This window comes from Eleutherodactylus coqui, chromosome 1, assembly GCF_035609145.1.
Source record: "Eleutherodactylus coqui strain aEleCoq1 chromosome 1, aEleCoq1.hap1, whole genome shotgun sequence".
Classification (NCBI taxonomy): Eukaryota; Metazoa; Chordata; class Amphibia; order Anura; family Eleutherodactylidae; genus Eleutherodactylus; species Eleutherodactylus coqui.
The window spans coordinates 52,352,929-52,615,175 of NC_089837.1; the positions used below are offsets into that span (position 1 = coordinate 52,352,929).

The 262,247-nt window shown below is 46.2% G+C and overlaps 3 protein-coding genes across 7 annotated transcripts; 2 read left to right on the forward strand and 1 right to left on the reverse strand.

The window, feature by feature from the left end:
* Positions 1-14,624: 14,624 nt before the first annotated feature.
* Positions 14,625-232,821, reverse strand: LOC136620929 (cytochrome P450 2K6-like). 5 transcript variants are annotated; one of them, XM_066596015.1, is made up of 11 exons: positions 83,143-83,383; positions 71,062-71,261; positions 68,841-69,003; positions 59,845-59,994; positions 54,911-55,071; positions 43,677-43,853; positions 24,328-24,463; positions 23,651-23,835; positions 21,477-21,618; positions 17,460-17,644; positions 14,625-17,235 (listed from the first exon to the last, which is right to left on the reverse strand). In XM_066596015.1, the coding sequence occupies exons 1-10, from the start codon at positions 83,183-83,185 to the stop codon at positions 17,466-17,468; spliced, it is 1,536 nt and encodes a 511-aa protein (XP_066452112.1). In that variant the 5' UTR covers positions 83,186-83,383; the 3' UTR covers positions 14,625-17,235; positions 17,460-17,465. The 5 variants fall into 5 exon arrangements, with proteins under 5 accessions (XP_066452112.1, XP_066452130.1, XP_066452139.1 ...); XM_066596033.1 differs by lacking the exons at positions 14,625-17,235; positions 83,143-83,383 and adding an exon at positions 152,696-152,941 and having other exon boundaries at positions 17,242-17,644; XM_066596042.1 differs by lacking the exons at positions 14,625-17,235; positions 83,143-83,383 and adding an exon at positions 79,441-79,460 and having other exon boundaries at positions 17,242-17,644.
* Positions 93,303-116,693, forward strand: LOC136621002 (cytochrome P450 2K6-like). The gene is made up of 9 exons (XM_066596166.1): positions 93,303-93,485; positions 95,824-95,986; positions 102,895-103,044; positions 106,551-106,711; positions 109,755-109,931; positions 111,559-111,694; positions 113,298-113,482; positions 114,961-115,102; positions 115,890-116,693. Exons 1-9 carry the CDS (start codon positions 93,303-93,305, stop codon positions 116,066-116,068), a joined length of 1,476 nt encoding a protein of 491 aa, XP_066452263.1. The 3' UTR covers positions 116,069-116,693.
* Positions 186,409-231,881, forward strand: LOC136620959 (cytochrome P450 2K6-like). The gene is made up of 10 exons (XM_066596094.1): positions 186,409-186,526; positions 186,731-186,927; positions 189,812-189,974; positions 193,248-193,397; positions 197,826-197,986; positions 201,821-201,997; positions 223,140-223,275; positions 227,908-228,092; positions 230,169-230,310; positions 231,099-231,881. The coding sequence occupies exons 2-10, from the start codon at positions 186,748-186,750 to the stop codon at positions 231,275-231,277; spliced, it is 1,473 nt and encodes a 490-aa protein (XP_066452191.1). The 5' UTR covers positions 186,409-186,526; positions 186,731-186,747; the 3' UTR covers positions 231,278-231,881.
* Positions 232,822-262,247: the final 29,426 nt, after the last annotated feature.

Here is a 262,247-nt window from a genome sequence, read left to right on the forward strand (position 1 = left end):
CAATGATCACGGATTAAAACATATCCAGAGATTCCTTTGTTGCCCCTAATTCTATTTCATCTTCAGGTACATTATTTCTGGATTAATTCATTTAATTAGAGTATTTCCAAGATCCCAATCTCCATAGGGGGTATATGGATCCAGAAAAAACTATAGAAAATAACCAAGAGGAATCCTCTTAGTTTATGCATGAAGCAAAAGGCATCTGTATTGTCCTCCAGGAATGACCTGAACTGACTATGCTCATGCATACAGAAGGGTTTATCCAAAAGTATTAGACGGTATAGGAGAGGCTGGGATAGAGAGGGGAAGCACACAGAATGCATCCCATATGTTCTCCCTTCAATTTAAATGAAGCAATTAAATGAGAGGCTCTCGTTTAGACCTCCCAGAGATAGACAATCCATCCAGTAGATCTACTCTGATTCTTTTTGGAGAATATTTCTGTTAACATCACCTCTTCTGTTCTACATTCTGATAGATTCAAGGCCCTGAAACTGAATTACACTGACGTCATTATCATGAAAGCGACGTACATGATTAGCAAGTGGGGTACATTCATCCCTTCTGACGTTCCCCACATGGGCAAAAATACATCTCCTAAATTCCTGCGTTGTCTTGTCCACACAATTGAGTGGGCAAGAGCAGGATGCCATGTATACAAGATTTGTAGACCTGCAATTCAGAAACTCTCAAATCTTATTGGATTTCCCAGTTTTAGCACTCTCAAAGGTCTCACCTCTTTGGATAAAGACATACACTTGGCAATCCCCACATGGGTAAGTACCACATGGGCGGTATGATCCCAGCCAGGTGCGTGACCACAGGGTTGGTGGTAGGTGACTAGCGATCACCCTATCCCTCAGGTTACATCCACGCCTAAATGTTAAGAGGGGAACCGCAGGAAGGAAATCCCTCAGATCACTATCTTCTTCAAGAATATACCAATACTTGTTTAGGAGGCTCCACATCTGTGGTACTCCCTCGTTGTAGGTACCAATAATCCTGATAGTGTCATCTGTTTCCTTAGGGCGTTTCACCATTAGATCAGACCTCTTCTGGCTAAGTGCAAACACCTGAGCATAAACTATTATTTCAGCTGGGTTACCTCTACCCAGAAATCTATTTTTTAGTTTATCACTCTTGTCTGAGTCCGAGGAGCAGTTCCTTTTAAGACGAAGGAACTGCCTCTTCAGAATCCCTCTTCGTAGAGGGAATGGATGTGAGCTTTTCCAGGATAGCAGACTGTTGGTAGCTGTCTCCTTCCTGTAAAGCATTGAGGACAGCAATCCAGATGATGTCTTTGAAATCTGGATGTCTAGGAAGGAGATTGTATTGTCCTGAATTTCTGAAGTGATTTTGAGATCTATGTCATTTACGTTTAAGGCCGTAACAAAGTCATTGAAACTGGCTGGAGACTCTGCCCACAGAATCAGAACGTCGTCTATATACCTCACCCACAAGAGGATCTTGGAAGTCCAATTGGCATGAGTGTCTGAAAAGATAATTTGTTCCTCCCACCAGCCCAGGAGCAAGTTGGTATACAATGGGGCACAGGGACTCCACATTGCGGTGCCCTTGAGCTGGTGAAGGAACTTGCCGTTGAAAAGGAAATAATTGTGGGTGAGTATATATGAGAAAAGATGTTTGACAAAAAGACTACGTTTGGTAAATGAACCACCCCTTTGTTGAAGGAAGTGATCGATCGTCCATACTAGCCAACGTAATCTTTGGTTCGATCACTATTCCTTTTAGTTAACGAGGAACATTTGTTGTGTCCCTCACAAAGGAGGGTAATGCCTGAAGAAATGGGGCTAAGACCTTATCAATATATATGCCACAGTTCTGTCTCAAACTGTCCACACCTGACACGATAGGTCTACTCTTCAGCAGGTCTACGCCTTTGTGTATCTTCAGGAGAGAGTAAAACATTGGCATCTTAGGGTAGGTGGGTAGCAAGAATTCAAATTCTGCCTGAGTGATCACTTTATTGGTTTTGGCTTCAAACAATAGAGATTTTAGTGTGTTCAAGAAATTGTTTGTAGGGTCAGAGGGTTGAGTCCAATGTGTGCCTGAATCCCCCAGGAGGCCATTGCACATCCTGACAGTTATCACGAGACATGATGACTATATTGCCCCTTTATCCGCAGGTTTGATGACTATGTCGGGATCATTCTCTAGTACCCAAAGTGCCCTGAATTCAGTTGTACTTACGTTTTGTGATTTACTCTTACGTACTAGCATCCTTTTAATTTCTTCTAATATAATTTTTTTCAAAGATATCTATGTAGGGGGATTGTCCTGGAGGGCGATTTTTTTTTGCGCTTTTTAACTTCAGGTTAGTGAATGGACCTTCACTTAATATCTGTAAGACTCTAGATCCTCTAAATCCCTCAGTCCCACCAAAGCACTTATTTCTAAGCTCAAACTGGAAGCTTCCTTGCGGTTCTGAATGTAGAAGAATTTTTTCCAGCTAATATTATGTAGGAAGAGGGCTATGTCCTTTGTTCAGCTGAACTGATTAAACTGTCTGGTCGGGACAAAGGACATGCCCCTTTCCAACACTCTAGTCTCATCTACCGATAGCTCTCTAGATGAGAGGTTGATGATTTGCATCTTATCTTCCCTATCATTTCAGTTGGTCTGGAGTGGTTGCATGCTTTCCAGGACCATCTGGGATTGTCCCAAATCTATCCTGGCTCTGTTTTTCATAGGAGTTCCCTCCGCTCTCTCATAAAATAGTGACCAATGGGTTGGCCAAAAAAATGGCCCCTCTACCACCTTGGGCTCTGCCTCTATCTCGATTTGTCGAGGTGTATCTGCCTCTATTTCTCCCTGTAGATGGTATCAGTTAATCCTTTCTGGTATTATCACTCTCTGAGAAATCCCCCTTCTGATGCGCTAATATCCGTTTCTGGCCTCTGTTCTGAGGTACTATATGCCTTGTTCTTCTTAAAATCCTGTATATGCCTAGCAAAATGTGTTTGTGCTCTTTAATATGTAGCGTATATCTTTCAATGTTCTCTTGTAGGGATTGCTCTTTTTTACAGTATTCCGGATTGGAGATGAAAGTCTCCGCTCTGTCATTTGCCTCAGAGAGGAGTTTAGAATTTTTCTCGTACGTGATCTTCTCTTCTTCTAAGAGCAGTCGGATCAACCTAAGCGAACTATCAGTGGCCTCTCTTTCCCACTTGACCAGGAATTTGGAGTACAACACTGTGCTGGTGGGAGAAGGGGAGATCGTAATCCCCTTGGAACAATCTTATATTCCAGATATTTTCTGTAGTCCCTGTATCTCCCACTTCACATTAGAACAAATTGTCTCAAAGGGTAATCAATGATCATTTAATAGGTTTACAGCTAACAGGGAGGCAATACATGAAAATGTTTTCCCACCGGGCTCTTCAAATGCACATTTCGGAGTGAAAAAATACATGACAGTTCTATGTGCGTTGAGTGATAAAACAGTGTATGGGCAGCACTATGTAAATACTTTATATCGTTTAGTGAAATATTACGGTCAGGACTGCCTGACCCAATTTTTTAAATATTATCTTTAACCAGAAATGCTGATTCTGACTGCCAATGAAATCAATGAGGGTTAAAAATTGGGGAATGGGGTGTGTCTCAGCTGTTACCACTGCTGCCTTTAAGTTTTGGGTTCCTAGTTTCAAATCACATCAAGGATAACATCCGCATGGAATTTGAAAAACTCCATTTAGATGTTGCCCTTACAACTCTAGCACTGCATAGTAGCAGTGCTAACAACTGAGCCACGACACTTGTACTGGAGGTTCATAACTGAGCAAGGGCAACATCTGGATAGAGTTTTTATGTTCTCTTTGTGTTTAGTCATGCTACTATTCTGCCTCTGGAGCAGACCAGATAACTGTGGGGGGTTCAAATGTTAGAGCTGCTTATTTGCAGTGCTGGAGTTGTTGGTTCAAATCTGACAAAGGGCAACATCTGGATGGAGTTTTTCAAAGTCCATGCAGATGTTTTCCTTAATGGACTTTGCATGTAAGGGCTCTCTCACACATGCACTTTTTACCGTGATTACCGCAGCATTTGAAACGCTGCGGTAATTGCGGTACAACACTGCCGTTGATTTCAATTGGGTCTTGCAGAATATGTGCTTGATCTCAGCGCTTTCTAGCACTGTGAATTTTGAGCAATGTCTGCTCTATTTTGCCACATTAGGCTGCGCTGTTGGACGCAGGAAATTTGCAACCGAAAGCAAAAGTTGAGTGGTGTTTTGCAGAGAGCATGTGTGAGGGTGGCCCAGGACCCCAAAGGTAACAGTGCTAACAACTGAGCCACATTCATAGAATAAAACACATGCATGCTTTTATTTGTAAAATGATTTTCTAACAATTGTTTTGCAAAAAAAATCAGGATGAGATGACCTGGTCCAATTTTGCTAAACTTTGCACGATTTTATTGCGTGGCCAATCATGATGTCCCCATTATATATGTAGAAATATAATGTACTGTGACACTCTGAATATGGAGACACAAGATTTCCCCAGTTGTTGGTTTTGCAGAGGGGCCGAGGAGCCAACTACACATCTGCACTGCAATCATTTCAGGGCGTATTGAACAGATATTCCTTTTACAGTATACAAGTGCTAAAGTTGGTCTACAAAGTAAGCTGCTAATTGAAAAATCATTAAATGAACAATCATCTGGTGAATATTTATTACATAGGCTAAACCATACAATTAGTCTACACTGGCCATCACAGTTGTTGAGACCGGGCAATGGATAAAAAATCTTTCTTTGAAAAATATATCTTTCGCTTGACTGTCAGACGAAAATTTCAGGCGTAGCCCACTTTTCTGGTCGGCTAAAACATTTGTTTGTTGTTATATTCCACCTTTTGAATAATTATTTTGGTTGAAATCATCCATTTTCATTAAAGGGGTTGTCCCGCGCCGAAACGGGTTTTTTTTTTTCCAACCCCACCCCCCCCCCACCCCCCCCCCCGTTCGGCGCGAGACAACCCCGATGCAGGGGTTAAAAAAGAACACCGGACAGCGCTTACCTGAATCCCCGCGCTCCGGTGACTTCTTACTTACCTGATGAAGATGGCCGCGGGGATCTTCTTCCTCGCTGGACCGCAGGGCTTCTGTGCGGTCCATTGCCGATTCCAGCCTCCTGATTGGCTGGAATCGGCACGTGACGGGGCGGAGCTACACGGAGCTACACGGAGCCCCATTGAGAAAGCAGAAGACCCGGACTGCGCAAGCGCGTCTAATTTGGCCATTAGACAGCGAAAATTAGACGGCAACCATGGAGACGAGGACGCCAGCAACGGAGCAGGTAAGTGAAAAACTTTTTATAACTTCTGTATGGCTCATAATTAATGCACAATGTACATTACAAAGTGCATTATTTTGGCCATACAGAAGTGTATAGACCCACTTGCTGCCGCGGGACAACCCCTTTAACTTTGGTTAATGTGTATGGGCAGCTTAACTCTTCTGCATTGTGGCTCCTTTGCTTTGGTTCTTGGCATATCCCAGTATGGGTTTCCTGTCATTTTTTTTTAGTTCCTGGCATTCAGCGGCTTAATTTCTATCTCTGTCATCCAGTGGTCGTTACTTTGCCCACAGGATTATCTTTATACAGTATACATATAATTTATTACATTTAGAGAGTGAACTATCTTTACAAATACATTTCTTTAAGGATCTCCTTTTGGGTGGTTCACATAAAGTTATATTTCAGGGTATCTTTTGGTGGCTATTGAAATCTGGCAGTAATTCATGGACAGATGCACCTCTAATAGTTTTTTATGTACTTTTAGCACTGAAAGAAGAAACAAAAGAACAAAAGTTCAACTAAAGATTGTTCATTTGCTGTAGGTGTACATACAAGATACTTTACCACCCATGACATACTACACCTCCAATGTTCGCAGAACGTCATGAAAAGCACCTATAGGAAGGTTATTACTAGAGATGAGCGAGCACCAAAATGCTCAGGTGCTCGTTGCTCGAGTCGAGCTTTCCGCGATGCTCGAGAGTTCGTTTCGAGTAACGAACCCCATTGAAGTCAATGGACGACTCGAGCATTTTTGTATATGACCGATGCTTCGCTAAGGTTTTCATTTGTGAAAATCTGCAAAACCTACGAAAGTGATGGAAACGAAACAGAAACAGATAGGGCAGGCGATGGGCAACATGCAGGGCTGCATCTCAGGTTCCTAGGTGTCACTATTAAGCCACAATAGCTGCAAGAGTGCCCCCCCCCCCCCTCCAACAATTTTTACTTCGGACAAACCCTCATTAGCAAGGCACACCTTAGCTAAGCACCACACTACCTCCAACCAAGCACAATCACTGCCTGCGGGACACACTGCTGCCTCTTCTCCTTGGTTACATGCTGCCCCCCCCCCCCCATCCCGTACGACCCTGCGTCTGCAGTGCACCCCCCTCATGTCTATTTATAAGTGCGTCTGCCATGAGGAGGAACCGGAGGCATACACTGCAGAGGGTTGGCAGGGCCCGGCAGCAACGCTCTTCAAAAGTGTGTGTGCGTGTGTGTGTGTGTGTGTGTGTGTGTGGGGGGGGGGGGAAGGGCGATAGCCCACAATGCTGTTGAGAATTGATAATAGATTGATGTTCGATCTTCATTCCAATCCTGTGCCACCTCCGTCAGGAGCTGCAAACGTGGGCATAAAGGGGACTCAGCTGCCAGCCGAGCACTTCTACACATCTCCACAATGCAGCAATACTCGGTGTGGGAAGTATGTGAGCGGGCCCTGGGTCTGCCTCTGTCCCAGCAAACACCTTGTGTGGCCCAAGGTGCTGCGAGTGACATAGCAATGGAGACTCCATGTGTCCACACACTACTTATTCTGTTTGGGTGTTGGATACCTCATCGACAACGCAAGGGGTAAACCATCTGCACTATGCACCCTACCCAAGTCTGTCAGTGTTTTGGGGACAGACAGGTAAAACAACCCTATGGGAAGTCTGTGTGCACCCAGCATGGGTGGCTAGTAGAGATGAGCGAACGTACTCGGTAAGGGCGATTTCGCAATCGAGCACCGCGATTTTCGAGTACTTCACTACCCGGGTGAAAAGTACACGGGTGCGCTGTGGGGCTGGGGGTGCAAGAGGGGAGTGGGGGTAGCAGCGGGGAACAGGGGGGAGCCCTCTCTCTCTCCCTCTCCCCCCCACTCCCCGCTGCAACCCCCCGCTCACCCACAGCGTGAAGTACTCGAAAATCACGGTGCTCGATTGCGAAATCGCCCTTACCGAGTACGTTCGCTCATCTCTAGTGGATAGCAGGAACCCACAGACGGTACATAAAGAAATCCCATTGCAGTGCCCCGGATAGCTGTGGTAACGTGAGAGTAAATACATGTTGGCTTCGGCCCACACTCCATGCCATAGTCAGTCTGGGTTTTTTTAAAAGTGCCAGGCAAGTACAACTCCGCTATGGCAAGTCTGTGTGCACCCACAGCATGGGTGGGTCCCAGGAACCCAGAGAAGGCACATAAAGAAATTCCATTGCAGTGCCCCGGATAGCTGAGTTAACGTGAGAGAAAATACATGTTGGCTTCGGCCCACACTCCATGCCCCAGTCAGTCTGGTTTTTCTAAAAGTGCCAGGCAGGTACAATTCCGCTATGGCAAGTCTGTGTGCACTCACAGCATGGGTGGCTAGCAGGAACCCACAGACGGTACATAAAGAAATCCCATTGCAGTGCCCCGGATAGCTGTGGTAATGTGAGAGAAAATACATGTTGGCCTCGTCCCACAACACATGCCCTAGTCAGTCTGGGTTTTTTGGGGGGCCAGATAGGTAGAACACCACGATGGGAATACTTGCAACCATAGTATACACAGACCCCTGTAATATTCCTGTAGTAAAGGTATAAGCTGACCCAAGTAACAGATATGTTGCAGAAGTCTAGGGAGAGCCCAGTAACATTTCTGTAGTAACAGTATAGACAGACCCCAGTAACATTTCTGTAGCAGAAGTATAGGCAGATCCCTGTAACATTTACGTGCCATAAGAATAGGCAGACCCCAGTAACATTTTAGTAGCAGAAGTATACGCAGACACCCTAGTAACATTTATATAGCCGCAGTATTGCCAGACCCCTGTAACATTTCTGTAGCAGCAGTATAGGCAGACCCCTGTAACATTTGTGCAGCAGCAGTATAGACAGACCCCTGTAACATTTCAGTAGCAGGAGTGCAGGCAGAGCCCAGTATTTATAACATTTCAGTAGTAACAGTATAGTAAGACCCCAGTAACATTTCTATAGTAACAGTATAGACAAAGCCGAGTAACATTTCTGTAGTAACAGTATAGGCACACCCCTGTAACATTTATGTAGCAGCAGTATAGGCAGACCCCTGTAACATTTCTGTAGCAGCAGTATAGGAAGACCCCTGTAACATTTCTGTAGCAGCAGTGTAAGCAGACCCCTCTAGCATTTATGTAGCAGAAGCATAGGCAGACCCCTGTAACATGTCTATAGTAGAAGTATAGGCAGACCCCAGTAAAATTTCTGTAGCAGCAGTATAAGCAGACCCCTGAAACATTTATGTAGCAGAAGCATAGGCAGAACCCAGTACCATTTCTGTAGAAGTAAAGGCAGACCCCTGAAAGATTAATGTAGCAGAAGCATAGGCAGACCCCAGTACCTGTTTTGTAGCAGAAGCATAGACAGACCCCTATAACATGTCTGTAGTAGAAGTATAGGCAGACCCCTGTAACATTTCTGTAGCAGCAGTATAGGCAGACCCCTGAAACATTTATGTAGCAGAAGAATAGGCAGACCCCAGTACCTGTTTTGTAGCAGCAATATAAGCAGACCCCTGTAACATTTACGTGGCAGAAGTATAGGCAGACCCCTGTAAGATTCAAGTGTTAGCGGTATAGGCAGACCCCTGTAACATGTAATTGGCAGCAGTATGGGCAGACCCCTGTAATTTTCTTGTAGCAGAAGTATAGGCAGGCAGACCCCAGCAAAATTTCTGTAGTAATAGTATAGGCCAACCTCTGAAACATTGTGATACCATGAGCGTAGATGAAGGCCGTAAAAATTAGTTGGATAAGAGTGTAGGCGTGGGCCCCAAAAAATAAGTGTACCAAGAGTACAAGTGTATGTCTGAAAAATTTATCAAGCGAGAGGGCAGGTGAAACCCATAAACATTTTTTGAAAGATACAGCTCGCTGGTGCTTAATTTGTAACAGAGCCTGGAGGCAGCCCTGTTGAAAAAAATTGGTTCATGTTACAGTCTCAATACTTTTGAAACTTTGAAAAATTGTAAAAACATTGGTAGATGTAGATGAGCCTTTGGGGCCACAGAAAAATTGGCCGTTCAGCGCGATGACATGTTGTTTCTGGAGGAAGAGTAGCAGGAGGAGGACTAATGTCAGAGACAGATTGACAAAGAAAAATGCCCCGTTTTCCCGGTGATAGAGAAGAGTGCTTTTATCTGCGGTTGCAGTGAAAAAAATATTTAGGTTCCGCTACTCTGTGCCGGTGGAGAAGAGAAGTCTGGGGAAATCTAGGCTTTGTTCGTCTTTATGAGTTTAAGAATGTCGGCACTGGCAGTTGACAGGCGGGTACACTTGTCCGTGATGATTCCCCCAGCTGCACTAAACACCCTCTCTGACAAGACGCTAGCCGCATGGCAAGCCAGCACCTCCAGGACATACAGCGCAAGTTCGTGCCACGTGTCCAGCTTTGACATCCAATAGTTGTATGGAGCTGAGGCATCACGGAGGATGGTGGTACGATCGGCTATGTACTCCCTCACCATCTTTTTACAGTGCTCCCTCCGACTCAGCCTTGTCTAGGGAGTGGTGACACAGTCTTGCTGGGGAGCCATAAAGCTGGCAAAGGCCTTGGACAGTGTTCCCCTAGCTGCGCTGAACATGCTGCCTGATCTCCGCGCCTCCCCTGCTACTTGGCCCTCGGAACTGTGCCTTCTGCTGCTAGCGCTGTCAGATGGGAAGTTTACAATCAGTTTGTCCACGAGGGCTCTGTGGTATTGCATCACTCTCGAACCCCTTTCCTCTTCGGGAATCAGAGTGGAAAGGTTCTCCTTATACCGTGGATCGAGAAGGGTGTCCACACAGTAATCTGTATTGGCCAGAATGTGTCTAATGTGAGGGTCACGAGAAAGGCAGCCTAACATGAAGTCAGCCATGTGTGCCAGGGTACCAGTATGCAACACATCGCTGTCCTCACTAGGAAGATCACTTTCCGGATCATCATCCTCCTCCTCCTCCTCTTCCTCGTCCACAGGCCATACACGCTGAACAGATGGGAGGCAAGCAGTATGCGTACCCTCTGCAGTGGGCCCAGCTGTCTCTTCCCCCTCCTCCTCCTGCTCCTCCCCCTTCTCCTCCTCCTCCAAAACGCGCTGAGATATAGACATGAGGGTGCTCTGACTATCAAGCGGCATACTCTCTTCCCCCGCCTTCTGTTCCGACCGCAAAGCGTCAGCCTTTATGCTTTGCAGCGAACTTCTCAGCAGGCATAGCAGAGAAATGGTGACGCTAATGATTGCAGCATCGCCGCTCACCATCTGGGTAGACTCCTCAAAATTTCCGACGACCTGGCAGATATCTGCCATCCAGGCCCAAGAAATGAGGAGGCTGACTCCCACTATGCTGCCCATGTTGGAGTTGGAATTCCACTATTGCTCTACGCTGCTTATACAGCCTGGCCAACATGTTCAGCGTTGAATTTTACCGTGTGGGCACGTCGCACAGCAGCCGGTGCTCTGGCAGATTAAACCGATGTTGCAGGGTCCTCAGGGTGGCAGCGTCCGTGGTGGACTTGCGGAAATGTGCGCAGACACGGCGCACCTTGGCAAGCAGGTCAGACAAGTGCGGGTAGTTTTTCAGAAACCGCTGAACCACCAGATTGAAGATGTGGGCCAGGCATGGCACGTGTGTGAGGCTGCCGAGCTGCCACCAGGTTTCGGCCGTTGTCACACACGACCATGCTCGGTTGGAGGCTCAGCAGCGAAAGCCAGAGGTCGGTCTGCTCTGTCAGACCCTGCAACAGCTCGAGGGCCATGTGCCTCCTGTCACCTAGGCTAAGTAGTTTCAGCACAGCCTGCTGACGTTTGCCCACAGCTGGGCTGCCGCGCCACAACGACTGCTGGCGACATGCTGCTCACATTTCTTAATTGAGAGGTAGAGGTTGCATAGGAGGAGAGGGACGGTTTAGAGGAGGTGGCATAGACCGCCGCAGATACCAGAACCGAGGAAGGAGCCGCTATTCTGGGTGTGGGTAGGACGTGTGTGGTCCCAGGCTCTGACTCGGTCCCAGCCTCCACCAAATTCACCCAATGTGCCATCAGGGAGATATAGTGGCCCTGCCCGCCAGTACTTGTCCACATGTCCGTGTTAAGTGGACCTTCCCAGTAACCACGTTGGTGAGGGCATGATTGATGTTGCGGGAGACGTGCTGGTGTAGGGCTGGGACGGCACACCTGGAAAAATAGTGGCGACTGGGGACCGAGTAGCGGGGGACCGCCACCGCCATCATGTTTTTGAAAGCCTCCGTTTCCACAAGCCTGTACGGCAGCATCTCAAGGCTGATTAATTTGGCAATGTGCACGTTTAAAGCTTGAGCATGCGGATGCGTGGTGGCTTATTTGCGCTTGCGCTCCAACGCTTGCACCAGCGATAGCTGGACGCTGCGCTGAGAGACATTGCTGGATGGGGTTGAGGACAGTGGAGGTGAGAGTGTGGGTGCAGGCCGGGAGGCACTCATGCCTGTGTCCTGAGAGGGGGGTTGGATCTGAGTGGCAGGTTAGGGCACAGGAGGAGAGGCAGTGGTGTGACCCGGAGGTGGTGAACGGCCTTCATCCCACATTGTGGGGTGCTTGGCCATCATATGCCTGCGCATGCTGGTGAGGCTGGTACTGGTGGCTCCCCGGCTGATCTTGCTGCAACACAGCTTGCACACCACTGTTCGTCGGTCGTCCGCATTCTCACTGAAAAACATCCACACCTTTGAAGACCTAGGCCTCTGCAGGGTGGCTTGGCGCGAGGGGGTGCTTTGGGAAACAGTTGGGGGAGTCTTTGCTCTGGCCCTGCCTCTACCCCTGGCCACCCCACTGCCTCTTCCAACCTGTCCTGCTGCTGCACTTGCCTCCCCCTCTGAAGACCTGTCCTCAGTTGGCTTAGCAAACCAGGTGGGGTCAGTCACCTCATCGTCCAGCGGCTCTTCCTCTGAATCCTCTGTGTGCTCCTCCCTTGGACTTACTGCCCTTACTATTACCTCACTGCTAGACAACAGTGTCTCATCATCATCATCATCATCATCCTCCTCACCCACTGAAAGCTGTTGAGATAGTTGCCGTAAGTCCCCAGCCTCATCACCCGGACCCTGGGAACTTTCCAAAGGTTGGGCATCGGTCACGACAAACTCCTCAGGTGAGAGAGGAACCATTTTTTCCCAATCAAGGCAGGGGCCCGAGAACAGTTCCTGGGAGTCTGTCTGCTCATCAGAATGTGTCATTTTCATGGAGTGAGGAGGCTGGGAGGAAGGAGGAGCAGCAGCGAGAGGATTCAGAGTTGCAGCAGTGGACGGTGTAGACGACTGGGTGGTTGATACATTGCTGGATGCATTTTCTGCAATCCACAACAGGACCTGCTCACAATGCTATGTTTGTAATAAAGGTCTACCACCTGGACCCAAAAATTGTGATATGAAGCTGGGGACCCCAGAAACTTGCCTCTCTCCTAATCCTGCGGCAGCCGGCTGCGATTCACCTGGACGAGGAACTCGGCCTGTGCCCACACCCTCACTTGGACCTCCGCGTCCTCGCCCGCGTCCACGTCCTCTAGCCCTACCCCTACCCCTCAGCATGGTGTATTACGAATAGAGCAGACACAGAGCATTGTGAATAATTATGGAATTATTGGTGCGCACTTTCACGCTGACCGCGGTTATGTATTGCTAACTCCAGGCAGAAACAAAGAATAAGGAAGGCTGCAAACAGGCCTAGCCGTGCAATAGTGAATCACTACAACTCCCAGCAGGCAGGCAGTAAAATGCACACGGTCACAGGTAGCCCAACGAAGGAGCTTTTATTTATATTAAAAAAAAAAAGAATATAGGCTATATAGCGTGTATATGACTTTCCCTCTATCAGTGGCTGTCGCTGTACACTGTGCGTGAAGTTGGCGGCAGACACAGAGCGGTGTGAATAATTATGGAATTATTGGCGTACACTTTCACGCTGACAGCTGTTATGTAACGCTAACTCCAGGCAGAAACAAAGAATAAGGAAGGCTGCAAACAGGCCTAGCCGTGCAATAGTGATTCACTACAACTCCCAGCAGGCAGGCAGTAAAATGCACACGGTCACAGGTAGCTCAACAAAGGAGCTTTTATTTAAATTTTTTTGAAAAAGAATACAGACTATATAGCGTGTATATGACTTTCCCTCTAACAGGGGTTGTCGGCGAACGCTGTGCGTGAAGTTGACGGCACACACAGAGCGGTGTAAAAAATTATGCAATTATTGGCGTACAGTTGGAGGCTGACAGCGGTTATGTAACGCAAACTGCAGTCTGAAAAAAATTATACGCAAGGCTGCAAAAAGGTCTAGCTGGGTAATAGTGAGGCACTACAACTCCCAGCAGCCAGGTAGTAAAATGCACACGGTCAAAGGTAGCCCTAAGAAGGACCGTTGGGGTTCTTGTAGACAGGATTCTACACTAACACTGCCTCTGCCTCATTAGTACTGCCCCTATTCTCTCTATAACAGACTGCAGACTGAGAACACTATAGCCTGCACAGCCCGAGATGAAAAAAAAAAATTGGTGCAAAACTGCTCCCAGCAGCCACAACAGTAATGCACATGGTCAGATGTGGCCCTAAGAAGGACCGTTGGGGTTCTTGAAGACGCTAACAGTAGCCTAACACTCTCCCTATAGCAGCAGTAGCACTCTCCCTGATGTATCCCAGTGTGTGTCTTAAGCGAGCCGCGGGCGGGACCGCTTTAAATACTCGGCGGTCACTTGATCTCACCAGCCACTCACTGCAAGGGGGTGGGATAGGGCTGAAACGTCACAGGAGGAAGTTGTAATGCCTTGCCTGCATGTCCATTGGCCAGAAAATGGCGTTAAACATGCAGGGAAGGAAATGGAATTGACGCGAGTACTGCGTGGTGCTCGTCTCGAGTGACGAGCATCTTGAACACCCTAATACTCGAACGAGCATCAAGCTCAGACGAGTATGCTCGCTCATCTCTAGTTATTACTTTAAGGGCTCCTTCAATTTTCGGCCAAAAATAGCATGATCGAAGGGCAGCGGCAACCAAGTCGCAGCTGCATTTCTCGTTTTGTCGCACCATTCAGACGGCTGGGGCTACGGCGCATAAACGCTGCTGCCCAGAATACCATCGGGTGGTGGGAGAGAGTCCAGACCTATCTTTTCGGACAGCATAAAAGCGAAATGTCCACCATATGCGCTATTTTTTCTGGCTGGTCAATTTCACACCCCCAAAAATCGCCCATCTAAACTAATGCATTATAATCCAATGCATCAGATGGTCATGATTTTTGGCCGGCGTTTTATTGTAGTAAAAAAAGCCGAAGGCTCAGCTGTGCTAAAGAACATTCATATTCTGTAAATCAACTGGTATTTTATTGAATGGCAATCAATATACTACACAATGCCATAAACTATCTCACAGATGATTAATTTATACAGGAATTCATTATTAGCTTTAATTTTATTTGTTTTAGAATTTTGTTACAGTCCAACCACAGGTTTCTGCATATTGTGCATTATTAGATAGCTTTGTATAATACAGAATATCAGGAATAAACATCCCCCACAGGCCAAAATATACAGTCAGAGCCACAAAGAGTCTTTAGAAATTCACAGAAAGGTGTACTGTATCTATTGATTAAAATGTAATCAAACGGGACAAAAAAAAGAAAAATAATGAAAAAATGTAAAAGAAAATACAATCACTGAAATAAGAAAATGCAAACAAAAAAATAATTTTTTTAAATTATAAATATATTTATGATTTTGTGATTACTTATACTGTATATTATAGGAGAACCCTGATGAGCATTTTTATTTAGGACTAGCTTACCCGTCGCGCGTTGCTGCGAAGACAGACAGACATACATTCATTTGTTTTTATATATCTAGATAACAACCAATCACAGCGCAGCTTTCATGTTACCTCAGTGGTATAATATATAACAACCAATCACAGCGCAGCTTTCATGTTACCTTAGCAGTATAAAATATAACAACCAATCACAGCGCAGCTTTCATGCTACCTGAGCAGTAAGAGAAATAAGAACCAATCACAGCGCAACTTTTATTCTGCCTCAGCAATATAAAAAATAGCAACCAATCACAGCGCAGCTTTCATGTTACCTCTGCGGTATTATATATAGCAACCAATCACAGCGCAGCTTTCATGTTACCTTAGTGGTATAATATATAACAACGAATCGCAGCACAGCTTTCATGCAACATCAGTAGTATAAGAAGTAGCCACCAATCACAGCACAGCTTTCATGTTACCTCAGCAGTATAAGAAATAGCAACCAATCACGGCACAGCTTTCATTTTACCTCAGCATTCTCAATATCCAGCAATTGTCTTGCGAAACGTTCGGCGATGCATCATTTTCTGGTTGAACACGCATCCCGTTGCTCGTAATGCCTTTTGCTTTCGTGCTTGAGATGGAAATCAAACGATCTTTGTCTGGGGGGCATAACTGTCGACGATGCTCGTACGCGTACCACCTATCGTAGGATACTTATACTATGCCTATAATCTTCCCAGGAGTGTACTCAACAACTTCCCAAAGTCTCATGGCAATTGGATGAATGGTGTAGTAATGCATAAAGGACAGACAGACAGACATACATTCATTTATATATATCAGGAAGTGAGAGAATTAGATTCCGTACGTAAAATTTGGACGCTAATTGTTTTGCGCTTAGAATTGAATAATTGACTTGGGACCCATTAACTTTTCCTATTTATGGCATGATCAATGCCCGTGCCAAATTTCATGTTTCTATGTGAGAAAATTACATTCCATACGTAAAATTTGGCCGCTAATTGTTTTGCGCTTAGAATTGAATAATCGAGTTGGGACCCATTAGCGTTTCCTATTTATGACATATTCAATGCCCATGCCAAATTTCAAGTTTCTATGTGAGAAAATTAGATTCTGTACGTAAAATTTGGACGCTAATTCTTTGGCGCTTAGAATTGAATAATCAAGTTGGGACCCATTAGCTTTTCCTATTTATGACATAATCAATGCTCGTGCCAAATTTCATGTTTCTACAACATCGGGAAGTGAGAGAATTACTGGCAATGATGGAAATCGAACGATCTACGTGGGGGGGGGGGGCGCAACTGTCGACGACGCAAGCACGCGTGCCATTTATCGTAGCATAAATGTACTATGCCTATAATCTTCCCAGGAGTTTACTCAACAACTTCCCAAAGTTTCATGGCGATCGGATGAATGGTGTAGTAGCGCATAAAGGACAAACAGACAGACAGACAGACACGCAGACACACAGACAGACATACATTCAATTTTATATATATAGATTGAAACGCGTAGATTTGAAAAAGACAAATCAAATCTTTATCATTTGATGCCATGACGGTTTGATATTAAATATAGATATATCTTTTGTACTTTTTTGTTTGCATTTCTCATATTGGTGGTGGTATTTTCCATTAAATTGGGGATTTATTACAATTATTTTGTATTTTTTGGATCAGGTCTATTTTGTCCTGACCTGGGCACCCAATACCTCCACATTATCTTATCCCCTGCTTATTTTTAATTAGAGAAAGATAGGGAAAAACAGGTCAATCTTTGTTTCTGAAGAACACATTGGTGTCAGCATAGATGAGAGGAATTATCTTCCATTTATAAAATGATCAGTGCTTAGGTGTTAAACAAAAAATCTGTTCATTGTGAATTGAGTCCTTCATAATATATTGACCATTAGATTGGCCTTGTAAGGTTCCTCTCTGGATTGTTCAAATGTTGGACGTGGAGTTGGAGGACGTTGGCTTGGGAGATGTTAACATGGATGTCAATGGGTTGGAAGATGTTGGCTTGGAGGATGTTCCCTTGGAAGGCATCATCTCTTCATAACAGATGTTTATGAATATCCTAGACTCATGCAAGTGTCCCTCAAATACTTCTAAGAAATGGTCTGGCCACTTGATTAACTAGGAAGTGAATATTTTTTCACTTTGTTATTTAGACAACATGTGTAGTTCATTGCAAGAGATAACAAATAGAAAGCAAAGACATTTAAGATTTACATATGAATATTCAAGGACACAAGTTGATGAGATAGTAGGATCATGTTCATGGCAACAGGCTTTTCCTTCTGCAAATGTTGTTTTACCACAAACTATCTAGACAAAGTTTTGAATTTTTTGATACTCACCGGTTATTATGCACGAGGTATAGCACATATCATATGTTGCATTGGTGCAGATGTGAGTCCCAGTGTAGGGGTGAGATCTAGTGTAGCTCCAGGGGGAGCCTGGAATGTGAAGCTCTGCAGTAGCCTTGTGAAGAAAATGAAGAGCTCCATTTTCGCCAAGCTCTCTCCAGCACAACTTCTCTTACCTACAGCAATGAAATATTAGGTAAAGAATAAAAATTGGTAGTTTTCAAGGCAAAAATTAAAAAATTGTTATATACCTCCAACCTGAGTTGTTTTACAAAGGGATGCTGTTAAGTCCTTGACTTTGTGATCTTCATTTTTTTCACATCAATGAAAGTTATATTATTTGAAAGCTCAATCTTTGCAATACTTTGTGTGCAAATTATGGAATGACATTGTGCAATATATATATATATATATATATATATATAGCTGCCCTGGGCCTTTCAGACCTTGCTGCAGTGTTGTTGAGAATGTGTTCCCTTCACTTCATGTCCAGCTACTGCTACCTTGCTATCTGCTATCTGCTTATGTTCTGTGTTCTCTTGTTCGTGTACTCTGTGGTCTATTATTCCTGTTGTCCGCTTCTCTGTTTATCCCTGTCAGCTTGTTCCTTCTTTGTTTCTGAATTCCCTATTGCTGTTCTATGGTGGCCTGTAGGTGTTCTGGCCTGCCAGGGTAAGTCAGCGCCTAGAGGAAGACTGTGGGGTTGTCCTTGTTGGCACGAGTGCTCCGCCTATAGGCAGGGGTTTCTCTCTCCTGGTTATCAGTTCAGGGCAAGATACCTTCCCTAGTTTCCATCCATATACAGGGCTGTTCAGCTGGGGTTGACTGTGAGCCATGCTGGATCGGATCTTCACCTACCTAGAAGGTTAACACAGTGGTTCCAATTCCACAGTCCTTACACTCATAGTGCAGAAGTTGTCATCCAAGGGGATGGCATCTGTCTTCTGGATACTGGATAAAAATAGGATACTGCTTGTGGACTACCTTGCAAAGGAGTCTACTATCTTAGCTGTGTATTTTAGCAACCTTTTTGGATAAAATGAGCTAGACATTAAATTCAAAAAAGTGCAGAACGTTGAACCAAGGTGTAGTGTTTTTGCACAACAATGCCTTGTCTCACAAAGAAATCATACTTAAACCATTCACGCAGAGTAAACTGGCTGATCTGAGCTTCAACGAACTGGATCATCTTCCTTATTCGCCTGATCTGGCACTCATAACTGTTTTCTAATTTGAAGAAAGACCTCAAGGATGCCAAACTTGTTGCCATGTCTTATGCATTAGAAACAGCTGAAACATGGCTTGCTGACCAACCAAAAAAATTCTGTTTGGATAGATTGGAGAAGTTACAGCAGCACAGTCAGAAGTACATTGATATCCAAGGGGACAGTGTACACTAATTGTGAAATTTCATTGCTTGTGTCAATTTGTAGACAAAACCAAGGACTTTTTAGTACCTGATTGGAGTCTAGAAGAAGTTTTTTTCCCCATAAATAAAGAAACAAATGGCCGACACAGTTTCTTACATGACCTCCAAGCATGACTGCAACAGATGCCCCCATGTGAGACCCAGATGAACCCTCAGGGTGTCTGCCTCAGATGCCCCTGGGCAGGACTGGAATTTTCTGCACTTTTGTCTAAAATAGTCATGCCCTAGCATCAGTGCACCAGTTATTACCACAGTTGTTCCTTTAATAAGCCTGATGTTCTCAGTGATGCCATGGAATCTTCCTTGATAAATCCTACAAGTAGTGGCCAAACGTTTCGAGACTGACACAAATTTTGATTTTCTGAAAGATGGCTGCTGCAGTATTCTGAGAACTTTTATTCAGATATTTCTATGGTATACTGGAATACAATTATAGGCAATTTAAAAGTTTTTAACTTTTATTGCATCGAGTTTAGGCAAAGACTAATATTTACAGTGTTGACAATGGCAGGCTGGATATCAGTTTTGGGGGTCAAATCCTGACTGATGGCAATCCATTCTTGCTGAATCACTGCTTGGAGTTTATCGGTATTTCTGTGTTTTCAACAGGATTGAGATTAGGGGAGTGTCTTGGCCATGTAACCAAAATTTGAATGTTTTGTTCACTGAGTCTCTTAGCATTTTTTCCTGTACCTTAGTGGACCATCATGCTGGAAAAAAAAACATTGCTCATCACCAAATTGCTCCTGGATGGTTAAGAGAAGTTGCTCTAAGTGGATGTTTAGATACAATTCTTTATTCTTGGCAGTAGTATTAGCCAAAGTTGTGAGTGAGCCTACTCCCTTGGATGAAAAGCAACCCTGCACATGAATTGCCTTAGGATCCTTACTGATGGCATGACACAGAACAAATGGTAGAACTCATCTTTTCTTTTATGAGCAATCATTCTTCCAGATGTGCCAAAGAGTTTGAAGGGGGCTTTGTCAGAGAAAATAACTTTACTCCAGTCCTCTGCAGTCCAATCCCTGTAGTTCCTGCAGAACATCAGTTTATCCTTAAAGGGGTTGTCCCGCGAAACAAAGTGGGGGTAAGCACTTCTGTATGGCCATATTAATGCACTTTGTAATGTACATTGTGCATTAATTATGAGCCATACAGAAGTTATTCACTTACCTGTTCCGTTGCTAGCGTCCTCGTCTTCATGGAGCCGTCTAATTTTCAGCGTCTAATCGCCGGATTAGACGCGCTTGCGCAGTCCGGTCGTCTTCTTTTCTGAATGGGGCCACTCGTGCCGGAGAGCGGCTCCTTGTAGCTCCGCCCCGTCACGTGCCGATTCCAGCCAATCAGGAGGCTGGAATCGGCAATGGACCGCACAGAAGCCCTGCGGTCCACCGAGGTAGAAGATCCCGGCGGCAGTCTTCACCAGGTAAGTAAGAAGTCACCGGAGCGCGGGGATTCAGGTAAGCACTGTCCGGTTTGCTTTTTTAACCCCTGCATCAGGGTTGTCTTGCGCCGAACGGGGGGGCCATTGAAAAAAAAAAAAAAAAACGTTTCGGCGCGGGACAACCCCTTTAATGTTTGTCTTGGAGAAAAGTGGCTTCTATGCTGTCCTTGTTGACACCAGGCTAGCCTCCAAAAGCCTTCACCTTACTGTGCATGCCTCGCTGCTGCCATTCCTGAGGGGTTGCCTTTCATCCACGGCAGTGGAATCACTTACAATTTTGCCTAAGAACAATTCCATGAATAAAGAATGGTATCTAAACATCCACCAAGAGAAACTTCTTCTAATGACGCATGGGCAATTTGGTGATGAGCAATGCTTTTTACAGCAGGTTAGAGCACTGTGGCACAAGGCAATAGTGATAAATAAGTGGCTTGGTGAACAAAGCATTGACATTTTGGATCCATGGCAAGGAAACTCCCCAGAACTCCCATTGAAAACCTGAGGTCAATCCTCAAAAAACAAGTGGACAAACCAAAACACAAAATTTGTGATAAACTCCAAACACTGATTAGGCAAAAATGGGTTGCCATCATTCAAGATTTAGCCCAGTAGTTGATATCCAGCATGACATAGTGGCTTGCAGAAGTCTTGACATCAGAAGCTCAACACTAAACATCGTCTTTGCCCAAACGTGGTGTATTTGTCAATAAAGGTTTAAAATCTTGTGAAATGCTTATAGTTGTACTTTAGTATACCATAGAAATATTTGGCTAAAAGTTCAAAAAGCACTGAAGCAGCAAATTTAGTAAAAAGCACAATTTGTGTCAGTCTCAAAACTTTTGTTCATGACTGTACACAGTAGGAACCGTGGTCACTATCATTGGAACTAACCTTGACACTCCTCAGGGTACTTCTATTTACCTTTTAGGGATAACTAAATTAGCGGTTCTCCATTAAACTTTTGACCCTTCATTGTCCTAAATGCGTTGTTAAACTTGCTGTATCTCAATTTTAACTTAATTGGTTTATTATTATTACAGCTCCTAATTTGGTGGAAGTTGATGATGGAGAGGTTTCCTGATTTCTACTCTTTACTCTGTCAAAACATTTGAAGTCAACATCTAGGATTACTCACCAGCTGAAAAGGGTATGAAGGCTTCTCTCCTTACAAAATTTCCACTGGAATCCAAAAAATGTTCTGGGTAAAACTCATCAGCTTTTACGAAATGGTCCTTATCATAAAGTACGGAGGTCAGCAGCGGAATCACAAATGTCCCCTAGAAATTAACAATTTACAGAAGTCATATTTACAATGGAACTTAATTGATTAGGTGATCACTAACAGGAAGGCAACAAAAGAATATGTTTAAAGACCAGACCAGAGGGGAAATGTTCATGACAATTCTACCCCGAATGGCCACTTTGTTAGTAACTCCTACCATTTTACAGTTAGCATTTTCCTGCATCGCAATTAGATATGTGAACCCACAGTGCAGCGGAAATCAAGTGACAAGTATTTTGTGGATCAGTTTAAGTTTGAATCCACATTAGAATGGGAAAATCCAGTGATCTGAGCAACTTCCATCAAGGCTTTGTCATTGCTGCTAGACTATCTGGGGCCTAGCCTTACTGCCAAATGTGTGGGTCTTTTCATGCAGCTGTGTGGAAAGTATACCGAGAATGGTGTAATTGAGGAAAAACATCCAGTGAAAGGGGATTCTGTTGATGTAAACAACTTATTGTTCCTTAGCATGGATGGGCTATAATGGCAGAGAACTATGTCCAAATGCCAATGCTAAGAGAAATATAAATGTTAGACTCAAGTTGATAAAAGAGCGTGAAAATAGGATCACCGAGTAGTGAAAAAATATCAACTAGTCACATAGATGCAGATTTCTGTTGCCACATGCTGATGGGGTTGGTGGGCCAGAATTTGGCACAAGCAGCATAAACCCTTTGTTATGTGCTAGGATCATGGCCTCTGGCAGTCATCCTCCCACCCCTCGCCCCCCATTTCAAGCTGTGCCTGGTATCAGATTCCACATACTCCTTTGAGACAGGCCTTCTTTTAAGGGGCTAGAATATACCCAGCTTTCCCATCCCTTGCCAATATAATCAAAGCTTGGTCTAGTTAATGCTCCCTCTCCTTCTATAGGGTGCTTAAGCAATTATTTTCTCTAGTGTGCAAAAGTTCTATATTATCCTGTTTCTTGGTTTTAATTCATGCTACTCAACTTTCCTGTCCTTTCCACTCCTGACCTCAGCTTGTTTATTGACTATTCTTCATTAGCTGCCTGCACTGACCCCTGGCATGATTCATCATTATGCAAGAATTCTATTTACTCTGTTATATGACCACATAATAATAAATAATCTTTATTTATATAGTGCCAATATATTCCGCAGCGCTTACAAAACAAGGGAAAACAGATACAAAAAACAAAGTTACAAAAACCATGGTTACATGTAGTGATCAATTGATGGAAATAGTAGGGGTGAGGGTGCTGCTCCAACGAGCTTACATGCTACAGCTAATGAGGTGATACAAAAGGTAAACAGGCTGGAGATATGCACGGTATGGCGAGAGTACAGGATGCTATACATGTAGACAATGGTCAGACGTAAGCTATGTGATGGCTAAATCAGTATGACTGCAGGGGGTGGTTCATTACGGCTAACAGACTATGCAATCAGTAGGACAGGGAGCATATTATTAGGCAGAGTAAAGGGGGGGTTCGGTTTAGGAGATCTGGTATGCCTGCCTGAAGAGGAGCATTTTTAGAACATGTTTTTGTCTGCTCCACTGCTACTGTGCTATGGAAACCTTGACCAGTTTGTGTCAGCTGCCACATAACCAAGAATAGTTCTGGAGGAACGGTCTGGGGCTACCTGTAGTGAAGACCAGATCCCAATTATCGAAGTTAAAGTGTGAAAATCAGGTGATGTCCCCAGATCTATCCGTAAGCCAAATCGGTTTTTGACACAGCAGGTTCATATCCACTGTCCTAACACCCCTTTCTGTGAAATTTCAATATTTCAGACTGGTGTAGATAGAGTGTTAGTGTGGGAATAGTGCACACTGCATTGTTGGACGCCTGTGGATGCACTCCACAATGAATTTCTTTGGTTATGAACACCACAAGACTGTCTATAATAAAGTGGACATTATGTGTATGTTCTTGAAACCATAAAGCAATGTATGGACTAGAGTGCTGAATCTCATCCATTGTGCTTTCACGGGAAAACATATTACGCTAGGAGTAACACGAGGTATGAGCTATAGAAGCACTGAAGTCTCTTTTTACTTACTTTGGGCAGAAGATATCCCCTGAAATTAACATCTTGAGTAGTAGCATGTGGAACATTGGCTGGAATAATATTTCCAAAACGCTGAATCTCATGGATGACGGCATCAGTATACGGCATCTGTTTACGATGAATCACTTGGGGCTCAGCCGACCCGATAACTTTCTCAATCTCACTTTGGACCTTTCCTATGGCCAAAAAAAACCCATTAAAAATGTTCTTTGCTAGATCTGCTCATGTAATAGACATGATAAAATGGCAGATTACTGCAAGCATCATGCAACCTTAATGTTTCCCGATGGTCAAAATTCTTGCTATGGTCATGACTTGCTCATTATTGTTTTCTTTCAACCCAATCAGGGTTGACCCTTGTTTTAACCTATCAATTTTGTACAAATAAAAGAAGTCATCTTGGAGTAATCGCTCTTTGGGCAAATGCTGACACTTCATTTCCTAATTCTTCCTCCTAGAATGGGATTTTATCTGAACCAAGTGGTTAGTAGACAACTTAAGCTCTATTGACATAAGACTAGGCATCCTGTTTAAGTAACTTTTTACTCTTGTTTGAAAAAGGTGGTGTTAACAGTTTTGATAGCATTTAATTTAGGGCTCCATATTGGCCTTTGGTCACATGACACACTGTGTAATGCAGCATATATACAGTATTTATAGTCTCTTACTTTGAATTTCTGGATATTTCATCATCAGTAGAAGAGCCCATCTCAGGGTGGTGGAGGTCGTCTCCATGCCAGCGCCAAAGAGGTCCGAAACAAGTGCTGTTAGATTTTCATTGCTGAAGTATAATTGAGGCTTTTCCTAAGATATAAAATATATCACAAGCACATTAGTGTCGTAATAATGAGATTTGAAAGCATCTTTTTATTTTTCTTGTACGTACACCGCACAGACTGAGTCAAGCAAAAGTGAGTGATCCCATTCCAGACCTTGACTTGTCAAAGGAGAAAGCAGAACTTCTAAGGTCAAGACTGCAGCAATGGAATCTTCTCCTACGTTATGCCAGGGTCTCACAGTACAGAGAATATCAGAGGGATCTTGTGCCTTTTTTTTTTTTTAGAAGAAAAATAATCTGGTAGATGAAATCTTTGAATTTGAACCATGATCCAACTGAATGGAGGCTATTCATAGACTCCTCCCAGCTTAGTTTAAAAGTTGCATTACTTCACAACTAGAGATGAGCGAGCACCAAAATGCTCGGGTGCTCGTTACTCGGGACGAACTTTTCGCGATGCTCGAGGGTTCGTTTCGAGTAGCGAACCCCATTGAAGTCAATGGGCGACCCGAGCATTTTTGTATTTCGCCGATGCTCGCTAAGGTTTCCTTGTGTGAAAATCTGGGCAATTCAAGAAAGTGATGGGAACGACACAGCAACGGATAGGGCAGGCGAGGGGCTACATGTTGGGCTGCATCTCAAGTTCACAGGTCCCACTATTAAGCCACAATAGCGGCAAGAGTGGGCCCCCCCCTCCCAACAACTTTTACTTCTGAAAAGCCCTCATTAGCATGGCATACCTTTGCTAAGCACCACACTACCTCCAACAAAGCACAATCACTGCCTGCATGACACTCCACTGACACTTCTCCTGGGTTACATGCTGCCCAACCGCCCCCCCTCCCCCCCACAGCGCACACCAAATTGTCCCTGCGCAGCCTTCAGCTGCCCTCATGCCACACCGCCCTCATGTCTATTTAGAAGTGCGTCTGCCAGAGGAAAAGCAGGCACACACTGCAGAGGGTTGGCACGGCTAGGCAGCGACCCTCTTTAAAAGGGGCGGGGCGATAGCCCACAATGCTGTACAGAAGCAATGAGAAATAGAATCCTGTGCCACCGCCATCAGGAGCTGCACACGTGGGCATAGCAATGGGGAACCTATGTGCCACACACTATTCATTCTGTCAAGGTGTCTCTGCATGCCCCAGTCAGACCGGGCTTTTTAATTCATAGACACAGGCAGGTACAACTCCCTATTGTGAAGTCCCTGTCGACCGACAGCATGGGTGGCTCCCTGGAACCCACCGGCGATACACTAAAATATCCCATTGCATTGCCCAACACAGCTGAGGTAGTAATGTCGTGCTTAATGCAGGTGGGCTTCGGCCCACACTGCATGCCCCAGTCAGACTGGGGTTCTTTACAAGTGGAAACAGATGCATTTATAATTCCCTGTGGACCCACAGCATGGGTGGGTGCCAGGAAGCCACCGGCGGTACATAAATATATCCCATTGCATTGCCCAACACAGCTGAGGTAGTAATGTCGTGCTTAATGCAGGTGGGCTTCGGCCCACACTGCATACCCCAGTCAGACTGGGGTTCTTTACAAGTGGAAACAGATGCATTTATAATTCCCTGTGGACCCACAGCATGGGTGGGTGCCAGGAAGCCACCGGCGGTACATAAATATATCCCATTGCATTGCCCAACACAGCTGAGGTAGTAATGTCGTGCTTAATGCAGGTGGGCTTCGGCCCACACTGCATGCCCCAGTCAGACTGGGGTTCTTTACAAGTGGACACATGTAGGTTAAACTCCGTGTGCACCTACAGCATGGGTGGCTCCCTGGAACCCACCGGCGATACACTAAAATATCCCATTGCATTGCCCAACACAGCTGAGGTAGTAATGTCGTGCTTAATGCAGGTGGCTTCGGCCCACACTGCATGCCCCAGTCAGACTGGGGTTCTTTACAAGTGGAAACAGATGCATTTATAATTCCCTGTGGACCCACAGCATGGGTGGGTGCCAGGAAGCCACCGGCGGTACATAAATATATCCCATTGCAGTGTCCAACACAGCTGATGTAACGTCAGCTGTAATGCAGGTGGGCAAAAAATTAATTGGATTACACTGTAGGCGAGGGCCCACAAAAATTGGTGTACCAACAGTACTAATGTACCTCAGAAAAATTGCCCATGCCCAACCAAGAGGGCAGGTGAAACCTATTAATCGCTTTGGTTAATGTGGCTTAAGTGGTAACTAGGCCTGGAGGCAGCCCAGTTTAACGAAAAATTGGTTCAAGTTAAAATTTCAACGCTTTTAAGAGCATTGAAACGTATAAAAATTGCTTAGAAAAATTATATGAGTGAGCCTTGTGGCCCTAAGAAAAATTGCCCGTTCGGCGTGATTACGTGAGGTTTCAGGAGGAGGAGCAGGAGGAGGAGGAGGAGGAATATTATACACAGATTGATGAAGCAGAAATGTCCCCGTTTTGGATGGTGAGAGAGAACGATGCTTCCATCCGCGGGTGCAGCCTACGTATTGCTTAGGTATCGCTGCTGTCCGCTGGTGCAGAAGGGAAGTCTGGGGAAATCCAGGCTTTGTTCATCTTGATGAGTACAAGCCTGTCGGCACTGTCGGTTGACAGGTGGGTACGCTTATCCGTGATGATTCCCCCAGCCACACTAAACACACTCTCTGACAAGACGCTAGCCGCAGGACAAGCAAGCACCTCCAGGGCATACAGCGCGAGTTCAGGCCACGTGTCCAGCTTCGACACCCAGTAGTTGTAGGGGGCAGAGGCGTCACGGAGGACGGTCGTGCGATCGGCTACGTACTCCCTCACCATCCTTTTACAGTGCTCCCGCCGATTCAGCCGTGACTGGGGAGCGGTGACACAGTCTTGCTGGGGAGCCAGAAAGCTGGCAAAGGCCTTGGAGAATGGTCCCCTGCCTGCGCTGTACATGCTGCCTGATCTCTGCGCCTCCCCTGCTACCTGTCCCTCGGAACTGCGCCTTCGGCCGCTAGCGCTGTCGGATGGGAAGTTTACCATCAGTTTGTCCACCAGCGCCCTGTGGTATGGCATCATTCTGGAACCCCTTTCCTCTTCGGGAATGAGAGTGGAAAGGTTCTTCTTATACCGTGGGTCGAGCAGTGTGTACACCCAGTAATCCGTAGTGGCCAGAATGCGTGTAACGCGAGGGTCACGAGAAAGGCATCCTAACATGAAGTCAGCCATGTGTGCCAGGGTACCTGTACGCAACACATGGCTGTCCTCACTAGGAAGATCACTTTCAGGATCCTCCTCCTCCTCCTCCTCAGGCCATACACGCTGAAATGATGACAGGCAAGCAGCATGGGTACCGTCAGCAGTGGGCTCTGTTTCCGAGTGCAAAGCGTCTGCCTTTATGCTTTGCAGGGAACTTCTCAAGATGCATAGCAGAGGAATGGTGACGCTAATGATTGCAGCATCGCCGCTCACCACCTGGGTAGACTCCTCAAATTTTCCAAGGACATGGCAGATGGCTGCCAACCAGGGCCACTCTTCTGTAAATAATTGAGGAGGCTGACTCACACTGCGCCGCGCAAGTTGGAGTTGGTATTCCACTATAGCTCTACGCTGCTCATAGAGTCTGGCCAACATGTGGAGCGTAGAGTTCCACTGTGTGGGCACGTCGCACAGCAGTCGGTGCACTGGCAGATTAAACCGATGTTGCAGTGTCCGCAGGGTGGCAGCGTGCGTGTGGGATTTGCGGAAATGTGCGCAGAGCTGGCGCACCTTTCCGAGCAGGTATGACAAGTGGGGGTAGCTTTTCAGAAAGCGCTGAACCACCAAATTAAACACATGGGCCAGGCATGGCACGTGCGTGAGGCTGCCGAGCTGCAGAGCCGCCACCAGGTTACGGCCGTTGTCACACACGACCATGCCCGGTTGGAGGCTCAGCGGCGCAAGCCAGCGGTCGGTCTGCTCTGTCAGACCCTGCAGCAGTTCGTGGGCCGTGTGCCTCTTCTCTCCTAAGCTGAGTAGTTTCAGCACGGCCTGCTGACGCATGCCCACCGCTGTGCTGCCACGCCGCGTTACACCGACTGCTGGCGACGTGCTGCTGACACATCTTGATTGCGAGACAGAGGTTGCGTTGGAGGAGGAGGAAGGTGCTTTAGTGGAGGAAGCATACACCGCCGCAGATACCACCACCGAGCTGTGGCCCGCAATTCTGGGGGTGGGTAGGACGTGAGCGGTCCCAGGCTCTGACTCTGTCCCAGCCTCCACTAAATTCACCCAATGTGCCGTCAGGGAGATATAGTGGCCCTGCCCGCCTGCGCTTGTCCACGTGTCTGTTGTTAAGTGGACCTTGGCATTAACCGCGTTGGTGAGGGCGCGTACAATGTTGCGGGAGACGTGGTCGTGCAGGCCTGGGACGGCACATCGGGAAAAGTAGTGGCGACTGGGAACCGAGTAGCGCGGGGCCGCCGCCGCCATCATGCTTTTGAAAGCCTCCGTTTCCACAAGCCTATACGGCAGCATCTCAAGGCTGATCAATTTTGCAATGTGCACGTTTAACGCTTGAGCGTGCGGGTGCGTGGCGTCGTACTTGCGCTCAAACTGTGGCACTAGCGACGTCTGGACGCTACGCTGAGAGACATTGCTGGATGGGGCCGAGGACAGCGGAGGTGAGGGTGTGGGTGCAGGCCAGGAGACGGTAGTGCCTGTGTCCTCAGAGGGGGGTTGGATCTCAGTGGCAGGTTGGGGCACAGGGGGAGAGGCAGTGGTGCAAACCGGAGGCGGTGAACGGGCATCGTCCCATGTTGTGGGGTGCTTGGCCATCATATGCCTGCGCATGCTGTTGGTGGTGCCTCCCCAGCTGATCTTGGCGCGACAAAGGTTGCACACCACTGTTCGTCGGTCGTCAGGCGTCTCTGTGAAAAACTGCCACACCGTAGAGCACCTTGACCTGTGCAGGGTGGCATGGCGCGAGGGGGCGCTTTGGGAAACAGTTGGTGGATTATTCGGTCTGGCCCTGCCTCTACCCCTGGCCACCACACTGGCTCGGCCTGTGCCCACACCCTGACTTGGGCCTCCGCGTCCTCGCCCGCGTCCACGTCCTATAGGCCTACCCCTACCCCTCAGCATGGTGTATTACCAGTGATTTGATTTCCCAGGCAGGAAAGAAAGTGGCGCAAGCCTGCAGCCAAAATACAATTTTTTCCCTTGTTTTTCAAAGGACAAGCCACACTGCGTGTATTCAATGAATACTACTAAGTTTAATAACTGTGTTGCGGCCCTGCAAAAGTGTCACAGAACTTTACTGTTGCAGAGTTATTAACTGTGGCAGAGTAGGTATTTCCCAGGCAGGAAAGAAATAGGCGCAAGGCTGCACTCAACCGTAGCTGGTTGCGTCTGATTTTTTTACGTTCTCCACGCAGCACACACGTACCCAGAGCCCTGACGGCTGTCAGAGGCAGGGCAAATATACTTTTTTCCCTTTTGTTTAAAAGGATAGGCCCACTGCGTCTATTCACTGAATAATAATTGTAATAACTGTGTTGCGGCCCTGCAAAACTGTCACAGAACTTTACTGTTGCAGAGTTACTAACTGTGGCAGAGCAGGTATTTCCCAGGCAGGAAAGAAATTGGCGCAAGGCTGCACTCAACCGTAGCTGGTTGCGTCTGATTTTTTTACGTTCTCCACGCAGCACACACGTACCCAGAGCCCTGACGGCTGTCAGAGGCAGGGCAAATATACTTTTTTCCCTTTTGTTTAAAAGGCTAGGCCCACTGCGTCTATTCACTGAATAATAATTGTAATAACTGTGTTGCGGCCCTGCAAAACTGTCACAGAACTTTACTGTTGCAGAGTTATTAACTGTGGCAGAGCAGGTATTTCCCAGGCAGGAAAGAAATTGGCGCAAGGCTGCACTCAACCGTAGCTGGTTGCGTCTGATTTTTTTACGTACTCCACGCAGCACACACGTACCCAGAGCCCTGACGGCTGTCAGAGGCAGGGCAAATATACTTTTTTCCCTTTTGTTTAAAAGGATAGGCCCACTGCGTCTATTCACTGAATAATAATTGTAATAACTGTGTTGCAGCCCTGCAAAACTGTCACAGAACTTTACTGTTGCAGAGTTACTAACTGTGGCAGAGCAGGTATTTCCCAGGCAGGAAAGAAATTGGCGCAAGGCTGCACTCAACCGTAGCTGGTTGCGTCTGATTTTTTTACGTACTCCACGCAGCACACACGTACCCAGAGCCCTGACGGCTGTCAGAGGCAGGGAAAATATACTTTTTGCCCTTTTGTTTAAAAGGATAGGCCCACTGCGTCTATTCACTGAATAATAATTGTAATAACTGTGTTGCGGCCCTGCAAAACTGTCACAGAACTTTACTGTTGCAGAGTTACTAACTGTGGCAGAGCAGGTATTTCCCAGGCAGGAAAGAAATTGGCGCAAGGCTGCACTCAACCGTAGCTGGTTGCGTCTGATTTTTTTACGTTCTCCACGCAGCACACACGTACACAGAGCCCTGACGGCTGTCAGAGGCAGGGCAAATATACTTTTTTCCCTTTTGTTTAAAAGGAAAGGCCCACTGTGCCTATTCAATGGCTGATAACTGTGTTGTGGCCCTGCCTACACAATTCTGTGCCTGTAGTATCAATGCAGGGTGCAATGCTCTGCACCGCCGATTGAGAAAAAAAAAAAAGGAACACAGCTAACAGCAGCCAGCACAGTACTGCAGATGGTTAAATGTGGCCCTAGAAAGGACCGCTGGGGTTCTTGAAGCCTACACTAACTCCTAACGCTCTCCCTACAGCAGCTCCAGCACGATACCACTGTCCCTCAGCTAACTCACAAGGCATGTGTGGCGAGCCGCGGGAGGGGCCGACTTTTATACTCGGGTGACATCTGATCGCCCCAGCCACTCACAGCAGGGGGGTGGTATAGGGCTTGAATGTCACAGGGGGAAGTTGTAATGCCTTCCCTGTCTTTCAATTGGCCAGAAAAGCGCGCTAACGTCTCAGAGAGGAAACTGAAAGTAACCGAAACACCGCGTGGTACTCGTTACGAGTAACGAGCATCCCGAACACCCTAATATTCGCACGAATATCAAGCTTGGACGAGTACGTTCGCTCATCTCTATTCACAACGGCAACTGCCTTCTTCTATTCCTGTTGGTCATGCAGTTCACATGAAGGAGACTTATGCAAACATGACAGCCCTCCTCGACTCAATCAAATATGCTGAACACAAGTGGAAAATCTGTGGTGATCTAAAAGTCATCGCTGTACTCTTAGGAATGCAACTGGAGTACACTAAATACTGTTGCTTTTTATGTATGTGGGACAGTAGGGATAGGAAATCTCATTACATTCAAGCGGACTGGCCTGCAAGAAATCTTGACTCTACCAAGAAAAATGTTGTTGCCGAGCCTCTTGTGGACCCAAGACATGTTCTTCTTCCAACCCTTCATATAAAGCAGGGTTTAATGAAACATTTCGTCAAAGGTATGAACCAGGAAGGACAGGCATGTAAGTACTTAAGATACAAATGTCCTAGATTGAGTGATACAAACGTTTGTTGGGCCACAAATTCGACAACTTGTAAAGGATCCCGCGTTGGACCAAGTTTTGAAGGGAAAAGAAAAGCGAGCTTGGCAAGCCTTAAAGGGGTTCTGTCCCTAAAAAAGAAAAATATATACTTATCTATTCCTCTCCCATCAGTCAACTTACCAGATCTTCACCCCCCCCCCCCCTATCTTCTCCTGTCTCCTGCAGTCCAGGGGGGTCACTTCACCTCCAGCTGCCTGATCCCTCTCCTTCCTGTGAGGTTACGTACATTTGGTTGGCAGTCTTCTGCCTGCCAAGCAATGAACGTTATGTCACAGCTCACAGGCCAGCAGGGGGACTGCCTATCTTCTTCAGAGATTGTTCAAAGAGCCATCTTTGAAATAGATTACAATTCCTTCCTAGGCAGTGAAGCTACAGCACAGGGATGTGATCTTCACTGACCCAGCCGGAAGGTATTTGAGATAAGCAGCGCTCATAACAAGCTGGTCCCAGCCTACAGTGAGCTGACCTGGGGCACTGGAGAAGCTCAACCAGGAGAAGATGTGATAAGGAGACAGACAGGGAAGGAATAGGTAAGTTTACAGAATTTTTTTTTAAAATGACAAAACCTCTTTAAGGGGAGTTATTCATGGATTCTTAGGCAACAAAAGAGATGATAACTACACTCAGTTGGTGACAGTACTTCTGCAAAAATACCATCAACTCGGATGCAACATGTCCCTTAAAATCCATTTTCTCCACTCCCACTTAGACTTTTTCCCTCCTAGTTGTGGAGCTGTCAGTGATGAACAGAGAAAGATTCCACCAGGATATTTCTATAATGGAAGAAAGATATCAGGGCCGTTGGAATAAAGCAATGCTTGCAGATTACTGCTGGTCTGTGTGTAGGGATGCTCTGGAACTCACTTATAAGAGGCAAGCCAAAAGAAACGATCTCATGAGTCACCACATGATTCTCTTCAAACAAACCACCTGCCAGGAATTCTTCCATCAATTTAGAACTCTTAGAATGTAACTGTCATTAAAAAAATGTCAAATGTACTTGTTGCTAGCATATGTAATTAAAATGTATATTTTCTTTTAATCCGTTAAAATAGCATACTTCCACCGATTGTATATCCCAGAAACTAGAGCTAATAAAAAAATTTCTTTGTCATATTCATTTTTCTCACCCAACAATCAGTAAGATTTGGCTCATGAAGTTAAGAAACTTTCCAAAATATTATTTTGTTGCTGTTAATGGAGGTGATGGAGCAGCAGGGTGCTCAGTAATCAGCTGTTCGTATGGGCGTCTGTCCCCTCTTCCTGCTAGGGAGCCAGCATTGTGGTAAGAATCATATGTCCCCTCCATACCAGCCGTCCCTAAGAACGGCTGATTAGTGAGAGGAAAGTGCTATTGCTCCCTTGCCTCATCAATTAACTGCATGTATGGGCAGCTCTCCTCCCCATTTTAACGGAGACACGCCCGTAGAGCCAGCTGATTGGTGCCTAGTAGAAATGAGCGAGCGCAAACGTTCGAGCATTAGGGTACTCAAGATGCTCGTTACTCGAGACGAACACCACGCGGCACTCGAGTCAATTCCATTTCCTTCCCCGCATGTTTAGCGCCATTTTCTAGCCAATAGACATGCGGGGAAAGGCATTACCACTTCCTCCTGTGATGTGCCAGCCCTATCCCACCCCCCAGCAGTGAATGGCTGGCGAGATCAAGTGACCGCCGAGTACTTAAAGCGGTCCCGCCCGCGGCTCGCCTCAGACACATGCTGGCAGAGGTTAGGGAAAGGGCTGCTGCTCATATAGTGTTAGTGTAGGATCCTGTCTTCAAGAACCCCAATGGTCCTTCCTAGGGCTACATCTGATCGTGTGCATTATTGTTGTGGCTGGCTGGGAGCAGTAGTGCACCTTTTTTTTTTTTTCATCTCGGGCTGTGCAGGCCATTTCAGCTATAGCGTTCTCAGTCTGCAGTGTATTATACAGAGTATAGGGAAAGAGCTGCTGCTTATATAGGGAAAGTATTAGAGTAGGATCCTGTCTTCACGAACCCCAACGGTCCTTCTTAGGGCTACATCTGACCGTGTGCATTATACTTGTGGCTGGCTGGGATTAGTAGTGCATTCATTTTTGTATTACGCATCTAGGCCTGTTCCCAGCCGTTCAGTAATAGTTTTTTCAGGCACTCAAATATTTCCTAGCCAGCTGTGAACGACTTCATTTATACCGTTCTCTGTCTGCAGTGAATTAGACAGAGTGTTGGGGCACAGCCACTTCTATAGGGAAACTTATATGCACTATGCAGTCCGTATCCTCTGTGCAAAAACCCCAAAGCTCCTTCATTGGGCTACATCTGACCGTGTGCATTTTAGTTGTGGCCTGCTGGGAGTAGTAGTGCATCCATTATGGAATTATGCATCTAGGCCTGTTCGCAGCCTTTCAGTAATACTTTTTTCAGGCTGCAGTGCCGTACAATGTCGCTCTCACCGTGAAACAGCACTCAAATATTTCCTAGCCAGCTACGAACGAATTCATTTATACCGTTCTCTGTCTGCAGTGAATTAGACACAGAGTGTTGGGGCACAGCCACTTCTGTAGGGGAAGTTATATACACTATACAGTCCTCAAAGTCCTCCGTGTAAAAGCCCCAAAGCTCCTTCTTAGGGCTACATCTGACCGTGTGCATTATACTTGTTGCCTGCTGGGAGATGTAGTGCATCAATTTTTGTATTACACATATAGGGCCTAGCCTTATTAGCAGCCTGTCAGTAATAGCATTCTCAGGCTGCTGTGCCGTACAACCAGCTCTCACCGTGAAACTGCACTCAAATATTTCCTAGCCTACTGAGAACGACTTTGTTTATACCGTTCTGTGTCTGCAGTGCATTAGACAGAGGTCTCACCGCTAAACAGTACTGTAATATTACCTTGGCCACTGCAAAGTATTTCAGCTCTGCCGCTGTGCAGAGCGTCTTACAATATATTTTTCTTGGTGGGGCTGGGATAGCCGCAGTTACCAGCACTATCCACTGGCTTTAGAGTCATAGTAACATAGTAACATAGTATGTAAGGCCAAATGAAGACATTGTCCATCTAGTCCAGCCTGTCTATCCTACTGTGTTGATCCAGGGGAAGGCAAAAAACCCCAAGAGCAGAAGTCAATTAGCCCTTTTGGGGAAAAAATTCCTTCCCGACTCCCTAATGGCAATCAGACTGTTCCCTGGATCAACCCCTAATAGTTCCTACCTGCCTATATACCAGGATTGACACTTAACCTAAAATTTATATCCTGTAATATCCTTCTTCAGAAAGACATCAAGTCCCCTTTTAAACTCCTCTATGGATTTTGCCATCACCACTTCCTCCGGTAGAGAGTTCCACAGTCTAACTGCTCTTACAGTAAAGAACCCCTTTCTGTGTTGGTGATGAAACCTACTTTCCTCTAATCGTAGCGGATGTCCTCTTGTTACCGTCGCAGTCCTGGGTGTAAACAGATCACGGGAGAGATCCTTGTGTTGTCCCCTCATGTACTTATACATGGTTATTTGGTCGCCTCTTAACCTTCTTTTTTCTAGAGTAAATAGTCCCAATTTGGATAGCCTCTCTGGGTATTCCAGTCCCGTCATTCCATGTATTAGTTTAGTCGCTCTTCTTTGAACCCCCTCAAGCACTGTGACATCTTTCCTGAGCACCGGTGTCCAGAATTGTACGCAGTATTCCATGTGAGGTCTGACAAGTGCCTTATATAATGGAAGGATAATGTTCTCGTCCTTCGCCCCTATACCTCTTTTGATGCACCCCAAGACTTTATTTGCCTTTGCAGCGGCTGACTGGCATTGGTTACTCCAGTTTAGTCTATTATCCACTAATACCCCCAGATCCTTTTCCCACTCCACACAGCCTCTCTTATCTACAAGTCTCTGCGAGCAATAAATTACCCCTAGGTATCAGCACAAGACAGCGGGTTACTTTTTTCAAGTCACAGCATAGAGGCTCCGCTATCTACAAGTCTCTGTGTGCGGTGAATTAAGCCACAGTTGTCAGTGCTGTACAGTGGGCTAATTTATTTGGGCCTTGCTCTATTCTTAATCCGCCATGACGAGGAGTAGGGGTAAGGGTCCAGGACGTGGATGTCCAAGTGAGGGTGTGGGCACAGGCTGAGTTCCTGGTCCAGGTGAATCACAGCCGGCTGCTGCGGGATTAGGAGAGAGGCAAGTTTCTGGGGGCCCCAGCTTCATATCACAATTTATGGGTCCGCGTGGTAGACCTTTATTACAAACAGAGCAGTGTGAGCAGGTCCGGTCATGGATGGCAGAAAATGTGTCCAGCAATGTATCGACCACCCAGTCTTCCACGCAGTCCACTACTCCCAGCCTAGGACTGCAACTCTGAATCCTTTGGCTGCTGCTCCTCCTTCCTCCCAGCCTCCTCACTCCATGAAAATGACATGTTCTGAGCAGGCAGACTCCCAGGAACTGTTCTCGGGTCCCTGCCATGAGTGGGAAAAACTGGTTCCTCTCCCACCTGAGGAGTTTGTCGTGACCGATGCCAAACCTTTGGAAAGTTCCCTGAGTCCAGGTGGTGAGGCTAGGGACTTCCGGCAACTATCTCAATAGCTTTTTGTGGGTGAGGAGGATGATAATGATGATAAGACACAGTTGTCTGTCAGTGAGGTAGTAGTAAGGGCAGTAAGTCCGAGGGAGGAGCGCACAGAGGATTCGGAGGAAGAGCAGCTGGGCGATGAGGTGACTGACCCCACCGAGGACAGGGCTTCGGAGGGGAAGGCAAGTACAGCAGCAGGACTGATTGGAAGAGGCAGCGGAGTGGACATGGTTAGAGACAGGGCCAGAGCGAAGAATCCTCCAACTGTTTCCCAAACCACCCAGTCGCGGCAAGCCTCCGTGCAGAGGGCTAGGTATTCAAAGGTGTGGATGTTTTTCAGTGAGAGCGCGGACGACCGACGAACAGTGGCGTGTAACCTGTGTCTCACCAAGATAAGCCAGGGAGCCACCACTACCAGCCTCACCACCACCAGCATGCGCAGGCATATGATGGCCAAGAACCCCCACAAGGTGGGATGAAGGCCGTTCACCGCCTGCGGGTCATAGCACTGCCTCCTCGCCTGTGCCGCAACCTGCCACAGTGATCCAACCCCCCTCTCAGGACACAGGCACGAGCGCCTCCCAGCCTGCATCCACACCCTCACCTCCACTGTCTTCAACCACATCCAGCAATGTCTCCCAGCGCAGCGTTCAGCTGTCGCTAACACAAGAGTTGGAGCAAAAGTACAAATACGCCACCACGCACCCGCACACACAAGCTTTAAACGTGCACATTGCCAAATTAATCAGCTTGGAGATGCTGCCATACGGGAATGTGGAAACGGAGGCTTTCAAAAACATAATGGCTGCGGTGGTCCCCCGCTACTCGGTCCCCAGTCGCCACTGTTTTTCCCGGTGTGCCGTCCCAGCCCTACACCAGCAAGACTCCTGCAACATTAATTGTGCCCTCACCAACGCAGTTACTGGGAAGATCCACTTAACCATGGACACATGGACAATTATTGGCGGGCAGGGCCACTATATCTCCCTGATGGCACATTGGGTGAATTTGGTGGAGGCTGGGACCGAGTCAGAGCCTGGGACCACTCATGTCCTACCCACACCCAGAATAGCGGGTCCTACCTTGGTGCTGGTATCTGCTACGTTTTATGCCACCTCTTCCAAACCCCCCCCTCCTCCTCCTCCGCCATGTCTACCTCTCAATTAAGAAGTGTGAGCATGTCGCCAGCAGTTGGTAGCGCGCGGCAGCACAGCAGTGGGCAAGTGTCAACAGGCCATGCTGCAACTAATCATCTTAGGTGACAAGAGGCACACGGGCCCCAAACTGTTGCAGGGTCTGACAGAGCAGACTGACCTCTGGCTTTCGCCGCTGAGCCTCCAACCGGGCATGGTCATGTGTGACCGCGGCTGTAACCTGGTGGCGGCTCTGCAGCTCGGCAGCCTCACACACATGCCATGCCTGGCCCAAGTCTTCAATATGGTGGTTCAGCTTCTGAAAAACTACCCCCACTTGTCTGACCTGCTTGGCAAGGTGCGCCGCGTCTGCGCACATTTCCGCAAGTTCACCACAGATGCTGCCACCCTGAGGACCCTGCAACATCGGTTTCAGCTGCCAGAGCACCAACTGCAGTGCGGCGTGCCCACATGCTGGAATTTTTATGCTGCACATGTTTGCCAGGCTGTATGAGCAGCATAGAGCAATAGTGGAACACCAGCTGCAACATGGGCGGCGTAGTGGTAGTCAGCCTCCCCAATTCTTTACTGAGGAGTGGGCCTGGATGGCAGATATCTGCCAGGTCCTCAGAAACTTTGAGGAGTCTACCTTGATGGTGAGCGGCGATGCTGCAATCATTAGCGTTACCATCCCGCTGCTTTGCCTGCTGAGAAGTTCGCTGCAAAGCATAAAGGCCGACGCTTTGCTTTTGGAACAGGAGACGGGGGATGACAGTATGTCGCTTGATAGCTAGACCACCCTCATGTCTATATCTCAGCGCGTTTTGGAGGAGGAAGAGGAGGGGGAGGAGCAGGAGAAGGAGGGGGAAGAGATAGCTGGGCACACTGCAGAGGGTACCCATGCTGCTTTCCTCTCATCTGTTCAGCGTCTATGGGCTGTATAGGAGGAGGAGGAGGATCCTGAAAGTCATCTTCCTAGTGAGTACAGCGATGTGTTGTGTACTGGTACCCTGGCACACATGGTTGACTTCATGTTAGGCTGCCTTTCTCGTGACCCTCGCGTTAGACGCTTTCTGGCCAACACGGATCACTGGGTGTACACCCTTCTTGACCCACGGTATAAGGAGAACTTTTCCACTCTCATTCCCAAAGAGGAAAGGGGTACGAGAGTGATGCAATACCACAGGGCCCTGGTGGAAAAAGTGATGCTAAACTTCCCATCTGACAGCGCTAGTGGCAGAAGATGCAGTTTCAAGGGCCAAGTAGCAGGGGAGGCACGGAGATCAGGCAGCATGTCAAGCGCAGGCAGGGGAACACTCTCCAAGGTCTTAGCCAGTTTATGGCCCCCCAGCAAGACTGTGTCACCACTCCCCAGTCAAGGCTGAATGGAAGGGAGCACTGTAAAAGATGGTGAGGGAGTATGTAGCCGATCATACCACCGTCCTCCGTGATGCCTCTGCACCATACAACTATTAGGTTTCAAAGCTGGACACGTGGCACGAACTTGCGCTGTACGCCCTGGAGGTGCTGGCCTGCCCTGCCGCTAGCGTCTTGTCAGAGAGGGTGTTTAGTGCAGCTGGGGTAATCATCATGGATAAGCGTACCCGCCTGTCAACTGCCAGTGCCGACATGCTTACACTCATAAAGATGAACAAAGGCTGGATTTCCCCAGACTTCTTTTCTCCACTGGCGGAGAGCAGTGGAACCTAAAGATTATTTTTGCTGCAACCGGAGAAAAAAGCATTCTCTATCACCGGAGAAAAGGCCCAAAAGGCTCTGCTTACATTTTTCCAATTTTACAAAGCTTCTAAAAGTATTGTATTGATACTTTAACAATCAAAAAACAATTTTTTTCACAGGGCTGCCTCCAAGCTCTGTTACAAATTAAGCAACAGCGAGCTATATCTTTAAAAAATGTTTATGGGTTTCACTTGCCCTCGCAGTTGAGCAATTTTTCAGGGGTACACTTGTACTCTTGGTACACAAATTTTTCTGGCCCTCGCCTATACTATTATCTAACTAATTTTTCTGGCCGCCTACACTCATGGTACACCAATGTTTCAGGGGTTCGCCTATACTCTTGCTACAGAAATGTTACTGGGGTCTGCCTACACCTTTGCTACAGAAATGTTGCTGGGGTCTGTCTATACTTCTGCTACAGAAATGTTACTGGGGTCCGTCTATACTTTTACTACAGAAATGTTACTGAGGTCTGCCTATACTTCTGCTACAGAAATGTTACTGAGGTCCACCTATACTTTTGCTACAGAAATGTTACTGGGGTCCGCCTATGCCTTTGCTACAGAAATGTTACTGGGGTCCGTCTGTACTGTTACTACAGAAATGCTACTGGGGTCTGCCTAAACCTTTGCTACAGGAATGTTATACTGTGAGTGCACAAAGACTTCCCATCGCGGTGTTTTACCTATCTGGCACAAATACACTGACTGACTTGGGTAGGGTGCAGAGTGCAGATGGCTTTCCCCTTGCGGTGCTGACTGAGCTATCTGACACCTACACAGAATGAATTGTGTGGGGACACATGGATTTCCCATTGCTATGTAACTCGCGGCACCTTGGGTCACACAAGATGGAGGCTGGGACCGAGCCTGACCCAGGGCCCGCTCACATACTTCCCACACAGACTATAGCGGGTCCTGGTCATGGTTTCTTGGCCTTGTAATGCCACCTCCTCCTCCTGCTTGGGGTCAGGGGATCAGCACTGGGAAACATGTATTTTCTCTCGTGTTACTAAAGTTATCAGAGACATTGGTTTGGGCCAAATAAAAGGAGCGTTACTGCATTAATGAGACGTTCACTGCTGTACTAGCATCAGAGTCTGCTTTATGCCCACGATTGCTGAGGTTGTGGGCAGAGGCCAATGTCCTGGGGGAAATGCAACTGCGCCAGATTGGGCCTGTGGAACTTCTTCCTGGTTAATCCAGTCTTTGGAGCGGTGAAAGCAACCGTAACTAAATAAATGAGACGTTCATTGCTGTACTAGCATCAGAGTCCACTTTATGCCCACGATTGCTGAGGGTGTGGGCAGAGGCCGAGGTCCTCGGCACAGTGAAAGTCTGCTATGTTTGGGCACTGTAATTGCTTCATGTTTAATACTTTCCTTGGGTTCCTTTGGCTCGCCTATGCTGTGATTGCACAAAGACTTCCCATTGCGGTGTTCTACCGGTCTGACACAAATACACTGACTGACTAGGGCAGAAATGTAGGCCGAGGCCCTTAGCAGGGTGAAACTCTGCCATGTTTGGGCACTCTGATTTCCTTATGTGTAATACCATGCTTGAGTTTCTTGGGCTCGCCTATGCTGTGAGTGCACAAAGACTTCCCATTGCGTTGTTTTACCTGTCTGGCACAAATACACTGACTGACTAGGGTAGAAATGTGGGCCGAGGTCCTTAGCGGGGTGAAACTCTGTTTGGGCGCACTGATTTCTTCTTGTGTAATACCATCTTTGTGCACTGACAGCATAGGCGAGCCCAAGGAACTCAAAGACTTCCCATTGTGGTGTTAAGCTATCTAACACCTACACAAAATGAATTGTGTGGGGACACATGGATTTCCGACTGCTATGTAACTCGCGGCACCTTGGGTCACACAAGATGGAGGTTGGGACCGAGCCTGACCCAGGACCCGCTCACGTGCTTCCCACACAGAATATTGCTGCGATGTGGAGATGTGTAGAAGTGCTGGGCTGGCACCTGAATCCCCTTTATGCCCAAGTTTGCGGCTCCTGACTATTTTGCGACGGTCGTGGCACGGGATTGGAATGATGATCGTACATCAATTCTCAACAGCATTGTGGGCTATCGCCCCCACTTTCAAAGAGGGTCGCTGCCTGGCCCGGCCAACCCTCTGCAGTGTGAGCCTCTGGTTCCTCCTCATCGCAGACGCACTGAGAAATAGACATGAGGGTGGTGTGGCTATGAAGCGAGCGTGGGGCATGAGGGCAGCTGAAGGTTGCGCAGGGACACGTTTGTGTGCGCTGTGGATGCAGGGTCATGTAGGGGGTTGGGCAGCATGTAACCCAGGAGAAGAGGCAGCGGTGTGACCCGCAGGCAGTGATTGTCCTTGGTTGCAGGTAGTGTGATGCTTAGCTAAGGTGTGCCTTGCTTATGAGGGTTTGTCCAAAGTAAAAATTGTAAGGGGGGTGACGCCAGACTCTTGCCCCCATTTTGGCCTAATAGTGGGACCTAGGAGCGTGAGATGCAGCCATGCATGCTGCCCTGCCCTTCCCTATCCGTTTCAGTGGTGTTTCCATGACTTTTGTATGTTTTCCGGTGTTTGACAAGTCATCAGCTATGCGGAGCATCGGTCCCATACAAAAATGCTCCAGTCGCCCGAGTATTACAAAAAGTTCGACTCGAGCAACGAGCACCCGAGCATTTTGGTGCTCGCTCATCTCTAGTGCCTAGTTGTGCACAAATGTATACACCATACCATACACCATACCTTATGAGACATGCTATGCAGGGTTCCTGAAAAGTTGGGTGACAACTAATGAAATCATTATTACATTGTCGCTCAGCTCTTCCAGGATCCTGAATGCCAACTGCAGAGCTATGCAAGTATTTATACCATATACATCGTTATAACTAATCAAACATGGCATTCAGGGCTCTAGGAAGGCTCAGTGACAAGTAATAAGACCACCATTACATTTTCACTCAGCCGTCCCTGGATACTGAATGGCAGGTTGATGAATGGTATATACTTCATTCCAAGGCAGTACTACTGCTCTTTATTCTTCCTGTAATATAGCCTTCACTGCCTGGTCAGGGTGAGTTCAAAATATTTTTTCCTATTTTCCTCCTCTAAAACCGAGGTGCGTCTTATCATCATGTGCATCTTATAAAGCGAAAAATATGGTACATATCTTTTTTAGCAATAGTGATTACAGTGCAATTACCTCCAGTGATTACAGATTATGTGTACTCTGTCTGGAGTCATTTGTATTTGGTTCTCTTCTCTCTGGGTCAACTGAGATTTCTTCCAGCCATAACTCTCTTCTGCGCACTCTCCCCATCCTGCTGCTGCATCTCCTAATGAACTTCTCAGCACCACTCTATAGCAACAATGTGCCGCTGTGATCCCGCTAATAAGAGTGCTTTCACTATGATCCCACTAAATAATAAGACCTCTCTGTAGCCCAATCAGTAATAGGACTGCTGCCGGGGCTTTATTAAGTAATGTTGCCCCAGCTGTGGTCCTACTTAATAATCGTATGTTTGCCATTGCCAGACCAAGTAATAGTATATCCACGTTGGCCTCACATATGTAAAAAAAAAACTTCTGTGGCCCCATTTACTAATAGAACCACTGTGGTGGCCTCAATTAGTAATAAGACCCCTGCTGTGGGCCCATTTAGTACTAGGACCCCAACTATGGCGCAATTAGTTATAGGACCCTTGCTATGGTCCCATTTAGTAACAGGACCCACATTGTAGGCCCAGTTAGTGAGAGGACCCCTGATTTGGGCACAATTAGTAATTACCCCTTCTGTGCCCCCTCACCCCCACAAAATAATAAGACCTCCTGCCCGGCCCCATTTATTAATAACTTCCACCCCTTGTTGCTCTAATTAATAACAGGACCCTCTGTGGCTTCTATTAGTAAATGGGCCTCCTTCTGTTGCCCCAAACTTCTGGCTGCCAGTAAAGATAACAGTCTTCCTTGGACAGACACACAGACAGACATCTCCCCTGTGATGCACACACAGAATGACATCACTCCTCTCTCCTGCTGAAGCACACAGAGTACATTGAATGCTGCAGCAGGGGTAAGGAGTGATGTATTGCAGTGTGAGAGACGAACACCCTGTCTGTGTCCAAAGACGTTTTCACTAGCGATACTGATGGCTGGACTTATAGGAGCGGGGGCTGGGTGGCCCTAAATGCATGCCCCACTGCCCTCCAGTCCATGTCAGCACTAAGAATTCTCCTAAATTGCAAACTCAGCTCTACTACAGCGGTATTAGTGTTTTAGTACCTCTTGTTGCTTCACCAGAAAAGAGTCGATCAGATTCCTCTGGTCATTTACATCCAGTTCTTTCCTCTGGTTGGTGAAGGTCTCTCGGATAAACGCATACATTTCATCTACATTCCTGAGTACTGTGTGCTTGACTGTAGAACACCAATTCATCACTGATGGGAATGAATTATACAGCTGCAGAGGAAAAAATACATTAACGGTTAAAATAACTTAAACGCTTAAAGGTAGAGATGAGCGAGCACACTTGTCCGAGCTTGATGCTCGTTCGAGTTTTAGGGAATTGGAGATGCTCGTTACTCGAGATGAGCACAACGCGGTACTCGAGTCAATTTCATTTCTTTCCCCGTGCGTTTAGCGCCATTTTCTAGCCAATAGACATGCAGGGAAGGCATTACCACTAGGGATGAGCGAGTATACTCGCTAAGGCACTACTCGCTCGAGTAATGTGCCTTAGCCGAGTATCTCCCTGCTCGTCCCTAAAGATTCGGGGGCCGCCGCAGCTGACAGGGGAGTTGCGGCGGGGAGCAGGGGAGAGCGGGCGGGAGAGAGGGAGAGAGAGATCTCCCCTCCGTTCCTCCCTGCTCTCCCCTGCAGCTCCCCGTCCCGTGCCGGCCCCCGAATCTTTAGGGACGAGCGGGGAGATACTCGGCTAAGGCACATTACTCGAGCGAGTAGTGCCTTAGCGAGTATACTCGCTCATCCCTAATTACCACTTCCTCCTGTGATGTTTCAGGCCTTTCCCACCCCCCTGCAGTGAGTGGCTGGCGAGATCAAGTGACCGCTGAGTATTTAAAGCGGTCCCGCCCGCGGCTCGCCTCAGACACACGCTGGCAGAGATTAGGGAAAGTACTGCTGCTGCTATAGGGAAAGTGCTAATGTAGGATCCTGTCTTCAAGAACCCCAACGGTCCTTCTTAGGGCCACATCTGACCAAGTGCATTTTACTGGGTGGCTGCTGGGAGTTGTAGTGCTTGCATTTTAGTTGTACGCAGCTAGACCTGTTTGCAGTCTTCCGTAATAATTTTTTCTGGCTGGAGTGCACCTTAAAATACCACTCTCAGCGTGAAAGTGCATGCAAATAATTCTATACTTATATATACACCGTTCTGTGTCTGCAGTGAATTAGACCAACAGCGTAGTGCCGCAGCAAATTCTACAAAGAAAGTGATATACCCTATACAGCCTCTATCCTCTGACCAAAAAAACTAAAAGCTCCTTCGTTGGGCTACATCTGACCGTGTACATTTTACTTGGTGGCTGCTGGGAGTTTTAGTGCTTGCATTTTAGTTGTACGCAGCTAGGCCTGTTTGCAGCCTTCCGTAGCAATCTTTTCTGGCTGAAGTGTGCGTTAAAATACCGCTCTCAGCGTGAAAATGCATGCAAATAATTCCTAGCCTGCAGCTGCAACCTGACTTATTAATACCGTTCTGTGTCTGCAGTGAATTAGACAGCGGTCTCACAGCAAAACAGTACCGCTATATTACCGGGGCCACTGCAAAGTTTTTCTGCTCTGTTGCTGTGCAGAGCGTCTCACAATACCATTTCCGTTGGTGGGGTTGACATCGCCGCAGATACCAGCACTATCCACTGGCTTTACAGTCTTCCCCCACTCCATACAGCCTCTATTATCTACAAGTCTCTGTGAGCAGTAAATTACCCCTAGGTATCAGTGCAAGAATGCGGGTTACTTTTTTCTAGTGACAGCATAGAGCCTCCGCTATCTACAAGTCTCTGTGTGCGGTGAATTAAGGCACAGTTGTCAGTGCTGTACAGTGGGGTAATTTATTTGGCCCCTGCTCTATTTGTAATCCGCCATGATGAGGGGTAGGGGTAAGGGTCGAGGACGCGAACGTCCAAATGACGGTGTGGGCACAGGCTGAGCTTCTGGTCCAGGTGAATTACAGCCGGCTGCTGCGGGATTAGGAGAGAGGCAAGTTTCTGGGGTCCCCAGCTTCATATCACAATTTATGGGTCCACGTGGTAGACCCTTATTACAAACAGAGCAATGTGAGCAGGTCGTGTCATGGATGGCAGAAAATACATCCAGCAATGTATCGACCACCCAGTCTTCTATGCAGTCCACTACTCCTGGCTTAGGGACTGCTACTCTGAATCCTCTGGCTGCTGTTCCTCCTTCCTTCCAGCCACCTCACTCCATGATAATGACTAGGGATGAGCGAGTATACTCGCTAAGGCACTACTCGCTCGAGTAATGTGCCTTAGCTGAGTATCTCCCCGCTCGTCGGCGCGGGGCGGGGAGCTGCAGGGGATAGCAGGGAGGAACGGAGGGGAGATCTCTCTTTCCCTCTCTGCCGCCCGCTCTCCCCTGCTCCCCGCTGCAACTCACCTGTCAGCTGCGGCGGCCCCCGAATCTTCAGGGACGAGCAGGGAGATACTCGGCTATGGCACATTACTCGAGCGAGTAGTGCCTTAGCGAGTATACTCGCTCATCCCTAATAATGACATCTTCTGATTAGGCAGACTCCCAGGAACTGTTCTCGGGTCCCTGTCATGAGTGGAAAAACCTGGTTCCTCTCTCACCTGAGGAGTTTGTCGTGACCGATGCCCAACCTTTGGAAAGTTCCCGGAGTCCGGGTGATGAGGCTGGGGACTTCCTGCAACTGTCTCAAGGGCTTTTAGTGGGTGAGGAGGATGATGATGATGAGACACAGTTGTCTGTCAGTGAGGTAGTAGTAAGGGCAGTAAGACCGAGGAAGGAGCACCCAGAGGATTCGGAGGAAGAGCAGCTGGACGATGAAGTGACTGACCCCACCTGGTTTGCTAAGCCTACTGAGGACAGGGCTTCAGAGGGGGAGGCAAGTGCAGCAGCAGGGCAGTTTGGAAGAGGCAGTGGAGTGGCCAGGGGTAGAGGCAGGGCCCGAGCGAGGAATCCCCCAACTGTTTCCCAAAGCACCCCGTGCAGAGGGCTAGGTGTTCGAAGGTGTGGATGTTTTTCAGTGAGAGCGCAGACGACCAACGAACAGTAGTGTGCAACCTGTGTCGCACCAAGATCAGCCGGGCAGCCAACACTACCAGCCTCACCACCACCAGCATGCGCAGGCATATGATGGCCAAGCATCCCACAAGGTGGGACGAAGGCCATTCACCGCCTGCGGGTCATAGCACTGCCTTTTCGCCTGTGCCGCAACCTGCCACACAGATCCAACCCCCCCTCTCAGGACACAGGCACGAGCACCTCCCGGTCTGCACCCACACCCTCACCTCCACTGTCCTCCACCCCGTCCAGCAATGTCTCCCAGCTCAGCGTTCAGCTGTTGCTAACACAAGCATTGGAGCGAAAGCGCAAATACGCCACCACGCACCCGCACACACAAGCTTTAAACGTGCACTTTGCCAAATTAATCAGCCTGGAGATGCTGCCGTACAGGCTTGTGGAAACGGAGGATTTCAAAAACATGATGGCGGCGGTCCCGTGCTACTCGGTCCCAAGTCGCCACTACTTTTCCCGGTGTGCCGTCCCAGCCCTGCACCAGCACATCTCCCGCAACATTATACGCGCCCTCACCACTGCGGTTACTAGGAAGACCCACTTAACAACAGACACGTGGACAAGCACAGGCGGGCAGGGCCACTATATCTCCCTGACGGCACATTGGGTGAATTTAGTGAAGGCTGGAACCTAGTCAGAGCCTGGGACCGCTCACGTCCTACCCACACCCAGAATAGCGGGTCCTACCTCGGTGCTGGTATCTGCAGCGGTATATGCCACCTCCACTAAACCCTCCCCCTCCTCTTCCTCCTACGCAACCTCTACCTCACAATTAAGAAGTGTGAGCAGCATGTCGCCAGCAGTCGGTATCAAGCGGCGTGGCAGCACAGTGGTGGGTAAGCGTCAGCAGGCCAAGCTGAAACTAATCAGCTTAGGTGAAAAGTAGCACACAGCCCACGAACTGTTGCAGGGTCTGACAGAGCAGACCGACCTCTGGCTTTCGCCGCTGAGCCTCCAACTGGGCATGGTCGTGTGTGACAACGGCCGTAACCTGGTGGCGGCTCTGCAGCTCGGCAGCCTCATACACGTGCCATGCCTATCCCACGTCTTCAATTTGGTGGTTCAGCGGTTTCTGAAAAACTACCCACACTTATCTGACCTGCTCAGCAAGGTGCACCGCGTCCGCGCACATTTCCGCAGGGCTACCACGGACGCTGCCACCCTGCGGACCCTGCAACATCAGTTTAATCTGCCAGAGCATCGACTGCTGTGCGGCATGCCCACATGGTGGAATTCTACGCTGCACATGTTGGCCAGGCTGTATGAGCAGCGTAAAGCAATAGTGGAATACCAACTCCAACATGGGCGGCGTAGTGGTAGTGACCCTCTTCAATTCTTTACCGAGGAGTGGGCCTGGATGGCAGATATCTGCCAGGTCCTTGGAAACTTTGAGGAGTCTACCCAGATGGGTAGGCTGCCTTTCTCGTGACCCTCGCGTTAGACGCATTCTGGCCAACATGGATTACTGGCTGTACACCCTTCTCGACCAACGGTATAAAGAGAACCTTTCCACTTTCATTCCCAAAGAGGAAAGGGGTACGAGAGTGATGCAATACCACAGGGCCCTGGTGGACAAAGTGATGCTAAACTTCCCATCTGACAGCAGTAGTGGCAGAAGGCGCAGTTCTGAGGGCCAAGTAGCAGGGGAGGCGCGGAGATCAGGCAGCATGTCAAGCGCAGGCAGGGGAACACTCTCCAAGGCCTTTGTCAGCTTTATGGCTCCCCAGCAAGACTGCGTCACCAAAACCCAGTCAAGGCTGAGTCGGAGGGAGCACTGTGAAAAGATGGTGAGGGAGAACGTAGCCGATTTTACCACCGTCCTTCATGATGCCTCTGCTCTATACAACTATTGGGTTTCAAAGCTGGACACGTGGCATGAACTTGCGCTGTATGCCCTGGAGATGCTGGCTTGCCCTGCCGCTAGCGTCTTGTCAAAGACGGTGTTTAGTGCAGCTGGGGGAATCATCACGGATAAGCGTACCCGCCTGTCAACTGCCAGTGCCGACATGCTTACACTCATAAAGATGAACAAAGGCTGGATTATCCCAGACTTCAAATTTTCAAAAAGTATTGTATTCATACTTTAACAATCAGAAACCAATTTTTTTTTCATAGGGCTGCCTCCAGGCTCTGTTACCAATTAAGCAACTGCGAACTGTATCTTTTAAAAAATATTTATGGGTTTCACCTGCCCTCTCGGCTGAGCAATTTTTCAGGGGTACATTAATTTTTCTGGCCCTCGCCTATACTGTTATCTAACTAATTTTTCCGGCCTTCGCCTACACTCATGGTACACCAATGTTTCAGGGGTTCGCCTATACTCTTTTTACAGAAGTTTTACTGGGGTCTGCCTATACTTCTGCTACAGAAATGTTACTGGGGTCTGTCTATACTGTTACTACAGAAATGTTATTGGGGTCTGCCTAGACTTCTGCTACTGAAATGTTACTGGCGTCTGCTTATACCTTTGCTACAGGAATATTACAGGGGTCTGTCTATACTATGGGTGCACTAAGTCTTCCCCCACTGCGGTGTTCTACCTATCTGGCTCAAAAACACTGACTGACTAGGGCATGTGTTGTGGGCCAAGGCCAATATGTATTTGCTCTCGCGTTACCACAGCTATCCGGGGCATTGCTTTGGGACAAACAATAGGAGCGATACAGCACTAATTAGACATTCACAGCTGCGCTAGCATCAGAGTCCGCTCTATGTCCACGATTGCTGAGGGTTTGTGCAGAGGCCTATGTCCTCGGCGCAGTGAAAGTCTGCCATGGTTGGGCACTGTGATTTCTTCATGTTTAATGTCTTTGGTTTCCTTGGACTCACCTATGCAGTGGGTGTGCACAGACTTCCCATAGCAGTGTTTTACCTGTCTGGCACAAAGACACTGACTGACTTGGGTACGGGGCAGAGTGCAGATGGCTTTCCCCTTGCGTTGTCGATGAGGTATCCGACACCCAAACAGAATGAGTAGCGTGTGGACACATGGATTCCCCATTGCTATCTCACTCGCAGCACCTTGGGCAACACAAGGTGTTTGCTGGGACAGAGGCTGACCCAGGGCCCGCTCACATACTTCCTACACAGAGTATTGCTGCGATATGGAGATGCTTAGAAGTGCTGGGCTGGCACCTGAGTCTCCTTTATGCCCACGTTTGCGGCTTGTGACAACTTTGCGACGGAGGTGGCACGGGATTGGAATGATGATCGTATGTCAATTTATCATCGATTCTCAACAGCATTGTGGGCTATCGCCCCTCCCCCCCTTCAAAGAGGGTCGCTGCCTGGCCCTGCCAACCCTCTGCAGTGTGTGCCTTCGGTTCCTCCTCATCGCAGACGCACTGAGAAATAGACATGAGGGTGGTGTAGCTATGAAGCGAGAGTGTGGCATCAGGGCAGCTGAAGGTTGCGCAGGGACACGTTTGTGTGCGCTGTGGATGCAGGGTCATGCGGGGGTTTGGGCAGCATGTAACCTAGGAGAAGAGGCAGCGGTGTGACCCGCAGGCAGTGATTGTGCTTGGTTGGAGGTAGTGTGGTGCTTAGCTAAGGTGTGCCTTGCTAATGAGGGTTTGTCCGAAGTAAAAATTGTTGGCGGGGGCAGACTCTAGCCCCTATTGTGGCTTAATAGTGGGACCTGGGAGCCTGAGATGCAGCCATGCATGCTGCCCCTGCCCTTCCCTATCCATTTCTGTGGTGTTTCCATGACTTTCGGATGTTTTCCAGAGCATCGGTCATATACAAAAATGCTCGAGTCACCCATTGACTCCAATGGGGTTCACTACTCGAAACGAGCTCTCGAGCATCGCGGAAAGTTCGACTCGAGCAACGAGCACCCGAGCATTTTGGTGCTTACTCATCTCTACTTAAAAGGGGTTTTCTGATGAATTTAAGTAACTTTACAACCACTCTGACTTTCCTGGTTGCTGCAGACCAGGACATGTGACTGCTGCAGCCAATGACTGCCCACATCAGTGTTATAGCCAGTATTCGGTTGTGAAGCAATTCTAAGTCGTGGGAAGGCCCTATAAAAGTAATAGACACATTTGCGCTGAATTTTGATTTAGTATCCAGCCTACCATCAAGGCTGGAGGCTCTGCTGGGTCCTCATTTATTATTTTCATTCCAAAGGGGTCAGGGCTAAGTGAGCTTTGAAATATGAGATTATTCACAGATTTTTAGAGAGTTATATATCTTTTTTAAGCTAGCTCTTACACCAGTTTAGGATAGGACTAAGCTTGAGAGATTGAACTCTGGGAGAAGTATCTATTAAGGTACTCTATATGATCTCCATCATAAGATAGTTTCATCTGGGAAAACTAGGATACTACATATATATTGATTGTTAAGTCTTTGTTTTACGTGATGATGCTAATTAATACAGAGAAGGTTCATAATAGCTTGGGTTCCTGATGAGTCGCTTACACAACAGAAACGTGTAGAACTAATTTACAAGCCAAATATTCCGAACCGATCAATGAATGGAAGATGTCTAGTAGATCTTAATAATCATATGAACTAGGATATAAACTAGGGATCATTAGAAAAATTGCTGATTGTACCTTTGTTTAAAATTAGCGCTTGAGTGTCATACTCTCCAGGATTAGTTGTGTGAATTCTGGGATAAAAAGACGTCCACATCGGGATTTAGTATATCCAGATGGAGGGCTTAATGACTTCTTGCAGGCCTTGGCCACTCATAATAATGCGATGGCTGTGATTGGTTAATCCCACACTGCATTGTCTGAGCAATTGTCGAAGAACAGCCATCGCATCTTGGAGGTGGAATTTATGAATCTTGTAACCGGGAAGTGTTGTACGAGCGGCTGCTAGGTAATGTATTCATTTTTTTTGTAATGTAGTGTAACTAGGGCTTATTTTTGAGGTAGGGCTTATATTTCAAGCATCCCAAAAATTAGACTAGAGCTTATTTTTGGGGTAGGTCTTATTTTTGGGAAAACTGGGTACATATACACAATTTGGGTGTGCATCGCTGTTTCTGCAGTCTTTAGGTCTTTAGAATCGCATTAGCCACATAAGGGGTGGTGGGAATTCTTACCTTTACCCATTTGTCTCATTTCTGTTTGTTTGTCCTTGAAGCCTTATAGTTTTAACTCATTAAGGACCAGACACTGTAAATTTACAGTACCTGGTCCTGGTTTTAAAGCACCGCTGTATGTAAAATTACGGCGGCGCTTTAGGCCTCCTGGCTCTGCAATTAGTCAGAGGAAGAAAGGGGTTATCAGCTGTTAGTGACAGCTGATAACCCAGAGAAGAAGGCAGGAGGGATATTTAACCCTTTCTGAATGAATAGCTAAGAGCTATGTGTGATTGGCTGAGCGCTCAGCCAATAGCTAAGCAGTAGCTGCTATTGGCTGAGCCCCCAGCCAATCTGCAGAGCCCTTTCAGGAGGCGGGGATTTTTAAATCCCCGACTGCTGAAAGAACTCGGTAGCAGTGCCGGGGAGCCAGCAGGAAGACACAGCTGAGCGCAGGAGGGGTGAGTATAATTTAAAAAAAAAAAAATTCACACTTATTGATGATTATTGGGGAAGGGCTTATATTTCAAGCCCTTCCCCGATAATCATTCCGCAGGGCTTGCTGAAACCATTGATTTCAATAGTATTGGCAGCAGTGCCGATCCCATTGAAAGCAATAGAATAGAATGCCGCGGACTTCTGCCACAGCTGTGACAGCTGTGGCAGAAGTCCGCGGCATTCTCCCTATGCTTTAAATGGGGCTAGCGCTGCTGTCGCTAGCCCCATTGAAACCATTTGCGATATGCTGGTTCTATACCGGCCTCTTTCTTCCGCTGCGATGCGAAATTTTTTTCGTGCTCTCGCCGCGCAAGAAAGAAAATATCGCCAGTGGGTGGGAGCCCTAAAAGTTATGTTTTAGAAGTCAATACAGTGAATAAGAATTTTGTTTTAGTGTTTATTTGCTTCCTAAATAAATAACAGTCTAAATAGCCTTCATTAAAAAATATCCTATTGCTTTGCTGTTGTAGAGTCTGTGTAACTCCTGTACATAGGTGTCTGCTCTGCAGCTTCTTGCTGTGCTGGCTCTTCGTGTTGGGCTGTGACATATAGTTGGAACAAGAAATCTAGGCGTGTCCACTGGGCCTTTCAGACGTAGGTTTTATGCTTATGAGTGTGCGCTACAGGTTCGAGTCAGAAGCACAAGAAATGAAATGGTGCTGGCCGTACAGCAGACGGGAAGGCAGAGGATGCTGGCAACAGTGACCAGGAGCATGAGAGATGAGAGGAGGCACTTATAAAGCAATTCCTAAGTAATGGTTTAAGGCAATTCCTAAGTAATGGTTTAACGTGGCAGTCATGGGGATCTTTCTTAGTCCTCTGCCTGCCATATTTAACTGTCAGACCCTGGGATCACAGGGTTCTAGGGATATGACGATAAGGAGAGACCCTTCACTTTGTTTTATGTCTTACTGTTGATGCTGCAGTGTACTACAACATCTAAAGTAGTGGTCTTCAGCCTTTTTGGCACCAGGAACCGGCTTCAAGCAAGACCATTTTTACAAGGCCTGGCGGGGTGGGGCGGGACATGGGCGGGGCTTTTGTTTTATGGGGCGGGGTTATGAAGGGGGTTGGAGCTTAGTGCATACTTATTTAATTATGACATTTAGAATGCCCTGGCAGTACACACATAGGGCAGTGGGCAGTATATAATCTATCCCCCCCCCCCCCAGCACACACATAGGGCAGCATATAATTTATCTCCCCCTTCCTCCCCCTCCTCCCCGGCAGGATTACCTTGAAAACTGACCTAGGTCCTAACAGGCATACAGGCGTGGCGGCTGCTGCTTGCACAGAGGCGGCTCTTCCTCCTACTCGCGAGACGCTCTGTTGTTTGGCGCCACAGTCCTCAGTGCTTCAAGAAGGTGCCCTGTAAACGAGCCCTAATAGTGACCCTGATAGTGGCCCCAGTAAAAATAACGACCCCACAGTGGCCCAATTAGTAATATTAACCCCCATAGCAACATTATAATTATAAGCCCCTCCCAGTAATACGCCCCCCTTTCTAATAATAATAAGCCCCCTCAGTAATAAGCCCCCCCTTTGTAATAATAAGCCCCTCAGTAATAAGCCCCCACCTCAGTAATAATAATAAGCAGCCTCTCCCCCCAGTAATAGGCAGCCCCCACCCCCAGTAATAAGCACCCCCCCAGTAATAACCAGCCTCCTCCCCAGTAATAACTAGCCCCCTCCCCCAGTAATAACCAGCCCCCTCCCCCCAGTAATAGGCAGCCCTCCCCAGTAATAGGCAGCCCCCACCCCTCAGTAATAGGCAGCCCCCACCCCAGTAATAGGCAGCCCCACCCCAGTAATAGGCAGCCCACCCCCCAGTAATAGGCAGCCCTCAACCAGTAACAAGCAGCCCCTACCCCTCAGTAATAAGCAGCCCCCACCCCTCAGTAATAAGGAGCCCCCACCCCTCAGTAATAAGCAGCCCCGCACCCCCCATAAATAAGCAGCCCCCCCGACAGTAATAAGCAGCTCCCCAACCCATATACTTACCTCTTCCTTCCTGTCAGCGTCGCTCCCTCTTTGCTTGCCCTGAGCCCGGGTCACACTGACGTCAGTGTGTAGCCCGGCACGCTTCCTCCCAGAATCCTTTCTTGCGGAACTAATGAGCAGGGGACTCGGGGAGGAGGATCCTGGCTGCACACTGACGTCAGTGTGCGCTGGGATCAGTGGCAAGAGCGTGATTGCCAGTGGGGAGCTGGTAATCGCTTCAGTGGTGAGTGGCGTTGGCACACCACGGGCCACATAACACGAGGCCGTGGGCCGGATTCGACCCGCGGGCCTTGTGTTTGACACATGTGTTTTACTGGCAGTAAACACCTAACGGTCCGGCCCCGGTCCGCGGACCAGTGGTTGGGGAACCCCTGATCTAAAGAGTTAAAAGGGCAAGATCAGAGTGATCTACAATCCAGGTTGTTGCAGCAGGAGGCAAACTACTATTTAGAGCTATCCTCCCCTGGGTTATGAGGCGGGCACAACTTTGGTGGCAGCATTCTGCTGTGTTTAGAATTCTTATCAAGGTGGATGTGATGCTTCCATGAGTACTGCTTCTTTCTGCAGATTGTTGAAAAGTCTAAGACCCCAACAAATCATATTTGAAGTCCTGTTCTATGGATCATCCATCAATATTACAGTATTTCCAGTTTATTTAGACATAACATGGAGTTGAGCTGCTCACCATAGCCGCTGGGCTTCCCAATAATTTGGTATTTTCATTAGTAATCTTTAGCAGCTTCACAAGTGTGGGATCTTCATAAGCAAATCGATGACTCAGTAAGATGGAGACTATTATGTTGGCTACAGCAGCATTTATTATCAGGTGGTTATCAAAGGGTTCGCCTGCAAATACAAGAGTCAGAATATATTAATCACATCATCTGAAGTGTGTGAATTTTCTCAACATCTAAAATACAACATTTTCTAGTGTATAATGTTAGTGCTCATCATATTCCTAGCCAGTTGCCATTGTAGTATCTGATTAGAGCTGAACAGGCATTTGTCTTTAGAAAAGTGCTATGGCCCTTTCGCTAGCACTCCTGACACTTCAATTTAGCCAACAGTAGAGGCAAGGACATAGCTACAGTAGGGGTTACAGAGGTACTGTCATACCCAGGCTCTGATGCCCACTGGGACTCAAATGCCACTCTAACCAAGGGCATAGCAAGAGAAGGAGGACAAGAGGGTCATCTTCCCCAAATGCAACTGGACAGGGGGCATTGGTAGCAGCTCGGACTGATAATAGGGCAGTATGGCTATGTATTCCTACAAGGAGACATTATGGCCATGTATTACAGCAGGGGGACAGTTTGTTTGGCTATACAATGCTACAGGGGGTCAGTATAACCATCACTATGGGTGGACAGTATGGCTATTTATTACTATAGGGGACACTATCGCTATAGACCCCTATAGGAGGTCATTATGGCTGTTAGGTCAGCCACCCGTGTCTGCTGCCCTGTTGCGGTTCCTGGCAGACGCGAGCATCGCTCTGCTCCTCCTGTGTGTATGGAATCTATGTGTCTGTTTTCTACCAGCACTGAAATATTTAACCAGTTCTCTGGCTCTCAGTCCAGCTGGAGGGTTAATAGGCATTTCTCTCCTAATTAAGCTCGATTAATATTAACCCCTTAAGGACATGGCTTATTTTGGGCTCAAGGACACAACGATTTTTGGCGGATTTTCTTCTCCATTTTTCAAAAGTTATAACTTTTTTATTTTACCGTCAATGGGGCCGTATAAGGGCTTGTTTTTTTTGCTTTCGAAATGTAGTTTTTATCGGCGCCATTTTTGAGTACATAGACTGTATTGTAAAACTTTTATTATTTTTTTTATGATAGCAAGAAGAGAAAAAACATCAATTCTACCATAGATTTTTTTTACAGCATTAATCATGCAGCATAAATAACACAATCCATTTTTTCTGCGGGTCGGTACGATCACAACAATACCAAAATTCTTACTTTTTTTAGGTTTTTCCACTTTTCTGCAATAAAACCCCCTTTTTTTTAATCTTTTTTTTTCTAAATCGCTGCATTCAAAGTCCTGTAACTTTTTTATTTTTCTATGCACGGAGCTCTATGAGGGCTTATTTTTTGTGCAACGAGCTGTAATTTTTATTGGTACCATTTTGGGGTACATACGGCTTTTTTATCACTTTTATTATGCTTTTAGGTAGGCAAAATGCTAAATATTAGCGTTTTTTTTAACGCTTTTTTCCCTGCAAAGACAATAGCATGTGCAGCTTATTGTACACATTGTTACAGACGCGAAAATACCAAATATGTGGGGTTTTAATTTTCTTTTACCTTTTTTTTATGCTAATATGAGAAAAAGCATAAAAAAGGGTTTTTTACTTTTTTATATTTTTCTTTTTTATTCATTTTTCTTTTCTTTTTCTTTTTTTTTTTACACAATTTGTGTCCCCCTGGGGGACTTATAACACTGCACTGATGATCGCTGTGGTAAGGCATGGCGCTCCCTCTTTGAACCCCTCCCCTTCCACGATCTACATAGATTGCGGCAGGGAAGGTGTTAACAGCGGGGGGGGGGGGCGCATTTCCAATGCACTCCCGCTGTTGCAGCGGGAGGCCAGCTATGACTGACAGCCGGCTCCCGCTGCGGGATAGTGCGAGATCATGGGCAATCTCGCGCTATACCCAGGACGTAAGTTTACGCCCTGTTGCGGGAAGTACCCCGCCGCAAGGACGTAAACTTACGCCGTGGAGCGGGAAGGGGTTAAGGTTATGAAAAAGGAAAGAGCCAAAGCCATCTATGTGGCATCCTCTGAAGAGACAAGCTGTGTCGAGATACTTACCCCTCTGTGGACGCCTGGATGCAGCGCTGTAGCTCGCTGCAGACCCAGCATTTGTTGCGACAGAAAATGTCACAAGAAATCATATGACTGTTGCAGCGTCATGTTCTTGAACTCCTAGCATCATGCTGCTCAGCATATGAGGATAGTGCATCAGTAATAAATCAGCAGGGAGCTGCTCACTGGGTATTTGGGTGATTGTTGTTGGGTAAAGAATTGGTTCAGAGACAGAAAGCAGAGGGTAGTAATAAATGGTTCATACTCTGATTGGGCCACCATCGCTAGCGGGGTGCAATAGTGTTCAGTATTGGGCTCCATTCTGTTCAATATATTTATCAACGACCGGATAGAGGGGCTGCTCAGTAAAATATCAATATTTGCAGATGACACAAAATTATACAATATAATCAATGCAACGGAGGACAAGGTACGGCTACAAAAGGACCGAGATAAGCTGGGGGCTTGGGCAGAAAAATGGCAAATGAAGTTCAATGTGGATAAATGTAAGGTTATGCACATGGGCAGGAGAAACGGATGTCACTAATATACACTAAATGGGGTACTGCTAGGAAAAAGTGATATGGAAAAAGACCTGGGGGTACTAGTGGATTGTAGACTAAACTGGAGTAACCAATGCCAGTCAGCTGCTGCAAAGGCTAATAGGGTCTTGGGATGCATTTAAAAAGGTATAGGGGCGAGGAACGGGAACATTATCCTCCCACTATGTAAGGCACTTGTTAGGCCCCACATGGAATACTGCGTACAGTTCTGGTCACCGGTGCTCAGGAAAGATGTTACAGTGCTGGAGGGGGTTCAAAGAAGGGCGACTAAACTAATACATGGAATGACGGGACTGGAATACCCAGAGAGGCTATCAAAATTGGGATTATTTACCCTGGAAAAAAGACGGCAAAGGGGCGATCAAATAACTATGTATAAAAACATGAGGGGACAATATAGGGATCTCTCCCATGATCTGTTTATACCCAGGACTGCAACGATAACAAGATGGCATCTAGAAGAAAGCAGGTTTCATCACCAACACAGAAAAGGGTTATTTACTGTAAGAGCAGTGAGACTGTGGAACTCTCTGCCTGAGGACATGGTGATGGCAAAATCCATAGAGAAGTTTAAAAGGGAACGTGATGTCTTTCTAGAGCGGAAGGATATTGCAGGATATAAATCTTAGGTTAATTGTTAATCCGGGTATACAGGTAGGTAAGGAACTATTAGGGGTTGATCCAGGGATTAGTCTGACTGCCATTAGGGAGTCGGGAAGGAATTTTTTCCTCCAAAAGGGATAATTGGCTCCTGTTTCTTGGTTTTTTTTGCCTTCCTCTGGATCAACAACATAGGAGGATAAACAGGCAGAACTAGATGGACATTGTCTTCATTCGGCCTTACATACTATGTTACTATGTTGCCAGGTCAGTGCTGTACTGTATGGAGCTGCAAGTTTCCAGTAACATGGCAGCTACCAACAACAGCACATCTACCCTACCAACAGCTGCTCATTTACTATTGATAGTCTATCCTAGGGATAGGCCATCAGTAGTGGAAAGATGAGCAATACCTTTTATTATGATCTAATGTGATAGTGACACCTGTACTATAATAAATAGAAAGATGGAGCTATGCCTCTACAGTGCCGCCTATTAGAAGGCAGAACCCTTGCAGTCAATGTCAGGCCTTTTAACAAGCCTTATAGCTATGACTGGAAATATAAGCTAAAGCCAAAGCCTTCTCCAGAAAAAAAAGATAACCATACACAGACAGACTGTTTCAGAGTTTGTTCCCTTCATTAATATGCAGTATGTTACTGCCTTAGCTGGGTGAGACTGGGTGCCTGTAATAGAACATCCTCATAAAAGTCTCTGACCCTGTTTCTTTTTCCTCTGAAACACCACCATTCTATTCCATGGGATGTAAACGGGATTTCAGCTCAGCCTCGTTCAAGTGGAAGCAGTTTCTTCTTTATCATTCTGGGCATCTTCTTTAAGAAGAGCATAGCAAGCTAATTCAGAGGTGGTTTTGAGTGTGAATCCAACTAGAGCAACATCTGATAGATCTTTGCTTTGTATATATACTGATTTGATAAGTTACTAACAAGATTGCACAGGTGGAACAGAGGATGGTGGACCTTCAGATTCATCTCCATTGTAACCCAGGGTAACAATAATAGCTACTACTAACAAGAGACTCCAACCGTGAACTAGAAGTACTTGTAACAAACTGGTTCAGGGTTGGAGTCTCTTGCTATAACAGTGTGGATCAGTAGCGTTGTCAGGGAAAGACAGTAAGGTCAGTACAGGGGTAGTATAAGTTAGCAGTACAAGAGTAGCAGGCAGGTAGCATGGTCAGTGGAAGCCAGAGGTCTGTACACATGGGTAGTATCAGTTTGCAGTACAAGAAGAGCAGGCAAGTGGCATAGTCAGTGGAAGCCAGAGGTTAGTACATGGGTTCGCAGTATGGATGAGCAGGCAGGGGGTGGAGCTTAGTGCTGACTATGAGCACAATAATCACGAAAGAATGGGAGGTAATAGGTCAGGTTATATAGAGTGTGCAATCAGGAAAACAAGGTGGAGCAATCACAAAAACAGGGACTGGATAAGATCAAGGAACAAGGGACAGGGACAAGGGTTAGCAGAGGAGCTTGTCAGAAGGCTGGATAGCTCAACAGGTAGAGCTACTGCCTGGACCCCAGGGGCTCCTGGGTTCAAGCCCTGACAGTAGTTGTCGAGTTGTCATTTCGACTCAAAAAGCAACACATGCACTAAAGTATAATAGAACTGCTCACCAACCTTTATAAGATTTGAACTTCTGCACCAGAAAATCACTTTCTTCGTTAATCTTATTTTCAATGCCTTCCTTCCCCATTCCAAAATCTCGAAGTGTCGACAGAGTGAATCGTCTCATCGCTTTCCAATTATCATTGTGAGCGAAAATCACTCCTGAGGACATGAAGGAAAAATATTAGACATACAAGATGGTGACCAACATTTTCCCTACAGATTTAATAGTCAAAAATTGTCCAAGATGGAAAGATTTTGCCATAATTAACTAACTAAAGTCTTTTCAGCATTACACATTTTAGAAGAATATCCCACTGGAGTTCTTTGCTGTGTGGTAATTTCTTTTCAATATATTTTATTAGATTTTGACGATACATATAGAACACTAGCTGATATAGCCGGCTTCGCCCGAGTTAATTTAGTACTGGTGTTTATCTGGTGTTCACACGGAAATCTTATGAAGCCGTGGTTACTTTAGAGATACCGGAAAAACATATGTTCACCATTTTGCATAGTTCTCTGTGTTACCCAGGAAACACCACGGGAGGTAACCATGCGACGTTTCCTTTATATAAAATGACATCAGGAAGTGAGAGAATTAGATTCCATACGTAAAATGTGGACGCTAATTCTTTTGTGCTTAGAATTGAACAATCGAGGTGGGACCCATTAGCTTTTCCTATTTATGACATAATCAATGCTCGTGCCAAATTTCACATTTCTATGACACCGGAAAGTGAGAAAATTACATTCCGTACGTAAAATTTGGATGCTAATTCTTTTGCGCTAGAATTGAATATTCCAGTTAGGACCAATTAGCTTTTCCTATTTATGACATAATCAATGCTCGTGCCAAATTTCACGTTTCTAAGACACCGGAAAGTGAGAAAATTAGATTCCGTACGTAAAATTTGGACGCTAATTCTTTTGCGCATAGAATTGAATAATGGAGTTGGGACCCATTAGCTTTTCCTATTTATGACATAATCAATGCTCGTGCCAAATTTCACGTTTCTATGACACTGGAAAGTGAGAAAAATACATTCCGTACGTTAAATTTTGACGCTAATTCTTTTGCGCTTAGAATTGAATAATTGAGTTGGGACCCATTAGCTTTTCCTATTTATGACATAATCAATGCCCGTGCCAAATTTAAAGTTTCTATGTGAGAAAATTACATTCCGTGCGTAAAATTTGGACGCTAATTCTTTTGCGCATAAAATTGAATAATGGAGTTGGGACCCATTAGCGTTTCCTATTTATGACATAATGCTCGCGCCAAATTTTAGGTTTCTATGTGAGAAAATTAGATTCCGTACGTAAAATTTGGACGCTAATTCTTTTGCGCATAGAATTGAATAATGGAGTTGGGACCCATTAGCTTTTCCTATTTATGACATAATCAATGCCCGTGCCAAATTTCGAGTTTCTATGACACCGGGAAGTAAAAGAATTAGATTCCGTACGTAAAATTTCGACGCCAATTCTTTTGCGCTAGAATTGAATAATCAAGTTGGGACCCATTAACTTTTCCTATTTATGACATATTCAGTGTCCGTGCCAAGTTTTAAGTTTCTATGACATTGGGAAGTGAGAGATTTAGATTATGTATGTTAAATTTCGACGCCAATTCTTTTGCGCTAGAATTGAATAATCGAGTTGGAACCCAATTACTTTTCCTATTTTGGAGATAATCTATGCTTCTGCCAAAATTCATGTTTCTACGACATCGGGAAGTTGGAGAACTTTTGGCGAGTCAGTCAGTGAGTGAGTCAGTGAGTGAATGAGTCAGTGAGGGCTTTCAGCTTTATATATATAGATATGACAATGGTGGCGTGGAGTTCCATGCCTCTATCTTATTGTTGTAACCATTAAAAACTTTGTGAAAACCAATAAACTTGTGTGTGTTAAATTTTGCTAAATGACAAACAGGGGAAAGTGGGGAGGGTGGAATGCGGAAGGTAAGGAGGGGGGGGGGTGTCAGGAGGTGGTCCAGATTGGGGCCCCTTTGGTTATCTTTGCCACTTATTATGTGATCGGGTTACTCACAGTTGCCATTCCGCAGCCACCTTGTGAATAAGGGTGAATTACGCACGTTTATCCAAACAGCCCAAGTGCGATAAAAGCTATCATATCCGGTTGTGTCATCAGACATCCTCAGTCTCTCTAGTCGTTCTATTTCGTCCATCGCCCCCACCCATGCACATCTGGGAATTTCTAAGTTCTGTTTCCAGAATCTGGGTATTACTTGTCTAGTGGCCATAATGAAAAATTTCAACAAGCCCTTTTTAAGTGAATGGGCAATGGAGGGGGGGGGGGGGGGATGGACAGGAGTGTCATTTCAGGCGTCAGGGCCAGTGGCTCCCCACACACCTTCTCATATAACCTTTTCATGTCCTGCCAGATGGGCATGACCATGGGGCATTCCCACCATATATGTAGCATCGAGCCCATGTCCATGTGACATCGCCAGCAGGTGTTCGGTGACGACGGGAAAAGGGAATGAAGCCTTTCTGGTGTCATGTACCATCTTGATAGAATCTTAAAGTTTAGCTCTTGCAGCCTACTGGCCACTGACATCTTGTGGGTATGTTGGAATGCTTTGTCCCAGAGCTCCCAGGAAAAGGATCGACCCAGAGCCTCCTCCCACGCAATAATCCACCTGGGAGCATGACTATCAAGTCACTCTTCCAGTAGTTGACCATATAGCAATGACACAGTATGTCTAGGCACCTCTTCAAGGCAACACAGCTTCTCGAACGGGGTAAGGTTTAGGTTCCAACCCTGGTCAGGCTTCACCGTTCCCAGGTAAATGCGAACCTGTAGGTATTGCATCCATGAGCCCGGGGGAGCTCCCCGAGTCCCCCGCAAATTTGACATGTCGCGAAGGCCTTGAGGGTCTAGCACCTCCCCCACCCTAGCCTCCGTTCCCGGGGGCAAGAATCCCAAGCTACGAGTACCCAGCGTTGCCGGGATTTGCGCGTTTCACACTAATGGGGTGAGGGGACCCGGGACAGATGTCCTGCATCCCCCTCTCCATGCCCCCAAGAGGGTGATCATCAAGGTTGAGGCCTCCGCTTTCTCCCATTTGACCCCTTTTGGGATCTAGAATGCCCCTTTTGGTGTAAAGATGATGTTCTCGTTTTCAATTTGTACCCAGAGTTTGTCTATCTTGTGGTGGTATATGTCTAATATGAGGGTTCCGATTGTAGCTTTATGGTAAAGGTGGAAGTCAGGAAGACCCCCCCCCCCCCCTTTTGTCTTTGGTTTGGTTAGGCTTTTATAGCTGTGCCTTTTAGAGCCTCCCTTCCATATAAAGTGAAGTATCAAGCTTCGTAATCTGTCAAAAAAGATTCTTGGGGGATTGCATGGTGCAGTTTGAAAGGTATACAAGAGCCGTGGGAGGACATCCATCTTGATTGCACTCATTCTGCCATACCATGACAGCGACCCTCTTGCCTAGCCCTCTAAGTCTTTTTTCAGAGTCGACAGGAGGGGCTTGTAATTCAATTCGAACAACTGGGTTGGGTCGGATGGGATCTAAATTCCCAGATATTTGAATGAGTCACACCCGCATTGGAATGGGAGAGCTGTGGCTATGCTTTCAGCTGCTTGTCGCTGGATGGTGATATTAAGAACTACGGACTTTTGGGCATTTACTTTATAATTACTGAGCTTACCAAAAGCGGTGAACTCCTGCATAATGTTGGGGAAGCCTATACGAGGTTCAGTGACATACACCAAGAGGTTCCCCCCAACCTGTATTCCGCGTATTGATGGGTTATTCCTGATGGCGTTAGCGAGTGCTTTCAGAACTAGAATGTATAACGTAGGGGACACCCCTGTCGTGTGCCGTTTTTGACCTCAAAGGGAGTTGACAAATTGCCATTGACCCTGACCTGTGCCGAGGGGCGATGATAGAGCGCCATTATCCATGCTAATGCTCTGGGGCCTAGTCCCACCTTCCGGAGGTTCGCTTCCAGGAACTTCCAGCTGATTCTGTCGAGCGCTTTTTCAGCGTCGACAGATAACAGGCATAATGGGGATCCTTTTTTTCCTCGCCCGATCGATCAAGGACAGGGTCTTTATGGAATTGTTTCTTGCTTCTCTCCCGAGCACAAAGCCCACCTGAGCCCCCTGGATAATTCGAGGGACTGCAGGATTCAACCTAGTTGCTATCATCTTTGAAAAGATTTTGAGATCACAGTTGATGAGTGAAATTGGTCGATAGCTGCCACACTACAGGGGGTCTTTTCCTGGTTTGGGTATCAGGACGATGTGTGCCTGAAGGGCCTGTGGTGGGAAGGGACAGCCCTGGGAAACCGCGTTGAAAGCCTTAAGCAGTATGTCTGCGATCAGGTCCCCACATGTCTTGTAAAATCTCGGGAAGTATGCGTCGAGGCCTGGGCTTTTCCCCGGCTTGGTTTCTGATAGTACCTGTCTAAGCTCCTCTGGTTCAAAGTCCCTTTCCAGTCTCCCGGATTCCTCTGGAGAGAGGTTCTGTGTGGTAATTTCTAAATCTTATTTCCCATTGACATTTCCAATCAAACATTTTTTCAGTTTGACATGTTCCTAAATTGCACTACTTCTTTTTGCTTTCGTTTTTTCTTTTAGTGTTCCTTTAATCTATTTATAACTATAGGTGTTTTACGCCTTTTTGCCCACAGCAAAATATTACCTTGTGTAATGTTGCAATCTAAGGCCTCGGTCACACGGGCGTTTTTTCCTGCGATTTGCACATGCGATCTGCGCTTTTTTAGAACCATTGCTTTGCAATGGTATCGGACACATGGCCGCTTTTTATGCGCTTGTGCGATAAATTATAGGACACAAGAAATCGCAGATCGCGCCTATCTGCAATCTGCGATTCCTTGTGTTCTCTATATGCGCTCAATGGGGCCGGCGGCAGCAGCGCCGACCCCATTGAGAATATATACTACACACATCATTCTCCTCTGCCACAGCTGTAACAGCTGTGGCAGAGAAGAATGATATTTGCCCATTGAATTCAATGGGCTGCCGGCGAGCGCAGGATGAATTTTCGGGAAGGGCTTAAAAATATAAGCCCTTCCCTGAAAATCATTCAAAAATGTGTAAAAATCAAAAAAATATATATACTCACCTTGTCCCTGCAGCCGCAGTTCAGCTGCGGCCGGCCGGCAGTTCTCCTGAACTGCTCTGAGTAGTATTCAGCAGGCGGGAATTTAAAATCCCCGCCTGCTGAATGGGCTGCCTCTGATTGGTCACAGCCCTCACCAATCAGAGGCAGCTCTCACTCACCCATTCATGAATTCATGAATGGGTGAGTGAGTGCTGCCTCTGATTGGCTCAGCGCAGGGACCAATCAGGGGCAGCTCTCGGCTGTCATTCAATAGCTGAGAGCTACCCCTGATTGGTCCCTGTGCTGAGCCAATCAGAGGCAGCACTCACTCACCCATTCATGAATTCATGAATGGGTGAGTGAGAGCTGCCTCTGATTGGTGAGGGCTGTGATCAATCAGAGGCAGCCCATTCAGTAGGCAGGGATTTTAAATCCCCGCCTGCTGAATACTACTCAGAGCAGTTCAGGAGAACTGCCGGCCAGCTGCTGCTGAACTCCAGCTGCAGGGACAAGGTGAGTATATATATATATATATATATATATATATTATTTTTTATTTTTTTTTACACATTTTTGGATGATTTTCAGGGAAGGGCTTATATTTTTAAGCCCTTCCCGAAAATTCATCCAGCGCTCGCCGGCAGCCCATTGCTTTCAATGGAGCCGGCATTGAATTGCAATGGGTTGGACAGCGCTCCTGTGATCGCGCCTGTTTCAACGAAAGCACGGCTAGGAGCAGATTTTTCCGGCGATTTTTCAGCCCCGGTCACGCGATTTGCAGATGCGCATCCGTCATGCGATCCGCAAATCGCGGCAGAAAAACGCCCGTCTGACCGAGGCCTAAAGGCAATTTTTTATTTTATTTCTTAATATAACCCCAATTTTCGTAACCTTTTTATCTGTGGGACACATAAGTCTTTCTAGCTATTTATAATGGAGCTGATATCAATTAATTGTGTAAGCCCTGATTACGGAAAGTATTAAGAAACAGGGGGGAAAAAAAATCATTTTTTTATGTTTCATGTTTTAGCCCCTTATGGTCCATTTACACAGCTGTAGGCAATTAACGTGCATCTGCCAGCACTGTAAAAACGCCTGCACGGCAAAGGGTCCTGTGCATATACGCCGAGGCCACAAAGCCATGGAGCCTCGGGAGATATTCCGCCTTCCCTCCCTCTCGCCGGCTCACCTCCTCTCTCCTCCCCTCTGGCTGTTTGCAATGGGAGGGGGTGGGACGGGGCAGAGCTAAGTCCCCACCCTCTTCCCACCCCCTGTCCGCAGCCAGCAACGGGATCGGTGGAGGGGGCAGAGCATAGTTCTGCCCCTATTCCACCCCATCCCATTGCAAACAGTGGCAAGTAGTGGAGAAGAGTAGAGAAGAGAAGAGAAGGGGGAGGGAGTTTAGCAGTCACGCTGCTAAACTCCCTCCCACCTCCCTTCTCCCACAGCTACCATAGGAATCTATGCAGTTGCCATCGCCGGTGTGAAAGTGCTTTTACGCCACGGAAATACGCCCCTGTGCACTGATTCATTGTAAGCCAATGCATCAGAGGGGAAGCATTTATCGGCCGGGCATGAAAACCCGGCATATATACCCATGTGAATAAGCCCTAAAGGTGCGGCTAGGTTAGGTATTAACAGGATTTTCCAATTTATCTAGCAAATGGGCAGGACAGAGAAAATGCTGAAAAACTAAAAATTAATTTATACTCATTACTCCACTCCCCCGTTGGTCCTTACTCATTGCCAGGCTCTGTTTACTTTGGCTGCATCGGTGACTTTCCATATGCACATGTGACTGCTGCAGCCAACCACTGGCCTCATTGGTATACATCTTGAGACCACTGAAGCCCGTGATTGGTTGCAGCAGTATTGGGTGTATATAGAATGTCACTGCTGTGACCAAAGTAAACAGAGCTCAGTTATGGCGTAGGTATGGCAGGAAATCAAAGTGATGAGTTGTTAGCTTATTTTTTTAACCATTTTATTAGTTTTTATAGACACCATTTTTGAGTGCATATAGTTTATTCATTATTCATTAACTTATTATTTTTCTTTTCAGGGGAAATTGGAAAACATAGCTATTTTATCACAGTTTTTTTTATACCATGCACCATACAGAATAAAGAATATGTTAACTGCATTCTGTGGGTTGGTAGGATTAAGGCAGTACCAATTTATATAGTTTTTTGTGTTTTAGTATTTTTTGTTAAATAAAAGCATGTTTTATTTATTTTTTTAAATCATTTTTGTGTTGCCCCATTCTTAGATACATAACTTTAATTCATTTTTTTCTTGGTTGGAGCTGTATGGGAGCTTGTTTTTTTTGTGATGATTTGTAGTTTATTTTGGAACCATTTTGGGGTGCATACTTTATACTATTTGACATATACTTTTTATAGGAGAGAATGGAGAAAAAAAACACAACCACACCATAAACAATGCGATTCATATAATGTCTTGCCTGTTTTCTATGGGTTGTTATGATTGTGGTGGTGTAGTTAGGGTAATTCCTTAAGTCCTAAAGAAATCGCCAATACCAGGTAGAATTAAAATTATCAGTCACTAGTGACAGCGCCTATTAACAAAGACTCAGAAACAGAGATCAGAATAACGGACTGGGTCCATAATTCCAAGAGAGGCATGTGGTTATAATTAACTTTAAATAGAGAAAAGGTCAAGATACAGTTCTCTATGTTCTTAAAGGTAATGATTTAACCAGCGGTCATATGAACCAAATTAACAGAACCATTCAAACTTTCACTAACAGTGTCATATAGTTATTGTTTTTTTTTAGATGGGGCTTTTTAATTGTATTAGCTTTTCTTAAAGAATTCATCCTTATCTTGTCTCATTAGGAGTCTAGAAGCTGTAATCTTCTGACTAATTCTATAATGCTGCTAATATTCAATATAATAGGAAGACTATTTTAGCAAGCCTGGAGGGCTTTGTCAGCCCTCTGACTGTCATGGACATCGATCAGCACCCTGTGATTGTGTTTTCAGATGCTGATGGGCTGATAGAGGGAGTCCCTTTCTCTCAAACTCCCTAAATGGTGCGGTTGCTACTGACTGTGGCATCTAAGGGGTTAAACAGCTGGCATTGCAGGTAACTTTGACCCGGACATTGTAGAGGGACATTGGCTGTATAGTACAGCTGTCCCCAACTGCTGAAAGCGTGGACACAACACCTGTGCCCATGACAATCACTAGACATAATATGTCCTACTGCAGTACAAAAATCATGGTATTTTTATTTGTGGGAAGGAATTAAGGAAATGTGTCCATTGAATAATATTTTCTCCAAAAATTAATTTTATAATTCTCATGTGATGCCAAATATATATATATATATATATATATATATATATATATATATATATATATATATATATATACACACATATATATACATATACACACACATTTATATATATATATATATATATATATATATATATATATATATATATATATATATATATATACACATATATACACACACATTGTATTGCAGCATACGAAGGTGCTGCTATGACACTCAGATCAGGCATTCCTTTTTCCCACAACAGGGGGCACCACAAATCTATTCTAGAGAACTAGTTGCTAGGAAAGTGAGAGCTTGCTGTGCGTGGTGAAATAATCTGACCTCCAGCAATCATGTGTAAAATGCCAGGAGTAGTACCCAAGTTGTGTTGAGTTAAAGAAACCATCCACTCACTGAAGTGGTGACATAGATGTAAAGGCAGCAGTGAAATAGAGCACCAAATACAAAAGAAAATCTAGTTTTTTACAGGAGTTTTAGTCAGCCATAAAATACAATGTGAGACCAGCAAAACAAGGGCGCCTGGTGTAAGAAGTTACCAATGCTGAGATTAGTGACAGAGCCAAGTGGGCTTACTTACCGTATCCCTTTGTTATATCATGAAAAATTGGCACTTTTGGTCTTCCCGAAAATTCATCTGCATGATTCACCAGGGCATCTTTCACTGCATCGTATCCGCACAGTACAACAGCTTCCTCTACTCCTAGTGTTATCGTGTATACCGGGCCATACTTCTTAGAGAGCTGCAAATTAAGATGGGATGAAACTATCATTTTAGAACTAAAGCTAGGATATTGAATATAAAGTTATAGTATGTTTGGCAAAGCTCTTAGTGTCGAGAGGAGTCCATTCAGTGTTTTGCTAAAGGACCGTATCATTTGTGAGTACACTTACCAATAGCAGCTGATCTTGGGGGGGTCCTGATAGTGGGATAGTAAAAAGGCTTGGAGTCTGGTGCGACCTTTTTACGATGGACTGGTGTTAACCAGGTACGAACACTATAAACTAAGTTATGATGCTCATATGGCCGGTTCACTTGGGTCTGGGGAGGTAATTCTTATGATTACACTGCTCCCCATTCATTGTTGAGAGTGTGTGTGCATAGTGTGCAGTCAGCGGTATGGCTGCACAGCCCATGCTGACTTTTGAGTTGACAGTGTTGGATCAGACAGCCAGGTAAGTATAAGAAATACCTCCCTGGACACCAGGGAATCTGCTATATGAGCACCATAACTTAGTTTATGGTGCACATACATGGTGACAGGTTTTCTTTAATGGAGCCACAAGCCTTATAAAAGAAATCTTTATTGAGAACTAGCCTGCTCAATAATGTGTTTTGAGGTGTTAAGCTTCAGGCAGATGGAGAGTACACCTTTTCCTATAAAAATTAGATAAAATACAAAAAAATGTGTATATCGTGGAGTAAGGAAAGGATAGAATTAGGAAATAAACATGAAAAAGATGAAAACATACTGTACATGGTGATTCTCTCACTAGAAAATACAAAGATTTGGTCATGGTGCTCTTCTATCACTCTCCTGTTCCTGGGTCTGTGGTGGATGCTGTCATCTTCCATGTCTTGCACACTGTACTTGCTATGCATCCTTGGTCTCAGCATTGGGGCTCATGTGCTCCTGCCCTATGTCTTAAAGGGCCAGAGTGTGCTCCCTAATTCTGTCCCTAGCCAACCGTGCTCCTCTTCTGGCTATTTTACTCCTACTGTCCTGGGTGGCAAAACTGGATGCCCTAATGGGGTACCATTTACGTTTTTTCTATCACGTGCATGTATGCCACTGGTTAAGACTAGAGATGAGCGAACGTACTCGGTAAGGCCGATTTCGCAATCGAGCACCGCGATTTTCGAGTACTTCACTGCTCGGGTGAAAAGTACTCGGGGGCGCCGGGGGGGCGTGGCGTGGTGGAGCGGGGGGTAGCAGCGCGGAACAGGTGGGAGCTCTCTCTCTCCGTCTCCCCCCCACTCCCCTCTGCAACCCCCCGCACACCCACAGCGCCCCCGAGTACTTTTCACCCGAGTAGTGAAGTACTCGAAAATCGCGGTGCTCGATTGCGAAATCGGCCTTACCGAGTACGTTCGCTCATCTCTAGTTAAGACCCCTCTCTCTATGTCTCTCTCTGCCAAAGTTAGGGGCTGTTCTGCACACGTATGTTACTTATGAATATCCGAGAGATCTTATAGTCCTGTTGTGTGTTGGGGATTATTATTTTGTCCATGGTCAGTATACAACACACAGCAGGACTATAGGATCCTTGGGACATTCACATGTTTCACGTCCAATATTGCGTACCTGATCCTGTGTAATAAATGCCCTGTTGGGGGGCTTTATGTCGGAGTAACACGACAAAAACTGAAAACGAGGATGAAGTGTCACCACCACTTAATTAAAGAAAGAAAGAGAATTACCTGTGGCTGAGCATTTTCTGAGTCACAGACAAAACATATGAAAGTTACTATATTAAAGGGCAACTTCGAATCTCATAGAAGAATATGAGAGTACAAGTTTCTAACCAACTTTGCCACTCTTAAGACAGTAATCAATATTACGAGTGGTTTCATGCTACAGTGGCAATGTTAATGTGATTATTAAGTTAAACCCTTGTTGCCAAGTTCTATTGAAGTTTACGGACGTTACATCAGTAGAACCCTGTGATCGGTGTCAAAAGGGATTGTATAAAGTGGACAACAACTTTAAATATTTACTCTCCATACTGTATGCAGTTTATTATATTCTTCTGCCTCCCGACTCCTTCAGGATACAATAGTCCTACAATCTGAATGTTACCTGATGAAGTGTTTGATGCGGTTTCTTCAGGTCCAGAATGTGTAGATTTCCAATGATGGGTAGCGGTCTGGGTCCGGGGGGCAGATTATATTTACCACTTCTTTTCCGTACATGGAAATATAGGGCAATAAAAAGGCACAGAATGACAGACAGAACCAACGTGGTGGGATCAGAGAGGTCCATGGTGCCGGGAAAGGTTTCTATGGAAAGACAGATATAAATGTGATTGCATACTGTAGGTAACAGACGACATCTGATGTATGTAAAGGAACAGAGCTAAGTTCATCATTAGATAAAACCCACTACTAACCATTTAGTTCTACACAGAACTGCAGATAAACCGACTACATTATCTCAGTAAGTTATTATAATGCACTAATAATTGTTTGACATGACAAATTCTAATCTGCTATAGCTGTACGTGTAGACGTCTTCAAATGTTATTCCAAAAGTGTGCAAAATCTGTATAGCTTATAGTTGGATTTACCTATCTATCTATCCTGTTACCTTAGATCCTGCAGTGGTCCAAGTAAGATTTCTCTTTCAGTCGCCAATAATGTTTAGTTGGAAGGTAGACTGGATTCAGCTCGCCAGCTTGATTTACCAGTTCTACTTGATTTACCAGTTCTGATTCACATTGTGTAAAACCAGAAGTGTAATCAGATAGTTAGAGTTGAACTCTGACCAGATACTCAGTCCATAAAGTCTACAGGACTGAGGTTTCAGCAATGTTACACGATCAAGTACAAACAGGATAAAGAAAATCAGTAATCCAAAAACTGATATGTAACCAATGGAATCAATTTAAATGCTGGGATTTGTAGTATGTAAATAAATAATTAAATGGCTTTCCCAGGCAATGCCCAGATACACAGAGGTTGGGGTGGAAGCCGCTGCTCTGACGCCTGTGTAGTGGCTGGTGCTTGTAAATCAATAACAGCTGTGCCTACAACAACAATCACAGGCAACTATACAGGGGTCGGAGCAGTGGCTTCCACTCTGATCCCTGTGTATCCTGGCACTGACAGCGCACTGACTGGAAAACCGCTTTAAATATTAAAAGAAACACAACAATCTAAAGTATATCTCTCTATCCACTCATCAGAGTAGGTGTGGATTAAAGGGATAATCCAGTTGTAAATTACTGATGAATAGGGATGAGCGAGCGTACTCGTCCGAGCTTGATGGTCGTTCGAGTATTAGGGTGCTCGAGATGCTCGTTACTCGAGACAAGCACCACGCGGTTTTCAATTTTCAATTGAGTTTTGCATAAAAAAAATTACAGAAACTTTGCTGATCAGCCTATTTTCTGTTAACCAGATAGAAGGCAGCTACAAATGGTGTCTGTCTGTTTGAAGGATCGAAGTTGTCCAAAAAAACCTGAAAATTGAGCATGATTTGTGCAATGCTTTATTTCACCTGTGGTGGCACTTTAGAGAAAATGAAGACTGTTCCCTTACAGTTTACAACTGATTGCTTGGTGTCCGTTACAGCAGGACGTTCTGTGATCTGCTTTATTGTAAGGGTCCTTTCTAGCAAAAAAGTGGGTCATCAACGACAATGGTTTTTTTAAGGACAGTTTAAGACAGGCATATTACGGACGAGTGTCTAGCCAAACATGGTCTACTAACCTAAACCTAAGTCTGTGAGGTCAGCTTAGTAGATCTGCTGCAGGTCCAAAACACATGCTCATAACATGGGTGCAAAAATGCACCTGTACTATGCTCGTCTAAAACTGGCCTAAGGGTGATTTCACTTTTCGCAGATTTCTGTGATTGAAAATCAGTTTCATTCGTATGAATGAGGTTGTCTCATCAGAGAACACATGAATTTATGCAGGCTCTATTTAGATGGATGGCACAGTGCAGAAATTCCTGCTACAAATATTTTGCATGGAAATTCATTCTAAGGGCGCCCACCCACTGGCGTTTTTTTTCACTGCGAAATTCGCAGGTTTTTTTTTTCTGCAGGGGGTCTAGGGGACTTGTAATGTAAAAATCGCGATCGCGCAAAATCGCGATTTACCGCGATATCGCGATTTCGCGCGATCGCGATTTTAGCTTTGCATGTCCCATAGCCCAAAGACCCCTGCAGAAAAAAAAAAACGCTGCGAATTTCGCAGTAAAAAAACGCTAGTGGGTGGGCACCCTAAAAGGGTTGAAAAGCCATTTTTATTTTTCCTATTAGGGAATTTTAAGATAAAGGAGATGGATTTTCTGTTAGGGACTTTTAATTATTAACATGAGTGGAAGAGTGGAAACAAACAGGAGTGCCCCTACCATGAGGCAAGATAAGCCTCCTGCCTCAGGCGGCACCTCTTAGCAGGAGTATGGCAGACCGTAGATGTGAAGATGTTTTTTCCCATTAATACCCTGTGGAGTAGAAGCATCACACACTACAGCTTTACCCATAAAAAACGATATTTTGCTCAATAGCGATCCTCTGCTATTGAAAGTGAAAGTAGCACCAAACATGCCCTACACACACACATATGCCCCCCCCCCACAGCGCCCCCTCCACACTGCCCCCCCACAGCTCCCCCCTCCACAGTGCACCCCCAAAGTGCCCACAGTGTACCCCTCACAATGATCCCCCACAGTGCCCCTATCACAGTGTCCCCCTCCAGTGACCCCCCCCCAGTGTCCCCCCAATAATACCCCCCCACAATGACCCCCTCAGTGCTCCCACCACACATATGCCCCTTCACAGTGTAACCCCCCACAGTGCACCCCCACAATGCCCCCACCAAAGTTCCCCCCTCCAGTGTCACCCCCCTCCGTGGGCACACGCAGTGTACTCCCCACAGTGCCCCTACCACAGTGTCCCCCTCCAGTGACCCCCACAGTGCCCACACAGTGCACCCCCCACAGTGCTCCTACCACAGTGTCCCCCTCCAGTGAGCTCCCGACAGTGTTCCCCCAATAATAACCCCCCCCCACACACAATGACCCCTCTCAGTGCGCCCCCCACAGTGTCCCCACCACACACATGCCCCTCCTCAGTGTCACCCCTCACCACAGTTACCCCCTCCACAGTGTCACCCCCCACCACAGTTACCCCCTCCACAGTGTCACCCCCCACAATGCCCTCTCACAGTGCCCCCACCACAAACTCCACAGAGGCAAGTCTATGTGACAGCTCCCCTACCTCCGCAAGAAGTCTATGTGACAACACCCAACAGCGACAAGTCTATGTGACAGCACCCAACAGCGACAAGTCTATGTGACAGCACCTCCGCAAGAAGTCTATGTGACAGCACCCCCGCAAGAAGTCTATGTGACAGCACCCAACAGCGACAAGCCTATGTGACAGCACCCACGTAAGAAGTGTATGTGACAGCACCCAACAGCGACAAGCCTATGTGACAGCACCCCCGCAAGAAGTGTATGTGACAGCACCCAACAGCAACAAGTTTATGTGACAGCACCCCCACCCCCGCAAGAAGTCTATGTGACAGCACACCCAACAGCAACAAGTCTATGTGACAGCACCCAAAAGCGACAAGTCTATGTGACAGCACCCCCTCCTACGCAAGGAGTCCATGTGACAGCACCCAACAGCGACAAGTCTATGTGACAGCACCCCCACCTACGCAAGAAGTCTATGTGACAGCACACAACAGCGACAAGTCTATGTGACAGCACCCAACAGTGACAAGTCTATGTGACAGCACCCAACAGCGACAAGTCTATATGACAGCACCCAACAGCGACAAGTCTATGTGACAGCACCCCTGCAAGAAGTCTATGTGACAGCACCCCCGCAAGAAGTCTATGTGACAGCACCCCCGCAAGAAGTCTATGTGACAGCACACCCAACAGCGACAAGTCTATGTGACAGCACCCCCGCAAGAAGTCTATGTGACAGCACCCCAGCAAGAAGTCTATGTGACAGCACCCCAGCAAGAAGTCTTTGTGACAGCACCCCCGCAAGAAGTCTATGTGACAGCACCCAACAGCGACAAACCTATGTGACAGCACCCACGCAAGAAGTGTATGTGACAGCACCCAACAGCGACAAGCCTATGTGACAGCACCCCCGCAAGAAGTGTATATGACAGCACCCAACAGCAACAAGTCTATGTGACAGCGCCCCCACCCCCGCAAGAAGTCTATGTGACAGCACACCCAACAGCAACAAATCTATGTGACAGCACACCCAACAGCAACAAGTCTATGTGACAGCACCCCCACCTACACAAGGCGTCCATGTGACAGCACCCAACAGCGACAAGTCTATGTGACAGCACCCCCACCTACGCAAGAAGTCTATGTGACATCACCCAACAGCGACAAGTCTATGTGACAGCACACCAACCTCCGCAAGAAGTCTATGTGACAGCACCCCCGCAGGAAGTCTATGTGACAGCACCCCCGCAAGAAGTCTATGTGACAGCACCCCTGCAAGAAGTCTATGTGACAGCACCCAACAGCGACAAACCTATGTGACAGCACCCACGCAAGAAGTGTATGTGACAGCACCCAACAGCGACAAGTCTATGTGACAGCACCCCCACCTACGCAAGAAGTCTATGTGACATCACCCAACAGCGACAAGTCTATGTGACAGCACCCCCGCAGGAAATCTATGTGACAGCACCCCCGCAAGAAGTCTATGTGACAGCACCCCCGCAAGAAGTCTATGTGACAGCACCCCCGCAAGAAGTCTATGTGACAGCACCCCCGCAAGAAGTCTATGTGACAGCACCCCCACAAGAAGTCTATGTGACAGCACCCCCACAAGAAGTCTATGTGACAGCACCCAACAGCGACAAACCTATGTGACAGCACCCACGCAAGAAGTGTATGTGACAGCACCCAACAGCGACAAGTCTATGTGACAGCACCCCCACCTACGCAAGTAGTCTATGTGACATCACCCAACAGCGACAAGTCTATGTGACAGCACCCAACAGTGACAAGTCTATGTGACAGCACCCAACAGCGACAAGTCTATATGACAGCACCCAACAGCGACAAGTCTATATGACAGCACCCAACAGCGACAAGTCTATGTGACAGCACCCCTGCAAGAAGTCTATGTGACAGCACCCACGCAAGAAGTCTATGTGACAGCACCTCCACAAGAAGTCTATGTGACAGCACACCCAACAGCGACAAGTCTATGTGACAGCACCCCCGCAAGAAGTCTATGTGACAGCACCCCAGCAAGAAGTCTATGTGACAGCACCCCCGCAAGAAGTCTATGTGACAGCACCCCCGCAAGAAGTCTATGTGACAGCACCCCCGCAAGAAGTCTGTGTGACAGCACCCAACAGCGACAAACCTATGTGACAGCACCCACGCAAGAAGTGTATGTGACAGCACCCAACAGCGACAAGCCTATGTGACAGCACCCCCGCAAGAAGTGTATTTGACAGCACCCAACAGCAACAAGTCTATGTGACAGCGCCCCCACCCCCGCAAGAAGTCTATGTGACAGCACCCCCACCTACGCAAGGAGTCCATGTGACAGCACCCAACAGCGACAAGTCTATGTGACAGCACCCCCACCTACGCAAGAAGTCTATGTGACAGCACCCCCGCAAGAAGTCTATGTGACAGCACCCCAGCAAGAAGTCTATGTGACAGCACCCCCGCAAGAAGTCTATGTGACAGCACCCCTGCAAGAAGTCTATGTGACAGCACCCAACAGCGACAAACCTATGTGACAGCACCCACGCAAGAAGTGTATGTGACAGCACCCAACAGCGACAAGCCTATGTGACAGCACCCCCGCAAGAAGTGTATATGACAGCACCCAACAGCAACAAGTCTATGTGACAGCGCCCCCACCCCCGCAATAAGTCTATGTGACAGCACACCCAACAGCAACAAATCTATGTGACAGCACACCCAACAGCAACAAGTCTATGTGACAGCACCCCCACCTACGCAAGGAGTCCATGTGACAGCACCCAACAGCGACAAGTCTATGTGACAGCACCCAACAGCAACAAGTCTATGTGACAGCACCCAACAGCAACAAGTCTATGTGACAGCACCCCCGCAAGAAGTCTATGTGACAGCACACCCAACAGCGACAAGTCTATGTGACAGCACCCCCGCAAGAAGTCTATGTGACAGCACACCCAACAGTGACAAGTCTTTGTGACAGCACCCCCACCCCCGCAAAAAGTCTATGTGACAGCACACCCAACAGCGACAAGTCTCTGTGACAGCACCCCCACCCCCGCAAGAAGTCTATGTGACAGCACCCAACAGCGACAAGTCTATGTGACAGCACCCCCTCCCCTGCAAGAAGTCTATGTGACAGAACCCCCAGAGACAAGTCTATGTGACAGAACCCCTCTCTCCGCCACCCGCAGTACCAGCGACAGCACGCCCCGCCTCTCCCAACCCAGGACCCCAGTGACAGCACCCACAACCCCCCCCCCTCACCAAGACCAGTGACAGCCTGCCCCCCTCACCACTGACATGTGCATACACCCGCACCCCCCATCCCCCAGTGACAGCTCAGCACTCGACATCCACCCCCACCTCCCCCAGTGCCAGCTTAGCGCTCGGCACCCCGGCATCCCTCCCCCATTGACAGCTCAGCGCTTGGCACCCACACCCCCCAGTGACAGCTCAGCACCCCCACACGCACCCTCTCCCCAGTGACAGCTAAGTGCTGGGCACCCCACACCCCCACCCCACCAGTGAAAGCCCGTCACTCCCCCTCCTCCTCTCAACTTACCTTTCAGCTGGTGATCCGGCGTCCCCTACAGGCGGACTGAAGCAGCTCGCGATCCCAGCAAAAGAAGTTTTGCTGCGCATGCGCATAGCAGAAGAAGCGCGTCCCTGTGCCGACAAGACTTGGAGTCGGCCCGACAAGAAGAGGAGAAGACTTGTCGTATCCTAGGATGACCAGAGGAGCAACACAGGGCATTGTATTGGGCAAACAGAAGTAATGACATGAATTGTTTATGGCCGGACAACCCCTTTAAGTACCTGCAATGATGGCACAAGCGGTTTAGCTCAGCGGTGGAGGCTAGGCTATATGCTATTCCTGAAGGCCCTGGGATGATGTCATGAGGGGCGAAGCTCTATAGTAGAGGGTGATGGTCTTGAGATGATGGAAATTTAGGTGAGCTTTAGGGCTCCTACCCACTAGCGTTTTTTACTGCGAAATTCGCGGCGTTTTTTTTTTTTTTCTGCAGGGGTCTTTGGGCTATGGGAGTTGTAAAGCTAAAATCGCGATTGCGCAAAATCGCGATTTCACGGTAAATCGCAATTTTGCGCGATCACGATTTGAACATTACAAGTCCCATAGACCCCCTGTAGAAAAAAAAATCTGCGAATTTCGCAGTGAAAAAAAACACTAGTGGGTAGGAGCCCTTAATAGGCAAGGAAACACTGGGATCTGTAGTTCTCTCCTCCCGTACATTCTAACTTTCCATTATAATAGCCTGGAAATGCTGAGAGTTATAATTCTTTTGCATCTCCTCCCTGTAATGTCTTCTAATATTACACAGCGACAGCATTGATGTACATGGACTTGTAGTCCCAACTCTTATATTCTTCCCCTGTGACTTCCTCTGTTAACAGAAACTGTCCTGGACATGCTGGTAGCTGCAGTTTTTCCCCTCCTATATAGGGGACCAGCTGGGGGTTGGAGGTAATTGGGACACACACCCCAGGTCAAGCTAAGATTACCTACCACTGTTTTACATCATCACCATAGGTGTGCCCCTTAACCCTTCATCTGCTGTAGTCCTCCAGTGTTCTTCCTATTAAACCCTTCCCTGCCTTATGCCACCTGAAATGTCATCACCAACCCTCTTCAGTGTTTCAGACACCTCTGGTAGGTCTCCGCTCTGCAGCAGGAAATCTGCAGCAGCAAAGTGCATGGAATCTTGTGAATTCCTGTTCAAATATTGCTGAAAAAACATGCAGTGTGGATTTTAACCATTTCCAATCCACTCTGTGACGTCTGAAGACATTCTGATTGAAGGTTGTACACCTCCAATGTCAGAAGACATCCGGCAGGGTATTCTTACTGTATATTACTGGCCACTATGTTGTCGGGGGGCCTCTCTAGCATGTCCCATACGGGAGTACTGGCTCTAGCCAGCAGATGGCGCCATTGTATAAAGGCAGAACGAGAAAGCCCCCTAGGAAACGCTAAATCCAAAATTGGATTGCAAAGGTTTAAGTCCTTGGTGTATCAATTTTTGATGCAGATTCTCAGTGCAGATAGAAACACTTTAAATGAGGAGGTGAAATGAGTGTGATACATGTGGATTTTGGTGCAGATTGTGATTCCGTTTTGCACCAAATCCGCCTTGTTTATATAGCCTTAAAGGGGCTGTCCACTAGTTATTAAAAAACAGCAGTGAATGTCCTAAACTAAAAAAGGAAATAAAACAGTGCTCACCTCCTCAGCCCCTCTCCAATCCAGCTGTGGGGTGGGGTAGTTCGCCAGTTTGCTGTTCACCTCAGGCAGCAGAGAGCTCAGGCACTCCCATGGCTACAAAGAGTATCTCTCCCCCTGGAGGATCCAATATTGGTTTCAGTGGGAAATGTATAATGCATTTTTTCCCCTTGTAGTAGCGCTCTAAGGAAATTTTCTGCAAACTGCTTATTATCAGGACCCTTCTGACATAAGTGGACCACCCCCGTAAAAGAATTTCAATATCATATACATGGTGGTATTGATAAGAAAAGTTCCAGAGCCCATTTATTTTACCCCTTCCAACCAATCACACACTCATGGCACATAGCAGTGGTCTCTAACCTTTAGATTCTAGGAAATGCTGAAATTTGTAGTTTGCCCATAGCTGAAATGCAACAAATTGGAGACCACTGGCACACACTGACAATATGCTATAAATGTTTGTGATGGATAAGCCTTCTAAGTAAAATGGCTGTTAAAAAAATTTTTCTAAAATTTTCTCCAGAAAACCCAAAATGTAGAGAAATTGAAAATGTACAGTGAATTTATAATTTCTAAACTAGTTAATAATTAATTATTGCATAAATGATATGCGACGTGGACGTTTTTTTCAAGTCAGAGAGATAACGAGGGTGAAAAGTCAAGAGGAGTGAAATGAAGTTGCAGGTCAAATAACTTCTATTTTCTATAGCCAACGAATAGTAGCCAATAAGTGTGTTTAGTGTCTAGTCCATTCATGAGCTAGATGTCTTCATTTTCCCTAGTGAATGATTGATATTAGTACCAAGAATACTGCCAATCACTCCCTAGAGGGTGAGGTGAACTCAGTGCAAACTATAATACAGGATTTGTTTTTTATATAGAGATAAGCGAGCACCAAAATGCTCGAGTGCTCGTTACTCCAGCCAAACTTTTTTGTAAGGCTCGACAGCTTGTTTTGAGTAACGAATCCCATTAAAGTCAATGGGAGACTCAAGTATTTTTCAAAGTGACCCATGCTCTGCATAGGGATGGGTGTGTCATTCACTTAAAAAAAAACATCAGAAAGTAATGAAAACACCACAAAAATGGATAGGGAACAGCAGGGGCAGCACACATGGATTCATCTAAGGCTCCCAGGTTGCACTTTTAAGCCAAATTGTGGGCAAGAGCCTTGTGGTCACCCCCAAACAATTTAGTTGGGCCAGACCATAATCAGCAAGGCACACGCGCTGGCACATCTTAGCTAAGCACCACACTAGGTGGAATGAAGGCAAATCACCGACGGCGGGTGACACCACTGCCTCTTCTTCTGTGTTACATGCTGGTATTGCTGTCCTATCCCCCCAAGGACGCAGGCACGAGCCTGCGTCCACAGAGTACTGACATTTTTCCCAGCACAGTGTCCCGCTGTCCCCATCCCAGACGGGGTAAGGCGCCCCCCTTCACCTACTCAGTAGTCCACAGCATACTGAAATTTTTCCCAGCACCGCGTCCAGCTGTCCCCATCCCAAGCAGGGTAAGGAGCACCCTTTCGCCTACTCAGTAGGCCACAACATACTGAAAATTTTCCCAGCGCAGCGTTCAACTGTCCTCATGCCACACGGTTGCTTGATAGCCACACCACCCTCATGTCTATTTATAAGTGCGTATTGGATGAGGAGGAACAGGAGACACACACTGCAGAGGGTTGGCAGGGCCTGACAGCGACCCTCTTTGAAATTGTTGGTGATAGCACACAATGCTGATGAGAATTGCTGATAAATTAACGTATGATCATAATTCCAATCCCATGCCACCTCCGTCCTAATTTAATGAGCCACAAATGTGGGCATAAAGGGGACTCAGATGCCAGTACTTCTACACATCTCCACAATACAGCAACCCATTTGAAAACAAAAGATTTTTTTTTTACCCAGAGTGCAGGTGAACCCCTGAAAGGTTTGTTTACCAAGAGTATAGGCGAACCCTTGAAAGATTTGTTTACCAAGAGTGCAGGTGAAACCCTGAAAGATTTGCTTACCAATAGTATAGGTCAACCCTTAAAAGATTTGTTTACCAAGAGTGCAGGTAAAAACCTGAAATATTTTTTGAGTAACAGCTCATACTTGCTTAGGCTGGCTTCACACGAGTGTGTTTTTGTACGTACATAGGAGCGTACATAAGTGCGCACCCATGTCCATGCAAGTACACACGTGAATGCCGGTCCGTGGCTACTGCCGGCAGCTCCATTAAAGGCAATGGTCTACCGGCACCCCTGAATTGTTTTTCAGGGAAGAGCTTTACATATAAGCTCTTCCCTGAAAAACCAAAATTTTAGTGTAAAAACAAACAAAACACTTACCTGTCCGCTGCTGCCCTGTTCCTGCGGGGATGAAGAACACATCTGCTGCATGTGACAGATGTTTCCTTCATCCCCGCAAGGAAAAAAAATTCCCTGCTGCACTTGCCACATCAGTGACAGATGCAGCAAAGGAATTCTTCATCCCTGTATGGAATAAAGAATTCCCTACCACAGCTGTCACAGATGACAGCTGTGGTAGGGGGTCCTGCTGCCAGCATCCTGTAATAGTTTTTTTTTTTAGGGAATTCATGAATGGATGAATGCTGATTGGCTGAGTGCAGGGACCAATCAGAGGCAGCTCTCAGCTGCCATTCAATAGCTGAGAGCTGCCTCTGATTGGTCACGGTGCTAAGCCAATCAGAGGGACCTCATTCAGCAGGCGGGGATTTTAAATACTCCTCAGAGCAGTGCAGGAGAAGAGCCAGCTGGACACGGCTGAGCCTCGGCAGCTGAAGAAAGGTGAGTATGTTTTTTTTTTTTAATATACTGCTACTGATGAAATATCTTACTTGTTCTTGTATCTTTTGTTTTTGAATTTAGCAAGGTTTTTCAAAAAAAATTTTCTCAGAATGATCAGTTAGGAATGTATTAAAGAGCTTTTTATTTATTTATTTTTTTTAACATTGAATTTTTATTGGCATTTCCCAAATATACGGCATGTTTAAGAATGAAATACAATGATTTTCATCATCGATTTTAGACATTGCATATTACATCTTTATGGGAAGGGAAAATAAGGAAGTGGGGGGTGGAAAGTGGTAGAGAAATCAGGAAAGTTTATAACCTTAATCTTTAGAAGGTACCTCAAAACGTGTTATTATAGAGCTTTTGAATAGTGTTAAACCCAACTCCAATGTATGATTTAACAATATTTTTGCCTCAAATCATTAAGTATTGCTGTTGGCCATTTTCCTGGATCATCATATTTTATGTCGAAACAATAGTAGATATTGCAGTACAAGTTGACGCAGTGTCAATTAGATAATTTTCGTCATCACGATCAGGCCTGACATCTTCATTTATTTTTATTTCAGGAACCTCATTTAACCAAAATTGAACAAGATCGGTTGTGCAGGGAACTAGCACCTCAACGGGACTCTCTGGAGTTTGATATTTAGAGGTGTCCCAGGCTCTGATTACTACGGAGGATAAGGTAGAAGATCTCCGGAGTTTGCTAAGCTACAGGGAGAGGGTCTTACAGCCTTCCCCGGACGCTCAGAACACCCACGGCTCTGTGGGACCAGCGTAGCAGGAAGCCAGGGGGTTAGATTTTGGGGGAGGCTGAGGAGACTGCAAAGAAAAAAAGCTTAAAACAAGCTGAGTAGCGAGCCCTGGGGCCGCGAATAAGAGAGTCAGCTTACCGTGGGAGAAACAGCCTCCTGTCCGGGCACTGACATCAGGCATAGGTAAGGAGGCTAGAGGTGGTGTCCGTGATCCCCTGCTCTGCACTGAAACCCCGGGAGCACTGATGGCGGTCACTACAGAGAAGTGCTGCTGCCGGCAAACTCACTCAAGACAAGTGAGCTTCACACAGCAGGGAGGCTGACAGGAGGGAGACCAGAGTTGACTGCTGTAAGGGAGAGCAAGGGAAACACATGAAGTGCACTGCCATTAAGATCTGCAAAGCAGGCTTGTTAAGACAAGCTCCGACACTCCCCTTTCTCACAGAAGTGTGCTGAGAAGCACTGGGTCTATCACACTCAGGACCCTGAGAGCAGACACAATCACAGCATTTACAGAGGAGTCAGCAGCTAGGAGAGAGAGGATAAAAAGAAAACAGTGAATAAAAGAGAGAAAATCATACAGATGAAAACAAGAGGAGGAATAGGCTGGACAAACTGCTTATTTTATAACAAGGTGCAGGCTCACATTGGAGAACACCAGTAACCTCAGTTCAGATACCTCTAAAACTGCTTCAGGCGACACTTGGCCGCACGGGTGACCATATGGCCCCAATGTAGCCGCACTGAAGCTGGGTGCTAAGTAGAGGAACTCAGCCTAAGGAGACCCCTAAGTCTCTCCCCTCCCCCTTCTCACAAATCTACTGATATCTTTAACAATCCTCCGAAACCATGCACACCATCCAGGCAAAGCAAGGGAAGTGCGATCAATCTCAGACAACGTCCAAACGATCTTCAAGATTGATGTTGCCATCGGCCGCTTCTGACGAGTCCTCCCGTTCTTCGACGGAAGGTACTCCAACCGTCCAGACCTCAACACCTACGGGCCCAACCAACTAAGAAGCTATCACAGCCTCAATATCCGATTCTCTTTTGCCCCAAATACAACTTATGCTAAAGAGAACCTCTGATGACATTACGTCCAAACTCACTAAAGAGATCCGAGACCTCGGCTACCGTACAGCAGCACTGGAGAACCGGATGGACAATGCAACGATGGTCCTCGAGTCCCATGAAAAAGAGATAGAGCAGCTCCACGAGGAAATCTTAACCCTCCACAACAAATTAGAAGATGCCGAAAATAGAGCCCGTAGGAACAATCTGCGGATCCGCGGCCTCCCGGAATCCATCCAAGACCTCCAATCTACCACAACTGCTCTGTTTCAAGAACTTTGCCCCAATATACCTATAGAAAGGCTGGAAATGGACCGGGTCCGTAGGGCATTGTGAGCCCGCAAACCAGGAGGCCTCCCAAGGAATATAGTTCTTAAAATGCATTACCACCGCACTAAAGAACAACTTCTCCGAGCAGCGCATTCCACACCAAAACTAACCTTCCAGGGACACAAATACCAAATTTTCCGGGCCTAGCTCCCTCAACACTAGCAAAAAGAAGAGCCCTAAAACCCTACTTGGAGATTCTTCAACAGAAAAGAATACAATACAGGTGGGGGTTCCCATTCCGTTTAACCTTCACCTTCCAGGATAGATCCCACACTATCTTATCCACAGAAGGAGCGAGGCGCTGCTTCGAAGATTTGCGATTTCAACAACTGGTCCAAGAGTCCCCAACTAACTCTCAACCCCCTAGATCACCCAGGAGATCTGACGAGAACGATAAAGAGCCATTAACCTTAACACAGACCTGCCTTTGAGCAGGAGGCTACGCGGTTATGAAGGAGGGGGAGGGGGAGGAAAAGGAAAAGTAAGGGAAAGGAAAATGGAGACGGGCTTAACCTTTCCATCTGAACAAGGATTATCGGCAGGACCAGGACATCTTCCACGGACGGGGTCTTTCCGCCAACCCCACTTGTTGCTGTATTAGGCCTGGTAAATATCATTTCTCCCCCAACTAGAGCTGAGGTTAATACCTAGAACACGATGAATTTCCACAAAATTTAAACCACAGTCCCACAAGACTTTACATTACTTGTACAGCCGCTCCCCTTGTTTTCTGAATCATAGAGAAAGACTTATGTTCTCCAGTTTTACTGGCAAGCCCACCACCTAGGGGTCGAAGAGATTTGGATGTTTGCCTCCATTGACCACTTGACTAATACATGTAATGAAATGTAGTAGATAACTGGAAACTCCACTCCCCACCCTTTTTTTTTCTTCTCTTTCTCTTTTTCCCCTCTTATCCTCTTTCCCTTTAAATATATTTTTTTCCTCTCTTTTTTCCTCTTATCCTCTTTCTCCTTTAAATATATATATATATATATATATATATATATATATATATTTTTCTCTTTCCCTCCCTTATTTGCCCTCTCCCATTGGTCTTCCTCCTCCCCCCTTCCCATGCCCCCCTCCCCCACAAGGGGGTCTCCTTACCCCAATTATCTTTATTGCATTGTAATTTTCAGTTCTTCTCTGGCACCTACACAGTGTGCCGTTTCTGATAGTAGTCGCTGCTATGTTTACAAAAGCAGCTCCTCGCGTACAAGTTATTTGTCATACGCACAATGTTATTTCACTATGTTGGCCTTTCTCTCCTTCCCCCCTTACCCTCCACCTCCCTCATCCCCCTCCCTCCCTCTCTCGGGGTATAGATATCAGAGTGCTCTCTAATTACCATAACCCCCCAAAATAATCTCGCACAATGTGTAGGGTTTCAATTCCCCCAACAAACGATCTAAAGCCTTCCGTTATTATAAAAGCATTCATGCTGATATTATATGCCAACAAGAGACCCACTTCTCGGACCATTCCTTCCCGCGTTATCTTTCTCCTCATTACCCTATCTTCTTTTCGGCAACAGGACCGTCTAAAACAAGGGGAGTGACGATCTGTTTTGGTCGCTCTATCCCTTTTACTCACACTTCCACTATATCGGACCCCGAGGGCCGCTTCTTAACCCTGACAGGAGTTATTCAGGACGTCCCGATTACCATCTTAGCATATTATGACCCAAATTCCAGACAAATCAATTTTTTTTCACAAAGCTACTAGAAACAGTAGAAGTCAACAAAAGTGGTACAGTTATTTTATGCGGAGATTCCAACTGTATATTAGACCCGAACCTGGACAGAAACGCGGTAATTCTCCCGACACCTCATATTAACCCACAACACTCCATTTCATATAACTTTAAAAAGCTCCTTTTACAATATCACCTCGTAGATTCCTGGCGGGGAAGCTAATCCCACTGTCAAAGATTTTACACATTACTCTGCCCCACATTCTCTATACACAAAAATTGATCACATACTAGTACCAGCTTCATTTCTACCACAAATATCACACTCTAAGATTCTCTCGGTTCCCTGGTCTGACAATGTCCAGTATCCATCACCTGTGATTCTTTAATGTCAAAGCCCATTAACACTTCTTGGACTATTAACGACTCATTACTAGCACACCCCGACATAGTGACCTCAATAACGCCTCAACTCGAGGAATATTTCAACCTCAACAGCCCTTCCGCTGCATCTCCTATCTCTCTATGGGAAGCCCACAAAGTGGTACTTCGGGGCATAATGATCCAGATATCGTCACGGGTAAAGCGAGAATGTTTACAAAGACAATTGGACTTAGAGAAGAAAGTGCTACAATTGGAAGAAGTCGCTAAAAAACACCCATCACGAGATAATATTAGAGTGCTTATGCAAGCTAGGACAGAACTAGATTTATGTATCACAAACATAGTTGAAAGAAAAATATGTTGGTCCCGACAGCGATACTATATTCTAAACACCAAACTGACAACTCCGCTAGCTCGAAGACCAAGCACAAACCCTATAGTAAGCCCTTTTGTACGGCTTCGTACAAAGCATGGTGCAGTCACGGCAAACCCATTGACTATAATAACTGAATTTAGACAGTTCTTATCTAAACTATACTCCCAACCACAAAGCATGCCATTAGAACAAATACACACATACCTAAGAGAAACTACATTCCCTACTCTCCCAAAGACATTTTTGGAACATTTGGCTGCAAAAATCACTCCAGAAGAGGTTAAAGACGCCATAAAAACACTGAAAGTGAAAAAACGGGGCCGGGCGGCTTCGCAGCCACTTACTACAAAAAAATTCTATCCGTTTCTTCATACCCATCTAGCAAATTATTTTAATACAATATGAGATGGTCAACAAGTAGGACAAACATCACTATGGGCAGCTATATCTATGATCCCCAAGTCCGATAGAGATCCGCTAGACAAACAAAACTACCGGTCTATCTCCTTAATCAATATTGAAATAAAACTTCTCACAAAGATCCTAGCCTCAAGACTTAATACAGTCTTACCATCCATAATCGGAAAGGACCAAGTAGGCTTTATTCCAGGCCGCCAAGCCCCAGATAGCATTCGTAGGATAACACACCTCACACATATCTGCCAAACTAGGGGCATCCCTGCAATGCGACATACTTGCCATAATATCATCCCCCCACACTACGATCCTGAATCTCTTGGTGGAGCTGTCCAGGTTCGGGTGGATCTCTGGCTTGAAAATTAATGAAACAAAATCAAAAGCCTTTAACCTCACTATGCCGTCATGCACAGGTACAGGTTCTTGGGCATTTCTTGAAAACACTTCAACAGATGACCCTCCGCTTCATCTGGAATAACTGAATCCTGAGAGTATCACGTTCCACTCTGTATAGGCATAGGCAACAAGGAGGTTTGGGAACTTCTCATATAAAAAAATGCTACCAGGCAGCCCAGGTAGCCCAGTTAGCCTCCCTACATTCCACTATATATGCCCCTCTTTGGCTCTCCATAGAGGCCATGGAAATCCATCCCCTCACACTAGATTCACTATTGTGGATCCCCCCGACTTACAGACCCAGTATATCTAATCCCATCATAAAACATTCCCTTAAAGTTTGAGACTCCGTTAAAAATTCAGGGAACCTGATTTCTCCTCACCTACCTCTCCTGCCACTCCTACGTAACCCCTTATTTCCACCAGGCCAAGACTCCCCTTTAGCTTTTCAAAATTGGACAAATAGAGGTATTACCAAACTACACCATTCACTTTCAAAAGAGGGTGTGACGGCGTTCCCCATCCTACAGAAGAATAAGGACTTACCATCCGCAGAAATATTCCGCTACTTACAATTAAAAAATTGGTCAACTTCCCTACTGAAGAACACAAAACCTCCATACTCCCTCACCCCCTTGAATCCTACAGCCTTAAATACCCACAGGCAAAAGGCCTCATCTCCTAAATTTACTCAAACCTTGTTCACACCAAATTCCGCATACAATTACCTTATGTAACTAAATGGGAGCAGGATTTAGGGGAGGTTCTGAGCAAGGAGGAGTGGCCTCAGATATGGAGATCCACCAACAGTGGGGCCCGTAACATATTAATGCTGGAAACTTCATACAAACTTCCTCTGCATTGGTATCTAGTCCCCACCCGAATTGCACATGCGGTCCCCAGTTATTCAAAGAGCTGTTTCTGAGGTTGTTCGTCCCCTGGTGACATGCTCCACACATGGTGGTCCTGCCCTTGATTGCTATATTTTTCTCTTTTGTGCACCAGATTTGTGTATATATGACTTGTTAATAGCCTAAATATCAAATAAAGCTGAATACTTTATGTTTTTTCAGATATGTAAATTTGGCTTAGCAATCAATTTGACAATATAATTGGTAACTTTGGTATATGCTTCTTTCTGGAAATTCTGAAAACAAAATACACAGAGTATAGAACCCATTGTTACTAGAGATGAGAGAGCACCCAAATGCTCGGGTCCGCGTTATTTGAGTCGAGCTTTTCCTAAAATTCAAGAGCTCTACTCGAGTAACGAGCCCCATTGACTGCAACGGGAGACTCGAGCATTTTTTTATGTGGGATGCCGGGTCCCGAACTTTTTTTTTCTCTCTCTCACTCTCTCTCTCTCTGGGGCGGGGTTGAACACGACTTGATGCTCGTTCGAGTAACGAGCACCATCGAATATACTAATACTCGAACGAGCATCAAGCTCGACAGAGTATGTTCAGCCAACTCTAATTGTTACCAATGGTTTCATTCTCGTTACTATAATGTATCTGTTGGTGGAATTTCCAGCACACAAAAATATAGGACCTGAGCTATCTTTTGGGCGTGTTATGCTGGAAGACATGGCCATTCACATGAATGGCCACACGATTAAAGGGAGAAAGACAAAATTGCCTGTGGCAAAGCATTTTTCTAGTCACGGACACAACATGCAACATATGAAAGTTATTATACCTAAAGAAAATTTTAAGTCCCAACATCACAGAAGAATTGGGGAATATAAGCTTCTAACCACCTTTGATACTATCAGAAAGCAGAATGAATGTCGGAGGAAGTTTTTTACATCAGTGGAGATTATGAAATATGAGAAACCCAGAGCAGAGGTAACATGCTGGCGTGATAACCCCCTAACATCAATTTAAAGACCATAAACCATTCACATTCCTTGACACTGGACTAATTAAGTGTTTACTGTTATGCTCACCTCTTTATGGTATTTATCTAAGTGCTATTAATTACATCACGTCTGTGCCCTCTTATCCTGTTCTGGAATTCGTTTCAAGTGCAAATTAAGCACAACATGTTTGTGCACTCCCATGTGATCATGTGTATAAGTTTTTATATAAATATGTATTTAGATGTGTTCCATTATGCCAGAGGAAGAACCCTGCGTGGGTTTGAAAGCTTGCTATAATATCATGTATTTTTCATAGCTATTAAAAAATATAATTTCTACACGATTACTTGGTTTCTCGTCCTGAGAACAATCACACTATGTCAGCGTAAAAACAGCCTATCAGTGCTAGGATGTTATGGAGACATGTCAGGTACCCAGCGATGTGATTGTTATACATACCAGGGTCCCCGCAGACAGTCAGTCCTCCTCCAAAGCCAGCGGCATCTCGCTTTAGTACAGTAAAGTGAGATACCGCCACTGCAGAGGAGAAGACGATTAACGTGCACCTGGTGAATAAAATCACATCCTCTGGTTCCTGTCTTGTCCCCACAGATTCTTAACTTAGAAAGCTCTGGAACTAAAAAAAGTCCAAGAGTGTGTTCCAACAGCCAGAAGAAATGAAGACCCAGTAGGAGGATCTTAAAAATGAGTTACAAGCAAAAAGTATGCAAAGTTGTGTTTGGAAGGTAGCCTGGGGGCTATATGTGAACAGTTTGTGGAAACTGGAAAAATCTTAAAGGAAGAAATTGCCTCTGTAAATAGTAGTAGAGACAAAGCTATCCAGAAACTGCATGAGGTGCCGGAGCAGCTGCAGAATTGCAAAAGAGTTGGAAGCCACTAAGGCATCCAGAGAAGACATGAGGAGTGACTTTACAGATGGAGAGAATAAACCGGCTGCCACTCTGTTTAAGATGAGAGATGCTATTTTGCCAGCTGAAAATTACAAACTGTTTGTGGACCAAGCTGGAGAACATTTGAGTCAGAAAAAGCTGGAAGTATTGGGCGAAAAAGATGAGTTCAGCCAAAAGGAAAAGGAGTTGTTACCCGAAATGGGAAAGGTGGAGGAAAAGCATATTGGACAACTGCAAGAGAAGGAAAATCTCTTGATTGAGAGCAACCCAAGAGAAGAGTTTATCTGTAGAACAGGAAGCATTAAAGCAGAAGATGAGTATGGAAAATGTTAAAGAAGTACCGACCGTGCGTGATGTATACTCTGAAGAAGATGTTATGAAGGTCATCAAGACAGTGCTAGATGGTGAGGGGGTGCTCAGTTTAGTAGAACATGAAGAAAGTTGTAGAGAGAGCCTGATACTAGAGATTCGTGAGCGTGGAGCTTTGACCCTGGAGAGTTAGGTCTTGTAATAAGCCCTATGGTCTTTAGCAAAGGGGGTGGGGATATATGGCAAGACATACACAAAATAGCCTGCAGAGGGTTGTAAAAGATATTCTGTGTGCTAATCAGCAGAGAGAGCTGTATGGTTGTAACTGGAGGAGATAAAACCTGCAGACACACTGAGCACTGGAAGCCACGATCCTGACAGGGGTTGATGGACCCTGGGATGACACCCTGCTTGCGTAACAAGTGTGATGGACTTTGTGTTTTGAGGCCCTAGGCCTGATGTAGGAAAACTTGTGTTATTTAGCGGCCAGACAGCCATGAATAACTTTCTTGAAAAAGACCGTTTGATGGTAGAAACGTCGTATTTTACTGAAGGTAGAAGAATAAAGCATTTGCGATTTTATGCAGCATATTCCTGCTGCCGCTGAATTTGTTTCTTTGATGAATATTTGTACTGTGACTATGACAACAGTGCAAAGACTGATACTTTTGATGTCTATTAGGTTACCAAAATAAATGAACTTCCTGAATTTTAACCCAAATTCTGCCCAAGACGTGGGTTACTGAGGTGCGTTCACCCATCTAGGTGGAGGACAGATGGCGCTCCCAAGATCAAAATACCTCATATGTTGGCACAATATTTAAACTGCTGCAAGTAAAAGCAAGTAATTTGGAATTCCCTGGATTTCTGCAATCATTATTAATGTAAAAACCCAAAAGGAAAATAGGAGTATAAGCTAATAATTAGCTAACCAGACATACATAAATACATATAACAAACAACAAAAGGAGATAAAGATATCCATTGGATAGGGCTTTAAAGTGCACAACAAATCTCAATACAACAGACAAATGTATAGGTCCCAAGGACTCCGACTAATTGTACACAAACATGATGAAAGTAATAGTACACATCAATAGTGACAAAATGTACAAGGTAGAAACAGAGTCACTCAGTCAATGGAGGCCAAGCAGGCTGGAGATCATCCTGGCTACCTGCCTCCATTCACTGTAAGCAGGCCGTTGTTTATAAAGGAATGATAGCCTCTATGAACAACTGTTTTTATGCCTAAAGTAATTAGATGACAAACTAATTATCATTTGTCGTTAACAATTATTGTTCAGTGTAAAAGCGCCCTAAGTTTGAATCAAAACATTTTACAAGCGAATGTAAGGACAGCCGTCCAGGACCTCAAGCTGAAGAGACATTGGGTGATGCCAGAAGACAATGACCAAAAGCACACAAGTAAATCACCTAAAGAATGGTTTCGAAAGGAGTACAAGTCAGTGTCCTGTACATAACCCTATTGATATGCTGTGGCACGACCTGAAGAGCGCTGTACATGCAAGGCATCCTAGAAATGAACGAAAGCACAGTTGCAGGGAGGAATGGTCCAAAATCTGTCCTCCATGTTGTAGAAATCTTATTTGTAGGTTTAGGTAATATTGGTGGAAATGACTGCTACTAAAAGGGGATCTATGGGTTATTAAATACAAGGGATTGCTTAGTATTTCTCCTAGCACTGTGGATCTTTGCTCAATAAAAGGCATAAATGATACAACTGTTTGTGCGTTGCTAGTTTTGTTTGCCTATAATTGTAACTTGGATAATAATCAGACCAATTGCTGTTTTGGCGGGGCATCCCCACATATTAATAGGGGGTGTGCAGTCAACCCACAGTGACAGAAGAGAGGGACATCCGACCCCCACTGATCAACTTTTATTACCCATTCTGGGGATAGGTGATAAAGGTGAATCTTGGTATAACACCATGTGCTCTAATGCAGGAAAGATGAACTTTAGACTGTTGTGTTGCCTTTTATACTTATTTATTTGTCCACCCCAAATGCCAGCATTTGAATGGATTCCAGCGGTTATATACCAGTTATTTGATAAACGAGTTACATTTCTTTATCCTATTTGTACTGTGATGGTGCAACATTACTGAACCCTCAGTCCTGTAGATGGCTGAGTATCTGGTCAGAGTTCAACTATAACTATCTGATTACACTTCTGGTTTTATACAATATGAATCAGAACTGGTAATTCAAGCTGACGAGCTGGACCCCGTCTACCTTCCAGTCACAACCTAAGCATTGGGAGGAACTGAAAGAGAAATCTTACTGGGATCATTGCAGGATCTTAGGTAAGAAGAGCAATATGAGATAGATTTTTGTTAATGACTTACTAAGTTAGATAATGTAGTCGGTTTATCTGCAGTTCTATGTTGAACCAAATGCTTTTGTAGTGGGTTCTACCTAATGAGGAACATCCTCATGTTTCTCTACATACATCAGATGTCATCTGTTACCTACAGTATGCAATCACGTTTATATCTATCTTTCTATAGGAACCTTTCCCACCACTATGGACCTCTCTGATCCCACCACGTTGGTTCTGTCTGTCATTCTGTGCCTTTTTGTTGCCCTATTTTTCTACGGACGGAAAAGAAGTGGTAAATATAATCTGCCCCCCGGACCCAGACCGCTACCCATCATTGGAAATCTGCACATTCTGGACCTGAAGAAACCGTATCAAACACTTCATCAGGTAACATTCAGATTGTATGACTGTTGTATCCTGAAGGGTTCGTGAGGCAGGGGAATATAATAAACTGCATACAGTATGAAGAGTAAATAACGAGTTGTCCACTCTATACAATACTATCCCTTTTGACAGAAGGGTCAGATCATAGGAAGCTGATCAGGGGGACCAGCAGATGAAACCCTCAGCAATCAGCTGTAATGTCTAATTGAACCCGATAATAAGTGTTTAATTTCCTTGCAGCGCCACTACAGGTGAAATGAAGCATTACACAATTTTCTGTTAAATGAATCGGGCTGTCCATGTAGTACACATACGTGGTAGGTTGTCAGGAATAAGAAACTCTTTATAGTCATTTCTAGGCTCCTTTTACATGTATAGAATTGCCAGTGATGACAAGTGCTGATTAACGAGATTGGTGCTCACTTTCTAGGCCTTCACACAAGCCAATTCAGACTCAATGGGGGGACCAACGATCATTTCACTTCATAGGGTTTCACCAGCAGCAGCATATTCCCCCATACACATTGGAAGATGTGCTGCCAACAATGATAACTTTTTGTGCTGCATAAAACATGTGATCACTTGATGAATAAGAGATTTAGTTGATCAGCAGTACCTTCACAGGGCAAAATAATTGGGAAGTAGAACGTTCCTAAGGGCTCCTACACACTTGCGTTTTTTTTAACGCTGCAATATCGCTACGTTTTTTATAAGGTGATTGTCAATGGGACTTTCTAATGTTAAAAAGGCATTGCAAGTTTATGCTTTGCGATTTTTGTGCGATGCGTTCTTAACATTAGAATGTCTCATTGGCAATCGCGTAAAAAAAAACGCAGTGATATCGCAGTGTTAAAAAAATGCAAGCGGGTAGGAGCCCTTAAACGGTTCTTGATAAATCATTAGGCCATATAAAATGCCCTTTAGCTGTAGCTGTTAGATGAGGGTCCTGGATAGGGATCTCACCCAACCCCCCACCAATTTTCTCCAGGTATTTGGCAATGTGATATCTCAATCAGATAAAGCATGGATTTGAGTCTGTAAGAAAAGATCGGAAGCACCTGGAGGTGATCAAGTGTTTATATACATTTTTGGATAGTGGTTACAAAAGTTCTATGTTATATTCAAGAGTAGTAAAAAAGAGAAAATAGTCAATTTATTTGGCATTGCCATGCCAGCTTGGACTGGCCCACAGGGGAACAGGTGAATTCCCTGGTGGGTCCTAAATCAGGAGTGGTCCCCGGTCCCTTACAGCTGCATCAGTGGCACATACTTCAGTAGAGACAGGGCTGCACACAAATGTTGTTACCTTCCCCTTGAAATGTAAGAAGAATGTGGGGGCCAGGAAAAGTTTGAATGGCAATCAGGTAATATTTGCATGTAATTTTGTTGTGAGACCGCAGAATGAATTTTACTGTTGGTCCCTAGACACCCCAGTCTGACAGACCTCCAGTGGTCATCCATTGTTACTGCTTGTAGCTCCTTTTGCAAATTACATTTATACTATTTTAGTGATTGGCTGTCGGGAGGCCACATGTTGGGGAAGTTTCTGCCACTAGAAAGCCTAATTTTGGCATCACATCGGAGCAGAGTACACCAGCAGTGATATGAGAAGGGAAGAGCAGTTGCCAGTGGGGATTCGGTACCAGACCCCCTTACATGGCCTGCACACAAGAACCATTATCTAACCTGTGAGCTCTGTGGAAGGAGTTGTTGCCCAATGGAGCACCCTTGAACAAATGTAGATTGTATTGCTTGTATTGCTTCCACTTTGTGTCTCATCGTTACCAGAATTAAGAGCAAAAGTAACCCTTTATGCAATGGAGTCATGATCTAATTAGTTTCGTGAAATACGGACTGTTTGTTTTACAAACAACTGTGACTGCCGAATGACCTGTTGATTAAACGTTCATGAATAAGAGGTCCACGTTGAGTTATACTTGCAACAGACTGTTTGCTTATTGCAAGAATGCATCTTCCAAATTATTGGATGTATAAAGTAGATCCAGAGGCTGATACACTCCTGCAATAGGGACGGTTATGCAAGGTATGGCCCAGAATCTGGTCTGTAATTGGTAATACCCAATCCACCACTAGCATCGTGTTCGAGTCCGGAATCTTCTGTGGTCACCAGCTCCAAACCTGCCTTGTTTAATGAATCTCGACCTGCCGATCACCCACACCCTGATAATACCTTTTTTTAGGAACCTTTCACTCAAATGGAATGTTCTACTCTGGATGTGCTCCGCTGCTCACTAAGAGCTCTGCTAAACATAGTATAAGTTATGTGCGCCATTCCAGCTTTAGACCCCAAATAATAGCTTCATCCCGCTTCACTTTGCAGCTCTCGAAGAAGTATGGACCGGTTTACACGATAAAACTAGGAGTAGAGGAAGTTGTTGTACTGTGTGGATACGAGGCAGTGAAAGACGCCCTTGTCAATCATGCAGATGAATTTTCAGGAAGACCAATTGTGCCAATTTTTCATGAAATAACAAAAGGATACGGTAAATGTCTTCTTATTGCTTCATTAGTATTTTTTACATTTTAAATTGAACAGATTCCTATAAAGCTGATTTCCTTCTGCAAGGCCAGGATCAAAGTTACCTGAAATCCCAGCTGCCTAACCACATAAATGCAACAGGCAATAGCAACTGCCGCATTTCGGGAGGTTGAGAGGATCCCCTCTCTGTCAGCCCATCAGAGCCTGAAAACACAATTACAAGATACTGATGGGTTTGCATGGCAGCCAGACTAACACATGCCTCCAGGTTTGCTAGAAGCATCTGCCTATTATACTGAGCATTGTAAAGTATTATACAAGCAATCGGAAAATTGCAGCTTCTATTCACCTGGCGGGACAAAATAGAGAATGAAATTGTTTAAATCCCCCCTTTCCCCTACAGTGTAGGCCTTGTGTCGCTATTGGAGCTGCATCCAAAAATCGCGACCATCTGAAGCATGGGATTCCAATTTATTCATTCAGATAAGCAATTTTTGGGTGCACAATAACATTGCATCAGGAAAAATAGCACATTGGCGACTGATTTTATACGGCACGTGAAAAGATAGGTCCTGCCCAATCTTTTGCCGAGATACACAGGCAGCTCCCATAGAGTTCGATCGGAGCTGAAAAAAAAGGGCAGGGATTTTTCCAGTGTCCAACACTGCAAAAAGATTACAGCTGCTTATATTTAAGCATTTGAAGTAATTCCGAGGAATTCTGTCGACCGAGGGATTTCTGCCCTGCAACGTATTTTTTCACTGATACACCACAGCTGGCCATGTGAATGGAGGAGAAAAAGCTAATTAAGATGAGGACTAGAGATGAGCGAGCACCAAAATGCTCGGGTGCTCGTTACTCGAGTCGAACTTCCCGCGATGCTCGAGGGTTCGTTTCGAGTAACGAACCCCATTGAAGTCAATGGGCGACCCGAGCATTTTTGTATGGGACCTATGCTCCGCTAAGGTTTTCATTTGTGAAAATCTGGGAAATTCAAGAAAGTGATGGGAATGACACAGAAACGGATAGGGCAGGCGAGGGGCTACATGTTGGGCTGCATCTCAAGTTCCCAGGTCCCACTATTAAGCCACAATAGCGGCAAGAGTGCCCCCCCCCCAACATTTTTTACTTCTGAAAAACCCTCATTAGCAAGGCATACCTTAGCTAAGCACCACACTACCTCCAACAAAGCCCAATCCCTGCCTGCATGACACTCCGCTGCCACTTCTCCTGGGTAACATGCTGCCCAACCACCCATTTCAGTAATAGTAGCAGTCAAGACAGGCCCCAGTAACAATTCCAAAGCAGCAGTATAGGGGGAGCACAGTATTAGTTCCATTTCAGTAGTAGTAGCAGTCTAGACAGGCCCCAGTAACATATCACTAGCAGCAGTATAGGGGGAGCACAGTCTTAGTTCCATTTCAGTAATAGTAGCAGTCAAGACAGGCCCCAGTAACAATTCCGAAGCAGCAGTATAGGGGGAGCACAGTATTAGTTTCATTTCAGTAGTAGTAGCAGTCAAGACAGACCACAGTAACATTCCCGTTGCAGCAGTTTAGGGAGATAACAGTCTCTTTCACATTTCAGTAGTTGCAGTATAGACAAGGCCCCAGTTACATTTATATAGCAAAAGTGTAGGCCAACCCCACACACCTTGCTGTATCATGAGAGCAGGCGAAGCCCATAAAAATTACTAGGATTACACTGTAGGCGAGGGCCCAAAAAAATTGGTGTACCAACAGTACTAATGTACCTCAGAAAAATTGCCCATGCCCAACCAAGAGGGCAGGTGAAACCCATTAATCACTTTGGTTACTGTGGCTTAATTTGTAACTAGGCCTGGAGGCAGCCCAGTTAAAATAAAAATTGGTTCAGGTGCAAGTTTCAACGCTTTAATGAGAATTGAAACGTATAAACATTGTTTACAAAAGTTATATGACTGAGCCTTGTGGGCCTAAGAAAAATTGCCCGTTCGGCGTGATTACGTGAGGTTTCAGGAGGAGGAGCAGGAGGAGGAGGATGAATATAATACACAGATTGATGAAGCTAAAAGGTCCCCGTTTTTTATGGTGATAGATAACGATGCTTCCATCCGCGGGTGCAGCCTACGTATTGCTTAGGTACCGCTGCTGTCCGCTGGTGGAGAAGAGAAGTCTGGGGAAATCCAGGCTTTGTTCATCATGCTGTACATGCTGCCTGATCTCTGCGCCTCCCCTGTTACCTGGCCCTCGGAACTGCGCCTTCGGCCACTAGCGCTGTCGGATGGGAATTTTACCATCAGTTTGTCCGCCAGGGTCCTGTGGTATAGCATCACTCTCGAACCCCTTTCCTCTTCGGGTATGAGAGTGGAAAGGTTCTCCTTATACCGTGGGTCAAGCAGTGTGTACAACCAGTAATCCGTAGTGGCCAGAATGCGCCTAACGCGAGGGTCACGAGAAAGGCATCCTAACATGAAGTTAGCCATGTATGCCAGGGTACCTGTACGCAACACATGGCTGTCCTCACTAGGAAGATCACTTTCAGGATCCTCCTCAGGCCATACATGCTGAAAGGATGACAGGCAAGCAGCATGGGTACCCTCAGCAATGGGCCCGGCTGTCTCTTCCCCCTGCTCCTCCTCAGGCTCCTCCCCCTCCCCTCCTCTTCCTCCTCCTCAACGCGCTTAGATATAGACATGAGGGTGCTCTGACTATCCAGCGACATACTGTCGTCCCCCGCCTCCGTTTCCGAGCGCAAAGCGTCTGCCTTTATGCTTTGCAGGGAACTTCTCCAGAAGCATAGCAGAGGAATGGTGACGCTAATGATTGCAGCATCGCCGCTCACCATCTGGGTAGACTCCTCAAAGTTTCCAAGGACCTGGCAGATGTATGCCAACCTGGCCCACTCTTCTGTAAAGAATTGAGGAGGCTGACTCCCACTACGCAGCCCATGTTGGAGTTGGTATTCCACTATAGCTCTACGCTGCTCATAGAGCCTGCCCAACATGTGGAGCGTAGAGTTCCACCGTGTGGGCACGTTGCAAAGCAGTCGGTGCACTGGCAGATTAAACCGATGTTGCATGGTCCGCAGGGTGGCAGCGCCCGTGTTGGACTTGCGGAAATGTGCGCTGACCTGGCGCACCTTTCCGAGCAGGTCTGACAAGTGTGGGTAGCTTTTTAGAAACCGCTGAACCACCAAATTAAAGACGTGGGCCAGGCAAGGCACATGCGTGAGGCTGACAAGCTGCAGAGCCGCCACCAGGTTACGGCCGTTGTCACACACGACCATGCCCGGTTGGAGGTTCAGCGGCGAAAGCCAACGGTCGGTCTGCTCTGTCAGACCCTGCAGCAGTTCGTGGGCCGTGTGCCTCTTATCTCCTAAGCTGAGTAGTTTCAGCACGGCCTGCTGGCGACATGCTGCTGCTGACACATCTTGATTGTGAGACAGAGGTTGCGTAGGAGGAGGAGGAAGGTGGTTTAGTGGAGGAAGCATACACCGCCGCTGATACCAGCACCGTGCTGGGGCCTGCAATTCTGGGGGTGGGTAGGACATGAGCGGTCCCAGGCTCTGACTCTGTCCCAGCCTCCACTAAATTCACCCAATGTGCCGTCAGGGATATATAGTGGCCCTGCCCGCCTGTGCTTGTCCACGTGTCCGTTGTTAAGTGGACCTTGGCAGTAACCGCGTTGGTGAGGGCGCGTACAATGTTGCGGGAGACGTGGTCATGCAGGGCTGGGACGGCACATCGGGAAAAGTAGTGGCGAATGGGAACCGAGTAGCGCGGGGCTGCCGCCGCCATCATGTTTTTGAAAGCCTCCGTTTCCACAACCCTATACGGCAGCATCTCCAGGCTGATGAATTTGGCTATGTGAACGTTTAACGCTGGAGCATGCGGGATCGTGGCGGCGTACTTGCGCTTGCGCTCAAACAGTTGCGCTAGCGACGGCTGGACGCTGCGCTGAGAGACATTGCTGCATGGGGCCGATGACAGCGGAGGTGAGGGTGTTGGTGCAGGCCGGGAGACTGTCGTGCCTGTGTCCTGAGAGGGGGGTTGGATCTCAGTGGCAGGTTGGGGCACAGGAGAAAAGGCAGTGGTGCAAACCGGAGGCGGTGAACGGCCTTCGTTCCATCTTGTGGGGTGCTTGGCCATCATATGCCTGCGCATGCTGGTGGTGGTGAGGCTGGTGGTGGTGGCTCCCTGGCTGATCTTGGCGCGACAAACCTTGCACACCACAGTTCGTCGGTCGTCTGCACTCTCAGGGAAAAACTGCCACACCTTTGAGCACCTCAGCCTCTGCAGGGTGGCATGGCGCGAGGGGTCGCTTTGGGAAACAGTTGGTGGATTATTCGGTCTGGCCCTGCCTCTACCCCTGGCCACCGCACTGCCTCTTCCTACCTGCCCTGCTGCTGCACTTGCCTCCCCCTCTGAAGACCTGTCCTCAGTAGGCTTAGCAAACCAGGTGGGGTCAGTCACCTCATCGACCAGCTGCTCTTCCTCCGAATCCTCTGTGCGCTCCTCCCTCGGACTTACTGCCCTTACTACTACCTCACTGATAGACAACTGTGTCTCATCGTCATTGTCCTCCTCACAGTTGCCGGAAGTCCCCAGTCTCCTCACCCGGATCCTGGGAACTTTCCAAAGGTTGGGCATCGGTCATGAGAAACTCCTCAGGTGATAAAGGATCCATTTTTTCGCACTCAAGGCCGGGACCCGAGAACAGTTCCTGGGAGCCTGCCTGCTCCTCAGAATGTGTCATTTTAATGGAGTGAGGAGGCTGGGAGGAAGGAAGAGCAGCAGCCAGAGGATTCAGAGTTGCAGCAGTGGACGGCGTAGAAGACTGGGTGGTCGATAGATTGCTGGATGCACTTTCTGCCATCCACGACAGGACCTGCTCACCTTGCTCAGTTTCTAATAAAGGTCTACCGCGTGGACCCATTAATTGTGAGATGAATCTGGGGACCCCAGAAACTTGCCTCTCTCCTAATCCCGCAGCAGTCGGCTGCGATACACCTGGACCAGGAGCTCGGCCTGTGCCCACACCCTGACTTGGGCCTCCATGTCCTCGCCCGCGTCCACGTCCACGTCCTCTAGGCCTACCCCTACCACTCAGCATGGTATTGGCCTGTGGTTGGAGGCTGACTTCGCTTACGGAACCCACAGCAGAGCCAGGAAACAATTATGCGCAAGCCTGTATTCAGACCTAGGTGCGTATGACTGAGCTACTGGAATTCACAGGGCAGAACCAGTCAAGTGGCCAAAGGCCAGTGGTAGGCCTTAAGTATTTTGCTTCAATTTTTTAAAATGGTGAGGTGAAAAACCAGACAGACACCGTATGCAGCATATATATGTATACTCTTTCCCTCTGGCGGGATGACGGCGATCATGTAACGGACACAGCAGAGCCAGGAAACAATTATGTGCTAGCCTGCTGTAACGCTTAGCTGGGTAATAATGAGCGACTACTACCCCCAGCACACACGCAGTAAACTGAAGACGGTCACAGGCAGCCCAAATATAGTATTTTTTTCCAATTTTTGGGAAAAAGCCCACTGCCTATATAGCCTGTATATGGATTTCCCTGTTGGAGGATGACTGTGGTTATTGAAAGCACCGTGCAGCCAGAAAAAATTATGCGCAAGGCTGGGTATTAATGAGCGACTACTACCCCCAGCAGACACGCAGTAAACTGTAGACTGTCACAGGCTTAGCTGGGTAATAATGAGCGACTACTACCCCCAGCACACACGCAGTAAACTGAAGACGGTCACAGGCAGCCCAAATATAGTATTTTTTTCCAATTTTTTGGAAAAAGCTCACTGCCTATATAGTCTGTATATGGATTTCCCTGTTGGAGGACGACTGTGGTTATTGAAAGCACAGTGCAGCCAGAAAAAATTATGTGCAAGGCTGCAGTAACACCTAGCTGGGTAATAGTGAGTGACTACTACCCCCAGCAGACACGCAGTAAACTGAACACGGTCACAGGCAGCCCAAAGATTTTTTTTTCCAATTTTTTTGAAAAAGCCCACTGCCTATATAGCCAGTATATCTCTTGCCCTGTACCACTGTCCCTGCCTCAGAAGTATTGCCCCTATACTCTGTAAAATGACTGCAGACTGAGGACGCTATGGTCTGCACGCCCGATATACAAAAAAAAAAAAATTGTGCAAAACTGCTAAAAGCAGCCTCAACAGTACTGCACACGGTCAGATGTGGCCCTAAGAAGGACCGTTGGGGTTCTTGAAGACGAAGATAACAGCCTAACTCTCTCCCTATAGCAGCTACAGCAGGACGGCACTTTCCCTAATGTCTCTCAGCGTGCATCTGTGGCGAGCCACGGCTGGCCCCAGTTTATATACTCGGGTGTCACCTGATCTCCCCAGCCACTCACTGCAGGGGGGTGGGATAGGGCTGGAACTTCACAGGAGGAAGTTGTAATGCCTTCCCTGTGTTTCTATTGGCCAGAAAATGGCGCCAACTTTTCTGGGAAGAAAATGGAAGTGACTCGAACACCGCGTGGTGCTCGTCTCGAGTAACGAGCATCTCGAGTACCCTAATACTCGAACGAGCATCAAGCTCGGACGAGTACGCTCGCTCATCTCTACACAGTTCCTTTCACATAGTTATAAGAGAGGAGGTCACAGCTCCTCCTCACTGTATAGTTATGCCCCACAGTTTATTTAGGTGAATAAAAAGGTAATGAAAATTAAACTGTCCTCCCAGCAGACATAAATAGTATAGCCTGTAGCTAATGTTATGCTGATGCATCATGGGATTGATTTGCCATTTATTGTGCAGATGACCACTCGGCCAGGGTTCAGTGGCCAAGGAAGAAAAATGTTTCCATCTGTGAGAATTTTTGACTATTTAATCTATAGGGAAAATGATGGCCGCCATCTTGTATGTCTATTATTTTTCCCTCATGTCCTCAGGAGTTGCTTTCGCTCACAATGATAACTGGAAAGTGATGAGACGATTCACTCTGTCGACACTTCGAGATTTTGGAATGGGGAAGGAAACCATTGAAAATAAGATTATTGAAGAAAGCGATTTTTTGGTCCAGAAGTTCAGATCTTATAAAGGTTGGTGAACAGTTCCATGTGGTGCTTCTTGAGTTAAACTTACTATACTTAGTAGTAGTGGCATCTATTGAGACCATTGTATCATGGGGTACAATAGTCCCACCAGAGAAGATAATTCTGAATGTCAACCATCCAGCTAAGGTCTCCATGATCTGCTCCATGGTCATTTTCAAATGGTGATGTCTGATGTCATGTTCCCTGTTATAGCTGATTTCTGTTATCACATGAGTTCCTGCAACTAGTGGATGATCTTCTGGTCTGGCTGTGAAATTTTGTTAGTAGTCTATCAAATCAGTATATTTACTATGCAGTCAACCTAATAGTTGGATTCATGTACAAGACAATCTCTGAATAAGGTTTGTAGGCTCTTCTCAAAGGAATTACCCAAAATTAGAAAAAAGAATCTGCTTTCGCTTGAATGGGGAGGAGATGCAATCCCAGGGACATCGTATGGACTAGAGTGGCGTTGCTTCCAAAAACAAACAAAATCTCCCTTTGGACAGGGATGTTAATGAGACCTTTCTAGTACAGGTGACACTATCCAACTGAGCCAAAATTATAGGGACTATTGATGACCCATCCTCAGAAAAGGACATCAATAATATATCAGTAGAGGTTCTCTGATGACCAGCTGTTGGCAGGGCCAGTCTGATACTGTTAGCAGCTGCTAAGATGTCGGAAACATGCAGCTCCATTCACAACACTGCAACACAGAAACTCCGTACAGAGGGGCACTGGCCCGGCAAACAAATAATTGCCAGAGTGCACGGATGGCAGACCTCTGCCAATCTACTATTGATAGCCTATGCTGAAAATAAAGTTAAAGCTGAACTACCCCTTCTAGACTGTAATCTTCACCGCAATGGATTATCAGAACTTTTTCTCCACATGCAATTACAATTTGAGAATGCCTTAAGGCACCTTTAGATGAGATGACTCTCAGGCTCATAAGCAGGAGTGATAGTCATTCAAATGAATGAAGGCAGAGTGGGCTAGGGATCGTTCTGGCCTGCCCATCTCCATTCACAGTAAGCAGGAGTCAGTCAAACATTGAGAGTCTCCTGTTTACACGGCCTGACAATAGCTTGTTTTTTGTTCTACTAAAAATCAAGCAACTTTGACAGGTGAGCGATTTATCGCTCATCGCTCTGTCGGCAGACGCATGTACATGGGAGTATTATTGCTCGAATTTGCTGTTTTCAGCTATAATTCTGGTGTTAATCGCTCTGCGTAAAGGTACCTTTATAAATATGCATCAAACTGTAAAAAAGTGCCAACATCCACTCTTTCAAGGTTTATTACTCTCACTACAGACATTGATGGCATTTCTAATGATGGTGTTGCTATTATATGCCATCAATGTCCAATGAGTAAAGGTCTGACCATGGTGACTCCCGGTCAGAGGTGTAGTTTGAAGCTCATGGGCCCCAAAACCAATCTAGAACAGTGCTCTTGTAATACTGGTGTCGGAGGGACATTTGGGCCTCCTCGGGCATCGGAACCTGGGTTACCTCTGTACCAATGGCGTACTGCTAGGGGTAGCAATTGCGACCCAGCCACTTAGTGAACCGGGGCCCAGGGGTCTCCTGCCATATCCGTTCCACTGCCGCGGCCTGCGGGCCTGCTGTGGGTGGCATTGAAAGAGGGGAGGGCTGTTAGCTGGGAGCTGGCAGCCAATTACAGGCTACAGACCCCCCCCCCCCCCCCCCCGGGCGCTCTCTCCTCCCTTCCACTGATAAACTGCAGTTGCGATTAGTCACAACTGCAGTCTATCAGTGCGCCGGTGGCAGCGTCATTGATCTGGCCGGTGGTGCCCTGACAATTTTGGGAGCCGAAGAGGAGAGCAGAGGAGGGGTACATGCGGTACCACAAGGTATGTACCACATGTTATCTTGTATGTATAGCTGGTATAACTTATACTAGCTGTACATACATAATTATATACAGGCGATATCCAGGTTACACCAGCATGCTCCATAAGATTGTTTACAGGAAAATGTACATCTCGTGTATACACTGATAAGGACCATCCTGGCATAAGGCTAACTTCACACGGGCAAGCGCGATATCGGACTGTGATTTGCGGCCCGTTATCGCGCTCGCCAAGATGTGATTTCCCTGCAGATGCAAGGTGTTTTTATATCAAAACCACCTTGCATCACTTCGGGGAAATATTGATCCTCCATCGTGGAGTTTCTCCCATTGCTTTCAATGGTAAACCTCACACCGCGTGCACCTAGCACGTAGTGCGATGCTGCCGTCGTCTCTATTGAAGACAATGCGTGATGCAAGGGCATGCCCAAAGATAGAATGTGCCACGATTTGTTTCATGTGTGAACCTATTCTAAAGACTGTGGTTCATATTCGTGAAAAAGTCGTGTGTCATGCAAGCGCACAAATCTTGATTTCCTCGGCCATGTGAAAACAGCCTAGCCTGGATATCTCCTGTATATAATTATATGTTCAGCTGGTATAACAGTATTTCCTGTATATGGTTACACACTTTACATACAATTAAAAAACACATCAAAAGCATCCATGCGGTTTAAAAAAACAAAACAAAATGCTTGTATTGTTTAAATCCACATGAGCTTTTTGATGTGATCGTAAGGCCGCTCTCACTCCTACTGCTTTTCACTATTTCAATAGGGCTCGTAGACATGCATTTCTAACACTGTGATTTTCGAGCATGGCCTATTCTGTATCACTGCGTTTTTGCATTTTTTAACGCACCTCATCACTCATCACAATGACGGGGTGTGTTAAAAAGTGCTTTTCAATGTTGTACTGTGCATGCAAAAGCTTGAAATTGCATTAAAATGCCGCTGGTTTCAACCGGCATTTAACTGAACGATGTGTAAGAGTAGCCTAATTGTGGTTCAAACATGCAATAAAAAACATGAACACAGCCTAAGGGGCTACAAACAAATTTTCACATAGTCCAGGAAATGAGTCATATATCTAAAGCTTATGCCAACTGGTTGCATATATTTATATTCCACAACACTTCTGCTTGATTCAATCCAAACAACCACTCACTGTGAATTAGCCAACCCAAACAACCAATCAGGTTGCTGGAATTGTGAATCAGCCAACCCGCACAACCAATCGTTTTGTGAATCGAGCAGAAGTGTTGTGGAATGTAAATATATGCCAACTGCTTAGATCATGTATGTAAATTGTTTTGCAGCTGTAGGCAGCACGGTTTAGGTATGGGTACGGGTACAGATGAACTATTGCACCCATGCCCGTGAGCCTTTAGTTACAACCCTGCTCTGTAGCCACTATTGTAGTTATGTCCTTACCTTTGCTGATGGAAAAATTGTTGTGCCAGCAGTGCTAGCCAAAAGGCCATGACACTGGTTCAGCTTTTATCGGAGGCCGCGTGGTTGCCTTTTGGCTATCAATGCAACAGGAATTATTCAATATACTAGAAAATGTTGTATTTTACATATTTACATACTTCAGATGATGTAATTAACATATTCTGACCCTTATATTTCCAGGCAAACCCTTTGATAACCACATGGCAATAAATGCTGCTGTAGCCAACATAATAGTCTCCATCTTACTGAGTCATCGATTTGCTTATGAAGATCCCACACTTGTGAAGCTGCTAAAGATTGTTAATGAAAATGCCAAATTATTTGGAGACCCAATGGCTGTGGTGAGCAGTTCAACTCCCTGTTATATTTAAAGGGGTTCACTGGGAAAAATTGTAAAACTGATAAATATCCATAGAAGTAACATAGTAATATAGTATGTAAGGCTGAAAAAATACACATGTCCATCCAGTTCAGCCTATTCCACACCCCTAATGTTGATCCAGGAAAGGCAAAAAAAAAACCAATCAGGTAGAAGCCAATTTTCCCCATTAAAGGGAAAAAGTACCTTCCTGACTCCAATCTAGCAATCAGAATAATACCTGGATCAACAACCCTTTTGAAGTTATAAATGATTATAACATATGATATTGTATCGCTCAAGAAAGGCATCCAGGCCCCTCTTGTACTCTTTTATCGAATTTGCCATAACCACGTTCTCAGGCAGAGAGTTCCATAGTCTCACTGCTCTTACAGTAAAGAACTCCCTTCTATGCCAGTGTAGAAACCTCCTTTCCTCTAGACGTAGAGGGTGCCCCCTTGTCACAGTCCTGGGTATAAATAGCAAAGAATAGACCTATGGCAGCATTTAGAGGTGCAACATGTAGAAGGAGTTTATTATCTTATCACAATACAAATGTAGCGATGTTTCAACCGCAAGGTCATTTTCAAGCTAGATGCTGCCAAAGGCCTTTTCTTTTCTACTTAGACTGCTTGAGGGGACAAAGGTTTGAATTCCCTCCCCCTTTGGTTATTGCATACCATGGTCTGACCCATAGTGGGTTTTCTACTGGTGCTGCTGGCACAACCTTCTTTTTCTAGTCCTGGGTATAAATAGATGATGGAAGAGATCTCTATATTGTCCCCTGATATACTTATACATAGTTATTAGGTCGCCCCTCAGCCTTCTTTTTTCTAAACTAAATAATGGGAATACAGCGGAGCAAAGAATAAAAATCATTACTCACTTCCCCCGGTGTTCTGCGGTGCTGCTGCAGGCTATCGCTCCCTCCTGGTCCCCGGCAGAGCATTGCTTTCTGGACGCAGGGCTTGAAATCCCCGCCTCCAGAAAACACACGTGCCTTCAGCCAATCACAGCCAATGACAATGATGTTATTGAGTGGCTGTGATTGGCTGACGGCGTGTGTTAGCTAATCACAGTAGCTTTCTGGAGGCGGGAATTTCAAGCCCTGCGTCCAGAAAGCAATGCTCTGCCAGGGACCAGGAGCGAGCGACATCCTGCAGCAGCGCCGCAGAACGCCGGGGGAGGTGAGTAATGATTTTTATTCTTTGCTCCGCTGTATTCCCGGCGTATAAGGTGACAGTTGGGGGGTCGTCTTATATGCCCCATCGCCTTATACACCGGTATATACAGTATATATTTTTATTGTAACACATTTCTGGATGAATTGCAGGGAAGGGCTTATATTTTTAAGCCCTTCCCGACAATTCATCCTGCGATTGCCGGCAGCCCATTGCTTTCAGTGGAACCTGCTGTATTGCCGGCTCCATTGAATTCAATGGGCAAACATCGTTCTTCTCTGCCACAGCTGTTATAGCTGTGGCAGAGAAGAATGATTTGTCTTCTATATGTTCTCAATGGGGTCGGCGCTGCTGCCGCCGGCCCCATGGAGCGCATATAGAGAAGAGAACAGGAATCGCAGATCACACATAGGTGCGATCTGCGATTTCTATGGCCTAAGAAGGACTGTTGGGGTTCTTGAAGCCTAAAATCACTCCTAACGCTCTCCATATAGCAGCTCCGGCATGCTAACTGCAGATTTTGATGCAGAATTGTCAGCAGAATTCTGCTATTTTAACCCTCTCCAATCCAGTGTCTGACGTCTTTCAACATTCTGATTGAAGCCTCTACAGCTCTGATGTCAGAACACGTTGGCAGGGTATTCTTACTGTTGTTAAGGGCCTATCCAGCATGTCTCATGCTGCAGTACTGCCTCTAGCCAGCAGATGAGGCCATTGTAAAATGGTAGAAAGAGAAAGCCCCCTAGGAAACCCTGAATCGAAAATTGGACTGCAAAGTGTTAAATTCTACACCAAAATCTGTACATTGGCAGTACAGATCTTGGGGCTGAACATTCCACAGGAGGGCACATTCCGCAACACTGTTGCGGAATATTCTGTTTCGTGTGAACAGTCCCTTACGCTCTTCAACAATCTGCAGAAAGAAGTTGCAGCTGTTATTGTTGAAGCATCGCATCCACCTTGATGAGAGTTCTTAATACAGCGTCACTCTTATCAAAGTGGATATGTATGGTATTGTAGCGTAGCTACATTTACTTGAAAAATGCCGTGCTGTAAAACCAGACACAAACCAATCACTGCTGAATAGTGAGTTTTCCTAGGGATCGGATGACCACATATTGATGGCGATACAGGTTGAATTTATTTTGTTCACTTGGACCTCACCCTCATGTGAATGGAGGCTTTCCTAGGAATTGGACCCTCACAAGTCGCACATTGAAGACCATATTGTGACCCCTTAGATGCCGCAGTACACTGCAGCATCTAAGTCATCAAAACAAAGGGAAGGGGCTTCGCTTATCATGACATCACCAGCAATCCTGTGACACAATCCCAGGGGCTGACAGTTAAATATTGCAGCAAGAAGAATAAGAAAGGTCCCTGTAGCTGATATATTAGGCTGTGGCTTAGGCATAGCCTAATAGGTAAGTATTTCTGTGATGGTCATTGTCCATGACTAATGGTGCCTCCTACCGCTCTCTGCTGCTGTTCACCTGAATCCTATGCCTTCCTGTATGCAGTGCAGAAGTCCATATAATTCCTTCTGCTCCTGCCTGGACCTGTTGGGTGCATGTGCAACCCACATCTGAAAGGGTCAGCACAAGTACCCAGATTTCCTTCCCCCAGCCTATCCAAACCCAACACAGACAGACAACTATGTACAAGAATTGCACAGAGTCTACAGCAGAAAAATAGTAGGAATTTGTTTTAATGATGACTATTTAGACATTTATTTTGCAATTAGGAAGAAAAAGGAACAATAAAATAAATTCAGTACTAATGTGTCCTTCGTCTTTAAGCTTTTAAGCTCTTTTACATCCATTCATGTTATTTTTTTCACTGCAGTTATATAACACATTTCCATCTGTGATGCGCTGGTGTTCCACAATTAAAAAAAAGCTGGCCAAGAATATGAATGCATTGCATGACTTTATCCGAGAGACCTTCACCAACCAGAGGAAAGAACTGGATGTAAATGACCAGAGGAATCTTATCGACTCATTCCTGGTGAAACAACAAGAGGTACTGAAACATTAATTCAACTGAGCAGAGATGAGTTTCCAATTTGGGACAACTCTTGGTGACATGCATAAATCTGCCAGCATGTGTGATAAATGCGGCCAGATAAACTAAGACTGAGATGAGCTTTAGCAGGATAAACTACATGAGGCTCTGTGCTAATGGACCAGCTCCCCCAAATAGTTTCACCAGAACTCTGGCGTCATCAGGGGTATAGGGTCCCACAATATGCACGCGACTCGTGAGATTTTGTAGCCCATGTTTCCCTATGGAACCTTCCTCTCTGTTGCATTGCACGAAAACACGATTTAACTTTGACAGTAGGAAATCCTACTGTCAAACCCATAAGCTAAGCCCTAGCTGCAGGGAAAAATTTTAAAAAAAGTATATATCACCTTAGAAGCGCTCTCAGCCTGTCCGCATCTTCTTCCCCGTCCCCAACACTATTCTTCTTCATCTCTTCTGGCCGGGGATTGAAAAATCCCCGCCTCTTGGAAGCGCTGCCTCTGATTGGCTGACGCTTAGTGAACCAATCACAGCCATTCATCAAACTCTGGCTCTGATTGGCTAAGCGTCAGCAAATCACAGCCAGTGCTTCCAGAAGGCGGGGATTTTTTAATCTCCGGCCAGTAGAGATGAAGAATAGTGCCAGGGACTTTGTAGCACAACAAAAATGCGGTATCAGCTCGAGCAATATAGCTGCGATTTTCTCGCGGCAATGCTGTGTCGCGGCATTGTGTTCTGCATACACACCGCCTGCACAGTCCCACAGAGAACCACAGCAGGACTTTACAAATAAGTGGGAAGATTTAACCAATCTGCCGGCAACTTCCCGCTTCTTTTTTTGAACTCCTGCACTGTTTACACGTTGCCACAGAGACTATCGGCTTGTCAGAAGCCGGCCGATGGTCCCCGTGGCAGGGAGAGCTGGTGATTGTCTGTCAGATGATAACCGGGCACCCTTTACATGCCGTGGTCTGTGCGACCGCAGATTAAAGGGCTGACAGAGGGATAGGGCTTTGTCACCATCGGACCCTCCATAATGTGATCAGGGGGTCATGATTGGTCTCTGTGGCACCCGGAGGCTTGAATATAGCCTCTGGGTCTGCCAGGTAAATTAGGCTATGACGCCTGAGACTCTATCTCCATTTACTTTCTCCATTCACTTTGTAAAAAATAAAAAATTAAAAACAAAATTACACATGTGGTATCTCTGCATTCATAATGACCCAGAAAGGGAATTTAGTACATTATTTAATCTGCAGGGTGCACGGCATGGTAAAAAAAAAATTAAAACGTGGAGAAAATAGCTAATTTAGCCTATCCCACCATACAAAAAAACTGAATAGAAAGTGGTAAAAATGCTGCACAGATCAACAAATGGTACTAATAAAAAGTACAACTAATCCCACAAAATAAAAACCCTTGCATAAAAAAGTGGCTATTTGGTGTATATTTTCATGGAAGTCGACATTCAAATAGTTAGATAATATCGCTTAATACTGCTCTAAAGGACAACACTAAGCATCATGCAATATGATATGAGGTTTCTACATTGGCTTATTACACAAGGACATTCCATCTTATTACTACGACACTAATGTGCTTGTGATATATTTTTATATTTTAGGAAAAACCTCAATTATACTTCAGCAATGAAAACCTAACAGAACTTGTTACGGACCTCTTTGCGGCTGGCATGGAGACGACCTCCACCACCCTGAGATGGGGTCTTCTACTGATGATGAAATATCCAGAAATCCAAAGTAAGAGACTGTATATTCTGCATACATGCTACATTACACGGTGCACCGTGTGACCAAAGGCCAGAATGGAGGTCTAAATTAAATGTAATCAATACTGATGACACAACTTTTTACTATTGTTAAAACACATGGATATGGGTGTCAGTTTAAGGTAACTTTACATGGGGCGATGACTGCCGAATAATTGATAGAGACACCAAACTTGGACAATAGTCATCCCGTGTACAACAGGGCACTGAATGAGAAATCGCTCACCTGTCAGATTTACTTGGTTTTTAGCTCACCTAAAATCCAAGCGACTATCAGCCCGTGTTAACTATGAATGACTCTGTTTACACTGAACAGAGGCAGACGGGCCGAATGATTTCTAGCCCACTTCACCTTCATTCTCTAAACAACTATCGTTCCATTGTGAAACCACAGGAGCGATAGTCGATGGGATGGCTGTTGGGTTCCTATGGCAGCTTTTCCTAAAGGGGACTAGTCTTATGTAAATAAAGCTTCAGAGGTCTACTAATCACTTGCTTCAGATAAATCCCATTGAAAGAGGAAGAATTGGAAAATGGTGTATATGTGTTGTGGAAGTGGGGGTTATTTGCCCAGGATCTCTCACTTATTCTTCCCTGCCCAGGGGTAGTAGCACCGCAATGACCTCCAGAACACAGATTAAAGTCCAAATCCTGGTTCCTCCAGCGTTTAATTCAACAGCAGCACAGAAAAGGTATTCAGCACATAAATATAGTCCAGCATATCACATGTAACTTCGCACTGTTGTAGATCACAGTGCACACAGCAACGCATACCGATTCTTTCAGTGTATCTTCCAGGAAGGTGATTTCGCCCTAACACGTGATGAGCGAGGGGCCGACTACCCCCTGTCTGCTCTGTGCTTCCAGGTCCCTCACAGACCAGCACCAGGTCTGCATAGACCCTTGGGCTTCATGTTCCACAGGCCTCACAGGACCCTCAGCTTGTGAGGGAGGCGTACCCTTCCAGGTGCAGGTTAATTAAACAAACTCAGTAACTGCGCTCAGAAGACCCCTATCAGCCACTCTTGCTACTGCAATACCACAGTGTCCAAAGGAGCAGTTACTCTAAGATGACTTTTTCTATTTGTGGTAACATCGCAGTTTACCAAAACAGTCAACGTTGATTTTTGACTATGGAAAAAAAATCATGAGTGAATTGTGACAAAGGCAAGACTTTTGACCATTGGGAAATATTAAGGTTGCATGATGTTTGCCTTAATCTGCAATTTTATTATGACCCAATTCCCAGGCCTCTCTCTAGCAAAGTCAGAATCCTACTGTACACTGATGAAGGGCAAAAACCTTGAAACAGCTGTATGTGCATGGGCTATGACTTTGCTTTCAATTCCTGGTCATTGTTGCAAGGCTTGTATCAAGAGTCTAACATTGACTTAAGGTATTGCTGCCTTCCAATAGTTGGCACTGTGGAGGTATTGTTTCATCTCCCTTATGTGTTTATTATGACTGTCACGTGACCAGAGTTGGAGAAGAACTCCAGACTAAATGTTATCAAACTAGATGACAAAACCTTTTACTTTTTTAATGTGCTTATGGATTTTTTTTGTTCGCCATAGGAAAAGTCCAAAGTGAGATTGAGAAAGTTATTGGGTCGGCTGAGCCCCAATTGATTCATCGTAAACAGATGCCGTATACTGATGCTGTCATCCATGAGATTCAGCGTTTTGGAAATATTATTCCAACCAACCTCCCACACGCTACTACTCAAGATGTTAACTTCAGGGGATATCTTCTACCCAAAGTAAGTAAAAATGAAACTTTATGCCTTCTATTGGTTCATAACTCCAGCTGCTTCTCGGGCGATATACATTGCCTCATGGAAGCACAACTTATAAGATCATAGAATCATAGAACGGTAGAGTGAGAAGGGACGTCCAGGATCATCTGGTCCAACCCCCTGCTCAGTGCAGGATTCACTAAATCATCCCAGACAGATATTTGCCTAGCCTTTGTTTGAACACTTCCATTAAAGGAGAACTCATCACCTCCCATGGTAACCTGTTCCACTCATTGATCACCCTCACTGCCAGAAAGTTTTTTCTAATATCTAATTTGTGTCTCCTCCCTTTCATTTTCATCCCATTGCTTCTAGTCTTTCCTTGTGCAGATGAGAATAGAGCTGATCCCCCTGCACTGTGACAGCCTTTCAGATATTTGTAGACAGTGCTGTCACAAAGATCCCATAGTCCAGCCCATGCACTGCTTTATGGTTTCATGCATATATACTGAATGGTCACTTTACTAGAGGCACCTATTTAGCAGCACGATGGACCTCTTTTGGCTTCCAAAACCGCAAAAATTCATCGTGGTATTAACCAGGTGTCTGACAATGCAGGGTGTGCCAAGAAAACCATCACTCTACCTCCATCAGCCTGAACTATTGACACGTGAGAGGAAGGTTGTCAGAACAGTGAATGGGAACCCACAGTGCCACTAAATCGATTTTGGGATTAGGGCTAACTCTGGGGACACCATCGGGGTCCCCTGACATTCATGCTTTATCTCCACCAGTCTTCACTGCGGGGAATCCCAGACTGCTACTCCAGATGTAGTATTGGTTATGTGTCAAACTGTCAAGGGTCGGAGCTACCCCCCGCCGTCCCCCGCTCACCCCCGCCCCCCACTGCCCCCCCGAACCTGCTTGGACCAGTAAGCAGTTACTCGAGAAGAGCGATGCTCGTTCAAGTAACTGCTTTATCCAAACTTGCTCGCTTATCTCTAGTTATAACCCATCTGTGCTACGGTACAATGAGTTGTTTATGTCCGCAGGATCCCCTTTTGCTTCAACTTTCTCCTTCATGACACTATTCTCTTTTTTCACACCACTGTACTAGAAAATCCTACAAGTTTGATAGTGAAGTCCTGATCCCAGCAAGTCTAGCACAGGTGACTAGGCTTTGTTGGAGTTGCTCAAATCACTAGATATTCCCATCCTTGCGAGTACTCACACTGAAACTGATCTACATAATACTTTCTCATTTAATTTTATGCTGCAGTATGTGGTCACATGACTAATTTTCCATACAGGGATCACCAACTATAAAATGGCAAGATTTGAAAGTGGCCATTCAAGGTAGAATTGCCATGAACTTTTTTTCTCTGATCTGTGCACATGTAGAGTCTGGTATTGAAATGTAGTTATGTGTTGCCTTCCTGTTAGTGATAAACTAATCAATAGTCAATTGTGAATATGACCTGTGTAAATGTTCAAATCTCTAGGGAACACATGTGATTCCGCTTCTGACTTCTGTACTTTATGACAAGGAACACTTTGTAAAAGCTGATGAGTTTCACCCAGAACACTTCCTGGATTCCAGTGGAAATTTTTTAAGAAAAGAAGCATTCATGCCCTTTTCAGCTGGTGAGTAATCTTTCAGATGTCCTCTTTGGTTAAGTAAGAAGTAGAGATGAGTAAACCTCCACCAAATTGAAATCTGTAATGATAATCCAATGCATCAAACTTTAGGACCCAGTTACTTTAATAGTGCATTTAGGGCCCTGGACAATTCCAAAAACAATGGAGCACCCCTATTATTTGTTACCCCCAAAGGCAAATAGAAGTACAACAAGGAGTGTCAAGGCTGGTTCCAGCGACCAAGGCTCCCACTGTATAAGAGTTATCAAGGGTGACTCCAAGGCATCACTGAGAACATTAGGTTTATTGATGGAACAATTTTAATAATAAGTAGCACACTGACTTTTCATAAATCCCCAATACATGACTTGTTGGGGCACGGCTACTTTATCCAAAGGACCAAAGATGCAGAAGATTTCCAGTCCAGGAGCATCTGAGGCAGGCACCGTGGGGGTACATCAAGGACTCAGGTGGGAGCATCTCTGGCAGATATACTTGGAGGTCATCTAAGGAATTGTATGGGGATATCTGTATCTGACACTGAGTGGCTTCTCTGTGGCACACAACTTGGGGGCATTTGTGCAAGGAGAGGAGAATTGCACCTTTTTTCAATTTATGAATGTTGGGGGCAATAAAAATGTTCTGATAGGGTTGACCAATTTATGATATTGTAGCACTGAGACCATAAATGTGTTAAAGCAGCCCAGCTGGAGGTATACAGCAGTTTATGATTTTTTCTTCCCTTTAATAATGCCAATTTGCATTCTTTAACCAATTTATTCCATTGCTGTAGGTAAGAGAAGTTGTGCCGGAGAGAACTTGGCGAAAATGGAGCTCTTTATTTTCTTTACAAGACTGCTGCAAAACTTCACATTCCAGGCTCCTCCTGGGGCCACATTAGACCTGACTGCTTCCGGTGGATTCGCCTCTCAACCATTGACCCATGAGATCTGTGCTATACCTCGTGTGTGACCGATGAGTGTCACCAGTATTTGACCGACTTGTGAATGAATTTGCATTGAAATCCCCCCTATGAAAGAGATCTCAGCAAATGACTAACGAACAATCATCACTCTGTGTAAAAGTAAACAAATGACTGCCCTTCGTAGGCTTCAATGACTTTTCTGAGTGACTATCTGAAGGATAGTTGCTGCGTGTAAAGGTACCTTAAGGGCAGCCATCCATGACCTGAAACTGAAGAGATGTTGGGTGATGCAAAAATGAGTAATTTTACACGTCATGAGAAATAGCTGGAATGACAGAACGATGACAGTCATTTGCTTTAAAATGCCATCAGTTTACATACACAGATGATTGTTTACATTTTTCCATTATTTCCTCATTCGCTCAATCATTGTGGTAACTGAACAATCGCTTTTTACCTGTAACTTGCAAATCAATGAACAATGATTTTTATGCGCACATAAAATGAATGATGGACAATAAGCAAACAAATTTGTTTATGCTGAACGATTACTGTTCAGTCTTTGCATGATTGAAATATTTTTTTGAATGTCAATCATTCCTTGTGAAACAGCCCTAAAGGTCCTTTTACACGGGAATAATGTTGGGCAAACGATGCCAGACAATCGTCCCTGTGTCTCCGCACTCCTGCACGGGAGCTAGCAGAACAGGCTGGTTCACAAAGTGGCCAGGGCAGTGCAGGAGATTTCTCTCCTCTCGCTTCCCCGCCCCCCCCCCCCCCCTTCATTCACATAACACAGCAGCCGTTCACTACTGAAAAGCGGCTGTTTAAACTGCGCGATGAGCTTCATCGCTGATCGTTTATGCTGCATAAAAAATCAGCAATGAAGCTCATCACTTATCGTTCAGTTTAAACAGACGCTGCTCAGTAGTGAACGGCTGCTGTGTTATGTGAATGTATGGGGGCGGGGGACCAAGAGGAGAGAAATCTCCTGCATTGCCCCCCCCCCCCCCCCTGTTGGCCGCTTAGTGAACTAGCCTGCTCTGCTAGGAGGCACAGGGACGAGTGTCAGGTATCGTTTGCCCAACTCTCATCCTGTGCAAACGGGGCTTTAAACAATAACCCAAAGCAGATAATCACCTAAAGAATGGCTGAAAAAAAAATAAAAATTTTGAATTGCAATGGCCTAGTCACAGTCCAATGCTTAAAACAATTGACACGCCTGAAGAGGGTTGTGCATGCAAGGCATCGCAGAAATATTGATGAACTAAAACACAATTGGAGTAGGAATGGTCCAATGTTTCTTCTTCGTGTTGTACAAATATTATTTTGCTGGAACTGATTGCTGCTAACGGGAGGTCTACAAGGGATCACTTACATTTGCTCCCTACACTGTGAATGTTTGCTCAATAAAAGACACGAAAGATATGGAACAGTTTGTGTGTTATTAGTTAGATTGTGTTTATCTATAATTCTGATAATTAGATAACAATCAGACAGCATTTATTAGCAATCAATGCAGAAATCCAGGTAATTTCTAAAGATTCACTATATTCTATATTCCTGCAATTACTCCTCAAATACTCTTACAATCATTTAGCCACCAGACCAATTAGGAAGTGTACATGTTTCACACTGTAATAGGGATAAGAAATCACTGGAGCAGGAGGAACACCAGATGGTCAAACTGAATTTGTCACTGTAGGGTTCAGAACTAAAATATAACTTTTATTAAATCTTTATAAAAAAGAACTTGATAAACAAGTCTCAAATAGGACACACATATAGCTAAAAGAGAGTACTCCTTAAACAAAATTCCCAGAGATGACGGAATGGCCGTATTTCGGGATAGAGAATTTAAAGCTATACAGCTTTAAAAGGAGTAGACCATAGAAGGTTCAAAACAATCAGTGATTTGCTACAGAATTATGTAGTGTAGCTATAACCTTTTACTCAAAGGGTCAAACTAGCTAGTACGTTCAGAAGTTTCTCAGAACACCAACAACCTCGAGAAGTCTCCGTAGCCCTCTAAACGAGGGGTTAACTCGGTGATTGGGTTCAGAATTTTTGGAACTTCACACGTTACCCCAGCCTAGTTTAGTGCACAGAGGTATACATAAATCCCTCTAAATTGCACTCTAATAGAGACTTCAGGGTAATCTCAGCAGAAAAGAGAAGATCCACTCCTCCCAGATCTAGTCCACTATATATAGATAACTTCCCATGTGGCTATATCTGATGGAGAATAGACCATTGATAACTTAGAAAAAATTCCAAAATTGATTACTTCCAATCCAAAATAAGGAGAGGAAAGATAATCCATCAATTATATGGAATAGTCTTAGGACGTCACTTCTTAAGAAAAATTACGCGGTTCGACGCGTTTCTGCTACAGTTAGAGTAGCGTCATCAGGAACCAAATTCCATATCTGGACGTCAAAAAGTCAGTAAACAACGTCCTTAAACTGCTCGACAAAAATTAGATTGTAGCGGAAGTTGTAAAGGTAAAGGAGAGGTAGACGATGCTAGTATTCAAAGGGTTAAATATCCCCCAGAGATTCCCCCCTAGAAAGCAATAAGAACGAGAGAAAGTGGTAGCAGCACCAGCCTCTGTGGTAGGCTGGCGGCTAATGACCCATAGTGTGTCTCAACAGGGTTTAAGTAGTGGATAACTCCTCCCTTGATTCAGGGGTGTGTCGTCATATAGCCTATTAAAATAGAGTGCCTTGTAGCTCCACCTAATCTGACATCATTCACCTGTCACTTTTTTTTTTTTTTTTTTTCTTTTTCTATCTCCTATCTTTATTGAATTCACCTGTCACATTTAACTGGTTGTTGTACTTATCCATATTAATGCTGTGGGGTAGCTGGTCAGTTTTGGAAGTATTCCACAGACTGTCCAGGGACTTGTTTATGATGCACCTCCTTGTTGTGATCCTGTTGTAAGCGTGCCGTTGTTATGGGGGCTCGGCTCCGCGTGCAGCGCTACCACGGTCCCATGTGATCAAACGTGGTGACGTAGGACGCTGAAAGGGTGCATAGGGAGAATTGTCATCCCCTCACCGTGCGCGCGCCCACGTGATCAAGCACGATGACATGGAGTGCTAGAAGAATGTACTGGGAGAACTTTGAAAAGTTATAGTTTCCCTGTGCGCGCGATCATGTTTCTTCTCTGACTACAGGACCGAACCTGGTAGGAGAGTAAATCAGAGGGAGGTGTAAATATCAACCCCTTACATCAACATGGCTTATGTTGTACTTATACTCCGATCATAAGACCGGTCCTGTTGGTGAAAATGATGAATGAGCTGTGTCTGTAACCTCCCCTAATGGTCACATGATCATGGTCGAGGATATGACTGGTGGTGTCCTATAATGCTGTTGTGTAGTGCCCAAATAGACAGCGCCGAGGTGGATCGTCCACTCAGTGCCCCTATTGGTAATTTGGTACCAGAGTGTCCCCAACGGTACACATAGGTAAGTATATCTTTAATAGTATATGATCATAAGACTTCAAAGTTGGGCAAGCTTGTAGATAAACAGCTATCATATAATGTATTGCCAGCTAGTCCGGGTGCCGACATAGTGGAAGACTATATCCACCCCTGTATGTTTTTAAGTATACAGGTAACAGGGTTGGATTTTTTATTGATATCAACATGATGATGGGCATAGAATCATGTTCCACCATCAAATCTAATACGCTTGTGGTCGGAATAAATGTCCAGGGTTTATTAGATACATATAGGCAGATAAAGTCAATTTATGATGTTAACATCTGGTGCAATATTAGGCATACTCTATTAAGGCTGTATTCATATGACGCTTATAGGAGGAGGGTGTATTGATAACACCTCATATCCTCTTAATAAATATCCGAAAAGAGAACAAAGTGGGCTAGATTACTAGAATGTATTGCTCAACTCAGGAAAGAAATATGACAGAGTTTAGTCCCAGTTCATATAAAGCATGCAAAAGAAAGGGTTTCATTCAGGCCCTTTGGTTGTATGCAGTCCATACGATAGGTCCATTGTGACTCCTTTTGAAGGAGCCTCTTGTCAAGGTCACCTCTCCTCCCATAGCTCCTGATGGATTCTACCCCCTGAAACATTAGTAGGTCAGGGTTACCTCCATGGTGTTCTCGCATGTGGTTTGCTACAGGTGTTTTGTCGCCTCGTCGTATATTCCCAAGGTGGGCAAGAATTCGTCGCCTGAATTCTTGCCTCGTCTTCCCTATATAGTTCTTCTTACAGGGGCATGTTGCCATATACACTAAATGGGAAGAGCGACAGTTGAAAAACTCTCTTAGCGTGTACATCTTACCAGTATAGGCACTCTTGATAGTGTCTCCCTTAAGGATATTTCGACACGCTAAGCAGTCAGAACATGGGAAAGTACCCATGGGTCTCGATATAGTCAGCCAGTTACCAGATTGTGGTGTCTTCAAGTGGCTCTTGACTACTCTATCCTTGATGTTACGACCCCGTCTGAAGGTTAGGAGCGGATTTGGAGGTAATATAGTTTTAAGGTCCGGGTCTTCTTGGAGAATCCCCCAATATTTGGAAAGGATGTTGCGCATATAGGGAACTCCATTGTCAAAAGTGGATATGATACGTAATTGACTATCTGGGTTCTTAATTTTAGGGACTAGCAGTTCTGGTCTGCTTTGTTGTTTAGAGAAATGATATGCTTTCTCTATGGATTTAGTGGGATAACCTCTGTCTGAGAATCTGTTTTTCAACTCCGTGCTTTTATCTTCAAAGTCCTTAGAATCTGAGCAGTTTCTCCTAAGGCGCAAAAACTGCCCTTTAGGTATCCCATTTTTCAGGGAATAGGGGTGGGCACTATCCCAGGCAAGCAGGCTATTGGAAGCGGTTGGTTTCCTGAAGAGAGAGGATTGTAGGTAGCCATCGTTAGTTTTGCTGATACAAACATCCAAGAAAGAAATAGAGTTCTCTTGGATCTCCATGGTAAGTTTGAGGTTGATTGAGTTGTCATTCAAAACATCAACAAACTCCATGAATGACTCCTTGGTTCCAGTGTATAGGATCAGGATGTCATCAATAAATCTCAACCAAAGTGGGATGTTATCTGTCCACTTGGTGTGCTCTTCTGTGAAGACCATCTGTGTCTCCCACCAGCCCAGGAACAGATTTGCGTACGAAGGGGCACAGGGACTCCCCATCGCGGTGCCCCTGAGCTGGTGGAACAGATGGCCTTCGAACAGGAAGTAATTTTTAGTGAGCACGAAGATCAGGAGATTTTCAACGAACTGGTTGTGATGTATGTATGCCGTTCCTCTCTGCTTCAGGAAGTGTCCAACCGCTTTAATCCCTATATCATGGGGGATAGAACTATACAATCCTTCTACATCTAAACTTGCCAATAGGGTACCGGGTTCAACATTAATTCCATCTATCAACCGTAATACGTCCGTAGTGTCACGGACGTATGATGGAAGCGCCGTGACAAATGGACGCAATATACGGTCTATGTAGATTCTTGCATTCTGTGTGAGATTCTCTACCCCAGAAACTATGGGTCTGCCCTTTAGGGGGTCCAGGCCCTTATGGACCTTGGGCAGACTGTAAAAGGTGGAGATCCTGGGATGAGCTGGCAGGAGAAAATCATGTTCAGAGGAATTAATACAACCCCAAGCCTTGGCCTGTTGCAAGATTTTTCTGAGATCAGTTAGAAATGTATCGGTTGGATCCTATGCACCCTTTCAGCGTCCTACGTCACCACGTTTGATCACATGGGACCGTGGTAGCGCTGCACGCGGAGCCGAGCCCCCATAACAACGGCACGCTTACAACAGGATCACAACAAGGAGGTGCATCATAAACAAGTCCCTGGACAGTCTGTGGAATACTTCCAAAACTGACCAGCTACCCCACAGCATTTATATGGATAAGTACAACAACCAGTTAAATGTGACAGGTGAATTCAATAAAGATAGGAGATAGAAAAAGAAAAAAAAAAAAAAAAATGACAGGTGAATGATGTCAGATTAGGTGGAGCTACAAGGCACTCTATTTTAATAGGCTATATGACGACACACCCCTGAATCAAGGGAGGAGTTATCCACTACTTAAACCCTGTTGAGACACACTATGGATCATTAGCCGCCAGCCTACCACAGAGGCTGGTGCTGCTACCACTTTCTCTCGTTCTTATTGCTTTCTAGGGGGGAATCTCTGGGGGATATTTAACCCTTTGAATGCTAGCATCGTCTACCTCTCCTTTACCTTTACAACTTCCGCTACAATCTAATTTTTGTCGAGCAGTTTAAGGACGTTGTTTACTGACTTTTTGACGTCCAGATATGGAATTTGGTTCCTGATGACGCTACTCTAACTGTAGCAGAAACGCGTCGAACCGCGTAATTTTTCTTAAGAAGTGACGTCCTAAGACTATTCCATATAATTGATGGATTATCTTTCCTCTCCTTATTTTGGATTGGAAGTAATCAATTTTGGAATTTTTTCTAAGTTATCAATGGTCTATTCTCCATCAGATATAGCCACATGGGAAGTTATCTATATATAGTGGACTAGATCTGGGAGGAGTGGATCTTCTCTTTTCTGCTGAGATTACCCTGAAGTCTCTATTAGAGTGCAATTTAGAGGGATTTATGTATACCTCTGTGCACTAAACTAGGCTGGGGTAACGTGTGAAGTTCCAAAAATTCTGAACCCAATCACCGAGTTAACCCCTCGTTTAGAGGGCTACGGAGACTTCTCGAGGTTGTTGGTGTTCTGAGAAACTTCTGAACGTACTAGCTAGTTTGACCCTTTGAGTAAAAGGTTATAGCTACACTACATAATTCTGTAGCAAATCACTGATTGTTTTGAACCTTCTATGGTCTACTCCTTTTAAAGCTGTATAGCTTTAAATTCTCTATCCCGAAATACGGCCATTCCGTCATCTCTGGGAATTTTGTTTAAGGAGTACTCTCTTTTAGCTATATGTGTGTCCTATTTGAGACTTGTTCTGTAATAGGGATAACGTGTAGTTTGTTGCAAGAGGCTATAAATACATAGATAATATAGACTATGTAGACTTACATATGAATATTATAAAACAATTAGGACAGCGCTCCACGACAAATCCAGCGCAATATCTTAAAAGAAATAGATGAAGGGACTCACCCGGTGTCTGGCAGGGTATCCTCCACATCCTGGTGGGCATATAGTAATAGCCACTGAAGGGTCCTCTCAGTCTTCTTCCTTATCCTGTAGTCACAGGAGAGCTGCTAAGATAGTATTATGCCTACTGCAAAAGTGTAGGCACAGTGCAGTACAAATCAAATAAAAATAAAAAAAACATATCCAGCGCTCGCCAGAAGACAGTTGTTTCCAACCCTTCAGCCAAAGTATTGGTTGTTATTTTTTTGCAATGCGTTTCATCACACTCTGCGACTTTTTCTAGTTTTTTTTAATTTTTTTTATTTGATTTGTTACATATGAATGAGATAGAGGTAAAATGGTAAAGCTCACCTGTGCTGAAGAATATTCATATTCTGTACTACAACTAGTATGTTATTCAGAGGCAATCAATATACTATAAAATAGTGTAAAGTAACTATCTCATGGATGATAGATATATACATACCAGTAAATATATTATTACTAGAGATGAGCGAGCATGCTCGTTCGAGCATTAGCATACTCGAAAGTACTGGGTGCTCGGGTGCTCGAGAAAATTTCATTCTCTCCATTGTCTTCAATGGAGCCGCGGCTGCTACCGGCGGCTCCGTTGAAAACAATGGTCTGCCGACACCCCTGCATTGTTTTTCATGGAAGGGCTTTACATATAAGCCCTTCCCTGAAAAACAAGGATTTTAGTGTACAAAAAAAACTAAGATAAAAAAACCACTTACCTATGCACCGCTGCCGTGTCCCCCGCGGGAATGAAGAACACATCCCCGCTAGTAAAAAAGAATTCCCTGCTGCAACATCTGCCTCATCTGTGACAGATGCGGCACAGGAATTCTTCAATTCCCTACAGCAGCTGTCACACATGACAGCTGCGATAGAGGATCCTGCTGCAGGCACCCCCATCAATGGATTTCAGGGAAGAGCTTTAAATATATGCCCTTCCCTGAAAATCCAGTAAAAGTAGTGTAAAAAAAAAAAAAAGATATTCACCTCCCGTTAGCTGCCGGGGCTCAGCCGCGTCTTCTCTGCGATGTCGCCGGCTCTGTAGTGCTGTTCTATCAGCAGTCGGAGATTTTAAATCCCCGCCTGCTGAAAGAGCTTATTGTAATTGGCTGTTGCGCCGATTGAATGACAGGCGAGAGCTGCCTGTTAATGTTAGATTTGTGTGCCTGTTCATGCATTTTTACGTTGCCAGCGGGTGAACGTAAAAACGCATATGCTCGTGTGAAAGAGCCCTTAAGCTGAGGCAAAGCACAGTGTCTTTATGGAGCTTTTATGTTTTTTTGTGTTTATTCTGCTCCTTGTCCTTCAGTGAAGAGTGGTGGCTCAGTTGTTAGCACTGCTTCCCTGCATTGCTGGAATTCTCTGTACAAATTCAGCCAACGCTAAATAATTGACCCAGAGACTCTGACAATCACTGACGTACATTCTGAGTTACTGAACCAGTTCCTGGTTCATACGTTCCGTCTGCCCATTAGACTCTGGGTGGAAGACAGAGGAAAACGACAACCCGATACTGATATTCTTACAAAAAGCTCTCCAAAACCGGGCAACAAATTGGACTCCCCGGTTGGAAATAATATCCTTGGGAACCCCATGCAGGCGCACAATCTCCTTGATAAATATGGTGGCTAACTCAGGAGTGGTCAGTAGCTTCTTAAGAGCAGTAAAATGTGCCATCTTGGAAAATCTTTTGACGACCACCAAGATGACCGAGAACCCCTGGGACTCGGGCAGGTCGGTAATGGCCTCTCTGGAATGGGAAGGGGAAGAAGCGGGTCTTCAGGCCATCTCTGTACACTCTTCCCTCGGGCACAAATAGGACATGACTTGACAAATTCCCTGATGTCCCGGGACATTCGTGGCCACCAATATAATTGGCCACACAGCTCCAGGGTGTTTCGGACTCCTGGATGACCTGCTAAGGCCGATAAATGAACTTCCTCTAAAATGAGAAGCCGCAAGGCATTGGGAACAAATAACCTCCCCTCAGGGAGGCCTTCAGGAACGGACTGCTGAGCAGCCAGGAGTAACGCAGAGGTGTCAGATGTAAAGGCAGCTACCACCACTCCCGGGCCCAGAATACTCTCTGGCTGAGGCTCCTCTACGTCAGGTACCCCAAAGCTGCGTGACAAGGCATCAGCTTTGACATTCTTGGACCCAGGCACATATGTGACTACAAAATTGAAGCGCGAAAAAAACAATGCCCACCTTGCCTGATCGGCATTCAAGCGCTTGGTGGACTCCAGATAAACCAAATTCTTATGGTTCGTGAGGACCATAATGATATGACAAGCGCCCTCTAAGAAATGTCTCCATTCATCAAATGCACATTTTTTGGCCAATAATGCCCTTTTGGCAATATCATAGTTGTGTTCTGCCTGATTAAACTTCCTAGAAAAGAATGCACAGGGTTGGAGATCAGGTCGACCGGAGGATTCCTGAGAGAGGACTGCCCCCACACCATGCTCAGAGGCATCCACTTCAATGATGAATGGACGATCTAGATCTGGCTGAGCCAATACCGATGCTGTGGAAAAAGCCCTCTTGAGAAGTGTAAAGGCCTTCACAGTCACCTGCGACTAGGAATTAATCCTGGACCTCTTCTTGGTCAGGTCAGTCAAGGGTTTGGCCACCACCGAAAAGTTCTTAATAAATTTCCGATAATAGTTTGCGAACCCCAAAAAGCATTGTAACACCTTCAAGTTGGTGGGTTGCACCCATTCGTTGATGGCCTTGACCATGTCTGAGTCCATCCGGATGGCTGATGAAGAAATGACATATCCAAGAAAAGCAATCTCCTGTACCCCAAAAAGGCATTTCTCCAACTTAGCATACAAATGATGGTCTCGAAGGTGGGAAAGAACTGTTCGTAAATGCTTGTCATAGCTCTCCCAGTCAGAAGAGAATATCAGAATGTCATCCAAATATACAACCATGAACGTGCCCAGGATGTCATGGAAAATGGTGTTCATAAAACCTTGAAAGATAGCTGGCTCGTTACATAAGCTGAATGGCATGACTAGACATTCAAAATGCCCCAGAGGGGTATTAAACGCCGTTTTCCATTCGTCCCCCTCTCTGATACCAATGAGATAATAGGCTCCCCGAAGATCGAGCTTGGAGAACCAATGGGCTCCTATAACCTGGTTGAGGAGATCAAGAATCAGGGGTAAAGAGTACTGATTCTTGATGGTTATCCTGTTCAAGGTTCTATAATCAACACAGGGCCGAAGACCACCATCCTTCTTCTCCACGAAAAATAACCCTGCCCCCTCTCAGTAATATACTCCTATATCACCTCACGTTCAGGGACTGTTACATTATAAATTCCCCTCTTGGGGAACTTGCTCCCGGGAATAAGATCGATTTTGCAATCCCATTCACGGTGCAGAGGTAACGTCTCAGAAAGCTGTTTAAAAAAAAACGGCAGAAAAATCCTCAACATACGTTTCAGAACTTCAAGTGTCCCAATGGTTTGGAAAGGTGTTGACATGTGTCTCAGATTTACTTATTGACGGCATATTTAAACCATTTGGGTCTTTGATGAACTAATTCGGGATCCCCCTTACAGACACATTTAAATACCTCCAGATCAATTCTTTTCTTCAAACTTTTCAAATACACAAGATACGAATACCAGAGGCAGTTTACCATGGCCTTACAAGACTAACGCAAAATGGCAACTCAAAAACCCATTCTTCTATAACTCTATAGCAGATAATTTAGGAGAAGGAAAGAAATGCCATCAATTAAATTGGGAGAGAGATCTGGGATTAAGCATTTCGTCTGAGAGATGTATGGAGTCCTTTGATTGGGCTAACCAAGCAACTAAATGCGCAAACATGATTGAAACCCACTTGAAAGTACTCACAAGATGGTACTTCACACCATACCAACTCAAGGCCCGCCATTTATTAAACGACGCACGCTGTTGGAGAGGATGCACGCAGGTTGGCTCAGTCTTACTCATATTCTGGTCCTGCCACTCTATTGTACCCTTCTGGAAGGAAGTCTTTGCCTTATTAAAATCTGTGACAGGAATAAAGGCTCCTTTCTCTCCAAATATAGCTCTTCTGCTCTTATCTCTAAAGATACTTCATCCCCCAACTAAACAGTTAATAGGTAATATACTCTTAGGGGCAAAACTGCTTATTGCAAGGAAGTGGCGCACACCTAACAGTCCTCTGATTGAAGATTTAATCCACATGGTCTCTGAACACAGCATATCCGAAAAAGATTTGGCCCTTAGATACAACACATTAGACAAATATGAACATATGTGGAATCTGTGGCTTAAAAAATTTCCAACATGATGTCTTCACCCCTGTTCTACCCAGTTTTAAATGTTATGTAACTTTCTAGTCATGCTACACTTTTAATTTCTTGCCTACTGAAATACTCGTAAGATTTACTATTAAAATCTGGTTCACAATAACTATACGAACAATTGATGTTGTTTACAAACTTTATAAATAATCTCTATTAATGAATATGTCAAAAATTCATCAAAATGAGCATATGAACAAATGTTGTGGTGATTGTACATTTTCAAGATTTTTCACCATTGACTCTGTACCGACGTCATCTCACTATAATATGTATGTTACTCATGTGATACCAATAAAAACCGATTGATTTAAAAAAATCCTCAATATACGGAGGTAACCCCTTGACCTGACAGTCAGTAGAATGCACCTGGACTGAGACCAAATGCTCGCTGCAACCCTGCCCCCATTGCACTAGTTCAGAGGTGGACCAATCAATCTGGGGATTGTGAAGCCAGAGCCAGGGTAACCCAAGGACTCAATCAACCGAAAGGCTTTCCATCACCAAAATGTAGCACCCCGACAGAAAAAAACAGTTGAGAAGTACTCGTACTGATTAACCCTGCTGACAACGAAGTGGAATCAATACCTGAGACCTGGATCGCAGGATTCACTGGTAAAAGCCATGCAGACATAGACCTGACAAATTGGAAATTAATGAAGTTCGCGGCTGCCCCCGAATCAATGAAGGCCCAACTGTTGAAGTTATGAGCATTATAAGAAATAGCAAATGGCACAAACAATTTGGAACATTCCGGAAGTATCTGAGCTCCTAGGCGATCCCTCCGGACAGCGCCTAGGAGCAGAAGTTTTCTGGCAGTTGTTTCTTGAGGCAGTCGGCGACACGATGACCTGGATCTCCACAATAAAGGCATAATCGATTCCTGAGCCTGAATTCCTTGCGACATAGACCCCACTTCCATTGCCTCAACTTCGTTGGTAACAGAGATCATGGATGGATTCTCGAACTGGGTCACGGGCAGTTCGGTCCGAGTCTTGTATCGGGCCCTAAGACAACGGTTGGCCTTTCCCGCGATAGTCATAGCCTGCTCAAACATTTCGAGTTCAACAACTACAGATTTTTTACTGACTCAGACAACCCAGTTAGAAATAAATCTTTCAGAGCGCAGTCATTCCATCTAGACTTCCCACAAAACTGACGAAACTTGGAAAAGAATTCTTTCGCAGGGCGTCTTCCCTGACGCAAACTTAATAATTTGCTCACGGCGTACCCAGCCCTATCTGGCTAGTCATAAATCTGTCCAAGGGCCGTAAAAAAGGCATCTACAGATTGGCGGGACCGTGAGTCAGGAGGTAGCGAGAATGGCCAGCTTTGGATCTATACTGTTATTAACAGACTCCCCTTTTGGGTAAGATAAGGGATGTATCAACTGAGAAGGTACAGGTTTTGAGAAGGTACAGGTCCATAACAATGGAAGAATCTGTCTCAAAATGGACGTTAGATACAAGATGGAGTATTATAAGATGTGAATAAACTTGTGTGTGTGTTAAAACAATAATTCAAAGCAGAAATAAGCTTAGGGCAGGAGGTGCGGTGCAGTGTCTCATGATTTGTTTCTTTCTGTTCTTTCCGAGAACCATATCTGGACGCCCGATGTGCAACTGTTATCAGTAGAAGCTCCCCCACACCTTGAGGCTTGGACAAGGAACTGACTGTACTGACAAGACACTACGACCGTTTAAATCACAAGGGAGGACCAGATTACGCTGGATAAACAGAAACTTGAAGGACATTTCATAGACACTCTCACGCTATGCGGTTGCTGAGCAATGTATATCTCATAATCTGTGTCTAACCCAATGAGATTTATGCTGTGACTAACAAGACATTCCTTTCCTGTATAGAAATCTATAAAAAGGTGAAGAAACGCTCAGTAGGTGTCGCCTCCCTGCAGAGAGAGCCACTTGTTACCTGCTGTGGCAATTCTCTACATATCTGAGGAAACTAATAACTGTCTCAGTGTTTAGTTCTTGGTTTCCAGGGTGCACCCTGATACGGGGCTGATTTGGACCTCTTGACCTGAAAGGTTATGTGACCGGGAGTGGTCCTTAACATCAACCAACATTTATTCAACTCTTTTTTAGGGACTACTACGAGTGGTGACACTATAAAATGCTTCAAAGGAGGTTCCTAAAAAGGTTCTGCCAAGAACCTCCTTTTCCAGCTTTTTGGTTACTACAGTCAAACACCTCTGTGCTGACACTGTTTTGAGGCAGGAATTTTAAAACCGTTACGGAAACCTACTAACAACAAGTCTATTTTTGACCTATCAGGATACCTATTTAGGAATGGCACCATCTTGGCCACATTCACCAGCATCATTCCTTTTTCCAAAACTTGCTTGTCCCTTTCCTTTCCCGTTTCTACTGCACTTTGTCGCTCCATGCGACATTGCATTACAATGGGAGCAAACATGTTTAAATCTGCAGCTCGCCCTCATTAAATTGCCAACAAAAACCCAATTTCTCCCTTCCTGACTGCCCAAAATGGCTTCCTGCCTGCAAACTAGTGGCTGAGCCTGAAGACCCAGCTCCCCCCTGAAAGGGCTGTCCTTACCGCAATGGGGCCATCACCCTGAGCCAGGGCCCAATGTCCTTCTGGTCCTGTCTAACGGAAGGACGAACCGCCTTCAACTGCCTAAATTGCTTGTCATATAGCAGCTAAGTCAGACCCCTGTAAACTCTATAAGCCTCCCCAATTGAATCCAAGTAACAAAAAAGCCTGGAACTATTTTCTGGTGCTTTTTCCACAATTACACTTGCTATTATTGTGAACACCTGCAGCCAGTTCGTAAACGGCTGCGGTATTAAATGCCACCTGCGCTTCTCTTCCTCTTCCTTCTTATATTCAGTCCTCTTCCCTTTTGTCCATATATTTCCCTCACCTCTTTTTTCAAATGAGCTCCTAAAGACCCCTCAAAGCAAACATAAACTTTACTTTTTGCTCTATCATCCAGATGGACCCGCATCTCCATCTTTTTCCGTCAGAACCTTGACCGCTATACACGCTGCCTGCTGCTCTCCTGTCAACCCAGCCAAGCTTCCATATGGAATGCTCTCCCTGCTAAATGACATAATTGATGGTACGGTCCACGCCGAAATGGGCGACGGAGCCAGCCCTACCTCCTGTCTCTGCAAAAATTGCCACATACAACCCCACCAATGCTCTAAAGTCGCTATCTGCGCCATGTGCATCCACAAATACTCCTTCGCCCCACACATTACCCCTTAAACTATCCCCAGCAGGCACTACCTGGCTATCTAAATTAGATGGACAAGCAATAGAGGTTATCTCATCGGGCTGCGTAGGGGCTGTGGACCAACCAGCTGCTCCTCATCCACGAACCGTCCCCTCTGAACTTCTGAATCCACGGCAGATTGCAACTGCTCCACTGGACTCCCAGTCTCTCCAACGATCTACTTCTCCACAATGCAAACCACTGTCCTCCCTCCACTTCCATCCAACTTCTGGATCTCCAGAAAACCTGGACCACCATCTTCTCATGGCCCATATCCGTGATGAGGCTGCTCACTGACCGGTTAATCGCCAGGTGAGCAGCTCCTCATGCGTCCTCCACTCCCTACCAAAAGTCCAGTACTAGGCACTGCCTCTTTTTGAGAGCAACGCCTAGCGCTGGCAGGATTCCCCCCGGGCCTGCTCTCCCCCCTGGCGGGTGGTGTGGGGGAGAGCTTGCCCTTGCTAACCTGTGAAGGGCTCCTCAAATCGCACTGGTACATTGGCCCGTGCTTGGCGCTAAGCCTCACTAGCGCACGTACCCTCCGCGACCTCTTCTCCCTCCCTCCATCGCCAGCATCCTTGGTCCGCTCCAGCCAGTCCAGACCATGCTCCACTGCCCGGATCTTCTCTATCACCGTGTCCATCTTCAGATGAGTTGAAATTCCTTTCCAGGCTCTTTTCTTTCGCGCTGTCCTGCTGCAGATCCTGCTTTTTCTTCCAACTGCCACTCTGCTGCTGGATGTAGCTCCTCCTTTTTCCCCTGACACTTTCCTCTTTTAATTATTCCTGTCAGACTAGGGCCAACCTCCTTAGGTGTGTGTCTGATAGCGTTGTTCGACAAATCAAGTCGGATAATTGTTCCTGTCGGACTAGGGACAGTCGCCCTGGGTGTGCATCTGATAGAGCTACTGGGCAAGTTTGGTAATAGGTCCTGTCGGGCTAGAGATGGCCATCCCAGGTGTATAAGTGAGGTAAAAATTAAACTCAATTAGGCCATCGTGATACACGATGTCTAAATTTAAAACTAATTCGGACGTCGTGTTATACGATATTTAAATTGCTGAAAAAAAAGGCCGTAGATGATGGTCTTTTGGATCCTGTCCAGTTGGTAGTATGTAGAGAAAGGAATTTTGGTAAATAGACGATTGTTCAAGTTTGCAGAGAAAAGTAAGTGACGTAAAGTTGAAGTAAGATAGTTACAGTCACAAGATGGCTTTGTTCATGTGTTTTGAGTTGAAGACAAAGGAAGGCTAGCCCTTCTTCACCATCTGAGGGCACCGCCCTGGCCGTGTCATGATGTTTTTCTCCCTTTTGCCCTGCCCCTAGATGGCCGTGTTGTTATTGGGGCCAATACCAGTCGGTATATCTTGATACGTGTCTACTATGTAGTATTCCTGGACCCTCCCGTCACCATCGCCCAGTCAGGCCACGCCTTCGGTGGCCATCTCCGTGCCAGCCATGGCCCAGCGGCCATTTTAGCATCTGCTGTAACAATACCTTCAGTTGTCGCTCATGCGTCATCTTAGCCCCGCAGCAGAAATGAGCTGGCTTCTCATCTCCCATCTATGTATGTTTTTACCTAGCATACCAATTATTTGCACTGCAATGATGAGTGCCCTTTCTGAATTTTGCATAGAAACATTCAAATTCCCTCATCCCGCCTGCAAACAGCCTTCTCTCGAATATCTGCTCTTCAGTCTGTGTTTAGCACCCCCATCCCAAGTAAGTTTGTGCTTAGAATTGCCCACAAATGTAGTTGTCGCAAGGAGGAACATGGGGGAGAAATGTGTTATGCAGAATCTGTGAACAACTATGTGACAATTAACCACCGTACCGTTTGTCCTGTATATTTTAATGTCCTAACACTGTCATTGCTGTATGTGTTGTCCGTTTCTCATAAGTCAGACAGTGCTGAGGAGAAAGGTCACTATAGGTGCTAGGATCGCAGACGGCAGTAGAAAAGCTTACAGAGAGAGGGAGAGGATCAATACGTGATAATATATATATATATATATATATATATATATATATATATATATATATATATATATATATATAAAATAGATAAAGGATTATTGCTTGATCTGTGAAAAGCCGTAGCTGCTGGTCCCCTCTCACTAAAACCCCCCTTACTTTGTTTTTGTCTTCGTCTAACTTCTCAAGGCCAAGAGATTAGAGAGAGCAGAATTTAATACTAACTTGGAAAGTAGCTTTGTTTGCTTTAATAGAATAGAACCCGTAATGAATCCAGTGAATCATACTGTCTTAAATATAGGAAAATAGGAATTTTAAGGTATATTCTTGCTGTTCTTTGTGTAAATGTCAATTCTGTGATTGGTTGGATGTGTGTGTAATTGCTGAATGTGTGTTCCTTTTTATGGGAAAATATTAGTGACAAAGTGGTTGCTGTGGAATCTGTTGTACATCTCTAGTATTACAAACAGTTAAAGTTTGATTGATTCCAGAGAGAGGTGGTAGCGATTGAATGCATTTGTATTGCACCGTATGCGTTTTGTCCTGGTGTGAACGGTGTGCATCCTACTGTGTCCTGTGTGAACTCTCCCATACTTATGTGACTCAGCTTCTCCTATAGGCTTTTTTAGCTGGCATGGTCTGTATGCCAGTTCCTTCTGCTCCTGAGTTTCACCGCTTTTAGGGATAGTCAGACCCAAGGTTCCAGCGCAGGGCTGCTGTTATGAGGGTGGTCACTCTGCTTACAGGTAGGGGGTCTCCCATTCTCTCTGCAGCCAAGGGTCAGTTCCACTTTCCCTGTCTAAAGTCCATCTACATGAGGAGTCGGCTAATAACTGCTCAGGGACTGTCCTCAGCTGGTCTGGTTAGTACAATGTATCCACATTTTCCTGAACTCTGTAACAGCGTAAACATTGTGTGTGTGGTGAATCATAGGGTTATTAACATTTGAATGAGAGGACCAGACTTGACTGCATGGATGGATGAGAGTTAGTGATCTGTGTTCAGACTGTGATGAATGTAAAATGTGTGATGCAAATATTGACTGGGGATAGAAGTGTTTCTTCCCCACTGCATAAGACTTTACTTGTTTGTGATGTGGATGGGCAGACTGTAGAGTTTAAATGAAAGTATGAAGAAGGATGCAATCGGCCAGTATCAAAGGGGTGGAGCTAGATGATGTAAAAGCACGTAATGGGTCATCCCTCTCTTGTCCACAAAGGAGGGGGTGAGAATCTTGAGCAGTTAGTAAAAGTTTTTTGGTTCCTCAAATTTGATGAGACATTGCAGGCAGGATCAGATTAATAATGAATTTGCTTAAAGAATATCACATTTCAAATATTAATAGGTGTTTGTAGATTATTCTGCCCCGATGTAACTCATGTCTCTGTTATTGGCGCTAACATCTTACAGGCCTTATCTGCATCCATCAAATCTTTTTCCAATGTTGTACTACTTTGAACCCAGCTACTCTTCTTACAATTGAGTATCCTGGTTCAAAGGGGGGAGGAGGAAGGCATAGGTGATCTATGTATTGCAGATCAGCTATTTTTTAATTTTTTGCAACAACATTCTGATCTATTTGAAATAAAATATCAGCCTGATTTTCTAGCATTGATGCAACAAGAAAATTTGAGTTTTAAAAAAGGTTACTGAAACCCCTTGTTAACAATACATATTTTGAGCCTTTTGTAGATGATCCCAGGGTGATTGACGACTCCACACCGGATATGCAGTGGTCACACAACAAGATGTCCTAAAAGCAGAATGCCTCCGCATGTCTCAACACAAGAAGCGGAACTCAAGGCCCTCACTGAGGAGTGTAGAGTGGCAGAAGGTAAGACGGCAAACATTTACACTGATTCCCGGTATGCATTTGGCATAGCTCATGATTACGGCCCAATATGGAAGGCCAAACATTTTTTTACCTCAGCAGGACAACCAATTAAGAGTGGTGCAGCGGTGCAAAGTCTCATGGAGGCCCTACTACTACTTGACAAAGTGGAGAGCTCACACCAATTCCTACACCGGAGAAGCAAGAGGCAACGCCATCACAGACCACACAGCAAAGGCAGCTGCCGTCAAGCCATGGAAGAAAAGAAGAAAAGAAGAATTTGACAAAAACCTTGGACATTGACTAAACTTTGGACATTGACTAAAACTTTGAACATTGATAAAAAACTTTGGACTTTGATATGCTAAGGACTTAACAGTTACAAGCCAGCAAGGAAGAAAAGGAAAAATGGACTAAAAAGGGAGCAGCAGAAACAGGATGGCGTATGGCGAACAGTCAACAGAACTTGCCTACCACGGTCCTTGTGCCCCATGATGGCCCAGCTGATGCACGGAAAGACGCACTTATCGAAGCAGCAATGATGTTGGCGCTCGAACGAGACAGGGGGCTCCTGGGTTTTCTGTAGCTGCTGCATCATTTGTCCAATTTTGCATGATCTATGCCGTAGGCAACAGGGCAGAAGTACATTTGCCACATAACACTTGCTGGGGCCACTCTACCCATTTCAGGGATTGCAAATTGACTACATTCAGCTCCCACTTGTTGGGAAGCATGAATATGTGCTTGTTGTTGATGTCTTTTCAGGTTGGAGACCTACCCTGTTAGCAAAGTAAATAAGCAGGTAACCACACAGAAGCTCATGAATGAGATAATCTGCAGATACGGGGTACCGGAAGTGATTGAGTCAAACAAAGGTACACACTTCACAGGTGAAATAATGCAACACATCATGTCTGCTTTGGGTATATCCAAGGCCTTTCACACACTTTACCATCCACAGAGTAGTGGGAAAGTAGATACAAAGGCAATGGAGGAAATGGGCAAATCTTGAATTGAATGTCTTCTATTAGTTTTTTTTTCTCAGGAGGGTACATACCACAGTAGATGAGTTTGGGGAATGATTCTCTTGTTAATTTTGTCATAGGTCTCTCCAAGGAATTCTCAATAACGCATTCTGCAGTCTCTGCACAATCTGTCACAATCTGAAACCAGGTGACAGGGTCTATGTGAAAAAGTTTGATAGAGAAACCCTGTTTGAAGGTCCCTACCAGGTGTTGCTTACCACACCAACTGCATTTAAGCTCGAAGGAAAAACAGCCCACTTGGATCCACACCTCGCACTGCAAGAAGGCACTGGGTCCCGGAGCACAGAACTCATGATCCTGCATATCCTTTATATGCCTATAATACAACAGAGCAATGTACCCCCTTATGGATCTGTCTCAACAGAAACAGTGGTGACCACTCTAGTCTCCTAGCCATTAGAATACAATAGCATGTGTGTTGTAGATCCCTTCTGTGTCTATTAGGTCTTCGCATTTAGTTAGTTAGGATTAGTCGTCGGGGAAGGGATTAGCCCTTGAACAGCTGACCAACAGTGGTAGGTAGGGCATAGATCATAAGCTAGAAATAGGGAAAGCGAACCTTACCCCGTCCTGTAGAAGTTATAAAGGTATTGTTTATTTTCAGACAGTTTCTAGGGGGGATTGAGAAGGTACAGGTCCATAACAATGGAAGAATCTGTCTCAAAATGGACGTTAGATACAAGATGGAGTATTATAAGATGTGAATAAACTTGTGTGTGTGTTAAAACAATAATTCAAAGCAGAAATAAGCTTGGGGGAGGAGGTGCGGTGCAGTGTCTTATGATTTGTTTCTTTCTGTTCTTTCCGAGAACCATAAACAGAAACTTGAAGGGCATTTCATAGACTCTCTCACGCTATGCTGTTGCTGAAAAATGTATATCTCATAATCTGTGTCTAACCCAATGAGATTTATGCTGTGACTAACAAGACATTCCTTTCCTGTATAGAAATCTATAAAAAGGTGAAGAAACGCTCAGTACGTGTCGCCTCCCTGCAGAGAGAGCCACTTGTTACCTGCTGTGGCAATTCTCTACATATCTGAGGAAACTAATAACTATCTCAGTGTTTAGTTCTTGGTTTCCAGGGTGCACCCTGATACGGGGCTGATTTGGACCTCTTGACCTGAAAGGTTATGTGACCGGGAGCGGACCTTAACATCAACCAAAATTTATTCAGCTCTATTTTAGGGACTACTACGAGTGGTGACACTATAAAATCCTTCAAAGGAGGTTCCTTAAAAGGTTCTGCCAAGAACCTCCTTTTCTAGCTTTTCGGTTACTACAGTCTGACACCTCAGTGCCGACACTGTTTTGGGGCAGGAATTTTAAAGCCGTTGCGAAAACCTACTAACAACAAGTCTATTTTTGACCTATCAGGATACCTATTTAGGAATGGCACCATCTTGGCCAGATTCACCAGCATCATTCCTTTTTTCAAAACTTGCTTGTCCCTTTCCTTTCCCCTTTCTACTGCACTTTGTCCCTTCATGCGACATTGCATTACAATGGGAGCAAACATGTTTAAATCTGCAGCTCGCCCTCATTAAATTGCCAACAAAAACCCAATTTCTCCCTTCCTGACTGCCCAAAATGGCTTCCTGCCTGCAAACTAATGGCTGAGCCTGAAGACCCAGCTCCCCCCTGAGAGGGCTGTCCTTACCGCAATGGGGCCATCACCCTGAGCCAGGGCCCAATGTCCTTCTGGTCCCATCTAACAGAAGGGCGAACCGCCTTCTGCTGCCTAAATTGCTTGTCATATTGCAGCTAAGTCAGACCCCTGTAAACTCTATAAGCCTCCCCAATTGAATCCAAGTAACAAAAAAGCCTGGAACTATTTTCTGGTGCTTTTTCCACAATTACACTTGCTAATATTGTGAACACCTGCAGCCAGTTTGTAAACGGCTGCGGTATTAAATGCCACCTGCGCTTCTCTTCCTCTTCCTTCTTATATTCAGTCCTTTTCCTTTTTGTCCATATATTTTCCCTCACCTCTTTTTTCAAATGAGCTCCTAAAGACCCCTCAAAGCAAACATAAACTTCACTTTTTGCTCTATCATCCAGATGCACCCCCATCTCCATCTTTTTCCATCAGAACCTTGACAGCTAAACACGCCGCCTGCTGCACTCCTGTCAACCCAGCCAAGCTTCCATATGGAATGCTCTCCCTGCTAAATGACATCATTGATGGTACGGTCCATGCCGAAATGGGCGACGGAGCCGGTCCTACCTCCTGTCTCTGCAAAAATTGCCACATACAACCCCACCAATGCTCTAAAGTCGGAATCTGCGCCGTGTGCATCCACAAATACTCCTTTGCCCCACACATTACCCCTTAAACTATCCCCAGCAGGCACTACCTAGCTATCTAAATTAGATGGACAAGCCATAGAGGTTATCTCATCGGGCTGCGTAGGGGCTGTGGACCAACCAGCTGCTCCTCATCCACGAACCGTCCCCTCTGAACCTCTGAATCCACGGCAGATTGCAACTGCTCCACTGGACTCCCAGTCTCTCCAACGATCTACTTCTCCACAATGCAAACCACTGTCCTCCCTCCACTTCCATCCAACTTCCGAATCTCCAGAAAACCTGGACCACCATCTTCTCATGGCCCACATCCGTGGCGGGGCTGCTCACTGACCGGTTAATCGCCAGGTGAGCAGCTCCTCATGCTTCCTCCACTCCCTACCAAAAATCTGGTACTAGGCACTGCCCCTTTTTGAGAGCAATGCCTAGCGCTGGCAGGATTCCTCCCGGGCCTGCTCTCCCCCCTGGCGGGTGGTGTGGGGGAGAGCTAGATCTTAGGAACCTGTGAAGGGCTCCCCAAATCGCACTGGCACATTGGCGCGTGCTTGGCGCTAAGTCTCACTAGCGCACGTACCCTCCGCGACCTCTTCTCCCTCCCTCCATCGCCAGCATCGTTTGTCCGCTCCAGCCAGTCCAGACCCCGCTCCACTGCCCGGATCTTCTCTATCACTGCGTCCATCTTCAGGTGAGTTGAAATTCCTTTCCAGGCTCTTCCTTCTTCTCTCTTCTTCCGCGCTGTCCTGCTGCACATCCTGCTTCTTCTTCCAACTGCTACTCTGCTGCTGGATGTAGCTCCTCTTTTTTCCCCTGACACTTTCTTCTTCCTCTCTTTCTCCCACTCCCCACCCCTACCTGCTTCCCCTCCTTCTTGTTAACCCCTTCATCCCTGTTAACCCTGTCATGCATTGCCTACTCTTACAGTCCTGCAGGCCTTTGATCCGGCAACTGCTTGTGGACCAAGCTGAAGAATGTTTAAACATTTTAATCAGAAAAATTTTGAAAAAAATAGGCAAAAAGATAAGCTCAGGCAAAAAGAAAGGGAGTTGTTAACCAAAACGAGAGCGGTGGAGGAAAAGCATATTGGACAACTGCAAGAGAAGGAGAATGTTTTTCTGTAGAACAGGAAACATTAAAGCAGAAGATGAGTGAGGAACATGTTAAGAAATTCCGGAAGAAGATGTTATGAAGGTCATTAAGACAGTGCTAGATGGTGAGGGGGTGCTCAGTTTTGTAGAAAATGAAGAAAGTTGAAGAGAGAGAGCCTGACACGTAGAGATCCATGAGCATTGAGCTTTGACTCCGAAGGGTTAGGTCTAGAGATGAGCGAACGTACTCGTCCGAGCTTGATACTCGTTCGAGTACCACGCGATGTTCGGGTTACTTTCACTTTCATCTCTGAGACGTTAGCGCGCTTTTCTGGCCAATAGAAAGACAGGGAAGGCATTACAACTTCCCCCTGCGACGTTCAAGCCCTATACCACCCCCCTGCAGTGAGTGGCTGGGGAGATCAGGTGTCACCCGAGTATAAAAAATGGGCCCCCCCGCGGCTCGCCTCAGATGCGTTGTGACATAGCTGAGGGACAGTGGTATCGTGTTGGAGCTGCTGTAGGGAGAGTGTTAGGAGTTAGTGTAGGCTTCAAGAACCCCAACGGTCCTTCTTAGGGCCACATCTAAACGTGTGCAGTAGTGTGGAGGCTGCTTTTAGCAGTATTGCACTTTTTTTTTTGGTATATCGGCCGTGCAGAGCATTGCGCCCTGCAGTAATACTCCAGGGACAGAATTGTGTAGGCAGGGCCAGAAGACATATATTATAGATTGAATATACGCAGTGGTCCTTTTCAAAAAAATATTGGAAAAAAATCTATTTGGCCTGCCTGTCACTGTGCTCAGTGTTCTGGGTCCGTGTCTGCTGGGGGTAGTAGTTCTCCAAAATCATACGCAGCCAGCTAAGTGTTACAGCAGGCTTGCGTCAAATTATTTCCTGGCTCTGAAATCACCGCTCTGCTGCTGTTAATAACAGTGCAACACTGCAGTTCCGTGACACACTCCAGGGACAGAATTGTGTAGGCAGGGCCAGAAGACATATATTATAGATTGAATATACGCAGTGGTCCTTTTCAAAAAAATATTGGAAAAAATTCTATTTGGCCTGCCTGTCACTGTGCTCAGTGTTCTGGGTCCGTGTCTGCTGGGGGCAGTAGTTCTCCAAAATCATACGCAGCCAGCTAAGTGTTACAGCAGGCTTGCGCCAAATTATTTCCTGGCTCTGAAATCACCGCTCTGTTGCAGTTAATAACAGTGCAACACTGCAGTTCCGTGACACACTCCAGGGACAGAATTGTGTAGGCAGGGCCGGAAAACATATATTATAGATTGAATATACGCAGTGGTCCTTTTCAAAAAAATATTGGAAAAAATTCTATTTGGCCTGCCTGTCACTGTGCTCAGTGTTCTGGGTCCGTGTCTGCTGGGGGTAGTAGTTCTCCAAAATCATACGCAGCCAGCTAAGTGTTACAGCAGGCTTGCGCCAAATTATTTCCTGGCTCTGAAATCACCGCTCTGTTGCAGTTAATAACAGTGCAACACTGCAGTTCCGTGACACACTCCAGGGACAGAATTGTGTAGGCAGGGCCGGAAGACATATATTATAGATTGAATATACGCAGTGGTCCTTTTAAAAAAAATATTGGAAAAAAATCTATTTGGCCTGCCTGTCACTGTGCTCAGTGTTCTGGGTCCGTGTCTGCTGGGGGTAGTAGTTCTCCAAAATCATACGCAGCCAGCTAAGTGTTACAGCAGGCTTGCGCCAAATTATTTCCTGGCTCTGAAATCACCGCTCTGTTGCAGTTAATAACAGTGCAACACTGCAGTTCCGTGACACACTCCAGGGACAGAATTGTGTAGGCAGGGCCAGAAGACATATATTATAGATTGAATATACGCAGTGGTCCTTTTCAAAAAAATATTGGAAAAAAATCTATTTGGCCTGGCTGTCACTGTGCTCAGTGTTCTGGGTCCGTGTCTGCTGGAGGTATTAGTTCTCCAAATAAATACGCAGCCAGCTAAGTGTTACAGCAGGCTTGCGCCAAATTATTTCCTGGCGTTCCGTAAGCGAACTCAGCCTCCAACCACAGGCCAATAAGCGGCACATTTAATTACAGCGTTGTGTTTCTGAATTCCTGGTAATACAGCATGCTGAGGGGTAGGGGTAGGCCTAGAGGACGTGGGCGCGGCCGAGGACGCGGAGGCCCTAGTCCGGGTGTGGGCACAGGCCGAGCTCCTGATCCAGGTGTATCGCAGCCGACTGCTGCGGGATTAGGAGAGAGGCACGTTTCTGGCGTCCCCACATTCATAGCACATTTAATGGGTCCACGCGGTAGACCTTTATTAGAAAATGAGCAGTGTGAGCAGGTCCTGTCGTGGATGGCAGAAAGTGCTTCCAGCAACCTATCGTCCACCCAGAGTTCTGCGCCGTCCACTGCTGCAACTCAGAATCCTCTGGCTGCTGCTCCTCCTTCCTCCCAGCCTCCTCACACCATGAAAATGAGACATTCTGAGGAGCGGGCAGACTCCGGCCCCTGCTCAGATTGGGCAGCAGTGGTTCCTCTCCCACCAGAGGAGTTTATCGTGACTGATGCCCAACCATTGCAAAGTTCCCGGGGTCCGGGGGATGAGGCTGGGGACTTCCGGCAACTGTCTCAAGACCTTTCAGTGGGTGAGGAGGCCGATGACGATGAGACACAGTTGTCTATCAGTGAGGTAGTAGTAAGGGCATTAAGTCCGAGGGAGGAGCGCACCGAGGATTCTGAGGAAGAGCAGCAGGACAATGAGGTGACTGACCCCACCTGGTTTGCTACGCCTACTGAGGACAGGTCTTCAGAGGGGGAGGCAAGGGCAGCAGCAGGGCAGGTTGCAAGAGGCAGTGCGGTGGCCAGGGGTAGAGGCAGGGCCAGACCGAATAATCCACCAACTGTTTCCCAAAGCGCCCCCTCGCGCCATGCCACCCTGCAGAGGCCGAGGTGCTCAAAGGTCTGGCAGTTTTTCACTGAGAGTGCAGATGACCGACGAACAGTGGTGTGCAACCTTTGTCGCGCCAAGATCAGCCGGGGAGCCACCACCACCAGCCTCACCACCACCAGCATGCGCAGACATATGATGGCCAAGCACCCCACAAGGTGGGACGAAGGCCGTTCACCGCCTCCGGTTTGCACCGCTGCCTCTCCCCCTGTGCCCCAACCTGCCACTGAGATCCAACCCCGCTCTGAGGACACAGGCACTACCGTCTCCTGGCCTGCACCCACACCCTCATCTCCGCTGTCCTCGGCCCCATCCACCAATGTCTCTCAGCGCACCGTCCAGCCGTCGCTAGCGCAAGTGTTTGAGCGCAAGCGGAAGTACGCCGCCACGCACCCGCACGCTCAAGCGTTAAACGTGCACGTAGCCAAATTTATCAGCCTGGAGATGCTGCCGTATAGGGTTGTGGAAACGGAGTCCTTCAAAAGTATGATGGCGGCGGCGGCCCCGCGCTACTCAGTTCCCAGTCGCCACTACTTTTCCCGATGTGCTGTCCCAGCCCTGCACGACCACGTCTCCCGCAACATTGTACGCGCCCTCACCAATGCAGTTACTGCCAAGGTCCACTTAACAACGGACACGTGGACAAGCACAGGCGGGCAGGGCCACTATATCTCCCTGACGGCACATTGGGTGAATTTAGTGGAGGCTGGGACAGAGTCAGAGCCTGGGACCGCTCACGTCCTACCCACCCCCAGAATTGCGGACCACAGCTCGGTGGTGGTATCTGCGGCGGTGTATGCTTCCTCCACTAAACCACCCTCCTTCTCCTCCTCCAACGCAACCTCTGTCTCGCAATCAAGATGTGTCAGCTGCAGCAGCACGTCGCCAGCAGTCGGTGTCGCGCGGCGTGGCAGCACAGCGGTGGGCAAGCGTCAGCAGGCCGTGCTGAAACTACTCAGCTTAGGAGATAAGAGGCACATGGCCCACGAACTGCTGCAGGGTCTGACAGAGCAGACCGACCGCTGGCTTGCGCCGCTGAGCCTCCAACCGAGCATGGTCGTGTGTGACAACGGCCGTAACCTGGTGGCGGCTCGGCAGCTCGGCAGCCTCACGCACGTGCCATGCCTGGCCCATGTCTTAAATTTGGTGGTTCAGCGCTTTCTGAAAAGCTACCCACGCTTGTCAGACCTGCTCGGAAAGGTGCGCCGGCTCTGCGCACATTTCCGCAAGTCCCACACGGACGCTGCCACCCTGCGCACCCTGCAACATCGGTTTAATCTGCCAGTGCACCGACTGCTGTGCGACGTGCCCACACGGTGGAACTCTACACTCCACATGTTGGCCAGGCTCTATGAGCAGCGTAGAGCTATAGTGGAATACCAACTCCAACATGGGCGGCGCAGTGGGAGTCAGCCTCCTCAATTATTTTCAGAAGAGTGGGACTGGTTGGCAGACATCTGCCAGGTCCTTGGAAAGTTTGAGGAGTCTACCCAGGTGGTGAGCGGCGATGCTGCAATCATTAGTGTCACCATTCCTCTGCTATGCCTCTTGAGAAGTTCCCTGCAAAGCATAAAGGCAGACGCTTTGCACTCGGAAACAGAGCCGGGGGAAGACAGTATGTCGCTGGATAGTCAGAGCACCCTCCTGTCTATATCTCAGCGCGGTGAGGAGGAGGAGGAGGAAGATGAGGAGGAGGGGGAAGAGACAGCTTGGCCCACTGGTGAGGGTACACATGCTGCTGGCCTGTCATCCTGTCAGCGTGTATGGCCTGAGGAGGAGGAGGAGGATCCTGAAAGTGATCTTCCTAGTGAGGACAGCCATGTGTTGCGTACAGGTACCCTGGCACACATGGCTGACTTCATGTTAGGATGCCTTTCTCGTGACCCTCGTGTTACACGCATTCTGGCCACTACGGATTACTGGGTGTACACACTGCTCAACCCACGGTATAAGGAGAACCTTTCCACTCTCATACCCGAAGAGGAAAGGGGTTCGAGAGTGTTGCTATACCACTGGACCCTGGTGGACAAACTGATGGTAAAATTCCCATACGACAGCGCTAGTGGCCGAAGGCGCAGTTCCGAGGGCCAGGTAGCAGGGGAGGCGCGGAGATCAGGCAGCATGTACAGCACAGGCAGGGCAACACTCTTTAAGGCCCTTGACTGCTTTATGGCTCCCCAGCAAGACTGTGTCACCGCTCCCCAGTCACGGCTGAGTCGGCGGGAGCACTGTAAAAGGATGGTGAGGGAGTACGTAGCCGATCGCACGACCGTCCTCCGTGACGCCTCTGCCCCCTACAACTACTGGGTGTCAAAGCTGGACACGTGGCCTGAACTCGCGCTGTATGCCCTGGAGGTGCTTGCTTGTCCTGCGGCTAGCGTCTTGTCAGAGAGGGTGTTTAGTGCGGCTGGTGGAATCATCACAGATAAGCTTACCCGCCTGTCAACCGACAGTGCCGACAGGCTAACACTCATCAAGATGAACAAAGCCTGGATTTCCCCAGACTTCTCTTCTCCACCAGCGGACAGCAGCGATACCTAAGCAATACATAGGCTGCACCCGCGGATGGAAGCATCGTTCTGTATCCCCATCAAAAACGGGGACTTTTCGCTTCATCAATCTGTGTATAATATTCCTCCTCCTCCTCCTGCTCCTCCTCCTGAAACCTCACATAATCACGCCGAACGGGCAATTTTTCTTAGGCCCACAAGGCTCAGTCATATAATTTTTCTAAACAATTTTTATACGTTTCAATGCTCATTAAAGCGTTGAAACTTTCACCTCAACCAATTTTTATTTTAACTGGGCTGCCTCCTGGCCTAGTTACCAATTAAGCCACATTAACCAAAGCGATTAATGGGTTTCACCTGCCCTCTTGGTTGGCCATGGGCAATTTTTCTGATGTACATTAGTACTGTTGATACAGCAATTTTTGTGGGCCCTCGCCTACAGTGTAATCAAATTAATTTTTAGCCCACCTGCATTACAGCTGACGTTACATCAGCTGTGTTGGGCACTGCAATGGGATATTTTTATGTACCGCCGGTGGGTTCCAGGGAGCCACCCATGCTGTGGGTCCACAGGGAGTTGTAAATGCAGCTGTTTCCACTTCTAAAGAACCCCAGTCTGACTGGGGCATGCAGTGTGGGCCGAAGCCCACCTGCATTTCATCTGACGTTAGCTCTGCTGTCCAGGGCACTGCAATGGGATACATTTATGTACAGCGGGTGGGTTCCAGGGAGCCAACCATGCTGTGGGTGCACACGGAATTCCCATTGCGGAGTTGTACCTGCCTGTGACTATTTATGAAAAAACGCAGTCTGACTGGGGCATGCAGACACCTTGACAGAATGGTGTGTGGCACATAGGTTCCCCATTGCTATGCCCACGTGTGCAGCTCCAGATGGAGGTGGCACAGGATTGGATTTCTCATTGCTTCTGTACAGCTTGTGGACTATCGCCCCCCCCCCCCCTTTTAAAGAGGGTCCCTGCCTAGCCGTGCCAACCCTCTGCAGTGTGTGCCTGCGGTTCCTCTGGCAGACGCACTTATAAATAGACATGAGTGTGGCGTGGCATGAGGGCAGCTGAAGGCTGCGCAGGGACAATTTGGTGTGCGCTGTGGACACTGGGTCGTGGGGGGGGGGGGATTTGGCAGCATGTAACCCAGGAGAAGTGGCAGTGGAGTGTCATGCAGGCAGTGATTGTGCTTTGTTGGAGGTAGTGTGGTGCTTAGCTAAGGTATGCATTGCTAATGAGGGCTTTTCAGATGTTAAAGTTGTTGGGGGGGGGGGCACTCTTGCCGCTATTGTGGCTTAATAGTGGGACCTGTGAACTTGAGATGCAGCCCAACATGTAGCCCCTCGCCTGCCCTATCCGTTGCTGTGTCGTTCCCATCACTTTCTTGAATTGCCCCGATTTTCACAAATGAAAACCTTAGCGAGCATCGGCGATATACAAAAATGCTCGGGTCGCCCATTGACTTCAATGGGGTTCGTTACTCGAAACGAACCCTCGAGCATCGCGAAAAGTTCGTCTCGATTAACGAGCACCCGAGCATTTTGGTGCTCGCTCATCTCTAGTTAGGTCCTGTAATAAGGCCTATGGGGTGGGGATATATAGCAAGGGGTGGGGATATATGGCAAGAGGGGTGGAGATATATGGCAAGGCATACACAGAATGGCCTGCTAGGACAGCTGTATGGTTGTGACTGGAGGAGTTAAAACCTCCAGACACACTGAGCACTGGGCCTGCTGCTGCTGCTGATCGAGGCTAGAAGCTACAATCCTGACAGGGGTTGATAGCCCCTAGGATGACACCCTGCTTGGGTAACAAATGTGATGGATTTTGTGTTTTGAGGCCCTAGACCAGTGATGGCGAACCTTTTAGAGACCGAGTGCCCAAACTGCAATTCAAAACCCACTTATTTATTGTAAATTGCCAACATGTCAGGGGGCGGGGCTTATCACGACGTATGATTTTTACCTCCGTCATTCTTAAAAGGACAAGGCTGTTTCAAAATAGACAGGGTGTAGATTTTGACTTCTTTTGGATGCGGAATTGCTGTGGAATTTGCCACGGAAATTTCCGCTGAGGACATTCTACAGCATTTCCACTTTGTGTAAACAGCAGTGATATTGACTCCCCCCAGAGTGGCCCCAGCAGTAAGGGTGTCCCCCCCGAGAGCAGCTCCAGCGCTAATAGTGACCCCAGCAGAGCGGCTTTGGTGGTTATAGTGACCCCGCACAGCGGCCCCAGCGGTAATAGTGACACTGCACCGTGGCCACAGTCGTAATAGTGACATCCCACAGTGGCCCCCCAGTAGTAATAGTGACATCCCACAGTGGCCCCAGTAGTAATAGTGACATCCCACATCAGCCCAGTAGTAATAGTGACATCCCACAGCGGCCCCACCGGTAATAGTGACACCCCACAGCATCCCAAGTAGTAATAGTGACATCCCACAGTAGCCAGTAGTAATAGTGACATCCCACAGTGGCCCCCAGTAGTAATAGCGACATCCCAAAGTGGCCCATGTGGTAATAGTGCCCCCCTCTGAGACCCAAATTCCCCTCCTCCCAGCTCCTCTGCTTGGCGCTGTTTCTGCCACTGATCCCACTGATCACAGGAGCACACTGACGTGCTACTGGACACCTCCTCCCCTCCCCTGCTCTTGCGGAACCCCCACAGTGCCCACAGTGTACCCCCCCAATGACCCCCCCACAGTGCCCCTACCACAGTGTCCCCCTCCAGTGAGCCCCCCACAGTGTCCCCCCAATAATACCCCCCCCACAATGACCCCCTCAGTGCCCCCACCACACACATTCCCCTTCACAGTGTCACCCCCCACAGTGCACCCCCACAATGCCCCCACCACAGTGTCACCCCCACAATGACACCCCCACAGTGCCCACACACAGTGCACCCCCGACAGTGCCCCTACCACAGTGTTCCCCTCCAGTGAGCTCCCCACAATGTCCCCCCAATAATGACCCCCCCACAATGACCCCTCTCAGTGCGCCCCACACAGTGCCCCCTCAACAGTGCTCCCCCCACAGTGCCCCAGCCCACAGTAACCCCCGCAGTGCCCCCACCACATACATGCCCCTCCACAGTGTCACCCCCCCACCACAGTTACCCCCTCCCCAGTGTCACCCCCACAATGCCCTCTCACAGTGCCCCCACCACAAACTCCACAGCAGCAAGTCTTTGTGACAGCACCCCCAACAGCGACAAGTCTATGTGACAGCACCCCTAACAGCGACAAGTCTATGTGACAGCACCGCCAACAGCGGCAAGTCTATGTGACAGCACCGCCAACAGCGGCAAGTCTATGTGACAGCACCGCCAACAGCGACAAGTCTATGTGACAGCACACACAACAGCGACAAGTCTATGTGACAGCACACCCAACAGCAACAAGTCTATGTGACAGCACCCAACAGCGACAAGTATATGTGACAACACCTCCACCCCCGCTAGAAGTCTATGTGACAGCACCCAACAGCGACAAGTCTATGTGACAGCACCATTACCTCCGCAAGAAGTCTATGTGACAGCACCCAACAGCGACAAGTCTATGTGACAGCACCATCACCTCCGCAAGAAGTCTATGTGACAGCACCCAACAGCGACAAGTCTATGTGACAGCACCCCCACCCCACAAGAAGTCTATGTGACAGAACCCCCAGAGACAGTACCAGTGACAGCCCGCCCCGCCTCCCAACCCAGGACCCCAGTGACAGAACCTACAACCCCCCCAACCCTAGACCAGCGACAGCCCTCCCCCCACACCACTCACATGTGCATACACCCCCCCCACACACCACTGACATGTGCATACACCCATACAGCCTCCCCCCCACACCACTGACATGTGCATGCACCCTCCCCCCCACACCACTGACATGTGCACACACCCACACCCCCCCCCCCACCACTGACATGTGCACACACCCGAACCCCCCCTCACCACGGACATGTGCACACACCCGCACTCCCCCCCCCCCCCCACCACTGACATGTGCACACACCCGCACCCCCCCTCACCACTGACATGTGCACACACCCGGTGTCCCCTGCAGGCAGACTAAAGCAGCTCACGATCCCAGCAGAAGAAGTTCTGCTGCGCATGCACAGAGCGGAAGAGACGCGTCCCCGTGCCGACAAGACCTGAAGCCGGGCCGACAAGAAGAGGAGAAGACTTTTCGTATCCTAGGACGACCGGAGAAGCAACACAGGGGGGAACACCTCTAAGGCTGGATTCAGACGAACGTATATCGGCTCGGTTTTCACGCCGAGCCGATATACGTCGTCCTCATCTGCAGGGGGGGGGGGGGGATGGAAGAGCCAGGAGCAGGAACTGAGCTCCCGCCCCCTCTATGCCTCCTCTCCACCCCTCTGCGCTATTTGCAATGAAAGGAGGTGGGATGGGTGCAGAGCTAAATTCCCCAAATTAGCCCCGCCCCCACCCCGTCTCTCCCCATTGCAAATAGTGCAGAGGGGCGGAGAGGAGGCAGAGAGGGGGCGGGAGCTCAGAGCACTGCTCCTGGCTCTTCCATCCTCCCCCCCCCCCCCCTCTACAGATGAGGATGAAGTATATCGGCTCGGTGTGAAAACCGAGCCGATATACGTTCGTGTGAATCCAGCCTAAAGGTAAGTGAATAACTTCTGTTTGCCTAATTTACAATGCACGATGTATATTACAAAGTGCATTGTATTGGGCAAACAGAAGTAATGACATGAATTGTTTATGGCCGGACAACCCCTTTAAGTACCTGCAATGATGGCACAAGCGGTTTAGCTCAGCACTGAAGGCTAGGCTATATACTATTCCTGAAGGCCCTGGGAGGATTTAATGAGCGGCGAAGCTCTATAGTAGAGGGTGATGGTCCTGTGATGATGGATTTTTAGGTGAGCTTTAATAGGCAAGGAAACACTGGGATCTGTAGTTCTCTCCTCCCGTACATTCTAACTTTCCATTATAATAGCCTGGAAATGCTGAGAGTTGTAATTCTTTTACACTTCCTCCCTGTAATGTCTTCTAATATTACACAGTGACAGCATTGACATGCATGGACTTGTAGTCCCATCTCTTATATTCTTTCCCCGTGATTTCCTCTGTTAACACAAACTGTCCTGTACATGCTGGAAGTTGCAGTTTTTTCCCTCCCTTATAAGGGACCAGCTGGGGGTTGGAGGTAATTGGGACACACACCCCAGTCAAGCTAAGATTACCTACAACTGTTCTACATCATCACCATAGGTGTTCCCATTAACCCTTTATCTGCTCTAGACCACCAGTGTTTTCTATTAAACCTTTTCTTACCTTATGCCTCCTGAAATGTCGTCACCAACCCTCTTCAGTGTTTCAGAAACCTCTGGTAGGTCTCCGCTCTGCAGCAGGAAAATGCAAGTGCATGGAATCTTGTGAATTCCTGTTCAAATGTTGCTGAAAAAATATGCAGCGTAAATTGACCTACGGTGCAGATTTTAAGTCCTTGGTGTATCAAATTTTGATGCAGATTCTCAGTGTGGATAGCAACTCTTTAAATGAGGAGGTGAAATGAGTGTGGTACATGTGGAAGACCCCATATTGGTTTCAGTGGGAAATGTATAATACATTTTTGCCCCTTGTAGTAGCGCTCTAGAGAAATTTCCCGCCCGCAGTAGGACACTCAGTGAATTGCTTATAATCAGGGTCCTTCTAACATAAGCATAGTTTTTCAAAGTGGATGACCCCCATTAAAGAATTTCAACACTATATACACGGTGGTATTGATAAGAAAAGTTCCAGAGCTCCTTTATTTTACCCCTTCCGGCCAATCACATACTTATGGTACATAGCAGTGGTCTTTAACCTTTAGTTTCTAGGAAATGCTGGAAGTTGTAGTTTGCCCATAACTGAAATGCCACAAATTGGAGACTACTTGCACACACTGACAATATGCTATAAATGTTTGTGATGGATAAGCCCTCTAAGTAAAATGGCCGTTAAAAAAAAATTTCTAACATTTTCTCCAGAAAACCCAAAATGTAGAGAAATTGAAAATATACAGTGAATTTATAATTTCTAAACTAGTTAATAATTACTTATTGCATAAATTATATGTGTTGTGGACATTTTTTTCAAGTCAGAGAGATAATGAGGGTGAAAAGTCAAGAGGAGTGGAATGAGGTTACAGGTTAAATAACTTCTATTTTCTATAACCAACGAATAGTAGCCAATAAGTGTATTTAGTGTTTAGTTCATTCATGAGCAAGATGTCTTCATTTTCCCTAGTGAATGATTGACATTAGTACCAAGAATAATGCCAAGCATTCCCTAGAGGGCGAGGTAAGATTTCTAGCTCACGAACAAGAACTCAGTGCAAACTATAATACAGGATTTGTTTTTTATATAGAGATAAGCAAGCACCAAAATGCTCGGGTGCTCGAGCCGAACTTTTTTGTAATGCTCGACAGCTTGCTTTGAGTAACGAATCCCATTAAAGTCAATGGGAGACTCGAGCATTTTTCAAAGTGACCCATGCTCTGCATAGGGAAGGGTGTGTCATTCACTTAAAAAAAAAAAAACATCAGAAAATAATGAAAACACCACAAAAATGGATAGGGAACAGCAGGGGTGGAATGCATGGATTCATCTGAGGCTCCCAGGTTGCCCTTATAAGCCAAATTGTGGGCAAGAGCCTGGTGGTCACCCCCCAAACAATTTAGTTGGGCCAGACCATAATCAGCAAGGCACACGCGCTGGCACATCTTAGCTAAGCACCACACTAGGTGGAATGAAGGCCAATCATCGCCGGCGGGTGACACCACTGCCTCTTCTTCTGTGTTACATGCTGGTATTGCTGTCCTATCCCCCTGAGGACGCAGGCAGGAGCCTGTGTCCACAGAGTACTGGGCACTCTGGGCACAGCCCTTCACCTACTCAGTAGTCCACAGCATACTGAAATTTTTCCCAGCACCTCGTCCAGCTGTCCCCATCCCAAACAGGGTAAGGCGCACCCTTTTGCCTACTCAGTAGGCCACAGCGTACTGAAAATTTTCCCAGCGCAGCATTCAGCTGTCCTCATGCCACATTGTTGCTTGATAGCCACACCACCTTCATGTCTATTTATAAGTGCGTATTGGATGAGGAGGAACAGGAGACACACACTGCAGAATGTTGGCAGGGCCTGGCAGCGACAATCTTTGAAATTGTGGGCGATAGCACACAATGCTGATGAGAATTGCTGATAAATTAACGTATGATCATAATTCCAATCCCATGCCACCTCCGTCACAAAATTTCATGAGCCACAAATGTGGGCATAAAGGGGACTCAGATGCCAGTACTTCTACACATCTCCACAATTCAACAACCCATTCCAAAACAAAAGATTTTTTTTTACCCAGAGTGCAGGTGAACCCCTGAAAGATTTGTTTACCAAGAGTATAGGTGAACCCTTGAAAGATTTGTTTACCAAGAGTATAGGTGAGCCACTAAAAGGTTCCGCCGGGCGGTAGAAAAAAGATACGGCCGCGAAGAAGGGGAGACACGCATCGCCCGGAGCAGGTGAGTTTATTCTTATTTTTAGGCATCATGTCCGCGGGGCAGGAGGGACCCGCTACGGATTCTACATATAGAATCCGCGGCGGGCCTGATTTTCCCCGTGGACATGAGGCCTATAACCTTAATCTTTAGAAGGTACCTCAAAACGCGTTATTATAGAGCTTTTGAATAGTGTTAAACCCAACTCTAATGTATAATTGAACAATATTGTTGCCTCAAATCATTAGGTATTGCTCTTGGCCATTTTCCTGGATCATCATATTTTATGTCGAAACAGTAGTAGATATTGCAGTACAAGTTGATGAAGTGTCAATTAGATAATTAAGCTTAATAAGCTGCTCTCTGAAAACATCATATTGATTTTCTTTATCACGATCAGGCCTGACATCTTCATTTATTTTTATTTCAGGAACATCATGTAAATTTAACCAAAATTGAACGAGATCAGGTGTGCAGGGAACGAGCACCTCAACGGGACTCTCTGGAGTTTAATATTTAGAGGTGTCCCAGGCTCTGATTACTACGGAGGATAAGGTAGAAGATCTCCGGAGTTTGCTAAGCTACAGGGAGAGGGTCTTACAGCCTTCCCCAGCCGCTCAGAACACCCAGCATAGCAGGAAGCCAGGAGCTAGATGTTGGGGGAGGCTGAGAAGACTGCAAAAGAAAAAGCTTAAAACAAGCTGGATAAGAGAGGCAGCTTACCGTGGGAGAAACGGAACCTCCTGTCCGGGCACTGACATCAGGCATAGGTAGGGAGGCTAGAGGTAGTGTCCGTGATCCCCTGCTCTGCACTGAAACCCCGGGAGCACTGAGGGCGATCACTACAGAGAAGTGCTGCTGCCGGCAAACTCACTCAAAGCAAGTGAGCTTCACACAGCAGGGAGGCTGACAGGAGGGAGACCAGAGCTGACTGCTGTAAGGGAGAGCAAGGGAAACACATGAAGTGCACTGCCATTAAGATCTGCAAAGCAGGCTTGTTAAGACAAGCTACGACGTTCCACGCCACCTCCCCCTTTCTCACAGAAGTGTGCTGAGAAGCACTGGGTCTATTACTCTCAGGACCCTGAGAGCAGACACAATCACAGCATTTACAGAGGAGTCAGCAGCTAGGAGAGAGAAGTTAAAAAGAAAACAGTGAATAAAAGAGAGAAAATCATAAAGATTAAAACAAGAGGAGGAATAGGCTGGACAAACTGCTTATTTTAAAACAAGGTGCAGGCTCACATTGGAGAACACCAGTAACCTCAGATCAGATACCTCTAAAACTGCTTCAGGCGACATGGGTAACCATATGGCCCCAATGTAGCCGCACTGAAGCTGGGTGCTAAGTAGAGGAACTCAGCCTAAGGAGACCCCTGATTCTCTCCACTGCCCCTTCTCACCAATCTACTGATATCTTTAACAATCCTCCGAAACCATGTGCACCATCCAGGCAAAGCAATGGAAGTGCGATCAATCTCAGACAACGTCCAAACGATCTTCAAGATTGACGTTGCCATCGGCCGCTTCTGACGAGTCCTCTCGTTCATCGACGGAAGGTACTCCAACCGCCCAGACCTCAACACCTACGGGCCCAACCAACTCAGAAGCTATCACAGCCTCAATATACGATTCTCTCTTGCCCCAAATACAACTTATGCTAAAGAGAACCTTTGATGACATTACATCTAAACTCACTAAAGAGATCCGAGACCTTGGCTACCGTACAGCAGCACTGGAGGACCGGATGGACAATGCAATGACGGTCCTCGAGTCCCATGAAAAAGAGATAGAGCAGCTCCACGAGGAAATCTTAACCCTCCACGACAAATTAGAAGATGCCGAAAATAGAGCCCGTAGGGACAATCTTCGGATCCGCGGCCTCCCGGAATCCATTCAAGACCTCCAATCTACCACAACGGCTCTGTTTCAAGAACTTTGCCCCAATATACCTATAGAAAGGTTGGAAATGGACCAGGTCCATAGGGCATTGCGAGCCCGCAAACCAGGAGGCCCCCCAAGGGATATAGTTCTTAAAATGCATTACCACCGCATTAAAGAATAACGTCTCCGAGCAGCGCGTTCCACACCCGGACCTAGCTCCTTCAACACTAGCAAAAAGAAGAGCCCTCAAACCCTACTTGGAGATTCTTCAACAGAAAATAATACATTACAGGTCGGGGTTCCCATTCCATTTAACCTTCACCTTCCAGGATAGATCCCATACTATCTTATCCACAGAAGGAGCGAGACGCTGCTTCGAAGATTTGCAATTTCAACAACCGGTCCAAGAGTCCCCAACTAACTCGCAACCCTCCAAATCACCCAGGAGATCCAACGAGAACGATAAAGAGCCATGAACCTTAACACAGACCTGCCTTTGAGCAGAAGGCACTACTCATTGTCCCAAAAATTTCCCTTGGAAATGTTTATTCTTAATATGTTTGACGCCTTTTTGGACTCCCTGACAAGCCGCTACGCGGTTATGAAGGTGTAGTAGACATCATGATTAATATAAAATGTCTATTGATTTATATAAACCCAAATGTATTTTGCTGTTGTAATGACTTTTAGCTTTGGAGTTTGATCGACACACAATCTAATCATAGTATTTAGTAGACAATGGGATGGTGAAGGATGTCTGATCTAATGTTAGCTAAATACATAGAAATTGCACAAGAGACCTCTAAGAGTTAAGGGCTATAGTGTTATGTGTATATCCTGTGTTCAATACTGTGTGTTTACCTAGCCCCCTTCCACTCCTCAAACACAAGCTAGTTAAACAAATCATTTGTCAACTACACAGAATTCCTTAAGGCTGTCTGCATGCTAAAGAAGTCAAAGTCCATACCATGGCGGACGTGAGGACGGGAGGGTAGGGAGGCGGGAGACTCTGTATAATCTAGCGAATAAGAATATATATGTTAGTGATGTAATCTGTTAAACGCCCATAAAGGGCAGGTGTTATCCTTTTTCAATAAAAAGGCCTGTCTGGACGTCTCTGCCAGAAGAGCCATTTTTAACATGAGATTCATACCTTGTGTTTGACTTGGTCAGTGTGCGCATACTGCTTCCACACAATTAGGAAAGCTGCAGAATACCCTGAAGCCTGCTGGAGAAAACCCTATTCCAGCTCAGTGTCGTCCCTTGGTGAGCGGTGGATCTGTGAGGTCACAGCCTGGAACGTATAGAGACCGGCAGATAGCACGCGGAACTCAGGGGCCCAAAAACTACAGAACACGGTAAGATTGCTTTATCTACCTGTGTCAAAACTGATTTCTTAACTGCTAAATCTGCCTGTATCTGATCCAGACTAGACCTTCACTGAAAGACAGGTAATAACTCTAAGTTCTGTCCACCCGAAAAACCACCATGTTATCTGTCTAGGGGTATTCTGTATGCTGTATGCTGTTGTGTCTGAGACGGTTAAAGACTGTATACCTAAGACCAAGAGACAAATTCTGTGAGGATTAACCTTTTGTGTGTAGAGGGGCGGACTCGAGTGTATAGCAGGACATAGTCTGTGTTCCTATACGCTTTGAGGGTGCACGCCCGAGGGCCACGCTCCCCTAGGTAATAGGGCACGGTTGCTCTAATACGCTTGGAGAGCGGGCAGGTAAATTTGGAAAACGCGTATTCATTTTTGTATGATTGAGCTCGGTATATGCTCTTGTACAAAGGGAGGAATACGTGGGAATTTTAGCCGTGCGTTGTGACGGCTGACGGCTCCGGATACTGTTGAGGTCTTTGGTCACTGAATATAATCGTCAGTCTCTGTATAGTTAAATGTCCTGTCCAAACTGTGTTCAGGGAGTGTTGTTGGGGATTACAAGTGGAGGGTGGGCTGTTGCTAAGGTAGGTGAGCCATATACCTTGAGCCGTTGTGGGTATTCTCCAGTAATCCCGTCTGTACCGTTTGTTCGGTGTTATAGAATTAATGTGCATTGTGATCTGAGTGGGAAAGAGGGGTTATATTGGAAGGATTTGAAGAAAGCAGATTTTACAAGAGGAACATTACTGTGTCCAGAAACTTCGGATAGGATAGACTTGGTAGGTAGGATAGAGTTGAGCAGATTGAGAAGGTTAGGCATAGACGCAGGTGGTTTAGAAAATGGGGAACAAAGTGAGCAAGGACAAAGGTCATAGAGCTTGTGATTTGGTTGCTGAAAGGGAGGGAGCAGAGTTTGCTGAACAATGGGAGAGGATCAGAAAAGTTGCAGGATGGGAGAAGATTAGAGGTGGTAGATTACAGCCAGAACAATGGAGGAAAGTTTTGAAGGACAAAAAGGGGGCTCTGGCAGATAGGGGGGTGCTGCAGTCTGCTGAGGCGTGGTATAGAGTAGCAAAAGGGATACACGAGCAGAGTTGGGTGGAGGAGGAGGTGAAGGAGGGGGGGGTGTGTATTACTTGTATCATGAACAGTGTAATGCCTTTGTGTCCACTATACCCCCTCCCTATGATGGCGGCCATTCCTGCTGGACTTGCCTTGTTTGTAATGTTCAAAATCCCACATGGCGTGAGGTCTGCAGTAATTGTGGGGCGCCCCGCCCGTACCGTGATGTTACTTCTTCCTTTGTGTCCACTTCTAGTGTCGGTAACATCACTTCCGGTCCCTCCCCATCAGGGACAGGACCTGGCCCCGCCCCTTCCTCCGGCAGCCATCTTGCCTCACCTGGCCCCGCCCCTTCCTCCGGCAGCCATCTTGCCTCACCTGGCCCCGCCCCTTCCTCCGGCAGCCATCTTGCCTCACCTGGCCCCGCCCCTTCCTCCGGCAGCCATCTTGCCTCGCCTGGCCCCGCCCCTTCCTCCGGCAGCCATCTTGCCTCACCTGGCCCCGCCCCTTCCTCCGGCGGCCATCTTGCCTCACCTGGCCCCGCCCCTTCTTCCGGCGGCCATCTTGCTACACCCGGGAATCCTAATTCTCTGACATCCCTGTATCCAGTGCTGCATGCAGATGGCTCTTTTCATGTGCCATCCAACACTGTGCCTCTATCCCTAGAAGGCACTGTAGAACAAGCTAACCAGTTCCATTCTGGCAGCCTTCCCCTCATGAGGTTAGGGGAAGATGGTTCCCCGAGCGTTGCCCCTGGCTATGGACTCCATCCATGGGCAGATCCATCCCCCGCTAGTGCCAATGTAGCCCGTAGCCTCCTGGGGGAGTTCCAAGGAGTACAGAGAGATATCCGAAGTGCGCAGGACCGCCTTGAATACTTCATTAACGCAAGTGGAGACCAGCGGGCCCGGATGCCAGGGCCCGCACGTTTAGCCCACAGCCAACAGCCTCCCAAGTCCGCAGGAGTCCGGCTTCCAGCCGATGCTCCTGTGTTGTACGTTTCTTTTACTCCCACTCAGGCGTCTACCCTTAACACCAGTCTCCCTGACCCGGAGAGACAGCCGATGCCTTTTTACCGGAGACTGGTGCAGATTCAGAAGAATTTTAGTGCTACCTGGAAGGACCTCCAAGCCCTTACTGAAGTTAAAGCAGGAGACACCTACTGGCCAGTGATTGAAAAGCACCTGGACCCACTGAAGGTGGAGAGCGACGTTACATATGAATCCGGTATCCAGTTCTGTGAACAGATCAAGGTGTGGGCCCAGGATCGTCTTGCAGATCAAGCGACCACCATCCAAGACGTCACCCAGGAAAAGGGGGAATCTGTGGAGAAGTACCACACTCGCCTGATACAGTTGTTTAATGACCTAGGCTTCTCAACGCAAACCAAAGCGCATGCCCAAATGCTTTCATCTGCCTTTGTGTCAGGACTTCGTGAACCCATACGGAAAGGCCTCATCACATCTCGTCCAGAATACAAGACATTGTCCATGGATACGCTGTTACTGGTAGCAAAGGGGCTAGAAGGAAAAGGACACACACTTGCAATGCTGGCAGAGGACCCATCCCTGCAGAGATTTCGGGTGCCACAGCCTGGACAACCAGATCTGCGTACATGCTACAATTGTGGTCGCCCTGGACACCTCCGCCGTGACTGCCGCGCTCCAAGAAGGCGACGTTCCGGCCAAAGTACCAAAGAGCAACTTCCTCCCCCACCTCCTCCAGCCACTGACCTTCTACAATAGGACAGTGGCAAGCCTGCGTCCATTATGGCCATGTCTCAGCGGGATACCAACATTGATCTGCCGGGTCCACAAGCCCAGGTTACCCTCTCCGTTGCAGGCCGTCCCACTACCTTCCTCCTGGACACAGGTGCAGCCAGAAGTGTGATTAAGGAAGCGGATTTCCCTTTCAAGACCCTGCTGGACAATGTCGAAATCTTGACCATGGGCATAGAAGGACGTCCTACCTCTCACCGCCTTTCAAAACCCCTACGGATTGGCTCTCTCCCTAATGTGTTAGCACGGTTTGTGATCCACAAGACATCTCCGCTAAACCTGCTGGGAGCAGACCTGCTATCCAAGCTACAAGCCACCATCACCTATACCGAGGATGGAGGAATAAAGGTATCATCGCCTTTGTCGGAAGAAGATACGATGATTCTGGCATCAGAACCTTTACTCCTTGCAGTCAGCACGGAAAACCCTAATACAGTGCCGGCCGATGTCCTCCAGCGAATTCCAGATAAACTGTGGTCCAAAGGCCCGGAAGACATCGGTAAACTCCGAGTGCCACCCGTGGTAGTTAAACTGAAACCTGGAGCCAGCCTACCACGTCGGCCGCAGTATCCACTCAAGATTGCCGTCTCACAGGCTATCGCAGGGCAAGTGAAGGCACTCTTGGAAAATGGGGCACTCATACCCTGTGAATCTCCCTGCAACACCCCGTTGTTTCCAGTAAAGAAGAAGACACCCAAGGGGATGCCGGTGAAATACCGTATGGTGCAGGACCTCCGAGCAGTGAACGAGGCCACCATTTTGGACACACCCCTTGTGCCTAATCCACATACCCTGTTGGCGGGGGTACCGCCCACCGCCACATACTTCACAGTCGTGGATCTTGCAAATGCCTTCTTCAGCATCCCGTTGGACCCGTCCTGCCAATTTCTCTTCGCCTTCACCCATGATGGCCGGCAATATACATGGACCGTGATGCCTCAGGGGGCCCAGAATTCTCCAAGTCAGTTCGCGAAAGCCATTGCGTCTATCCTCGCACCATGGCAATCTGAACACACTACGGTGGTTCTCCTACAATATGTTGATGACCTCTTGCTGTGCGCTGATGACCTCCCCACAGCTGAGGCGGCGTCGGAAAGCCTGCTTTACTTCCTGGCCGACCAAGGTTGCAAAGCATCCCTATCCAAGCTCCAGTGGTGCTCCACTTCGGAGGTTTTCCTTGGTCACTGCATCACGCAGGGGGCCAGGCACCTCACCCACGAACGGATACTGGCAGTCCAGAGGATACAAGTGCCAAACTCCGCGCGGGCGTTACAGGCTTTCCTTGGCCTAATCTCCTACTGCAGATCATGGATCCCAGAAGCCTCTCTACTGATGCAACCTCTGTACGATGCTTTAAAGACGGATCCATTTCTTCTAGGACCAGAGGCGCTTGAAAGTTTCTATCTTTTGAAGACAGTCATCTCCACAGCCCCTGCATTGGGCCTGCCGGACTATAACAAGGACTTCCACCTTTTTGTCAGCGAACGGCAGGGACATGCGACGGGTGTCCTTGCCCAATCTCACGGCCCCAGAATGAGGCCAGTTGGCTACTACTCTGCACAGCTAGACACAGTAGCCCGAGGAGGGCCCTCCTGCCTAAGGGCCGTTTTTGCTGCTCAGGTCCTGTTGGACAAAACCTCGGACCTTGTTTTGGGACACGCTTTGATCGTTCAAGCTCCTCATGACATCACGGCCATCCTCAATCAAACGCAACCAAAACATCTTTCGGCAGCAAGACACCTCAGACTGCAATGTTCGCTCCTCCTTCCGGATAATGTGACTCTACGCCGATGCCATATACTCAACCCCTCCACTCTCCTCCCACTTCCTGAGGGGGGTGTAGAGTCAGAAGAGGAAAAAGAAACAAATGATCCGGGGGTGCCCGAACATGATTGCTTTGAGCTCATGAAACAACAAACCTCACACCTACCTACTGTCCTAGATACCCCACTGCAGAATCCCGAACTTACAATTTTTATTGACGGTTCCAGGTACGCAGACAGCAAGGGAAGGTTTCACACGGGGTATGCGATCACTACGGAAGACACTATCCTCCAAGCTCAGAGACTGCCTTCAACGATGTCTGCACAAGAAGCAGAACTACAAGCCCTGATTTCAGCCTGTAAATTGGCCAAAGGGAAGACTGCAAATATCTACACGGACTCCAGGTATGCTCTTGGAGTGGCACACGACTTTGGACTAATATGGAAAACCAGGGGATTCCTGACGACAGCTGGTACTCCAGTGAAACATCATGAGGCTATCGGAGAACTGATGGATGCGCTACTTCTACCTACCCAAGTGGCTGTGCTGAAAGTCAAGGCTCACGGAAAGTTAAATTCACCAGAAGCTAGAGGGAACTATCTAGCCGACAAGGCAGCTAAAGAAGCAGCAGCAGGTCCAGACGAAGGAAGTGAGACTCGAGTGGAGGATCAGCCAATGGAAATGGTCGCTCAGACGGGACCAGAAGTGTCTACCACCCCAGATGTAAGAAGTCTTTCAGAAGCACAGGCGAGAGTTACGCCAGAAGAGCTGAAAATCTGGGAAGATAAGGGGGCTACCAAAGACAGAAGAGGGCTGTATCAAATCTCAAGGAAACCCTGTCTTCCAAGATCTCTGTACCCGGCAGTGGTACAATGGGCTCATGGACCCACGCATTTATCCAAAATGCTGATGAACGCCCTCATTCAGAAGTACTACGTGGCCCCTGGAATCTCGGTTCTGACTGACCGATACTGTAAGTCGTGCGTTACTTGTGCGGAATGTAACCCAGGACGTATGGAGAGGGTTCCTGCAAAACACCTTGCCAGACCCATGTATCCCTTTCAACGGATCCAGATTGACCACATCCAAATGCCAAAGAGCGGGCGATACGAATACGCCCTAGTAGTAGTAGATGTCTTCTCCGGCTGGCCAGAAGCATACGCAGTGAGCAATATGACTGCAAAGACTACTGCTAAGAAACTACTCTCAGAACTCGTCTGCAGGTTCGGAATCCCAGAGGTCATCGAAAGTGACCAAGGTCCAGCGTTCACTGCCAACGTCACCAAAGAAATTTGGCAGGCCCTTGGTAGCAGTCTACTGTTCCATACACCTTACCACCCTCAGAGTAGTGGAAAGGTAGAGAGACTTAATGGCACACTAAAGAGCAAAATGCTCAAAATGACGCAGGAAACAGGGCTACCCTGGACAGACTGTCTCCCAATAGCCCTGTTCAGTGTGAGATATACACCCAGGGGGGATCACGCACTATCCCCCTATGAAATCCTGTTTGGGTCAGCCCCAAGGTTAGGTTGTTACTACCCCCAACAGTTACAACTGCAATCTGATGTGTTGACTAAGTATGTGACTTCCCTTGCCAAAGAACTAACCAGGGTCCATGCACAGGTGTTCTCTTCCATTCCAGATCCAGAGGCGGACACCGGGACCCATACCTTGAAGCCTGGGGATTGGGTGTATGTCAAGAAGTTCCTCAGGAAACACTCCCTCGAGCCTCGATTTGATGGTCCCTACCAAGTGCTTCTGACTACTGCCACAGCTGTGAAATTAGCCGGAAGACCCACCTGGATCCACGCTTCCCACTGTAAGAAAGTTCCAGATCTGGGAGACCAGGTCTAGTCATGCTGTGGACATTGTTTTGTTTGGGACTCGTCAGAGTGGGAGGTGGGTCTCGAGCAGTAATCACGAGAGAGGAGGGTGGCAACTGGAATCCTTGGTCGGAGGAATATGAGGGTACTGTTACCTTTTGGTATAACTCATCCAACACTCAGGTGGCCACATATTCCTTCGACTATTGTACTGTGGTCCCGTGTCTAAAAACAAAACCCCACCATGGGCCGGATTTAGCCCGATCCAGCTGGCTATATGACTTGTATACCCGGGGAATTCAATATATTTGTGTTACTGATAACGTCTGGGGAGAAGACTGTCGCTATTGGGGATCAGTGGGATGGAACACAGGAACAGACTGGTCCTATAAACCGCGAAGTGCCTTAAATAAAAAAGATAAGAGCGGGAAATCCCTAATTAGTCGTATGACCCTCCTTAAAAATAATAAGGATAGTGGGAACTGGAAGGCTGAACTCATCATGTTGCTTGGCTTTAATATGGTTCTTACACTAACCATAGAAAATCCAAGCCCGGGAGACGAGGGGACTTATTGTTTGGGGACATACCGGTACGGGAGGACAGATCCCTTAGGGAAGTTTAAAATAAGGGATATGGTAGATGCTCCCGAATGGAGGCCTTCACCTAGCCCTGTGCCTATATTTAACCCCCTGCGCCCCCAAATAAAGACCTTGACGAACATGATGGCCATAGCCGAACCTACCTTTGAAGACGTCATGACAGTAGAGACTGGCTACTCTGACCAGAATCTCTGGTTAGAGTGGATGAGGTACAATGCCAACAAGAGCAACAAGTCTAACTGTTACGTGTGCGGTAGTGCCCGACCGCACTTGGGGACGGTCCCACTGAATCTCCCTGTAGATGTTGAAAAGTGTTTCCTTAGTCTCTTCACGAACGTTTCCACCAATCACACTGTTTGTGAGAAGTGGAAAAAGGAATACCCCATAATCACCCAAGTGCCTCGCCCTGGGGAGAGTATTACAATCTACCCCGGAAACTACACCTGCTATGCAAATCGACAAGGGGGGAGATTTTTGGGGAACTTCACCAACGGGTATTGCTCCTCCTACAGTACACTGGGAGGGGAATGGACGCAGAACCAGGTCCAGTCCTTAGGAGACGTTTACTGGCTTTGTGGAGACATGAGGTTGAGGACCCGTCTGGAAGGTAATTGGACAGGGGAGTGTGCCTTAGCAAAAGCCCTTATGCCCCTCCACATCCTGTCAGATAACGTTGAGGATAATGAGGTTACCCCCAATAGTTATCATAGAGTGAGACGAGAGGCTCCTGGCGGTAGTTTCGATTTACACGTGTACATTGACGCCATAGGACAGCCAAGGGGGGTACCTGACGAGTATAAAGCTAGAGACCAAGTTAAAGCTGGATTCGAGTCCATTTTCCCAATCATTACGGTAAATAAAAACGTTGACTGGATTAATTATATTTATTATAATCAGCAGCGATTTATAAATTACACCAGAGATGCCTTACAGGGACTAGCTGACCAATTAGGACCTGCCTCGACTATGACTTTTCAAAATAGAATGGCTTTAGACATGATTTTAGCTGAGAAGGGGGGTGTCTGTAAGATGATAGGGGAGACTTGTTGTACCTACATCCCAGACAATACAGGACCCACGGGTAAAGTCACAGTTGCCATTAAAAAGTTGACTGCACTATCGGAAGAATTAAAAAGAAACTCAGGGATAACTGACCCTTGGGACCAGTACTTTTCATGGATGAGTGGGTGGCAGAGAATTCTAGTGCAGATAGGCATTGCTGTTCTATGTGTACTGATTATCTTTTCTATTCTAGCCTGCTGTGTTGTCCCCTGTGTCAAAAAGACCTGTGAAACTGCTGTTGAAAAAGCCGCTCCCACAATGAGTTTACTGGATGCATCCCCAGATGGAGTGGACAAGTCCTACACCCCCTTGAAGACTCTAAATCCAACCTACAACGCGCTCCAGTTATAGGGTCAGACCACCCTCCTTGGAATTACGAGTCGGTGACTACGGGGGACCCAGGCTAGCTGTGGTCCAGTCGCAAGGGCTGTGAAGAACCCGTGGTTGGCTTGGAGAGCTTACCTTGGTATGCTCGATGGGCCTGCCTAGATTTGGGACCCCAAGGAGGGTCACCCGCAGATGATTGTGGAATTACTAGGGAAAGTTAGAGAATAGACATTTCAAGGGGGGATTGTAGTAGACATCATGATTAATATAAAATGTCTATTGATTTATATAAACCCAAATGTATTTTGCTGTTGTAATGACTTTTAGCTTTGGAGTTTGATCGACACACAATCTAATCATAGTATTTAGTAGACAATGGGATGGTGAAGGATGTCTGATCTAATGTTAGCTAAATACATAGAAATTGCACAAGAGACCTCTAAGAGTTAAGGGCTATAGTGTTATGTGTATATCCTGTGTTCAATACTGTGTGTTTACCTAGCCCCCTTCCACTCCTCAAACACAAGCTAGTTAAACAAATCATTTGTCAACTACACAGAATTCCTTAAGGCTGTCTGCATGCTAAAGAAGTCAAAGTCCATACCATGGCGGACGTGAGGACGGGAGGGTAGGGAGGCGGGAGACTCTGTATAATCTAGCGAATAAGAATATATATGTTAGTGATGTAATCTGTTAAACGCCCATAAAGGGCAGGTGTTATCCTTTTTCAATAAAAAGGCCTGTCTGGACGTCTCTGCCAGAAGAGCCATTTTTAACATGAGATTCATACCTTGTGTTTAACTTGGTCAGTGTGCGCATACTGCTTCCACACAATTAGGAAAGCTGCAGAATACCCTGAAGCCTGCTGGAGAAAACCCTATTCCAGCTCAAAGGAGGGGGAGGGACAAGAAAAGGAAAAGTAAGGGAAAGGAAAAAAGAGATGGGCCTAACCTTTCCATCCCAACAAGGATTATCGGCAAGACCAGGACATCTTCCATGGACGGGGTCTTTCTGCTAACCCCACTTGTTGCTGTATTAGGCCTGGTAAATATCATTTCTCCCCCAACTAGAGCTGAGGTTAATACCTAGGACACAATGAATTTCTGCAAAATTTAAACCACAGTCCCACACGACTTTACATTATTTGTACAGTTTTCAGTTACTCTCTGGCACCTACACAGTGGGCCGTTTCTGATAGTAGTCGCTGCTATGTTTACAAAATAATAAGAAGTTGTCTCACCTTCTTAGCTGCTTGCGGTGCTTGTAGTCTGTGCATGCAGAGAAAATCATACTCACATCCGTTCTGCCATTCGGTCCTATGGCTTGTTCAAATGATAGTGGATACATGGGAATACGGACACATCAGATGATTTTTCTTTGCTTTATTCTTTCATTATGCTCGTACAGTCAGGTACATGATACAAACAAGAACGCGTTTCGGTGCAATGCCTTGTTCACCTCAATCTATGTTGCATAACTTCCTGATTTATAAGTTAAAAACAATTATCTCTAATTACAAACTACCTGATTCATTAACTCCTTCATCCATATTTGGTTTGTAACTAGTTCTCTTCCCTCAGAACATGTTACTTAACCCTTACTGGATAATTGAGCTATATAAATCATTATATATTAATCATAAGACCCTTGCGGCATTTATAAATCTTCCATTAAAATATTATCATTCGATTGATGTATGGCGTCTCCTTAACCCCTCAGTGAGGGACTACACTTTTTTTCCTTCGGTCCATTCCTCTTTCCAGAGACTGGACTACCTGTTGATATCCAAGGGACTAGTGGAGTTTCTAAATAAAACGATAATAGATCCGCTGACCATCTCTGACCACGCCCCCATACACATCCTGCTCAGACCCATCCACCCACCCTGCAAAGAATGGAGATGGAGACTAAATCCGTCACTGTTGGACTCAGAAGACGAGGCTACAAAGCTCTCTAAAGCTATTGAGGAATACTTTTTTTCTGAACGCGAACGGAGAGGTCGGCACTCCCACTGTCTGGGAGGCCCATAAGGCCTATGTGAGAGGCTTATTAATCGCACTAGGCTCCAGGGTCAAGAAAAATTACAAAAAGATGTAGATACAAAACTCGCATCAATAGCTAAGCTGGAACAATCCGTCAAACTTTCACAGACTCTTGATAACTTGGAGAGACTAGAAGACTTAAGAAAAGATTTGAAACTCTGCCTTGAATCGAGGTTCAACAAAAAGAGCCTCTTTATGAAGCAGGTGGTGTACGCGCAAGGAAATAGGGGCAGCAAATTTATGACATCGCTAATTAAAAAAGCCCGGGCAAAGAACACAATTAGAGCCATCAAAACCACATTGGGCACAATGGCTACATCCTCTGAGGAAATTGCCAAAGAATTCCAGATGTTCTATAAAAAATTATACAACATACAAACATCCCACACGGGAGGAGGGAATCAGAGTTTGCAAGAACAAATTGACAGGTTCCTCCAGAAAGTAAATATGCCTAAGCTGGATCACCGGGAAGCGGAATCTCTGCTGACCCCGGTTTCCCAAGAGGAGGTAAAAAACCTGATTGATTCCTGCCCGCCTAACAAAAGTCCAGGCCCTAACGGATTGACCAGAGCTTATTATAAAACCCTTCAGGCAGTGCTGGTTCCAAGGCTAACGGATCTCTTTAACGCCCTACTGGGGGGTAAAGAACTACCTAGACAGGCACAGGAGGCTCAGATTACCCTTATCCCAAAAGAAAATAAAGACCCCACTCTTTGCGGAAATTATAGGCCGATTTTGCTTATTAATTTGGACGTAAAGTTGTGGGCGAAGCTTTTGGCAAAAAGGCTCGAGGCCCTGGTCCCTTCCTTGATTGACGGGGAACAGGCAGGGTTCGTGAAGGGGAGAGAGGGCAAAGACAACTGTCATAGACTACTACACGCAGCTCGTTATGCCCCAAAACACCAAATTCCTCTAGCGTTTGTAGGCACAGACGCAGAAAAGGCATTTGATAGGGTGAATTGGACATACATGAAAAGTGTACTGCTTAATTACAATCTACCACCAGACTTTGTATCTGCCATTTTTACACTCTACGCTAAACCCCACGCGAGACTGCGAGTAAACGATGCTATGTCCCCTCCATTTGAAATAAATAACGGTACACGGCAGGGGTGCCCTCTCTCCCCCACACTATTTGTTCTGGCTCTAGAGCCTCTCCTGGTGGAAGTAAGACAAAACCCGAACATTAAAGGCCTTTCTATTGGGGACAAGGTACTGTCTACAGCGGCATTCGCCGATGATATTGTCTTTTTGATCACCAACCCTATTGAGGGTCTCCCCGGGCTGGTGGGGCTGCTGAACCTCTTCGGAGAAATTTCAAATTTCAAAATCAACTTCCATAAATCCACAGTGCTGAATATCTCTATCCCCCGCACCCTTTCTAACACCCTCTCGACATCCTCCCCCTTTACATGGTCAGAGGTGTCACTGGACTATTTAGGAGTGATTATAACAAAAAGAGCGGAAGACCTGTTCAAAGCTAACTTCATACCATTGGTAAACAAAATTAAGAGCCTTCTGAGATCATACGATATACCATGTATATCGTGGTTCGGTAGGAAGAAGATCCTGAAGTCTTATATACTTCCAATAGTGCTTTATAGAATAAGGATGCTTCCTATTCACCTCCCTACAAGCTTTTTTAAAACCCTGCGCACCATTTTCTCCGGCTTTGTATGGAGACAACGGAGGCCGAGACTGGCCTATAGCCTAATGATAAGGAGGGGGCCTGAGGGAGGCATCGACCTGCCCAACATAAGCGATTATTACAGGGCTTCACAACTAGGTTACTGGATGAATCTAGTGAACCCGATAGGAGACAAGTTACTAGCAGCAATGGCCCTGCAATATAACAGGGAGGCTTCGGAGGGGGATTTATGGCTACCCGAAAAAAAAACGCTATAGAGCAAAAAATTTTAATCCCTTGCTGAGAGGCCCGTGTGAAGTATGGGACGGGGTAAGAGAGAGATTGGCTCCGTCACCCTCACCAACCTTTCCCCTGAATACAATACACAAATTACTAGACCTCGGGGCTGATCCAGTCACTGAGTCGGTCTGGAAAAAATTCAGAACCCTCAGGATTGGAGACTTGCTTTCCATAGCGCATCTTTCCCCTTCAGAGATACTCCAAACCCTCCTGCCCTCGCATAAGCTATCTTTTCTACACCAAGCAATGGTGACCAGCATAATAGGAGAATTCATTAAGAGATATAAAGGGGCTAGAGCTATGCTTCCCTTTGAGACTACCCAGAATAACAAAGACCCAAAAGTAAGGAAAATTGCTCCCCTACGTAAACGCTACATAACACCTCAGAGTATAACCAAACCAGCTTTCATTAGGTCCTGGGAGAAAGAGCTTGGCGTTTCTTTATCCCAAGAAGACATCAATTCAATATTAGCAACTTCATTTGGTATCTCCCCCTGCATTATGGCTCAGGAGGCGCACTATAAACTGCTTGTAAGGTGGTATAAGACCCCGCAGTGGCTCTATGCTTATAAGTTAGCCTCCCACGATAAATGTTGGAGGTGCAGTAGAGAGGAGGGGTCATACCTCCATCTATGGTGGAACTGCCCCCCCCCCCCTAAAATCCTACTGGAGGGGAGTTGAGGAGATCCTGAGGAAAATTAAACCAAACTTCACACTCTCACCAGAAATACTGTTCCTCTGGAGGCCTTCCGCAACTTTCCACCCCAGAAAGGACAAACTGATGGCATTCCTGATAGACTCAGCTAAAGCATTAATACCACTGCACTGGCAATGCGAAGCACCCCCCTCACTAAAACAATGGAAAAAAAGAGTAGATAGTCTCTTCAATCTAGAAGAGCTGTCGAGTTGGAAGAATAGCACACATAACAGATTTTCCAAAATCTGGAACCCCTGGCGCAGCTTGAGGCTCCTGGACATCTTTTCTCATAGAGGTACCTCTCCTACTAGCACCACCACCTGAACTCCCCCCCCCCCCTTCCCTCCTCCCCCCCCCCATTTACCCCTCCCCCCAGTCTCCACTTAATTGTTTATTAAGAATTTTATGTTTGATGTTCTACCTCAACGCCTTGGTCTCAGGATTAGCGCTAAGTAGCGCGAAGCACCGGGATGATTGAGATGCAAAATGCATACTTAGTATGAATGTAAGCAAACAGCTATACCTCAACCTAAGCTTGTAATTTGATCCAAATGATTGTTTGTTTCCTGCATTGAGTGAAAAGATAACTGTTTTTGATATCCTAGACGATTTGTCTGTTAGAAAACTTGAATAAAAATTGATTTAAAAAAAATAAAAAATATTATCATTCTGCACCAAAAATCCTATATGATATAGTATATATTCACCAATAGTTTATACCTAAAGCCATCTCACAAGATTTCACTGTATTTTCCATATTGAAACGTTCATAATACATAAGTGTGGTTCTTACACTCACATTGTATGTTATGATTTTCTTACAACCAACTTTTATCAGAAAAATCCATTAAAGGGGTTGTCCCGAGGCAGCAAGTGGGTCTATACACTTCTGTATGGCCATAATAATGCACTTTGTAATATACATTGTGCATTAATTATGAGCCATACAGAAGTTATAAAAAGTTTTTTACTTACCTGCTCCGTTGCTAGCGTCCTCGTCTCCATGGTGCCGACTAATTTTCGCCCTCCGATGGCCAAATTAGCCGCGCTTGCGCAGTCCGGGTCTTCAGCAGTCTTCTATGGAGCCGCTCGTGCCAGAGAGCGGCTCCATGTAGCTCCGCCCCGTCACGTGCCGATTCCAGCCAATCAGGAGGCTGGAATCGGCAGTGGACCGCACAGAAGAGCTGCGGTCCACGGAGCAAGAGGTTCCCGGCGGCCATCTTCACAGGTAAGTATAGAAGTCACCGGAGCGCGGGGATCAAGGTAAGCGCTCCGGTAAGCTGTCTGTACGTCCCTGCATCGGGGTTGTCTCGCGCCGAACGGGGGGGGGGGGTTGAAAAAAAAAAAAACCCGTTTCGGCGCGGGACAACCCCTTTAATTATTTGATTTTTTGGATTTCTGCTTATCGCAAAATAATCACATTATAATTGCATAGAAAACGCATAAGGGTTAAATGCAATGGAAATCCTCAGAATTTTCTTTGCAACAATCTCCATGTCTCAATTTATCAATAGACATTTGTTTTTTATTTAATTTGCTGCTTACCGCAATATAATCGCATTACAATCGCAAAGAAATCGCATGAAAGTGAACTTTTAGATTTAAAAAGAAAAGAAGAAAAAATTAAAAATAAAGAAGATAATCTAACATCCAAAGAAAGAAAGGAGTTGAAAGCACTAACTAATAATGAGAACATAACCATAAAAAAAAATCAGACAAAGGAGGAAACATCATAATAATGGACTCTGCATTTTACGCTGCGCAAATAAACGAAATCTTGACCAATGAGACTGTTTATAAAAGAATGGAAGTGGATCCAACAAAAGAATGTCTGAAAGAACTGAAAAATCTTGTATCAAGAGGTCTCAATATGGGCGTATTGGATGATAGAGAAGCCAATTTTTTGGTCCCAGAAAATCCAACTATGGCCGTTATTTACGGACTACCAAAAGTTCATAAACAAATTTTTTCCCCCTCCCTTTCTGCCAATAGTAGCATGGATCGGCTCATCCTGCGAGTGTCTTTGCTTGTGGGTGGACCGATCCCTGCAGGCTTTGGTCAAGAGGGTGCCGGGTTTTTTATGTGACAGTAAAATGGTCATACAGCAATTAGAAGAATTTAAATGGGATCCTGATTCATGCTGGATTACATGCGATGTGATTGACTTATACTCGAGCATACCGCACCATGCGGCCCTGATGGCTGTTAAATATCATTTGGATTTTCACAGTGATTATACAACAGAATTAAAGGAATTTATTTTATTATCTATTGAATTTCTACTTACTCACAATTTTTGTGTTTGATAGTAAATATTACTTACAAATATCGGGAGCACCAATGGGCTCCCGTTTCTCACCAACTATCGCAAATTTAACGATGAGTTTTTGGGAGACCAAATTTATTTTTTGTTATGATAATCCATTTAGGGACCGCATGGTGTGGTATGCTCGTTACATCAACAATATAATTATTATCTGGACAAGGAAGGCACAGGAGGATATGAACATGACCTTAAAAGAGTTTGGGGCTTATATTAATAAGAACATGTATAATCTGAAATTTACCAGCGAATGGAAGGAAAATGTTATATCCTTCTTGGATTTAACTTTAATAGGATCTAATGAGGGTGGGAAAATTATATTTAAACCCTTTAGAAAGGAAACCGCAGGAAACACAATACTGCATGCACAAAGCGCACATCCACAGCATGTGATCAACGCAATCCCAATGGGAGAATTGATCAGAGCCAAAAGATCTTGCTCTTTAAATAAAGATTACAAAACAACGGAAATTGAAATAACTAATAGGTTAAAAGAAAGAGGGTATAAAAAAAGTCTCCTTGGGAAAACATCCCGTAAAATAGAAAAGAAACATAGAAATAAGCTGTTAGAAGATTCAGAAAGTAAAAATAGGAGTGGAGACAATCAATTAGTGTTTTCCACAAGCTTCAGTGAAGAGTTTTATAATATCAAAAAAATATTTTTAAAATATCTACCTGTACTGTACCAAGATAGAATAACTAGAGACATTCTGTGTAGGGGTGTAAGGGTTGTAGCCAAAAGAAGTAGGAATTTAGGTGATACGTTATCTTCCAGTTCATTCTTTTCAAAAACAACAAGTACCAATAAAAACTGGCTAACACACAATGGATTCGTGAAATGTGGAAGTGTAAAATGTAGCACATGTACATATGCACATAAATGCAATAGTTTTTGTGATAGCTCTGGTGAAAAACAATTCCAGATAAAAGGGTATATGAACTGTAATTCCTTTAATATAATCTATATAGTGATGTGCACAGAATGCAAGCTTATGTACGTGGGTTGTACTATACGTAAACTACGAACGCGCATGGCAGAACACATTAGGAATATAGAAAAGGGCAACAAAAACCATTCAGGAGTGGCAAAACATTTCACAGAAGTCCATGGCGGAAATATGAGAAATTTGGTATATTTTGGGATAGAAAGGATAACTAGAAGAAGAAAACAGAAAGTGGATCGATCAGCAGTACTAAAACGAGAGGGTTATTGGATACTCACTTTAAATACAAGGCAACCAAAAGGGTTAAATGTAAAAACAGATTATATTTGTATTAGGGCTCTTTAAAAATTGATATATATCTATATAGATCAATTATAGTAAGGGTTAAGTAACATGTTCTGAGGGAAGAGAACTAGTAACGAACCAAATGTGATGAAGGAGTTAATGAATCAGATAGTTTGTAATTAGAGATAATTGTTTTTAACCTATAAATCAGGAAGTTATATAACATAGATTGAGGTGAACAAGGCATTGCGCCGAAACGCGTTCTTGTTTGTATCATGTACCTGATTGTACGAGCATAATGAAAGAATAAAGCAAAGAAAAATCATCTAATGTGTCCGTATTCCCATGTATCCACTATGTTTACAAAAGCAGCTCCTCGCGGACAAGTTATTTGTCATACGTACAATTTTATTTCACTATGTTGGCCTTTCTCTCCTCCCCCCCTTACCCTCCACCTTCCTCATCCCCCTCCCTCTCTCTCTCTCGCGGTATAGATATCAGAGTGCTCTCTAATTACCATAACCCCCCAAACACCCTCTCATGGATTTAAAAATAATCTCACACAATGGGCAGGGTTCCAATTCCCCCAACAAACGATCTAAAGCCTTCCGTTATTATAAAAGCATTCATGCTGATATCGTATGCCTACAAGAGACCCACTTCTCAGACCACTCCTCCCCGCGTTATCTTTCTCCTCATTACCCTATCTTCTTTTCGGCAACAGGACTGCCAAAACAAGAGGAGTGACGATCTGTTTTGGTCGCTCTGTCCCTTTTACTCACACTTCCACTATATCGGACCCTGAGGGACGCTTCTTAATCCTGACAGGAGTTATTCAGGACGTCCCGATTACCATCATAGCATATTATGCACCAAATTCCAGACAAATCAATTTTTTCACAAAATTAATAGAAACAGTAGAAGTCAACAAAAGTGGTACAGTTATTTTATGTGGAGATTCCAACTGTATATTAGACCCGAACCTGGACAGAAACGCGGTAATTCTCCCGACACCCCATATAAACCCACAACACTCCATTTCATATAACTTTAAAAAGCTCCTTTTATAAGATCACCTCGTAGATTCCTGGTGGGAAGCTAATCCCACTGTCAAAGATTTTACACATTACTCTGCCCCACATTCTCTATACAGAAGAATTGATCACATACTAGTACCAGCTTCATTTCTACCACAAATATCACACTCTAAGATTCTCTCGGTTCCCTGGTCTGACCATAGTCCAGTATCCATCCCCTGTGATTCTTTAAGATCAAAGCCCACTAACACCTCTTGGACTATTAACGACTCATTACTAGCACACCCCGACATAGTGACCTCAATAACGCCTCAACTCGAGGAATATTTCAACCTCAACAGCCCTTCTGCCGCATCTTCTATCTCTCTATGGGAAGCCCACAAAGTGGTACTTCGGGGCATAATGATCCAGATATTGTCACGGGTAAAGTGAGAAAGTTTACAAAGACAATCGGACTTAGAGAAGAAAGTGCTACAATTAGAAGAAGTCGCTAAAAAACACCCATCACGAGATAATATTAGAGTGCTTATGCAAACTAGGACAGAACTAGATTTATGTATCACAGACATAGTTGAAAGAAAAATACGTTGGTTCCGTCAGCAATACTATATTCTAAACAACAAACCGACAACTCCGCTAGCTTGAAGACTACGTGCAAACCCTATAGTAAGTAGAGATGAGCGAACGTACTCGTCCGAGCTTGATACTCGTTCGAGTAATAGCGTGTTTGAGATGCTCGTTACTCGTGACGAGTACCACGCGATGTTCGGGTTACTTTCACTTTCATCTCTGAGACGTTAGCGCACTTTTCTGGCCAATAGAAAGACAGGGAAGGCATTACAACTTCCCCCTGCGACGTTCAAGCCCTATACCACCCCCCTGCAGTGAGTGGCTGGCGAGATCAGGTGTCACCCGAGTATAAAAATCGGCCCCTCCCGCGGCTCGCCACAGATGCGTTCTGACATAGAGGAGGGAAAGTGGTATCTAGGTGGAGCTGCTATAGGGAGAGTGTTAGGAGTATTTTAGGCTTCAAGAACCCCAACGGTCCTTCTTAGGGCCACATCTAACCGTGTGCAGTACTGTGGAGGCTGCTTTTAGCAGTGTTGCACTTTTTTTTTTTTGGTATATCGGCCGTGCAGAGCATTGCGCCCTGCAGTAATACTCCAGGGCCAGAAGTGGTGGTTAGGCAGGGACAGAAGACATATTGATTGAATATAGGCAGTGGGCCTTTGCAAAAACATTTGGGGAAAAAAATCTTATTGGGCTGCCTGTGACTGTCCTCAGTGTTCTGGGTCTCTGCTGGGTGTAGTAGTTCTCCAAATTCATACGCAGCCAGCTAAGTGTTACAGCAGGCTTGCACAAAATTATTTCCTGGCTCTGTCTGGGCTGTTAAATCACCGCTGTATTGCAGTCCACAGTGCAACACTCTGCAGTTCTTTGACATACTCCAGGGCCAGAAGTGGTGGTTAGGCAGGGACAGAAGACATATTGATTGAATATAGGCAGTGGGCCTTTGCAAAAACATTTGGGGAAAAAAATTTATTTGGGCTGCCTGTCAGTGTCCTCAGTGTTCTGGGTCTCTGCTGGGTGTAGTAGTCCTCCAAATTATTTCCTGGCGTTCCGTAAGCGAAGTCAGCCTCCAACCACAGGCCAATAAGCGGCACATTTAATTACAGCGTTCTGTTTCTGCACTACTGGTAATACACCATGCTGAGGGGTAGGGGTAGGCCTAGAGGACGTGGACGCGGGCGAGGACGCGGAGGCCCAAGTCAGGGTGTGGGCACAGGCCGAGCCAGTGCGGTGGCCAGGGGTAGAGGCAGGGCCAGACCGAATAATCCACCAACTGTTTCGCAAAGCGCCCCCTCGCGCCATGCCACCCTGCAGAGGTCAAGGTGCTCAACGGTGTGGCAGATTTTCACAGAGACGCCTGACGACCGACGAACAGTGGTGTGCAACCTTTGTCGCGCCAAGATCAGCTGGGGAGCCACCACCACCAGCATGCGCAGGCATATGATGGCCAAGCACCCCACAAGGTGGGACGAAGGCCGTTCACCGCCTCCGGTTTGCACCACTGCCTCTCCCCCTGTGCCCCAACCTGCCACTGAGATCCAACCCCCCTCTGAGGACACAGGCACGAGTGCCTACCAGCCTGCACCCACACCCTCACCTCCGCTGTCCTCGGCCCCATCCAGCAATGTCTCTCAGCGCAGCGTCCAGACGTCACTAGCGCCACTGTTTGTGCGCGAGCGCAAGTACGCCGCCACGCACCCGCACGCTCAAGCGTTAAACGTGCACATTGCCAAATTGATCAGCCTGGAGATGCTGCCGTATAGGCTTGTGGAAACGGAGGCTTTCAAAAGCATGATGGCGGCGGCGGCCCGGCGCTACTCGGTTCCCAGTCGCCACTACTTTTCCCGATGTGCCGTCCCAGCCCTGCACGACCACGTCTCCCGCAACATTGTACGCGCCCTCACCAACGCGGTTACTGCCAAGGTCCACTTAACAACAGACACGTGGACAAGCACAGGCGGGCAGGGCCACTATATCTCCCTGACGGCACATTGGGTGAATTTAGTGGAGGCTGGGACAGAGTCAGAGCCTGGGACCGCTCATGTCCTACCCACCCCCAGAATTGCGTGCCCCAGCTCGGTGGTGGTATCTGCGGCGGTGTATGCTTCCTCCACTAAACCACCCTCCTCCTACGCAACCTCTGTCTCGCAATCAAGATGTGTCAGCAGCAGCACGTCGCCAGCAGTCGGTGTCGCGCGGCATGGCAGCACAGCGGTGGGCAAGCGTCAGCAGGCTGTGCTGAAACTACTCAGCTTAGGAGATAAGAGGCACACGGCCCACGAACTGCTGCAGGGTCTGACAGAGCAGACCGACCGCTGGCTTGTGCCGCTGAGCCTCCAACCGGGCATGGTCGTGTGTGACAACGGCCGTAACCTGGTGGCGGCTCTGCAGCTCGGCAGCCTCACGCACGTGCCATGCCTGGCCCATGTCTTTAATTTGGTGGTTCAGCGCTTTCTGAAAAGCTACCCCCATTTGTCATACCTGCTCGGAAAGGTGCACCGGGTCAGCGCACATTTCCACATCTCCAAGACGGACGCTGCCACCCTGCGGACCCTGCAACATCGGTTTCGTCTGCCAGTGCACCGATTGCTGTGCGACGTGCCCACACAGTGGAACTCTACGCTCCACATGTTGGCCAGACTCTATGAGCAGCGAAGAGCTATTGTGGAATAGCAACTCCAACATGGGCGGCGTAGTGGGAGTCAGCCTCCTCAATTATTTACAGAAGAGTGGGCCTGGTTGGCAGCCATCTGCCAGGCCCTTGGAAACTTTGAGGAGTCTACCCAGATGCTGAGCGGGGATGCTGCAATCATTAGCGTCACCATTCCTCTGCTAAGCCTCTTGAGAAGTTCCCTGCAATGCATAAAGGCAGACGCTTTGCACTCGGAAACGGAGGCATGGGAAGACAGTATGTCGCTGGATAGTCAGAGCAGCCTCATGTCTATATCTCAGCGCGTTGAGGAGGAGGAGGAGGGGGAGGAGCATGAGGAGGAGGGGGAAGAGACAGCTTGGCCCACTGCTGAGGGTACACATGCTGCTTGCCTGTCATCCTTTCAGCGTGTATGGCCAGAGGAGGAGGAGGAGGAGGGGGAGGAGGATGAGGAGGAGGGGGAAGAGACAGCTTGGCCCACTGCTGAGGGTACACATGCTGCTTGCCTGTCATCCTTTCAGCGTGTATGGCCAGAGGAGGAGGAGGATCCTGCAAGTGATCTTCCTAGTGAGGACAGCCATGTGTTGCGTACAGGTACTCAGGGACACATGGCTGACTTCATGTTAGGATGCCTTTCTCGTGACCCTCGCGTTACACGCATTCTGGCCACTACGGATTACTGGGTGTACACACTGCTCGACCCACGGTATAAGAAGAACCTTTCCACTCTCATTCCCGAAGAGGAAAGGGGTTCCAGAATGATGCCATACCACAGGGCGCTGGTGGACAAACTGATGGTAAACTTCCCATCCGACAGCGCTAGCGGCCGAAGGCGCAGTTCCGAGGGACAGGTAGCAGGGGAGGCGCAGAGATCAGGCAGCATGTACAGCGCAGGCAGGGGACCATTCTCCAAGGCCTTTGCCAGCTTTCTGGCTCCCCAGCAAGACTGTGTCACCGGTCCCCTGTCAAGGCTGAGTTGGCGGGAGCACTGTAAAAGGATGGTGAGGGAGTACGTAGCCGATTGTATGACCGTCCTCCGTGACGCCTCTGCCCCCTACAACTACTGGGTGTTGAAGCTGGACACGTGGCCTGAACTCGCGCTGTATGCCCTGGAGGTGCTTGCTTGTCCTGCGGCTAGCGTCTTGTCAGAGAGTGTGTTTAGTGTGGCTGGGGGAATCATCACGGATAAGCGTACCCACCTGTCAACCGACAGTGCCGACAGGCTTACACTCATCAAGATGAACAAAGGCTGGATTTCCCCAGACTTCTCTTCTTCACCAGCGGACAGCAGCGATACCTAAGCAATACGTAGGCTGCACCCGCGGATGGAAGCATCGTTCTCTATCACCATCAAAAACGGGGACCTTTTTGCTTCATCAATCTGTGTATAATATTCCTCCTCCTCCTGCTCCTCCTCCTGAAACCTCACATAATCACGCCGAACGGACAATTTTTCTTAGGCCCACAAGGCTCAGTCATATAATTCTTGTAAACAATTTTTATACGTTTCAATGCTCATTAAAGCGTTGAAACTTTCACCTCAACCAATTTTTATTTTAACTGGGCTGCCTCCAGGCCTAGTTACCAATTAAGCCACATTAACCAAAGCGATTAATGGATTTCACCTGCCCTCTTGGTTGGGCATGGGCAATTTTTCTCAGGTACATTAGTACTGTTGCTACACCAATTTTTGGGGGCCCTCGCCTACAGTGTAATCAAATGAATTTTTAGCCCACCTGCATTACAGCTGACGTTACATCAGCTGTGTTGGGCACTGCAATGGGATATATTTATGTACCGCTGGGGGGTTCCAGGGAGCCACCCATGCCGTGGGTCCACAGGGAGTTGTAACTGCATGTGTCCACTTGTAAAGAACCCCGGTCGGACTGGGGCATGCAGTGTGGGTCGAAGCCCACCTGCATTAAGCACGACATTACCTCAGCTGTTATGGGCAATCCAATGGGATACATTTATGTACCGCCGGTGGGTTCCAGGGAGCCACCCATGCTGTGGGTGCACACGGAATTCCCATTGCGGAGTTGTACCTGCCTGTGACTATTTATAAAAACCCGCGGTATGACTGGGGCATGCAGACACCTTGACAGAATGAATAGTGTGTGGCACATAGGTTCCCCATTGCTATGCCCACGTGTGCAGCTCCAGATGGAGGTGGCACAGGATTGGATTTCTCATTGCTTCTGTATAGCATTGTGGACTATCACCCGCCCCTTTTAAAGAGGGTCGCTGCCTAGCCGTGCCAACCCTCTGCAGTGTGTGCCTGCGGTTCCTCCTCATGGCAGACGCACTTATAAATAGACATGAGGGTGGCGTGGCATGAGGGCAGCTGAAGGCTGGGCAGGGACAGTTTGGTGTGCGCTGTGGACACTGGGTCGTGGGGGGGGTTGGGCAGCATGTAACGCAGGAGAAGTGTCAGCTAAGGTATGCATTGCTAATGAGGGCTTTTCAGAAGTAAAAATTGTTGGGAGGGGGGGGGCCCACTCTTGCCGGTATTGTGGCTTAATAGTGGGACCTGGGAACTTGAGATGCAGCCCAACATGTAGCCCCTCGCCTGCCCTATCCGTTGCTGTGTCGTTCCCATCACTTTCTTGAATTGCCCAGATTTTCACAAACGAAAACCTTAGCGAGCATCGGCGATATACAAAAATGCTCGGGTCGCCCATTGACTTCAATGGGGTTCGTTACTCGAAACGAACCCTCGAGCATCGCGATAATTTCGTCCCGAGTAACGAGCACCCGAGCATTTTGGTGCTCGCTCATCTCTAATAGTAAGCCCTTTTGTACGGCTCTGGACATAGTCACGGCAAACCCATTGACTATAATAACTGAATTTAGACAGTTCTTATCTAAACTATACTCCCAACCACAAAACATGCCAATAGAGCAAGTACACACATACCTAAGAGAAACTACATTCCCCACTCTCGCAGAGACATTTTTGGAACATTTGGCTGAAAAAAAATCACTCCAGAAGAGGTTAAAGACTCCATAAAAACACTGAAAGTGAACAAACGTCCGGGGCCGGATGGCTTCACAGCTACTTACTACAAAAAATTCTCTCAGTTTCTTCATACCCATCTAGCAAATTATTTTAATGCAATACCAGATGGTCAACAAGTAGGACAAACATCACTATGGGCAGCTATATCCATGATCCCCAAGCCCGATAGAGATCCGCTAGACAAACAAAACTTCCGGCCTATCTCCTTAATCAATATTGACATAAAACTCCTTACAAAGATCCTAGCCTCAAGACTTAATACAGTCTTACCATCCATAATTGGAAAGGACCAAGTAGGCTTTATTCCAGGCCGACAAGCCCCAGATAGAATTCGTAGGATAACACACCTCACACATATCTGCCAAACTACGGGGATCCCTGCAATGTTGCTTTCCCTGGATGTTTACAAAGCCTTCGATACCCTGAGCTGGTCATACCTGTTCTCAGTCTTAGAACACTGGAAGTTCCCTACAGAATTCTTATCTTGGCTACGAATCCTATATAATTATCCTAAAGCCTTTATCTGCTATAAAGGCTTTTGCTCTGCTAATTTCACGATCCAGCGGGGTACGAGGCAGGGTTGCCCCCTTTCCCCACTCCTTTTAATTTTAGCTTTAGAGCCACTAGCCATAAAAATCCGTAATAACCCCGATATTAGAGGAATTGAACTAGCCGGGGTTCACCATAAAATTAGCATGTTTGCATATGACATATTTGCCATAATATCATTCCCCACATTACGATCCCGAATCTCTTTGCGGGGCTGTCCAGGTTCGGGTCGATCTCTGGCTTGAAAATTAACGAAACAAAATCAAAAGCCTTTAACCTCACCATGCCCTCACGCACACTCTCTCAACTGCAATCCAACTTCTCATTTCAATGGATGGGGAGGGGGGTTGCTGGACTACTTGGGAGTGCACCTGACTAACTCCTACGACTTGTTGTATACACAAAACTATACACCACTCCTCCGCAAACTACGTCAACTACTAGAAAGTTGGAACCGATACCATATATCATGGATAGGAAGGGTGAACTCCTTGAAGATGTTTTCCTTCCTAAACTCCTCTATTTCTTTCGAGCTCTTCCAGTACATGTTACTGGGCATCTCTTCAAAACACTTCAACAGATGACCCTCTGCTTCATCTGGAATAACTCAATCCCCAGAGTATCTCGTTCCACTCTGTTTAGACATAGGCAACAAGGAGGTTTGGGATCTCCTCATATAACAAAATACTACCAGGTAGCCCAGTTAGCCTACCTACATTCCACTATAAATGCCCCTCTTTGGCTCTCCATAGAGGCCATGGAAATCCATCCCCTCACACTAGATTCACTATTGTGGATCCCCCCGACTTACAGACCCAGTAAATCTAATCCCATCATAAAACATTACCTTAAAGTTTGGGACTCCGTTAAAAATTCAAGGAACCTGATCTCTCCTCACCTACCTCTCCTGCCACTCCTACGTAACCGCTTATTTCCACCAGGCCAAGACTCCCCTTTAGCTTTTCAAAATTGGACAAATAGAGGTATTACCAAACTAAACCATTTACTTTCAAAAGAAGGTGTGATGGCGTTCCCCATCCTACAGAAGAATAAGGATTTACTATCCACAGAAATATTCCGCTACTTACAATTAAAAAATTGGTCAACTTCCCTACTGAAGAACACAAAACCTCCATACTCCCTCACCCCCTTTGAATCCTACTGCCTTAAATACCCACAGTCAAAAGGCCTCATCTCCCAAATTTACTCTAACCTTGTTCACACCAAATTCCGCATACAATTACCTTATGTAACTAAATGGGAACGGGATCTAGGGGAGGTTCCGAGCGAGGAGGAGTGGTCTCAGATATGGAGATCTACCAACAGTGGGGCCCGTAAGATACTAATGCTGGAAACTTTATACAAAGTTCTTCTGCGTTGGTATCTAGTCCTCACCCGAATTGCACATGCGGTCCCCAGTTATTCAAAGAACTGTTTCCGAGGTTGTTCGTCCCCCAGTGACATGCTCCATACATGGTGGTCCTGCCGTAGAGTCAATCGACTAAGGATTAGCACGTACTCTTTAATCTATTCAGTAATGTTCCATAACCTGCGCAAAAATCCATGGGAGGCCCTGCTGAACAAAAAAAATAAATAAATCAAGAATATACCCCCAAATTCCAGAAAATTTATTTCATTTATCTTCCTAGCTACAAAACAAACTATTGCCCATTCCTGGCGTAAGGCTACTCTGGATTTTTCCAAAGTTAAACGCCAAATAAATTGGTACCTCATAAATGAAAAACTAACCTCGATAACGGAAGATAAAAGGGATAAATTCCTCAGTATCTGGACTCCATGGATAAACTATAGCTTTCCCACAGCGGGGTTGAATCTATTAACCTAAATCCAGAATTCTGGTGTCTTCGCCCTTTGGGGTATCAGCCTTGAGAGAGAGAGAATCCCCCCTCACCCTTCCTACTCTTCCCTACACCTATCCTTTCCTTGCTACATGGTGAATTGGCCCTGCCTAGGCCATTGTTTATTCTTGAGTAATGTTTTTTCCGACAATAACAATGAAAATGCAACGCACGTTAACATCTGATTGTCATTTTTTTGTTAAAAGTTTATAACTTTATTGATAAAAGGCTGGTAGCTATTATACTGTAACATGATAAACAATCTACTGATAATACGGTTATCCTTAAATGTACTATTGAAAACTCAATAAAAATTATTGTTAAATTTTATTTTTTTTTAATTAACCAAAATTGGACATTCTGGGTCTGACCACCTTCATCACTAGTCGATAGCTGGATAGAAGTAGATGTGTCCGCGGTAGTGTAGCAACTGTTAGTAGATTTCTGCTCAAAACATTTTATTTCTTGAAAAAATGTTGTCATTAGCTGATAGCTACTAAAGTCTTTTGATTCTTATATTTTTCTCTTTTGTGCAGCAGATTTGTGTATATATAACTTGTTAATAGCCTAAATATCAAATATAGCTGAATTCTTTACAAATCTGAAAAAAAAACATAAATTTGGCTTAGCAATCAATTTGACAATATAATTGGTAACTTTGGTATATGCTGCTTTCTGGAAATTCTGAAAACAAAATACACAGAGTATAGAACCCATTGTTACTAGAGATGAGCGAGCACCCAAATGCTCGTGTCCGCGTTAATAGAGTCAAGCTTTTCCTAAAATTCAAGAGCTCTACTCGAGTAACGAACCCCATTGACTACAACGGGAGACTCAAGCATTTTTGTATGTGGGATGCTGGGTCCCGAACTTTTTTTTTTCTCTCTCTCTCACTCTCTCTTTCTCTCTGGGGCGGTGTCGAACACGACTTGATGCTCGTTCGAGTAACGAGCACCATCGAGTATGCTAATACTCGAACGAGCATCAAGCTCGACAGAGTATGCTCACCCAACTCTAATTCTTACCAATGGTTTCATTCTCGTTACTATAATGTATCTGGAATTTCCAGCACACAAAAATATAGGGCCTGAGCTATCTTTTGGGCATGTTATGCTGGAAAACATGGCCATTCACATGAATGGCCACACGATTAAAGGGAGAAAGACAGAATTACCTGTGGCAAAGCATTTTTCTAGTCACGGAAACAACTTGCAACATATGAAAGTTATTATACCTAAAGAAAATTTTAAGTCCCAACATCACAGAAGAATTGAGGAATATAAGCTTCTAACCACCTTCGATACTATCAGAAAGCGGTATGAATGTCGAAGGAAGTTTTTTACATCAGTGGAGATTAGGAGATATAAGAAACCCAGAGCAGAGGTAACACGCTGGCGTGATGACCCCCTAACATCAATTTAAAGACCATAAACCATTCACATTCCTTGACACTGGACTAATTAAGTGTTTACTGTTATGCTCACCTCTTTATGGTATTTATCTAAGTGCTATTAATTACATCACGTCTGTGCCCTCTTATCCTGTTCTGGAATTCGTTTCAAGTGCAAATTAAGCACAACATGTTTGTGCTCTCCCATGTGATCATGTGTATATGTTTTTATATAAATATGTATTTAGATGTGTTCCATTATGCCTGAGGAAGAACACTGCGTGGGTTTGAAAGCTTGCTATAATATCATGTATTTTTCATAGCTATTAAAAAATATAATTTCTACACGATTACTTGGGTTCTCGTCCTGAGAACAATCATACTTTGTCAGCGTAAAAACAGCCTATCAGTGCTAGGATGTTATGGAGATATGTCAGGTACCCAGCGATGTGATTGTTATACATACCAGGGTCCCCGCAAACAGTCAGTCCTCCTCCAAAGCCAGCGGCATCTCGCTTTAGTGCAGTAAAGTGAGATACCGCCACTGCAGAGGAGAAGACGATTAACGTGCACCTGGTGAATAAAATCACATCCTCTGGTTCCTGTCTTGTCCCCACAGATTCTTAACTTAGAAAGCTCTGGAACTAAAAAAAAGTCCAAGAGTGTGTTCCAACAGCCAGAAGAAATGAAGACCCAGTAGGAGAATCTTAAAGATGAGTTACAAGCAAAAAGTATGCAAAGTTGTGTTTGGAAGGTAGCCTGGGGGCTATATGTGAACAGTTTGTGGAAACTGGAAAAATCTTAAAGGAAGAAATTGCCTCTGTAAATAATAGTAGAGAAGAAGCTATCCAGAAACTGCATGAGGTGCAGGAGCAGCTGTAGAATTGCAAAAGAGTTGGAAGCCACTAAGGCATCCAGAGAAGACATGAGGAGTGACTTTACAGATGGAGAGAATAAACTGGCTGCCACTCTGTTTAAGATGAGAGATGCTATTTTGCAAGCTGGAAATTACAAACTGCTTGTGGACCAAGCTGGAGAACATTTGAATCAGAAAAATCTGGAAGAATTGGGCGAAAAAGATGAGTTCAGCCAAAAGGAAAAGGAGTTGTTAACCGAAATAAGAAAGCCGGAGGAAAAGCATATTGGACAACTGCAAGAGAAGAAAAATCTCTTGATTGAGAGCAACCCAAGAGAAGAGTTTATCTGTAGAACAGGAAGCATTAAAGCAGAAGATGAGTAAGGAAAATGTTGAAGAAGTACCGACTGTGCGTGATGTATACTCTGAAGAAGATATTATCAAGGTCAACAAGACAGTGCTAGATGGTGAGGGGGTGCTCAGTTTAGTAGAACATGAAGAAAGTGGAGAGAGCCTGATACTAGAGATCCGTGAGCGTGGAGCTTTGGCCCGGGAGAGTTAGGTCCTGTAATAAGCCCTATGGACTTTAGCACAGGGGTGGGGATATATGGCAAGACATACACAAAATAGCCTGCAGAGGGTTGTAAAAGATATTCTGTGTGCTAATCAACAGAGACAGCTGTATGGTTGTAACTGGAGGAGGTAAAACCTGCAGACACAATGAGCACTGGAAGCTACGATCCTGACAGGGGTTGACGTGCCCTGGGGTGACACCCTGCTTGAGTAACAAGTGTGATGGACTTTGTGCTTTGAAGCCCTAGGCCTGATGTAGGAAAACTTGTGTTATTTAGCGACCAGGCAGCCATGAATAACTTTCTTGAAAAAGACCGTTTAATGGTAGAAACGTCGCATTTTACTGAAGGTAGAAGAATAAAGCATTTGTGATTTTATGCAGCATATTCCTGCTGCCACTGAATTGGTTTCTTTGATGAATATTTGTACTGTGACTATAACAGTGCAAAGACTGATACTTTTGATGTTTTTTAGGTTACCAAAATTAATGAACTTCCTGAATTTTACCCAAATTCTGCCCAAGACGTGGATTACTGAGGTGCGATCACCCATCTAGGTGGAGGACAGATGGCGCTCCCAAGATCAAAATACCTCCTATGTTGGCACAATATTTATACAGTTGCAAGTAAAAGCAAGTCATTTGAAATTCCCCGGATTTCTGCAATGATTACTAATGTATAAACCCAAAAGGAAAATAGGAGTGTGAGCTAATAATAAGCTAACCAGACATACATAAATACATATAACAAACACAAGGAGATAAAGATATCCATTGGATAGGGTTTAAAGTGCACAACAAATCTCAATACAACAGAGAAATATATAGGTCCCAAGGACTAATTGCACACAAACATATGATGAAAGTAATAGTACACATCAATAGTGACAAAATGTACACCGTAGAAACCGAGACACTCAGTCAATGGAGGCCGAGCAGGCTGGAGATCGTTCTGGCTACCTGCCTCCATTCACTGTAAGCAGGCCGTTGTTCATAAAGGAATGATAGCCTCTATGAACAACTGTTTTTATGCCTAAAGTAATTAAATGACAAATTAATTAGCATTCATTGTTCAGTCGCTGCTGGCATTTACATTGAATGATTATTGTTCAGATTCCCGCAATCCAGAGAAAATATTAACAATTATTGTTCAGTGTTAAAGAGCCCTAAGTTTGAATCAAAACCTTTTACAAGCTAATGTAAGGACCTGAAGCTAAAGAGACATTGGGTAATGCCAGAGGACAATGACCCAAAGCACACAAGTAAATCACCTGAAGACTGGTTTAGAAAGGAGTACAAGTCAGTGCCCTGTACATAACCCTATTGATATGCTGTGGCATGGCCTGAGGAGGGCTGTACATGCAAGGCATCCTAGAAATATTGGTGAACGAAAACACAGTTGCAGGGAGGAATGGTCCAAAATCTGTCCTCCATGTTGTACAAATCTTATTTGTAGGTTAAGGTAATATTTGGTGGAAATGACTGCTACTAAAGGGGGGGATCTATGGGTTATTAAATACAAGGGTTTGCTTAGTATTTCTCCTAGCACTGTGAATCTTTGCTCAATAAAAGGCATAAATGATACAACCGTTTGTCTATAATTGTGACTTGGATAACAATCAGACCAATTACTGTTTTGGCAGTGCATTTCCACATATTAATAGGGGGTGTGCAGTCAACCCACAGTGACAGAAGAGAGGGACATCCAACCCCCACTGATCGACTTTTATTACCCATCCTGGGGATAGGTGATAAAGGTGAATCTTGGTATAACACAATGTGCTCTAATGCAGGAAAGATGAACTTTAGACTGCTGTGTTGCCTTTTATACTTATTTGTCCAACCCAAATGCCAGCATTTGAATGGATTCCAGCGGTTATATACCAGTTATTTGATAAACGAGTTACATTTCTTTATCCTATTTGTACTGTGATGGTGCAACATTACTGAACCCTCAGTCCTGTAGATGGCTGAGTATCTGGTCAGAGTTCAACTATAACTATCTGATTACACTTCTGGTTTTATACAATGTGAATCAGAACTGGTAATTCAAGCTGACGAGCTGGACGCCGTCTACCTTCCAGTCACAATCTAAGCATTGGGAGGGACTAAAAGAGAAATCTTACTGGGATCATTGCAGGATCTTAGGTAAGAAGAGCTATAGGAGATAGATTTTTGTTAATGACTTACTAAGTTAGATAATGTAGTCGGTTTATCTGCAGTTCTATGTTGAACCAAATGCTTTTGTAGTGGGTTCTCCCTAATGAGGAACGTCCTCATGTTTCTCTACATACATCAGATATTGTCTGTTACCTACATTATGCAATCATATTTATATTTGTCTTTCCATAGTAACCTTTCCCGGCACCATGGACCTCTCTGATCCCACCACGTTGGTTCTGTCTGTCATTCTGTGCGTTTTTGTTGCCCTATTTTTCTACGGACGGAAAAGTGGTAAATATAATCTGCCCCCCGGACCCAGACCGCTACCCATCATTGGAAATCTGCACATTCTGGACCTGAAGAAACCATATCAAACACTTCATCAGGTAACATTCACATTCAGATTGTATGACTATTGTATCCTGAAGGGTTCAGCAGGCAGGGGAATATAATAAGCTGCATACAGTATAGAGAGTAAATAAGGAGTTGTCCACTCTATACAATACTATCCCTTTTGACAGAAGGGTCAGATCATAGAAAGCTGATCAGGAGGACCAGCAGATGAAACCCTCAGCAATCAGCTGTAATGTCTAATTGAACCCGATAATAAGTGTTTAATTTCCTTGCAGCGCCACCACAGGTGAAATTAAGCATTACACAGTTTTCAGTTAAATGAATGGGACTGTCCATGGGGTACACATACATGGTAGGTCGTCAGGAATAAGAAACTCTTTATAGCCATTTCTAGGCTCCTTTTACATGTATAGAATTATTGCCAGTGATAACAAGTGCTGATTATCGAGATTGGTGCTCACCTTCTGGGCCTTCACACAAGCCAATTCAGACTCAATGGGGGGACCAACGATCATTTCACTTCATAGGGTTTCATCATCAGCAGCATATTCCCCCATTCACATTGGAAGATGTGGTGCCAACAATGATAAATTATTGTGCTGCATAAAACATGTGATCACTTGATGAATAAGAGTTTTGGTTGATCGACAGTACCTTCACAGGGCAAAATCATTGGGAAGTAGAACGTTCCTAAGGGCTCCTACACACTTGCGTTTTTTTTTAACGCTGCAATATCACTACATTTTTTTATAATGTGATCGTCAATGGGACTTTCTAATGTTAAAAAGCCATTGTAAGTTTATGCTTTGTGATTTTTGTGCGATGCGTTTTTAACATTAGAATGTCTCATTGACAATCACGTTAGAAAAACGCAGTGATATCGCAGTGTTAAAAAAATGCAAGCGGGTAGGAGCCCTTAACTGTTCTTGCTTAATCATTAGGCCATATAAAATGCCCTTTAGCTGTAGCTGTTAGATGAGGGTCCTGGATAGGGATCTCACCCAGCCCCCCATCAATTTTCTCTGGGTATTTGGCAATGTGATATCTTAATCAGATAAAGCTCATTGATTTGAGTCTGTAAGAAAAGGTTGGAAGCACCTGGAGGTGATTCAAGGGGTTGTCCCGTGCCGAAACCGTTTTTTTTTTTTTTCAACCCCCCCCCCCCCCGTTCGGCGCGAGACAACCCCGATGCAGGGGTTAAAAAAGAACACCGGACAGCGCTTACCTGAATCCCCGCGCTCCGGTGACTTCTTACTTACCTGCTGAAGATGGCTGCCGGCATCTTCTCCCTCGGTGGACCGCAGGGCTTCTGTGCGGTCCATTGCCGATTCCAGCCTCCTGATTGGCTGGAATCAGCACGTGACGGGGCGGAGCTACACGAAGCTACACGGAGCCCCATTGAGAAGAGGAGAAGACCCGGACTGCGCAAGCGCGTCTAATTTGGCCATTAGACGGCGAAAATTAGACGGCAACCATGGAGACGAGGACGCCAGCAACGGAACAGGTAAGTGAATAACTTTTGATAACTTCTGTATGGCTCATAATTAATGCACAATGTACATTACAAAGTGCATTAATATGGCCATACAGAAGTGTATAACCCCACTTGCTGCCGCGGGACAACCCCTTTAAGTGTTTTTATACATTTTTGGATAGTGGTTACAAAAGTTCTATGTTATATTCAAGAGTAGTAAAAAAAAGAAAGTAGTCAATTTATTTGGCATTGCCATGCCAACTTGGACTGGCCCACAGGGGAACAGGTGAATTTCCTGGTGGGCCCTAAATCAGGAGTGGTCCCCGGTCCCTTACAGCTGCATCAGTGGCACATACTTCAGTAGAGACAGGGCTGCACACAAATGCTGTCACCTTCCCCTTGAAATGTAAGAAGAATGTGGGGGCCAGGAAAAGTTTGAATGGCAATCAGGTAATATTTGCATGTAATTTTGCTGTGAGACCGCAGAATGAATTTTACTGTTGGTCCCCAAACACCCCAGTCTGACAGACCTCCGGTGGTCATCCATTGTTACTGCTTGTAGCTCCTTTTGCAAATTACATTTATACTATTTTAGTGATTGGCTGTCGGGAGGCCACATGTTGGGGAAGTTTCTGCCACTAGAAAACATAATTTTGGCACCGCATCGGAGCAGAGTACACCAGCAGTGATGTGAGAAGGGAAGAGCGGTTGGCAGTGGGGATTCTGTACCAGGCCCCCTTACATGGCCTGCACACAAGAACCATTATCTAACCTGTGAGGTCTGCGGAAGGAGTTGTTGCCCAATGGAGCACGCTTGAACAGATGAAGATTGTTTTGCTTGTATTGCTTGTCTGCTGCCACTTTGTGTCTCATAATTACCAGAATTAAAAGCAAGAGAAACCCTTTGTGCAATGGAGTCATGAACTAATTAGTTTCATGAACCACGGACTGTTTGTTTTACAAAGAACTGTGACTGCTGAATGACCTGTTGATTAAACGTTCATGAATAAGAGGTCCACGTTGAGTAATACTTGCAACAGACTGTTTGCTTATTGCAAGAATGCATCTTCCAAATTATTGGATGTATAAAGTAGATCCAGAGGCTGATACACTGATGCAATAGAGACGGTTATGCAAGGTATGGCCCAGAATCTGGTCTGTAATGGGTAATACCCACTCCACCACTAGCAGCGTGTTCGAGTCCGGAGTCTTCTGTGGTCACCAGCTCCAAACCTACCTTGTTTAATGACTCTCGACCTGCCGATCACCCACACCCTGATAATACCTTTTTTTTTTTTAGGAACCTTTCACTCAAAACGGAATGTTCTACTCTGAATGTGCTCCACTGCTCACTAAGAGCTCTGCCAAACGTAGTATAAGTTTATGTGCGCCATTCCAGCTTTAGACCCCAAATAATAGCTTCATCCCGCTTCACTTTGCAGCTCTCGAAGACGTATGGACCGGTATACACGATAAAACTAGGAGTAGAGGAAGTTGTTGTACTCTGTGGATACGATGCAGTGAAAGATGCCCTTGTCAATCATGCTGATGAATTTTCAGGAAGACCAATTGTGCCAATTTTTCATGAAATAACAAAAGGATACGGTAAATATCTTCTTATTGCTTCATTAGTATTTTTTACATTTTAAATTGAACAGATTCCTATAAAGCTGATTTCCTTCTGCAAGGCCAGGATCAAAGTTACCTGAAATCCCAGCTGCCTAACACCTTAAATGCAACTGGCAATAGCAACTGCCGCATTTCGGGAGGTTGAGAGGATCCCCCCCCCCCCTCTGTCAGCCCATCAGAGCCTGAAAACACAATTACAAGATACTGATGGGTTTGCATGGCAGCCAGACTAACACATGCCTCCAGGTTTGCTAGAAGCATCTGCCTATTATACTGAGCATTGCAAAGTATTATACAAGCAATCAGAAAATTGCAGCTTCTATTCACCTGGTGGGACAAAATAGAGAATGAAATTGTTTAAATCCCTCCTTTCCCCTACAGTGTAGGTCTTATGCCGCTATTAGAGCTACATTCAAACATCGCCACCATCTGAAGCATTGGATTCCAATTTATTCATTTAGATAAGATATTTTTGGGTGCATAATAACATTGCATCAGGAAAAATAGCACATTGGCGACTGATTTTATACGGCACGTGAAAAGATAGGTCCTGCCCAATCTTTTGCCGAGATACATTGGCAGCTCCCATAGAGTTCGATCAGAGCTGAAAAAAAGGGGCAGGAATTTTTCCAGTGTCCAACACAGCAAAAAGATTACAGCTGCTTATATTTAAGCATTTGAAGTAATTCCGAGGATTTCTGTCGACCGAGGGATTTCTGCGCTGCAGCGTATTTTTTCGCTGATACACCACAGCTGGCCATGTGAATGGAGGAGAAAAAGCTAATTAAGATCAGGACTTAATTGCGGCTATTTGTCTTTCATGCAATTTTTAACGGCATAAGGCCTCCTGCTCACAGGCGAGAGCAATATCGTATGAGTCACGAATAGAGATGAGCGAACGTACTCGGTAAAGCACTACTCGTCCGAGTAATGTGCTTTATCCGAGTACCTCCCCGCTCGTCCTGAAAGATTCGGGGAGCTCCGCTGCTGACAGGTGAGTGGGGCGGGGAGCAGGGGAGAGCGGGCGGGAGAGAAGGAGAGAGAGATCTCCCCTCCGTTCCTCCCCGCTCTCCCCTGCAGCTCCCCGCTCCGCAGCGCTCCCCGAATCTTTCAGGACGAGCGGGGAGATACTCGGATAAAGCACATTACTCGGACGAGTAGTGCTTTACCGAGTACGTTCGCTCATCTCTAGTCACGAACCAATATCGCTCTTGCAATACATGGGAAACCCCTGCATGCAAGGCATTTCCATGTGAAAACAGCCTAGCATCCCTGTGGGGGTTCCCTTCATCCCAATGCTTTAAATTGGGCAGCAGTAGTGCCGCCCCATTGAAAGCAATGGGGGAAGATTGCGATCCTCTGCCACTGCTGTGACAGCTGTGGCAGGGGATTCCTTCATCCCCGCTGGGAGTCCCACAGTCACAGCAGTGTCAGAGGAGCACGATCTTCTCCCTTTGTTTTCAATGGGCCGGCGCTACTGCCGCAAGCCACATTGACAACAACTTGAAGCCCCTGAATTTGACAGCATCTAGCGGTTTCACATCCAAGGAATCCCCTGCTGCAGTTGCCACAGCTTTCAATGAGCGATATTGCAAAAAGAATGGTCATGCTGCGATTTTTTTTTTTTTTTCATGCAGCATCGCTGGAGTGAAAACATCGCGAATGAGAATGAAACCATTGAAATTCATTCGTTTTATAATCATGTGTTGTCACTCATTCATGCATCGCACGAAAAATGTGTGATTTCTTTGCCAGTGGAAAGGGGCCCTAAAGGGTGAGCATAAAAACGTACACAGTCATGTGAAAGAGGCCTTAGAATGAGAGCTATTTGTTCTGCAAGAAAAAGGACATTACAGTTTTGGACAAACAGAGCTTGTTCTATTTCAAACATGTTTTTTTTTTATCGGTAACACAAACTTGTGTTCAACAAAAGATAGTAAAACAGAAAAACTCTAGATATTTGATAGTGTAATCCTACCACCCACAGCACATAGTTAAGATATTTTTTTTATTGCACAGTGCCTGAGCTCGTTTTACCTTGGTAAGTTATTCCTTTATATCTGAAGATCCCAGCTGTTTTTTTTCTCATATAGTCATGTGATCTCAATTCCGAGCAGCTCAGATTTTCTTGGGGTTACGTGTTCAGTTTTTCAGTCTGTATGATGCTGTTGCATATACCTTACTATCTATAGGCGCACACAGGCACTTCTATTACAGTTACTATTGATGGTCACACAGTTCCTTTCACATAGTTATAAGAGAGGAGGTCACAGCTCCTCCTGACTGTATACTTATGCCCTGCAGTTTATTTAGGTGAATAAAAAGGTAATGAAACTTAAACTGTCCTCCCAGCAGACATAAATAGTATAGCCTGTAGCTAATGTTATGCTGATGCATCATGGGATTGATTTGAAAGTGAAAGTAAAAAATCTCACCTTCATACAGTGGGCTGCAAGGCATGGAAGTGGCTGCAATACACAGAGGGGACTTCCAAAGTGCAACAGGCAATCAGGTTAGGGAGGCAGGAAGAAAAAATGTGTTTCTTTCAGAGTGGCCCATCAAAAACTAATAAGTTTCAACTCTGATCCCTTGCCAATCCGGCGCCACCACTTCCATCCTCACCACTGGGCTCTTTACTTTGATTACAATGGTAACCCTCTCTCTGACTGCTGCAGTGAATATCGTAGCTAGCTTTAATGGACTCAAGATGTGTACTGATGAGGACAATCATTGGCAGCAATGGTCCCATATGTACGTAATACGTCACTACTACAGCCAAAGTAAGGAGGGCAATGATGACAGGACCAACAAGGGACTAGAGCAGTGAGTATGCCAAAGTTTCTCACCATGTCCTGCAATCTGCCCATTTTTTCAAAAACTTGGAAGCGCCCTTTAAGGCCTAAAACATGAAACAGAAAATTTTGAAAATGCCTTTTTCCTGTTTATGAACACCTTCCCTTAACCTTCATAATTAAAGGAGTTTACCTGGACTTTTACAAGCTTAAAATGGTGTAAAATAAATGAAAAATATATATTTGCCTTCTCCAGCAGCTCCCTTTTCAGAATAGTCCAGAAGAAGCCGGTTGGCGGTCATGTGCCATTCATTGTGCAGATGACCACTCAGCCAGGCTTCAATGGCCAAGGAAGAAAAATGTTTTCATCTGTGAGAATTTTTGACTATTGGATCTGTAGGGAAAATGTTGGTCACCATCTTGTATGTCTTGTATTATTTTTCCTTCATGTCCTCAGGAGTTATTTTTGCTCACAATGATAACTGGAAAGTGATGAGACGATTCACTCTTTCGACACTTCGAGATTTTGGAATGGGGAAGGAAACCATTGAAAATAAGATTATTGAAGAAAGTGATTTTTTGGTCCAGAAGTTCAGATCTTATAAAGGTTGGTGAACAGTTCCATGTGGTGCTTCTTGAGTTAAACTTACTATACTTAGTAATAGTGGCATCTAGTGAGACCATTGTATCATGGAGTACAATAGTCCCACCAGAGAAGATAATTCTGAATGTCAACCATCCAGCTAAGGTCTCCATGATCTGCTCCATGGTTATTTTCAAATGGTGATGTCTGATGTCATGTTCCCTGCTATGGTTGATTTCTGTTATCACATGAGTTCCTGCAACTAGTGGATGATCTTCTGGAATACCTGTGAAATTTTGTTAGTAGTCTATCAAATGAGTATATTTACTATGCAGTCAACCCAATAGTTGGATTCATGCACAAGACAATCTCTGAATGAGGTTTGTAAGCTCTTCCCAAAGGAATTGCCCAAAATTAGAAAAAAGAATCTGCTTTCGCTTGAATGGGGAGGAGATGCAATCTCAGAGACATCTTTTGGACTACAGTGGCGTTGTTTCCAAAAACAAACAAAATCTCCCTTTGGTCAGGGACGTTAATGAGACTTTTCTAGTACAGGTGACACTATCCAACTGGGCCAAAATTATAGGGACTATTGATGACCCATCCTCAGAAAAGGCCATCAATAATATATCAGTAGAGGTTCTCTGATGACCAGCTGTTGGCAGGGCCAGTCTGATACTGTTAGCAGCTGCTAAGATGTCGGAAACATGCAGCTCCATTCACAACACTGCAACACAGAAACTCCGTACAGTAGGGCACTAGCCCGGCGAACAAATAATTGCCAGAGTACACGGATGGCAGACCTCTGCCAATCTACTATTGATGGCCTATGCTGAAAATAGGTCATCAATAGTTTAAAGCTGAACTACACCTTCTAGACCATATTCTTCACCGCAACGGATTATCAGAACTTTTTCTCCACAGGCAATTACAATTTGAGAATGCCTTAAGGCACCTTTAGATGGGATGACTGTCAAGCTCATAAGCAGGAGTGATAGTCATTCAAATGAATGGAGGCATAGTGGGCTGGGGATCGTTCCGGCCTGCCCATCTCCATTCACAGTAAGCAGGAGTCAGTTAAATATTGAGAGTCTCCTGTTTACATGACCTGACAATAGCTTGTTTTTTGCTCCACTAAAAACCAAGCAACTTTGACAGGTGAGCTACTTCTCACCTACTGCCCTGTCGGCAGACGCATGTACATGGGAGTATTATCGCTCGAATTTGCTGTTTTAAGCTATAATTCTGGTGTTAAGCGCTCTGTGTAAAGGTACCTTTGCATCAAACTGTACTACTGTAAACTACTCTTTCAAGGTTTATTACTCTCACTACAGACATTGATGGCATTTGTAATGATGGTGTTGCTATTATATGCCATCGATGTCCAATGAGTAAAGGTCTGACCATGGTGACTCCTGGTCAAAGGTGTAGTTTGAAGCTCATGGGCCCCAAAACAAATCTAGAACAGGGCTCGCACATACCATGTGCCACTTGTAATACTGGTGTCGGAGGGACATTTGGGCCTCCTCGGGCATCGGAACCTGGGTTACCTCTGTACCAATGGCGTACAGCTAGGGGTAGCAATTGCGACCCGGCCACCTCGTGAACCGGGGCCCAGGGACCCCCTGCCATATGCCGTTCCACTGCCGCAGCCTGCGGGCCTGCTGTGGGTGGCATTGAAAGAGGGGAGGGCTGTTAGCTGGGAGCTGGCAGCCAATTACAGGCTACAGACTCCCCGGGCATATGCTCCTCCCTTCCACTGATAGACTGCAGTTGCGATTGGTCACAACTGCAGTCTATCAGTGCGCCGGTGGCAGTGTGATTGAATCGGGCCGGTGGTGCACTGACAATTTTGGGAGCTGAACAGGAGAGCAGAGGAGGAGTGCATGCGGTACAACAAGGTATGTACCACATGTTATCTTGTATGTATACCTGGTATAACTTATACCAGCTGTACATACATAATTATATACAGGCGATATCCAGGTTACACCAGCATGCTCCATAACATTGTATACAGGGGAATCTACATCTCATGTATACACTGATAAGGACCATCCTGGCAAAAGGCTAACTTCACACGGGCAAGCGCGACATCGGACTGTGATTTGCGGCCCGTTATTGTGCTCGTCAGGATGTGATTTCCCTGCAGATGCAAGGTGTCTTTATATCAAAACCACCTTGCATCACTTCGGGGAAGTAGTGATCCTCCATCGCGGAGTTTCTCCCATTGCTTTCAATGGAAAACCTCACACCGCATGTACCTAGCACGTAGTGCGATGCTGCCATCGTCTCTATTGAAGACAATGCGTGATGCAAGGGCATGCCCAAAGATAGAATGTGCCACGATTTGTTTCATGTGTGAACCTATTCTAAAGACTGTGGTTCATATTTGTGAAAGAGTCGTGCGTCATAGAAGCGCACAAATCTTGCGTGATTTTCTCGGCCGTGTGAAAACAGCCTAACCTGGATATCTCCTATATATAATTATATGTTCAGCTGGTATAACAGTATTTCCTGTATATGGTTACACACTTTACATACAATTAAAAAACACATCAAAAACATGCATGCGGTTTAAAAAGCAAAACAAAATGCTTGTATTGTTTAAATCCACATGTGTTTTTTGATGTGAGTGTAAGGCTGCTCTCACTCCTACCACTTTTTACCATTTCAATAGGGCTCATAGACATGTGTTTCTAACACTGATTTTCAAGCATGGCCTGTTCTGTATCACTGCGTTTTTGCCTTTTTTAACGCACCTCATCACTCATAACAATGACGGGGTGTGTTAAAAAGTGCTTTTCAATGTTGTACTGCGCATGCAAAAACACAGCTTAGAATTGCGTTAAAATGCCACTGGTTTCAACGGGCATTTAACTGTATGATGTGTAAGAGTAGCCTAATTGTGGTTCAAACATGCAATAAAAAACATGAACACAGCCTAATGGGCTACAAACAAATTTTCACATAGTCCAGGAAATGAGTCATATATCTAAAGCTTATGCCAACTGGCTGCATATATTTATACTAGCTGATATACCCGGCTTCGCCCTAGTTAATTTAGTACTGGTGTTTATCTGGTGTTCACACGGAAAATCTTATGAAGTCGTGGTTACTTTAGAGATACCGAGGAAAAAAATATGTTCACCATTTTGCATGGTTCTTTGCGTTACCCAGGAAACACCACATGGAGGTAACTAATTCTTTTGCGAGTTGGGACCCATTTACCTTTCCTATTTATGACATAATCAATGCCCATGCCGAATTTCACGTTTCTATGACATCGGGAAGTGAGAGAATTAGATTACGTATGTAAAATTTGGACGCTAATTCTTTTGCGCTTAAAATTGAATAATCGAGTTGGGACCCATTACCTTTTCCTATTTATGACATAATCAATGCCCGTGCCAAACTTCAAGTTTCTATGACATCGGGAAGTGAGAGAATTAGATTCCGTACATAAAATTTGGACGCTAATTCCTTTGCGCTTAGAATTGAATAATCAAGTTGGGACCCATTAACTTTTCCTATTTATGACATAATCAATGTCCGTGCCAAATTTCAAGTTTCTATGACATCGGGAAGTGAGAGAATTAGATTACGTACGTAAAATTTGGACGCTAAATTGTTTGCGCTTAGAAGTAAATAATCGAGTTGGGACCCATTAGCTTTTCCTATTTATGACATAATCAATGCCCGTGCCAAATTTTAAGTCTCTATGACATTGGGAAGTGAGAGAATTAGATTACGTGCGTAAAATTTGGACGCTAATTCTTTTGCGCTTAGAATTGAATAAGCGAGTTGGGACCCCTTTACTTTTCCTATTTTGGAGATAATCTATGCCTTTGCCAAATTTCAAGTTTCTACGACATATGGAAGTTAGAGAATTAGTGGCGAGTCAGTGAGTCAGTGAGTCAGTGAGGGCTTTCGTCTTTATATATATAGATTCCACAACACTTCTGCTCGATTCAACCCAAACAACCAATCACTGTGAATCAGCCAACCCAAACAACCAATCAGGTTGCTGGAATTGTGAATCAGCCAACCCGCACAACCAATCGGGTTGTGAATCGAGCAGAAGTGTTGTGGAATGTAAATATATGCCAACTGCTTAGATCATGTATGTAAATTGTTTTGCAGCTGTAGGCAGCACAGTTTAGGTATGGGTACGGGTACAGATGAAGTATTGCACCATGAGCCTTTAGTTACGCCCCTGCTCTGTACCCAATATTGTAGTTATGTCCTTACCTTTGCTGATGGAAAAATTGTTGTGCCAGCAGTGCTAGCCAAAAGGCCATGACACTGGTTCAGCTTTTATCGGAGGCCGCGTGGTTGCCTTTTGGCTATCAATGCAACGGGAATTATTCAATACACTAGAAAATGTTGTATTTTACATATTTACATACTTCAGATGATGTAATTAACATATTCTGACCCTTATATTTCCAGGCAAACCCTTTGATAACCACATGGCAATAAATGCTGCTGTAGCCAACATTATAGTCTCCATCTTACTGAGTCATCGATTTCCTTATGAAGATCCCACACTTGTGAAGCTTCTAAAGATTGTTAATGAAAATGCCAAATTACTTGGAGACCCAATGGCTGTGGTGAGCAGCTCAACTCCATGTTATATTTAAAGGGGTTCACTGTAACACTGATAAATATCCATTGAAGTAACAAAATAATAAAGTATGTAAGGCTGAAAAATACACGTCCATCCAGTCCAGCCTATGCCACACCCCAATGATGTAGAAGCCAATTTTCTCCATTAAAGGGGAAAAAATTCCCTCCTGACTCCAATCTAGCAATCGGAATAATATCTGGAACAACAATCCTTTTGAAGTTATTAATGATTATAACATATGATATTGTATCGCTCAAGAAAGGCATCCAAGCCCTTCTTGTACTCTTTTATCGAATTTGCCATAACCATGATCTCAGGCAGAGCGTTCCACAGGTTCACTGCTCTTACAGTAAAGAACTCCCTTCTATGCCAGTGTAGAAACCTCCTTTCCTCTAGACGTAGAGGATGCCCCCTTGTCACAGTTCTGGGTATAAATAGCAAAGAAAAGACCTATGGCAGCATTTAGAGGTGCAACATGTAGAAGGAATTTATTATCTCATCACAATACAAATGTAGCGACGTTTCAACCGCAAGGTCATTTTCAAGCTAGATGCTGCCAAAAGGCCTTTTCTTTGCTACTTAGACTGCTTGAGGGGACAAAGGTTTGGATCCCCCCCCCCCCCCCCTTTGGCTATTGCATACCGTGGTCTGACCCATAGTGGGTTTTCTACTGGTGCGTCTGGTACAACCTTCTTTTTCTAGTCCTGGGTATAAATAGATGATGGGAGAGATCTCTGTGTTGTCCCCTGATATATTTATACATAGTTATTAGGTTGTCCCTCAGCTGTCTTTTTTCTAAACTAAATAATCCCAATTTTGATAACCTTTCTGGGTATTGTAGATCACCCATTCTGTTTACTACTTTAATTGCCCACATTTGTACCCTCTCAAGCTCTGATATGTCCTTTTTGAGTAGCAGTGTCCAAAACTGTACACAATATTCCATGTGTGGTCTGACCAGTGACTTGTACACAGGAAGAACAATGTTCTCATCATGTGCCGCATGACCTCTTTTGATGCACCCCATGATCCTATTTGCCTTGATAGCAGCTGCCTGACACTGGTTGTCTAGTAAGGCTGCCTGCCCGCGGCCAAGGCGGTATATCACTAGCGATATTCTGCCGTGGGGGGGGCAGAGGAGAAACCTAAAAGGTCTCCGCGCAGAAAATCGTAGCATGCCCAAAACTGCCCCCCTATGGCACCCTATTAGTAATGGTGACTCAATCAGAGTAGGCACTATTTATAATCACCCTCTGCTTTCTATCATTGAGCCAGTAACTTACCTACCTACACACATTATCGCCCAGACCAAGCATTCTCATTTTATATACCAACCTTTTATGTGGCACAGTATCAAACGCTTTGAAAAAATCTAGACCTTACCTCCTCGTAGAAGCAGATCAGGTTGGTTTAACAGGAGCGACCCCTCATAAACCATGCTGATATGGAGTTATACAGCTATTTTGCTTGAGGCACTATAGGATAGTATCTCTTAGAAACCCTTCAAACATTTTACCTACAATAGAAGTAAGACTTACCGGCCTCTAGCTTCCAGGTTCACTTTTGTATTGGCACCACATTGGCTGTACACTAATCCAGTGGAAGAGACCCCGTCACTAAACATATAAGAAACAAAGGTCTGTCTGTCACATTACCTAATTCCCTTAAAACCCGGAGGTCTATGCCATTGACCCAGTGATTTGTCTATTTTAACCTTTTTAAGATGGCACTGCACTTCTTCCTGGGTTAGACTGGTGACATTTAGATGAGAGTTCACTTTATCATTCTGCATCTCATCTGACATTTCATTATCCTCTGTGAATACACTGGAGAAAGACTGTGTGAATGATTTGTTTTCTCCTCATCACCCTTTAGATATTTTCCTACATTATTTATTATAGGGCCAATATTTTCAGTATTAATCTCTTTAGTATTTATATAGCTGAAGAACAGTTTAGGGTTAGTTTTATTCTCTTTGGCAATTAGTCTATCTATCTTCATCTTTGCTGCTTTTAACATGCCTTCATAGCCTGAAGGCCCTTTTTCAATGGATCACTGCCAGGCGCAAAAGCGACCAGCGATCCAGGAACTATTGCTATGTGCGATAGTTGTTGAGATAAATGGAGGCAGAGCTGGCTGGGTATCGTTGTGGCCTACTCACCTCCATTCACTTTAACCAGGCAGTTGCTCAAACAGTGAGCAATTCCTGTTTACACTGAGGAAGAATCTGCTCAGCAGTCGTTCCTTTTCAGTGAGCTGAAATGGAATGACTAGCGAAAACTGAGCAACTTCTCGCTCAGTGCCCTATCTGCTGCCATAAATACACGGGCTGACAGTTGCTTAAAATAACTAGTTTAAGCGATTATTCGGGCAACTCATGGCCCGGGATAAGGTAGCTTTTGGGACCTATCATGTGGCATGGAATATTCCGCAACAGTGTCACGGAATATGCCATCCCTGAATTTGGCATGAAAATCTGCACTGCTAACTGCAAATTTTAATGCAGAATTGTCAGCAGGATTCTGCTATTTTAACCCTTTCCAATCCACTGTCTAACATATTTCAACATTCTGATTGAAGCCTGTACAGCTCTGATGTCAGAACACGTCAGGCAGGGTATTCTTACTGTATATTACTGGCCGCTCTGTTGTCAAGGGCCTATCCAGCATGTCTCATACTGCAATACTGCCGCTAGCCAGCAGATGGGGCCATTGTAAAATGGCAGAAAGAGAAAGCCCCCTAGGAAACCCTGAATCCAAAATTGGACTGCAAACGGTTAAATTCTACACCAAAATCTGTACATTAGCACTACAAATTTTGGTGCTGAACATTCCACAGCAGGGCACATTCCGCAACACTGTTGTGGAATATTCTGTTTCGTGTGAACAGTCCCTTACGCTCTTCAACAATCTGCAGAAAGAAGTTGCCGCTGTTTTTGTTGAAGCATCGCATCCACCTTGATGAGAGTTCTTAATACAGTGCCACTCTTATCAAAGTGGATATATATGGTATTGTAGCGTAGCTAAATTTACTTGAATAATGCCGTGCTGTAAAACCAGACACAAACCAATCACTCTGCTGAATAGTGAGTTTTCCTAGGGATCGGATGACCACATATTGATGGCGATACAGGTTGAATTTATTTTGTTCACTTGGACCTCACCCTCATGTGAATGAGGGTTTCCTAGGAATTGGACCCTCACAAGTCGCACATTGAAGACCATATTGTGACCCCTTAGATGCCGCAGTACACTGCACCATCTAGGTCATCAAAACAAAGGGAAGGGGCTTCGCTTATCATGACATCACCAGCAATCCTGTGACATATTCCCAAGGGCTGACAGTTAAATATTGCAGCAAGAAGAATGAGAAAGGTCCCTGTGGCTGATATATTAGGCCGTGGCTTATGCATAGCCTAATAGGTAAGTATTTCTGTGATGGTCACTATCCATGACTAGTGGCGCCTCCTACCTCTCTCTGCTGCTGTTCACCTGAATCCTATGCCTTCCTGTCTGCAGTGCGGAAGTCCATATAATTCCTTTGCTCCTGCCTGGACATGTTGGGTGCATGTGCAACCCACATCTGAAAGGGTCAGTGCAAATACCCAGATTTCCTTCCCCCAGCCTATCCAAACCCAACACAGACAGACAACTATGTACAGCAGAAAAATAGTAGGCATTTGTTTTAATGATGATTTAGACATTTATTTTGCAATTAGGAAGCAAATGAACAATAAAATAAATTCAGTACTAATGTGTTCTTTGTCTTTAAGCTTTTAAGCTCTTTTACAGTCATTCATGTATTTTTTTCACTGCAGTTATATAACACATTTCCATCTGTGATGCGCTGGTGTTGCACAATTAAAAAAAAGCTGGCCAAGAATATGAATGTATTGCATGAGTTTATCCGAGAGACCTTCACCAACCAGAGGAAAGAACTGGATGTAAATGACCAGAGGAATCTTATCGACTCATTCCTGGTGAAACAACAAGAGGTACTGAAACACTAATTCAACTGAGCAGAGATGAGTTTCCAATTTGGGACAACTCTTGGTGACATGCATAAATCTGCCAGCATGTGTGATAAATGCGGCCAGATAAACTAAGACTGAGATGAGCTTTAGCAGGATAAACTACATGAGGCTCTGTGCTAATGGACCAGCTCCCCCAAGTAGTTTCACCAGGACTCTGGCGTCATCAGGGGTATAGGGTCCCACGATATGCACGCGACTCGTGAGATTTTGTAGCCCATGTTTCCCGATGGAACCTTCCTCTCTGTTGCATTGCACGAAAACGTTCCAAGACAAAAAATCTTTCCGCGCTGCTATCGGGGTTTCTCTTAAGGGGAAAGAATGAATATAAACTGTCGTGGCAGACAGTAATTGAACATATAATTCGCTGGTTTTTAATTCCAAGAATAAAAATACAAAACTTGCTGCAAGGAATAGCTCTGCAGCAATGATCTTTACAATCATTAGGTTGTAAAGATCATTGCTGCAGAGCTATTCCTTGCAGCAAGTTTTGTATTTTTATTCTTGGAATTAAAAACCAGCGAATTATATGTTCAATTACTGTCTGCCACGACAGTTTATATTCATTCTTTCCCCTTAAGAGAAACCCCGATAGCAGCGCGGAAAGATTTTTTGTCTTGGAACTTTATCTTTTACCCATTGAGGGGATTTTCTCCCTTTGGGGTTTTGTTTCTTTCCTGGCGACTCTCCTTCCTCATCGAAGGATATTGGGAATCTCTTCACTTATTACGGGCCTACCTGGACTACAGGTGCCAGCGGGCAGCTCCCGTAGGATCTTATGGTCTATGGGAACCCCGCTGGGCACCAGGTGAGTCCTCTTCATTACTTATTTCTTGGTGGCGCGGATCATTACTTTGAATTGCACGAAAACGTGATTTTTGTGCGGTGTGATTTAACTTTTACAGTAGGAAATCCTACTGTCAAACCCATAAGCTAAGCCCTAGCTGCAGGGAAAAAAAAAAAAAAAGAATATATCACCTTAGAAGCGCTCTCAGGCCAGCCGCATCTTCTTCCCCATCACCAACACTGTTCTTCTTTATCTCTTCTGGCCGGGGATTAAAAAATCTCCGCCTCTTGGAAGCGCTGCCTCTGATTGGCTGACGCTTAGTGAACCAATCACAGCCATTCATCAAACTCTGGCTCTGATTGGCTAAGCGTCAGCAAACACAGCCAGTGCTTCCAGGAGGCAGGGATTTTTTAATCTCCGGCCAGTAGAGATGAAGAATAGTGCGAGGGACTTTGTAGCACGACAAAAACGTGGTATCAGCTTGAGCAATATCGCTGCGATTTTCTCGCGGCAATGCCATGTCGCCTGTGTGAATGAGGCCTAAATGGCAGATTTGTTAGAGAAAAAGGTGAATTTATCAGAATGCTGTAATAATAATAATAATAATAATAATAAACTTTATTTGTATAGCGCCAACATATTCCGCAGCGCTTACATAGACAGGGGGAATACAGAAAGACAAAAGTACAAACATTACAGAACCACGGTTACAATCGTAATCAGTTGGTGGAAACAATAGGGGTGAGGGTCCTGCTCCAACCGAACATACTACAAGTAATGGGGTGATACAGAAGGTAAAATGGCTGGAGGTGTGCACAGTATCGCGTGATGGAGAGTGAGGGATGCTATATACAGACAACAGTCAGACATTTAGCTATGCGACGACAGGATCAATATGACTACAGGAGCGGTTTATGATGGCTAGCAGGGATTGTGGTCAGTAGGTCAGGGAACATGTTATCAGGCAGTGTATAGAGGAGTTTGTTTAGGGAATGCGCTATGCATCCCTGAAGAGGTGCGTTTTTAGAGCACGCCTGAAGTTTTTCGAGTCCTGGATTGCCCGGATGTTCTTTGGTAGTGCATTCCAGAGGACTGGTGCTGCTCTGGAGAAGTCTTGGAGGCGGGAGTGAGAAGTTCGAATTAGAGGGGTGTGCAGTCTAGTTTCGCTTGCCGAGCGGAGAGCCCGGGCTGGGTGATGGATGGAGATGAGGGAGGCAATATAGGGGGGCGCTGCGCTGTGGAGGGCTTTGTGGATTAAGGTAATAAGTTTAAATTGAATTCTGTATTTAACGGGCAGCCAGTGCAGTGACCGGCACAGGGCAGAGGCATCTGAGTAGCGGCTGGATAGGAATATGAGCCTGGCTGCCACATTCAGGATGGATTGGAGAGGGTAGAGTCTGGTGCAGGGGAGGCCGATCAGCAATGAGTTGCAATAGTCAAGCCGTGAGTGGAGGAGGGCAACAATAAGCGTTTTCAGCGTGTCTATGGTGAGAAAAGAGCTGATTCTTGGGATGTTCTTGAGGTGCAGCTGACAGGTTCGGGCCACTGATTGGATGTAGGGGGTAAATGAGAGATCTGAGTCGAATATGACCCCAAGGCAGCGTGCATGTTGTTTGCGAGTTATGGTGGCGCCACACACTGAGATGGAGATGTCAGGATGAGGTTGGTTGGTGGAAGGAGGAAACGCCAGTAAGTCAGTTTTAGAGAGGTTTAGTTTTAGGTAGAGAGAGGACATCGTGTTAGAGACAGCAGACAGACAGTTGGTGATGTTTTGGAGGAAAGGTTCAGAGATGTCACGGGAAAAGGTGTATAGCTGGGTGTCATCAGCATACAGGTGGTATTGGAGGCCAAATCTCCTGACGGTTTGTCCAATAGGGGCTGTGTAGATAGAGAAAAGGAGGTGGCCAAGAACCGAGCCTTGGGGGACCCCAACAGCAAGGGGAAGAGAAGGAGAGGTAGAGCCAGCAAAGGAGACACTGAAAGAGCGGTCAGATAGGTAGGAGGAGAACCAGGAGAGAGCAGTGTCCTTTAGGCCGATGGAGCGAAGCATACTGATGAGGAGTTTGTGGTCAACAGTGTCAAATGCTGCGGAGAGGTCGAGGAGGATCAGTAGGGAGTAGTCACCCCTCGATTTGGCTGATAATGGGTCGTTTGATACCCTTGTAAGGGCAGTTTCTGTAGAGTGTTGGGGTCGGAAGCCAGACTGTAGGGGGTCGAGGAGAGAGTTCTCTGATAGATAGCTTACAAGGCGGGAGTAAACCAGCCGTTCTAGTAATTTGGAGATGAAGGGGAGGTTTGAGATGGGTCGGTAATTGGTAAAGATATGCTGCCTTGTTATGGATGGGTAACATACATATTCAGGACAAGCAGGAATTAGCAATTGTTAATGATAATCAAGCGAATATGTCATTCGTGTATTAAACAGTAACTTGAGCTAACAACTTGTGGAAGCCGCTATGAAATAATTATTTTAAGGCTTGAGGGTCCAAAGAAAGATAAAGTCAGATCTTTACTTATCCTCTGCCATTTTTTTCGAAAAACAAATGGAGAAAACCCCCTTTGGCACTTTAAAGACCAGACATTTTAAATTTTTTTGTTTTCATTTTTTCATCCCTGCCATGACATTTTAATTTTTGTCATCTTGAAAAATGACGTATCTGTATGAAAGCTTGTTTTTTGTGGGACAATTTATATTTTTCTACATAATATACAGATTGGACAATTTTCAGCTTGATTGTGACAGCACAGTGCAGAAAGATACCTTATCTTTATCCAGTAGAAATATATTGTTCTCTTCTCTTAACACAACAAAACCCATTGTATAATAATTCAAAGTGTAAAGAAACCACCCTAAAGCCTCATGTCCATGGCTGCAATGGACTCTGCCAGTGGAATATCGCAGTGGAGTCCATCACGCCCATCCATCACCAAAGACCCCGTAGTCACCTCTCTGGATGGCGCACATGCCCAGTACATCGCATGACATCTCGTCAGTGGGCGATGACATGTAATCACGTGATACATCCGCTGTGCTCACAGCGGAAGTATCGCGTAATGGCTGGCTTCCATTGACTACAATGGAAGCCGGCTACGCGTTTTTCCGTGACAATTTTCTGCAGTTTCTTTCATGTTGTAGAATTCCGCAGCATGATTATTCAGCTATTAGGTTCAATAGAATCTAATAGTTGCGGGATAACGACGAGGATTTACGCGATGTTTTGACACAATAGGACTGTGCAGAACACACTGCTATAAGCTGGGGCATTGTGTTCTGCACACACACCGCCTGCACAGTCTCACAGAGAACCACAGCAGGACTTTACAAATAAGTGGGAAGATTTAACCAATCTACCGGCAACTTCCCGCTTCTTTTTTTGAACTCCTGCACTGCTTACACGTTGCCACAGAGACTAGCTTGTCAGAAGCAGGCCGATGGACCCCATGGCAGGGAGAGCTGGTGATTGTCTGTCAGATGATAACTGGGCACCAGCTCTTACAGCGGAGAACAGAAAAAACCTCAGATCTCCGCTGCTTAACCCTTTACATGCCACGGTCTGTGCGGCCGCAGCATGTAAAGGGCTGACAGAGGGAGGGGACTCTGTCACCATCGGACCCTCCGTAATGTGATCAGGGGGTCCTGATGGGTCTCTGGGGCACCCGGAAGCTTGAATATAGCCCCTGGGTCTGCCAGGTAAATTAGGCTATGACGCCTGAGACTCTGCCTCCATTTACTTTCTCTATTCACTTTGTAAAAACTAAAAAATTAAAACCAAAATTGCACATGTGGTATCTCTGCATTCGTAATTAGAGATGAGCGAACGTACTCGTTCGAGCTTGATGCTCATTCGAGTATTAGGGTACTCGAGATGTTCGTTACTCGAGACGAGCACCACGCGGTGTACGAGTCACTTCCATTTTCTTCCCTGAGAAATTTGCGCCCTTTTCTGGCCAATAGAAACACAGGGAAGGCATTACAACTTCCTCCTGTGAAGTTCCAGCCCTATCCCACCCCCCTGCAGTGAGTGGCTGGTGAGATCAAGTGACCCCCGAGTATTTAAATCTGCCCTGCCCGCGGGTCGCCACAGATGCATGCTGAGAGACATTAGGGAAAGTGCTGTCTTGCTGTAGCTGCTATAGGGAGAGTGTTAGGCTGTTATCTTCGTCTTCAAGAACCCCAACGGTCCTTCCTAGGGCCACATCTGACCTTGTGCAGTACTGTTGAGGCTGCTTTTAGCAGTTTTGCACAATTTTCTTTTCTTGTATATCAGGCGTGCAGACCATAGCGTCCTCAGTCTGCAGTCATTTTACAGAGTATAGGGGAAGTACTGCTGAGGCATGGACAGTGGTACAGGGAAAGAGATATACTTGCTATATAGGCAGTGGGCTTTTTCAAAAAAATTGGAAAAAAAAATCTTTGGGCTGCCTGTGACTGTGTTCAGTTTACTGCGTGTCTGCTTGGGGTAGTAGTCGCTCACTATTACCCAGCTAGGTGTTACTGCAGCCTTGAGCATAATTTCTTCTGGCTGCACTGTGCTTTCAATAACCAAAGTCATCCTCCGACAGGGAAATCCATATACAGGCTGTATAGGCAGTGGGCTTCTTCCCAAAAATTGGAAAAAAATACTATATTTGGGCTGCCTGTGACCGTCTTCAGTTTACTGCGTGTGTGCTGGGAATAGTAGTCACTCATTATTACCCAGCTAAGCCTGTGACCGTCTACAGTTTACTGTGTGTCTGTTGGGGGTAGTAGTCGCTCTTTAATACCCAGCCTTGCGCATAATTTTTTCTGGCTGCACTGTGCTTTCAATAACCACAGTCATCCTCCAACAGGGAAATCCATATACAGGCTATATAGGCAGTGGGCTTTTTCCCAAAAATTGGAAAAAAATACTATATTTGGGCTGCCTGTGACCGTCTTCAGTTTACTGCGTGTGTGCTGGGGGTAGTAGTCGCTCATTATTACCCAGCTAAGCATTACAGCAGGCTTGCGCATAATTGTTTCCTGGCTCTGCTGTGTCCGTTACATGATCGCTGTCATCCCGCCAGAGGGAAAGAGTATACATATATACACTGCATACGGTGTCTGTCTGGTTTTTTACCTCACCATTTAAAAAAATTGAAGCAAAATACTTAAGGCCTACCACTGGCCTTTGGCCACTTGATTGGTTCTGCCCTGTGAATTCCAGTAGCTCAGTCATACGCAACTAGGTCTGACTACAGGCTTGCGCATAATTGTTTCCTGGCTCTGCTGTGCGTTCCGTAAGCGAAGTCAGCCTCCAACCACAGGCCAATAAGCGGCACATTTAATTACAGCATTCTGTTTCTGCTCTACTCGTAATACACCATGCTGAGGGGTAGGGGTAGGCCTAGAGGACGTGGACGTGGCCTACACTTTTGCTACATAAATGTAACTGGGGCCTTGTCTATACTGCAACTACTGAGAGATGAGCCAGCACCAAAATGCTCGGGTGCTCGTTACTCGGGACGAAATTATCGCGATGCTCGAGGGTTCGTTTCGAGTAACGAACCCCATTGAAGTCAATGGGCGACCCGAGCATTTTTGTATATCGCCGATGCTCGCTAAGGTTTTCATTTGTGAAAATCGGGGCAATTCAAGAAAGTGATGGGAACGACACAGCAACGGATAGGGCAGGCGAGGGGCTACATGTTGGGCTGCATCTCAAGTTCCCAGGTCCCACTATTAAAGGGGTTGTCCCGCGAAAGCAAGTGGGTCTATACACTTCTGTATGGCCATATTAATGCACTTTGTAATGTACATTGTGCATTAATTATGAGCCATACAGAAGTTATCAGAAATTATTCACTTACCTGTTCCGTTGCTAGCGTCCTCGTCTCCATGGTGCAGTCTAATTTTCAGCGTCTAATCGCCGGATTAGACGCGCTTGTGCAGTCCGGTCTTCTTCTTTTCTCAATGGGGCCGCTCGTGCCGGAGAGCGGCTCCGTGTAGCTCCGCCCCGTCACGTGCCGATTCCAGCCAATCAGGAGGCTGGAATCGGCAATGGACCGCACAGAAGCCCTGCGGTCCACCGAGGGAGAAGATCCCGTCGGCCATCTTCAGCCGGTAAGTAAGAAGTCACCGGAGCGCGGGGATTCAGGTAAGCGCTGTGCGGATTTTTTTTAGGTCCCTGCATCAGGTTTGTCTTGCGCCGAACAGGGGGGCTGTTGAAAAAAAAAAAAAACGTTTCGGCGCGGGACAACCCCTTTAAGCCACAAGACCGGCAAGAGTGGGCCCCCCCTCCCAACAACTTTTACTTCTGAAAAGCCCTCATTAGCAATGCATACCTTAGCTAAGCACCACACTACCTCCAACAAAGCACAATCACTGCCTGCATGACACTCCGCTGCCACTTCTCCTGGGTTACATGCTGCCCCCCCCCCCTGCACGACCCAGTGTCCACAGCGCACACCAAACTGTCCCTGCGCAGCCTTCAGCTGCCCTCATGTCACACCACCCTCATGTCTATTTATAAGTGCGTCTGCCATGAGGAGGAACCGCAGGCACACACTGCAGATGGTTGGCACGGCTAGGCAGTGACCCTCTTTAAAAGGGGCGGGGCGATAGCCCACAATGCTGTACAGAAGCAATGAGAAATCCAATCCTGTGCCACCTCCATCTGGAGCTGCACACATGGGCATAGCAATGGGGAACCTATGTGCCACACACTATTCATTCTGTCAAGGTGTCTGCATGCCCCAGTCAGACCGCGGTTTTTTTATAAATAGTCACAGGCAGGTACAACTCCGCAATGGGAATTCCGTGTGCACCCACAGCATGGGTGGCTCCCTGGAACCAACCGGCTGTACATTAATGTATCTCATTGCATTGCCCATCACAGCTGAGGTAACGTCGTGCTTAATGCAGGTGGGCTTCGGCCCACACTGCATGCCCCAGTCAGACTGGGGTTCTTTAGAAGTGGAGACAAGCAGTTACAATTCCGTGTGGACCCACAGCATGGGTGGCTCCCTGGAACCCACCGGCGGTACATAAATATATCCCATTGCAGTGCCCAACACAGCTGATGTAACGTCAGCTGTAATGCAGGTGGGCTAAAAATTAATTGGATTACACTGTAGGCGAGGGCCCCCAAAAATTGGTGTACCAACAGTACTAATGTACCTCAGAAAAATTGCCCATGCCCAACCAAGAGGGCAGGTGAAACCCATTAATCGCTTTGGTTAATGTTGCTTAATTGGTAACTAGGCCTGGAGGCAGCCCAGTTAAAATAAAAATTGGTTAAGGTGAAAGTTTCAAAGCTTTAATGAGCATTGAAACGTATAAAAATAGTTTACAAAAATTATATGAGTGAGCCTTGTGGGCCTAAGAAAAATTGTCCGTTCGGCGTGATTATGTGAGGTTTCAGGAGGAGGAGCAGGAGGAGGAGGAGGAATATTATACACAGATTGATGAAGCAAAAAGGTCCCCGTTTTTGATGGTGATAGAGAACGATGCTTCCATCCGCGGGTGCAGCCTACGTATTGCTTAGGTATCGCTGCTGTCCGCTGGTGAAGAAGAGAAGTCTGGGGAAATCCAGGCTTTGTTCATCTTGATGAGTGTAAGCCTGTCGGCACTGTCGGTTGACAGGCAGGTACGCTTATCCGTGATGATTTCCCCAGCTGCACTAAACACCCTCTCTGACAAGACGCTAGCCGCAGGACAAGCAAGCACCTCCAGGGCATACAGCGCGAGTTCAGGCCACGTGTCCAGCTTCGACACCCAGTAGTTGTAGGGGGCAGAGGCGTCACCGAGGACGGTCGTTTGATTGGCTACGTACTCCCTCACCATCCTTTTACAGTGCTCCCGCCAACTCAGCCTTGACTGGGGACTGGTAACACAGTCTTGCTGGGGAGCCAGAAAGCTGGCAAAGGCCTTGGATAATGGTCCCCTGCCTGCGCTCTACATGCTGCCTGATCTCTGCGCCTCCCCTGCTACCTGGCCCTCGGAACTGCGCCTTCGGCCACTAGCGCTGTCGGATGGGAAGTTTACCATCAGTTTGTCCACCAGCGCCCTGTGGTATAGCATCATTCTGGAACCCCTTTCCTCTTCGGGAATGAGAGTGGAAAGGTTCTCCTTATACCGTGGGTCGAGCAGTGTGTACACCCAGTAATCCGTAGTGGCCAGAATGCGTGTAACGCGAGGGTCACGAGAAAGGCATCCTAACATGAAGTCAGCCATGTGTGCCAGGATACCTGTACGCAACACATGGCTGTCCTCACTAGGAAGATCACTTTCAGGATCCTCCTCCTCCTCCTCCTCCTCCTCTGGCCATACACGCTGAAAGGATGATAGGCAAGCAGCATGTGTACCCTCAGCAGTGGGCCAAGCTGTCTCTTCCCCCTCCTCCTCCTCCTCCTCCTCAACGAGATATAGACATGAGGGTGCTCTGACTATCCAGCGACATACTGTCTTCCCCCGCCTCCGTTACCGAGTGCAAAGCGTCTGCTTTTATGCTTTGCAGGGAACTTCTCAAGAGGCATAGCAGAGGAATGGTGACGCTAATGATTGCAGCATCCCCGCTCAGCATCTGGGTAGACTCCTCAAAGTTTCCCAGGACCTGGCAGATGTCTGCCAACCAGGCCCACTCTTCTGTAAAGAATTGAGGAGGCTGACTCCCACTACGCCGCCCATGTTGGAGTTGGTATTCCACAATAGCTCTACGCTGCTCATAGAGCCTGGCCAACATGTGGAGCGTAGAGTTCCACCATGTGGGCACGTCGCACAGCAATCGGTGCACTGGCAGATTAAACCGATGTTGCAGGGTCTGCAGGGTGGCAGCGTCCGTCTTGGAGTTGCGGAAATGTGCGCTGACCTGGCGCACCTTTCCGAGCAGGTATGACAAGCGTGGGTAGCTTTTCAGAAAGCGCTGAACCACCAAATTAAAGACATGGGCCAGGCATGGCACGTGCGTGAGGCTGCCGAGCTGCAGAGCCTCCACCAGATTACGGCCGTTGTCACACACGACCATGCCCGGTTGGAGGCTCAGCGGCGCAAGCCAGCGGTCGGTCTGCTCTGTCAGACCCTGCAGCAGTTCGTGGGCCGTGTGCCTCTTCTCTCCAAAGCTGAGTAGTTTCAGCACGGCCTGCTGACGCTTGCCCACCGCTGTGCTGCCGTGCCGCGCGACACCGACTGCTGGCGACGTGCTGCTGCTGACACATCTTGATTGCGAGACAGAGGTTGCGTAGGAGGAGGATGGTTTAGTGGAGGAAGCATACACCGCCGCAGATACCAGCACCGAGCTGGGGCCCGCAATTCTGGGGGTGGGTAGGACATGAGCGGTCCCAGGCTCTGACTCTGTCCCAGCCTCCACTAAATTCACCCAATGTGCCATCAGGTAGATATAGTGGCCCTGCCCGCCTGTGCTGGTCCACGTATCCGTTGTTAAGTGGACCTTGGCAGTAACCGCGTTGGTGAGGGCGCGTACAATGTTGCGGGAGGCGTGATCGTGCAGGGCTGGGACAGCACATCGGGAAAAGTAGTGGCAACTGGGAACCGAGTAACGCGGGGCCGCCGCCGCCATCATGCTTTTGAAAGCCTCTGTTTCCACAAGCCTATACGGCAGCATCTCAAGGCTGATCAATTTGGCAATGTGCACGTTTAACGCATGATCGTGCGGGTGCGAGGCGGCGTACTTGCGCTTGTGCTCAAACAGTGGCGCTAGCGACGTCTGGACGCTGCGCTGAGAGACATTGGTGGATGGGGCCGAGGACAGCGGAGGTGAGGGTGTGGGTGCAGGCCAGGAGACGGTAGCGCTTGTGTCCTCAGAGGGGGGTTGGATCTCAGTGGCAGGTTGGCGCACAGGGGGAGAGGCAGTGGTGCAAACCGGAGGCGGTGAACAGCCTTCGTCCCAGCTTCTGGGGTGCTTGGCCATCATATGTCTGCGCATGCTGGTGGTGGTGGCTCCCCAGCTGATCTTGGCGCGACAAAGGTTGCACACCACTGTTCGTCGGTCGTCAGGCGTCTCTGTGAAAAACTGCCACACCGTAGAGCACCTTGACCTCTGCAGGGTGGCATGGCGCGAGGGGGCGCTTTGGGAACCAGTTGGTGGATTATTCGGTCTGGCCCTGCCTCTACCCCTGGCCACCGCACTGGCTCGGCCTGTGCCCACACCCTGACTTGGGCCTCCGCGTCCTCGCCCGCGTCCACGTCCTATAGGCCTACCCCTACCCCTCAGCATGGTGTATTACCAGTAGTGCAGAAACAGAACGCTGTAATTAAATGTGCCGCTTATTGGCCTGTGGTTGGAGGCTGACTTCGCTTACGGAACGCCAGGAAATAATTTTGCGCAAGCCTGCTGTAACACTTAGCTGGCTGCGTATGAATTAGGAGGACAACTACACCCAGCACAGACCCAGTACACTGAGGACAGTCACAGGCAGCCCAAATAGATTTTTTTCCACAAATGTTTTTGGAAAGGCCCACTGCCTATATACACTGTATATGTCTTCTCTCTCTGCGTCACCACTACTGGCCCTGGAGTATGGCAAATAACTGCACTCTGTTGCACTGTGGACTGGAATACAGCGGTGATTTAACAGCCAACACAGAGCCAGGAAATAATTTTGCGCAAGCCTGCTGTAACACTTAGCTGGCTGCGTATGAATTATGAGGACAACTACCCCCAGCAGAGACCCAGTACACTGAGGACAGTCACAGGCAGCCCAAATAGATTTTTTTCCACAAATGTTTTTGCTAAGGCCCACTGCCTATATTCAATAAATATGTCTTCTGTCCCTGCCTCACAATATATGTCTTCTGTCCCTGCCTAACCACCACTTCTGGCCCTGGAGTATGAATAATTACTGCAGGGAGCAATGCTCTGCACGGCCGATATACAAAAAAAAAAAATGTGCAACACTGCAAAAAGCAGCCTCCACAGTACTGCACACGGTTAGATGTGGCCCTAAGAAGGACCGTTGGGGTTCTTGAAGCCTAAAATACTCCTAACACTCTCCCTATAGCAGCTCCGGCACCAACAGCACTTTCCCTCCTCTATGTCAAAACGCATCTGTGGCCAGCCGCGGGAGGGGCCGATTTATATACTCGGGTGACACCTGATCTCGCCAGCCACTCACTGCAGGGGGGTGGTATAGGGCTTGAACGTCGCAGGGGGAAGTTGTAATGCCTTCCCTGTCTTTCTATTGGCCAGAAAAGCACGCTAACGTCTCAGAGATGAAAGTGAAAGTAACTCGAACATCGCGTGGTACTCGTCACGAGTAACGAGCATCTCGAACACGCTAATACTCGAACGAGTATCAAGCTCGTTCGCTCATCTCTATTAATTTAGCCTATCCCACCATACAAAAAACTGAATAGAAAGTGGTTAAAATGCTGCACGGATCAACAACTGATACTAATAAAAAAAATAAAGGGTGAAAAATTACCAAAATATTACAATTTGGTATTGGCATAGTCATACAGGCCTGTAGAATTACTTTAATACATTATTTATACTGCTCAGGGAATGCTGGGAATAATAAAAATACAAAACATGCCAGAATTACAGATTTTGTTAATCTTGCCACGAGAAAAAATGGAATAAAAAGCGATCAAAATTTTAAATGTTCCCAAAAATTCGATAGATGAAGACTAGAGTTCATCCCACAATAAACAAGCCCTTTTAGAGTTCTGGCAATGGGAAAATAACATTAATACGTCTCTTGGAATTTGGCAACACAAAAGCAAACCTTTAAGAAAAAAAATGTTTTAAATGTACAAAAATAGCAAAACATAAAAAAACTATATAAGGGTGGACACCCACTGGCATTTTTTTCTCCACTGCGCTGCGAGAGTAAAGGTAAAAAAAAACGAGAAAAAAAAACGGCATCACGCTGGGATATCGGCATCACTCCGGGAAATCCCCAGTCTTTTCAATGGGGCCAGCGCTAGCCCCATTGAAAAGAGATTGAGAATGCCGCAGACTTCTGCCACAGCTGTGACAGCTGTGACAGCTGTGGCAGGAGTTTCCTTCATCCCCGCGGGGACCGCTGAGGGCTCAGCCAATAGCAGCTAGTGCTTAGCTACTGGGTGAGCCCTCAGCCAATCAGCACAGCCCTTTCAGGAGGCGGGGATTTTTAAATCCCCGCCTGCTAAAAGAGCTTAACAGCAGTGCAGGGGAGCCAACCGGAGGACGTGTCTGAGCGCCGGAGAGGTGAGTAATTTAAAAAAAAAAAATTTTTTAACACTTATTGCTCATTATCGGGAGACGGAGTTCAGCCGCGGCCAGCCGGCAGTTCTCCTTAACTGCTATGAGTAGTATTCAGCAGCCGGGGTTTAAAAGCTGAGAGCTGCCCCTGATTGGTCCCTGCGCTGAGCCAATCAGAGGCAGCACTCACTCACTGAATTCATGAATGGGTGAGTGAGAGCTGCCTCTGATTGGTGGGGGCTGTGACCAATCAGAAGCAGCTCATTCAGCAGGCGGGGATTTTAAATCTCCGGCTGCTGAATACTACTCATAGCAGTTCAGGAGAACTGCTGGCTGGCTGCAGCTGAACTCCATCTGCCGGGACAAGGTGAGTATATTTTCTTTTTTACTTTTTACACATTTCTGGATGAATTTCAGGAAAGGGCTTATATTTTTAAGCCCTTCCCGAAAATTCATTGTGAGATCGCCCGCAGCCCATTGCTTTCAATGGAGCCGGCTGTATTGCCGGCTCCATTGAATTCAATGCGCTGGACAGCGCTGCACTGCTCCGGCCCGTTTCTAATGCAACGCGGCTAGGAGCAGTTTTTTCGGGCGATTTTTCGGCCCCGGTCACGCGATTTGCGGATGCGCATCCGTCATGCGATCCGCAAATCGCGGGAAAAAACGCCCGTGCGACCGAGGCCTAATACTGCATATTTAGAACACTGCTCTAAAGGACAACACTAAGCATTAGAGATGAGCGAACGTATTCGTCCGAGCTTGATATTCGTGCGAATATTAGGGTGTTCGGGATGTTCGTTATTTGTAACGAACACCATGCGGTGTTCCGGTTACTTTCACTTCCTTCCCTGAGACGTTAGCGCGCTTTTCTGGCCAATTGAAAGACAGGGAAGGCATTACAACTTCCCCCTGTGACGTTCAAGCCCTATACCACCCCCCTGCTGTGAGTGGCTGGGAAGATCAGATGTCACCCGAATATAAAAGTCGGCCCCTCCCGCAGCTCGCCTCAGATGCCTTGTGAGTTAGATGAGGGACAGTGCTGCTGGTACCGGAGCTGCTGTAGGGAGAGAAATAGCAGTTAGTGTAGGCTTCAAGAACCCCAAAGGTCCTTATTAGGGCTAGTAATACCTGTGTGTTGGCTGCTGTTAGCAGTGCCTTTTTTTTTTTTCCTCAAAATCGCCTCTGCAGAGCGTTGCACCCGGCATTAGGGACAGAAGTGTTGGATAGGCAGGGAGAGTGTTAGGAGTGAGTGTAGCCTTCAAGAACCTCAACGGTCCTTTCTAGGGCCATATTTAACCGTGTGCAGTACTGTGCTGGCTGCTGTTAGCTGTGCTGCATTTTTTTTTCTTCTCAAAATCGCCTCTGCAGAGCATTGCACCCTCCATTGATACTACAGGGAAAGAATTGTGTAGGCAGGGCCACAACATAGTTATTATTCATTGAATATACGCAGTGGGTCCTTTTGGTGTAAAAAAAGGTAAACAAAATCTATTTGTCCTGCCTCTGTCCGTCCTAAGGGCTGTGGACACGTGTGAGCTGCGTGTACAACGTTAAAAAATCAGACGCACCCAGCTACGGTTTACTGCTGGCTTCGCCATTTGCTTTCCTTAATTGGGAAAAAAATACCTGCTCTGCCAGAGTTAATAACTCTGCTACCCTCAAGTGCTGTGACACATTAGCAGGGACACAGCACAGTTATTAAACTTAGATTATTCATTCAATAGAGGCAGTGGGGCCTTTCGTTTTCAAAAAAGGGAAAAAATTATATTTGGCCTGCAGTCTTGCGCCAATTTATTTCCTGCCTGTGAAATCAAATCACTGGTAATACAGCATGCTGAGGGGTAGGGGTAGGCCTAGAGGACGTGGACGCGGCCGAGGACGCGGAGGGCCAAGTCAGGGTGTGGGCACAGGCCGAGCTCCTGATCCAGGTGTGTCGCAGCCGACTGCTGCACGATTAGGAGAGAGGCACGTTTCTGGCGTCCCCACATTCATCGCCCAATTAATGGGTCCACGCGGGAGACGGTTATTAGAAAATGAGCAGTGTGAGCAGGTCCTGTCCTGGATGGCAGAAAGTGCTTCGAGCAACCTATCGTCCACCCGCAGTTCTGCGCCGTCCACTGCTGCAAATCAGAATCCTCTGTCTGCTGCTCCTCCTTCCTCCCAGCCTCCTCACTCCACTACAATGACACCTGCTCAGGAGCGGGAACACTCCCAGGAACTGTTCTCGGGCCCCTGCTTAGATTGGGCAGGAGTGGTTCCTCTCCCACCAGAGGAGTTTATCGTCACTGATGCCCAACCATTCGAAAGTTCCCGGGGTCCGGGGGAAGAGGCTGGGGACTTCCGCCAACTGTCTCAAGAACTTTCTGTGTGTGAGGAGGACGATGACGATGAGACACAGTTGTCTTGCAGTGAGGTAGTAGTAAGGGCAGTAAGTCCGAGGGAGCAGCGCACAGAGGATTCGGAGGAAGAGCAGCAGGACGATGAGGTGACTGACCCCACCTGGTGTGCAACGCCTACACAGGACAGGTCTTCAGAGGGGGAGGCACGGGCAGCAGCAGGGCAGGTTGCAAGAGGCAGTGCGGTGGCCAGGGGTAGAGGCAGGGCCAGACCGAATAATCCACCAACTGTTTCCCAAAGCGCACCCTCGCGCCATGCCACCCTGCAGAGGCCGAGGTGCTCTAAGGTCTGGCAGTTTTTCACAGAGACGCCTGACGACCGACGAACAGTGGTGTGCAACCTTTGTCGCGCAAAGCTCAGCCGGGGAGCCAACACCAACAGCCTCACCACCAGCAGCATGCACAGACATATGATGGCCAAGCACCCCACAAGGTGGGACGAAGGCCGTTCACCGCCTCCGGTTTGCACCCCTGCCTCTCCCCCTGTGCCCCAACCTGCCACTGAGATGCAACCCCCCTCTCAGGACACGGGCACTACCGCCTCATGGCCTGCACCCACACCCTCACCTCCGCTGTCCTCGGCCCCATCCAGCAGTGTAGTTCAGCGCACCGTCCAGCCGTCGCTTGCGCAACTGTTGGAGCGCAAGCGCAAGTACGCCGTGTAATGGAAATTAAGGTATTATAATTGTTATATGAATTAAAACTGCGCAATTAGAGACGCCATTGAAATATACCAGGAGAAGTTACTTCACAAACTAGGGACATATGTCTAGATGAGATAAGAATATCAAGAAGCTTCCACATGTTAGCTGAAGGGGCCCTAGGAATAACAAGATACTAAGGGAGGGGTTGACTCCTCACACTAGGAATAAAAGAATAATGTTCAAATATGTGGATGTGTATATATATATATATATATATATATACATGTATGTATATGTATATATGTGCATATGTATGTGTATGTATATATGAAGGTGCACATGTATGTATGTGTGCCTATATGTATGTAAATGTGGGTATATAAGTAATATTTAATATTACGCCACCGAGTCATATGAAAAGGACTACACAAAATGGCCGACCACATGCTTTGCTAAAGTACAGGGAATACATGTGTGTTGATAAGATAAGGACTTCGAGCTACTTGGGCCCCTCAGCACTCCATCAAGAGGTTATTCACTGCTGACTTGGAAGATTCTGGAAAGTATGCAAATGAAGGGTTAAGTTGACCTATGAAAAAGGTTGGATTGGAAACTTACCAATAAACTGCATAGTTAATTGTCCAATGATGTTGCGACACCCCATTGTAAGGGGACTATAAATAAAGATGCCCGACATCGATTTGTTGGGAATTCTTTGATGAATCCATAACTGTGTGGGCTCTGTCATTTAATTCCTCCGTCATATGACGTACTGAACTCTAGGTGTGGCAGCCCTACTGCACGGGTCACCTAGACTTCAGTCACAGGGTACACTCTGCTGTCCCTCATCAGGCTATCGCCGTAGCATGGGTCATATGACGTCATTCACGAGGTACACTCCGCTTTCCCTAGACGGCCATATATTTTTGCCGCGACATTTTTGGTGGAGAATGAAGCGGGCCTCACAACAGCACCCCTAGCCACGGACGCTCCGGAGGTGGAGACCAGGACACAGAGAGACCGCGGTAAGTAACCCATTGTGTTACTGGCTGTCTCCTGAGCTCTGCTCCCTGTTCTGTGGTTTGGTGTGTAACGTGATGCAGCACCCGCACGCTCAAACGTTAACCGTCCGCATAGCAAAATTCATCAGCCTTGAGATGCTGCCGTATAGGGTTGTGGAAACGGAGTCCTTCAAAAGTATCATGGAGGCGGCGGCCCCGCGCTACTCAGTTCCCAGTCGCCACTACTTTTCCCGATGTGCCGTCCCAGCCCTGCACGACCACGTCTCCCGCAACATTGTACGCGCCCTCACCAACGCGGTTACTGCCACGGTCCACTTAACAACGGACACGTGGACAAGCACAGGCGGGCAGGGCCACTACATCTCCCTGACGGCACATTGGGTGAATTTAGTGGAGGCTGGGACAGAGTCAGAGCCTGGGACCGCTCACGTCCTACCCACCCCCAGAATTGCGGGCCCCAGCTCGGTGGTGGTATCTGCGGAGGTGTATGCTTCCTCCACTAAAGCACCCTCCTCCTCCTCCTCCTCCGCAACCTCTGTCTCGCAATCAAGATGTGTTAGCAGCAGCATGTCGCCAGCAGTCGGTGTCGCGCGGTGTGGCAGCACAGCGGTGGGCAAGCGTCAGCAGGCCGTGCTGAAACTACTCAGCTTAGGAGATAAGAGGCACACGGCCCACGAACTGCTGCAGGGTCTGACACAGCAGACCGACCGCTGGCTTGCGCCGCTGAGCCTCCAACCGGGCATGGTCGTGTGTGACAACGGCCGTAACCTGGTGGCGGCTCTGCAGCTCGGCAGCCTCACGCACGTGCCATGCCTGGCCCACGTCTTTAATTTGGTGGTTCAGCGCTTTCTGAACAGCTACCCACGCTTGTCAGACCTGCTCGTAAAGGCGCGCCGGCTCTGCGCACATTTCCGCAAGTCCCACACGGACGCTGCCACCCTGCGCACCCTGCAACATCGCTTTAAGCTGCCAGTGCACCGACTGCTGTGCGACGTGCCCACACGGTGGAACTCTATGCTCCACATGTTGGCCAGGCTCTATGAACAGCGTAGAGCTATAGTCGAATTCCAACTCCAACATGGGCAGCGCAGTGGGAGTCAGCCTCCTCAATTCTTTTCAGAAGAGTGGGCCTGGTTGGCAGACATCTGCCATGTCCTTGGTAATTTTGAGGAGTCTACCCAGGTGGTGAGCGGCGATGCTGCAATCATTAGCGTCACCATTCCTCTGCTATGCATCTTGAGAAATTCCCTGCAAAGCATAAAGGCAGCTGCTTTGCGCTCGGAAACGGGGGCGGTGGAAGACAGTATGTCGCTGGATAGTCAGAGCACCCTCCTGTCTATTTCTCAGCGCGTACAGGAGGAGGAGGAGGAGCATGAGGAGGATGAGGAGGAGGGGGAAGAGACAGCTTGGCCCGCTGCTGACGGTACACCGGCTGATTGCCTGTCATCCTTTCAGCGTGTATGGCCTGAGGAGGAGGAGGAGGAGGAGGAGGAGGAGGAGGAGGATCCTGAAAGTGATCTTCCTAGTGAAGACAGCCATGTGTTGCGTACAGGTACCCTGGCACACATGGCTGACTTCATGTTAGGATGCCTTTCTCGTGACCCTCGCGTTGCACGCATTCTGGCCACAACGGATTACTGGGTGTACACACTGCTCGACCCACGCTATAAGGAGAACCTGCCCACTCTCATTCCCGAAGAGGAAAGGGGTTCGAGAGTGTTGCTATACCACAGGACCCTGGTGGACAAGCTGATGGTAAAATTCCCAGCCGACAGCGCTAGTGGCAGAAGGCGCAGTACCGAGGGCAAGGTAGCAGGGGAGGTGCGGAGATCGAGCAGCATGTACATCCCAGGCAGTGCAACAGTCTTTAAGGGCCTGGACAGCTTTATGGCTCCCCACCAAGACTGTGTCACCGCTCCCCAGTCAAGGCTGAGTCGGCGGGAGCACTGTAAAAGGATGGTGAGGGAGTACGTAGCCGATCGCACGACCGTCCTCCGTGACGCCTCTGCCACCTACAACTACTGGGTGTCGAAGCTGGACACGTGGCCTGAACTAGCGCTGTATGCCCTGGAGGTGCTTGCTTGTCCTGCGGCTAGCGTCTTGTCGGAGAGGGTGTTTAGTGCGGCTGGGGGAATCATCACAGATAAGCGTAGCCGCTTGTCAACCGACAGTGCCGACAGGCTAACACTCATCAAGATGAACAAAGCCTGGATTTCGCCAGACTTCTCTTCTCCACCAGCGGACAGCAAGGATACGTAAGCAATACGTAGGCTGCACCCGCGGATGGAAGCTACGTTCTCTCTCACCATCCAAAACGGGGACATTTCTGCTTCATCAATCTGTGTCTAATATTCCTCCTCCTCCTCCTCCTGCTCCTCCTCCTGAAACCTCACGTAATCACGCTGAACGGGCAATTTTTCTTAGGGCCACAAGGCTCACTCAAATAATTTTTCTGAACAATTTTTAAAAGTTTCAATGCGCTTAAAAGCGTTGGAACTTTAACTTGAACCAATTTTTCGTTACACTGGGCTGCCTCCAGGCCTAGTTACCACTTAAGCCACATTAACCAAAGCGATTAATGGGTTTCACCTGCCCTCTTGGCTGGCCATGGCCAATTTTTTGGATGTACATTAGTACTGTTGATACAGCAATTTTTGTGGGCCCTCGCCTACAGTGTAATCAAATTAATTTTTAGCCCACCTGCATTACAGCTGACGTTACCTCAGCTGTGTTGGGCAATGCAATGGGATATTTTTGTGTACCGCCGGTGGGTTCCAGGGAGCCACCCATGCTGTAGGTGCACACGGAGTTTTTACTACATCTGTACACTTGAAAAGAACCCCAGTCTGACTGGGGCATGCAGTGTGGGCCGAACCCCACCTGCATTAAGCACGACATTACTACCTCAGCTGTGTTGGGCAATGCAATGGGATATTTCTATGTACCGCCGGTGGCTTCCTGGCACCCACCCATGCTGTGGGTCCACAGGGAATTATAAATGCATCTGTTTCCACTTGTAAAGAACCCCAGTCTGACTGGGGCATACAGTGTGGGCCGAAGCCCACCTGTATTATGCACGACATTACTACCTCAGCTGTGTTGGGCAATGCAATGGGATATTTTTGTGTACCGCCGGTGGGTTCCAGGGAGCCACCCATGCTGTGGGTCCACAGGGACTTCACAATAGGGAGTTGTACCTGCCTGTGTCTATGAATTAAAAACCGCGGTCTGACTGGGGCATGCAGACACCTTGACAGAATGAATAGTGTGTGGCACATAGGTTCCCCATTGCTATGCCCACGTGTGCAGCTCCTGATGGCGGTGGCACAGGATTCTATTTCTCATTGCTTCTGTACAGCATTGTGGGCTATCGCCCCGCCACTTTTAAAGACAGTCGCTGCCTAGCCGTGCCAACCTCTGCAGTGTGTGCCTGCGGTCCCTCGTCATGGCAGACGCAATTCTAAATAGACATGAGGGTGGTGTGGCATGAGGGCAGCTGAAGGCTGCGCAGGGACACTTTGGTGTGCGCTGTGGGGGGGAGGGGGGCGGTTGGGCAGCATGTAACCCAGGAGAAGTGTCAGTGGAGTGTCATGCAGGCAGTGATTGTGCTTTGTTGGAGGTAGTGTGGTGCTTAGCAAAGGTATGCCATGCTAATGAGGGCTTTTCAGAAGTAAAAGTTGTTGGGAGGGGGGGGGCCCACTCTTGCCGGTATTGTGGCTTAATAGTGGGGCCTGTGAACTTGAGATGCAGCCCAACATGTAGCCCCTCGCCTGCCCTATCCGTTGCTGTGTCGTTCCCATCACTTTCTTGAATTGCCCAGATTTTCACACATGAAAACCTTAGCGAGCATCGGCGAAATACAAAAATGCTCCGGTCGCCCATTGACTTCAATGGGGTTCGTTATTCGAAACGAACCCTCGAACATCGCGGGAAGTTCGTTTCGAATAACGAACACCCGAGCATTTTGGTGTTCGCTCATCTCTACTAAGCATCATGCAATATGATAATATGAGGTTTCTACATTGGCTTATTACACAAGGACATTCCATCTTATTACTACAACACTAATGTTCATGTGATATATTTTATATTTTAGGAAAAACCTCAATCATACTTCAGCAATGAAAATCTAACAATGCTTGTTACGGACCTCTTTGCGGCTGGCATGGAGACAACCTCCACCACCCTGAGATGGGGTCTTCTACTGATGATGAAAAATCCAGAAATCCAAAGTAAGAGACTGTATATTCTGCATACATGCTACATTACACGGTGCACCTGTAAGCCGTGTAACGGGGTGGGCTCCCCAGGAAGTCACAGACAAGGAAAACGTCTCTGACACCAGTTCAGGCGCTAACCAAATTTTACTAAACCACTGTGGCCCACGTGACCACCAATAATAGGTAACCCAACAAAACTCACATACACTCAGCCAGGTGGCGGAGGCCCCTGTGCTGTACGGCGCTGTACTCCCCAAATGTGCGCTACGAAAACAGACTATGCTTTCACCTAACGGGCAGGCCTCAATGAACCGGCCCCTTGTTACCTATTAATACTGCTACTCAGGAACAAAGGAAAGGGAGACTGATCTGAGGAACGGCGGTGCAACACAACAGCTTACAAACCTAACCACACTGACTCTATCCAGACAGACCCAATACACTATGGAATATGTATAAAGAACAGCGGCTCTATAGCCAGGTGAATGTTCTCCAGAAGGTTCCTACTGACGGCTGGATGTGGCCTGCCAGCCACTATGCCGATCCCACTGAAGTGTAGCCTGACACGGTCCATAACCCTACCTAATCTAACTACAGGCCAAAACGCAGTACCAAGTAACTTGGCGCCGAAATATGGTGTCTTGCGTGCACTGCTGTATCATCAGCAAAAAAGTCTAGACGGATGTGGGGCTCCTCCAGAAAAGTGTGCGGTACCGCAGAGAGCGGTACTCACTTCCTCAGCGGCATCCAGTATTGTCCACACAATATCCAGTCTCGCTCCGGTTGTTCAGCCACATGCCCGGTAGCAAGTCTTCTCCCATCCAGTGGGCATCTGGTCAAAATCTGAATCAGCTGCAGCTCTGGTCCCTTCAGGATACGACCTCCTTCCCTCTTCCGTAGCTCCACTCAGATCGCTCTCTCGACCAACTGTCTCCTCACAGTGTATGCACGCTTTCTTTATTTTTTCTCCTCCCGTGGGCACGCTAATAACCAGGCAGTGGGTATTCCAATCACAGGCTACCATGGTCCTGTCACCTCACAGCTTGACCATAATCTTTTCTGTAGAACAGCCACCTCTTGTGGACAAATACTAAAACACAAAGCAGAGGACTAAATACAGTAACAAGAACAATGTACACGTATTGGGGGCTGTTTCACCCTCTCACACACCATGTGACCAAAGACGAGAGTGGCGGTCCAGACTAAATGTAATCAATACTGATGACACAACTTATTACTATTGTTAAAACACATGGATATGGGTGTTGGTTTAAGTCAGGGGTCCCCAACCACCAGGCCGCGGACCGGGGCTGGGCCGTTAGGTGGTTAGCGCTGGTCCGCGGCACCGTCGGAACTTTTGTTCTAAACACAAGTACCTCGGGCCCCCGCTGACCACTGAGGCGATTACCAGCGGGGGCGCCGCAGCTCCCCGCTGGTAATCGCGCTGGTCCTGGCGTACACTGACATCAGTGTGCAGCCAGGATCCTCCTCCCCGAGTCCCCTGCTCATTAGTTCCGCAGGAGAGGACTCGGAGAGGAAGCTGCACACTGACGTCTGGGCAAGCAGAGAGAAGGTAAGTATATGGGTTGGGGGGGCTGTTTATTTCTGGGGGGGGGCTGGTTATTACTGAGGGGTGGGGGCTGCCTGTTACTGGGGGGCTGCCTGTTACTGGGGGGGGGGGGCTGCTTACTACTGGGGGTCTGCCTGTTACTGGGGGGGGTGCTTATTACTGGGAGGGATCTGCCTGTTACTGGGTGGGCTGCTTATTACTGGGGGGCTGCCTGTTACTGGGGGGGCTGCTTACTACTGGGGGGGGCTGCCTGTTACTGGGGGGGCTGCTTACTACTGGGAGGGCTGCTTACTACTGGGGGGAGCTGCTTACTACTGGGGGAGCTGCTTACGACTGGGGGGGCTGCTTACTACAGGGGGAGCTGCTTATTCCGGGGGGGGGGGGGGGCTGCTTACTACTGGGGGGGCTGCTTACTACTGGGGGGGTGCTTACAACTGGGGGGGCTGCTTATTACGGGGGGGCTGCTTACTACTGAGGGAAGCTGCTTAATACTGGGGGGCTGCTTATTACTGGGGGGCTGCTTACAACTGGGGGGGCTGCTTACAGCTGTGGGGGGCTGCTTACTACTGGGGGTGCTGCTTACAACTGTGGGGGGGCTGCTTACAACTGTGGGGGGGCTGCTTACTACTGGGGGGGCTGCTTACTACTGGGGGGCTGCTTACTACTGGGGGGGCTGGTTATTACTGGGGGGGCTGCCTATTACTGAGGGGTGGGGGCTGCCTATTACTGGGGGGGCTGCCTATTACTGGGAGGGGGGCTGCTTATTACTGGTGGGGGGCCTACTTATTACTGGGGTTGGGGGCTACTTATTACAGGGGGAGGGGCTGCTAATTACTGGGGGGTTGCTAATTACTGGGGGGGGCTGTCTATTACTGGGGGGGAGATAAATTATATGCTGCCCTATGTGTGTGCTGCCAGGACATTCTAAACATCATAATTGAATAAGTATGCACTAAACTCCAACCCCCTTCATAACCCCGCCCCATATAACCAAAGCCCCGCCCATGTCCTGCCCAACCCTGTCGGGCCTTGTAAAAATGTTTTTGCTTGAAGCCAGTCCCTGGTGCCAAAAAGGTTGGAGACCACTGATTTAAGGTACCTTTACATGGGGCTATTACTGTCCAGATAATTGATAGAGACACCAAACTTGGACAATAGTCATCCCATGTACAACAGGGCACTGAATGAGAAATTGCTCACCTGTCAGATTTACTTGGTTTTTAGCTCACCTAAAATCCAAGTGACTATCGGCCCGTGTTAACTATGAATGACTCTCTGTTTACACTGAATAAAGGCAGACGGATCAAATGATTTCTAGCCCTCTTCGCCTCCATTCTCTAAACAACTATTGTTCCATTGTGAAAGCACAGGAGCGATAGAGGATGGGATGCCTGTTGGGTTCTTATGACAGCTTTACCTAAAGGGGATGACTAGTCTTATGTAAATAAAGCTTTGCTTCACATAAATCCCATTTAAGGGTGACTACCCACTACAGTTTTTTTCACTGTGAAATTCGCAGCGGTTTTTTTTTCCTGCAGGGGTCTATGGGACTTGTAATGTTAAAATCGCGATCGCGATTATAACTTTACAAGTCCAATAGCCCATAGACCCCTGCAGAAAAAAAAAAAAAAAGCGAATTTCACAGTGAAAAAAACTGTAGTGTGTAGTCACCCTAAAGAGGAAGAATTGGAAAATCGTGTATATGTGTTGTGGCAAGTGGGGCTCTCTCACTTAGGGCTCCTTTCCACTAGCCTTTTTTTATCACTGCGTTTTTTTAACGCGATTGTCAATGGGACTTTCTAATGTTAAAAACGCAACGCAATGCACCGAAAACGCAATTGCGTTTTTTACAATAGAAAGTCCCATTGACAATCGTGTTAACAAAAAACGCAATTACAAGTGGGTGGGAGCCCTTAGGGCTCCCACCCACTTGCGATTGCGTTTTTTGTTATCGCGATTGTCAATGGGACTTTCTAATGTTAAAAATGCAACGCAATGCACCAAAAACGCAGTTGCGTTTTTTACAATAGAAAGTCCTATTGACAATTGCTTTAATAAAAAACGCAATCGCAAATGGGTGGGAGCCCTTACTCTTCCCTGCCCAGGGGTGACAGCACCGCAATGACTTCCAGAACACAGATTAAAGTCCAAATGCTCGTTCCTCCAGCGTTTAATTCACCATCAGCACAGAAAAGGTATTCAGCACATAAATACAGTCCAGCATATCACATGTAACTTCGCACTGTTGTAGATCACAGTGCACACAGCAACGCATGCCGCTTCTTTCAGCGTACCTTCCAGGAAGGTGATTTTGCCCTAACACGTGATGAGCGAGGGGCCGACTACCCCCTGTCTGCTCTGCGCTTCCAGGTCCCTCACAGACCAGCACCAGGTTTGCTTAGACCCCTGGGCTTCACGTTCCACAGGCCTCACAGGACCCTGAACTTGTGAGGGAGGCGTACCCTTCCAGGTGCAGGTTAATTAAACAAACTCAGTAACTGTGCTCAGAAGCCCCCTACCGGACACTCTTGCTATTGCCATGCCACAGTGTCCAAAGGAGCAGTTACTTTAAGATGACTTTTTTTATTTGTTGTAACATCGCAGTTTACGAAAACAGTCAACATTGATTTTTGACTATGGGGAAAAAATGTGTGAATTGTGACGATGGCAAGACTTTTGACCATTGGGAAATATTAAGGTTGCATGATGTTTGCCTTAATCTGTAATTTTATTATGACCCAATTCCCAGGCCTCTCTCTAGCAAAGTCAGAATCCTACTTTACACTGATGAAGGGCAAAAACCTTGAAACAGCTGTATGTGCATGGGCTATGACTTTGCTTTCAATTCCTGGTCATTGTTGCAAGGCTTGTATCAAGAGTCTAACATTGACTTAAGGTATTGCTGCCTTCCAATAGTTGGCATTGTGGAGGTATTGTTTCATCTCCCTTATTTGTTTATTATGACTGTCACATGATCAGAGTTGGAGAAGAACTCCAGACTAAATGTTATCAAACTAGATGACAAAACCTTTTACTTTTTTAATGTGCTTATGGATTTTTTTTGTTCGCCATAGGAAACGTCCAAAGTGAGATAGACAAAGTTATCGGGTCAGCTGAGCCCCAATTGATTCATCGTAAACAGATGCCGTATACTGATGCTGTCATCCATGAGATTCAGCGTTTTGGAAACATTGTTCCAACCAACCTCCCACATGCTACTACTCAAGATGTTAACTTCAGGGGATATCTTCTGCCCAAAGTAAGTAAAAAAGAAACTTTATGGCTTCTATAGGCTCATAACTCCTGCTGCTTCTCGGGCAATATACATTGCCTCATGGAAGCACAACTTATAAGATCATAGAATCATAGAATGGTAGATTTGGAAGGGACGTCCAGGATCATCGGGTCCAACCCCCTGCTCAGTGCAGGATTCACTAAATCATCCCAGAGAGATGTCTGTCCGGCCTTTGTTTGAACACTTCCATTGAAGGAGAACTCATCACCTCCCATGGTAACCTGTTCCACTCATTGATCACCCTCACTGTCAGAAAGTTTCTTCTAATATCTAATCTGTGTCTCCTCCCTTTCAGTTTTATTCCATTGCTTCTAGTCTTTCCTTGTGCAAATGAGAATAGAGCTGAACCCCCCTGCACTGTGACAGCCCTTCAGATATTTGTAGACAGTGCTGTCACAAAGATCCCATAGTCCAGCCCATGCACTGCTTTATGGTTTCATGCATATAGATTGAATGGTCACTTTACTAGAGGCACCCATTTAGCAGCACGATGGATCTCTTTTGGCTTCCAAAACCCCAAAAAATCATCGTGGTATCAACCAGATGTCTGACAATGCAGGGTGTCCCAAGAAAACCATCACTCTACCTCCATCAGCCTGAACTATTGACACGTGAGAGGAAGGTTGTCAGAACAGTGAATGTGAACCCACGGTGCCACAAAACCGATTTTGGGTTAGGGCTAACTCTGGGGACACTACCAGGGTCCCCTGACATTCATGCTTTATCTCCACCAGTCTTTACTGCAGGGAACCCCACACTGTAACTCCAGATGTAGTCTTGGTTATGTGTCAGGTGTCAAGGGTTGGAGCAGGCAGCAGACGGAATAAGTGTGGTCAACAAACAAACAAAGCTCAGAAGTGGAGAAGATGGGAAATCTTAGTGGAACAGGCATGAATTAAAACCAGGAAACAGTAAAGATAATATAGCACCTTTGCCAACTAGAGAAAGTACTTGCTTAAGCACCTTCTAGAGGAATGAATCTTAAATAGAGCAAGACCTGTCAGGATTGACCAGGGACAGGAAAGTCAGCTGCATGCTGGCCTTTTAAATAGGAAATGGGCTATGTCGGAGGAGGATTTAGCATCTGCCTCCAGTGACAGCAGGTCTCTGAGTAGGTGAGGGAATTCGGAGGCTCGGTCCTGGCACATGTCAAAAGGTGCATCTCATGCTGCCTGTGCCAAATTCTGAGCTCCTCTATAATCATAGTGAAACAGAAATCTGGATTCATGTGACTAGGCAATGTTTTTAACTGCTCAGTGATCCCATTTTTGTGCTCTTCTGCCAACTGGAATCTCGCCTTTCTTATTGTTTTAGACTGCAATGGAACTCGAACAGGCTCTCTGCTGTTATAACTAGAGATGAGCGAGCACACTTGGATTAAGAAGTAAGATCTCTTTCACTCCCCCTCCCCCCCCCCCGCTAACCCATGCCGTCCCCCGCTCACCCCCGCCCCCCGAGCACGCTCGGACCAGTAATCAGTTACTCGAGAAGAGCGATGCTCGTTCGAGTAACTGCTTTATCCGAGCATGCTCGCTCATCTCTAGTTATAACCCATCTGTGCTATGGTACATTGAGTTGTTTATGTCCGCAGGATCCACTTTTACTTCAAGTTTCTCCTTGATGACACTATTCTCTTTTTTCACACCACTGTACTGGAAAATCCTACAAGTTTGATAGTGAAGTCCTGGTCCCAGCAAGTCTAGCACCGGTGACCAGGCTTTGTTGGAGTTGCTCAAATCACTAGATATTCCCATTCTTGCGAGTACTCACACTGAAACTGATCTACATAATACTTTCTCGTTTAATTTTATTCTGCAGTATGTGGTCACATGACTAATTTTCCATACAGGGATCACCAACTATAAAATGGCAAGATTTGAAAGTGGCCATTCAGGGTAGAATTGCCATCAACTTTTTTCCTCTGATCTGTGCACATGTAGAGTCTGGTATTGAAACGTAGTTATGTGTTGCCTTCCTGTTAGTGATAACTAATCAATAGTCAATTCTAACTATGACTTTTGTACATGTTCAAATTTCTAGGGGATACATGTGATTCCACTACTGACTTCTGTGCTTTATGACAAGGAACATTTTGTAAAAGCTGATGAGTTTCACCCAGAACACTTCCTGGATTCCAGTGGAAATTTTTTAAGAAAAGAAGCGTTCATGCCCTTTTCAGCTGGTGAGTAATCTTCTCAGATGTCATCTTTGGTTAAGTAAGAAGTAGAGATGAGTAAACCCCCACCAAATTGAAATCTGTAATGATAATCCAATGCATCAAAATTTAGGACCCAGTTACTTTAACAATGCATTTAGGGCCCTGGACAATTCCAAAAACAATGGAGCACCCCCATTATTTGTTACCCCCAAAGGCAAATAGAAGTACAACAAGGAGTATCAAGGCTGGTTCTAGCAACCAAGGCTCCCACTGTATAAGAGTTATCAAGGGTGACTCCAAGGCATCACTGAGAACATTAGGTTTATTGATGGAACAATTTTAATAATAAGTAGCACACTGACTTTTCATAAATCCCCAATACATGACTTGCTGGGGCACGGCTACTTTATCCAAAGGACCAAAGATGCAGAAGATTTCCAGTCCAGGAGCATCTGAGGCAGGCACCGTGGGGGTACATCAAGGACTCAGGTGGGAGCATCTCTGGCAGATATACTTGGAGGTCATCTAAGGAATTGTATGGGGATATCTGTATCTGACACTGAGTGGCTTTTCTGTGGCACACAACTTGGGGGCATTTGTGCAAGGAGAGGACGATTGGACCTTTTTTCAATTTATGAATGTTGGGGGCAATAAAAATGTTCCGATAGGGTTGACCAATTTATGATATTGTAGCACTGAGACCATAAATGTGTTAAAGCAGCCCAGCTGGAGGTATACAGCAGTTTATGATTTTTTCTTCCCTTTAATAATGCCAATTTGCATTCTTTAACCAATTTATTCCATTGCTGTAGGTAAGAGAAGTTGTGCTGGAGAGAACTTGGCGAAAATGGAGCTCTTTATTTTCTTTACAAGACTGCTGCAAAACTTCACATTTCAGGCTCCTCCTGGGGCTACATTAGACCTGACTGCTTCCGGTGGATTCACCTCTGAACCATTGACCCATGAGATCTGTGCTATACCTCGTGTGTGACCGATGAGTGTCACCAGTATTTGACCGACTTGTGAATGAATTTGCATTGACATCCCCTCTATGAAAGAGATCTCAGCAAATGACTAACGAACAATCATCACTCTGTGTAAAAGTAAATAAATGACTGCCCTTCGTAGGCTTCAAGGACTTTTCTGAGTGACTATCTGAAGGATAGTTGCTGCGTGTAAAGGTACCTTAAGGGCAGCCATCCATGACCTGAAACTGAAGAGATGTTGGGTGATGCAAAAAATGGTCATTTTACACGTCATGAGAAATCGCTGGAATGACAGAACGATAACAGTCATTTGCTTTAAAATGCCGTCAGTTTACATACACAGATGATTGTTTACATTTTTTCATTATTTCCTCATTCGCTCAATCATTTTGATAACTGAACAATCGCCTTTTATCTGTAATGACTTGCAAATGAATGAACAATGATTTTTATGCCTACATAAAATGAATGATGAACAATAAGCAAACAAATTTGTTTATGCTGAACGATTACCGTTCGGTCTTTGCATGATTGAAATATTTTTTTGAATGTCAATCATTCCGTGTGAAACAGCCCTAAAGGTCCTTTTACATGGGAAGAATGTCGGGCAAACGATGCCAGACAATCGTCCCTGTGTCTCCGCACTCCTGCACGGGAGCTAGCAGAACAGGCTGGTTCACAAAGCGGCCAGGGCAGTGCAGGAGATTTCTCTCCTCTCGCTTCCCCGCCCCCCCCCCCCCCCCTTCATTCACACAACACAGCAGCCATTCACTATAAAAAGCGGCTGTTTAAACTGCACGGTGAGCTTCATCGCTGATCGTTTATGCTGCATAAAAAATCACCAATGAAGCTCATCACTTATCGTTCAATTCAAACAGGCGCCGTTCAGTAGTGAACGGCTGCTGTGTTATGTGAATGTAAGGGGGTGGGGGAGCAAGAGGAGAGAAATCTCCTGCACTGCCCCGCCCCCCCTGTTGGCCGCTTAGTGAACTAGCCTGCTCTGCTAGGAGGCACAGGGACAATTGTCAGGCATCGTTTGCCCAACACTCATCCTGTGCAAACGGGGCTTTAAACAATAGCCCAAAGCAGATAATCACCTAAAGAATGGCTGAAAAAAAAAAGATTTTGAATTGGAATGGCCTAGTCACAGTCCAATGTTTAACACAATTGACACGCTTGAAGAGGGTTGTGCATGCAAGGCATCGCAGAAATATTGATGAACTAAAACACAATTGGAGCAGGAATGGTGCAATGTTTCTTCTTCGTGTTGTACAAATATTATTTTGCTGGAACTGATTGCTGCCAATGGGAGGTCTACAAGGGATCACTTACATTTGCTCCCTACACTGTGAATGTTTGCTCAATAAAAGACATGAATGATATGGAACAGTTTTTGTGTTAGATTGTGTTTGTCTATAATTGTGATAATTAGATAACAATCAGACCGCATTTTATTAGCAATCAATGCAGAAATCCTGGTAATTTCTAAAGATTCACTTACTTTTTCTTGCAACTGTAAACACACCTCTGTCATCTGGTACTCTTACTTTCCCTATCAGGCGATAAGGACTATGAGAGGGAACTGTAAGGCAATGAAGGATAGATATGGGGACATTGTCTTGGATGATGTTGGTTTGGAAAGCATCATCTCTTCATAATAGACCTTTATGAATATTCTATATTCCTGCAATTGCTCCTCAAATACTCTTACAATCATTTAGCCACCAGACCAATTAGGAAGTGTACATGTTTCACACTGTAATAGGGATAACACATGTAGTTCGTTGCAAGAGGCTATAAATACATAGATAATATAGACTATGTAGACTTACATATGAATATTATAAAACAATTAGGATAGCGCTCCACGACAAATCCAGCGCAATATCTTAAAAGAAATAGATGAAGGGACTCACCCGGTGTCTGGCAGGGTATCCTCCACATCCTGGTGGGCATATAGTAATAGCCACTGAAGGGTCCTCTCAGTCTTCTTCCTTATCCCGTAGTCACAGGAGAGCTGCTAAGATACTATTATGCCTACTGCACAAGTGTAGGCACAGTGCGGTACAAATCAAATAAAAATAAAAAAAACTATATCCAGCGCTCGCCAGAAGAAACTTGTTCCAAGCCTTCAGCCAAAGTATTGGTTAAGTTATTTTTTTGCAATGCGTTTCCTCACACTCGGCGACTTTTTCTAGTTATTTTTTTTAACATTTTTATTTGATTTGTTACATATGAATGAGATAGAGGTAAAATGGTAAAACTCAACTGTGCTGAAGAATATTCATATTCTGTACTACAACTAATATGTTATTCAGAGGCAATCAATATACTATAAAATAGTGTAAAGTAACTTTATCTCATGGATGATAAATATATACATACCAGTAAATACATGATTATTAGAGATTAAAGAGCATGCTCATCCGAGCTTGATGCTTGTTCGAGCATTAACATACTCCAAAGTACTTGTTACTTGAGCGAGCACCACTGCGGTGCTCGAGAAAATTTCACTCTCTCCATTGTCTTCAATGGAGCCGCGGCTGCTACCGGCAGCTCCATTGAAAACAATGGTCTGCCGACACCCCTGCATTGTTTTTCATGGAAGGGCTTTACATATAAGCCCTTCCCTAAAAAACAAGGATTTTAGTGTACAAACAAAACTAAGATAAAAAAAACCCACTTACTTATGCACCGCTGCTGTGTCCGCCACGGGGATGAAGAACACATCTGTCGCATGCGGCAGATGTTTCCTTCATCCCCGCTAGTAAAAAGAATTCCCTGCTGCAACATCTGCCACATCTGTGACAGATGCAGCAGAGGAATTCTTCAATTCCCCACAGCAGCTGTCCCATATGACAGCTGTGATAGAGGATCCTGCTGCAGGCACCCCCGCCAATGAATTTCAGGGAAGGGCTTTAAATATAAGCCCTTCCCTGAAAATCCAGTAAAAGTAGTGTAAAAAACAAAAAAAAAATAGATACTCACCTCCCTTTAGCTGCCGGGGCTCAGCCGCATCTTCTCTGCGCTGTCCCCGGCTCTATAGTGCTGTTCTATCAGCAGTCGGAGATTTAAAATCCCTGCCTGCTGAAAGAGCTGATTGTAATTGGCTGAGGCGCTGATTGAATGACAGGCGAGAGCTGCCTGTTAATGTTAGATTTGTGCGACTGTTCATGCATTTTTACATTGCCAGTGGGTGAACGTAAAAACGTATATGCTCGTGTGAAAGAGCCCTTAAGCTGAGGCAAAGCACAATGTCTTTATGGAGCTTTTATGTTTTGTTGTGTTTATTCTGCTCCTTGTCCTTCAGTGAAGAAAGAAAACGTGTGGTGGCTCAGTTGTTAGCACTGCTGCCCTGCAGTGCTGGAATTCTCTGTACAAATTCAGCCAACGCTAAATAATTGACCCAGAGACAATCACTCACAAACATTCTGAGTTACTGAACCAGTTCCTGGTTCATACGTTCCGTCTGCCCATTAGACTCTGGGTGGAAGGCAGAGGAAAATGACAACCTGATACCGATATTCTTACAAAAAGCCGTCCAAAACCGGGCAAAAAATTGGACTCCCCAGTTGGAAATAATATCCTTGGGAACCCCATGCAGGCGCACCATCTCCTTGATAAATATGGTGGCTAACTCAGGAGCAGTCAGTAGCTTCTTAAGAGCAGTAAAATGTGCCATCTTGGAAAATCTTTTGACGACCACCAAGATGACCGAGAACCCCTGGGACTCGGGCAGGTCGGTAATGGCCTCTATGGAATGGGAAGGGAAAGAAGCGGACCTTCAGGCTATCTCTGTACACTCTTCCCTCGGGCACAAATAGGACATGACTTGACAAATTCCCTGATGTCCCGGGACATTTGTGGCCACCAATATAATTGGCAACACAGCTCTTGGGTGTTTCGGACTCCAGGATGACCTGCTAAGACCGATGAATGAACTTCCTCTAAAATGAGAAGCCGCAAGGCATTGGGAACAAATAACCTCCCCTCTGGGAGGCCTTCAGGAACGGACTGCTGAGCCGTCGGGAGTAACGCAGAGGTGTCAGATGTAAGGGCAGCTACTGGCTGAGGCTCCTCTACGTCAGGTACCCCAAAGCTGCGTGACAAGGCATCAGCTTTGACATTCTTTGACCCAGGCACATATGTGACTACAAAATTGAAGCGCCAAAAAAAACAATGCCCACCTTGCCTGACCGGCATTCAAGTGCTTGGTGGACTCTTATGTTCCGTGAGGACCGTAATGATATGACGAAAGAAATGTCTCCATTCAAATGCACATTTTATGGCCAATAATGCCCTTTTGCCAATATCATAGTTGTGTTCTGCCTGATTGAACTTCCTAGAAAAGAATGCACAGGGTTGGAGACAAGGTCGACCGGAGGATTCCTGAGAGAGGACTGCCCCCACACCATGCTCAGAGGCATCCACTTCAATGATGAATGGACGATCTAGATCTGGCTGAGCCAATACCGGTGCTGTGGAAAAAGCCCTCTTGAGAAGTGTAAAGGCCTTCACAGTCACCTGCGACCAGGAATCAACCCTGGCCCTCTTCTTGGTCAGGTGAGTCAAGGATTTGACCACCACTGAAAAGTTCTTAATAAATTTCCGATAAAAGTTTGCGAACCCCAAAAAGCATTGTAACGCCTTCAAGTTGGTGAGTTGCACCCATTCGGTGATGGCCTTGACCATGTCTGAGTCAATCCGGATGGCTGATGGAGAAATGATATATCAAAGAAAAGCAATCTCCTGTACCCCAAAATGGCATTTCTCCAACTTAACATACAAATGATTGTCTTGAAGGTGGGAAAGAACTGTCCGTAAATGCTTGACATAGCTCCCCCAGTCAGAAGAGAATATCAGAATATCATCCAAATATACAACCATGAAAGTGCCCAGGATGTCATGGAAAATGGTGTTCATAAAACCTTGAAAGATAGCTGATGCATGAGGGGGCGTGGTCTGACTGAGGACCGAGACGGACGCAGTGCCCTGAGCTCCACTCCGGTATAACCCTACAAAGCAACTTTTCATAGCTTCAGCGGGACCCATCTACCGGCAAGTGTCTCTCCCGACTCCTTGCCCAGCTGCCATGACCCGACTCAAGTCGGCAAAGCCTTCTCCACAGCACATAGCCGACTTCTTCTCGGCCCGCAGCAGTAGAAGAGGTCCGATACCTGTGCTTACCGCTCCACCCGACGGCTCCTCCAGCGATGCCTGTGAATCCCCACAGAGACCGAGACCAGCGCCGGACAGCCCAGGAGCCGCTCGGAGAGAAGCCCGTTCCTCTGCAGAGTTGGGAGAGGTGAGTGATGCTGCAGCACCCACCACATACATCAGCTTCCACTCACCTAAAATGGCACCCAGACTCGTGTCTGCTATGGGAGATAGTAACTCTCCCACAGCCAGCCCAGAAAAAAGAAGACCAAGAATAGAAACAGCAATGCAAACACTACTACCCCCATCAGGCAGTGCAGAACTGATTGACATGCTTCCCTCATCAAATCAGCCCGCATCGGAAGCATTTATTAAAGAAATGATGGTGGCGTTAAGAAACTCCATGCGTGAAGATCTCAACTCATTTTCTTCACTTATTAGCTCCTCTATAACAGATGTGGAGGAAAGAACCACCCATATTGAACATAAGATGGAAGAACTAACTAACTCACACAATACGCTGATAGACGCTCACTACTCATTAGAAGAAGTGTCCCAGATTAAAACTGAAATGGCTGATCTAGAGGACCGTAACAGACGTAAAAACAACGTCAAATTCAGAGGTATCCCTGAAAAAAATCGGCTCTGCCGAGCTGAAAGACTTTCTAACACCTAATGAAAAAGTTGCTGCCTACCTCACCCACTCAGGAACTCATCATTGATAGAGCTCATCGTTTACAAAAACCAAAATTCCTTCCTGATAATATCCCACGTGACGTTATAGCGAGGATCCATTTTTACCACATCAAAGAGGCTCTTATGTTCGCCTCCCGCAGGGTATTGGACCTCCCTGCCCAGTTCTCAAACATCCAGCTATACGTGGACTTATCTGCCGCCACCATCCAAGCCAAAAAGGCATTGACTCGCATAACTACTTCACTCAGAAGAGAAAAAATCCCTTACAAATGGGGATACCCCACAAAGCTAATTCTTCACAAAGAGGGATCAATATTCATCCTTAATAACCCGGAAGATGGGGAAAAGACTCTCTCGTCCTGGGGCACCCACATTTCAGATAGGCTCCAAGACAAGGCTGACAAAAATCTCCCCGGAAAGCCCCGCAAGGGGTCTCACCCCCCCCCCCCCTTCTCCCCGCTGAAACTTCTTCGCCAATAATACAGATTGGATGTTTTCAAATGTCAGACGAACTTTTCTCCCCCAAAGATTATGCAGGTTCGTGATCCTGCTAGAAGAGACTCGTTCTTACTGTGTTGTCTCAAGTTTTTTCGGCCACTAAGTTTCGCGCCTAGAAATAGCTCCATGCTTGGCCATTTTGATTGCCACTATTGGTCGACTGTTTATGTTTCAAATGTTTATGTACCCCCCCATCCATGTCTCTCTAAAAGTGGTTACATTCTAAGGGTTCGATGCTACTACAACTCTTCCTTAACTAAACCATGTCTGTAAAAATATGCTCCCTCAATGCGAAAGGACTAAATTCCCCTTTTAAGAGGTCATTAGTCTGGAAAGATGCCCTACAAAAGAAAGTTGACATTATATGCCTTCAAGAGACGCACTTTGCAGACTCATCACATCCCCAGTTTTCCCATAAGAAATTCCAAAACATTTTCTTATCCTGTGCGGAGGAAAAAAAGGCAGGAGTGTTGATCGCAATTAGGGACTCCATTACCTTTACTCTCATTGACCAAATTATCGATACTCATGGAAGATACATAATACTAGTGGGCCTTTTCAATAATATTCAAATAACGTTAATTAAAATTTATGCACCAAATTCTTCTCAAATTACTTTTTTAAACAAAACTCTAAAGAAGATTAGAAAATCACATGTAGGCAAACTCATAATTTGCGGTGATTTTAACATCGTTCCCGATAGACAATTAGATTCCACCAGCTCTACAAACAGGATACCTCCAGTCCTGGCCCCTTGGCTCCACAAGGAAGCACTTTATGACACTTTCAGATGTCTTAATGCAGCCTCAAAGGAATATACATACTATTCCCCCCGACATAGGTCCTTCTCTAGGATCGACCTATTTTTGGTCGATAGATGGACCCTTCCTGGAGTGTCAGGTGCAGAAATAGGAGATACAACCTGGTCGGACCATTCCCCTATATTCCTCACGCTCAACATAACTAATTTCATATCAGCACCGAGAAAATGGAGAATCAACCCATCTCTCATGAGAATACCCCAACATAGCCAAGCGATCAAAAAGCATTTAGCCAAATGCTTCTCAATTAATACAAATCCAGATGCAAACATATTCTCCACATGGTGCGCACACAAAGCGTTCATGCGGGGCATACTAATTAAAATCAGCTCATACCAAAAGAAGGAAAAACAACTTCATATAAATAATATTCTCACACAAATTACGACGGTATAACAAAGCATGCAATCCTCCCCCTCAATTGCGCTTCACAAAGAACTAATAAATCTCCGGCTTAGTCTCCGGCAGTCATTAATTGAAGAGTTTGATAAATCATCTAGACTATCAAAAATGAACTATTATGCAAAATTTAATAAACCCTCAAAATTGATGGCCAAAATGGTAAAAAAAAAAACGCCAAGCAACATCTAAAATACCGTACCTTATCAAACAAGATGGATCGGGAACAAAAATAAATCACCCCCAGGACATAGTTGATGAGTTTAGCCATTTTTATGCTAAACTTTACAACCTCAAAAACGACCCATCAACACCCCAACCGAATAATCTCCAAATCAACTCCTTTTTGGATAAAATAAATCTTCCATCTATCACGGAAGATCAACTCAAAAGGTTAACCCCTTAGTGGTGGCGCTATCGTAAAACTACGTCCTGCTGTTGCAGGACGTGTATGGAAGGAGGTAGCGGCGCTATCTCCCTCCATACAGCGCGGGCGTCAGCTGTTTATTACAGCTGACACCCGCGGGCAATAGCCGCGCTCGGCCTTTCGGCCAATCGTGGGTATTAACGCTTTAAATGCTGCTGTCAATTCTGACAGTGGCATTTAAATCCCCCGAACTGCGCGTTCGGGGGTCCCGCACGGCCCCCCGCGGTGAGATCGGAGGAGCCGTGCAGGTGTCATGGCAGCCGGGGGCCTAATGAATGGCCACAGGGCTGCCTTAACAGACTGCCTATCAAGCCATCCACACAGGGTGGCTTGATAGACTCCCTGTCAAAAAGCAGTATGACGTAATGCTATAGCATTACGTCATACTGCAGGAGCGATCAAAGCATTGCATGTTAAAGTCCCCTGTTAAAAAAAAAAAATTATAAAAGTTTAAATCACCCCCCTTTTGCCATATCTATTATTAACAAATCTAAATCATAAAATAAAAATATGTATTTGATATCGCCGCATGCGTAAAAGTCCGTACTATTAAAGTAGCGTGTTATTTTTCCTGCGCGGTGAACGTCGTCTGAAAAAAAAATAAAGAACGCCAGAAACACACTTTTTTAGTTACTCTGTCTCCCAGAAAAACGCAATAGAAAGCGATCAAAAAGTCATATGTATTCCAAATTGATACTATCGGAAACTACAGGACATCCCACAAAAAATGAGCCCTTGCTCAACTACGTCGACGGAAAAATAAAAAAGTTATTGCGCGCACAAAATGACCGCAAAAAATAATTGAAAAAAATTAAATATCTTAAAAAAAAAATACAAGTACTACAGCAAAAAAATACTATATAAGTTTGGTATCGTAGTAATCGTACTGACCCATAGAATAAAAATATCAGGTCGTTTTTGTTGCATTTTATCCGCTGTAGAAACAGGACGCACCGAAAGATGGTGGCATGTCGTTTTTTTTCCATTTCTCTCCGCTTAGAATTTTTAAAAAGTTTTTCAGTAAATTATATGGTACAATAAATAGTGCCATTGAAAAATACAACTCATCCCGCAAAAAACAAGCCTTCATACAGCTACGTCGATGGATAAATAAAGGAACTACGATTTTTTAAATGGGAGTAGGAAAAAACAAAAATGGAAAAAAGCAAAAAAGCTCCGTCACTAAGGGGTTAAATACCCCCACAACTACTGCGGAAGTCTTCAATACAATCAAAACATTAAAGATCCACAAGGCTCCAGGTCCAGACGGCTTTGCAAATGAATATTACAAAGATTTTGCTCTGGACCTGGCCCCTTACCTCTCCGAAACATTCAACAAAGCCATTACATGCGGCAATTTTCCAGAAGAGATGCTCAAAGATACCATAATTACCATTCCTAAGCAAGGTAAATCCCCAAGCTCTACAGCAAATTATAGACCCACATCTTTGCTAAATAGCAACATAAAAATATAATCAAAATTGCTGGCCCAACGTCTCCTAAATGTGCTCTCACAAATTATACATAGCGGTCAGGTGGGCTTCACAAAGGGGAGACAGGCATCGGACGGCACTAGGAGAGTACTTAATCTCTTATCAGTGGCGGAGGCGAACCGTTCTCCATCCCTACTCCTGGCTTTAGATGCAGAAAAAGCTTTTGACAGGCTTCACTGGGGGTTAGCCTTCGCCACACTGGAAAATTTTGGTTTTCGGGGAGATATCCTAAGAGCCATGCAAGCTCTCTATACCTCACCTTCCGCAGAGGTTCTTGTAGATAGCACCTTCTCAAAAAATTTTAAAATAACAAATAGTACCCGTCAAGGGTGCCCTTTGTCCCCACTATTGTTTACACTAATTATGGAGCCATTTGCTGAATCAATCTGACTTAATACTAAGATCAAGGGGATCTCTGCAGGTCTCAGACAGCATAAAATCAGTCTGTTCGCTGATGACGTCATACTACTACTGACCGATCACATAGCCTCACTGAGAGAAGTATGCGAGACGATTCAGCAATTTAGCAAAGTATCATACTACATATAGATAAGTCACATATCCTAGGAATCAACATAGACAGTATTCAAAGAGAGTTTCCCTTTCAGTGGCAGAATAAAACTACCTGGGAATTAAATTGTGCTTCCCAATTAGCGAAATAATACCAGTCATCTACTTCCCCTTAATAGAAGAACTCCAAAAGGAATTAAAGAATTTCGCAACTAAAGAAACATCATGGTTGGGTCGAGTAGTTCTATATAAGATGCTAATCCTGCCTAAAATCCTATACGTCTTCCGCACGCTCACCCTACCGATCTCTAGGATGGAAATCTCTAAATTTCAAAAGCAACTCTCCAATTTCGTGTGGGTGGTGGTGGTGGTGGTGGTGGTGGGGGGGGGGGGGGGAACAGCCAAGAGTTGCCGCATCTATCTTATACCTCAACAGAAAACAGGGTGGCTTGGGGGTGCCCAATCTGTGGTCGTACCTACATGCGATCAACAACAACCAAATCAGACAATGGACGGGTGAGGCTTCGGGCCTGGGATGGCTCCAAATTGAAACTCATTTATTAGATAATAAGCCCATGAAACCCCTTCTCCTGGCCTCCCTTCTTAGCTCTTTCATACACTCACTGCCCTCAATGTCTCCACCTATGTGAGCATCTCTTTATTCATGGAACTGGCTGGCACTAAAAACTAGAGACCAACCAGGGAAATACGATGTGAGGATTCCTCTTGCTACCCTTGAGTTTTTCATCCTCAATCTTCGCCTGAACTCTTGGGTGGAAAGGGGTATTAAAAACGTAGAAGACCTAATACAGGAGGATGACGTTCTCCCCTTCCACACTCTAACGAAACAATTCACTAGTCCAGCAGAAGAATTTTTTAAATATTTACAGATCCGTTCCCTTTTACAGGGGTCTCAACTTTGGAAGGTGAAAATACCAATCGAGATTATAAAAATTCTTAACGACTCCGTCCCGCAGTCTCGATCCCTTGTGAGAACGTGCTATGATGCCCTCTCGGGTAACATGAGAGAAACAAAGAGGGCCCACCTTCTCAATTGGGAGAGGGACATAGGAGGGAAATATCCATCAGATCAATGGATTTCAGCATTTGAATGGGCTAACAAGTCAACCCTCAATGCAAATGTTCTTGAGGTCCATATAAAAGTGTTGACAAGATGGTATTATACCCCGGCCGCTCTAGCTAGAGCCTTCCCTAACACAAGAGACACCTGCTGGAGACAGTGCGGCCACTCAGGCAACATATATCACATATTCTGGAGTTGACCGAAACTCTCGAAGTTTTGGGACGATGCTTTCTCACTTTTGAGGAAAATCACGAAAGTATGTATTTTTAAATCCTCGCGATTAGCAATTCTTTTGCTAGATAGCAAGAGGTTTCCCATCTCATCGAGAAAGATTGCCTGCCATACTCTTCTCGCTGCTAAACTTCTAATATCAAGAAGGTGGAGGACCGAGATGTCTCCTTCTATAGCAGACCTAATCCAGACAATGTCCGACCACAATATATACGAAAAATTATATGCCCAAAGAAACGGCTGTTTCACGGCCTACCTAAATAAATGGAACCCGTGGCTGCACCTATACCCCAACTAACCACTTTACACCTCCCCCTCCCCTTCCCCACCCATCCGCATATAAAGTTTATTTTTTCTATGCATGTTGAAAAATAAGGCTGTGCTTATGTATTAACTATACACAGATGCCAACTATGTTTACTTTGACGAAGGACATGTTCCATCCTTATAACTGTCTTTTCAAGAACTACGACACGGCAACCGAACATAAGAACAGAAGATTTATCGCACCTACTGTCAAGTATGTATAACGTTACCATATTTATGTCATCGGTTGTATATATCCCAAAGTTAAAACCAATAAAAAAACTAATTGTTAAAAAAAAAAAAAGATAGCTGGCGCATTACATAAGCTGAATGGCATGACCAGACATTCAAAATGCCCCACAGGCATATTAAATGGTGTTTTCCATTCGTCCCCCTCTCTGATACCAATGAGATTATAGGCTCCCCGAAGATCAAGCTTGGAGAACCAACGGGCTCCTATAACCTGGTTGAGGAGGTCAAGAATCAGGGGTACAGAGTAGTGATTCTTGATGGTTATCCTGTTCAAGGCTCTATAATCAACACGGGGCCGAAGACCACCATCCTTCATCTCCACAAAAAATAACCCTGCCCCAGCGGGCGATTCGAAAGGACGTATATGTTCCTTGGCCAGACTCTCAGTATGATACTCCTTCATCACCTCACGTTCAGGGACTGTTACATTATAAATTCGCCCCTTGGGGAACTTGCTCCCGGGAATAACAAGCAAGGTCAAACCAAAAGACACGTGCGGAGTACAGGAGGGAAAACCAGAGGCAGAGTCAAAACGCAAGGCTGAAGTCAAACACAAGCAGATCAAATATTGCGGGCATAGGCAGACAAATCTTAAAGCAAACACTGGCAATCAGGGTCTGGGACAGCCAGGTATAAATTCAGACCTCTACGCCCAGTGGGGCGGGGAGAAGTCACATGACGACTAGAGGGAATCATAAAGCCTCCTCCCCCTGGCGGCACGCACTGACTCGAGCGTCGAGCGGCTGACCAGCGGACAGGCGCGTACAATGCGGGGCGTGTCGCTGACCGCTGCGGCTGACCATCAGAGTGGTGGAACCCCGGCCAGAGCCACCAGCCTGAGCACCTGCAGTACCAGGACGAGCAGCCGGTACCAACCGGACCCTGGCGGCCCCAGTGGTAATCCCATGTCTAACACAATAATAACAAACTCGCTCTAACTGAATATTGATTGAAACCTCACTGAGATAGACTACTCTATCGTGACATAGTTGTAGAACTGGGCATTTGACCACACCAGAACTAGGCATGAAATTGCAGGCTCTGGTGTCAAATGACTGAAGCAAGGCCGTTCATTTGATGTAGGCAATAAAAGGTAATCAATCTGATAACCAAAATGTCCGGATAAGGGATAGGATTAATAATCCCTTTTAGTAGCTTCAGCATCGGGGTCCCCGCATGCTACACTATGAGTATATGCGAGCCTTGAGTGCTGAAAGGATTATCTGATGTGTTCACGAACAACAGTGTGTTTCTAAATAAAGCGCACAAAACCATCACAGTATCACACTTGTATATACATTTCTGGAATATTATCTGACTGTAACTGTCTCATGGGAATACGACACTATTGAAGACGGTAACCCGGGGTGGGTCTGTAAATAAACGTACAGAGTAAACATCCCTGGAGAAGTGTTTGATTTATGGGAATACAACACATCTGAGAACGCAAACTCAGTGGGGATTTATAAATAAACCCTACTAGAGATGAGTGCTTGGATGGATGGATGCAAGGTGCTTGCCTTATATAGTGCAGTGCCCTCCTTCAAGAGGGTGTGATCAATTTGTCCACCTATCAAGATAGACTACGCCCCCTTGTGTACACATCATGTGGATGGGAAGGGCTCATTTGTTATTATTAGACTCCATGTAAAAAGGGGGGGGGGCGCAAAAAAGAATTGTGAAGAAACGAACGTTCAAATCACTAAAAATTGCATCCATCTACGGTGTGTGGGCTTTATAAATAAAAAAGACCAAAACAACTGGGGATAATCTTACAAACCCCAAGTACCAATATACCCCTGCCTCATACATTACCGGCTTTAAGCAGGACAAAAAAACTTTGTGGTCGCCGGTGACCAGATCACACAAACACCCACACACACAGCACAATTGGATGCCCATCTTTAGTGACGGTGTGGTTGGATGGTATTTACCACGCCCCTTACTTACTTTTTTTGTTTTTGTTGTTTTATGTGTTGTGCCCCTATATGTGCATTTTTAAAAAGTTCAAAATAAAAATTATATTTTTTAATTCAAGTCACCACTGTGAAAGGGCTACTCAAGTTAAATTTGGAGACTTTTTGCTCTGCCTACTCTGTGAAATACTACTAGAGATGAGCGAGCACCAAAATGCTCGGGTGCTCGTTACTCGGGACAAAAATTTCGCGATGCTCGAGGGTTCGTTTCGAATAACGAACCCCATTGAAGTCAATAGGCGACCCGAGCATTTTTGTATATCGCCGATGCTCGCTAAGGTTTCCATTTGTGAAAATCTGGGCAATTCAAGAAAGTGATGGGAACGACACAGCAACGGATAGGGCAGGCGAGGGGCTGCATGTTGGGCTGCATCTCAAGTTCCCAGGTCCCACTATTAAGCCACAATAGCGGCAAGACTGGGCCCCCCCCCCCCCCTCCCAACAATTCTTACTTCTGAAAAGCCCTCATTAGCAATGCATAACCTAGCTAAGCAGCACACTACCTCCAACAAAGCACAATAACTGCCTGCATGACACTCCGCTGCCACTTCTCCTGGGTTACATGCTGCCCAACCCCCCCCCCCCCCCTGCACGATCCAGTGTCCACAGCGCACACCAAATTGTCCCTGCGCAGCCTTCAGCTGCCCTCATGCCACGCCACACTCATGTCTATTTATAAGTGCGTCTGCCATGAGGAGGAACCGCAGGCACACACTGCAGAGGGTTGGCACGGCTAGGCAGCAACCCTCTCTAAAAGGGGCGGGGTGATAGCCCACAATGCTGTACAGAAGCAATGAAAAATATAATCCTGTGCCACCGGCATCAGGAGCTACACACGTGGGCATAGCAATGGGGAACCTATGTGCCACACACTATTTATTCTGTGAAGGTGTCTGCATGCCCCAGTCAGACCGCGTTTTTTTATAAATAGTCACAGACAGGTACAACTGGGAATCCCCAACTCCGCAATGGGAATTCCATGTGCACCCACAGCATGGGTGGCTCCCTGGAACCCACCAGCTGTACATAAATGTATCCCATTGCAGTGCCATGGACAGCAGAGCTAATGTCAGATTAAATAAAGGTGGGCTTCAGCCCAAACTGCATGCCCCAACCTGACCGGGCTTTTTAATTCATAGACACAGGCAGGTACAACTCCCTATTGTGAAGTCCCTGTGGACCGACAGCATGGGTGGGTGCCAGGAAGCCACCGGCGGCACATAAATATATCCCATAGCATTGCCCATCACAGCTGAGGTAATGTCATGTTTAATGCAGGTGGGCTTCGGCCCACAGTGCATGCCCCAGTCAGACTGGGGTTCTTTAGAAGTGGACACATGTAGTTACAACTCCGTGTGGTCCGACAGCATGGGTGGCTCCCTGGAACCCACCGGCGGTACATAAATATATCCCATTGCAGTGCCCAACACAGCTGATGTAACGTCAGCTTTAATGCAGGTGGGCTAAAAATTTATTGGATTACACAATAGGCAAGGGCCCCAAAAAATTGGTGTACCAACAGTACTAATGTACCTCAGAAAAATTGCCCATGCCCAACCAAGAGGGCAGGTGAAACCCATTAATCGCTTTGGTTAATGTGGCTTAATTGGTAACTAGACCTGGAGGCAGCCCAGTTAAAATAAAAATTGGTTCAGGTGCAAGTTTCAGCGCTTTAATGAGCATTGAAACGTATAAAAATTGTTTAGAAAAATTATATGACTGAGCCTTGTGGGCCTAAGAAAAATTGCCCGTTCGGCGTGATTACGTGAGGTTTCAGGAGGAGGAGCAGGAGGAGGAGGAGGAATATTATACACAGATTAATGAAGCAAAAATGTCCCCGTTTTTGATGGTGATAGAGAACGATGCTTCCATCCGCGGGTGCAGCCTACGAGAAGTCTGGGGAAATCCAGGCTTTGTTCATCTTGATGAGTGTAAGCCTGTCGGCACTGTCGGTTGACAGGTGGGTACGCTTATCCGTGATGATTCCCCCAGCCGCACTAAACACCCTCTCTGACAAGACGCTAGCCGCAGGACAAGCAAGCACCTCCAGGGCATACAGCGCGAGTTCAGGCCACGTGTCCAGCTTCGACACCCAGTAGTTGTAGGGGGCAGAGGCGTCACCGAGGACGGTCGTGCGATCGGCTACGTACTCCCTCACCATCCTTTTACAGTGTTCTCGCCAACTCAGCCTTGACTGGGAAGTGGTGACACAGTCTTGCTGGGGAGCCATAAAGCTGGCAAAGGCCTTGGAGAATGTTCCCCTGCCTGCGCTGTACATGCTGCCTGATCTCTGCGCCTCCCCTGCTACCAGGCCCTCGGAACTGTGCCTTCTGCCACTAGCACTGTTGGATGGGAAGTTTACCATCAGTTTGTCCACCAGGGCCCTGTTGTATAGCATCATTCTCGAACCCCTTTCCTCTTCGGGAATGAGAGTGGAAAGGTTCTCCTTATACCGTGGGTCGAGCAGTGTGTACACCCAGTAAACCGTAGTGGCCAGAATGCGTGTAACGCGAGGGTCATGAGAAAGGCATCCTAACATGAAGTCAGCCATGTGTGCCAGGGTACCTGTACGCAACACATGGCTGTCCTCACTAGGAAGATCACTTTCAGGATCCTCCTCCTCCGGCCATACACGCTGAAAGGATGACAGGCAAGCAGCATGGGTACCCTCAGCAGTAGGCCAAGCTGTCTCTTCCCCCTCCTCCTCATGCTCCTCCCCCTCCTCCTCCTCCTCAACGCGCTGAGATATAGACATGAGGGTGCTCTGACTATCCAGCGACATACTGTCTTCCCCCACCTCCGTTTCCGAGTGCAAAGCGTCTGCCTTTATGCTTTGCAGGGAACTTCTCAAGAGGCATAGCAGAGGAATGGTGACGCTAATGATTGCAGCATCCCCGCTCACCATCTGGGTAGACTCCTCAAAGTTTCCAAGGACCTGGCAGATGGCTGCCAACCAGGCCCACTCTTCTGTAAAGAATTGAGGAGGCTGACTCCCACTACACCGCCCATGTTGGAGTTGGTATTCCACTATAGCTCTACGCTGCTCATAGAGTCTGGCCAACATGTGGAGCGTAGAGTTCCACCGTGTGGGCACGTCGCACAGCAGTCAGTGCACTGGCAGATTAAACCGATGTTGCAGGGTGCGCAGGGTGGCAGCGTCCGTGTGGGACTTGCGGAAATGTGCGCAGAGCCGGTGCACCTTTACGAGCAGGTCTGACAAGTGTGGGTAGCTTTTCAGAAAGCGCTGAACCACCAAATTAAAGACGTGGGCCAGGCATGGCACGTGCGTGAGGCTGCCGAGCTGCAGAGCCGCCACCAGGTTACGGCCGTTGTCACACACGACCATGCCCGGTTGGAGGCTCAGCGGCGCAAGCCAGCGGTCGGTCTGCTCTGTCAGACCCTGCAGCAGTTCGTGGGCCGTGTGCCTCTTATCTCCTAAGCTGAGTAGTTTCAGCACGGCCTGCTGACGCTTGCCCACCGCTGTGCTGCCACGCCGCGCGACACCGACTGCTGGCGACGTGCTGCTGCTGCTGACACATCTTGATTGCGAGACAGAGGTTGCGGAGGAGGAGGAGGGTGCTTTAGTGGAGGAAGCATACACCGCCGCAGATACCACCACCGAGCTGGGGCCGGCAATTCTGGGGGTGGGTAGGACGTGAGCGGTCCCAGGCTCTGACTCTGTCCCAGCCTCCACTAAATTCACCCAATGTGCCGTCAGGGAGATGTACTGGCCCTGCCCGCCTGTGCTTGTCCACGTGTCCGTTGTTAAGTGGACCTTGCCAGTAACCGTGTTGGTGAGGGCGCGTACAATGTTGCGGGAGACGTGGTCGTGCAGGGCTGGGACGGCACATCGGGAAAAGGAGTGGCGACTGGGAACTGAGTAGCGCGGGGCCGCCGTCGCCATCATACTTTTGAAGGACTCGGTTTCCACAACCCTATACGGCAGCATCTCAAGGCTGATAAATTTGGCTATGTGGACGGTTAACGCTTGAGCGTGTGGGTGCGTGGCGGCGTACTTGCGCTTGCGCTCCAACACTTGCGCTAGCGACGGCTGGACGGTGCGCTGAGAGACATTGGTGGATGAGGCCGAGGACAGCGGAGGTGAGGGTGTGGGTGCAGGCCAGGAGACGGTAGTGCCTGTGTCCTGAGAGGGGGGTTGGATCTCAGTGGAAGTTTGGGGCACAGGGCGAGAGGCAGCGGTGCAAACCGGAGGCGGTGAACGGCCTTCGTCCCACCTTGTGGGGTGCTTGGCCATCATATGCCTGCGCATGCTGGTGGTGGTGAGGCTGTTGGTGTTGGCTCCCCGGCTGATCTTGGCGCGACAAAGGTTGCACACCACTGTTTGCCGGTCGTCAGGCGTCTCTGTGAAAAACTGCCAGACCTTAGAGCACCTCGGCCTCTGCAGGGTGGCATGGCGCGAGGGTGCGCTTTGGGAAACAGTTGGTGGATTATTCGGTCTGGCCCTGCCTCTACCCCTGGACACCGCACTGCCTCTTGCAACCTGCCCTGCTGCTGTCCTTGCCTCCCCCTCTGAAGACCTGTCCTGAGTAGGCGTTGCACACCAGGTGGGGTGAGTCACCTCATCGTCCTGCTGCTCTTCCTCCGAATCCTCTGTGCGCTCCTCCCTCGGACTTACTGCCCTTACTACTACCTCACTGCAAGAAAACTGTGTCTCATCGTCATCGTCCTCCTCACCCACTGAAAGGTCTTGAGACAGTTGCCGGAAGTCCCCAGCCTCATCCCCCGGACCCCGGTAACTTTCCAATGGTTGGGCATCAGTGACGATAAACTCCTCTGGTGGGAGAGGAACCACTGCTGCCCAATCTGAGCAGGGGCCCGAGAACAGTTCCTGGGAGTGTTCCCGCTCCTGAGCATGTGTCATTGTAGTGGAGTGAGGAGGCTGGAAGGAAGGAGGAGCAGCAGACAGAGGATTCGGATTTGCAGCAGTGGACGGCGCAGAACTGTGGGTGGACGATAGGTTGCTCGAAGCACTTTCTGCCATCCACGACAGGACCTGCTCACACTGCTCATTTTCTAATAAAGGTCTCCCGCGTGGACCCATTAATTGTGCGATGAATGTGGGGATGCCAGAAACGTGCCTCTCTCGTAATCGCGCAGCAGTCGGCTGCGATACACCTGGATCAGGAGTTCGGCCTGTGCCCACACCCTCACTTGGCCCTCCGCGTCCTCGGCCGCGTCCACGTCCTCTAGGCCTACCCCTACCCCTCAGCATGCTGTATTACCAGTGATTTGATATCCTAGGCAGGAAATAAATTGGCGCAAGCCTGCAGGCCAAATACAATTTTTTCCCTTTTTTTTAAGGAAAGGCCCACTGCGTATATTCACTCAATAATAAATGTGTTGTTGTGGCCCTGCAATGTGTCACAGAACTGCGGTGTTGCAGAGTTATTATCTACAGCAGAGCGGTGATATTGCTCCGGCGGGAAATAAATTAATTGGCACAAGCCTGCTGTTAAACTTAGCTGGCTGCGTCTGTTTCTTTTTACGTTCTCCACCCAGCACACACGTACAGTGAACGCTGAGGACTGTCAGAGGCAGGCCAAATACAATTTTTTTCCCTTTTTTTTAAAGGAAAGGCCCACTGCGTATATTCACTCAATAATAAATGTCTTCTGGCCCTGTCTACACAATTCGGTCCCTCTAGTATTAATGCAGGGCGCAATGCTCTGCAGACAGCCGATTTTGAAAAAAAAAAAAGGGCAACACTGCTAACTGCAGCCTGCACAGTACTACACACGGTTAGATGTGGCCCTAGAAAGGACCGTTGGGGTTCTTGAAGCCTACACTCACTCCTAACACTCTCCCTGCCTAACCACCACTTCTGTCCCTCTAGTATTAATGCAGGGCGCAATGCTCTGCAGACAGCCGATTATGAAAAAAAAAAATGTGCAACACTGCTAACAGCAGCCTGCACAGTACTGCACACGGATAGATGTGGCCCTAAGAAGGACCGTTGGGGTTCTTGAAGCCTACACTAACTCCTAACGCTCTCCCTATAGCAGCTACGGCACCAGCAGCACTGTCCCTCAGCTATCTCACAAGGCATCTGAGGCGAGCCGCGGGAGGGGCCGACTTTTATACTCGGGTGACATCTGATCTCCCCAGCCACTCACAGCAGGGGGGTGGTATAGGGCTTGAACGACGCAGGGGGAAGTTGTAATGCCTTCCCTGTCTTTCAATTGGCCAGAACATCGCGTGGTACTCGTTAAGAGTAACGAGTATCCCGAACACCCTAATATTCGCACGAATATCAAGCTCGGAAGAGTACGTTCGCTCATCTCTAGTCATGTCCATGGTTAGAGAAGTGCTCGGCCACAGGTAATTCCCTTTTTCTGTGTTCAATCGTGTGGCGATGAGATCTCATCCTGGCTTTCAGTTTCTGTCCTGTTTCTCCAACATAAAGACCCCCAACAGGACATTTACTGCACATGATCAGGTACACAACATTGGACGAGGAACATGTAAATGTCCCTGGGATCTTATAGTCCTGCTGTGTGTTGGGGATCCGTATCCTGTCCGCAGTCAGTATATGTGAGCAGGTCTTACAGCTCCTTACATTACAAGGATAAGTTCCTTTTTGTGTGTCAGAGGGTAATGCACTCCTGATTATAAAGTTCCTCAAGTTAGGAGGTTGCCTGTAACACAGAAGCGGAGGGTCCGGGAATATGGTTTTCAGACGGTCATCCTTGTGCAGGGTGTGGTGGAGTTTTCTTGCGGTTTTCCTTAGTACCTCTAGTTGCGGATTGTAGGTCACTACTAGAGGCACATGATTGTTTCTTTCCTTCTCCTTGTATTGGAGTAGTTGATTTCTGGGTATCCTGGTGGCTCTGGTGATTTGGTCATCAATTGAGGTGGGATGGTAGCCCTGATTTATAAATGTTCTTTTAAGATGGTACAAATGTTCCTCTCTGTCCGTTGGGTTGGAGCAGATCCGATTGTATCTGATGGCCTGGCTGTAGACAATGGACTTTTTGATGTGTTTAGGATGGAAACTGTCCCATCTGAGGTATGTGGGTCGATCAATCGGTTTTCCAGATACTGCACCAAACTGAATCAAGACCCGACTCAGAAATATGTGAGGGAATTGAGAAGGGTCATCAGAAGCCTGTCTGTGGGCTCCACGAAACTTCTGAACTTGATACCGGAGAACCCCAAGGTGGGAACATTCTACATGCTTCCAAAACTACACAAAGCTGGCAACCCAGGAAGGCCGATTATCTCAGGTGTGGGAACCCTCACTGAAGGAATCTCAGGATGGGTGGAAGGCATCCTCAAACCACTGGTGAGAAACACAACCAGCTACCTGCAAGACACCACGGACCTACTGAACAAACTGTCAACCGTAGGTCCCCTCCCCAATGGCACCATCCTGGCCACTATGGATGTGGAGTCCTTGTATTCCAACATCCCACACGAGGATGGACTGACTGCCTGCCAGGCACACCTTGAGGCCAATGGGGTCGCCTCTGATGCAGTGCTACAACTCACAAGATTCATTCTCACACACAATTATTTCTCCTTTGGCGAAGAGAAATTCCTGCAACTCACAGGGACTGCCATGGGCAGTAAAATGGCACCGCAATATGCCAATCTTTTTATGGCAAAACTGGAGAGTGACTTTCTGGCCTCTTGCCCCAGCAAACCATTGGCCTACTTCCGCTACATTGATGACATCATGATCATCTGGACCAACACTGAACAAGAATTAATAAAATTCCATGAAAGATTCAATGCATTCCACCCCACCATAAAACTGACATTAAGCTACTCAGATACAGAAATCAACTTTTTGGACACCACCATAAAGATTTCAAACAACTTAATACAGACATCCCTATACCGAAAACCGATTGATCGGCCCACATACCTCAGATGGGACAGTTTCCATCCTAAACACATCAAAAAGTCCATTGTCTACAGCCAGGCCATCAGATACAATCGGATCTGCTCCAACCCAACGGACAGAGAGGAACATTTGTACCATCTTAAAAGAACATTTATAAATCAGGGCTACCATCCCACCTCAATTGATGACCAAATCACCAGAGCCACCAGGATAACTAGAAATCAACTACTCCAATACAAGGAGAAGGAAAGAAACAATCATGTGCCTCTAGTAGTGACCTACAATCCGCAACTAGAGGTACTAAGGAAAACCGCAAGAAAACTCCACCACACCCTGCACAAGGATGACCGTCTGAAAACCATATTCCCGGACCCTCCGCTTCTGTGTTACAGGCAACCTCCTAACTTGAGGAACTTTATAATCAGGAGTGCATTACCCTCTGACACACAAAAAGGAACTTATCCTTGTAATGTAAGGAGCTGTAAGACCTGCTCACATATACTGACTGCGGACAGGATACGGTTCCCCAACACACAGCAGGACTATAAGATCCCAGGGACATTTACATGTTCCTCGTCCAATGTTGTGTACCTGATCATGTGCAGTAAATGTCCTGTTGGGGGTCTTTATGTTGGAGAAACAGGACAGAAACTGAAAGCCAGGATGAGATCTCATCGCCACACGATTGAACACAGAAAAAGGGAATTACCTGTGGCCGAGCACTTCTCTAACCATGGACATGACATAGGAGATATGAGAGTTTTGATATTGAAGGGTGGTTTCAAGTCACAAAACCACAGAAGAATTTGGGAATATAAATTGATAACAACCTTTGACACGCTGAATACTGGGTTAAATTATTCCCCAGGATTTATGCGTGAATGGGAAGTGTGAGACTTGATTGCACAGATAAGACCCCCATCAACAGTAATTCAGGGACCATAAACTTTCACTCCCTTATCAGTGTTTAGTTAAAAATGTTTGTGTATATCTTGTAGCAATTCAAGCCTGCTGACTTTTCCCCCCTCCAACAGTAATTTAGGGACCATAAAACTTTCACTTCGCTATCAGTGCCTAGACAAAAAAAAGTTTGTTTGCTGTTGCAGAATTCCTTTTATGTGCGAACCAATCACATCCATATCTGTGCCTTGTCATAAGTATGTATGGTATAAGTGTGTATAAATATGCATGCCTCTTCAGATCCAATCCATTTAAGCCTGAAGAAGAACCCTGCGTCGGTTCAGAAGCTCGCTATTATTACATTCGTTTCTCTTGCTGAGAACAATCACATTTTGCTCTACTGGCTAACACGGTACCAGATCTTTATTTTCATTATAATAAAAACTGGCTAACACACAATGGATTCGTGAAATGTGGAAGTGTAAAATGTGGCACATGTACATATGCACATAAATGCAATAGTTTTTGTGATAGCTCTGGTGAAAAACAATTCCAGATAAAAGGGTATATGAACTGTAATTCCTTTAATATAATCTATATAGTGATGTGCACAGAATGCAAACTTATGTACGTGGGTTGTACTATACGTAAACTACGAACGCGCATGACAGAACACATCAGGAATATAGAAAAGGGCAACAAAAACCATTCAGGAGTGGCAAAACATTTCACAGAAGTCCATGGCGGAAATATGAGAGATTTGGTATATTTCGGGATAGAAAGGATAACTAGAAGAAGAAAACAGAAAGTGGATCGATCAGCAGTACTAAAACGAGAGGGTTATTGGATACTCACTTTAAATACAATGCAACCAAAAGGGTTAAATGTAAAAACAGATTTATTATATTTGTATTAGGGCTCTTTAAAAATTGATATATATCTATATAGATCAATTATAGTAACGGTTAAGTAACATGTTCTGAGGGAAGAGAACTAGTAACGAACCAAATGTGATGAAGGAGTTAATGAATCAGATAGTTTGTAATTAGAGATAATTGTTTTTAACCTATAAATCAGGAAGTTATATAACATAGATTGAGGTGAACAAGGCATTGCGCCGAAACGCGGTCTTGTTTGTATCATGTACCTGATTGTACGAGCATAATGAAAGAATAAAGCAAAGAAAAATCATCTAATGTGTCCGTATTCCCATGTATCCACTATGTTTACAAAAGCAGCTCCTCGCGGACAAGTTATTTGTCATACGTACAATTTTATTTCACTATGTTGGCCTTTCTCTCCTCCCCCCCCTTATCCTCCACCTTCCTCATCCCCCTCCCTCTCTCTCTCTCGGGGTATAGATATCAGAGTGCTCTCTAATTACCATAACCCCCCAAACACCTTCCCATGCATTTAAAAATAATCTCACACAATGTGCAGGGTTCCAATTCCCCCAACAAACGACCTAAAGCCTTCCGTTATTATAAAAGCATTCATGCTGATATCGTATGCCTACAAGAGACCCACTTCTCAGACCACTCCTCCCCGCGTTATCTTTCTCCTCATTACCCTATCTTCTTTTCGGCAACAGGACCGTCTAAAACAAGAGGAGTGACGATCTGTTTTGGTCGCTCTGTCCCTTTTACTCACACTTCCACTATATCGGACCCTGAGGGCCGCTTTTTAATCCTGACAGGAGTTATTCAGGATGTCCCGATTACCATCATAGCATATTATGCACCAAATTCCAGACAAATCAATTTTTTCACAAAACTACTAGAAACAGTAGAAGTCAACAAAAGTGGTACAGTTATTTTATGTGGAGATTCCAACTGTATATTAGACCCGAACCTGGAAAGAAACGCGGTAATTCTCCCGACACCCCATATAAACCCACAACACTCCATTTCATATAACTTTAGAAAGCTCCTTTTACAAGATCACCTCGTAGATTCCTGGTGGGAAGCTAATCCCACTGTCAAAGATTTTACACATTACTCTGCCCCACATTCTCTATACAGAAGAATTGATCACATACTAGTACCAGCTTCATTTCTACCACAAATATCACACTCTAAGATTCTCTCGGTTCCCTGGTCTGACCATAGTCCAGTATCCATCCCCTGTGATTCTTTAATGTCAAAGCCCACTAACACCTCTTGGACTATTAACGACTCATTACTAGCACACCCCGACATAGTGACCTCAATAACGCCTCAACTCTAGGAATATTTCAACCTCAACAGCCCTTCCGCCGCATCTTCTATCTCTCTATGGGAAGCCCACAAAGTGGTACTTCGGGGCATAATGATCCAGATATCGTCACGGGTAAAGTGAGAAAGTTTACAAAGACAATCGGACTTAGAGAAGAAAGTGCTACAATTAGAAGAAGTCGCTAAAAAACACCCGTCACGAGATAATATTAGAGTGCTTATGCAAGCTAGGACAGAACTAGATTTATGTATCACAGACATAGTTGAAAGAAAAATACGTTGGTCCCGTCAGCGATACTATATTCTAAACAACAAACCGACAACTCCGCTAGCTTGAAGACTACGCGCAAACCCTATAGTAATCCCTTTTGTACGGCTCTGGACAAAGCATAGTGCAGTCACGGCAAACCCATTGACTATAATAACTGAATTTAGACAGTTCTTATCTAAACTATACTCCTAACCACAAAACATGCCAATAGAGCAAGTACACACATACCTAAGAGAAACGACATTCCCCACTCTCGCAGAGACATTTTTGGAACATTTGGCTGAAAAAAATCCCTCCAGAAGAGGTTAAAGACTCCATAAAAACACTGAAAGTGAACAAACGTCCAGGGCCGGGTGGCTTCACAGCTACTTACTACAAAAAATTCTCTCAGTTTCTTCATACCCATCTAGCAAATTATTTTAATGCAATACCAGATGGTCAACAAGTAGGACAAACATCACTATGGGCAGCTATATCCATGATCCCCAAGCCCGATAGAGATCCGCTAGACAAACAAAACTTCCGGCCTATCTCCTTAATCAATATTGACATAAAACTCCTTACAAAGATCCTAGCCTCAAGACTTAATACAGTCTTACCATCCATAATTGGAAAGGACCAAGTAGGCTTTATTCCAGGCCGACAAGCCCCAGATAGCATTCATAGGATAACAGACCTCACACATATCTGCCAAACTACGGGGATCCCTGCAATGTTACTTTCCCTGGATGTTTACAAAGCCTTCGATACCCTGAGCTGGTCATACCTGTTCTCAGTCTTAGAACACTGGAAGTTCCCTACAGAATTCTTATCTTGGCTACGAATCCTATACAATTATCCTAAAGCCTTTATCTGGTATAAAGGCTTTTGCTCTGCTAATTTCACGATCCAGCGGGGTACGAGGAAGGGTTGCCCACTTTCCCCACTCCTTTTCATTTTAGCTTTAGAGCCACTAGCCATAAAAATCCGTAATAACCCCGATATTAGAGGAATTGAACTAGCCAGGGTTCACCATAAAATTAGCATGTTTGCAGACGACATATTTGCCATAATATCATCCCCCACATTACGATCCCGAATCTCTTGGCGGAGCTGTCCAGGTTCGGGTCGATCTCTGGCTTGAAAATTAACGAAACAAAATCAAAAGCCTTTAACCTCACCATGCTCTCACGCATACTCTCTCAACTGCAATCCAACTTCTCATTTCAATGGATGGGGAGGGGGGTTGCTGGACTACTTGGGAGTGCACCTGACTAACTCCTACGACTTGTTGTATACACAAAACTATACACCACTCCTCCGCAAACTACGTCAACTACTAGAAAGTTGGAACCGATACCAAATATCATGGATAGGAAGGGTGAACTCCTTGAAGATGTTTCCCTTCCTAAACTCCTCTATTTCTTTCGAGCTCTTCCAGTACATGTTCCTGGGCATCTCTTCAAAACACTTCAACAGATGACCCTCTGCTTCATCTGGAATAACTCAATCCCCAGAGTATCTCGTTCCACTCTGTATAGGCATAGGCAACAAGGAGGTTTGGGATCTCCTCATATAACAAAATACTACGAGGTAGCCCAGTTAGCCTCCCTACATTCCACTATAAATGCCCCTCTTTGGCTCTCCATAGAGGCCATGGAAATCCATCCCCTCACACTAGATTCACTAGTGTGGATCCCCCCGACTTACAGACCCAGTAAATCTAATCCCATCATAAAACATTACCTTAAAGTTTGGGACTCCGTGAAAAATTCAAGGAACCTGATCTCTCCTCACCTACCTCTCCTGCCACTCCTACGTAACCGCTTATTTCCACCGGGCCAAGACTCCCCTTTAGCTTTTCAAAATTGGACAAATAGAGGTATTACCAAACTACACCATTTACTTTCAAAAGAAGGTGTGACGGCGTTCCCCATCCTACAGAAGAATAAGGATTTACTATCCGCAGAAATATTCCGCTACTTACAATTAAAAAATTGGTCAACTTCCCTACTGAAGAACACAAAACCTCCATACTCCCTCACCCCCTTTGAATCCTAGTGCCTTAAATACCCACAGGCAAAAGGCCTCATCTCCCAAATTTACTCTAACCTTGTTCACACCAAATTCTGCATACAATTACCTTATGTAACTAAATGGGAACGGGATCTAGGGGAGGTTCCGAGCGAGGAGGAGTGGTCTCAGATATGGAGATGTACCAACAGTGGGGCCCGTAACATATTAATGCTGGAAACTTTATACAAAGTTCTTCTGCGTTGGTATCTAGTCCCCACCCGAATTGCACATGCGGTCCCCGGTTATTCAAAGAACTGTTTCCGAGGTTGTTCGTCCCCTGGTGACATGCTCCATACATGGTGGTCCTGCCGTAGAGTCAAACGACTATGGATTAGCACGTACTCTTTAATCTATTCAGTAACGTTCCATAACCTGCGCAAAAATCCATGGGAGGCCCTGCTGAACAAAAAAAATTAATAAATCAAGAATATACCCCCAAATTCCAGAAAATTAATTTCATTTATCTTCCTAGCTACAAAACAAACTATCGCCCATTCCCAGCGTAAGGCTACTCTGGATTTTTCCAAAGTTAAAGGGGTTGTCCCGCGCCGAAACGGGTTTTTTTTTTTTTCAACCCCCCCCCCCGTTCGGCGCGAGACAACCCCGATGCAGGGAGGTAAAGAAAGCTCACCGGAGCGCTTACCTTAATCCCCGCGCTCCGGTGACTTCTCTACTCACCGCTGAAGATGGCCTCTTCCTCCGTGGACCGCAGGGCTTCTGTGCGGTCCACTGCCGATTCCAGCCTCCTGATTGGCTGGAATCGGCACGTGACGGGGCGGAGCTACACGGAGCTACACGGAGCCCCATAGAAGACTGCAGAAGACCCGGACTGCGCAAGCGCGGCTAATTTGGCCATCGGAGGGCGAAAATTAGTCGGCACCATGGAGACGAGGACGCCAGCAACGGAGCAGGTAAGTATAAAACTTTTTATAACTTCTGCATGGCTCATAATTAATGCACAATGTACATTACAAAGTGCATTATTATGGCCATGCAGAAGTGTATAGACCCACTTGCTGCCTCGGGACATCTCCTTTAAATGCCAAATAAATTGGTATCTCATAAATGAAAAACTAACCTCGGTAACGGAAGATAAAAGGGATAAATTCCTCAGTATCTGGACTCCATGGATAAACTATAGCTTTCCCACAGCAGGGTTGAGTCTATTAACCTAAATCCAGAATTCTGGTGTCTTCGCCCTTTGGGGTATCAGCCTTGAGAGAGAGAGAATCCCCCCTCACCCTTCCTACTCTTCCCTACACCTATCCTTTCCTTGCTACATGGTGAATTGGCCCTGCCTAGGCCATTGTTTATTCTTGAGTAATGTTTTTTCCGACAATAACAATGAAAATGCAACGCACGTTAACATCTGATTGTCATTTTTTGTTAAAAGTTTATAACTTTATTGATAAAAGGCTGGTAGCTATTATACTGTAACATGATAAACAATCTACTGATAATACTGTTATCCTTAAATGTACCAATGAAAACTCAATAAAAATTATTGTTAAAATTTTTTTTTTTTAAATTAACCAAAATTGGACATTCTGGGACTGACCACCTTCATCACTAGTCGATAGCTGGATAGAAGTAGATGTGTCCGCGGTAGTGTAGCAACTGTTAGTAGATTTCTGCTCAAAACATTTTATTTCTTGAAAAAATGTTGTCATTAGCTGATAGCTACTAAAGTCTTTTGATTGTTATATTTTTCTCTTTTGTGCAGCAGATTTGTGTATATATAACTTGTTAATAGCCTAAATATCAAATATAGCTGAATTCTTTAAAAATCTGAAAAAAACATAAATTTGGCTTAGCAATCAATTTGACAATATAATTGGTAACTTTGGTATATGCTGCTTTCTGGAAATTCTGAAAACAAAATACACAGAGTATAGAACCCATTGTTACTAGAGATGAGCGAGCACCCAAATGCTCGTGTCCGCGTTAATAGAGTCGAGCTTTTCCTAAAATTCAAGAGCTCTACTCGAGTAACGAACCCCATTGACTACAACGGGAGACTCGAGCATTTTTGTATGTGGGATGCTGGGTCCCGAACTTTTTTTTTTCTCTCTCTCTCACTCTCTCTCTCTCTCTGGGGCGGGGTCGAACACGACTTGATGCTCGTTCGAGTAACGAGCACCATCGAGTATACTAATACTCGAACGAGCATCAAGCTCGACAGAATATGTTCACCCAACTCTAATTCTTACCAATGGTTTCATTCTCGTTACTATAATGTATCTGGAATTTCCAGCACACAAAAATATAGGGCCTGAGCTTTCTTTTGGGCATGTTATGCTGGAAAACATGGCCATTCACATGAATGGCCACACGATTAAAGGGCGAAAGACAGAATTACCTGTGGCAAAGCATTTTTCTAGTCACGGAAACAACTTGCAACATATGAAAGTTATTATACCTAAAGAAAATTTTAAGTCCCAACATCACAGAAGAATTGAGGAATATAAGCTTCTAACTACCTTTGATACTATCAGAAAGCGGTATGAATGTTGAAGGAAGTTTTTTACATCAGTGGAGATTATGAGATATGAGAAACCCAGAGCAGAGGTAACACGCTGGCGTGATTACCCCCTAACATCAATTTAAAGACCATAAACCATTCACATTCCTTGACACTGGACTAATTAAGTGTTTACTGTTATGCTCACCTCTATCCTGTTCTGGAATTCGTTTCAAGTGCAAATTAAGCACAACATGTTTGTGCACTCTCATGTGATCATGTGTATATGTTTTTATATAAATATGTATTTAGATGTGTTCCATTATGCCTGAGGAAGATCCCTGTGTGGGTTTGAAAGCTTGCTATAATATCATGTATTTTTCATAGCTATTAAAAAATATAATTTCTACACAATTGCTTGGTTTCTCGTCCTGAGAACAATCACACTTTGTCAGCGTAAAAACAGCCTATCAGTGCTAGGATGTTATGGAGACATGTCAGGTACCCAGCGATGTGATTGTTATACATACCAGGGTCCCCGCAGACAGTCAGTCCTCCTCCAAAGCCAGCGGCATCTCGCTTTAGTACAGTAAAGTGAGATACCGCCACTGCAGAGGAGAAGACGATTAACGTGCACCTGGTGAATAAAATCACATCCTCTGGTTCCTGTCTTGTCCCCACAGATTCTTAACTTAGAAAGCTTTGGAACTAAAAAAGTCCAAGAGTGTGTTCCAACAGCCAGAAGAAATGAAGACCCAGTAGGAGGATCTTAAAGATGAGTTACAAGCAAAAAGTATGCAAAGTTGTGTTTGGAAGGTAGCCTGGGGGCTATATGTGAACAGTTTGTGGAAACTGGAAAAATCTTAAAGGAAGAAATTGCCTCTGTAAATAGTAGTAGAGAAGAAGCTATCCAGAAACTGCATGAGGTGCTGGAGCAGCTGCAGAATTGCAAAAGAGTTGGAAGCCACTAAGGCATCCAGAGAAGACATGAGGAGTGACTTTACAGATGGAGAGAATAAACTGGCTGCCACTCTGTTTAAGATGAGAGATGCTATCTTGCAAGCTGGAAATTACAAACTGTTTGTGGACCAAGCTGGAGAACATTTGAATCAGAAAAAGCTGGAAGAATTGGGCGAAAAAGATGAATTCAGCCAAAAGGAAAAGGAGTTGTTAACCGAAATAAGAAAGCCAGAGGAAAAGTATATTGGACAACTGCAAGAGAAGGAAAATCTCTTGATTGAGAGCAACCCAAGAGAAGAGTTTATCTGTAGGACAGGAAGCATTAAAGCAGAAGATGAGTAAGGAAAATGTTGAAGAAGTACCGACTCTGCGTGATGTATACTCTGAAGAAGATATTA

Excerpts from the sequence above, each read along its gene's own strand:
- LOC136620929 (XM_066596015.1), bottom strand. The coding sequence starts at position 83,185 with ATGCCTGATGTCAGTGCCCGGACAGGAGGCTGTTTCTCCCACG. Across the intron at positions 23,836-24,327 it reads GAAATATCCAGAAATTCAAA|GAAAGGTCCAAAGTGAGATT; the intron begins GTAAGAGACTAT and ends TTTTGGCCATAG. Across the intron at positions 21,619-23,650 it reads GGGGATATCTTCTGCCCAAA|GGGACATTTGTGATTCCGCT; the intron begins GTAAGTAAAAAG and ends GTTAATTTCTAG.
- LOC136621002 (XM_066596166.1), top strand. The coding sequence starts at position 93,303 with ATGGACCTCTCTGATCCCACCACGTTGGTTCTGTCTGTCATTCTGTGC. Across the intron at positions 111,695-113,297 it reads GAAATATCCAGAAATCCAAA|GAAAAGTCCAAAGTGAGATT; the intron begins GTAAGAGACTGT and ends TGTTCGCCATAG. Across the intron at positions 113,483-114,960 it reads GGGGATATCTTCTACCCAAA|GGAACACATGTGATTCCGCT; the intron begins GTAAGTAAAAAT and ends TCAAATCTCTAG.
- LOC136620959 (XM_066596094.1), top strand. The coding sequence starts at position 186,748 with ATGGACCTCTCTGATCCCACCACGTTGGTTCTGTCTGTCATTCTGTGC. Across the intron at positions 189,975-193,247 it reads TGAAATAACAAAAGGATACG|GAGTTATTTTTGCTCACAAT; the intron begins GTAAATATCTTC and ends TCATGTCCTCAG. Across the intron at positions 228,093-230,168 it reads GGGGATATCTTCTGCCCAAA|GGGATACATGTGATTCCACT; the intron begins GTAAGTAAAAAA and ends TCAAATTTCTAG.